The sequence below is a fragment of the Phyllostomus discolor genome, chromosome 1 (assembly GCF_004126475.2).
Source record: "Phyllostomus discolor isolate MPI-MPIP mPhyDis1 chromosome 1, mPhyDis1.pri.v3, whole genome shotgun sequence".
Lineage (NCBI taxonomy): Eukaryota > Metazoa > Chordata > Mammalia > Chiroptera > Phyllostomidae > Phyllostomus > Phyllostomus discolor.
This window is the reverse complement of record NC_040903.2, coordinates 32,255,279-32,543,636: the sequence shown is the minus strand read 5'-3', so window position 1 is coordinate 32,543,636 and position 288,358 is coordinate 32,255,279. Positions and strand designations below refer to the sequence as shown.

At 42.3% G+C, this 288,358-nt stretch overlaps 1 protein-coding gene and 1 non-coding gene across 3 annotated transcripts; one reads left to right on the top strand and one right to left on the bottom strand.

The window, feature by feature from the left end:
• Window positions 1-137,921: 137,921 nt before the first annotated feature.
• Window positions 137,922-216,910, bottom strand: KIT (KIT proto-oncogene, receptor tyrosine kinase). Of its 2 annotated transcripts, none has more exons than XM_028505820.2 (21): window positions 216,398-216,910; window positions 182,751-183,020; window positions 179,717-179,998; window positions 178,544-178,680; window positions 174,325-174,496; window positions 170,295-170,484; window positions 168,209-168,324; window positions 154,348-154,462; window positions 152,517-152,710; window positions 151,244-151,350; window positions 151,023-151,149; window positions 150,646-150,750; window positions 150,444-150,554; window positions 149,114-149,264; window positions 147,156-147,247; window positions 146,498-146,625; window positions 145,326-145,448; window positions 141,938-142,049; window positions 141,724-141,823; window positions 141,281-141,386; window positions 137,922-140,165 (listed from the first exon to the last, which is right to left on the bottom strand). In XM_028505820.2, the coding sequence occupies exons 1-21, from the start codon at window positions 216,462-216,464 to the stop codon at window positions 140,037-140,039; spliced, it is 2,934 nt and encodes a 977-aa protein (XP_028361621.1). In that variant the 5' UTR covers window positions 216,465-216,910; the 3' UTR covers window positions 137,922-140,036. The 2 variants fall into 2 exon arrangements, with proteins under 2 accessions (XP_028361621.1, XP_028361623.1); XM_028505822.2 differs by having other exon boundaries at window positions 152,529-152,710; window positions 216,398-216,579.
• A 30,301-nt stretch (window positions 216,911-247,211) lies between these two features.
• On the top strand, window positions 247,212-247,417 carry LOC114493508. Its single transcript, XR_003684158.1, has one exon. It is a non-coding gene; the product is annotated as a small nucleolar RNA U3 (small nucleolar RNA).
• Window positions 247,418-288,358: the final 40,941 nt, after the last annotated feature.

Sequence of the window (288,358 nt, the reverse complement as noted above, 5' to 3'; positions counted from 1 at the left end):
AAACATGCATGATGCTATTTCTTTCACAGTGTAAACGGGCTTGAGTGGCAAGTGAGATGTTTACCTGCACCAACTTCCCACTTTATTGAAAGCATGATTGGCAGTTCCATAGCCAGAAAAACAGTCTCACTTTCCTTTTTCTATGGGGGGAGGGAAGAGAAATACCTTTCAACATTAAAACCTTAAATTTGCATTTTTTACCTTTACAGTTTATTAAGCACTTACATGTGCACTCATTTCTCCTCTCAATGCTCTTCTGTCAGCTCTGTTTCATCGATGCAGAAACGGAGACTCTGAGCAGAGTGACCCTGCTTCTGGTCGCCCAGCGAGTGCGCACCTGCCTCTGAAGTCCAGCCTGGGCCCGAACCTCCCCCGGCAACTGCCGCTCACAGATGCCCGCCGTCTTAGTGCATCCGGGCCGCTAGAACACAATGCCACAGACTGGGGGGCTTATAAATGACAGAAATTTATTTCTGGCACTTCTGGAGGCCGGGAGTCTGAGATCAGGGCCAGATAAGGGCCCTCTTCTGAGGTTGCAGACTTCTCCCGGGGACCTCACATGGTAGAAGGGGCTAGGGATCTCCGGGGGGGCCTTGAAGAGTACTGAACCCATTCGTGAGGGCTCTACCCTCGGGACTAATAACCTCCCAAAGGCCCCAGCTCCTAGTTCCACCTAATTCCATTACATTGGGAGTTAGGATTTCAACGTAGGAATTGGGGTGGGGACAAAAACATTCAGACCGTAGCACCTACCATGTGACATGTGCTTTATGCATACTATTTTGACCCTTCAACAAGTCTGTAGAGTAGGCATTAATGCTGCCAAACACAGGCGACAAAGTCAAGCCTTAGAAGGGCCAAGTTCCTTGCTCAGTGTCACACAGTTGTTACGTGGCTAAGCTAGGATTTGAACCTATGTCTGCCTTGACCCCCAAACCTACACCGTTCCACTCTAATAATTATAATAGCTAGCAATTAATAAGCACTTACTATTTTCTGGGCTCTGTTCTAAGTGCTGTATCTGCATTAAGTCATTTAATTTTTATAACAAGACTGCGAGGTTAGCACTGCTAACACTTCGACTTTACAGATAGAGGAATTGAGGCATGGAAACGTTCAGTGACTTGCTAAAGATGACGCAGCTGGAGATGGGCAGAACGAGGCCCTGTATTCAAGCAATTTAACCCAGGACTCACATGTTTAAATCGCCACTATGTACCACCCTTGCACTGTGCCAGCTTGCGTACTTCAGGGAAGTAGGTGTGGTTTAAAAAAGGCTTTAGGTAAACCCATTTCTTTATGATTTTTGGAGCCATCCCACACACTTTCTAGAGTTCACCTGAACTCTCAGATCAGTTCCGGAACTACCTCAACCCTCCAGGGTCTATTTTGGATCAGAAATGACTAGGGTCATGCTACTGAAGATGTCAATGCTCACTAGCAGCCTCAGCATCCACTTGGGAGCTTCTGAGAAACGCTGAACCTTGGCCCCAGGGCTCCTGAATGTGAGTCTGCACCACTGGCAGAATCCCCAGGCAACCTGGGTGCATGTTCAGGTTTCAGAAGCAACAGTCTAAAGGGGAACTGGGGCCTTGAAGGGCATAGTTCTACATTGCAACTACGTTTTGGGATCCCAGAAGCTTTAAAAAGTACGGATGCCTGGATCCCACCCCCAGAGATTCGGACTTATTTGCAGCCTTGACGATGGGAATTTTAAAAGCTCTGCAGATGATTCTAAAGTGCAGCCAAGGTTGAGGGCCACTGCTCCGGGATGCCCTGCAGTCCTCAGCAACCCCTCAGGGTGCACTCTGACCACTGAATCTGCCTCTGGGTTTGGGGAATTAGAGCAATCCTAGAAAGATTTCTTCATGTGTAAGTAATCATTTGATTACTTCATTACCCCGAAGCTTATGCTAGTTATTCCCATCAGAAGAGCAGTAATCGTAATAGAACTAGCATTGTTCAGACAGGACTGGTTCAGAAAGCTCTTCCTGATCCCACTCTAATGAGTTTTCCTCCTTGTTTTCCGTCATGTGTAAAATAAGCCTGCACTTTCCCTGGGAGAGGAAGGGGAGGCTGCAGGTGCTGTGCTAATTACCCCGACCCTCCATCTTCGGAAGAACTGTCATCTAACTGCAAGGCTCAAGTGTTATCCCAACTGCCCAGAGAGGCAAGGGGTGTGTGGCAAAGGATTTGACAGTGAAGAAGAGCTGAGGTTTGAAGCAAATTCCTATCATGTCCTTGAGGCAGCTATGCCCAGCCTGCTGTGCAGTAACTTCTGATTGCCCTTGAGCCTGACCTTGCAGTAGAGCTATGAGTTGTAATCCAAAGGTAGAAATTGGCTATCTAGGGCAGGGAATTTGTTTATGGTCATAGTTCCACACACATAAGAAAATAAGTTCTGACAGGGCGGAGCATTTTCTGCACTCTGTGGTGTCCTTGGTGCCCAGGACTCAACACACAGTAGGTGTTTTGGAAGCATTTGCAAGAGAACAACGGGAGGAGGTAACCACCACTCAGACCATTTGCTGAATGCTTTCTGGGTTCCAGAAACTTTATCAACATTTATGTTGCTTAGTCCTGGGACAATCTTAAGAAATAGGTTGCTATTTATTTGTTTGCTTTTAATTGTTCAATGAAGTTAAATAATTCTTCCATTGGTTGTTACTTTCTCGTTTGTGGCAAAACCTGGATTCATTCATTCAACACATATTTACTGAGTGCCAGACACTATCCTAGACATTTGGGCTACATCAGTGAGTAAAACAGAAAAGATCCCTTACCTTTGTAAGTTTGAGGGAGCATACAATAATAACATAGTAAATAAGTAAAATTACATAGTATAGTAGAAGTGGCATAGCAAAGTAAATAAATAAAGATAAACATAGGGGACTAGGAGTGTCAGGGAGAGAAGGGTGGTGGTGGACAGTTCTCAAGGTTAGTGTATGTGTCATCTCGGCTAGGCTATTTAACCAAACGCTAATCCAGGTACTGCTGTGAAGGCATCTTGTATAAGTGGTTAATATCTACAATCAGTTGACTGGAAGTGAAGGTGATTACCTGTGATGATGTGAGTTGGCCCCACCCACCCAGTTGAAGGCCTTGTGAGCAAAAACGGAGGGTGCCAGAGAAGAAATTCTGTCCCCAGACTGCAGCCTGAGTTACCAGCCTGCTGGCCTACCCCACGAATCTTAGATCCAAGGCAAGATAGCAACATCAACTCCTGCTCGGGTCCCCAGCCTACTGGCCTGCCCTGTGGATTCCAAATGTGCCAGCCCTCCAAGTCCACAAAATAAATCTCTGGAGACCCTGGCTGCTGCAGACTTTGGCACTGGACGTGAGGTCCTACTGTAGTAAACGGCTAAAAATGTGGAAGCGTACGTGATGGCGGAGGCTAGAAGAATCGGGAGATGTATGAGAGAAATTACTTTGAAGAGTTGTTGGTAGAAATACAGACATTAAAGGCAATTTTGGTGAAGACTCAGAAAGAAGCGAGGAGAATTTTAGAGAAAGCTTCTATTTTTTAGATAATACCTACATTGTTGTGAACAGTATGCCACTACAGGTATGAATGTTAAAGGTGCTTCCAGTGAGTTTGCAGGTGGAAATGAGAAGCATGCTACTGGACGTTGGAGAAAAAGTGGTCCTTGTTACAAAGCGGCAGAAAACTTGGCTCGATTCTGGAGGCCCAGAAGGGACGCTGGGCCACCATATCATTTTCATGCAGAATAGAATTGCCTGCAAGCCGAGGCCTGTGGGTTCTGTATAACTGATGCCTTTGTCCACATATTTAACAATTCATGAACAAAAGTGGAAAAGGAAGGTCAAGTGGAGTAGTAGTTAAACACTGTAAGAGTTAATTTTATGTGTCAACCAGACTAGGCCACAAGTGCCCAAATAGTTGGACAAACATTATTCTGGTTATTTCTGTGAGGGGGGTTTTGGATGAGACTAACATTAACGTTGGTAGACTGAATAAAGCAGACTGCTCTCCCTAATGTGGGTGGGCCCCATCCAATCAGTTGAAGGCCTGAATAGAACAATAAAACTAACACTCCCATGAGTAAAGGAGAATTCTTCCTGCCTGTGTGCCTTTGAACTGGGACATCAGCTTTTTCCCCTGCCTTTGGCCTCTAAGCAAAGCACTAGCTCTCCCTGGTTTTCAAGCTTGCAGGGCTGGGAGCTACACTATTGGCTCTCCTGGGCCTGCAGCTTACTGACTCCCCCTTGGGACTTGCCCACCTCCATACCTGGGTGGGCCAGTTTCTTATAATGTATCTCTTCACACACACACACACACACACACGCACCCTGCTGGTTCTGTTTCTCTGAAGAACTGTGACCAATACAAGCATGTTTACTTTGAAGTTAAACTTGAATCCAAACCTCAGCTTCACCATTTAATCAGGAAGTCTTGGGCTATGTACTAACTTCTTTAAACTTCAGTTTCCACATCTGAAAAATAAAGGCACTGACAGCATTCCATGACCAGAAGGTGAAGTGACTGCAAGATAATCCTTGTAAAACATGACACCTGGCCAAAATCGAGTTCTGAAGAAATACGTCACATTTTCATTGGGGTCAAGAAGGTGTGTTAGGAGTAGTCTTAGAAATGTGTGCTTCAGTGCTGGGTCCTCCATTAGGCGACAGCGTCACCTCGGGCGCCTCATTTGTCTGGCCTCTACGTCCACACCTGTAAGAGGACAACAAGGCAGAATGGGGCTGCTCAGAGCGGGCTCCACCTGTGGAAGCAGCCCAGGCGCCCAGCAGCAGATGAGTGGAGAAAAGGTGGCGGCACATACCTATCTATAGTGGAATACTGCTCAGCTATAAAAAAGAAGGAAATCTTTCCAGGTGCAACAGCGTGCACAGCCCTAGAGGATATTGTGCTAAGTGAAATCAGTCCGAGAAAAATACCATATGATTTCACTTATATGTGGAATCTAAAGAACAAAACAAGCGAAATTGCAACAGACTCACAGACACAGAGAACAGACTGATGATTGCCAGGGGAGGGGGTGGGGACGGGGTGAGAAAAGTGAAGGGGTTTGGAAGTACAAATTGGTAGTTACAGGCTAGTCCCAGGGGTGTAAAGCACAGCACAGGGAAGATAGTCAGTAATGTTGTGGTAACCGTGTCAACTATGGACGGTGCCAGGTAGGTACTGGAAAGATGGGGGAACACTTTGTAAAATACACGATTCTCTAACCACTACACTGTACACCTGAAACCAATACAAAATAATATTGAAGGTAAAACTAACAAACAAACAAAAAAACAAAGTGTGGCCCACGGTCTGCTGCACCTCCATGAACTGTTACGGCCAGAGACGACAAACCCGGAGAAGTACACGGCGTGCATTTGGAGACTCCCACAGCAATCCGGCAGCGCAATTTCATGCCTTCTGGGTCTAATAATAACACTTGGGATTTGTGTTTTGTATATCTCTGTCTTTTTTTAAATTTCTTTGTCCTGATAATTAATCTTTAGTATATATATTTAAAGTATTAGTTCACAACAGACTAGGGGAGAGAAACCAACCACGGGCACTTCGGCGCAACTAGTTGGAGAAGTCTCTTAGATCAGTGATTCTCCAAGTTCAGTGTGGGAAGGAACGTGGGAACCCTGCTAACCGTGCAGATTCTGACGCAGCAGATCCAGGGTGCAGACCGAGACTGTGCATTTCTAACTGCACTCAGAAGTTCCTGACTGATGGTGAGGCTGCTGGCCATCAGATCACTCTCAGTGGCAAACTCCTAGACAACCTGCTACCGCTGACTGATTAATGTCCTACCTTTTTACAAAATGGAGTTAGGGGAGCATGAGAAAATCAAGGTGGCCTGTGGGGCCTTCTGAATCTATCATTTCTTTGGGACTTTTACGAACTTCACTCAATTGTTTAAAGAGCTTTAATATGGCAATTCAGAGATGGTCATCATCCTGCTTTCCATTTTTGTCTACAAAATTCAAGGCTAGAAAACTCTACTTGGATCATGAAGCCTTCCTCCTGTACTGGGAGTGCAGGAATGCATTTTTATGTAGTTTGACTCTAGCCAATGATTTTATTGGAGAGACCAACTATCCAGACCAGGCAAGCCATCTCTCTGGTCAGGGCAGCTGTCCTTTGGAACGGTGGGTCTCCTTTAGCCATCAGAGGGGTCTTATGCTAGACTCAACATAGCTAGTAGACTTGATCTTCAAGAGGGGAATATGAGAACCCAGAAAGTGAAATAAGCCAGGAGGTGAAAGACAAACACCATATAATCTCACCTATAAGTGGAACCTAATCAACAAAACAAACAAGTGAGCAAAATATAAACAGAGACTTTGGAATAAAGAATAAACTGACAGTAACCAGAGGGGAGAGGGGTAATGGGGGAGAATAGTGGAAGGGCCATCAAGGAACACGTATAAAGGACACAGGGACAAAGTCAAAGTTCCAGGGTGGGAGACAGGGATGGGTGGGGCAGGGGTCATGGTGGGGTGAAAACTGAGACAACTGTACTCGAACAACAATAAAAATAAAAGAGCCCAGAGGGAAGTATAGATGAAAGGTGACTAGTGAAATACCTTACGGCATATGTACGTAGGGACAGGAGTAAAGGGGGTTGTCACTCTTTCCTTTAGGTCCTGTTATGAAATTTACAATTAAGGAAAAAAAAACACATGAGCTAGCCTTCCTAATATGAAGGAGCAAGAGGTGTGGGTGGTTCTACTAGAGTTTGAGCAGTGGGACGGGGTGCCCGACAGGAGCTACACCCACAGCACCCGGCCAGAATCAGAGCAGGCTGCACGAGGGTGAAAGAGGGATTAACTACCCCAGCCTCTCTTCTACCTTTCCGCCTCTGTGCTGGTGGCTTCTATTGGCAAAGCTAGTGGACAGCTAGAGGGCTAGTAATTCCAAGTTTTGCTGTCTGTGGATATCAGCCTCCTGGGGCATTGAACAAGGTGGGGAATGATGGAGAATGTATTCAGAGAGACACAGGGACAACAGCCAACACAGACTCCATATTCTATGAATATAATCTGACCCCCTCGATCTCAGGCTTCTCATAAAATTTCATATGCACCTGTCCATCGAAACCACTGCCAGACATTTACACAGCTCAGTGCACTGGGACCACATAATACAGGATATACTGTGCATCAGAGGGACTGGTAAAGTTGACATGGTTTAATCCAAGATAACTTTCTGGAGGGAGTGGCTTTGAGATGGACTCATAAGAAAATGAGAGACATGAATTGAGGGAAAGGAGACAGAGATAATAGTATGAGTAACTTTGTAACTATGAGAAGGGATACTTGGAAATGAACGCCAAACAAGCCAGTCAGTAGAAGGTATGATATCCTTGTTTGGATGGTATAAAAGGAGTAATGGTTCTTGGATGTAGGCAAGTGACAAAAGGGAGAGAGAAATAGATAATAATAATAATAAATAGCTGTGCATTGAATGCATCAGGGATAAAGTCATCTTCCACAGTAGTCTTCTACATACAGCATGTCATTTATGCCTCACAGCAATCTGATGGGGATGGTAATATGATCACAGTTATTATGTTTTAGAAGGAAGGATTGAGGGCCAGAGGGAAACTGGTTTGCCAAAGGTGGTAGTCTATGTCATTGTTCAAAAACATTTTCTGTCACTCCCATGGGGGTTCTCTTTTATCAAATCCTTCCTACCAGACAATGTTCAGATTATACTTGTCCCATTGACATCAAGCTTGATTTTGTTACTTACCTTGGCCAATGAAATGTAAGTGAAAGTGACATTTGCTACTTCCAAGCAGAGCCTTTAAGATCCATTGTCCTTTTTCATCTCGACAGGGGCTATGCTGTTAGCCTGAGTCTTAGTGTGAAGAGGACCTGAACAGATTTGTAGCCAATAACCCACAGTGGACGTGTAATGAGAGTAGGAAGTATTTGCTCTGACATTGTAAAATATCAGAGATATTGTAGGGATTATTTGTTAATGGAACATAACCTAGCCTACCCTGACTGATTAACAAGAGATAAAAATTTCCTCCCGGTTGAAGTATTCAGAATATTCATTTATAGTTCTCATTGTACTTGATTTCCCTGTTGTACTTAATAGTTGACCAATCCTTTCTTCGTAAGATGTTTTCCTTCGTGGCTTCTTCTGGTTTTCCTCCTGTTCTGTGCTAGTTACTTCTTGAATCCCCTTGGGGTCCCTCTGCTCACTTCTTCAAAGTTTATATTCACCAACGTTGTGGCCTTGGATCATCTTACCTAATACACATACCCTGGGCGATGGCACTCATGCTCCTAGCTTCATCAGTAAATGTGGAGTCCTATAGGTACTGGAGTGGGAATGGGGAGCTCTTTTTACTTACTGCTCTGATATCAGAGCCATAGGGAGATATTAGGTTTTGTCTAAGAGAAAGAGCGAGGGAGAGCTTAATTAAGGGCATTGTAATGGGTCATCAGACAAGGAAACTAAAATTGAATGGAGTTGAGCTGTGGAACCAAGTGAGGATGAAGAATTGAAAAAGTTGAGTGAGAGTAAGCCTGCCCTTTCTATGTCTCCTTAATATGTCAGACGTTGTGCTGAACCATAGCCCTTCTAAGTCTTGGATGATTTCTGGGATGTTGGCAATGTCAGGAGGGGGGAAATGTGAAGAAGAAAGTAGTAAGAAGGAAAACTATAACTAATGACTTCGGAAAAAAATGTGTTTTGACTGGGGGAGTGGAACTCTGCAGTGGCCGGGCAAATAGGTCTGTCTGTGGACTTCACATGAGAGCAGCCCAGGTGTCTCTGCAGTGAGAAGTTGGCATCTCCACCGGCTGTGCTCCGCAGGCCGTGGGGGTGGTGATACACAGGCAGATACAGACATGGAAGGCTTTTATTAGTACTCCCAGCTGAGTATGCCCCACACCAGTCTTGTTTCTCTTCCCAAATCCCCAACCCATTTTTCCTTCTGGATTCTGGCTGTCCAGCAGTGTTTGGAAATGCAGGGAGTCACTTTCTGTATGTCACAATGACTAGGAAATGCTACCGCAATTTAGTGGATTGGGGCCAAAGAAGCCAAACATTTAAAAATGCACAAGAGAGTTCCACACACAAAGAATTGTCCTGTCCAAAATGCCAGTAGCACCTCTATTAAGAAACACTATATGAATGTCATCATTGGACACCCAGTTGCCCAAGAGAGAAACCTGGAAGTCATCCAAGATCCCTTCCTCTCTCTTCTCCCCTTACCCAGCTAAGCTGTCACTGAGTCCTGTCAACTATACCCCCCAAATATTTCTCAAATCAATGTCTTCCTCACTCCCACTGGCCCTGTATTGGCCTCCAAGTCTTTCTCCTGTCTCTAAACTAGGCTGCACGTTGTAGCTGGCAGAAACCCTGCCTGCCAGATGTGTGTGAGGCACACAGAAGAAGCCACTAAATATTTATTGAATGAATGACTTTTAGCTCCCTTTACTGCTTTCTCTTCTTTAGTCAGAGTTAGCATTCTAAATTACATGTCTGATGGGGCTACTCCTGTTTTCAAATCCTTCATTCGCTCCCCATCGTCTTCAAGGTAAAAATCAAATACCTTATTACATAACATAGGCCCCTTGCCCACCTGCCAGCATCCTCTCCTACCAGTCTTCCATAAGAACTTTTGTTCCAAATATTTCAAAGTTTCATGGATTTCTCTGACCTTTTTTTGACTTTGCAGAGTTTGTTCTCTGTGCCAAAAGTACCCTTCTCTTCTTTCCCTTCTCTGAATGACTAATTCATAATTTAGTCCTAGTCAAAGTACAGTTTTCTCTGGGAAGTCTTTACTGGTGGCCTCTCCCACCAACATCTGATCTTGGACCTTTGCTATACCTCTATGGCCTCTCTATTACACTGGGCAGATGCTGCTGTTCTCTGTGTCTTCTGTCCCCACTGGATGGTGGGGTCCTTACAGCTCATGGGCAGGTACTGTGTATTTCATTTCTCCACATTCTGTGTCTTGAACTGTCCTTGACCTATATAGTCACCCAGTCAGCATCTCTTGCATGCATGAAGCAACTAGTCAAGACCACACAGTCAGTAAGTGGCCAAGCTGATTCCCACCAGATCTTCAGCCCCCCAGATCTTCAGTGCTGAGATGTCAGTTACTGGGTGGAGGCATTAATTCTGAAATAATGGAATATTAATGAAACTGGAAAGCAATGAGTTCATTCACTTTCCAAAAATATCTGTTGAGTACTTAGTATGTCCAGGAAGAGAGATAAGAAACACTTTGATGAAAGGTGCAAGAGATCTAAGGGGTAGATTTTGTGTGGCTGTGGCAGAGGAAAACATATCAGTAGGGGAGTCCCAGAGTCATGGGGGCACCGTCCCAAGACCAGATTCTCAGAGGGAAGGTGGCCTGGCCCCAGGAATTTAGTATGTTGGCAAGGTTAGAGTTAGTGTCGGCCACCACGAGAAAGAGCCGCAGGGACTCCTGCACATCCTGCTTACCATTGTCCTTCTCCTGTCCCTCTGTGGGAATGGCGATGAGCTGCCAAGGGAAGAATTTCTAGAAGGTATAGCCAACTTTCCTCCCACCTTGGTCATCAGCCAGGAAAAAAAAAAAACCCCAAAACCAGAGTTCCAGGAGGAAATCTTGTATTAGATCTTGTTGTTTATCAACAGCGCCACCTGGGACATCTCTAGCCACTGGCTTCTGTGAAAAGTGGTAAAGGGGGGGTAAATAAATAGCAGCTTGTCACTTCAAACACCTGGATGGTAGGGGAGGGCAGGGGAAGTCAGCAAGCTAGAGGCCTGGAGGTCATCACAAATCTAAGACCTGGAGTCTTGATAGCGTCTGAGTTGTGGAACTGCATCCTTCAGTTCATGGGTCCACCGGGACTCCTTCAAGGGCGACAGGCAGGAAGCAGGAGCACAGAAGCCAACATGCAGAGACTACTCTGATCTGCAAGCATCATGGGGCCTTCCTGCCTTCTGCTCTGGATCACCAAAAGTGACCTTAGTGGCTTAAAAAAACCACTCAGAGTTTTGACAGGTGCTAGGAAATAGCAGAGTAATGACCAACTGGGGGGAATACAAAGCCCATTCCTGGTTATGAACTGGACTTAGGAAAAAGGATGGATGGTATTACAGGCAGGGCCAATTCTGGCAAACAGAAGCTTGTAGAAATGTACAAATCAAGAGCTAGTGGAAGCCAGCCAGATTAGCAAAATGTCATATCCCTATTTTAACATTCATTTTGATTTCCCCACTCAAGTTTTACTAGGACAATGGGGCACCCCATAAAATGAATTTCAGTGGAGAAAATAAACCTCATTTGTTACTAAATATGTTGCTTTTGGAAAGTTTGTGTTTATATGATCTTTTTTTTTCCTAAAAATTTAATGATCTCTAATCAGTCTGGTTACTCAAGTCTGGACATGTAAAATGTTATTTCAATTTTTTTGTGTGCAAGACAAACTTAGGGAAAACAGTTCTCTTTAGTAAACTTTGAAGTCATTAATGTAAACCATGTTTCTAAATTAATGTATGCTTTATCATTTGTTGTGAGTTCCGGAGGTTGGAACTCACATCTGATGCCTGGATTTGGCTTATTCAGGTCTTTGGAATCCACTCCTACCCGTGGCTTTCTCTCTGTGTATTTCTCTTACCATGGGTTACACTCTTCAGACAGTCCAAACTAAACCCTGAGAAAATCATTGTAAAGCTTGTTGCTAAAGACTGAGAAAGAAAACTTTTTTTTGCATAAAACAGTGAAATTTTATTTTTAATAGAAAACCTAAGAGGGAGAATATTTACTAGTTCTGTGAGCACTGAGTTGGGTCTTTAAAAGCCAGGAAAAACACGAGGGTCTAGAGCTGTTTGATTATGACCGAGTTTCATTGTATTGTTAGTAGTAAGCGAATAGAGTCTTAAGTATTCTCAAAAGGAAGCTCGATTAAAAAGACAAACCTTGGAACAAGCTTTGTGGAAGGCCAAGAGATTAAGATTCTGCCAGTCCAGGAAGGAAGGGATTCCAAAGATAAAGGGCACACATCGAAAACATCTTGTTTTCAGCTGCTGGGAGCTCTCCATCAGGAAATAAACAGGAATGTGCTGCTTCACGCACAGAATCAGAGAGAATATCTCTAAGATAATCATTAGCACAAGCCCCTGGAATCCAGACATTTGGGTTTCCATCGCCTCCAGAAAATGGCTATGTCCCCCCAAGGCTAACTACAATAAAAGCTTGAGAAGCTAATATTTTCATTGTACTCCTCTCCTACTTTTTATTTAAAACTAAACTTAGTTTTATTTTTTTGGTCCAGACTCGGCCACAGATGATGACTGTTCTTGGTATATGGGCAAAAAAAAAAAAATTAATTGCTAGGGAAATGCAAATTCTTAGGTTCAGAGCTATGTGCTATGAAGTTGCTGGTTCTAGGCTCAATGATTCTCTCTGAGCAGGTTATGATGACGTGGTGTGAGGAACGCCTGGCAGTAGGCATGACTACATCCTGGCTACTGCTTGTGACCTTCTTCCTGGTGTTAGGAAGGGACACAGACTTATTCATGTGCCTGGACTTGCCTTGAAAGCAAACTCATGGAGCATCCAGGAGGTGAATGCTGGGATACTTGAACGCTTGAAACTATTTATCTAGGAGCCACGTAAGGAGTAGTGGTGAAAAGCCTTCATTCAAAGCCAGAAACAAGGGAATCATGTCTGTCTAAGACCAAGTATAGCAGGAATGGAGCTAGAAGTCTCTCCTATGTAGCTTGTTGGATACAGGTACCTGCTCTGGAGTTCACCTCCTGGGTTTGAATCTCATATATTAGTTGTGTGGCTGTGACAAGTTACAGAGCCTGTTTTGTTTTGTGACAAGTTACAGAGCTTCTTATTAAGTGCAAAATGGAAAGAAATAACAGAGCTTTCCTTGTACAGTTAATTAAGGACTGACTAAGATAATGCATGCAAGTGGGTATCACTCATACCCAGGGTGAAGCTCATCTACAGACAGACTCAGTTTCACCATGACCGCCTGACATCAGACTTTCCCCAGGCTGCTTCACCACACCCTCTCGCAATGTAATTGTTCTAGCTGTGTGGCCTCAGGCAAGTTACTTGACCTTTCCGTGTGAAAATTTTATAGGAATGTCTTGAAAGTTAAATTAGTTAATATTTGTCAAGTGCTTCCAACAGTGCCTGGCATATAGTAAGTACTATATGAATGCTTATTACATAAACAAGAGTTGTGCCTAGAATATCTAAGAGTTTAATGTGTGGTAGCTATGATTGTAAACATGGTCACCTTCAAGAACTTAACTAGAATAAGGACTTGGGAAATCAGCCAGGGGTAATGGTAAAAGAAAGTGCCTGTGTGTGTGCTGGGAAGGGTGGGCGGAGAGGATGCATAAGCATCCCTTTGAAGATTATCTATTATAATGCATAATAACCCCCTTCTCAGTGTCACAGAAGAATAAAATGTAGGCCCAAGGCAATGTTAATTAATATTACTTACAGCCACGTCTTCATCATGATTAAGCAATTAATTTTTCTAGCAACATTATAAAGAACCAAGGACCCACAGTATAGAATTACTGGACCTTTGAATATGATGGTAGAGTTCCTGTAATGTTTCATCTGCTTTGATCCTTAAAATGTTTCCCTTTTTATTTGGTTTTAATGGAGCTCCTGCTGCTGATCAGGAAGCATTTAATGTGAAGTTGCCTTGGACTAAATTGAGTCACTGAAGCATGCCTTTTGAAATACAAAGTTATTTCTATAAAGGATGAAGAAACCATTGGCCTATGCCAAAGGTAAAGTGGCAGTAAAAATGGCATCTCTTTTCTTTGACTTTTCCCCAAGATCTGGAAGGCTGCGAGGCAGGGAAATGAATGGAGAAGGAGAGAGAGGGGTGGTGTTTGGGTTCTTCCCCTATCCATAGGTAGCCTAAGCCTTTCGATCCTGGTTTCCATGAATGGGTTTGGCCCTTCCACTTTATAATGCTCTAGAAGTGATAGCAGATTCAGTTACCCTGCTTCCGGTGTGGCCAAATATGTCTGCCCCACAGGCTTCTATCTGGATGGCGCTGCCTGCACCATCCAGAGCAATGTCCCCAGGAGGGTTCTGAAGCCGTGTCCCACTCTGCGGAGCAGTGCACCATGGTCCATTAGCAGAGTCTTTCACTGCGGGTGGTGATGGTTTTTGACTTCCCTGTACCAACCCTCTGTTTAACTGAGAGGCAAGATTGCAGAGAGGTTCCAGCAGTCAGGTTTGAGGTTCATTTCTCAAACTCTCTAAGCCTCAATCCTCATCTTTTTTTTTAATTTTAATAATTGTTTAAATACAGTTTTCTCCTTTTTACTCCCAATCCAGTCCCCCCTCCCACCCTCCCCACTTCCCTCCCATTACCACCCTCCCCTTAGTTTATGACCATGTATCCTTTAAGTTTGCTCCTGTGAACCCTTCCCACTGTCCCCTTAAATTCCCTCTTCTCTCCCCTCTGGTCACCGTCAGCCTGTCCTCTATTTCAGTGTCTTTGGTTATATTTTGCTTGTTTCTTTGTTTTGTTATTTAGGTTCCTGTTAAAGGTGAGATCATATGGTATTTGTCTTTCACTGCCTAGCTTGTTTCGCTAAGCATAATGTTTTCCAGCTCCATCCACGCTGTTGCAAAGGGTAGGAGCTCCTTCTTTCTTTCTGCTGCATAGAATTCCATTGTGTAAATGTACCATAGTTTTTTGATCCATTCATTTACTGATGGGCATCTTGGTTGCTTCCAGCATCTAGCTATTGTAAATTGTGCTGCTATGAACATTGGGATGCATAGGTTCTTTTGAATTGGTGTTTTAGTATTCTTAGGATAGAGTCCCAGCAGTGGAATTGCTGGGTCAAAAGGCAGATCCATATTTAGTTTTCTGAGGAAGTTCCATACTGCTTTCCATAGTGGTTGTACCAGTCTGCAGTCCCACCAGCAGTGCACTAGGGACCCCTCTTCTCCACAACCTCTCCAACACTTGTTGTTTGTTGTTTTGTTTATGATGGTGATTCTGACTGGTGTGAAGTGGTCTCTCATTGTGGTTTTAATTTGCATCTCTCTGATAGCTAGTGATATTGAACATCGTTTCATGTGTCTTTGGATTTTCTGTATGTCCTCCTTGGAGAAGTGTCTGTTCAAGTCCTTTGCCCTCAATCCTCATCTTTAAAACAGAAGAAATAGGAGTAACAATAATAACAATAACAATAATAATACATGTCAGGTCTGTTTCTAAGAGCATGACATATATTAACTCATTGAATCCTCACAACTTACGAAGTAGGGCTATAGTTATCCCTTTCTACACATGAAACTGAGGCTCAGAATAATGGTCCCAGCTGAGAAGTGGCTCATCTTTTTTCTTTGAGAAATAGGGCCTCTTCCATGGGCACATGAAAGCACTCAGTACATGTCACCCACTTTGCTTGTACTTAAGGTTATAAGAACTTCTGAAAGCACAGAACTCTGTAAAGAAAATAGGTTAGTAGATTTTGTTACAGTCTTCAGTTGTCATATTCTGTTTGATTCTCATGTCACTTTGAAAGAGGATATTAACGTTTAGATGACACCCACAGGCAAATCTCATCAAGCCATACTTCCTGTCTACATAACCCCAGAAAGTTTGCAAAGCTCTTACATGTCATTATCACTGTTGATCCTCACAACTGTGTGATATAAGTGGGGACCTTAGTTTTCATTGGGGACCTTTGTTTTATTAGGGAGCTTCACTGTTTTATTAGAAGATAGCACAGTCAGCATGAGGACTCTTTGCGCCTTGCTGTACATTTGGTTTGTCAAGCTCAGTGGTTCTCAAAGAGTCGTCTCTGAAACATGGCATCAGCAACACTTGGGAACATGTTAGACATGCAAACTCTCTGATCCCACATCTACTGAATCAAAAGCTCCAGGGACAGGGCTCAGGAACCCTCAATGTAACAGGCCCTCCGGCTGATTCTGTTGCTCACTCATGTTGGAGGACCACTGCAGTACTTGGACCTCCTAACAAGAGGAAAAGCTGAAGGAAGTGGAGATAACTACCTAGAGAAATATATGATATTGGCCATGAAGCATTTGACAGGTGACTACGGAGAAGATGAAGCAGGTGTGTACAGTGCTAAAGGGTTTTAAGGCTTTAAAGGGCTTTCAATAAACTCCAGGTAAGACCATTCCAAGAAAGAGCTCTTCTCATCTGAATGTTTTCAGAGATATTTCCAATCACTAGAAAGTGTCGAGCGGAGAGACCTAAGGCCCATCCATGCCCACAAAGTGAGGCAGGGGGAATTCTGATAATGGGCAGATAAAGTTGGAGTTTTAAGGGCCAATAAATAACTTTATTTCCCTCCTGAGAAATAAGAAAAAGAGGTTAGATAAAGGAAGATTAAACTTCATTTTTAGTAAAGACTGTCATAGAGAACATGTGTTCTAGATGTTTTTTAGATAAAAAACCACCCCAAAACAGCAACTTAAAATAATACCAATCATTCATTTGCTCACGATGTGGGAATTGGCTGGTCTCATGTAGGTAAGTTCACTCTGATCGCACACGGTTGCAGTCAAATGACTGGAAGTGGGAACGCTCACTCACATGTCTAGCACCTGGGCTGGAAGGATTCCAGCAGCTGGGGCTGGAACAGCATCTCTCCCCTGCTCCCATATGGTCCCTCCATATGGTGACCTCAGGCTACCTGGACTTCTTTCACAATGACTGAAAGGTCCAATTGTTTCAAGAAAAGCCAACAGAAGCCATGTAGCTTTTTAAATAGGCTCAGAAGGCACACTGTACCATTTCTACAGCATTCTATTTATTAAGACGGTCACAAAGCCCCACCTAGGTTCAAAAGGTAAGGACATAGACTCCTCCTTTTGATAGAAATGATGTCAAAGAATTTGCAGACGTGTTTTAAAACCTCCACAGTGTGCCACTGCATGGGTCTCTAACACCTTCTCCCTTGAGCTGAATTTAGAACCAGGCTGTAGTCTTCACCCCTTGCAGGGACAAACACTGCTGCAAAATGCTTACTAAATGCCTCTCTGTGGGCAGTCCAGGCTACACTAGAGATCATACTCAGGTTCATTTTTAAGTTCACCAATCAGGTAAGTTGCTTCTGGGTTGCAGGAGGGGGAAGGAAGAGGCCAGGAGTGTTACCCTAGAAGAAGTCCCCCTTGGCATCAGGAGCCCAGGGAATGGGGTTACCTCCTTACAGGCAGCTGGATTGGCTGGAACTCCTAAATGTCATTTGTACGATCAGTTACAAAATAACCTCTTTGGTAATTCTTTTGGACATTTTGTCTTAAATCTGTGTCTGTTTAAATTATTTATTTATTTATTTATTTATTTATTTTCTCTTCCTTTCAAACTGCCTTTAAGAATTTTTTAACAGCTTCATTGAGATATAATTTATATGTCATGTATTTCACCCATTTAAAGTGTATAATTCAATGGTTTTTAGTATATCCAGTGCTATGTGCAACTATCACCACAGGTCATTTTAGAGCATTTCATCACCTTTAAAAGGAATCCTGTACACTTGAGCTATCACCTCCCTATCCTTCCCACCCCCATAGCCCCAAGCAGCCACGAATCCACTGCGTGTCTTCATAGATTTGGATATTTCTTCCAAATGGAATTGCATAGTAAATGATCCTTTCTGTCAGGCTCCTTTCACTTAGCATAACATGTTCAAAGTTCATGTAGTTGTAGCATGTGTCAGTACCCTGTTCTTTTTTGCAGCTGAACACTATTCCAATGTGTCGATGGCAAAGTACATTTAATCTATCAGTTGGTGGACATTTGGGATGTTTCCACCTTTTGGCTATAATCATTTGTGTGCATGTTCATATGTGGACATATGTTTTCATCTCTCTTATGTAGGTACCTAGGAGTGGAGTTGCCAAGTCATGTGGTAACTCTATGTTTAACCATTTGAGGAGCTGTCAATTGTTTTTCAAAGTGGCTATACCATTTTACATTCCCACTAGCAGTGTATGAGCATTCTGGGTTCTCACCTGGTAAACTTCACCCTAACTCTGGAACATGCTTCCATTAAGGCATGTGTAACATTGCATTATGGTCACTTGCTTGCGTATCTATCTTCCCTATAGGCCAGTAAGCTCATGGATTTTTGGTTTGTTGTCTGTCCAGTAACCATTCATTATTCAGGTAATAGCATTCTCTTGCAAATCCTTCTGTTCTAAATTGAGATTCAAATGGAAGCTCATGTCCAATCTCAAAATTGTACACAACAAATATTCCTTGTACATTAATTATATTTTAATGAAACTGTTTCATTTAAAAGGTAGCTGGCCCTGCCCCTCTAGCCACGGTGACTGGAACTATGTGACCTATACTGGGCCAATCAAGTTCTTCCCCAGGATTTTTTAACCTGCAACTGTGTGGAGGAGTCTTTTCCTCTTGAGAAGCAAATTCAGGAAAGCAAAACCGAGAGTTCCTGGCTGTTATGGTATCAGCCTCATGGGAAGAGCTGCCAAAACAGAAAACAAGCTGAGATAAGCAATGGAGGAAAACATCTGGAAAGTACTCAAAGCTCTGGTTCATGTCATCCCAATCATTCCTGCAGTTTCGCTATGTGAGTCAGTGAGTGTCCCTCTTTGCTTCAGCTAATTCAAATTTGGTTTTTAAGATTTACCATCCACAGAGTCCTATGAGGCTTTTCTCCAGAGTGGCAGCCTGAGTTTGTTCATTCTTTGTAACTCAGAGTCTGACATAGACCCTGGCACAGAGTAGGCACTCAAGATCTTTGTTTATTGCTTTAAAGCAGCCTATAAATAGGCTGAATTAATTTACTGAGATCTGCACTAGTCAGAGTAAAAACAAAAAGAAAATGAGAAGTGTTACTTAAGTGTATCGGGACAACGGAGCTTGATGGTTTGTACAATTAAATGTAAGGGGAAAAAAACAGTAAAAAAGTAAAACAATTCCAGAAAAATATAAATCTGCTGCCAACTTGGCAAACTGAACTATAGGAAGCTAGAGATATTTGTTTCCCTTCCTTCTTCTCCAATATTTCCAAATGAAAACTTCTTGTTATAAAATAAAAACTTTTTCCTTTTATAAGATAACTTTGATTTTGCTTATTAAAGATGGAAACTAGAGAATTTACCTTTCCTCTCTGAGCCTTGTAGTATCTCACCTTGTTGGATGGGAGGAAAAGAGGATGAGGAGAGGGTGGAAAACCGGAATGGTCTTTACCAAATCACAAGTGCAATTACTCATCCCCAAACAAGAATGGAACCTTCATTGTACCTTCATTAGAAGGCTGGCTAAAATGGTGGCAGAAAAATGCACCACATCTTCACCAAGCAGGTCTGGCTGGTTTAAGACTGTGTGTTTTGCCAAATCAAATGGTTGTACCAACAATAAGATCACAAGGAGTCCATTGGTTGTGAAAACCAAGTGTCACCAATTCCTGGAGCTGGATGAAGCCTGGAGGTCACTGGTTTAATCACCATCTGCTGTCTGGTCATCTCATCACTGCTCTTGAATTCATTTCCAGTTCCTCCTTGAATCCACTCATGAAGACAAGCTCAAATCTCCAGATAGCCCATTTCTACAGGCTGCTAGAAAATTCTTTATTATATTGGGCTAAAAGTTGTTTTATGAAGCTTCCTGCCATTGGTTCCAATGCCCTTGCTTACATTCTTAGAAAATAAATCTAGTTCCTCTTCCAAAATAATCCCCTTTCCAGTTCTTTAGATACTTGAGAAATGAGGATTTTAACCCCCTTAGAACAGGAACTGGGTCATGTAGCAATAAGGTGCAAAGGACACACAGCCACATGAACCAAGTCATAACCTTTACTTCTCAATGCACTTCAAGCCTACCATGTGATTTGTGTACATTACTTAACCTCTCTGAACTTTAGTTATTTTATTTGTAAAATGGGGACAAAAATAACTACATTAACAGTTGTCTTAAAGATTGTCTGAAGTAATCTACGTAAAATGACTAGCACAATGTCTGGAATGCATGAAGTGCATTTCTGTTGTTGTTATATTACTATATTTTAATATTATATGTGTTACCCAACTCAGGCTGCCATAACAATATACAATAGACTGGGCAGCTTAAACAACAGAAATTTATTTCTCACAATTTGGAGGCTGGATGTCCAAGATCGATGTACTAGCAAGGTAGATTTAATTCTGAGGCCCCTTATTTTGGCTTGTAAGTGACTATCATCTATCTTGCTGTGTGTTCAATGGCCACTTATTTGGAGAGAGACAGAGAGACAGAGAGAGAGAGGGAGGGAGGGAGAGAAAGAAAAAGAAGGAGGAGGAGGAGGAGGGCAAAAAGAACAAGAACAAGAAGAACAAGAACAAGATCAAGAAGGAGAAGAGCAAGAAGAAAAGGAGGGGGAAGAGAAGAGGGAAGGGGAGGGAGTAACACTAGCAATCAGGTTTCTCCTGTGAAAACACTAACCCTATTAGATTAGGCCCCACCCTATGACCTCATTTAACCTTCATTACCTCCCTGAAGACTGTATCTCCTATGATCACATTGGGGGCTAGCATTTCAACATTGGACGTTTGGGAGGGCATACTTTAGTTCGTATCGTATTGTATCGTATCATACTTCCCAAACTTAAAAAGAAAGGTATGCATCCCAGCAAAGGGGTCAGAGCCTATGAAGACTCTCAGGTGAATCACTGAGTACAGATTAGTGTGTCTCAGGCAGAGAATACAGGGGAAAGATAAAGCTTGAGAAACAAGCAGGAGCAAAACTGTGATAAGACTGGTGGTTCCTGTTAAGGAGTTTGTAGTTTAATCAAAAGGGCAACGGGAAGACTATGGAAGGGTTTAAGTGGGAACGTGATCTAATATGATTGTGCTTTATTAGGATTATTGTCTCTTGAGCAGAAAATGGGTTGAGGGAGATTTAATCCTGTGAGACACCCAACATGTTTGTATTAAAGGTTGTCCTCAGCGTTGTAGAAAGAAGAAAGAAGTATTACAAATCTGGGCAGAAACCCCAAGGATGGAATTAGAACTCAAATCTTAATGGTTATTATTCGGCTCTTACAATAACTAGTAGCATGTCCTGCTCCCTTCCTCTCGCGCTCCTCTCAAAGCCTTTCTATAATCTCCAATTTTCTCTGATGGTTATGGGAGAGCGAATTTTGGGTGCTGTTACTGATTAGCATAGTGTAAGATAAGCAGCAATTTGGTTGGAACATTTTAATAATAGTTATTTTCTCTTTTGCCTGTATTTAAAAGTTCTAATTTAATGAATAAATTATCTTCAGAAATCTAAGTTATTTCTAGTTTTGTTGTTCCATCTGATATGTTAATTTCATCAACAGATTTATTTTAATAATGGAAGAAGAAACTACAAAAAAAACACCCCTTCTATCTTGAAGCCTAAACTAACTTGTATTAACGTTGTTAATATGCTAAGGAAGTTTGGTGAAGTAAAGGAATCTCTGCACAGAAGGGTTTGGAGGATACACTTCACGGAGCATTTTTCCCATCCAAAGATGGGGCATTTTTCATTAGAGTCACCAGAACTTCTTTTGAGCAATCTGTTTAAGCCACTTGGGATGAGATTGCTTTTTCTCTGAATGAACAGCCAGGAGGTATAACAGAAATAGCAGTGAACCAGAAACCCTGAGACAGAGTCCTCACTCCGGCTTCATCAGTAACCGGCAATAGGATGCAGCACAGCTCGTGGCTTTCCTGCCTCCCATTCATTCTGGGAGAACAAGGGAGCAGGGCTCGATCATTTCTGAAGCCTTCATACGTGTGTGCTTATTATGTCTGTCGAGGAATGTGGGCTTGAAAACAACAGCTATGATTCTCAGTCCCACTGAGCCCTGTTTCTTATGGTGGGCATGATTTATAAAACTGTCAGTAACAAACACATTCAGACAGGGTAAGTGTTAAAAAAATGAAGTGGCATAATGGTATAGAGAGAGATGTGTGTTTGTTGGGGGAAATTGTTTACATAGGTTGGGTAGTCAGGCAAACTTCTCTGAGATGTTCTTTTTCTACTGAGACTTGAGTGATGAGAAATAGTTATCCATTCAAAGATCTAGGGTAGGAGCATTTCAGGAAGCAAATACCCATAGCAAGGCCCCCCCCACCCCAGAGTGAAGGAAGTCAGTGTGTTGCAGGCATGAGGTGGTGAGTGCGGCTGCAGTGAACGCAGTGAGTGGCCGCAGTGAGTGGAGCAGAGAGTGCTGTGAAACAAGGCCTGGAAGGTGGTCCGTGTCCAGATTCTGTAAGGTCTGGTTGGCTGTGGGAGGGACTTGGATTTTTTTCAAGTACAGCTCCCTGGTTACCCACGGGCACCCCAGTGTATGCCTGAAACCATGGATAGTAACGAACCCTTTGTGTACTATTTTTTCTCCTATATGTATATACCTATCATAAAGTTTAGTTTATAAAGTAGACACAGTAAGAAATTACCAACAATAACTAATAAAATAGAACACTCAGAATGATATAATGTATAAGAGTTACGTGAATGTGGTCTCTCTCTCTCTGATAACCGATCTGATAATGAAGACAGCTACTAAGTGACTAACAGCACGTAGTGTAAATACTCTGGACAAAAGGGTGACTCATGTCACCCAGGCAGGATGAAGCAGGACAACACAAGATTTTATCATGCTACTTAGAGCAGTGTGAAGTTTAAAACTTATAAATTGTTTATTTCTGGAGTTTTCTACTTAATACTTTGGACCAGCCGAGGTAGACTGCAGTTGACTGTGGGTAACTGAAACCATGGAGAGTGAAACCAGGGGTAGAGGGGGCTACTGTATTCCTGAACGATGTTGACCCACTGAACAGATCACTCAGGGTGCTCTGTGAAGATGGACTGTTCTCATGGGTCAGGATGAAACAAAGACACCGTGTAAGCATTGGCTGCAGTCATCTAGCTGAGAGATGGGAGCAGAGGGAGGCAGTGGGAAAAACAGAGCCGGATGTGTTACAGAGTTAGAGGCAAGAGTACTTGCTGAGCAGTGGACATTTGTGTCTCCACGACCTATCAGTTTGTTCAGGCTCTGTTATTCTCTGGTCCTCTCTGAGTTCCCCTCTCTCCCCTCCCACACCTTGGAGGTGGCTGATGGGGGTGAGAAGAGTGGTTTGTGGTTATGAGACTGATTCCACTTAGCTGCAGAGACACCATAGTGACCTTGCATCCACTAGCACAATGCTTCATCTCAGTGACGGACTGTTCCACAGGAGAACTCCCACTCATGAGAACGTAAGGGTAGCGAGTCACTAGAGGCATTAAGACAAACCTGCACCCTCTGACAAAGCAAAGATTCCTCTGTTCATTTCTGTTTTCTCTTTCAAATTTATTCCCGAGAACTTTGTACATTCAGTTTGGATATCATGGAGACAGCTGTTTCAATGTAATTAAATCCAATTTCCATGACATTTTTCACACACGCAGATCTTGGCTTTCAAGTGATTTGTGAGTTCAATTAATAAATGGCAGCATTATTTTGGAATACTTAGAACATGGTATTTTTAGAAAATGCAGTCTAACTAACTTTTAGCCACATATACTCTGCCTTCATTTTTATGTAGTCATGTCACTATAGTTTTGGGCTGCTATCCCTATAACATAATTATATTCCTTATCCAGGTGAACAGAAAGATAAAATTCTATTTTGCTATGAGCCAAATAGTGGATATGTCCATTAAAAAAATGAACATATCAAGCCCAAGATCCTAAATAAGCCATTTTTATTCTAAACCTGCCAAAAAATGTCGGTATCTTTGGAATCTGGCCTTGTCAATAATTTTTTTCCACAAGTGACCCTGCTCAGGACTTGTGGGAGGCCTAGAGATTTGGGCTCACCTGTTCAACAGGCATTTGAGCCCCTTACTCAGTGCACAGTGTTATCTATACTGGACATGGAAGGGTGGGGAATCACAAAACATTGTGACATTTCTTTTCCTTCATCTAGCAAACTATCCACTTGGGAAGGTTGTGCAGAAAAGATAAAGTACTAGGGCAAGAATTTAAAAGTATGTTATAATATAGGACATCTCGCAAACAGTAAGATATGATCCTGTGATACATACTGGTTTATAACTGTGCTTCTCAAACTGTTATATGCACAAACATCTCTTCAGCATCCTGTTAAAATGCACATTCTGATTCCATGGGTCTGGTGGGGGAGTGGGTGTGAGAATAAGTTCCTACTTAATGCCAATGCTGATGGCTCACGACCAAATTTTGAATAGCCACTGATTAGATTCAAGATCCCTAAACTGTATGCTGAGACACCCCAGGGTGCTATCATGAATTCACAAGGGCAGCATGGGGTATTTTTTTATTTAAAAAAAGAACACAGTGATGCTCATCATCTGCTGTGTGAGCCACAAGTAGTTCATAGTTTTGACATTAGATCATGCTACATTCCTCTGATCTTATATCTTTGCAAAGCTTACTTCTTGGCAGTTACTGTGATAAAAATGCAAGTACTGCACAGAAATCCATACAAACAGGCCATGTGGATGGTGGGATCCAATTTGATCTCAAAGTTTGAGAAGTTGGGCAGTGCCCAGCAGGCACATACATCCATTTGTAGTTATAGTTATATAAGAATAAAATTTTAAATAGCCATTTTCTTTTCATTTATATGCACTATTTCTTTCAAGCAGCTAAGTGGCTAGGACATGCTTTAGTAAGTTGTTTGGACATAACTATGTAATGTTGAAAAAAGCATTAGATATTTCTTTTGGACAAGGGATGCCATGAAGAAAAGATGGGGCGAGTGGAGAGGAGACACTTAAGATGCTGGGAACAGAGAAAATTTTGGGAATCTTTGGGTTAGATAACAGGTACTGTGAATTCACAGAGGTCTGGAGTGACCAGATAAGGTCATGAGGAGGTCCTAGAAGCTGAGTCAGGTCTGCAGGAAGAAAAATATGGCTGCACTCTCATGAGCATCCTCAATACAACCCCTCATGACCTTGAGGGTTACTTTATTGTCTTTCCCATGTCAGGGAAATCCTCTGGTTTGGGGGAAGTAGGTCACTGGCTGAGCACATAACAGGCAGCAGCAGGGAACAAGGTGAGAGCTACAGTAGCTATTGCTCCAACTCAGCCTTTATTAAATGCAGGCTCACATGAGATAGAACATTAAAATTACATTAATACCCTATCCTCTGTAATATCATACACAGTTAACACACGACAATCAACGGGGGATTAACAAACCCGAGTCCCAGTGTCTCAGTCCCGGGTCCAGGAGACAGTGTCAGCGAGCGGGTGTCTCCATCCGACATCTTGGGTACACTGCTCTGGCAGGCATTTGGCAGGGTTCCTGGCATGACTTAGGTAGTTTCTGCTTGAACCAAAGTGTCATGGCTGACCAACAGCTATCTTGGTTGACATGAGTTGCGTCATTTTGTTTTATAGGCTATCCTATTTTGACAGAACCAATGCCATTTTATTGGTCCTGCTCTCCACACTGCACTCTCCGGATTTTATGAATTGCATAAAGAACATAAACTTAGATTTACATATTTATTCAGAACCTCCACTGCTCTGTCTTTTTTGGTGTCTCTTTGCACACACGTTTCTACTCAGGACTCTCCTTGTGTGGAGCAGTGCCAGTCACCAAGTAGCCAACAGCCCCATATCAGACTTTACCTCCAATATTTTACTCCACGAGTTCTAACCTGGAGAGTGGTTGGTTGTCTGCACTGAGCTGTGTGTTTGGTGCCAGTGTACTTTCTTGGTGAATAACGCCAAGGCCACCTGACCTTCTTCTGAGTGTCTGCAAATCACAATTCAAGTTTTTCAAAGAACAACAATTTCTATTTTCACTGTTTTACAGTCACTAGTTGTTGTTAAACAGACTTTTTAAAAAATTTCCTCTTTATTAGTTTCGTGTTTGGGAACAAGTCTGTTTTTTTTCTCTACAGAATAAGTGCGCCTCTTTTTAAAAAGTACTTGAACATACCTGTGTTAACAAAGTTTGTGCTCAATTTCACTAATCATTCTTCTCCCCAATCCAAACGGTGTTGAGTTGAGAGCAACGGGCAATGGGGCACTGGCACAACGTGAGGCTGGAGAACAAGTGCTGTTTAGGATGGACTGGAAGTAGGAATGCCCAGGGAAGCTGGTAGCAAAGCTCTAGTGTGAGGTGACAGTGGCAGTAGATATGAAAAAGAAAGAGATGGCTACAAAAGATACAAGGGGGGACTCTTGTGCCTGATCGTACATACAGTGAGACAGAGGGAGGAGGGAGAGATCACACCAAGAATCGTAGAGATGACTGGGAGAATGATGCAGAAATATGGGAAGTCAAAAGAGAAGGACTTATTTTGGAAGAGGTGAGTTGGGCTTTTAACACTGGGTTTCAGGTGATGGTGGAAATAAAGGCCTTGCAGTTAGAACTGAAGACAGGAAGACAGGGAGCAGAGATTGGCTCATATAACAGGTGAAGTACTGAGAAAGGATACATACTCTGAGGAAAGAGTGGGGGTGCAATGCCAGTCATGGCTGAGTCCTGGGGAGCATCTAATCCGCTAGGGGAGCAGGATAAAATGGAGCTCATGAATTAAACAAGGAAGAAACAGAAGGCTATTGAAGGCTAAAAAGTTTCATCTTTCGAGTGCCTCTCAGGTGTGAAGTATGAGCTTTGGTGTTTTTCACATTATTACATGGACCACCCACTACACATTCTGAGATGGGTATTATCTTCCTCATTTCATGGGTGAGGAAGTCAGTGATAAGAGACACATCACTTGGCCAAGGTCGTTCAGTTAGTAAGTGAAAGAATTTGAGTCCAAGTTCTTAGTTTGAACCCAAAGTACTTGCTCTTCCTCTAAACCTTTCAAGATGTCAGTGGGAACAATTAAAAGATTACTGAGACCTGTGAAAGCAAAGGGTCTTAATCCTCGGTCCTTCAGAGATTCCTGGATAATCTTCAGGAAATTTATTAATCCTTAAAATTACATGCAAAATTTTGTTGTAAAAAAATACATTTTGTTATCCTGATTAGATGGTCTATAACTTCCACCAGATTTCCAAAGAGATTTTGAATCCTTCCCAAAATTTAAGAACAGCTGTTATAGACAGCTGTTTTTGTAGAGCAGTGAATTTTAGGGAGTCATGGGCTAAACAGATAGTGAGTAAGACAAAAGTCGTATGTGACACATTCAAGGAACTTGGCTCTGAAAGAAAGGGGAAAAATGCTATGGTAATTTGAAGAGGCAAGTGAAACTTTCTTAATTTTTTTTTTTGGATTGGGAAGCTTTGAGCTAATTTGGCAACAGAGAGGAAGGCTCCAGTGAGGTGACATTGATGACTTGGTGGTGGGAGAGGGGACAGGTGTTAACCGAGGAGGAAATTTACCAGAGACAGTGTAGGCAGTTGACATTCTTCCCTGGGAATGTTAGTGGGCTTCATGCCTCCACTAATCATTGTTGTCATTCCATTAGCCGATTCAATAATATTCTAAGAACATTCTGTTTCAGAAATACAGCGCAAAGGGAAAAAAAGGAGGTGGGGGAAGAGAGGAAGAACAGGAGAAACATTGTGGAATTCCTTCCTTCCTTCCTTCCTTCCTTCCTTCCTTCCTTCCTTCCTTCCTTCCTTCCTTCCTCCTTCCTTCTTCTCTTCTCCCTCCTTTTCTTCTCCCTCTAAAAGAGAGGTGAGGAGGAGGAGGAAAGGTTAAAGCAAGACTGGAAATGATATCGTCCTAAACCTGTCTTTATTTCCAGGGATCAAGGTTGATTCTGTGACATTGTGTACCTCTTCATCCAGAGGGGTGGGGACTCCCGGGGACAAAGTCCGCACTCTAGGCCTTCAGAGATGCTCTAAATGAAAAGCCCACTCTGTCTTCCAAGGACAGTCATTTTTGAACTTAGAATAGGGGGGAAGGCATCCAGCTAGGCTGTTTTTACTACAACACTCTTCATCTCTTTTTACCTCTTGGGTTTCAGATGCATTTAATTATCTATCCCAAATGCCATATTCTGCTTTTAATGAATTTTTTTAAACTTCTTGATGTAGGTGCAAATTGTATTTGGTATTGTGCTTACATAAAGAAAAACTATAAGGAGTACCTTGTTGGCATCTCCATGGACTATGAGCATTGTGTTTTGAAGCTTGTTTTTAAACAAAAATAGAATTTTATTATCATTGTCAATTGATGCTCATGGAATATCAAAAATCAAATTTAGTTTATATTTGCAACATATGGGAATTATTAATTAATTCACTAAGGCACCATAGCTATGAAAGTTTCCAATTTAAAAAATATACATACATGTACATAGATATATATGCACAGACAAACATGATTTTCATTAGCATGAAATGCATATTCAGATTCTATTATGTGCTGAGCATTGAGTCATCCTTAATTTCAAGGAACTCAGAATCAAATAAGCAAACAGAAAGATAAACAAATTAATAGTTATAACAAAATAACATTTATTGAGTACGGATTCTAAATGCTTTACAAGTGTCAACCCATTTAATCCTCACAATAGATCTCAGAGGTGCTAATTTCCCTCATTTTACAAATGAGAAATCTGAGGAATGAAAGGGTGAAATAATTTGTCTAAGGTCACACAACTAGTGAGTGGTGTGTCGAGGCAGACCACCTTTTAAACCATAAAAGCAGATATGGAAACAGATGCCCAGGATAGGAGGGGTTGAGGAGAAGGACTGATAGGGGATAGAGATGCTTCTTGTTGGAGGAAAAAAGGATGAAGTACATGGTTGATTATAAACGTTTGGAACAGCAGGCTGAATTCTAGAACTCAGGCCATTTGGCGATGCCGGCATATGTTGCAGAGGGGTAAGGCATGGGTGGAAAATGAGATAGGAGAGACGGTCAAAAAGCAGATCATGAAAGACCTTGAATGCGCAGCAGGCAGCGCAGACACTGTCCTAGGGCTTATGAAAGGCTGAAGTAGAGACATAGCCACAACTGTGGGCAAAGCACTGAAGCTGGGTATATGAGTGTCTCTCCTCTGAAATACCATGGATTCTTAGTTTTCTGGGTTTTTTTAAGTCATACTTAAAAAAAAGAAAAATATACAAGGAATAATAAAGGTTTATTAAAACAATATAAATGATGAAAATTTTTAAGTTATAGTTGACTTTCTTCATTAATTAGTAAATAACGTACCTACTTTGTATCCCTTAATGAGATTTATGAGATTAATAAAGCATTAATAAGAATACATAAAATGGTAGTGAAAAAAAGTACTGAAACCTGATTGTCTTCCATGCTTTTAGAAATAACATGTTTCTTGAGTGTTTATATGATAATTTACCTTGCACTTTATTTTGCCCCCAAACTCAAGACTAAGCTTTATTTCAAATTTCAGTCCTATATGTAATGTGTAATCTATGTATTTCCTGCCTGTGTGATTCTAGGTCCTCCATTTTCTAGAAATGTACTTACTTGGAACACACATATTAAGTAGGAGGTGGCCCCATCTCTCCTGTGTATTGTGGGGAAAATGCACCTTCTCTAAGATTTACCAAAGCTTCCCAGGGACTCTCACATTATCAGAGTCACTTCCAGGTTTGAATTCCAACTCCCACTAAATTACTTTCTTTCGTATAATCTTACCTGCTTATTTAGTGTTGTTCCCTCTTGCCTAAATAAAAGAGCTAGTTTCTTCTTAAGGAGAACTGCAAATAGCTCTTAGAATAAAAATATACTCTTTTCTGTTACAATAATACCTCACATTACTACATGTATTATAGTTCCACAGTACACTACGGTTTTCAAAACATTTTCACAATAGAGTAGGTAGGATTGTTCTTGTCTTAGCAGAAAATGGGGGAAGGAACTTATACATATAGATTATCTTTTATGAGCTAGGCATTGCGCTCCCTGCTTTACCTGTTTTCACTTATTAGCATATATAGTCCAATTAAGCACAACTCTCCAATCATTCTTCACAACAATTTGCAAGGTAGGCATTTGTATTAGTTATTTACTGCCATATAGAGCTGACCTTTGAACAACAGGGGTTTGAACTGTGTAGGTCTGCTTACATGTGATTTTTTTTCAATATATATACAGTTGACCCTCTATAATCCCATGTTTTGAATTCATGAATTCAACCAACCTTATATGGAAAACAGTATTTTTGATCAGAGGTTGGGAGTCCCCAGATACAGAGGGCCCATTGTGTGCATTGTTCTACACCATTTTACATAAGGGACTTCAGCATCCCAGGATTTTTGGTGTATATGCAGGATTTGGGAACCAATCCCCCACCAATACTGAAGGATGACTCTAGTTAGGTATTTGGAGTATCAAAAGTTATAAGTGGATTTTTGACTGCAGGGTGGGGGTGGGGGCAGTTCAGTACTCTCAACCCACATGTTGTTCAAGGGCAACTGTGTTACATTCCATTTCTCGGGTAGGTCACTCTAGCCACCTCTTTCAGACTCCATCAGTTCTGCAGCTCTCCCCATTACCATGACCAGCACAGAATGTCTTACAACACAGCTACAGATACTTCGTTAGGAGGCTGGAGTGGTACAGGGAGGAAAAGATAAAAAGAGGAAAGCTCTTAATATGCTTAAATATTTTTTGATGCTTGAATATTTTGATAGGGACAGAGAGAGTTAGGATATAAGTGACAGAGGATCAGAGGGAACACAAAAAGCGAATGGCCAAGTTTACCTGGGAGGACTGGATCCGGAGCATCTTATCTGAGGGTATCATTAAGCTAAGTCATTTTTTCTTTTTAACAAAATTTACCATCAGCCATTTTCAGTAGCTATACACATGTCAGTGTTATTAAGTATATTCACATTGTTGTACACCATCACCACTGTTTCTTTCCAGAACTTTTTTTGATCAGCCCATACTGAAAGTCTCTACCCATTGAAGAATAATTCCCCGTCCCCTCTCTTCTTTATAAGTATTTTTAGTTCAAGTGTAATTATTTAAGCAAAATCTCAGAGTGCTAGTGCTTAAAGCCTTTCTGTCTTAACATTTAAATATAGTATAATTCCATATACCTGTTATGTAATTACTGGAGACTAAGAAGTTCACTTTGGAGACAATATTAACATTTTATTTATAGCTTTAGAAGGATGGACAGAAATAGAAAACATCAATATATTATTTGCTGTGGCTAATAGTTGATATTCATTCTTTGGGCATAGCATGTAAAAGCTAAAGATATGTATGCTGAGAAATAAAGGTATACTGACCTGCTAATTATACTATAAAAATGTGTTACATAGACAGGCCATAGTTTCCAAGACAATGAATGTGAGTCTTGAAGACAGCTAGGTGTTTGCCAAATGGGGGCTATTATGAGGTGATTGTGTTCTCTCAAAAGATATGTTCCAGGCCTAACCTGTGGTACCTTGGTGTGACCTTGTAGGGTCTTTGTGAATGAAATCAAGTTAAGGTGAAGTCACATTGAATGGGGGTGGGCCCCAAGCCAAAGACTGCTGACATAAGAAGAAGGAAGTTTAGACCCAGAAATACCCAGAATGCCATGAGGTACAGAAGCAGAGATGGAAGTGATGCATGGACAAGCCACAGAAAGCCAAGCTTAGCTGGTAATCACCAGAAGCTAGGAGAGAGGCATGGAACAGGGCCCTCCCTCAGGACCCCCAGTAGAAGCCAGCCCTGCTGACACCTTAGTTTTGGACCTTTAGGCTTGAGGACTGTGAAACAATCAATTTCTGTTGCTTTAAATCATGCAAATTTGTGGTAATTTGTTATGGTAGCTGTAGCAAACTAATACAGATGGGACATGGAAAGATATACTAGAGAGAAGACTCAGCAGAGTTAAGGTTTGGGTTGTGAAACAGCCTGGGAAGCTTTTTGAGGAAGATCCTTAGGAATATTTCATAGGTGGGGTTGTAGGCTCCTAACTCTGCCATTAGGAGGCTATTAACTGTCTGTTGTTCTTAGGCAAGGTACAGCTAGACCTTCCAAAATATTAGCTGAATATCTACAGTAAGAGCTATTGTAGATAAGAGCATTATCTACAATAATAAGTTCTGAAAAACAGCGTTATACATGCTTGTATTGTAAATTGCTCTAAAAATTAGGAAAAATGTCCTCTTATATTCTAAATGTGGTTTTAAAAAGTTGTGATTGTGTTATGAAAATGAATAAAAGGAATCCTTCCCCCTTGCTGGAACATTTATGCTGCCTTGGATGTAGGCTGGTGGTAGATTCCTCTGTATCTGTTTCTTGCCAAGGAACTCATATAGCCTTGGGATCTCGGATGATTGGATTGAGAGAGGACGATAAGCTGATTTCTAAGGAAACTGGGCCTGATCAGCTGCAGGGTATTTGCTTTGATGAATAAAACGTTTACTAGAGTGGAGCACCAGACATCCTTCTGAGCCTGTTCAGGGCACGGCTCTCCTCTAAATAAATACTGAAGAAATATTTAAAGAGCATTTATTTGAAGTGGCATCAGGTTATTCAGCATTCCTGGAAAGGTTGGGGGAGGGCAGACTGGCACTTGCACATCTCCATCTGTCCTTCATGGAGCCCCTGTTGGTGTAATTATAATAATAGGTTTCATAAAATGAGCTCTTTCTATGTGTTAGGCACAGGGCTAAGTAACTGATGAACAAGATTAGTTTTGATCTTCAAATCAGCTGTAGGAGATAGACACTATTATTGTTCCATATGATAGAGAGAAACTGCAATTTTGAGGGCCAAGAAACATGCCCTAAGCCACATGACCATATAAATAATGGAGCCAAAGTTGACAGCCAAACTTCAAAGCACCACTAGCTTTGGGGAAGTGACTTAATTAGGAGAGTGATGATGAAGGATAACACAGAAAAGGGGAATGGCATCAGATCTTAGGCAGCCTTGCATGTTCCAATAAGGACTTTGGAAATTATAGATAATAGAACCCACTGAAAATGTTTAAACACAGTTGAAAAGTGCCCAGCAATTGGTAGTCTTCGAGAAGTATCTACCGAATGGACACAATCTAGCTGTGGTTTACAAGCTCTGGAGAATGGACTGTGGACGTGCAGGACCAGAGCGAGGGAGACCAGCTAGGAGGCTGGTGAATAAAATAAGTGAAAAAGAATAGAAAATTCTCAGCATGCTACACAGAGTCCCTAATGAACTTATCTCCCTTTCTCATATTTAAAAAAATCTTGTACAGGCGAGTAAGGATGTTTATGGAATCACCCATGACCTCCTATATCTCACTTAACTGCTTCCAAAACATTGAAATCCCATCTTTCCATGGAGACAGACTCAGATGGAGAGCAGGATGACAGCTAGTGAGGGGAGGGAGGTAAGTGGGTGGAGGGATTGGGCAAAACGGACAAAGGACTCATGGACATGGACAACAGTGTGGTGATTGCTGGAGGGGGTGGGGGGTGTAAGGGAACTAAATAGTAATGGAAAAAATACAATTGAAAATGAGAAAAAAAGAAAAAGAAAAAGAACCCATCTTTCCCACATCAACAACATGAATCCTAAAGGCAAACAATCCATTGTGAAGAATTTACAATCCATCTTGGAGCTGAAAAGAAACCTGAGTTCAGATTCGTGCCTTAACTTGTGTACTTTCTTCTTTTTTACCTAGTTCTTCTTCTATATCTAGTCCTTCTTCTTCTATATCTAGTCCTCTCCATTGGTTGACCAGCTGAACTCACGCCCATGTGTGAAGTGATGTCTCTGATGTGCCAGGAAAGCAGTGCACCCAGTTGATTCACACTGCCATTTGGCCATCTTTAATTCCTTCCAAACCTCTCAGTCTTGGACTCCAACTATCTTCACACTCCAGGCAACAAAAACAAAGGAAAAGAACACTCTTTTATGGACTCGGGAGGAACTGATTCCAGTCCATTGGGGGAAAGTAAAAGTTCGAAGAATAGTGACTGTTCATTGGCTGGCAGGAGGAATCTTTTCTCCCTTCTGCTGAGGTAATAAAGCGGTATCCCTTCCTGTCAGAGAGACAAGGTAAGTCCTAGTGTGTGCTGAGTGACCCATACCTGAGGATTCTCTCTTCCCACCTCCCTAGTCCATTTTAAATGAGACTTGTCTATTAATTTTTATACTGTGAAACATAGCCAGTATTTAAAATAAGGACAAGTTTAAAATTAAACAAATTATACTAACAATAAATACTCAAAAACCATACTTCTTAATTATTTTATTGCATTTTACTATTATGTGTGCTCTTGAGGTTACATATATCTATTATGTCTGTACAATGGAAATCTTATGTAAAGATGTGCTACTCCGCATCTCTTCCCAACTCCACGTCACTGACTTCACACTGGCAGCTGGGCATTGGCCACTGCAGAAGGGTGTACTCCTTAATAATCAGCAACTAGTACAAGTAGCCTTTTTCATCCTTGGCAGGTGGCTCATTGGACACTTACCAGAAATTGCACCACTGGCCTCAGCCGCCGCTCCGGCCCTCACCACACTTTGGTAACAATGGACAGTCCCCCGGGGCCTTCAGTCCAAGGGACCATGACAGCTTATCACTGTTAACATCTGGGTTCTTGTTGGTTCCCTTACCACGGAGCACACCTCTCAAAATAGTCCCTTCATTCGACTCAGGTCCGTTAAACCCCTTTGAGTATATTACCTTTTTTTCTGCTAGAATGAGAGGGGAACCACTGCCAGATACCAGTATGTCTAAAGTGCAATTGAGTGACAACAATACTGTAAAATGAGAATAATTTTTACCTAAAAAGATGATCCTCTGGGCAAATAAGTTTGGGAAAGACTAGGCCTAATACACTCAGAATGTTTCTTTAGTTTGGAACTTTTCAGAGATTTAATATAACTACTATGTATTATGAATAAGTCTTACTTTTTTGGCTATTGTTTCCATAAACCATTTCTTTGCAAGCAATTTTCCAAGAAACGCTTCTATGTAGTGGTTTCAGAAATGCGGTCTTTGGACCTACACTGGAAGCTGACCTAAAAGGGAAGATTCTTTAAGAGGTGTCAGTATGTTTTTACTTTTTAGACTAACTGAGCTGATAGATGCTATCATTTTAATAAATATTTATACTAACAAATCTTTCAGCCAGTGATAGTGAAGAATAGCCTTGTGCACATAAGTACAATTTTAAATGTCTAAAGATTATCCCTCTAAGGAGTGAATCAATTTAAAGCATTTTGGATGGAAAGTGTCTTTAAATGTACAGCAGCTTTCTGATGTATGTACGGTGACTACCTGAAACATTTCCCAGCATGACCTGGGGGTCAGTAGCTGTTGATTCATTTTTATATTCAATAACACCAAGCTGTTGGTTTTGTGTTTTTATGCGTGTACTTTAGTTGTTATCATTTCACTTTCTGTCAGGTTGTGAGCCATCACTGCTTACAGTGGCCAATGTGTCTAATTGTAGCTTCCCTCTCCCTTCCGATCATCTCTGACATGGGGATCCAGATGTCCACACTGCTTAGACTCATGTACACAGTCTTGGGGAATGCTTGTTCCTTATCTTCTAGTGTGATAAGCTTACCGGATAAATGGCCTCCTCGTTAAGAGACATAATATATCAAACTCTGCCCAAATTTACAACAAACTAGAACTAAGTTGAGTCTGTTTAATTATCATAAATATGTATAGTGAATTTTAAATGCAAGGTAGTAAACCCCAGTAAACAGAATATATTTTGTGGAAATCGACCCTTTGGCCTAAAGTTCTCATTTTCACAAGATACCCTTTTAAATTACAGACAACTTTTCATTTGACGAAGCTAAATCTATTTTCCTGACAACCATTTTGTGAGTTTTATGTCAGACAAATTAATTCTGAAGGGAAAAATAAATGTTCACTTTCTGCTGCTTTTTTTTTTTGGACTGGCTTTTCAATCCAGGATTGAAATCATCTCTGTGGGGTGACAGCTCAGAGAACCCAAACATCTGAAGGAGAGAGAACACAACAATCGTAAGAGAAACCCCCAGGAGCTCTGAGAAGGCACCCGCCTGAGGCAACACACACTTATATAAGCTTCCATTATGCATGAAGTTACTGAAGATCTTTGCAGTGGCTCATGGGAGACCTATTTACATGGATTTTGTTACAGACACTAACCACATTTTGAGTCAGACAGAGTGGTGTCTGATGTTAAATAAATAAATAAAACACCCTCATGAAAAGCATCTCTTCCTGTCAGGAGCAGTCATTGGTGTGACTCATGACCTTGAAGCTGTGTTTGAACCTGATGGAGGATGGTCATCAGTCCAGCTCAAGAGATGGTCATGGTCATCAGCTTCTAGAAAGGTGTCATTTTTTTGGTTAATGCTGGGAATATGCAGTGAGGTGTATATGTACACACATACATGCATGGAGATATTTAGTTTGTTTCATTTTGTTTTTTTATACTCTGCTTAGGAAGAATTTGGAAGATCTTTACTTAGTTGAAGGAGACTGTTTCCTTAAAAGATGACAATCAGCCCTGGCTGGCGTAGCTCAGTGGATTGAGCGCGGGCTGGGAACCAAAGTGTCCCAGGTTCGATTCCCAGCCAGGGTACATGCCTGGGTTGCAGGCCATAACCCCCGGCAACCACACATTGATGTTTCTCTCCCTCTCTCTCTCCCCCCCATTCCTTCCCTAAAAATATATAAATAAAAAAAAAGAAAATGTTATTTAAAAAAAAATTAAAAGATGACAATCACTTTCTGGCTGAAAGAAATCTAATTGAAACTAAACCCAAAGAAAACTGAGTTAAGGCTGGCTATGATGGTAAGAATAACTATAATGACCACCTCCATTTATCGAGTTTCTGTTATAGGTAGTGTACTAGGTCCTTTATACATATTCACATGCAGAATCCTCGGCACAACTTTGTGATAGACCCATTTTACAGATGGGAAGACTAATTTAGAGAAATTAATCAATTTACCCAAGTTTACACATCAGCAAAGTGCTGGAGCTGTGGTTAAAACATCAGGCACATTGGACTCGTTTGCTCTTTTGCATTGCTTAATCAGTCCCTCTCTCTCTGTGTCACACTGGGGGAGCATGGATTCAATCACCTGACACCTCCAGCCTGGATTACAACCACGGTCCCTTACCTGACTTCCCTGTAGCTGGCCTTCCCACCTATGATCTGATGGCCATATTGCACCTATTCATATCTCTCTCATCCTTGATTCCCCTTCATGAAAGCCCCACCCTCTGCAGGACGGAGCCCGGCCTCTGCAGCCTGACTCCCACAGACTTCTAGGACTTGGCTCTGACTGCATTTTGGTCCTCATTTCCCATCACTTCCTGCCACATTCCTGTGCTTCAATCATCCTAAAGCATTTGACTTCCTGCCCACCCCCTCAGAGCCATCCTATTGGCAGCATTTTCTCTACCTACGATGTCTTCTGCCATGCCTCCATATCTACATTTTACCTGCCCCTCATGGCCCAGCTGCAAAGGAACCTCCACTGACCCCCCAGTTGGAAATGATCCTTCCTTTTTTTCAACTGTGACAGTTGGCATATGCATTCTTTATGGGCTTTATCACTTACTACCAAGAGCACTAATTTTTAGTGACAAATTCTCATCTTAATATACTATAGGGATGATGCTTGTCTTATTCACCACAGAAACCTCAACTTCACATTAAGCATATAGGAAGCACTTATTAAATAACTATTACTGTGATGAAAAGATATTGATTTTTTGCTGCTAGCATAGTACATGTTTTATTGAAATACATTATACAGAAAAGAGAGAGAATGGTGTGCAAAGCAATGAATTATTACAAAGTGGACCTATCCATTAAACTATGACCCAGGTCAAGAAATTAAACATTAAATGTACCCTCATAATCTACTTTCATTTTTTCTCTTTCTTTTTCCCCAAACTTAACCACTATTATGACATCGAATACCACAATCAGACTACTTTAAAATTTTCATAATGTAATCGTATATATGTGTTCTTTGGTGTCTCAGTTCTTTAGTTTAATATTATGGTTGTGGGATTCATCCAAGTTGTGACATGTGGCTATAGTTTATTTTCATTGCTGAATAGCATTCCACTGTATAAATATATCTTGGTTGGTTCATTTATTCATTCTCCTCTTGACAAATATTTGAGTTGAGACATTGGGATTTGATGGACCTACCACTTTGGGACTATTACAAATAATGCTGCTAGGAAATTCTTCTATGGCATTTTCATTTTAGTAACGATTATGCTATTGAGTTGAACACAATCCAAATTGATTTCCAGATAAATTGTAATATATAGGAGTGGCTGAAATGTTTCCAGGTTTGTGTTAGACTTGTATTAGCATCAATACAAGTGAAAGGATTACTGAAATAGGAACCCAATGTCCAATCAAAGGGCTTTGAATACCAAGGCATCCAGGAGACTGAAAGTCTGCAAGGTAATGATGGGGTCCTCGGAGCTGTCTGAAACCCATCTTCTGTCCAGCAGACCCCACCTGCATGCCATTCAGTACATGCATCAAACTGAAACCCCACTCAAAGCCAAAACACATGTTGATTGCCTCCTTCCTATTCACCTCATTGGTGAGAGAGGGATTTCTGCCCTAGAGTTATGGGGATGGCTGAACACAAAGCACCTGATACTGAAGAGATGAGATTGACAGAAGTTTACTAAGCACATATAGCCACAGCCCTGGGGGAGGGCACCACACACCCTACAGGGCACTCAGGAACAGAATGAACAGTCAAGGGCTGGGAGGGAGGCTTTGTAGTATCAACAGGGTAAGGTGCCCCTGGCTTCCACAGGGAGAAGGTGTGAATATAATTGGCTTGCTTGAGTAACTCCATAGTCTGGCAGGGAACTGAAACCCATTACTCAGCAATAAGCAGGATCTGTATCTGGTCCCTTTGACAAGAAGGGTTGTTTGGCTAGACGACCTTATTCCCAGGAGCAGAGTGGGTGGGGGGTGACTTGCAGTTAGGCAGGTTGAAACCCTTCCTAGCTCTCCAGATGTCAAGGGAGCACATAATTTTGGGCTCCAGCATTTGGACTTCCACCGTGCATACACATAAAGAATAGGGGTTTCATCAAACTTGAGGACAGGAGCCAAGATGTGATCAAATTCAACAGCAATGGATGATAGGAAATGTCTCCTTGGAGACCTCAGAGCTTTCTGAGGGTAATTTAAATTTAAAATTTTTTCAGTACTTTACATTCTTGCTCTTCAAGCTCCATCTAAATGATTAGCTACCTCCTCTCCACCCTCCCCCTTTCCCACCTAAGGAGTTCAGGTAAGTATTATAAACACTAAATATAACTAACTTGAAGTTCTAAGAGCAGTGAGCATGAGTATGTGTATGCACATGCACATCCATGTATGAGAGAGAGTTTAATAAATGTATTTTAAGTCAATTACCATGGATTTGGTGTGTATTCTGTGCCCTTCCTACAGGGGCTTTTTTTAAAAAAAATGTAATATACTATTTTATGTCCTTGGCTTTGATTTTACACATTGTTGGTAAGCTTATTGAGGGCAAAATAAAATCATATTCATCTTTATATTTTCCCCAGGACCTAGATGAGTATTTCTGGTTTGAAAATGAATGTCGATTCAACATCCAGGTCAGAGCACAGTGCAGGTAGATGCTCAGTGAATGCTATGTCCTACGATGACAATGCTGATATAATGTTGTTGCTCACAGTGTGGTCCACAGATCAGCACCATTGGCACCACCAGTAGCCTTGGAGCTTGTTAGGAATGCAGACCCTCCTGTGCCTCCCCCAGACCCACTGAATCAAAAGATCCTGAGGTGATTCATGTTCTTACTAAAATTTGAGATGCTTTGACATAGGAGACCATCTTCTCAACATGGAAAATATTGCTGTCATCAGGACAGCTTTCATCATGATTCAGGAAATTTACTGAAAATGAGAAAGTGGTGAGGAAGTTGACATGTCTTTTACTCACCCCATTTACCCCACTCCGGTGTAACTGAAAACGAATTGAACAAGTTCCAAAGATTTCATCAGAGTATGCACTAAATGTCCTCCTTTAAACAAACAAACAAAAAAAGATAGGGAAAATAGCCGTGGAATGGGAAACCAGACAGGAAGGAGACATGAAGAAACTCCTGGTCCCCACAAGTTGAGATGCAACCTTGCCCTAGGATGTCCCCACGCCTGGCACGGGACCCTTGGATAGTGTGGAAATCTTGACAGACTTGCTTCTCATTTCCATTTGCTTTCTTCTTTATGCCTCACTTTCATTGTTTTGTTTTGATTTGCATGGTGTCTGGCTCCAAGATGTTTAGTGTCAGACTAGAAAGATTCTGGCCAGAAATGTGCTGGTAGAACAAAATTAGATGAGGGAGAAGTCAGAAAACAAGAGCTTGGAGCCTTTCCCTTTGGGGTAGAGAGGGTATGCTCAGACGGCTCCTCCCAGGCTGCCTTTCCTTTAACCCAAAACTTTGTTTCCCAAGGCAAGATTGTACCTATGCCTCATTTTGCTCATTATAAGGTCATTCCTTACAAAAGCACCAAATTACAGCCTGGAGGTCTTGGGGTGGGGAAAACCCCTAGAGGTACTATGATCCAGCAAGCCCTTAACTTCAGCTGTTTGAGAAATAGTTATACATCTTTTTTGTCATATCAGCATCCCATCTTTATCATTCACCTAATATTTTTTCTTTAAATCAATTTACTTTTACATAAATAAAGCTAAATAAATTTATGTGCATAGTTGGAGCCATTTGTCAAATAAAATTAATTAGAAGGGCACTTTTATTAGAACCGTGAATATAAACTCAATATCACTTGTTCTAAACGAAAGAGTACAGCCCTGGCTCGTGTGGCTCAGTGAACTGAGCACAGGCCTGAGAACCAAAGGGTCACTGGTTCGATTCTCAGTCAGGGCACATGCCTGGGTTGCGGGCCAGGTCCCCAGTAGCAGGTGTGTGAGAGGCAAGCACACATTGGTATTTCTCTCCCTCTCTTTCTACTTCCCTTTTCCTTTCTCTAAAATAAATAAATAAAATTTTTTAAAAATAAATAAAAGAGTACAGTAAAAAAAATAAATGTAAACAGGCACCAAATGTCATTCCATTTCAGCTGGATGGTATTGCCTGCCAAGGGCAATCGGCCTGCAGTAGTCTCTGTCTTTGTTCATAAAGTGGCTGATCCGGCCCTCATGGGGCTTACATTTTAGTGGGGAAGGGAGACAAACAAGAACAAGTAAACAAATAAATGTCTAAAGTAGTGTTACGCAGTGAGTGCTACAAAGGAGCACATAGGACAAGACCATGAAAAGCCCAGCTCAGTGCCTGGCTCGAAGAGTGCTCAGTAGTGTTTCCTACGCTGTCCTCAGGCCTTTAAATATCTATCTGCTGTAATTCCTGGAACAACCCTGGATATGGATATTATTATGCTCATTCTGTAGATACTAAAATTGAGGGCCTTGAGAAGTTATTTGGAAAGTCCCATTGCTACTAAGTGTCAAAGTTAGTAGTATTTGAACCCCTTAAAGAAACTTCTTTTGGAGGCCCAGCTTTTCCAAACACTCAGTTATTCATAGTCATTTACATCCTTACGGACCTCAGAGAAGCCTTAAATATGACTGTAGTACGCATGCTTGAACCATGTTTGCTCTATTGTCTTTTGTTTTCGTTGTCCGTGGGATCCTGTGCTGTTGAGAAATCGGGTATCTGCTTCACTATGTCGCCACCGTGAGTATCAAGAAGTCTGTTCTTGTTTTTAATATTCTTAATAGTAAATTTTAGCTTTAATAACTTATGAGAGCTACCACCACTATCCTTTCATGTGATACTGCATTAAAATAATTTTAGTTAACTGTTGAATGAGCAAATAAACAGATCTTGTGCTACCTTGTCCTATGGAGCATCCTTTGGTCTGGGCCTTGCTTTAGGGAGGTAGGAAGAATTTGTGTGCTGAGGTCCTTGAGAAGTCTGCCTTCCTGGAAAAGAGGGTTTAGAGTCCAAAACTGAGTGGTTCCAAGGCAATCTGCATATTCACTCATTCATTTAATTTGGGAGTTGGCAAACCATGGCCCTCAGGCTAAACCCAGCCCTGTACCGTTTTTTGTTTGTTTTTGTATTGTCTATAGCTGCTTTCATGCTACAATGGGAGAGCTGAGTAGTTGCAACAGAGAATTTATGTTTTACAAAGTCAAATATATTTACTCTCTGACTCTTTACAGAAAAAGTTTGCTGATCCTTGACTAGATTAATTGTTCAAAACATAGAAAATAAAAAATAAATTGTTCAGCAAACCTGTTTTGAGCACTTACCATGAGCCATGCATTGAACTACATAATGATGACAAGACATGGGTTAGAGAGATGTCTTGCCTATGAAGTTCACAGGCAAGTGCAGCATCTAGGGTTCACTGAAAAGGATGCTTTTTCCTGTGAAAAAGTTAAATGAGGCTTGAGAGACATGAAGAACAAGGTCACTGACGGGGGCAGGGTTTACAGGTCATCAAGGATGTTGGGTTTACTATTGGTGATGAAGAGTCAGATTTGTCAGATCTGTATTTTAGATAGATGAAGCTTGGGGGCAGTGTGAGGGAACTGTTTGTTTCATTTGTGCTGTGAGAATATTTTAGATAACTGGTTGCATGAGGCACTGTTATTCGGCACTGCCCCCAACATATCCCACATTTTGGGGAATATTTGAAACATAAGACAAACATGGAAACAGAATTATATTAAGAAGTTTGATTAACATGCATGACCACATACGTTTATGTGAAGTAGAAGTGTTTGAAACACATACTGACACTGAGAATTCTTAGGTAAATAACCTAAGCCCAAACCTCTCCTCTTGTACTTCTTGCCTTTTGTGGGTGAGCACAATAGTAGAGAAACAGCAAGTTTCTGAGTCATGAAGTTTAACAGAAAATCAGTCTTAGAGCTCCTCATTTGTACCCTTTGTCCACCTCTGTTTACATGGGTTTTCTTTTTCTACTCTCTGCCCTCTGGGAAGGTAGGGGCCAACAGTGGCCGTGGTCTGCCTACGGCCATCCACCCAAAGCACTCTTATTACTAAACCTGCTTGCTATCACTAGAAGAACAGAGCATATTGATTTTTGCTGATGCTACTATTTTAACTTGGGGGATTTCTCTATTGTCAGACTGTCTTACTAACCCCAAGGTTCCTCTTAATTTAGACCACAGTCCAAGTTTTCTGTCTGCCCTCTTGGACATATAACCCCTGTCCTAGTCCATGGCAAGATCAGGAATGAGACTAATTAAGAGTCTATTGCAATAGTCTGGATGAGAAATCCTGAGATCTTGAACTAAGGCAGAGGTCAAATGGAGAGGAGAGGTAGGAATCAAAAAATAAATGAGGTATAGAGTTGACAGGACTTGATGAGTAGTTGAAAGGTTGTGGCTTGATATACAAGTTTGGGACCTGTAGTTCATGGGAGGTATGCACAATTAAAATTTATAAAACCCTTAGGCCATAACATAAGAGAAAACCTAGATATCCTTGGGGGTGGTGATAACTTTTTAGATATAATACCAAAGACATAATCCATGAAAGAAATAATTGATAGACTGGACTTCATTAAAATAAAAAGCTTCTGCTCTGCAAAGTCAACGTTAAGAGGCTGAGTAGACAAACCACAGGCTGGGGAAAACATTTGCAAAAGACACATCTCTTAAAAGACTGTTACTCAAAATATATGAAGAACTTTAAAACCTCAATAAGACAACAATCTGATTTAAAATGGGCCAAAGACTTCAACAGATCCTTTACTAAAGGAGACCCACAGATGGCAAATAAGCATATAAAAAGGTGCTCCATATCATAGGTCATCAGGGAAATGCAAATTAAACAACGAGATACTGCTACACACCCATTAGAATGGTCAAAATCTGAACAGTGACAACAGTGAATGCTGGCAGGGACATGGAGGGACAGAAATGCTCAGTCACTGTTGGCAGGAATGCAAAATGGTACCACCACGTTAGAGTGCAGTTTGGCAATTTCTTCCAAAACTAAACACATTCTTACCATATGATACCCATACCATTCATGCTCCTTGGTATTTACCCAAATGAGTTGAAAACTTATATCCATAAAGAAACCCATACATAGATGCTCATTGCTCTTTAATTCATATTTGCTAAAATTTGGAAGCAACTGAAATGTCTTTTGGAAGGTGAATGGATAAATAAACTGTAGTTCATCCAGATAATGGCATATTATTTAGGGCTATCAAGCCATGACAAGACGTGGAGGGACCTTAAATGTGTATTATTACTAAGTGAAAGAAGCAATCTGAACATGTTACATACTATGTGATTCCAACTATATGACGTTCTAGAAAAGGCAAAACTTGTGAGACAATCTAGCAATTGCCTGGGGCTGGTGTATTAGGGAAGGGAACAGACAGAGCACAGAGGATTTTTAAGGTAGTGAATAAATACTCTGTATGATGCACCAGTTATGGTCTTGTGTCATGTCACTACACATTTGTCCAAGCCCAAAGAATATACAACTTCAAGAATGAATTGGAATGTAAACTATGGATGTTGTCTGATTATGGTGCATCCATGTGGGTTCACCAGTAGTAACAAATGTACAACTCTGGTGGGGGATGTTGGTAATGGGAGAGGCTATGCGTAAGTGGGGGCGGGATCTATATGGGAAATCTCTTTACCTCTTCCTCAATTTTGCTGTGAGGCTTAAACTACTCAAATAAAAAAGTCTTAATAAAAAGGAACTTTTTATGACAGTAATACATGGGTCACATAACAGAGTGGTTAGAGTGTGGGCTGCTTTGACTTTTATTTCAGCTCTACTGATTTCTATGTGTGGTTTTGGGTAAGATGCTCAAACTCCCTATGTTTTCTGTAAGGTCAGGATCTATAAAATAGAGATGATAATATCAGTACTACACCCTGACAGATGTGGCTGAGTGGCTTGGGTGTTGTCCTGCAAACCCAAAGGTTGCAGTTTTGATTCCTGGTCAGGACACGTGCCTGGATTATGGACCAGGTCCCCTGTTGGGGGCATGTGAGAGGCAACCAATCAATGTGCTTCTCCCTTTCCTTCTCTCTCTCTTCCCCCCTCTCTAAAAATAAATAAATAAAACCTTTAAAAAATATTAGTGCTGATACCTGGTTTTTATGAGGAATAAATGAGATGTAATATAGTTAAAATACTTTGGGAAATGCCTAGTATAAAGTAATCACTCAGTAAATGTTGGCTCTTATTTATTACTGGTAGGTATTAAAGGCTTCATGGACCTCCCTTTATTCCATTTGGTATAATGAATAAAGAGAAATGTCCGTGAACTCAGATAAATTGACTTCCTAGTGGCAATGGAAAGAAGAGGCCCATAAATTTATATTCACTTGATAGCTTTTTCTTTCTTTTTTTTTATTATCACTAGAGACCAGGCTGTAGCTGAAAATATTCATAAATTTGTTCCATTATGATTTGTTGGTAGATGCCTTTCATGATATCGCTCATGCTGATGCCAGCCTGTTTGCGTGTGGAGAAGGCTAGTGGGGGTACACAGTGAAAGCTATGCCCCTTCTGTCGGTCAGGAAGTGCCAATTATACTTTGGTAACAAGTTAACCCCCAAATCCCAGTGGCTGAACACAACCAAGGTTTATCCTTGCCCACACTACATATCCACCTCGGGTCATTTAGGGGCCCCACGGTTACTCAGGGCTCCCGGGTAGACAGATGGTGCTCTGTGTTTGTATCTGTATCACCTGAAATATGCAGACGACTCCCTGGTCCCTGTGGCAAGGAAACGAAAGCCTGGATTATCATGCATCGGTCTCTCACTAACTCAGCCTGCAGGGAACTAACATCACTTCTGCTCACGTTGTTTTAGCCAGAAATAGTCAAATGGCTTTATTTGACTATTTCAAATAGTCTATGGCAAGGGAGGTGAGACGTGCCATCTTTCAAGTTCCCAGAAGGAGAGGAGAACTGGACGTGGTAATGTCTACCACACCTCCTCACAATTTCCCCATTCTGCCAAATGACTATCTTAGTATCAACTGAAAAGCAAAATTCACAGAGGCACGCACAACAGCACAGTCACCCCATAACCGAGGAAGCTATGCATTCTTGATGGCATTCTTCAGAGAGGAACTTAGGCTCAATATTTTCTTAAGATCTCCCCAGTTCCCTATTTCTCCCCTTTTCTATGCCATTAAGCACAAATTTTACTCTAAAGCTAACAATCCAGTGACTATGTAAATTCCTAGAGCCTCAAGTCCACAAGGCTCTGCTTACATAGGCTGCTATTGCTTAGCAATTCAGGGCGGGGAGGGGGGAATCAGGACATTGTATTGCACTTTAAATGGCACCATTTAATTTTATTAACGCTTTTCCTCTCACTCGTTGGTGAGAGATCAATAAAACAAGAGAGGCCATTAGTAGTTAATTACTTGTTTTAGATGGGAAATGGGTACATGAGGCTTCTTCAATGGCCCTTCCCTTTGTGCCAAGATAAGAAAAGAATCTGTACCACTTCTTCTTTGCTAGTGGGGACAGTGGTCCTAGAACTCAAGAGTCTCACTTCCAGCTGCACTAAGCAAATGAAAAGAAATTCAAAGAAAGTGCAAATTTGTGGCCTGGAGAAGACCATCCGACTACCCAAAAAGGTTCCTGCAAAGCATTATTTGTCTGGCTTTGAGTTGGCCAAAGTATGCTCTACTTCGCTTTTGTTCCCCCCGACATGCTGGTGAAAAAGGTATTTACAAAGTTAAGTGAGTTTACAGTTCTCTTTACATTATCTCCTCTTCTCTTCTTGGAGACTGTTGGTGCCAGAGCCTCTGAGATGATCTGAAAAGCACTTAGGATGAAGGAAAATTTCATTCTTTAACTTAGTGATTTGAGAATTTACTTGACCAGAGAACTCTGTTCTTTTGGCATAAAACCTATGAATACACTGGGGAAAAATGTTCTTTGGAACACATTCTAGAAAAGGTCAACCTAGAAAAATCCACTGTGATGATCCAGGGTCCTACGTGACAACACAGCCAGAGCTGATCAGTCTAAATTGCAGATAAAATTATTCGTGTGCAGGATTTACTGGGGATGGTGGGTGGTTAGGCAAGGGTGCAAGTTGGGACATAAACAAAACAAGGGTGGCTATCATTAGTTGATGACTTGTTTTACATGGGTAATGGGTACATGAGTCTTCTTTATACAATATTCTGTTTTTATGTTTGCTTGAGATTTTTCTTTAAAAAGTTGCTCTTCAAAAAGTCAATATTTTTTATTTTAAAGTATTTTTATTGATTATGCTACTACAGTTTTTCCAGGTTTTCCCCTTTACCCTTTCTACCCTACCCCTCCAACCCTCCAGCATTCTCCCACTTTAGTTCACATCCATGGTTTGTACATATAAGATCTCTGAGTGCTCTATTTCCTATACCATTTTTATCTCTCCCCATCTACTTTATGCCTACTAATTATGCTTCTTCTTCCCTGTACATTTTCCCCCTATTCCTCCCTTCCCCCTCCCCACTGAAATCCCTCCATGTGATGTCCATTTCTCTGATTTTATTCCTGTTCTAGTTATTTTCTTAGTTTTTGTTTTTTTTCTTTTCTTTTAGGTTCAGCTGTTGTTGACAGTTGTGAGTTTATCGTCACTTTATTTTTCATATTTTTTATCTCCTTTTTCTTAGATAAGTCCCTTTAACATTTCATATAATAATGGCTTGGTGATGATGAACTCCTTTAACTTGACCTTATCTGGGAAGTACTTCATCTGCCCATCCATTCTAAATGATAGCTTTGCTGGATAGAGTCATCTTGGATGTAGGTCCTTGCCTTTCATGATTTCAAATACTTCTTTCCAACCCCATCTTGCCTGCAAGGTTTCTTTTGAGAAATCAGCTGATAGCCTTATAGTAACTCCTTTGTAGATAACTGTCTCCTTTTCTCTTGATGCTTTTAAGATTCTCTCCTTATCTTTAATCTTGGGTAGCTTAATGATGATGTGCCTTGGTATGTTCCTCTTTGGGTCCAACTTCTTTGGGACTCTCTGGACTTCCTGGACTTCCTGGAAGTCTACTTCCTTCACCAGATTGGGGAAGTTTTCCTTCATTATTTGTTCAAATAAGTTTTCAGTTTCTTGCTGTTGTTCTTCTTCTGGCACCCCTATAATTCAGCTATGGGAACATTTCAGTTTGTCTCAGAGGTTTGTAAGTCTCTCTTCATTTTTCTGAATTCTTGTTTCTTCATTCTGTTCCAGGTGGATGTTTATTTTTCCTTTTGGTTCCAAATTGTTGCTTTGAGTCCTGGTTTCCTTTCTGTCACTGTTGGTTTCCTTTATTTCATTTTGAGTATCTTTCATTTACTTTTTCATTTGTTGACCAAGATCAGTCAGTTCTGTGAGCATTTTGACTACCAAGGTTTTAAATTCCCCATCAGATAGGCTGGCTATCTCCTCATTGCTTAACTCTTTCTCTGAAGTTTTGCTCTGTTTTTTCATTTGGGCCCTATTTCTTTGTCTTGGCACACATGATAAGTTGTAAGGGGGTGGGGCCTTAGGTATTCAACAGAGCGGAGTTTGCCATGCTGTCTATTGGGGAGGGGCCAAAGAGGGAACAATGCAGCTAGCCTGCTCGGCTCCAGTACACTTTCCAACGAACCCTCATGTGAGACTGGGAGTTTCTCCCATCGAGGCAACAGCTATAGTCCACAGTCAACTCTGAGTCTCAATTTCCTGTTCAGCCAGCCCCGCCTGCACGGTCTGCCACCTTACCGTGGTTTTTTTCAGCTGGTCCTACCCGCACGGCCTCGCTGCAGGTTCTTACCAGTGTGGTTGGTCTGGTTGATTTTTTTATTTAATTCCTTGGTTGTTGGAGTTCCATGAAGTTTGATTTTCTGGCTCTTCTGATTGTTTATTGATTTTTAGATTGGTTGTTACCATCCTTTTGGTTGTGCGAGAAAGAGAAGGGTTTCTACCTACACCTCTTTGGCCGGAACTCAAAAAGTCAATATTAAATCAGAATGCCAGGTGAATTTTACCAAAAATTTCAAGTAGAACTAACACCTTTCCTCTCAAACTATTTCATAAAATTCAAGAGAAGGGAAGGCTCCCAAACTCATTTTACAAAGCCAGCATTATCCTAATTCCAAAATCAGATAAAGACACTACAAAGAAAGAAAATTATAGGCCAATATCTCTGATGAACACAGACACCAAAATCCTCAACAAAATATTAGCAAGCCAAATATAGCGATGCATCAAAAAGATCATAAAGCCATGACCAAGTGGGATTTATTCTGGGAATGCAAGGTTGGTACAACATTTGAAAATCAATAAATGTGATTCAGCATGTAAACAAAATGAAGGATAAAAATCATATGATCATATCAATATATGCAGAAAAAACATTTGATAAAATCCAGCACCCATTTATGATAAAAACTCTCAGCAAAGTGGGAATAGAGGGAATGTACTTAAACATAATAAAGGCCATATAACAAACCAGCTGCCAGCATCATATTCAATGGGCAAAAACTATAAGCATGACCCTTAAGACTGGGAACAAGACAGGGATGTCTGCTATCACCTATCTTATTCAACGTAGCACTGGAAGTTCTAGCCACAGCAATCAGAAAAGAAGAAGAAATAAAAGGCATCCAATTCGGAAAGGAAGAAGTAAAACTGTCATTACTTGCAGATGACATGATACTGTATTTAGGGAACCCCAAAGATTCTACCAAGAAACTACCAGAACTGATAAATTACTTCAGCAGAGTAGCAGGGTACAAAATTAATATCCAGAAATCGGTTGCATTTTTATATGCCAGTAACAAACTAATAGAAAGGAATTAAGAAAACAATCTCATTCACAATTACTTTGAAATGGGTAAAATACCTAGGAATAAACCTAAACAAGGACATAAAAGAGCTGTACTCAGAAAATTATAAGATACTGAAGAAAGAAATTGAAGAAGATAGAAATAAGTGGAAGCACATATCATATTCAAGGGCAGGAAGAATTACTATTATTAAAATGTCCATACTACCCAAAGCAATCTATAGATTCAATTCAATTGCTATCAAGATTCCAATGACATATTTCACAGAACTAGAACAAATATTTCAAAAATTTATATGGAATCACAAACGGCTCCACATAACAATAGCGACCCTGAGAAAAAACAAAATTGGAGGAATCATGTTACCTAATATCAAATTGCATTATAAAGCCTTAGTAATCAAAACAGCATGGTACTATCATAACAATAGACACATAGATCAATGGAACAGAATAGCCAGCCCAGAAATAAACCTACACCTTTATAGTCAGTTAATATTCGACAGAGGAAATAAGCACATACAGTGGGCTAAGGACAGTTTATTCAATAAATGGTGTTGGGAAAATTGGACAGATGTTTGCAGAAAAATAAAACTAGAACACCTTCCTATACCACACACAAGAATAAATTCAAAATGAATTAATGACTTAAATATTAGACCTGAAACTATAAAGATCATAGAAGGAAACATAGGCAGCAAAACCTTGGACATTGCTTGTAGCAATATTTCATTGGATATATCTTCCCAAGAAAGGGAAGCAAAAGTAAAAATAAATGGGACTACATCAAACTAAAAAAAAAACTTCACAGCAAAGGAAATCATCAGCAAAATAAGAAGAAAACTGACATGCTGAGAGAACATATTCACCGATACATCTGATAAGGGGTTAACATCCAAAATTTATAAAGAACTTACAAAACTCAACACCAAAAAAACAAACAACCCAATTAAAAAATGGGCAAAGAACCTGAATAGCCACTTATCCAAAGAGGACATACAGACCAATAGACATATAAAAAGATGCTCAACATCACTAATCATCCGAAAAACATAAATTAAAAACAAAATGAGATATCTCACACCTGTCAGAATGGCTATCATCAACAAATCAACAAACAAGTGCTGGCGTGGATTGGAGAAAGGGGAACACTTTTGCACTGTTGGTGGGAATGCAGGTTGGTGCAGCCATTGTAGGAAGCAGTATGAAGGTACCTCAAAAAATTAAAAATGGATCTGCATTTCTTCCCAGTAATCCCACTTGGAGGAATATATCCAATGGAAGCCAAAACACTAATTTGAAAGAACATAAGCATCCTTATGTTCATTGGAACATTATTTACAATCACCAAGCTATAGAAGCAGCCCAAGTGTCCATCAGTAGATGAGTGGATAAAACAACTATGGGAACTTTACCCAATGGAATATTACTTGGCCATAAATAAGAGCAAAATTTTACCCTTTGTAACAACATGGATGGACCTGGAGAACATTATGCTAAGTAAAATAAGCCAGTCAGAGAAAGACAAATACCATGTGATTCACTCATATGTGGAATCCAATGAACAAACTGAACCAACAAGGATAATTGGGACAGACTCATATATTGACAGCAGGATGACAGCTGGTGGGGGGAGGTTAAGGGGTTGAGGGATTGAGCAAAAAGGAAAAAGGATTCATGGACATGGACAATAGTATGGTGATTGCTGTGGGGAGGGGGTGTAAAGGAACTAAATGGTAATGGAAAAAATATAATAGATTCTTTTTAAAAGAGCAAGAAACAAAAAAGTAAATCAGAATGCCTTCTGCTTTATTTATAATTGTAGTAATAACTAGAGTAAATGCATCTTGCTCTGAGTTATGTTCTAAACACTTTATATCTATTTAAAGTGGATACACACTTTATACCACTTAATCACCATAACACATGAATGAGGGAGACATTCATTGCCTTCCTTTTATTGATTAAAAAATTCCAGAGACTCAGAAATGTGGACACTTGCTGAGGATAACAGCGAGAAAGCAGAGGCAGACTATGGAGCCAGGTGTCTCTGCCTCCTGGGCCTGGACCCTTACCTAGTGTGTTGTACACTAGCTGCAAACAGGACTCGCCACTCATGTCATCTGGCTGATACAGCTTTTCCCTAAAGGCAAGCTGTATGGGGAGCCAAATTATAATCAAGGTTGCTTGCCATGTGTGGAGAAAGAAAATGCATGGAACCGTAGACTCTGAGAACTGGGACGGGGGTTTGCAATTTTGCAGTGCCTATGCCATGCGACCTCTATCTCTTTGTCAGTATTTTGGCACATGGGGGCATCAACAAAAGTGCTTTCCCGTTTCGGTGTTTTTTTTGTTTTGTTTTGCTTTGCTTTACTACAATTAAGTGCCTTTCCAGGAGACAGACATCAGAATTCAGGTATTAATTCTGCTCCAAATCTGTTAACTGGTTTTAAAATGTTCTGATCTCAAATTTTTCAGAACACACTACTTGCTTACTAAATATAGAGCTCTTCTACTTATGAATTTTTAAATGAATTGCATGAACTGAAATAAACAAAAAGTGTCTCTTTTGATTGCCATTAAAAATGGCCATAACAAGCATGCCCAGGCATTTTTACCTGTGAACATTTTGTTGATTTCTGCTTAATTTCTAAGGTGTTTCCCCCCAAATTATTAACCACATTATATCCAGTAAATATAAATACAATGAATGTGGAAGGACTATTGAAAATAGGTTAGCTATCACAATTTTCCTTTTAAAGTGAAAGTGAAAGAAAAAGACCAATATTTCTTATAAAGGAGCCCTGTGGATTTACTAAAAAAATGGATGCACACACAGTTTTCCATAAATCAAATTGTGCATAAGGGGAATTGCTTTTATACTCCCAAGAAAGGGATATTTTCAGGGGCGTTGTCATCAGCAGCAAAAATCTTTTTGAGAGAACACAAACAAATATTGTGTGTGCAAGTTTCATTAAGTCAAATAATGTGTATTTGGCTGAGACAGTAAAGAGAGTTTATTTTTGTATCAAAATAACTCATCTCAGCTTTTGTCTTTTAAATTCTTGCAGCATTCCTAGGAGGCCTTCCCTGCATTAAGTTTGCATTTATAAGCACAGTCTTACCTAATCAGTTATTAAAAATGAGGAATGTGCGTATTTGTTTACGCACAACCATTTCAACTGCAATTTTGTTTATGAACAAAGGAAAAAGCTAATTGCTGTATTAACTGATTTGTTTTATTGTAATAGGGCACAGAGAACTGCAATGAAAGAGAATCAAGAATCTCCAAATGTCAACAGCTATAACATTCTTGTCTCTGAGCCAGTCACTCTGCCAAGGACTTCAGAATAGTGCGAGTGACCAGGCCTGGGCCAAGTGCCCTGTCCTAGAGGAGTCGGAGAGGGGAGGGAAACTCTGTCCAAACCACACAGAATAAGCACAATTGTTATGGAATAGGGAGGAGTCAATCTCCAAAGAAAAGCCTGCTGAGAAGACAAATCACATGTCTATTATGGGGGCCCAAACAACAACCACCAAAAAATCAGTCCTACACAAATGTAGTAGATGCACAGTGAGAATCATAACTGAACTTCTAGAACCTATACTCCAAAATGCTCTCATGGAGCAAAAGCATCTCAGGGAATGTTTTGAGGAAAGTCAGAAGAATGAGAGAGAGCACGAGCATGCTTGGAATGGAGAAGGTGAAGAAAAGAGGGGTCTTCTGCTGGGGGTGCGTGGTAGAGGAGGGGAATCATCCAGGCACCACATCCCAGTGTTGTCAGGAGAATGCTGCTTATCTTTCTGTCAGCCAACAAGACTGAGTTCTTCTAAAAAGACTTGGCCACTGCTGCTTGTAGGTTGTTTACAGGGTCACTTCTTTATGTCACAATCTAACCTTGATCTTTATGAGGCTTGCTTGCCCCAGGGTGAAGCAAAGGCCAGGTAAGCAGTTTGACTATGAAGAAAGTTGGGAATGTAGGACCTCTAACCTTTTCAAGTTTGAGGATAAAAAGGATTTTGTTTGCTTTTAAAATCCACTCCCATATCCTAGGCAGATTTCTGGAAAAGAATCTAGCTCCCCCACCTTCTACCAAAAGCATAGCAAAGCATTCCTAAAAGTGCCGCTTGCAATTTAAGACACAGCCCTATTTCATTTTTTTTCCCACACTTTTCCATTTGACCTCGGGTCCTTCTTTCCCTGGAGAATAATCTGAGGTTCCCGAAGAATCATGGCATGTCTGCTGTGCTAGCCCTCAGCCTTCGCCTTCTGCCCTTTACCCTCCTGCTTAGATCGTTACCTTCGTGAGTCAAGTGTGCTCGGAGAGCTTGGCTTCTTGAGAGGTCTTCACAGCAAAGCCTTCAGGAATTGTCTCTGTGTGTCCCTTGTGTGTGTGTCTGTGTCAACATATTGTTTAAAATTTACTTTTCAATGACAGTTGCCATACAACATATTGTTTCAAGTGTAAAACACAGTGATTAGATGTTTATGTGTTATGAAGTGATCACTCTGCTATGTCTAGTACCCATCTGACACCATACAGAGTTATTACTAGTTTTATTGACTACATTCCCTATGCTATGCTTTATACCCTCATGACTACTTTTTTAACAGGCAGTTATAAGAAAGATGATATTAATAAAAAGAGAAAGGCAACTCCCTCTTAGATGGGCCAAAATCCAAGACCTCTTCCTTACCTAAAACACTGACTATAGAAGCCCTGTGTTCCATGCTTAAATTCTTGCCTTGCTCCGAGCCAATGGCTGATGATACCAGCAACATGCTTGAAAATTCAGGTCACAACTTAACTGTGGGAAATGACATATTCAGTAGGATATGAATAAAACACAGCCGTCAATGCAGTGGTATCTGCTGAGCTCCAGCTCCTGCTTTCTGGAGATTGTATTATGTGTAGATAGCATTGCCTCCTGCTATTATTTGCATCTTTTCCCAGTGCTTTGTCTAGCAGTCGGTTTCATGGGATGCCATTCAGAGACTGACAGGGTGGCCTCCGGAGTGGAAAGGGCTTCCTATGCAAGTTTAAAGGGCAGTGGCTGTTCGTAATTAGACCTGACAATTATTAAAGTTTGCCAGTGTGTCTCTATGGAGAAGGAGAATTATGGGGCTACTAGAGATGGCAAAATATTCTGATACTTATGGTGAGCCTGTAGCTTAGCTTTATAATGGTTGCGATAGGAATTCAGAATCCCAGGCTACTGGGGTGAGCTGTAGTTCTTGAATCTAAGCACTTCACATTGCTGGCAGTTAAGATGGTCATATGGTCCACCTGCATAAAGCATTTCACTGACTTCTCAGTGCTTTCACAAAAAAAGAAAAATAAATACCTATCCTTATATTGTCCCAACTCCATAAATATTTCCCCAGCCCCAGCTCTCACTATTCTCCACCTTATGGTGAGTTCCAGTTCCATCCCTCTTGCCTGTCATGTTCCACTTTCCGTGGGGCCTCTGCATCTGCTGCTCCCTGTCCCAGAATTCTCTCTCTCCCTCGTTAACTCCTTCTTACCCACACTTCAGTTCAAGGGAAGCTTCCTCGGAGAAGCCTCCCCTGATGTCTGAAAGGGCGAAATCCCCTTTAACATTTAGATTTCTGAAGATGGGGATGTAGGACAGGGAAAAGGCCTACCCGTTTTCTAATTGGGAAACTCTTGTTTAAACGTCAAAGTCGAGCTCAAATGTTTCCTGTGCTGTGGGGTTGTTCCTACTTCATCTGGACACCCCCTGTGGTTCATGACTCATTCTTATCTGTATCACTTACAGATTTGTTTGCTTGTTTATCTGCTCACATTTCTGTCTTTCCACTCAGTGTTTGGCTCTTGAAGGGTAAGAGCTCCATTGTACTCATCCTTGTACTTAGTCCCTATTTGTTTAATAAATGTTTGCTGGATAAATGAATGAGTGACTAGGAGAAAAAAATAAGGTGAAACTGTAGGAGAAAACAGGTAAGATACCAGTCTTTATTTATGAAAAAGCTGATGGTCATATCGCTGAGTATTTATTTATTTATGTTTAAAGCAGGCACCTTTTGGACTACAGATTCAGGTATACTATTTATAGGAATATTCTTATAATTTTAACTATGCTTATATATATTTTAAACTAACATTGATAGCTTAAAATACCCTCTAACTTGCTCCCACTCCCGTCTGGTGATAACATATCCTTAGCACTTCATCCAACTGTCCATTCCAACTCACATAAACTTACCTCTTCTGTGTTCCATTCACGGTGATGCCCAGTCAATATGATCATTTTTAAGCTCAGCCCCTCATTCCACTGGCCTCCTGAAAACAATGCTATTGCTTAATCCTGTAGTGACTGAGATTGTGGGGTGTGTGCATTCAGCTTTAAGTGGAAGGAAATGTAACCAAATTGGCATAAATAAGGAAAAACTTTATTGCCCTTTTTTAAAAGAAGTTTGGAGACTGATGTTGATAGTCATAAATGTCTTCAATATTCCAGAATCCTTCTGCCTTCAAGATCTACCATTCTTGGTGGCTTTCATCTCCATGATTACAAGATGGCTGCAGAACCATAAGACTTTGCATCTGTATTTCAAACAGGAAAAATGAGAAAGAGGAAAGGGCAAATCAATGAAAGAACACGCCAGCCAAATCTATTCCTTTGTAAGCTTTCTCAAGAATTAAACCCAATTGCTTCTTTAGTCTCATTGGCAGTAACTATCACATGGCAACATCTAGCTGCAAAGGAGGCTGGAAAATTGAATTTTTCAGGTATGTATTGCTAATCCAGACAAAATTAATATTCTTTTAATAAGGAAAGAATGAGGGAGAATGGCTACTGGGTCAAGATCGAGCAATATATTCCACAGAGTACTCACTGCACATCCTAATGAGCCAAGGAAGAATCATGTGTAAATTCCTTTCTTTTGGGCATTTTCTCAAATTGTGAGAAAAAGCTTGCTCTTACCCAAGGCCTGAGAATGTCTTCTACAGAGCTCATTACCCACATATCATTTGGAGTCTACTTGACCTTGTGTTAGTCAGGGTTCTCCTTGGACACAAAATCGATAGGATCTATCTATCTATCTATCTATCTATCTATCTATCTAGAGATTTTAGGAATTGGCTTCTGCAGCTCTGAGGGCTGACAAGTTTGAAATCCATAGAGCTATCTGGAAGGCTGGAAATGCAGGCAAGAGTTGATGTTGCAGTACCAAGTCCAAAATCTGCAGGGCAAGCCACAGGTGGGAAACTCAGGCAGGGCTTCTACGGTGCAGTCTCTAGGCACAATTGTTTGTTTACTGGAAACCTAATTAATCAGCTTGACTCAAAGTCTATTGATTATAAATGCTAATCATGTCCAAAAATTTCTTTGCAGTGACATCTAGACTTGTTTTTGACCAAATAACAGGCAGCATGGCCTAGCCAAATTAAAACAGAAAATTAACATCAAGATCTAGTTCAAAGCCATAGCCTTGGGAATGAAAAGCCCTTTCCAAGACTATAAGTCCCCAGGGCCTTATGTTCTTAGGGTCACCTTGGACTCCACATCACATTCTGCTCTGTGGCTTCCATTCTGCACCCTAGTTCAAGTCTGTCCTGCAATTCAAACCTATCCTTAATACACCATCACTTCCCATATTTCTCTCCTTTGCCTTCTCTGCAACTCTCTTTGGACAGAGACCTATACCAAACCTCACATTCTTTCTCCCCAATAACACAGAATTATTTCCCCTCTTATATTTAACATCACAGATTCTCAGGTATTTGGGATCTACCTCATGGCTTTATCAACAACATATTTTTTTCCTAATAAGGACATTTCCTTCTCCAATTGGAATTTTCATGCCATTGCTAGGATGACAGTTTTTTTTTTTTAACTTCTTTACACCTAGGAATGTGAGACCAATAAAACATGACCCTTGAAAGAGTTCAAACTTTCCAGACAAAACAGTAATAAGGATATGTAGAGAGAGAGAAAAATAGCTCAAAAAGGCATTATAGCCCAGAATTGTTGCCATGTTATCCTGCCAACAAGCCTAAGCTCCTTAGAATGGTACACGAGATTCTTGTCCAGCTCTGAGCTTTTCCTAGTCTACCCTCAAACTCTGTGGTCCTCATGTTAAACTATAGACTATGCATTTTGCAGGGGGAGGGGGTCTAGATGATTCTCTCTCTCTCTGTCCCCTCCATCCCCCCAGACATCCTGGTGAATTCATCCTTCTGAGAAGCTTTTCCTGACTCCTCCAGGGAGAATGTTCCTATTGCTTCTTGTGCAGTAATTCTCTCCCAAGAGGACCGGGAACTTTACTACTCTCTATTCTCATGTGCCTGCCATAACAGCAGGACCACAGCTCAATAATACTTGTTGAATTGAATTGCATTCAGAGGAATTGGCACACAATGTATTCCATCCTTGGAGATTTTCCACCTAAAGTCATTATGAAGCCAGGGAAAATTTTATTTCTGGGCCCTATATTTAAAACTACTGTTACATGGCAATGCACTAAAACAGTGCTTTTCACTTATAATAGAAAAAAAGCCATTTATTTATTTAGGCCCATGGGAATGTATTAGAAGGCCCCCTAATATTTCTGAAAACCACAGCTGGAGAGACACTGACTTAAAATAAATCAAGGTTTATTCCCCAGAAGAAGACTTTCAAATGGAGTTATTACTCCCAAAGAAAAGTGTTGTCTTTATAACTGGTACATTTTATTTTTGGTCATCCTAAAACAAAAGCCCAAAGGAAAAATATTTCCTAAACATAAATATGTTTTTCTAAAAATTATTCAGACCATAGTCTCAGAAATGGGGAGGTTGCAACTCACGAGGCAGGCTTCGTGACAGTATTAGGGCAAAACCCTGAGGCAGAGGATCAGATCCTCGTACCAAGATAGCGCTGAACTTCCTTTCACAGGCACACATTCAGCAAGACCAAGGGAAAATCTCCACGGGAGTGTTGGCAGGTAGCAGGGGTGTACACAGCCTAGACACAGAAGTTCCCATAGCTGGCTGTGTTTGAGTCTCTGTGCAGGGCTCTACTCTCACAGGTGACTGACACTCACTACCATTAGAACAGGACCCCCAGATGTGTCTCTGCCCCATGAAGATCCGTTTTGTTTTTCACATTGTGCCTGAGAAGAGAACACAGAGGCCTGGAAATGTACCCAAAGCTGTCTACACTAAGGCAGGCTGACCCTGCCTGCTCAGCCCTTTGTCTGTCCAAGATCTACATCTTCCCCGACACAGCAAACTGCTATCTTCCAGAGATTCACAAAGACTTTTGAAAAAAGGGAAACTGTGTTTCCAGTGTCAACAGGATGCCACACATGTCGGTCTTCTAAAACCTCTCATCCGCCAAAATGTGGCTCCTAGCACCACCTGCCTTGGAATCCCTGGGAGCTGGTTCAGAATGCTGATTCTTGGATCCCACTCGAGGCTCTTCCACTGCCATCCGCAAGGAGCTGCTTCATGGGCAAGGGGATGATCTGCCGTCCTTCTCCTCCTCTTAAGTCCTTTCTTTGATCTGGGTTCACTGTTAGCTCATGGTGGTCTGTTCGCTTTGTCTGGCAGATTGCAGGCCCCAGCCTCCCCACTGGTTTGGCTCCAGGACTGCCCCTCAGGACCGTGGCAATAGACTATTTCTGTGTGTGTACACCGCTCACCCTGGACATTCAGGGATGGGTTCTGCCTGATGGGCTTCGTGATCCTAATCTTACCAGAAGACAGACTGCTGAGCCAAGGCTGGCTGCTGTCCCTTCGGCTGCCTCTGCTCTTTTACTCTCCAACAATTTTTTGACTCTGAGGAGCCCTTGGGTGCACAGCAAATGTAGAAAATGAAGTCCATGCCCTGGCCAGTGTGGCTCAGTTGGTTAAAGCATCATCCTGTAACCAAAAGGTTGTGTGTTCAATCCCGGTCCAGGCACATACGATTCCTGGTCTGGGTGTGTACAGGGGGCAACCAATTGATGCTTCTCTGTCACATTTTTGTTTCTCTCTCTCCCTTCTTCCCTCTCTAAAGCAATGAGAAGCTGTCCTCAGGTGAGGATAAAATTTTTTTTAAATAGAAAAGGAAAATAAAGTCCAAACATTTCCCCCTTCACCAACTTCTTCATCTACAGCTGCTTCCGGACAATCCTCTGTAAGAGGGCCCACACTCTGTGAATCAACAACTCAACTAGTTTCCCCAGGTCCTGTCTGCTCTCATCATCCTGCTGTCATTGCTCAGGCTGGCTGCAGAAGTTTCTTCTGGGATCTGGAGTTTGCCGATACCCTCAGGATTTGGTGCTTTGCTTTGTGTCTTTTCCCAAGTCTGTTTTTGCCCAGAAGAGTACTGTGTGGGCTTTTCCTGGGCCAGGAGCTGCAGATCAGCCCCATCTCCCTTCTTTATGGCCTGCCCAGCCCTGACTCCTCCACCTGGGAGGGGACGTTGTGGCAACCAACTGGGGTTCTTGGCTGGAAAACTGTGCAAAGAAACAGATGTGGCACAAGGAAGGATTCTTTCTTTCTTTCTTTCTTTCTTTCTTTCTTTCTTTCTTTCTTTCTTTCTTTCTTTCTTTCTTTCTTTCTTTCCACTCCTTTCCTTTCCTTTCCTTTCCTTTCCTTTCCTTTCCTTTCCTTTCCTTTCCTTTCCTTTCCTTTCCTTTCCTTTCCTTCCACTCACATACGATTAAGACAAAATGGTTGCCACCATGCAAATGAATAATGTTAATATATCTCTAACCAGAGAAACAAAAGAAAGAGTAACGTATTCTAACTGATGTGAACTTATTACAAAGATACTCAGGACCCAGAATAACTCAGCAAGTGCTTGGCATGACTGTCAGTACAGCCACTCTGCTTCCCAGCAATTCTAACCACAGTGTGTGCCCAAGCCTTTTTGAGCCACGACAGTAAGCTAGCCTGAAGTAACAATATCTCTCATGTTGTTCACCTCCCACCAGTGTTTCCCCAAAGATAAGATGCGATTGGGGTAACCAGAATGTTATGCCTCTATGGGGCAGAGTTGTGAGCAAGCCTCAGGGTAGAGGGGCTCCCTGGCGCTCAGTCACAAAGAGTTGCCTGCGGCGTACAAACCTTTCTTTGGCCCTATAAACTGTGACTGGTGCGGCACGCTGGCTTCTTCTCCAAAGCTCATGTGATGACCTGTCGTCACTTTCACGGGGGAAACAATCGACAGGGTGGTTCCCAGAAGGTGGCTGTGTACTCCGTTGACATAGATGGCCTCAGGAACTCCTCCCTCAGCCCTTCTGGAAGGCCCTGCCAACAAGGGGGGGCAACGGGCTAGGAATGTGAACAAGAGGGACTTAAGGAGGCTGCTCTTCTTGCCCTCCCTACGCTACCACCAGCTCTACCATAAGTGGAAGTGGCCAGACAATTGGGTTTATCAACTGTGCTAACATGACAGAAAATCATGGGCTGGGATGTTGCCAGTAATCCTGACCTCTATCTGCCCTTGCCTTCATTTACGACCTTGGGCAATTACTCTGACCCACCTGAAATCGGTGATGACAGGCATTCAGTCATCTCACTGAACGCCGGAGCGTTTGTGTGTATAACCCCTTCTGTTTTGCTCTATAGTTATTGATTTAGTGCTTTTCATGATGCCCCTTGACCAGATGTCACATGCGCTGACCTGTCAGCAGGCAGGGGTTTTGTCTGTGTGGCGGGATAGGCTGGTATTCTCAAAATGCTGGTTACCTTCCTACCTCACTCTTTCCTCAAGGGCATAATTCTCCTAGAAGACAATTATCAGCTTCCGAACCAACCACTGAAATATTTACTTATTACTTTTCTTTGTCCAGAAATTTCAGAAAGGTCTGAGCAGGAAGCAGAGATTTCTAACACTATGAAGACCTCTTCAAAAGAACCTGTGTACCTCAACGTTCATAGCAGCACAATTTACAATAGCCAAGTGCTGGAAGCAACCTAAGTGCCTATGAGTAAATGAGTGGATCAAAAAACTATGGTACACTTACACAATGGAATACTATGCAGCAGAAAGAAAGAAAAAGCTCCTATCCTTCATGACAGACAGCATGCATGGAACTGGAGAGCATTATGCTAAGTGAAGTAAGCCAGGAGGTGAAAGACAAATGCCATATGATCTCACCTGTAAGTGGATCCTAATGCACAAAACAAACAAACAAATGAGCAAAATAGAACTAGAGGCATGGAAACAAGGGATAGACTGACTAACCTTGGGAGGAGCATAAGGGGGAAAGAAGGGGAAGGGCCTAAAGATTGGGTATAAATGACCCATGGACATGGTCAACAGGGTGGGGATTGATTGTGGCAGGGGAAATGGGCAGGGCAGGGGAGAGCGAGGGGGGAAAATCGAGACAACTGTAATAGAACAACAATTAAAAAAAAACAATGGGCAGGTCACTGCCGCTGCTCACCCCTCCCTTAAATTATGCTGTACATGCTTTGAGGCACTGTTGACAGAAAATGTTAATAATAAAATGAATTCAGTACCGCTTTTTAATTGAGTGTATATTTTATGGATCACAAGATCTGCATACATTTCCAAAAATATCCATACACACCTGGGAAAGGCCCATTCTTTCACGGTTTGAAGATACTGAAGGAATCACGGATCTCTCACAGGGATTCAGGATTGGCACCGATGTCAGGAAATCATTCCCTAGGGCTTCTGCCCTGCTCCAGGGATCTGCTTCTGTCCTACCCAGAATGCAAAGCACTGGGCCAGGAACGGTCCAGAGTTTTCGTTATGTTTCCAAATTCTCTCCAATCTGGAGGACTCCCAAAAAATGAGAAAGGGAGTCAATTATTCTGGGACTAAATAAGGAATTCTGATCTCTTCTGAAGTAAGAATGAAGTATCTGATGAAAGCTACAGTTTAAGGTTATAGAGAGCAACTTAAATGGCCCACCTTTCCCCATCCACGAGGGCCCACTAGATCAGCTCCATAGCCAGGTCAAGGGTCCATGAGCTATGCTTCTATTTTAAAGCCATGGTTGTGTGGAAAGTTAGAGCCTGGAGTTCCAACTTTCTCATTTACAGGTGTGACATGGGAGGTCAGTGACAGTCATTAATGGCAGAGGCAGGATGATACCTTGTGGCCTTCTTGTGTTTGGGTGGGGCCATGTGACTAGCCAATAAATTCTGGCCAATAAATTTTGTGCAAATGCGATGGGGTCACTCCTTTCAAGCCAGATCATTTAGTTGCCAGACCCAGATGCTGCAGGGCTTTTTTCCCTCTGGCATTTGACCCACGGCATTGGAGATGGAGGCGGCTCCATCAGCCTAGCTCTCCGAAGACTCTGATGAGTGCAGTCTCCCTGCTGGACTATGACGGACGAGTGGTATGATGGGAAATGAACCTTTGTTGGGTTAAGCCACTGTACCTTTGGAGTCACTTGTTACTGTAAAGTAACCTAACGTAATCTGACCAGACCAGCTAGGCTATTCCACACGATGGTGCTATGTTTTGGGTTCTCCAGTAAAATTACATGGAAAAGTCAAAATAAACATTTCTTTATTTTTCATAATAATCAGATGTCCCTTCCAGCACCCTCATCCTATCGCCTCCAGGTGCTGTGACTGGAATGGAGGTGTTTTTCAGGAATGAAGAGCTGGGGAAAGGCATTCTCGCCAGGGTTGGGTCTGTGGGCACACCTCTGGCCAGGCTTCCTCCGAAGCAGCACCTTTTCCTGTCCTTTCTGATTGACTCACATGGGCAAGGCTGTGTGAGAAAAGCTCAGAAAACACACGATGCAGGCTTTCATGCCTGCATGGGTGTCTACCTAGATCTGTTCACGGGCACAGCATTTTTGTGCTTGATTTTAAATGGCCTTTTGAATCTTGTCCAATTTGAGTCATGCTAGCCCCACACCCTGATCCTCCCAGGAAGTCTTGAATATCCTTGCGTTTGTGTTTGGACAGTTTCGGTGGTGTGTTTCAAGCCCCGTGTTCAGCTGCACACATTGAGGACCGGCAAGGGGGGATGGGACAGCATGCACATGTCAGGTTCCACGTGCAGGAAGGCAGGTTCTCACGGGAACACAGGGAGCAACAGATTTGTCCTGAAGTCAGTAGCAATGTCACCATGCCATGCTCTGCCAGCCTGAAGCTTAAACATGTCCACACCCAGGATTTTTTAAAAAATGGAAAAGCACCATGGAACAACCAGTAAAAAAAAAAAGTGCATTGCAGCGCCTTTTACAAATAGGAGGGATTTGGGTACAACCCTTAGGGTGAAGACTTCTTAAAGAGTGTGGCATTTTAACTTGGTCCAGCACCATTGTTTCCCCATCGCCATTTCCCCTCCTTTGATAGACATCTCATTATTAAGCATCATGTTATTAGCACAAATGCTTTCTCTGGAAATATAAAGGCAAGAGTGCTTATTAATCAGAAGCCAAATTTTCTATTCAGGCTCATAATCAGGGATCTTGGAAAATGTGAATATGTTTATTTGGTTGGAGAGACTGAGAACAGCTTCCTCCCGTGGTACTCGATCTGCCAGGGTAATGATGTCCTGGGGAAGGTGTGCTGGGAGGCAGAGGAGAAACTGCTGGAAGCTGGGCACTCCTGGGGGATCTACCAGGGAGAGTCTCACAGGAACTGACGGACTCCTGCAAAGCGTGTTGTGCAGAGTGTTAGGAAGGCTACGTCACCTAAAACTAGTTCCCCTCCCCACTTGCAGATGACCCGCCCTTCCACCATCAGAGGTTCATTTCTTCTCACCTTAAGGATTTCACATTTTAGGATATGTAGGACAGTTACTAGAGTCCATAAACTCTGAGGTCATACTGCCTGGGTTTGAATCCAAGCTCTGTTACTTACCAGCTATGTGACTCTGGGGAAGTTACCCAAACTCTCTGAGCCTCAGTTTCCTCATTTATAAAATGGGGTAATAAATGTGCTGCCTCATATGGTTATTGTAAATTATATATATGTATATATATACACACACACACATTGAATATACATATATATTCAATTTAAGTTTCTTAAACAGCCAAGGGTGGTTGTGAGGAAGTTCAGTTGAGGAGGAGTTACTTCCAAGCCTGGAAAGTTCTCCTTAACAAGGATTTGTTCTGGGGTTTCCTGGTGCTTTATGACATCCCTGAGAGCTTGTTCAATTCTAAACTTCCCAAAGACAGTCCCCCAGGCTCCTAATGTAGGCGTGGGATGTCGCTGTGAGGAGAATTCAATGGAAACAGAGCCACGCCCTTTCTCATGGGGGGTCCTGAGGCTGCTAAAGCAATCCTGGGTCCAATCTGGGGTGAAACTGGTGTCAGAGGTTAATCAATTAAATCTGTTTGTTAGGCTAATTTTCTGACTCCAAATGGTAATGTAGACACAACATTCTTCTTTTGTTTGCAGCTAACACTCATTTAAAGTGAAAGACCACTAAAAGGAAAATGTGATTAGTCCACCTTACCCAAGACTGTTCAAAAAGCTTCTCAGAAATTGCAGAATCTAATCTCCTCAGGGCAGCCAGTTCCCAGACCCTTCTCCACATCCAGTTCTGAGAGAAGCAGGGCTCAGAGCATCGCCGGCCATCTCTGGCCATAGAAGGGGCAGTGCCCAGAAGAGGCCACTGTTATCTTTCTCTAGTTTTTGTGGTTACATTTACAAAATTGTGTTCCTCTCATATCAATGGCTCTGCCCTTGGTTCTATGCAAACTGCTGAACAAATAAAATGGAGGTTTTTAAATTCACACGGACCCTTCTCGTGTCTGGGACAAGCCAACCCCTTCAGTTTGTAATGGAGAATACATTAAGTTATGTGCCTGTCTTGCTTGGTAGGGTGCTACTGCCTTCCTACTTTGAATGACCTAGAGTTTTTGCTGAAACTCTCCTTTTTGGTGAAGCCCAGGGGCATGGAATAGGCAAGGAGGTGTTATTTGCTCCTCGCTTCTCTCCTAAAGAGAGTCACCAACTTTTTATTTGAGTACATCTCCCATTCTCTTATGTTTCTTTGTTCACATCGTAGAAGTTCATGTTCATTACCTGTTGCTAAGTGAAACCAGGACCATGGGCCTAGGAAAAAAAACACACAATATAAACTTTTTTAGGAAGGCATTTTCCTGGGCCTCAAGTCTTTCAATGTCAATGTACCTAGACTTTGGTTCAGTTTTTGCTTTGTGATGTTTTTGCCTTTGCTCTTATTTCAGGTTAATGGAGTCTCTGAATACCAGCCCATTTGATGCCTTCCTCTAAAATGGCATTTTGTGTTTTCTTCCAAAAAACTCTTGACGAGGGCAGGACAGGGTAAACAGGATTTTCTCAAGGAACTGCCTGCTCAACAGACTTTTTCTTTTGCTATGAAAGCAAACATGAACATACTAAATAAACATAAATCTTTGCATTACTGGTTTTTGAAGGAGTAAAGAGAAACATATATTTATTTAATGGGACCACCCCACTGGAAAAGCCTCAGCATGCCAAGAATGCATATCATCAGGGCCATCTGAGGACAAGAAGCCCTCCTACAACTACCGTTTCTTTCTTTCTTCTTCTTCCAAATCCGCAAATAAACTTGCGAGTAATTTTATACTCTTCCTCAGCTAAAATGAGATTTCCCAGCATGCATTGCCAGAGGGTGTGCCTATTTGTCCAAACAAGGGCAAATCACCTCTGTGATCATATTACTTCTGTCACTTCCAGAGCTATTGGATTTGAGCTCCATGGCTATGCAAGTGGGATGTCCTCCTAAATTTGACTATTAATAACAGTTCATTTTATGCTTAATTTGGAAAACTGGAACTTTGTTGCACAGTTTACAACATCAACTTTTATTGAGAGAAGCACCAGATAAGGAGCTAAGTATTTTACAAACCTTGGTTAGTTCATTTAATTTTCAGGACAGCTCGGTGAGGTGGATATCACTACCCCTACCTTACAGATGAGAAAACCAGTGCACAGAGAAGTTAGCTAACATGCTCAAGCTCACACAGCTGGTAAGTGACAGAGCTAAGATCCAAACCCCTATTTTGATTCTAAAGCCCGGAGCCTTAACCATGATTGTCAGACTGTTCCGTGAGGTTTTATCTTACAGAGTAAATTTTGCCTGGTGGATTTGAAGTACGATTGTTGAATAAACCTAAAAGCAAACAAATAATTGATCCTTATAGCATTCCTATCATGAAAGTCAATACCTGTAGTATTCAAGGTAACTAAAGCTAGCTAATGTAAGAAATAATTCCTAAATCTCAGTGGCTTAACACATAAAGTGAATTTTCCATTCATGTCACAGTGTAATATGACCAGGAAAGGAGTAGGAGGAAGGTCTACCCGCCCACCGCAGTCATTCAGGCTCCAGGCTCCTCCTAGACGGTGACTCTACCAGTTTCAGTGCTTTTTTCTCAGGGTTGCACTGAGCATCATGGTCTCCAGGCTTGCATCGTCATCCAGGTGGCAGATGGCTGATGAGAGGGTGGTGGAGAGCTCCAGGAATGTTAGCGCTAGGCCCGGAAGTGTCACACATTCCATTGGTTAAGGTTCAGTCACATGGTCCCACTAACTGCAAAGGAGGTTAGGAGATGCAGCTTAGCTAGGTACCCGGGAAGAACATGAAATGGGCTTGGTGAGCACAGAGTTTTGTCTCTGCCACAGACTTATACCCTTCTTCGTAGACAGTAACCTACAGACTTGCCCTGTGTTTCCTTGCCAAAACCCTACTTGAACGGAAATTTGTATCATTGGAGTCACTCCTTTGAGTCTGATGGCACGGATGGGAAATTTGCACACCAAGGCCAAAGTAAAATGAACAAACCCTTCCCAGGAAGAGTTGTTGATGATATTAGAAAGTTCTAGAGCTTTGGGGGAAATTTTGAAAAACTCTGGGTGTTGAGCGTGGAAGAAGCAATCTAAGAGCATGGCTTGGTGGGGTATGCCTAGGTTAGAGATAAAATATCTGTGTGTTGTTTAGAAACCTCATAGATTTACCTATAAAGAGGTTAATTATCTTATTCAGGATGACAAACAGAATTAGTTGTTAAACCAGATCAGAAATGTAATCTTCTCTTTATCTCAAACTTGACTCAACTGGGTGACCTCATTTTCAGGGAGTTTCTTTTTATTGAGAAGTGTGTTTTAAGTTTTTCTAAGTGACAACTGGCAACATTCTCCTCATATTTAAAATTATAGCCCATTAAAGGCAGGCTTCTGTTTACTCTCCACGTATTGGGGCTCTCAAGTTTCTAACTTCTAATGATAGGCTAAATTATTCATAAGTGACATTTATCTTTCTTACTCCAATTATTAATCTCTTGATGCTATTGGTGGTCTCGAAGTTCTGCCGTAAAAGCTTAATGCATTTTGCATAAGTGTGTCACACTCACTGGAGATGTCTTTGGCTTGACACCAAGGGGTTAAAAAATAGGACTTGAGGTAGTGCCAGACACTTAGGTAATTACAAAACACTTTTGTACATTAATCTTGCAAGCATTATGCTCGAAGCCATAGCTGCAACTTGTGCTTTCTTAATTGTGCACTAGGGTTTTCAATGTTATCATCAAGTTCCAAGATTTAAAAATAAAAGCCTTTCTTATCTCTAAAGTATATTTAAATTGTGCTTTCCAAAATATTGTGTGGTACCTATAATTTTTTTCCTCAATAACTTGGACTTATGGGTATGAAAATACTTCCAAATTAATACTGACTGAGTGCTCACGATATGCTAGTCTGTTCTAAGCACTTTGCAAGTGCTATCCCATTTAGCTCTCTCAACCACCCTACGAAGTAGGTAATAATAAACAGTTAAGGATCAGATAGTACCTCCTATGCTCCAGGGACTCATTTAATATCATTACAATCCTCTGAGGTTTATACTCTAAATTTTATTGAACTAAGAAACCATCAATTGTCAGGCAGTATTACAGGCTAAATTACATTTTCCCCAAATTCGTATTTGAAGTCTTAGCCCCAAATAAATTGTATTTGGAGATTATACAGTTAAAATAAACTGTATTTGGAAATAAAGTCATTAAAGAGGTAATTAAATTAAAATGAGGTTATTAGTGTGGGTCCTAATGCAGGAAGAGGAGACCTGGACAGGTACAGAGGGAAGACTGTGGATGAGGAAGAAGAAAGCCATCTACAAGAGAAGGAGAGTGGTCTCAAAAGAAATCAGCCATGCTGACTCCTTGATCTTGAACTTCTAGTCTCCAGAACTGTGAGAAAACAAAAGGTTTAAGCCACTCGGTTGGTGATCATCATTCATTATGACAGCCCTCAAAACTAATACAGGCACTGTTATTTTATACACTGCTAAGAAAATGGCAAATTAAAATCAATTCAGAGACCAAAGCTTTGAATTTTTATTTTAGACACATTGAAAGAATCCTTATTTAAACACAAAATTTCATCAAATATAACTCTTGCACACCTCATGAGTGAAATGCCTTCATTTCTAGAGTAGAGATTTCTGAAATACTTTTCTACTCAAAGTCATTAAAGTCTGTGACTGTCTACACAAAATTATCTTCTATACCATCAAGAGTATGGGTGACACTGAATTTCTCAAAAGAATATTCTGGGTTGTTCTTCCAGCTACAGACACCCATTCTACAAGTTCTGATGCTGACACTGTTTTGATCCTTCTGATCTGTTTCATCTCTGTGTACACAATACATGCTGTGTGATGCTGAATTATAAAAACTGTGCACTCAGTAATTAGTTATACAATGAATGGGAAGGAGGAGGAATCTGCAGTGTGAGAATGGCCCAGACTGGGGGAAGCCCTGAAGCAGGGGATGGGAAGGACACCCGCCCCATCCAACACAGACAATCGACCCTGCGAGCTGCCCACTGGCTGCCTGGACAGCCATGCATCTTCTGGTCGCCGTGCAACTCTGCATTCTTTCCTGTCAGAGAGCAGAGTAATATTTTGTGTGTCATGGAGGCATGTGGGGTGCTCAGGGCCAAACTTGTCTGAATTATTCCAACCGAACCGAACAAGGACATCACAGGGAGGGGAGGCAGGGGGGACAGTTGGCTCAGGTCTTGTGTGCATGAAGAGCCTCAAATTAAAATTTGGGATTTTTTTAACTTTTAAAATATTCTAGTTGCCCCACCAAATATAGAAATGACCCAGGTGTTCCTTGATTTTCAGGACGGCCCTGATCCCAAGCCTGCAATTTCATCTATCTTTACAACAGCTATCAATAGAGCAGCTACCGGGATTGTATTCCGACGCAGAGTAGGAGTGCTTTAGGGCAGTGCTTTAGACGCCTAGGGCAGTCATGAATGGTCCTTTGCCTCAGAGAGCCCATCGTCCACCAGGGGTCACAAACCTGTAAACTTGTAATTGCCCTGGTGTGTCGAGTGGTTTTCTAGAGCTATGTAGAGAAGAAAAAAATGAAACCTAATTTAAGAGTTGGGACCTAATCAGAAAAGGTTTCATATACAAAGAGAGGAGGCGACAGTCTGTGGCGTGAAGGAAAAACAGGTGATTTGGTGTCTGGATATGGGTGGAGAGTTCCATACACAAGAAGCAGTGAAAATGGTAAATATACACACAACATTAGGATATGGAGTGCGGGTGGCGGAGGAGCAGGAGATGTAATGAGAAAGGGAGTTGGAGGATTTGCATACCAGTGGTTCTCAGTACTCGCTGCACATTAGAATCACTGGGACATTTTTTAAAAATACAGATGCTTGTGCCGGTACAGACCAAGTAACTTAGCTCAGAGTCTCTAGAAATGCGACTCTAATGGGAAGCCAGGGTTAGGAATCACTGCTATTCAATTTTTTTTAACACGATGGACTTTATCTTAAAGCCCGGTGTTCTCAACCTTCTGGTTTATGCCTTCAAACCTGGGAAAAGGGACTCACTCCCAGCATCATGGCACTGTTTCTCAGGGGCACATGCCACTGAGGAAGCATCATCATTTTGGAGAAAGGCATCCTGAACAATTAATCTGAAAAAGCTCCCATCTCCCTAGATGATAATAATGTGACTAAGCTCATGTGATAGAAGACATCTAGCCAGTTATCTTGAGTTTTACATCACCTGGATATTAAGCAATAGAGATCGGTACTGTCCAGAGGACCAATTGAAACTTCACTTTTCATCTAAATAATCTGGCACCATTGGGAAGCAGAGGGATTGACCTGTATTGTGACAAGCAGGATTATCACTCAGCCATGACCTTGGCAGCCACTACACGACTTTGGTCTTGCCTCAATCAGTTGCCACCTCTTGGGATTGTAAATATTGACACTCACCCTTAGGAAAATCAATATGTGTGTATTAGCCTCCAATTTCACATATCGATGCACAGTTCTGAGGGCCTCGGCTGAATGTGAGATGACTTCAGCGTTTAGGAATGCTGCCTCGGACACAGAGGCCCTGCAGACTGGCATTTCCCCCAGCGGTTCTTGGCTTCACGGCCGACTTCTATCGCTATTATCTCTCTGCTGCGTATCTCTGTGCAAAAGTTTGGCAGAACCATCTTAGAAGCAAGCAGACAAGAAAGGAAGATCTGCCTTCTCAGAGCTCAAGATTAACTTCCTCAGGTTTGATGGAGTAAATTCTCTGAAACAACTCCTACAATTTTTTAAAGGAAATTAACCTTTTGGTTGAAAGCGTGTTTTGAGTGGAGCTCCCATTTGTGCTAACATCAAGGGAGCAGGGTATTCTGGGATAGTTCTTCCATCCCCAGTATCAAGTCAAGTGCCAAGTCAATCAGATTAAAAGTGAGTGTTTCCAATAGTATCATCATTCACATATTCTTGCCATACACCAGCCATCTAGAGGGTTTATTTTCCTATAGAAATGACTGGTGCTATGACAACAACGGTGTCTCCACAATTCCCACAACATCCAGGCTGTTCAGTCGGCTCTGTTCAGTCAGGCACTGTGTAGATGAGATGCAGAATGAATGATGGATGGAAGAGATTTGGCTGTTTTGGTCAAATAGACACAGGTGTTGATCTGCTCTTGGCTTGATTACCTTGAGTAAAGCACCTATGAGGCATAACCCACCTTAACTGCAGCTCACTCGCCTATGAGACTGCTTGGAAAAAGTAGGAAGAGCTAAGGAGTCTATCCAAAAACTAACTGACAAACCTCTGGGCCTCCACTCCTGAATTTCCATCATTGTTGTCCCCTTGGGCGGAGTTGGCAAAGGTTTGGTGGCAGCAGGTAGAAGACAGCACTTCACTCACATCCCTCCATGGTTGGAAATCTTGCCAGATCTGCACTGTCTCAGCAGGAAGCCTGGATTTGCCAGCTGAGATGGGCAGGCAGCCGACAGGACACAGCCAAGGTGCAAAGAGGGCTGTGCTCGGGGGCGCTGCTGGAGCTGCAGCTTGGCCCTGACTCTCACCCAGGTGCTCTGCTTTGACGATCACGCTTTGCCTGCTCTCCACACTGAGCGCACCTTGTCCTTTTTCATTCCCATATAAGTTAGGACCTCTGATTTCCCAAAATTTTAAAAATAAAGGTAGCTGTTCATGTTTTAAAAATTACAGAAATTATTAAGTTCTTATTATAGAAACTTTGGAAAATGTAAACCATATAAAGAAAAAAAAAAGTACCCATAGGCCCAAAGGCAAAGGCAACCACTGCCAGGGGTGTCCAACTTTTTGGCATCTCTGGGCCCCACTGGAAGAAGAGTTGCCTTGGGCCACACATTGAATACATTGCAACACCTAATCACAAAAAAAAATCTCATAATGTTTTAAGTAAATTTATGATTTTGTGTTGGGTTGCATTCATGGCTGTCTTGAGCTGCATGTGGTCTACAGGCTGCAGGTTGGACACACACATAGGGTCTGTCCAGAGAGTATCCATCCATGTACTGTAAAAAACGGAGACATTTGTTGAAGAAGATACAAGAAACATTGTATATAAGACAATGATGCCTCAGTTCCTATCAAAGTAGGCACCTTGGGACCTCACACAGTTCTCCCAAATGCCATCAACTGCCCCATTGTATTTTCCTGAATCTCATCGATGCTCTGAAATCTCTTCTCTTTCGAAGGTGATTTTAGTTGGGAAAAGCCAGAAGTCACAGGGTGCCAAATCTTGGTTGTAGGGGCGCTGAGTCACCTGGCTGATTTGATGTTTTGGTGAAAACATCTGCATGAGTTGTGATGCATGAACAGGCACATTATCGTGATGAAGCTGCCAATCACCAGTTGCCCATAGCTGTGGCCTTTTGAATCTTCTGAATAGTTTCCTGCAAGGAATGTTCAAGCTTATCGCAAAATTTGATACACTGTCATTGCTCTACTCACTCAGTCATTTTGAATGCAACAGCCACACAGTGCACATGCTCACTCAACAGCATCTACCGCCCCCACTGACTAGCACAGTGAAGTCACCATTCCAGTCCACCCTCCTTGGCTGCCAGGTTACATTGATGCCACACAAACCGTTTTCCTTATATTAACAATGGATGGACTTTTTCCTGGCTGTACTTTTTCCCAACAGACCTCGTATTTTGGCCTATTTGCTGTCACTCTTTAGTGTGTATATGTGCACACTCATGCACACACATGCTTGTATGTATATGCTACAACTTCAAAAGGACAAAATAAAACAAAGTTCACACCCACACTAAAGGTGTGGTGGGCGACAATCAACCGCATGTATTTGCAGTGAACACTGAGGACAACCGGGGCCTTGCCTGGGCCATGTGACGCTGCCCGGGAGGCCGTTACAGTTCTAATTTACAGTTTGGCTACATCAGGCAGCTCGGTGATAAGCACAGCTTGTTTATGTCTTTGGTGGATGCCAGGTGGATTGTGGTCAGACAATCTTCCTTTTGCAGCCTCAGCGCTTTGAATCCATGGAGTGGGGCCTTCCCCTGGGCACAACTCAGGTCACACAATGGGCACCCACCACAAAAGGATGGTCATAGTGGCAGCAGACACCAGGAGAGAGGACAAAGAAGCACTTATGTGGAAAGAAAAGAGGAAGAAAGCTAGGGAGGGCCCAGGAGGTGCAGCCACCTGGGCGGCAGGCAGGTCAGGCCGAGCAACTGTGCTGTTGTGTTACAGGTTTGCTCCAAGAAACCGAGCTTGGATATGTCTTTTCATTACATGACCTGTATCGCTTCCAGGAGTAAGTGCAGCCAATTTGCTCAGTTTTAACATTTTTCCACTCTCTGAGAGCTAGCTGTCAGCTTGAAGGCAGTATCTTCTTACAGGAGAGTTGGATGTCGGCTGCAAAATTAAAAGCAAAATGTAACCCCAAATAAGAGAGCTAGTGGCCAAAATATTTCTCCATGCTGGTGGGGGCTGTGGAAGGCCAGATGTGTTTCCGTCCTCCCTCCAGCTGGAGCTGAGAAGAGGCAGGGTCTTGGCAGGGAGGGCAGAGGCAGTGAGGTGGGAAGGGGCATTCTACCGGAAGGGGTGAGAGGCCCTTATTGAAGCCGGTGAGGCATATTGTGTTTTCTGGAGTTTTCTCAGGGTTGGACTGGGCTATCCAGAGGAAGAAGGGGCTGGAGGACTCAGGCCTAGTCATTTTTTTCTCCCCAGTTTTTCCTGGTTGTGGGCTAGCATGTGACATGTTTTCTTTTCTATTAGAGTTGTCATTTTTTTTAAGATTTTATTTATTTATTTTTAGAGAGGGAAGGGAGGGAGAAAGAGAGAGAGAGAGACAAACATCAATGTGCGGTTGCTGGGGGCCGTGGCCTGCAATCCAGGTATGTACCCTGACTGGGAATCGAACCTGCGGTGCTTTGGTTCACAGCCTGTGCTCAATCCACTGAGCTACACCAGCCAGGGCTAAGGTTGTCATTTTTTAAAGCTGATGATTTTCTCCCCCTACAGAACCAGGTCTAGGTATCAAACTAAGAGAAATGGTGCTGGGCAATCAGAGAGCCTTATTCCCAAACAATCCTGTAGAGGATGATCTGTGCCCCGAGAAGCCAGAGGAGGGATGGAAGCTCATTACCTGTTGCTCTAGAGAACTATGCTCTGGCGAGGGTGGGACACCCTCATAATGTTCCTGAGGGGCGAACGTTAGGCCCGAACGGCAGACCAGGCCAGACAAACTGCAGTTGAGACCCAGGCAGAGCTCAGCCAACCAGCCCAGGGCAGGTGTTCCCAACTTCCTTGACTGTAAGAATTTCCTTTTTAAACTCCAAAATCACGCAGACACCTACAATAGAGTGGGAATAGCTGTTGACTGAGAAAATGAAAAGTGGCTCAAAAATTATTAGAGATGTGTAAAAGCATATTAGTTGACTATCAAGTAGTTAAAACCAAAGCTGAAGAGGAACTATCACAATGATTTCTACAATCGAAAAAATACTCAGCACACTCCCCCGTGTCAGTCCGCCCCAGAATCTTCGGCGCGTATCCTGTCCAGGTTGAGATGCTGAGATGGTAGCTGTGAGGTGTGCCTTCCCATCCTCAGGACTCTTAGATTCTCAATGTGTCCCCACAAGAGGTCAATGGTGTGATGATCTGAAAACTTGTGTGGCCACTATTTCAGAGTTAAGTCAATATTTAAACGGAAAGCCTTTCTTAGTGGCCTGGAATATATTCATGAAAGAACTTCTGGACCGCACAATGGAAGTGAGGGGAGACTCATCCTGCTGGGAAATGAGGCTTCCAAGGACTTCCTGAAGCTGTGGGAAAAACCCTCTAGTTAGTATATCCTGGCTTATGACTCCTGACACTGTGCTGTACACACACACACACACACACACACACACACACACACATTGACACAGATGTATCACAAAAGGCTTTTCACTCTTGGGGAATCATGCTGGTCTTCAGTGTCCGGCATGTAGATGCTATGGAGATTAACTTTTTGGTTAAATGAATGTGGTGTTATCGCTAAATTTGAGACAACCTGCATAGTCTACTTCATCTTCCCTGTGAGGCTGGAAACAGCAGTTGGAGTTCTATCATTTTACCTTATCTGCTTCGTTAAGGCCTGCAGAGGGTGCAAGAAGGTTTCATCTTCCATTGTTCATGAAGAAGACACAGATCGTGGTCTTACGGACGCAACGCTCTCAGCCACCCCTCTTTGCGGATTTTGGGGGTTGCACTAAATGTGACATGAAAACAACTCACAGTTTTTTTAAGACATGTGAAATGAAAGAACAGTTACAAGTTAGTGCCTACAACATATTTACTAGTTATTGAGCAACACATTTTTCCAACATGCTTACTTCTTTTTGAATTACCCTGTATACACCATCTACATGTGGCCAAAAGCTATAAATGTTCAGTAATGCTTTTGAAATAATTTGCATTTTTTCTAATCACCAAAGCATCTAAATACACTGTAAAATAGTCAGACACAGGTATGTATCATGCCAAAATAACATGTCACTTTATAAGATAGCATGTTTTTTATTACTTAGAAATATCCTGAAAAGTAGGTACCATGATCCCTATTTTATAGATGAGGAAACTGAGGCTCAGAGAAGCCACTTGATTCAGGTCTAGCAAAGAGAAGGTACAGCTGGGATTCTAAGTTCCAGTCCTCGCTGTCAGCTCTAAACTACATTGCCTTTTCAAGTAAGGTAAAACCTCTACACTGAAAAAATAATATTGTGCTGTTTGTTATTCTCTTGTTTTGGTATATAAAAGTAAAGACTTTAAAATCTTGACTTTTGCTTGTTATGTTGGGCTGAAGTGTGTGAAATTGGTGATATTGGACAATTACTGGCCTACGATTCAATCTAATATGTAGTTTTCTTCTTTGCAGGAAGAAAAGAAAGAAAGAAGGAGAAAATCAAATGCAGAAAAACAGAGAGCAACGGGCAAAATAAGCAGAAAGGAAGAAAGAAAATAAGGGAAGGAGGTGTAGGGAGAAATTAGGAATGACCAGCAATGCCGTCTGTCTTTCCTAAAGCCTGCTGCCCCACCAGCCTCTTCCCGCACAGTCTCAGCTTGGACAGCCCGTTGCCCTTGATCAGGATTTTCAGTCACCAGACTCCTTAAGTGACCAACAAAGACGAACTGTATCGTATTGTCTTTCATTCTTTACAAGGATTGCGCAGATTTCTACCCACCACCTTGAGGGAGATAAGAAGAAAGAAAAGATCAGCAGGACAAAGTCTTGCATTTATTAGGAGCATATACATACAACTGGCTCTTTCCTGGTTGGTGGGGGTGGGGGAGAGGGGGAACACTGGACCAAAACAAAATGCCCTCAGTATATGAATTTATAGAAATGTAAAGTTAGCACCTATTGAAGTTTCAGATGAGAAACAGGACATCAATGTTGAAAGAAGAGAGATGAGAAACCAAAAAAAATGAAAGAAATCTTTTTTTATGAAATAATTAGCTTGGAGATGATATCAAGTGTTTTCTAAATGAATCCATTATAGGAAAAAATGCAGGCATTTGAATAATGTGATTAACCCATATGAATAACAAACGATAAAACCAGTGAACAGTTGAAGTCTTGGAATTGAAGTTGAAGTCTTTAAAGGACAAATGTGTTCACCCACTAATGCTATCTCTGGAATCTAAACATGTCCAGCAGGAGCTGGTAGGAGAGAATGTTTTCTAGAATGATTATTCTGATACGGCTATTACCCAACTCCGCCAGCTTGTGCACTGGCTCCAGCCCAATGGGAGGTGGAAGGAAGAGGACTTTCCTTTCTTGTAAATGTTAACAGTGACACTGCATCAGGGTGGTGAATCTGGGTGCCAGAGCCCTCTGTTCCGTCTTCCCAGATGGCCCTCCCTTGGACAGCATTGCGTCTTTGGCTCTCTGTGGCTGCCCACGGAGCAGGACAATGGTGAAACCCGCTGCAGGGCACAATGCTGGGTACCTCTGTGCCAAGGCCCATTATTAAAGTGTCTTTGTAGGGAGGGAGTTGCCAGAACACTTCTCCCCACAGCACATGGCCACTTTTTGATCTCTGGCATTCTCCAAAGGAAATAACCTGAAAAGATCTAGGAAATTACATTATTGCCACTATCACTTTCAATTACTATTATTTAAGGATTTATTCATTTGCTAGGGCTGCCATAACAAAGTGGCACAAACTGGGTGCCACAGACATAGCCACGGAATGGGTGGCCTAAATAACAGAAATTTATTTTCTCCCAGTTCTAAGGCTGGGAGTGCAAGACCATGCTGTCAGTGGGGCTGGTTTCTCCCCAGGCCGCCGCTCTCTCTGGTTTGTAGATGACTATTTTCCGTGTCCTTGTATGGGCTCTCCTCTGGGGCCGAACATCCCCATGTCTCTTTTTGTGTCTGAATGTCCTCTTCTTACGAGGATGCCAGTCGTGCTGGATTAGGCACTGAGATAATGCCCTCATTTTAACTTAAATGCCTCTTTAAAGACCCTATGTCCAAATACAGTCTCACTCTGAGGTGCTGGGGTAAGAATTAAACTTAGGAATTTGGGGGAGGTACAGTTCTTTGCCTTAGGCATTCTACAGTTTTACTAGAGTATGACTACACGTCAATTTCCTTTTATTTATTCTTTTTGGGACTTTTTGGACTTCCTGGTTCTGAGGTTTGGAATCTTTCAACAAACATTTCTGGAAAATTCTTAGTCATTTTCCATTCAAATATGCCCCTTCCCATTTTGTCTTTTATCTCTGCCTGCAACTCCAGACCATCTCCTGCCATCCTTCTGTAACTTAACCTATCTTGCGTATTTCATTGTCTTTCTGTGGCATCCTGGGTAATTTAAGGAGATCTATTATCCATTTCACTAAGTTACCACTCATCTGTGTTAAATCTCCTGTTTAACAAACCCAATGGGTATTTTTATTGAGGTGAAATGTATTTAAGATAAAATTAACCATCTAAAAATGTACATTTCAGTGGCTTTTAGTACATTCACAGTACTGTACAATCACTAATCCTGTCTTATCTCATCAAAACATTTTAATGCTCCAGAAAGAAAACCCTGTTCTTATTAAGTAGTCATTCCTACTAACCCCTTCCCTTAGCCCCTGGCAACCACTAATCTGCTTTCTGCTTCTGTGGATTGACCTAATGTAGGTATTTTACATAAATGGAATCATATAATATGTGACTTTTTACATCTGGCTTCTTTCATTTAGCATAATGTTTTCAGTGTTCTCCATGTCGTAGCATGTTTCTGTACTTTGTTCCTTTTTATAGCTGAGGAATATTCTCCTGTATATTTATATATACATATATTGTTTATCCACTAATCCTTTGATGGGTATTCGGGTTGCTTCAGGTTTTTGGCTGTTATTAGCCCCATTTTTCAGATGGGGAAACTAAGACACAGGGAAGTTAAGTAACTTTTCAAAACTTAGACATCTGCTAAAGTGATAGAGATGGAATTCAATTCCAAGTAGTCTAGCTCCCAAATCTATCATCTCCAACATCATCTTACTCAATAAATATTTATTAAGTAGTTACTATATTTCAGGGACCATAAATTCTCTTTGACCTCTCCAAACAAAGCTAATTGGTCTCTCCTCTGTGCTTTCAAGGTATTGTGCATTTGAAATCCACAGCCCAACACAAATATTATTCCTGGGCACTAACTTTCCATTGATGTGACTTCTAGCTCTGGCCTTAACAAACTTAAGCAAGACTATAAACTAAGTCTTTGTATTTAAAGTTACTAGTTTGTTTTTCCTTTATTCCTCATGATGACCCTGAGGAACCAGTATTTATTTTGCAATAGAATGTCGATGTTAGTAATTGTACTAGATCAAACACCAATAAAATATAATAAGAAAATTAAAAGAAAAATGTTTAACATCATACTTTGTCATGGAAATGCAAACTAAAACAATGAAATACCTTTGTATATCTAACAGGATAGCCAAAATCCAAAACATTGACAACACCAAATGCTGACAAGGAGCTGGAATAATGGGAACTCTCATTCATTGCTCGTGGGAATGAAAAATGGTACAGCCACTTTGGAAGGCAGTTTGGCAGTTTATTGTAAACTCTTGCCATATGATACAGCAATTGTGCTCCTTGGCATTTACCCCAATGAGTTGGAAACTTATGTTTATGCAGATATCTGCACACAGATGTTTGTTGCAGTTTTACTTATATTTGCCAACATTTGGAAGCAACCAAGGTGTCCTTTAGCAGGTAAATGGATAAACTATGATATGTCCAGATAATGGAATATTATTCAGCATTAAAAAGAAATGAGCTAGTAAGCCATGAAAAGACATAGTGGAAGCTTAATGTATAATACCCAGTGAAAGAAGCCAGTTTACAAAAGTTGCATACTGTATGATTCAACTATATGACATTTCAGAAAACTATGGAAACAGTAAAAGATTAGTAGCTGCCAAAAATTAGAAGGGAGGAATAAATAGGTGGAACATGGAGGATTTTCAGGGCATAAAAACTGCACTCTCGCCCTGGCTGGCGTAGCTCAGTGGATTGAGCGTGGGCTGTGAACCAAAACTGCTCTCTCTGCTAAAAGAATACTAGATACCTGTCATTACACATTTGTCCGAACCCATAGAATGTTCAGCACCAAGAGTAAGCCCTAATGTGAGCCACAGATTTGGGGTGATAATGTGTTAATATAGGTTCATCAGATGTGACAAATGGACCAGTCTAGTGGGGCACGGATTGCTGGGGAGGCTGTGCAAGTGTAGGGTCAGGAAGTATATGGGACCTCTTTGTATTTTTTGCTCAGTTCTTTTGTGAACCTAAAATTGCTCTGAAAAATGAAGTCTATTAATTTTAATTAAAAGAATAAATGTCCCAAGATGGTTGTCATATGAGGAGAGAGAGACTTCAGAGCAGATGCTGAAAGTACTTCTGGTTACTTTTAGGGATTTGAAGTTAATATGTCTGATGATTTACCAAACAAATGACACATATTAGTAAGTAAAAGTAGATAGGAATGATTGATTTTTATAAATTTTCACCTGAGGACATTGTTTTTCATTGCTTTTTAGAGAGGAAGGGAGAGAGGGTTTAAAGAGAGGGGAAGAGAGAGAGAAAGAGAGGGAGAGAAACATTGATTTGTTGCCTTCTTGTACATGCCCCTACCTGGGGACCAAACCTGCAACCCAGGCATGTGCCCTGACTGGGAATCCAACCCACGACCTTTTGGTTTGCAGAGTGATGCCCAGCCAACTAAGCTACACCAGCCAGGGCTAGATGGGATTTATTATCCTTAGTTTTTAAACAAAGAAGTAAGACCTGGATAGACAAAATCAAGTCCATGATCATACCTAGCGAGAAGCAGCCCAGAAATTTAAACTCCACCTGCTGTACTCGGCATCCCGTACCCACCTCAGTACTCTGCCTGCCCAGAGGAAAGACGTGGGAGAATGGGAAAGGTCTACTTCATAAATCCTTGTCAAAATGTTTCTAGAAAATTGACATAATGGATGAGCAGCTGGCAAATATCAGTCAAGAAAGATTACTGCTACTGGAAAAGACAAATTACCTATTACAATTATAAAATTTGGCCTTGACCAGTGTGGCTCAATAGGTAGGGCATTGTATTACAAAGTGAAAGGTCACTCGTTCAATTCCCAGTCAGAGCATGTGCCTGGGTTGTAGGTTCGGTCCCTGGTCACCATATAAAAAGACAAAAAAATCTCTCTATGTGCCAACATAAATGGTTCCCCATGAAATGAAATATAGCTGAATGAAAAGAGGAGCACTGTAGCAAGAGCCCAATGGAATACCGTGTTTTAAAACAAAATTATAGAAACTTTTATCTGTCATTTATCTTCTCTCTTCACAAGCCAAACTATAAAACCTCAGCAACTAGGACCATACCTGCCATGTAATGGGTGCTCAGTAGACATTTGCTACATAATTAAATATGTAATTCCAGTTCAAAACAGTATAAAATTAATATCAGAGATTAATAAGCAATGAAGAGAAGAAAGTAATATTTGGGGAGCATCTGCTCTATTTCAACCATTTAATTAGTTGTTTTATTATTATTATATTATTATTCTATTTGACACAAAGTTCTTATGTGGTCAAATGAGAAAATTAAGCCTCAGAGCGATTAAATAACTGACCCAAGGTTACACATTTGGCCTAGCACTCAAAAGGAGGCCTTCTTCATTCTCCAGCTCTCAAGCACACTTTTCAGGTATAATCAGGAATAAATTCCTGAGTGGCATCTTCTATGTTATCTTTATACTTTGTCTATGTTATATCATGAACCCCCTAATAAAAAGCAAAATGAAAATGCAAAAACTTGAAATGTTGTATTGATAGCACCTTGAGAAATCTTGTAGATGCTATAAATTCAAAAAAGGAAAAAGGTTTTTATTCAAGATCTAAGCTTGTATGCAGCAATATGATTGGTATCTCCATATCAGTCCTCCAAGATATATTGGTAGATAGGTCTTCTTCCCATTTTGAGAGACGAGGAAACTGAGGCTTTAAAGTTTAAGTCACTTATCCAAAGTCACATAAATATTGAATGTTCAAGATGAGACTCCCCAGATTTGTCTGACTCCAGAACTTCTGGTCTCCCCAGATTCCTCCCTACCTTTCCCATCACAGGATCAAGGCAGGTAAAGGACTCAAGGTCAGAGCCCATCTAAATGCTGGGTCTCCTGTTCTCAAAGGCTCAGATCTGGCCGCCCACCGCTGAAGGCCACAGGGAGAAGCAGGAAGAGGGCTGGGCTGGACTTGCTGAGCTTTGGCTGTGTAATTTTTGGTTAATGACCCTTGGAGACCCAGAGGATCGGAAAACATGAACCCCTGGTTGACGGCACGCAGCCAAACAAGACCCACTGCGGAGTGAGCCTCACGGTCCCTGTCCTGGTACGGTATAATGCATCATTAAAAAGCTGTCAGTTTCTTCCAGATCACTGTATTATGTATGGGTTGCAGGGTTACCAATTAGTTTGAGCAAGTGCTAAAAATAAATAAATGATGAGGAACCTTCTATTTTCATCCAGGATAATTAGGGCCTGCGTTTGGGGGGATGAGGTGGAAGGGGGTTACATTAAAGACATTGTGTAGCCCTTGAACTCCGTTCCACCAAACCAACGGTCCGCTCGGCAGCTTCTGTTTACAAATGGACCAATTGCCACAATAGGGCCCCCCTCCTCGAGTCTGGGGCTGACGCTTGGAGAGAGACAGTTATGCAGTGCTCATGATTTTATTCTTTCTTCAGATCCCCTTATATAACCAATTTGTTGTGCAATCGAGCAGTTGGTAGTTCAAGGAAGCTGGCCCATGCCTTAGATAAGAAGTTGAATTATTCCAGGGGACATTTAGGGTCAGGCAGGCTGGGACACAGGGAGGAGTGAACGGGGCCTCCCGCACAGGACCTGGTGTTGTAGCTGAGAAGTTCCCTATATGTAAGCCACACGAGCCCCCCATTTCCTGAGCATCTGTATTTGGTGAGCACTGGAAACCTCTTGCTTTCCCACTGAAGGCCCCTTGTTTCCTCCGGGTAAAGTAAAAAACACGACCCAGTTGCAACAGAGGTACAAAACAGCAGTTTGGCAGAAGGAGGAGGAGAAGGGAGGGAGGCACAGTGGGAAGAAGTCTTCATAATTGAAACGAGCTCAGAGAATCACTGGAGAGTCTTAATGTACACCTTCAAGACTGCATATACGCATAGATGTGCACACACTCACACACACACTGACCATCACTTCTGGGACAATGGCTGTTAGTGACAGATGTGAGCTACAGGAGGAAAAAGGAGAAGGGAAATCGGAACACATCATCCTGAGAAGCCAAATGATCTATAAATTGTCGGCAATGGTTTTCTTTTTATGAAAAAGTTGGAACAAATCCTGGGATTAGAATGTTTATTTCCTTGCAGACTTGCTCCGCAGTCACAGTAAAATGTCAGCGGCCCTCCGTGCCTACTCTCCCACCACTATTCCGCGTCCTTGCATGGGGAGTGCCTGGAGTCTGGAGGGGATACACCGGAGGGAGCCACATAGGAGCCTGACACTTGTACAAGACTTTCAAAATCAGATAGAGTGGCAGAGAAAATATGCACGCCAATTTCTCTCACCATTGCTTTGACTGTATTGTTTTCCATTTTCAAATCCAGGAGGCGCACGTGGCAGAATAAATGTCTTCTGTGTTCGTACGTTTTGATGCAAAGAAGATGAGAATGTGCCATGAGATCCTAGACCCAAAGGGAATCTAATGACATGATGGGTACTTTAATCTCCATATTCATGGTCCCAATGTACCTTGGGTGATAAGGACATTAGAATATTCTGATTTAAACTCTCTCTCCAAGGTCCTATGCATATACCGTGATCAATGCTTTATAAATGTGTTAGTACCTTTAATCTTTACAACAACCTAGTAGTATTGTTGCACCCATTTTGCACATATAAAATTGAGGCTTAGAAAGGTTAGATAAATTTCCCAAGGTCTCAACACAAGGAAGTATCCAAGGTGGGATTTAAAACTTACCTATCTGACTTAAAAGTATGGTGTCTTAGCCACAGGCATTGCATCCACATTCTAAGCAGGAAAGAAGGAAGAAAGGAAGGAGGGGAGGGAGGGAGGGAGAAACAGATGTGTCATCAGGGTCTTAACTTTATCAGGGAAATGGTAGCTCTCCCAGAAATCTCACCCAGCAGAAGTGGTCATCAGCAGAATTAGATGCATGGATAACGGGGGAGGTATTTTTACCTGGGCACATTGCAAGCCATGCCGCTAAATAACTGGAGCTCTTGTAATAAGGGAAGAGAGGAGAATAGATACCAAATAGGCAACCAGCAGCATCTGCCACACTGGGCATCTCGCATATGTGATAACAGGATGCTGGTGTGATGTTGCTAGAGTCTGGGCTGGGATGATGGAAGTCAGAATTAGAAGAAATAAAAAGATCCAAGAAATATTTTTAAAAATAACTCACTTGCAGACAGATTAGAGAAGGTCCTGAGAAAGAAGGGCGAGTGAGAGGATTGCGAGGAAAACGGGAATGCGGTGAATAGTAAAAGAGCAGGGTGTGGTTTGTTCGTGTGTTGTGTTTGAAGTGACCGCAGGACATTCAAGTGGATTTGCCCTCTGAAGAGGTGCCAGCCCCAAACCCCGAGGGCAAAGGGTTAATCGGGGCTGGAGGGGTCAGCCTCAAAGTGGCAGTGCCGTGATGGATGTGTTTCTCCAGGCAGCCCGCAGAACAGAAGAAACACAGACTTGAGGAGGATCCAAGAGGAAGTGAATGGTAAAGGGGATACAGAACTTTGCCGGGAGTTCAGGGGAGAATCAGGAGAGTGGGCTTTCATAGAAGACTGAGTAAGGGGGAGTTTGAGGATGAGGTTAACTGTCAAATGCAGCCGAGGACTCAAAGAGGAAGGGGACTAAGAAAGACCCCTGATTTGGCAAAAGAAGATAATTATGACCTGGAGGCAGCAGAATGGAGAAGAAGGGAGGGGAACAGAAGTCAAAAGATAGCAGTTGATCTCAGCGGTGGCCCAGAGTGGCTTTGAGAAATACCTTTGAATCCCCAAAGATTTAAATACAACCTCTAACTACTTATTATTTTATGAGACTGAAATTCTTTAAAATTTTGTTGTTCTTAACATAGCAGTTTGGCAGCAATTTTTTAAATAAAATTGAATATTAATTAAGTACTCTATTACAATTCCCTGACCATAGTAGGAAACTTGCATTATTTTATAAGATCGCATGGACTAGGTAATGGTCAGACAGACAAGAAACACTTTCATACTTTGTGTTTGGATTTTATCCACTGTTCACTAATGTGAAGACCATCCACCTGCCCAGCCCTGAAAAGCATTCCCACAGCTCCGTGGCCCACTTCAAAGGCCAGGCACTCCGCAAAGCCCAGTTGCCTTTGAAGTCTTTGAAGTGTCTGTGGGAGAAACTGGAGTATTTGAGAGAAAAAGCCCCTTAAGGTCATCTCAGTGCCAGTCTCCATCACTGCCTCTTGAGACTAAAGGCTGTTCTGAAAGTGTAATGGTTTTCTCCCTTTCTGCCAAAGAAGCACCATTTTGAGCTTTTGACGCTATAAGGCGGGGCCCCAGGACTACAGTCCATGATTTGTCAGGATGTAGATAGTTCACAGGTTTTTGAAATTCCATTCAAATAATTTCCCAATAAGATGGAAACACTGAGTCATTTGGAAAACAACAAAACAAAACAAAAGCAGAGATGCCTTACAGTTGCCTCTTCACTAAAGACACAGGAATGTTTTTCAAAGGCCGGTAGGGTCCTCAAAGTGTTACTATGTAAGACAACTTTAGGTAATATATGACCGAGCATTGGATTAGTCAGCTTAGGTTAAGTTAGGCTGCAGTAACAAAGTGACCTGTGAAAAACACCTCAGTGGCTTATAATAACAATCATTTGTTTCTCACACACATGTATCTAAGTTGCCAGCTGGTTTCAGGTCTGTCTCATGTTTTCTTCAGTTAAGGACATGGTTGACGCACAGCTGCTTTCTTGGTCTTCACACAGGAAGAAAGAATCATGGCAAGTCCAGAAAATGCCTTGTAAATTTTCTGCTCGGGAGCATCATACATCACTGGGCAAAGCCAGTTACATGGGCAAGCCTGACGAGAATAGGGCTGGAAAATAGAATGTTCCCCTGCAATGTCGGGCCCTGCAGGGTGCAGTACTGAATACTTGGAACAAATAATTTTAATTGTAATGTATTTGTCTAAATGTGTTTTATAAAACACATGATCAAATCTATGATTTCACAGATAATTCTTTTCTAAAATATTTAAGTGAAGACATACATCAATTTAAAGAGTAATTTTAACTAAACAATGGGAGATTTGGCATAAAGTTATGACAAAAATTATGGTGATATATAAATGACTAAAGTTTAGAAAACAAAACACTAAAATGTCAGATGATGTCTTTTTTCCCATCTTAGTAAACAGAGTACGTTAAACACCACTGACTCCTTACTTGTTGATTGAGAAACACACCGACTCAGGATCTATACCAAGTACGTGGAAGAGTGTCTCTCTATACTTTAGACAGATACAGATAAAGATCAATGAGGGGTTATGGGGTTGTGTGCCCCTCCCCAATTCCTGGTTGAAGCCTTAACACTTAATGTGACTGTATCTGGAAAAGGCGCCTTTAGGGAGGTAACTTAGATTAAATGAGGTCATATGGGTGGAGCTTAGTCCAATAGCATGGGTGCCCTCACCAGAGGAGGCAGAGACACCAGCGCTCGCTCCCCACCCCAGAGCACAGAGAAGAGGCCACGTGAGGCCACAGCAAGAAGGCAGTCGTCACCTACACGCCTCACCAGAAACCAAATTTCCTGGTACCTCCTCTTGGTCTTCCAGCCTCCCAGGTCTGGGAGAACAAAAAGTGTCTGTTGTTGCAGTCACCCAGTCTGCGGTATTTTCATGGCAGCCCAAGCTAATGCAGAGAGTAATATTAAACAAGCATTTGTAGAGCACCAGTTGTGTGCAAAAGTGTTATACTACAGCCTGCAGAGGACTCAGAGGTTAAATCATAAGGGTTCCCTATCACCAAGGGAAATTAAAGCGATCACATAAATGATGATGCAAATAGAAAGACAGGTACAGGTAGAATTCAATGGGAGTCCAGAGCGAGAACTAATGGAATTATGGAAAGCATCATAACAGAGATGCCATTTTACATTTGGATGGAGCATGGGTAAGCGAAGTAAAGGAAAGATCATTCTGCGTGGAGGGAATAGAAGCTGCAGAGGCACAGAGGTGAAGCTTGAGTGAGGATAAGGAAGGAAACATCAGGAGGGTAGTGGGACCAGGATGTGGAAAGTCTTGAATGCCGTGACAAACGCATGATCGTTATTCTGCGGGCACTTGGAGAACACCCCCTGTCCCATTTTAAGCTGGAGAGTGACTTTGATCCAATTTGGAGTTTATAAGAGGATCCTATGATTGTGACAAGAATAAATTGAATGAAGGAGAGCTGTTTGCTAAAGAAAAGAGCAAAGAAAAGAAGGCAGGAAGGAGGAAGAGAAGAAGGGGCAGGGAAGTTCACAGTTTCCAGGTGAAATAGGGAGAGAGACTGGCCAAGAGAAATGTGTGTGGAGAGTGGAGGGAGTCAAGACACAAACCAGATTCATGTGATGGGCGAGAAAGAGGGAGAGGTAAGAAGTGATGTAGGAGCACAGGAACCATATAGCAAGACACAACCTGGAGTAGAGATCCTTAACATCTCCTGAATTAGGATCCTTTTGGAAAACATCCTGACCCTCCCCACAGAAACACACGCACACAGACATTGGTATACACACACACCATTTTACCTTCAATGTCAAGTGGTTCATAGACCCTGTAAAGTCCCTCTATGGATCCAGGTTAAGATATCCCAGAAACAAGCCCTGACTGGTGTGGTTCAGTGGATTGAGCACTGGTCTGTGACTCGCTGGTTCAATTCCCAGTCAGGGCACATGCCTGGGTTGTAGGCCAGGTCCCCAGTAGGGGGCATGTGAGAGGCAACCACACATTGATGTTTCTCTTCCACTCTTTCTCCCATCCTTCCCCTCTGTCTAAAAATAAATAAAATCTGAAAAAAAAAATAAAGATATCCCAGAAACTGGTTGGTGGCTTTTTTTTTTGTAAAATCCTTGACATCAGATTATTTCTTTATGATTACATGATTATCTCTCTCTCCTACAATTTGAATAAAGCCAATAGTATTCTGGAAATTAAAAAATCTGGCTAATCAAGATTTTGCTACTTCTAACCCCTTTTTCATATATTTCTCTATAGCTCAAGGGGGGGGGGGGCAGAAAGAGTGACTCACAGGACAGAGCCAGTACTTTCTCAAGACAACAACGCAAAAGAGGTCACACACATTAGCCAACAATCAAGGGTGTCCAACCCATGGCCTGTGAAACACATGCAGCCCAGGATGGCTATGAATGTGGCCTAACACAAAATCATAAATTTACTTAAAGCCTTTTTTTTTTGCTCACCAGTTTTTGTTATCGTTTCTGTATTTAATGTGTGGCCCAAGACAACTCTTCTTCTTTCAGTGTGGCCCAGAGATGCCAAAAGGTTGGACACCCCGACTAGATAATCTTCCATTGTTGCCAAAGGGAGTAAGGGGTGGTTGAGCAGAGGAAGAAGGAGCCCTTGGTGAAGAGAGGACAGGTGAGGCATGAAGGGAGCCCAGTGCATGTATCCGGCATGTGCTGGAAAGTGAGAAGGGGATGAAGAGAAAGTGTTAGGACAAAATAAGGTAATCCAGAATTTTCCAGCTAATGAGCCCCTGGAAGGCTGAGTCCCCTTGCCTCCTCACTCCCACAACATGTTCCCACATCAGCCAAAGAAGTGAACCACCAGGACCCAAAGCCCCAATTCATGTGGCGTCTTCAGGTATCATTAATCATAGTGCAAGAACTTGCAGTGACCTCTTTGGCTGCCAGTCATTCTCAACTCCGGCTGCCCATTAGAATCCCATAGGGATATGGGGTGGGAGGAATACAGAGCTAAGGTCCTACCTCAGACTAATTGAAACAAAACTTCTGCAGGCAGGGCCCAGGCATCTGTATACTCCCCTATCATCCCAGGTTTTCTGAGGCAGAGCCAGGATGAGGAAACCAAGCTAAACTTCCCACGTGTACTGAATGACAATTACCCACCGTTGGTTGAAGATCTGGATTGCGTCCTGCTGGGTGTCTAAGCAGTCATCCATCATACCTCCGCACTTCAGTGAACTTGCAGTGCTTTCCATTTCCGCTTTTTTTTAAGTTAAGGAAAATAAGTATTTTGCATAAGGTACACATATATCTATGTATTTGAAAAAAACCCCAAATATTAAAAGTATTCATTTTGGGCCATGGCTGGTGCAGCTCGGTTGGTTGGAATATTGTCCCATAACTGAAAGGTTTGAGGTTTGATTCCCAGTTGGGGCATATATCTAGGTTGCAGGTTCAATCCCCAGCCCAGGAACGCACGATCCCCCATCGGGGTGTAGACTGAAGGCAACCAATCAATGCTTCTCAGTTGCACCGATGTTTCTCTCTCTCCTTCCTTTTCTTCCTCCCTCTTTCTAAAAACAAACAAACAAAAAACAAACAAAAGCAAAAAACAATGGAAACAAATGTCCCCAGGTGAGGATAAAATTAAATTAAATTAAAATTTTTAAAATGTCACCAGGCATGTCTAGGCATGTGTGGCATTTAAAACAAAACAAAACAAAACAAAAAGCCCTGGCTGGTGTGGCTCTGTGGATTGAGGTGTGGCTCAGTGGACCAAGGGTCACCAGTTTGATTCCCAGTTAGGGCACATGCCTGGGTTGCAGGCCAGGTTCCCAGTAAGGTATGCATGAGAAGCAACCACACATTGATGTTTTTCTTCCTCTCTTTCTCCCTCTCTTCCCCTCTCTAAAATAAATAAATAAAAATCATTAAAAAAATAAAACAAAGAGTATTGATTTGGGGCTAGTAAGATTATAAGTAATTTTACCTTTTTTTATTGCATTTTGTGTAGGTATGCTTTACTATGTTACATTTTTAAAGGAATTATGTGTTTCTAAGCAAAAGCTAATTAAGTACTTCATATCATTTAGAAAAACAAATCCAGGACTAATTTTGTGGAGGGAGCCACAGAAGCTATTTATGTTCCAAGGACAGCTCCCTGCTAGAAAGAAATTCTTGAGCCAAAATCAGATGGAGTTGGGGTGAAATTGGGGGAAATAAAAGAGGACATAGGGAGAAAACTTAAGAAAGGAAGTTATAACTGAAAACTCTAGCTGTCCTGAGCAGGGTGAGAGTGGATGGAAAATTCTTGAAAACAGAATTTTAAAGACCAGTTCTTGAAAATATGATGGTTCTCAAAAACAAAACTTTCTCCAAAATGTGATGATTTTTGAGCCAGGGGTCAGTGAAAGGTTTGACATGATATGTTTGGAATCCTAAATTGGACACTGCACACAGAGAGTGAATTAGTGTAGATCCCCGAAGAGAAGAGCCCATTTATCTCAATGTTTCCTTCCATCAAAACCAAGCTGATGAAAAATAAAGTTCAGCACTCATTTTCTTAAAGCCAAACTGGACACAATATATAAAATTGGAAGAGACATGGAGGGGGTAAATAGAACATGAATGATGGGCAGAGAAAAGAGAATTTTTTAAAAATCTGATGGCCATTATTTTACTTTTTAATTATCCCATATGGTATGTCATATGTCTGGTTTGAGTAAAAAAAATTCCAGTCTACAGTACAGAAGCAACAAGAAAAGCTAAGGCTGACAGATTTATCCTTTGAAGTCTAAATCTAAGCCATCAGCCATCCGCCATCATTGCCCTGGCCAATGGCTGATTCCTTTTTCTAAGCCTGTCCTTTTGACACGGGTGGCACAAACATGACTTTTAACCCAGGGCAAGCAGCTCTCTGGGTGGCATTTTCTGTCCTTGCGCGGAGGAAGTGTTTGCTGAATGCTGGCACTTCACCTCCTGGAAGGCAGAACAATGTTTGCCGTTCTTGGCACCCTCGTCCCTTGAGACTCTCTCCCTTGTCACACAGTTGTCAGAAACTGTCCTCTGCTGACGCTTGAGCTGCCAGCCTCTCTGGATCAGCAGAGACCAGAGTAAATTGGAGCTAAGGAGCTGTCCTTGGCTCTTCTGGCTACCTTGGAGGAAAATAAATGCTTAGTGCCCAATTAAAAATTCCCCCATAGAAGACCCTTTCCTTGCCTCGCCCTCCCTGGAGCCCACCCTTTCTCTTCGTGCTAAGGATTACTTATGCCTCTCCATGCTCAATCCTGTTCCAGTGACTCCCTATATGAATGGACAGACGAAAGGATGGAAATGTTTTCTTAAGTTACTACTTTGTAGAAAGCGCATTGGGACAATAAACAGATTGTTGCTAGCATTATTTTCATTTCATAACCCAGTGGAACATGGGGACACCTCATTGTCCCATATCATTATAGAAATCAGATGGGATTACAGTCTCTTTACGGTTTGTAGGTATGACAGAAATCCCAGGCTGAACTGGAGGGGGTGCTGAACACCTGCTGGTTTGACCTCCCCTGTGCTGCTTAAACCCCCTTATCATTTTCCCAAACACCTGATGACCCATCTTCCATTTAAACATCTTCATTAATGGCCAACATGTTATATTCTGGTGGGATTCAGTTCTAGACAGCTGTGGTTGCCAGAAAATCCCTCCTTCCCTGAACCTGCAAATCTGGGTTAGGTGCCCTTGTCTCAGTTCTTGTGCCACTTGTGTGACCACAACCCGACATTTCCTGCCCTTTGCCTTGTAATTGGTCATTAGCTCCCCAGGCTCCACCCCCTCCCTACCTCACCACACTGCACACTCCTTGAGGACAAGCATGGCACCCCTCTGCAACATCACAACCTCGGCATAGAGCACAGAACACTTACGAGGTCATCTGAAACTCTCTGCTGAACGACTGAATGAATGAATGGAGTGCATGGGTCAGCATCCTGGTGGTCACCAGATAAGGCTAGAAGACAGTGTTAACGACAGTTTTTGAAATAATACACAGCAAATATGTGAGCAGCTGCGAAGTGCCTTCTGCTTCTGGCACCTGTTTTCCCATCCATACAAGACAGGGTTGAACTCCGTTGTGCCCCACCAGGATGGTACCGTTCTTCCCAAGGGGAGTATGGAAACATGTGGACACCTTTTTTGGTTGTCACATGGTTTTCACCTGAATGCTACTGACAGGGGCCAAGGACAGTCTAGCACAATGAAGAATTGCTCACCGCACCCTACCCCATGAAATATCAATAGCACCCCATTGAGAACCTCTGTGGATCAAACACAGGCTGTGAATCAGGGAAATGAGTCTAGCCCTGACTTTGCCACCAACTAGCATGTGACCTTGAGCATCAATTTCTCATCTGTCACATGGGAATTAAAAAAAAAAGAGCCTGATGTTTTTATCTCCCACAGTAAAATCAAATGATCGTGGTAAATGCCCTGCAAAAAATGTAGGAATGCCATATGCATATGAGGCCTCATTGCTATTCTGTGAGGGGTCTAGCACTCGGGCAGCATTTCTAGGAGTAGAAGGCGTTATCCACAAAGTGTTGCCAAGGAGCAGCATCTCTTAGGTCGCTGCCTGCGTGAAGTGACTCTGACCTTATGGCCATCTCAACGGCGCTGCGGTGCTGGGCAGGAGAGGAGGGAGGGAGGGGCAACAAGGAGCAGAGGAGGCACACGTGTGGAAGAAGGCAAGCCCCACCTCCGCCTGGAATTGCCTTCTTCTGGACTTCCGCTGTCCAACTCCTGCTGCATCAGGAAAGCTGGAAGTCAGATCACACCCCCTCTCTCGCTTTAAACCCTCCAGCAGTCTCCCACTGCACTGAGGGCACCACCATGGCTCACCAGGGAAAGAGGCCTTCCTCTCTGACCTCCCTCATCTCCAACCATCGCTGCCCTCACTCACTGCTCTCCAGACACACCAGCTGCTGGCTATTTTTGTTAAACCTTGTTTTGTTTGTGATTAGACCCAGTTAGTTCTTACCTTAGAGCACTTACTCATTTCCTCTGCCTGGTGCTCTAACTCTGGACCTTTGCACGGTTTGTCTCCGTCCCATTATTCTGGTCTTGACTCAGTGTTTCCTCCTCTGGGAAATTATCTAAAATAGTATCTTCTACAACATGGATGGACCTTGAGGGTATTATGCCGAGTGAAGTAAGTCAGATGGAAAAAGACAAATGCCGTGCGATTTCACTCATGTGTGGAATATAAAAACAAAAACAAAACAAAACAAACTCAGAGGCAGACAACAGATCGGCGGTCGCCGGTAGGAAGCGGGGTAGAGGGAGGGCCAAATGGGCCATGCGGGTCAATTGCATGGTGACAGATGGAAACTCGACTTCTGGTGGTGAGCACGATGCAGGTGCCATGTTATATATAATGTTGCACACCTGAGACTTATGTAATGCTATAACCAGTGTTACCTCAACAGAAAAGAAATGTAAAAAATGACTAAGGAAAAAAAGTATACGTAAGAAAAGCTTTAAAACTCCCATTTGGAAAATTGATGATGCATGTTTTTGTGAGGACGTTCGGGTGGATGATAAAATTCAAAACATGGAATCTGAATAATCTAGCAAACAAAATTGTTTTTAAAGAGTGAATAGTCTCCTCCAGGTATCTGTTCACCATCCGCCATCACTCCCCATTTTCTTCTTAGCGTTGCCTTGCTGCCGGAAGCTATTTGTATATTTATTGGTTTACTTACGTATTTTCTGTCTCCCTTCAGCAGAATGTAATTTTCACAACAGCAGTCCCTGTATCTGCTTGTTCGCCACTCCAATCACAATTCGTACAGCAGCATTTGGCATATGGTAAACACAATGTGTATTTGCTGAACGAAAGGATGGGTGTGTGGAAACATAGATGGATGGATGGATGGGCAGCTGGATGGGTTCTCTCAGATGCAGCTCAGGAATCACCTCCTCCAGAAAGTTGTTCCTAACTCCCCCAGGCCCGTCGTTCCCCATGTTCACACGCCAGCTGCAGAGCTGACTGGCTCACACACATTCTCTGTTTACCCGTCTGTCTCCCTACCAGGCTGGGAGTCCCCCGAGGGCAGGGACCATGTCTCCTCCATGTTTGTGTCTTCATTGCCTTGTCCATCACCACTGAACTGAACTGAGCTGAACTGAGCTGAACTGAACTAAACCATGGCCACAGCAACCCACGTTTTCTTTTTAGAAAAATCTGGTGACAGAGTGAGAGGGGTGGTCTGTTCACCTCACAGTGAGTGAAGCCCACAACCTCGGAAGTCTCTGGCAGGTAGGAGCAGACACGGCCAGCTGCCTTGGAGTGCTTCTGGTGGCAACCACCTAAAACTGAGAGTAGGATCTCAGATGTTCTGGTGTCTGTTATAGGCTTTTAGGGTTTCCCTTTTTATTTTTATTAACAGATATGTTCCCTGAGAAATGCAAAAAAAGCTGAGAATTTGCCCTTTTAGATGGAAAATTTTTTTAAATTCAGAATTAACTCAGAAAGATTGAATCTCACAGATTAAAAGACTGAAAAATATTTTATTTTTTTAATTTTTAAAAATATATGTTATTGATTATGCTATTACAGTTGTTCCATTTTCCCCCTTTTATTCCCCTCCACCCTGCACACCCCTTCCCACCCTCATCCCCCCCCCCCCCTTTAGTTCATGTCCATGCGTTGTACATATAAGTTCTTGGGCTTCTCCATTTCCTATACTATTCTTAACCCCCTCCTATCTATTTTCTACCTATTATTTATGCTTCTTATTCCTTGTACCTTTTCCCCCTTTCTCTCCCTCCTCCTTCCAGCTGATAACCCTCCATGTGATCTCCATTTCTGTGATTCTGTTCCTGTTCCAGTTGTTTGCTTAGATTGTTTTTGTTTTTGTTTTTAGGTTCAGCTGTTAACAGTTGTGAGTTTGTTGTCATTTTACTGTTCTTATTTTTTATCTTCTTGGAAAAAATATTTTCAATATCTGTCTTGTGCCAGACACTATACTAAGGTATTTTGGAATTTGTCACCTCATAATAGGCCAAAACATTAAGTATGAAGTATGCTCAGAGGATGACTGAGGTTCAGAGTAGTTACATAGTCCGAGTTCTTAGAGCTGATATACATACAGCAGGATCTGTGTTAGAATCCATAACTCTTGCACATAAGGTCTGTGTATCTTCCACAACACCAGTGGAACACAGGAGGAAATTACTCCTGATTTACCTGCTGTGTGCATTAGAATTCTTGTGCATTGGGCTGTCTTAAAGGGAGGCTCTCCAGAACTCCTCATGTCCCCCACCGCAGCTCACCATCTTCACAACCCGGCGCCTTTCACGGCTGGCAGGGAGCTAGCACCATGACCCACACTGATGGGGCCTGACACACGGGCGTTCCTGTGTGAACAACAGATTGTTTGTGCGGCAGATTCCTTTATAATAAAAATGCGGTACTTGGAAGATCGAAAGCAATTTGGGTTTAAATCATTGTTGGCTTTGTGGGCCAGGGCGAATCAGCAAATAGAAGAACATCTGCCTTCCTTCAAAAATTGTACAGAAATGTTATCACTGGGCAAAAATCAAATTTCCACAAAATGGAATCTTTTGGCTACACATCGCTGTAACAATAATCACATTGTCTGCAAGTTCTGGCCATACATTATTAATACATTTTTAGAGAAAGGGTTTTAGTAAATGCAGGCTTTATGGGTTTGACTTCAAGCACAAATACTTGAGCCATGTTTCAGGCTGAGTTTCTGCACTGGGTGTGTGTTGGCAAGTAAGAGGTGGGGGAGCCAGTGGGACTGCAGAGATTGGCTTGAGCTTATTCTGGAATTCAGGGTTTTTTTGGAGTGCTTGTGTTGATATGATAATGTGGACTTTAAGTCTAATGTAAATGCCATATTCTCTCTCAGGCAGCACTGGACCATTCTGTGACTCCTCCTCTGCACCCTCATTCAGAATTCCTATGGCATCCAGAGTCGTAGGGCAGCGGGTGCCACAAGATGAGCATGCGAATACCTAGTCTATTACCTGGGTGTGCCTCACTTCTACACTTTCGGTTTGTAGAGAAAGTGTTGTGTCCAGATCTTGGTTCCATCCCTTCTTTGTGTTATGTGGCTGAAGGTGAGTCACTTAACCCCTCCAAGCTGCAGTTTTCCTAACTCTAGAATGGGGGTAACAGTGCCTACTTCAGAATGTTGTTGCAAGGATGAATTGGATAATGTATGTGAAAGTGACTGGAATCGTTCTGGGACCTTGGAATCATCCGTTGGTTTACCAGTTATATGGTAGAAAGTAGTGGTATGTTACTTGGACTGTCAAACTTTTTGACAAACTAAGTGCATGGGTTCCTGTTGGACGCATCCAAGACCAATCATTGGGATGTGTGTTTGTGTTTGTGTCTACATGTGTGCACCACGGGGAGAAAGAGAGATTAAATTGTTCTATGTAGAGCCCACCTGCATAGTGGTTAAGGTCTGTAGACCGACTGTGTAGCTGTGTATCCTTGCTCTTCCTTGTACCTGTCCCGTGGCCATAGGCAAGTTCCGTAGTCTCTCCATGCTGCATCTTTGTCTGTGGAAGGAGAGAGATAACTTAAGTTTGTTGTGAAGGTTGAGTAATATATATTAAGTATTTAGTATGAACTACTGTTATTTAACTCGTACTTGTAATTGAGCTGGAAACAAAGCTCTCTTTGGCTGTTCAACAGCTACGTTCTCTGGCTCTAGGATCAGCAGGACATGGCATTGGACAAAACCATGGCAATGAAAGAGACAGAGATCCCAAGGAGGTCTGTGCTCAGGGAGGTGCCAGGGCCATGATCCGGGAGGGGCTCAGGCGGGTGGGATCACAGAAGCCAAGAACCTGAGAGGAACAACAAGAGAGGGGGGAGGGAGCCATGGTATAGTGAAGGTAGCACCCAGGACCCAGTGCACTGGGAACACAGTGACACTCTCTGCCTATTGCTGCTGCTGAAGCTTATGTTGAAGGTAGAATCTGACACTTGGGGTTTGGGGATGTTGCAGGCTTCCAGGGTCAGCTTGGGCAGTGTGGAAAAAGCCTGTGGATTCCGTCTGGTGTCTGCAGAAGAGGTTACGCCTCTTCTATAATATTGTATTCAGTGTGCCAGCCAGCAGGGAGGGCTGAGTGTTCAAGTGGGCATGTTGCCCTGAGAGCCAGAGGGACAAAGCAACCAGGTCCTTTGTGGTGACATAAGGCAAAGGCTTCCAGTTACCCCCCATACCACCCCCCATGCTCAAATCTGTGCTTCTAGATTTAATGTGCAGAGTTCTGGGAACTGGGTGCTTATTGTCCTTCTGAATATGTCACAGGTGATAACTCGGAATGGAAAGCAGCGTATCTCTACCACTTCCTAATTGTGTGGTTTTGGGAAACTTACTTAACTTCTCTTTGACTCACTTTCCTCATTGTTATGGGCTGAGTGTGATCTCCCCAAACTGATGTTAAAACTCTATCCCTTAGTATCGCAGAATATGACTGTATTTGGAAACAGAACCTTTGAAAAAGAAGATTGCTTTAAAATGAGGCCATTAGAATGGGCCCTGGTGCAATCTGACTGGTGTCCTTATAAGAAGAGGAGATCTAGGCATAAAAAGAGACAACACGGATGTGCAGGCACAGAGGACAGACCGTGTGAAGAGGCAGCAAGAGGACAGCCAATTGCAAGCCAAGGAGGGAGACCTCGGAAAAAGCCAAACCTGATCCTGGACTTCCAGCCCCCAGAACTCTGAGAAAATTAATTTCTGTTGCATGAGCTTTGTAGTCCATGGTATTTTGTTATGGCAGCCCTAGCAAATGAATACAATCATCTATAAAATGAAGGTTAAAAACAACACCTCGTGAGATTGTTGTGACGTTTAAATGAGATAGTCCATAGAAGGCGCTTGTTACTTTGCCTGGGTCAGAATGAACTCAATAAACATTAGATTTAAGGGAGGTGCTCTGGCAACTTCTATTATATGATGAGGTGGATTGGAGGGGGTGAGGGGATGGGGTAGGGTGGGAAGAGGTTCTCCAAAATACGTAGTTGAGATCTTAAATAACAAGTATCATGTATGACATGATTATTATGTGTGGCTCCTGTTTAGTACTAGATTTGGTTGCAAGCAACAGAAAAAGACCACCTCAATACTTAAATAAGATGAAGTGTATGTCTCTCTCCCCTGGCAACATCTGGAGGCAAAGAATCCAGGGAAGTTATGATACTCCATTATGTTAGGGACTTCTTTCCATTTTGCTAAACTGTCATGTGTAGCTTTTCTTCCCTAAGTCTCCTCGCTGGCCAAAATGGCAACAGGAGCTCCCCCCACTGTATCCCCGTCCTAGACAGGGCAAAGGACGAAAGGAGAAAGAAGCGTAAGCCTTGTTCTAAACACACCACCAGGAAATTGCACGCACCTCTTCCGCTGGTAGCTCTTTGGAGAGAACTCTGTTCAGCGGCCACACTTAAATGCCAGGAGACTGAGAAATACAATGTTTATTCCAGACAGCCAAGAACCCAGCTAAAAATCAAAGATTCTATGATTGAGGATGAAAAGGAGAAGAAATATCTGGTAACAACCACTGATCTGTGTTAAATGTGCAAAGTGAGTACTTATGAGACGAGCGCCGTCGTCGTGTAACTTGCTTCAGATGGGGAAACGGGGCCTTGCAGTCTCCTTCAGGAGCCCTCCAGCTAGGACGGGCGGGGTGTGATCCGACCCTCAGTCTCTCGTTCACGACACTCTGTCCTCCTCCTCACAGGTAAGTAAGATCGACTGCTTCTCACCCAATCAAGGATCCTTGAGGAGATGGTGACAACTCCCTAAATTCCCCGTGCCGTGTGACTGAAGACTATCAAGTTAGATTGCAGTTGCTTAAGCCAGACATGCAGAACATTTTAAATCTTGCCACAGTGATTTGTGGAAACAAGTTTTGAATTAAAGTGTAATGTCATCTTGTCATTCCCGGGAGATGCTGAGGGGTCAGTAGGAGAAAACGGTCTGGGGTCTTTGGTGGGGGGTGGGGAGCTCCTACCCCTGAAAAGGCGTCTGGTGAATCTATGGTTAGAAAAAAAAGGGGAGCTTATTTACATGAAGAAGAAAAAATAATTGCTGTATCTGGTTAGCTTAAAGGTTTCCAGGGAAAAAGAAGCCTGACAGAAAAGTTGAAAGAGTAAATGTTAGACTGGAATAGGAAAAAAAGCTTTCACCAAAGTGTCAGGGGAAAAAGAAATGCTGGGAAGTGAAGCCATTAATAAGTGAGCACGCGATAAAGCTGGCGGCAATTCTTAAAGGGGGGGGAGTTACTGAACTACTTTAAAAAAAAGTTCATTTCTTTCTCTTTTTATTCAGCTCATTTATAGGTGTCCATTACAGAACATCTAATCTTACAGGCAACTAGGCTAAATTGAAAACATTAAAGAAGTCTCACTCTGATGAATTAGACCAAAACCACAGCTCAAGGAAGCCCAGGAGACTGTGGCGGGCCTTGGGAGCAGCTCAGAAAAAGAAAATCTTCCCAACCGAAAGAACGATCAATTCCCAAACCTGCAGTGATGCTTTGGACTCCGGGAGGATGGGCGGGGTGCAGAGTGACTGAATCCACATGCTTTCAAGGCTGGTGGACAAGAAAGAACAGCCTAATCTTGCCTGAAAGCTAAGATCTTTGCCAGCTCTTTGTTTTAAGGGGTCCTTTAAAACACCCCTGTCTGGAGTTTTCTTTCTTTGGCCCAGAGGAGAGAAAATAATCCCAAGACTCACCGAATGATGTTTCTCAAAGCCATGAATCCTTCTGCTGGCCAGACGTGTGAGGTGAAGGAGGCAGCCCTGGTGTGGTCTGAGAGGTGCAGAGGAGCTGGTACCCCCCCCGCAACACACACACACACACACACACACATGCACATACACACACCTGTCCCTGCTTCTGTCCTAGTATTTGAATACCCATCCACGTTAGCCCTCCACCTGGTTCAAGTATTGTTTGTCCCAAACACCTGTTGAAAGGCAAAGATTTCCTAGCAGAGTAATGCACTAGCACCAATGTGTTTCTTTTTTCTTTTTGAATCAGGGTGACATTGGTTTACAACATTAGGTAAGTTCCAGGTGTGCAACATTATAATTCAACATCTGTGTACACTGCATCCTGCTCGCCACCCAGAGTCTAGGTTCTGCCACCATACTTTTGACTCCCTTTACCCAGTTCACCCTCCCTCCACCCCTTCCTCTCTGGTCACCACCAATCAGCTGTCTGTCTCTGTAAGTTTGCTGTTGCTGGTTTGTTTTGCTTTTGCTTTTAGAGGACCAGAAAGGTCCGAAGTTGGGTAAGTTGTCCTGATGGGAACATCACAGAGGAGCAGGGAAGAGGAGGGAAAGGGAGAGTGTGGTAAAAGGCAGAAGCACTGAGCTCTCAAGATGGAAGGAGTGGGGGTGAGGATGAGATCAGAGTTACAAAGGGGGAGGTGTGGGGGCTCCTGCAAGTCTTTAACTTCTCCCTCACAGGGTCTCCCAGAGGCAACCTGTTCCTACCTGAGGGCTCTTACTCTTCCTCAAACCCACTGGTGAATGCACCTTGGAGTATGTGCCTGGACAGGAGACACCTCATTCCTTTTGTTATTAAAACAATAAAACAATAGCACAATCATTAAGCACTATTGGTTCTTAACTTAGGAGAGAGATGATACATTCCTGAGAAATTATAATGAAAACTCTGGTTTCACTTCTCAAAATAAAAAAAAGAAAGAAAGAAAAACAAAAAGCATTTTCTCTACAGCCACACAAAATATTACATATTTTCACTTGATTTATGGGCACCGTGGGAGTCTGTCCTTGGATCCTATAAGAAACATGGTCTTCTGATTTATTTTTAATAACCCTAACACAGCCATTTTATTTTTCTGTATTTCTTCTAAGTCTTCCAGATGCATGCAAAATTATAATTGTACAGTCATAATGTATCTCATACAATTTATGTGTTCTATTTTATAAAATCTAACATTATCTAACATTTATAAAATCTAACATATATACACATTTTTCTAGCTGGTATATAGTCTTAATAATTATAAATTTGAATGGATGCATAACATTATATTGAATTGTTGCAGTGTGACTTTCTTAACTGTTCCCCAGTGATTAAGTGTTTGAATGGCTTCTAATTTTATAGTATAGATGATGTGGCATTGAATACCTATACATTATCTGCTTCTGTTGAATGTTCCCTTCAGACCAATTCTCAGGCATCATTTTACTAAATCAAAGAGGAAGAACATATTTTATGGCTCTTAAAACATGCTGTCATGTTCATTTTCAAAGGGGTTATAATTTTTGTTACTGCCAACAATATAGACATGTCTTAATTTCAGCACACTTTTTCTGGTAATGGATATTATTATTAAAAAATTGTTTTTGTCTAATTTAGTAGTTGTCATAGCATCAAGGGGGCAGCCTGATGTTGGGTTGCCAAGAAGTGAAGTAGAAAATGAGAAGAGTGTGTTGGGAGAGCAAGAAAGTCTGAGTCTATAATGGGAATGGATAACACCTCTCTACTTTTTAAAAAATATATTTTATTGATTATGCTATTACAGTGGTCTCAATCTTCCCCCCTTTGCCCCCTCCATCCAGTACTCCCCACTCCCTCTGGCAATCCCCTCCTTAGTTCATGTCCATGGATCATGCATATAAGTTCTTTGGCTTCTCCATTTCCTATGCTGTTCTTAACATCCCCCTGTCTATTCTGTGCCTATCAATTTGTACTTATTAATCCCTGCATCTTTCCCGCCATTCTTCCCCTTGCCCCTCCCAACTGGTAACCATCCAAATTGTCTCCATATCCATGATTCTGTTTCCATTCTACTTGTTTGCTTAGTTTGATTTTTCGATTCAATCGTTGATAGTTGTGAATTTATTGCCATTTTAATGTTCATAGTTTTGATCTTCTTTTTCTTAAATAAGTCCCTTTAATATTTCGTGTAATAATGCCTTGGTGACGATGAACTCCTTTAACTTTACCTTATCTGGGAAGCACTTTATCTGCCCTTCCATTCTAAATGATACCATTGTTAGACAGAATAATCTAAGTTGTAGGTCCTTGCTTTTCATCACTTTGAATACTTCTTGCCAGTCCTTTCTAGCCTGCAAAGTTTCTTTTGAGAAACTAGCTGGCAGTTTTATAGGAACTCTTTTGTAGGTAACTCTCTGCTTTTCTCTTGCTGCTTTTAAGATTCTTTCTCTTTAACCTTTGGCATTTTAACTATGATGTGTCTTGGTGTGGTCCTCTTTAGGTTCAACTTGTTTGGGACTCGCTGTTCTTCCTGGACTTACATGTCCATTTCCTTCACCAAATTAGGGAAGTTTTCTTTCATTGTTTTTTCAAATAAGTTTTCAATTTCTTGTTCTTTCTCTTCTCTTTCTGGCACCCCTGTAATTAAAATGTTGGTACATTTGAAGCTGTCCCAGAGGCTCCTTACCCTACCCTTGTTTTTTTTTTAATTCTTTTTTCTTCTTGCTGTTCTGATTGAATATTTTTTCTTCCTTGTGTTCCAAACCATTAATTTGATTCTTGGCTTCATCCACTCAACTGTTGATTCCCTGTAAGTTTTTCTTTATTTCATTTACTATAATCTTTATTTCTGCCTGGGTATTTTTATGCTGTTTTAAAGTACTCAGTGCATTCCTTGAGTATTCTAAAAACCAGTGTTTTGAATTCTGATAGATTGCTTGTCTCCATTTTGTTTACTTCTTTTTCTGGCATTTTGTTCTGTCCTTTCATTTGGACCATATTACTTTGTCTTCTCATTTTAGAAGCCCCCCTGTGTTTGTTTCTATGTATTAGGTAGAGCTACTTTGACTCATTTTCTTAGTAATGTGTCTGAATGTAGACAAACACACCCATTACTTGGATGAGGTGGAGCCTTACATAATCTCCTGTGTGAACCAGGTTGATAGAGTCTCAGATATGGTGTCGCTGCTCTGTGGCTCTGTGTGGGGGAGGGTCCAGAAAAGGGACAATGGCCACTGCCTGGCCTCTGGAGTTTTGTCCAGGAGGAAGCTGTCCACCACCACTTGCCCAGATGCTGGACACTTCATTTTCTCCGCATATGCCACTGGTGCCCTTCAAGCTGCTGACCTGGTGCTGGAGACAAGAGGGAGTGAGTCTGCATAAGTCCTAAGCCCATTGTGGACCCTAAAGAATTCTGAGATGCCTGAGAACCCTGAAGTTTCTTCTGCTGCCCTAATCCACACTGGTTTTCGCAGCCAGAAGTTATGGGTACTTATCTTTCTGGCATTGGAACCCTGGGCTAGGGGGCCTGGCATGGGGCTGGGATCCCTCACTCCCATGATATCCCTCCTGCTCTTTATTCACTTCACGTGGGTGTGGGACTGCCTGTTTCATGTCTCTGCATCTCCACATCTCTGTCCCTTCTACCGGTTTGCATGAATGTGACTTCTTTAATTCCATGTTTAGCAGACTTCTATAGTTCTTGATTTTCTGACAGTTCTAGGTGATAGTTGTTTTGTAGTTTAGTTGTAATTTTTGCTGTGGTTGTGTGAGGAGGCCAGCCGTGTTTACCTATGCCTCCATCTTGACTAGAAATCTCCACATCTTTACTTTTAAATAGCAGCTGGAAACTGGCAGAAGATGTGCATTAAAACGTGCACCCACTGACTTAGGAAACAATACATTTCCATTTTCTGCTCAGTCCCTTCTCAAGCCTTCACTTGTAAGTTTTACCATCAAAATGGAAAATGGGAGCTTGGGTTTAATTGGAACCAGTGGGGTTACTCTGGGTCACTTTATAAGGCTATATTTTATGGTTCACATTGGTGGTCTAACCCCATGAGCATGTTGTTCTCTCAAAAAAAACTGCCTTTGCTCAACAGCAACACCATCCAACAGAAGCATAATGTAAGCCACACGACATTTTCAAGTTTCTAATAGCCACATTTTTAGAAAAGTGAAAAGAAACAGGCAAAATTAACTTTAATAATACTTTTTCTTGCACCCATCGTATCCAAAATATTACCTACCATTTCGACATGTAATCAATACAAAATCATTAATTAGGTATTTTACATTTACTTTTTCATACTAAATCTTTAAAATTCAATGCATGTACTTACAGCACATCCCACTTCCATCTAGCCACATGTTAACTGCTTGCTTGCCACATGGGTCCCGGCCATCATATTGAAGAGTGAAGCTCTGTAGCCTCAGCCCATCAAAGATGCATGGGATCCACCTTTACTACAACTGAGCTACTGAGAAATCTCTTCTTTCCATGCTTGGAGCTACTGGAAAATCAGAACCATGTCCTTTATCAGCAAAGAACATTTCATTAAAAAATATAAAATAGTCTGGGTTGTAGGGCTCACGATGGTTGTAGGGGAGACAGTGGGAAACACTGGCCACCTGCTAGGATGCATCAGAATAGACAGACTCTCAAGCCCCACTTCCGACTCACTGAGCCAGAGCCTTTGCAGGGCGGGAGTCCGGAAATCTGCACTTATTCCAAAACAGATTTTTAATTGCCAGTTTTAATATGATAGTAAACTGTGCCTGTTATTAATGAGAGAAATGGAGTCACAAAGGGGGTGACTCCTCTATGTTTTCCTAGTTAGGGGTCAGCCGGCCCTAGAACCTTGATCTGACCTGCAGGCTCCTCTCCCACCGCCACGCTCACTGCCAGCTGTTCTGCCCGCACAGTTCCTGTCGAGAAAACACCTGTCGTGAGTGATAGGTGCTTTTTAAGAGCAGTTGAAATACCTTCCTGGGAAGGTAAAATATATTTCCCCGATTAACCCAAACAAAGGAGAAAGAATGAATTTCTTCCTCTAATCTGCCTTTGTCTCAGGTTGAAATTGCTCTCTTGTCCAAACAGTTAGAAACTAATTGTGATAAGTTTAGTCAGCCAAAAAATGACACTTGTGGTCCATCTTAAAAAATATATATATATATATATATATTTTATATATATATATATATATATATAAATTATATATATATCCCTACTCTGTCTTCCTGTTATCACACTTAGAAATATGCAGATGAATACTTATATAGAAGGGTTTGAAACAAATGCCCCTGAGAAGTTTCAGTAACAGAAAACAGCCAAATTTTCTGTTTCAGCCAGGGCCATGTGGCAAACTACTCTTCAGACCCAAGTATGATAATGAAACAAGAACAGCAAGAACAGCAGGTCTGTAAACATCCTGATGACAATGGGGAGCAAACAGCTGGGCTGAGACCAAATCCGCTCAGGCAAATGTGCTCGTGCTTTGGATCCAAGTGCAAGACAAACGGATGCAGGGGAGGCGGCAGCTGCAACACAGCTGGACTCAGGAGGCATGTGATAATGTAACTTGCAAATCATGCTTGAAGAATCCATCCTCTTGAGCCTGGACGCGAACACAGTCACATGCCCCCCGCCCTAATCAGCTCACACACTGCAGGCAAGAGGGAGACAGAAATGCAACCTGGCTAATAAGAAGCATTAGCCCCGCTACTGGGTGGACATGGCTATCTTTCAGGGAAGAAATTGCACAGGAAATGCACTATATTTGGAATGACCCTAAATTTAGAACTATCCAAGTGATGCACCGGCTTGAGCAGAGAGCTTAACTGAGCGATGCTTAAATGTCTTCTATAAGCATATAAGGCATTTTGGGGGGTTTTGATCACGGGGTTGAAAATGAAAGGTTATTCTCATCCCTACTATTGTTCTAGCAGTTTTCAAAGAGCCTTATATTAACCTTCACTTCACAAATAAGTAATTGAGACCCAGAGATAAGTAAACATTGGATATGTGTGTGCATACACACTATATTATATACACTCCATGAATATACACATATTACATATATTTACACATCCTATATTATAATACCATGAACACTTATAGATATATGTCTACACATGTACATTCATTAAACAAACATTTACTGGTCAATTACTAGATACTAGACAGTGTGGGTGCTACACCAACAAGGGTAAAGGGCACAGCATGGCCCCAGTTCCCAGGACACTCACAGTGTAGCTGGGAAGAAAATATTAAATAAATAATCACAACATAAATATATAATTAGAGTCTGGATAAGCACTACCAGCGAAAAGTACAGGGAGTCCTGAGGGTGTGCAAGAGGGGCCTAGCCTGGCCTGGGGTGTGAGGACGCTTCCCTGGGCTGAGCTACCCAGACGAGCAGGTGGCAACTACAGTGTGTACGCTGTGTCTGCTGAGCATCTGGCCACAACACCACCAGTGTTGAGGGCTTCACCAGGCACAGACAAGGCAGGTTTCCCAAAAAGTATGAATTTCACCAAGTTAAATCATAATTTCAGCCCAAATCAAAAAGTTGGAACTTCGTGGAAGCCAAGGTTAAAGTCTAATCAACTTAATAAACACCAGAATGTAACATGCTATAGAAACAGAGGTCTGAGTGCAGAAGAGCTCTCCAACTCGCCTTTCTGTGCTTTAAGTTTGCAGAAGTTTGCAAGAAGCACAAGCTCAGCTCTGTGTCTCAGAGCTCTCCAGCATTCCTGTTTCCTTCTGTCTTCTCTCCTTTCCTTTGTTTTTCTTCTCTCTGTCTCTATGTCTCTTCTTTTTCCTCTACCCCCTTCCTTTTTCACTTTCATAGGTTAGTATCAGTGCTTCCATTAATCTCAATTATAAATACCCATTTTTCACGTTAAATGCTATCATCACTTGTGTTCTATGTTCCAACATTTTAAAATGTATAAATGACATGGCAAAAACTATTACAGTATCACAAAAGCAAGCCTTTGTTTGTATTCATACAAACACGCACAATAAATACAAAGGGTTTGTTGGTGTAGGCTAGAGTCAGACGTTTTCTAGTGTTCAGTGCTTCGGGTCATACGGTTTCTAGTGCGCAGAGCCTGTGTCTCTCTGCTTATCCAAACTAGCCATGAAGGTCTTTTTAAGCAAATAGTAAAACCAACAGAGCATGACAGCTATGTTCTCAAAAAGGAAGAGTTTGAATTTTTGCTGTAGTCATTCCTCAGTCAAGGGGGGACTCTTTGCCTCTGGTTGCTCAAATTCAGCCGTTTCCGAGTGGCAAGGCCATCAACAATTTGGCAGAGGCAGAAGAAGAGAAAAAAAACAAGCCAGTGGAACCCAAGTGAAGTTTCAACACAGCGGTTGCCTTGGAACCCGTTGGGAGGTTAACTGTCTCCAGCATTTCCTTCCTTCAGGAGATTCGCACCCCAGTTCCAGTCACATTCCAACTCCAATGAAACAGCGACAAGATGCCCTGGAGGGGTGAGGACAAGCCTGTGAGGGGCAGGCGGGGTCAAATCACATCATGGGAACAAGATGGGATTTTACATAGTTGGAGTGTTGACTGTTTTCCACTTGCCAACAGTGGGATAATTGTGCTCGTTGTTAAATAATTAAATAGGCAGTTTGTATTTATTTAACATACAAACTCTAGCCAATTCCTGCTGACAGCTACCAAAATAACCCCACATTTCCTCGCTCTCAGTGGCTCAGAACACTGTTCCCTGACTGCGGGGGCATCGCTGCCGCAGAACGAAACTCTCCTCCAAGTCTCCGAACACCTTTTTTCATCACTTCAAACAATAAATCAATTCACAGCGTGCGATCCAAAAACAACAGCCCAGTTTTACTGGATGAGGTTCTACCCTCTGAGGCGCTCCCCTCTACCAGCACGGAGCTGTCTTGAAACCACGGTGCTTGTCTCTGGGTAGAAGAAAAAGGATACAGGTTTCCCTCGTTTGTGCTTCTCCAGTGAACAAGGTGCACATTGACCTAATGATTTTAAACCGGAAAAAAAAGAGAAAGGGTGATGAGTTGGAGCAGACCAACCAGGGATTCAAGGAAGGAAAACATTTAAATGCCCTAAATGCTGTGGTGGGTAGTCTGTGAAATTGTGGAACCCTCTGTGGTAAAAGTAAAATCCCTGGCTGGTCCCCTGAGGTGGTCATCGGGAGTGGGAAACTAGTGAGCCACCAAAGATGGTTTCCTTAGTGGGTGGAGGGTAGATATAAGAGAGATACTAGGAATATTTATGTATTATTGAGGCTTTTACCCTATCACACATACAGAACTTGTTATCAGAGGATATATAGACAAGACCCTTCTTGAAGTTTCCTGGACCCCATAGTGTTTGGGGAGTTTTAGGCACCCTCTGCTAAAGAGGGATCTTTAGTGGAAGCTGAGTGGGAGAAGAAAGCTATTTGCCCTGCCCTGTTTGGCTACCCATCACCCAACAAGATGACAGTGTGTGGGTACCATCACACCACATCATCTTCTTCCCGATGCTCCCCCTAAAGGGAGCACCAAAGGACCACCCTGAGTGAGGAAGCAACCACAGGTATAAAGCAGGAGGAAAGCCTCAGTGGGAAGAAAGATCTTTTTCCTTCTCACCATTCTCCCCTTACCCACTCCCTGACTCTTAAATGGTCTCTGTACTTATGTAATCTATTAGTGCTTCTATTGAAAGTGGACATAATAAAGGCCTCTTTGTTGTCCATATTAAAACCAAGCATCAAAGAGTCAAAATAGCTCCACTTTAAACAGTTCAACATTAGCAGCCCCATGGAGGTGGGAGCTTAGGTGAAGAAACCCATTCACACAAATAAGAAAGAGGCAGCCTATTAGGATGACACAAACATTTCATCTGGAATATTGTGTCTGAAGCAGGAAGTCCCCCTACCTATTATCTGTGCATTCGAAACAGTCTGGACTCAGTTTCCTCATCTGTAAAATGGGCCTGTCCATTGTTACCATATTGTTCTAAGGATTGAAAAGGATCAGGACTGGAAGTGCTCTGGGCTCTGTTATCCCTTGTCAGTCCTGTTTTGTTGGTCAGCCTCGAGGCACCACAGAATTCGTCTCTACTTCTTCAGGACATGGGAGAGTATGGGTTCAACCTAAGAAGTAGTTTGTTTGTTTTTTTAAAAATGGTCACTCTGCCCCTCATTCTTTCATTTGTAAAAGAAGGAAGTTTTCATATAAGGTTTTCAAGGTTTCTTCCAACCTTTAAAAAAAGAGAAGGGGCAGGCAGTCTGTTCAAGACTGTCGTTGGAGTCTTGACCTACTTAGGAATGAGAGGCAGGGTTTAAGTGAACCTCAGCTTAATCTCTATTAACTCAGCCTCTGAGGCAGACACGCTGAGCCCGGATGCCTCAGGAGCTGGGGCAGACACCTCGGCACATTTCTAAAGCACAATGAAAGGAGCAGTGTATTATACTTGCTCATTGTCGGAGGCCACAACCCTAGGAAACTAATTTAACTATTCACAGCCAAGAAAGATTTTCAGTCACAGCCCCAAGTCTCCCATCAAACCCACTCCTGACGTATAACCTGTGCTGCTATAAATCTTTTCAGTTTCCTGGACCAGGAGTCAGGTGGCTACCACCCCAAGCAATGGAGTTGCTGATGGTGGATATTTTGAAGAATCCCTCACCTCTACCTGTCCCTTATTTCTTTTCTCCCCTTCCTGTCCCACTCACAGGGTCCCTCTTCATTCTTACCCACCATCTTTGTTTTTCACCTTCTCCTTTCTCTCCCCTCCATTTTTCCTTCCTCAGCACCTCTGCTGATGACATAGTATTTCTAAGCTTCTATCGGGATAGAAGCTCACTCACATTTCCTTCTCCCTCTTCCTTTTCTGTCTCATTCCAGTTCCTCCCTATGGAGGACAAAGGAGTGTGTCCACACTGGCATGGAATACAGCCAAGAGCAGCCTAATGACCCAAGCCCCATGCCCATAGTACACCAGACCCCATAAAACATTCAGCAGATCACAGGACCAAATATCAGGCCCTTATTAGGATAGAATACTTTTGTTCCCAGTGGAGACTTAGTATCTGTCCATTGAATTTCTTCCTTTTTTTCAGTTTCCATATAGTGTTTAACTTTTTTTAAAATTGTTGTTCAAGTATAGTTGTCTCCATTTTTCCCCCACCACTCCCATCCCCACCCTACCCATCCCCACTTCCCACCCTTGATCCTACCCCCTTTGGCTTTATCCGTGTGTCCTTTATACACGTTTCTTGTTGACCCTTCACCTATTTTCCCCCCATTATCCCCTCCCACCTCCCCTCTGGTCACTGTCAGTTTGTTCTTTATTTTCAATGTCTCTGGTTATATTTTGCTTGCTTGTTTGTTTTGCTGATCAGGTTCCATTTATAGGTGAAATCATACGGTATTTGTCTTTCACTGCCTGGCTTATTTCACTTAGCATCATGCTCTCCAGTTCTGGCAAAGGGGAAAAAAGATTACAGGTTGGAGGTTATGGAAAAGATGACATAGAGAAAAAAACAAATTAATCTAAATACTGAGTGAGAGATGAAAAGCAAAATGAGTTGGAGAAGCATTTTATGGGGGGGAGGTGGAGTGGTGTTAGTGAATGAGAATTGGAGAGTAATACAAAGGGGGAACCAACAAAACCCTGGAATTTGTTTATAAAAAATGTGCATTTATTCTCACATATTTAAACTTTAGTCACCTTCAAAGTACTCTCTATTTGATGCAATACACCTATCAAGATATTTTTCCCATTGCTCAAAACAGTTCTTGAATTAGTCAATTTCAATGCCTTTTACTGCATTAAAACATTCCCTTTGTGGGTTTTTTTCATCCAATGAACAAACAAACAAGCAAAAGCATCACTTGGGTGCGATTGGGTGAGTAGGGAGGGTGGGGCACAGGGGTCATGCCGTTTTTGGTCAAAACTGCTGAACACTCAGCGTGGTGTGGGCAGGTGTGCTGGTAAATCAGCCATCATGAAATGGGCAAATGTGTTGAAAGAGTCTTCAAAAAATATTCACTGAAGCTAGACACAGCCTCTCACAACAATGCCAGCTGGTACACTGATACAGATGGGTTCCTAGAACACTCACCTACAGGGGAAGCCTGTACTACAAGAGGCCTGCCAACCAGAAGATAATCTCAGGGTTTCTTTGGTCACTCCCTTGCATACGGTGAAGAGAGTTGGGGAGAGAAAAAAGGAGATATGAAAAGTGTGGTGGAGTTTATATATTGGATCCTCACAGCCTTTTTTTTTTAAGAGAGGCAATTTAGAAGCTAGATTTTTTCTTGATTACTTGGGCTGTTTTATCTATAAGTCTTCTAATATAAATCTCTCTGGAAACCTGGGAGGCATACAGGTTACACACGAGAGTTAGGTTAGTGTAGGAACTTCTGAATTGTCTTTGGCTTAAGCTCAGACCACTGAAGTTTAGAAAGGGTGGTCATTGCAGGGATTTCCCCTACAACACTCTCCCATCAGACAGATTCTTCAAAGGGCAGTCTTTTCAGCAGAACTGGGGAGAGATCAATGGCAGCCCCCTGCATCTGATACTTGATATGTCCTTTCTTCACTGAGAAACTAATGCTTTGGTTCCAGGCTTACCTGAAGCCGTTCAGAGACGATCAAAGATGTAAAACTCTTGTGCTAAAAGTAAGCAGGCTTTAGAGCTAGAAGAAGAATTGTCTTCAGAAGAATTTCTGAACACAAATGGCATTCAGAAACCCAATTAATGTTTGATTTTTAAAGCAGAATCTGTAATTGTGCTCAAAACTCTCAACTGTTCCGTCTGATTCTAAAACAAGCTCCCATAAAGATGGCTTTTAGTCATTAGGGCAGGTCGAGCTACATAGGATAAACTTTCTCTTTGGAATAAGAATATATTGTGTTTTTATAGTTTCTTTCATCCCCAAATTTCAAAGTGTTTTAAAATAGTTTGAGGTGATGTAAAATGTAATGTTTTATAATTTAAGCTGTATGTCAATACTTTGCCTAAAAATAGAAATTACTTATTCCATGAAAGCAATGTTGGTACCTAATTTTATTTCCCTTACAACTGCAAAAGTGTCATTATTAATCAGTATGATAGCTAATACAGGCTGAAAGCAGAGTGCTTATTCTGTTAGGTATTGCGTTAAGTGCTTGGCATGTATATCTCATTGAATCTCCCTGTGAATCTAATTCTAAATCTGTAGGATTCTTTGAGAAAAGCACTACTTCTATCTTTTTTCTTACAGATTATATAAATTAGGGTAAGTAGACGTTAAACCAGTTATCATGGTCGCATAGTTAGGAAAATTGCTTGAGTATCCTGTATTGGGTAAGGACCAGTTAGTACAAGTTCTGGTGGTCAGTTTCCTTCTCAAATGTCATCTACATGGTGCTCTAGGCAGCCTCTTACATCATGAAGAGACGGCCTCCTTAGTCCTGGAACTGTGTGGCTGGAATGTCTGCCAGGTCTTGAATGTGCCAAGCCCTCCATTGTCCCTTGACACCTAGTAAGCAGAGAAGACCCAAGGGTGGTTCTAAAAACAGAGCAAATGACAACCCTTCTCAACTGTCAGCCAGCTCTCTAGAATTACTACAGCATGCATTATAGCCAAAAAACCCAAGACTGGAGATACAGGGCTGTCATCTTTCCCCTGGATTGTTGCAATCTTCTCCCCATTGGCCTCCCTGCTTCTACTTTTGTCCCTGCAATCTCCTGTTGACTGAGCATTTGGAATGATCACCTTAATATGTAAAACCCAGATAACTTCCCTGCTTAACGCCCCCCACCCCCGCCACCAACAGTTTCTCAGCACATTTAGAATAAATCCCATGGCTAAATGTTTTACATGACCTCGCCCAGCCTTCCAATAACACGATCTCATCTTATACCACTCTCTCCCTGGCCACTCCATTCCAGCCCAACTCACTCAGCTGTCTGTGGATCTTCAAACATACCAAGTACCTCTTGCCTGAGGGTCCTTACAAATATATGCTGTCACCTCCTGCGGAAACCTCTCGCCCTTACTTTCCTCCCAATTTCTTCCCCCTAATGCTCAGGTCTCAAATGTTATAACTGGTCTTCAGTGATACACCCCACCCACACACCACCACCACTGCCCCCCCACATGAGCATATACCACATCTAAGTTCTTGCTACATTTTCTCCTAGCAACCTGTGTGTGTTCTTTTTTAACATTGCTCTTATCCATATTTATCATTTCCTACTTTTTGGAGTACTTCTTTGTCTAATGAGTGTCTCTCCAACTGGACTGTAAGTTCCATGAGGGAAAATCCCTTATCTCTTTATCACCATTGTACCCCCCAAATCTGAGGCATCGCTTGATCATGGTAGAACCAATGAAGTACTTGATAAGTTGAATGGATCTAATTCCTTATCAACCACCTAATTGTTATGTGACCTTTGGTAATATATCCAACTTCTCTCAGCCTCTTAGAGTTTTTATCTGTTAAATAGCATTTACAATAACTCTGTCACAGAATCTGTATGGAGGAGATACATGACAATGTATATAAAGTGCTTCAGAAACCATTAAACCTTGGATTAGACTCGGCATCCCCCTCTGAAGCAAAGGGCACTCCTCCGCGCAGTCTGCGACTACGCCAAGCTTGCAGAAGGAGCCGACTGTGGCTCGATACCTGGGCAATTTTCACAAGGCTTGGAACCGGGCTCCAGGGCATTCAGAGGCTCAGAAAAGAGTGAAACAGGCCCGGCTCATCCCTTGAGGGGCGCATGGGTCCCTTGGCTGAGCCTGCATACTCATGTTGCTTATTTAGGCTTCGTAGACTCAGCTACCTCCTGTTGGCCTTTTGTACTCTTTCCTAACTGACTTCTCCTCCAAAGCACAAAGCCAAAGGGAAACCCACAAGGGCATGTGTATCAACAAGCCCGTGCCCTTTGTAGGATCAGAGTGGCTCGTGATTATTTTAAGGGAGAAAAAAACAGAGAAGCTCTGCAGGCGCCTAACACAGAGGGCTCTCGTCTCCACCCGAGGAGGGGCTAGCAGGGTCTCCGTGGCTGATGCAAACTTCTCCCAGAGGTTTTGATAAAGCCCTCTGCCTTCGTGCTGACTGGAACGTGAAAAAGTGGTGTCAGCAAGAATGTTAGGGGAAAGGAGAGAATGATTAGCCATTATCTGCTAGGAGGAGGATCAGAATAAATAGAGGTCACCTGTAGAGACCAAAGTCGAGGGTACCTTCTTTTTTTTCTAACTTCCTTCTTCTCACCAGTGGGCAGACGGGTGATCTGGGAATCCTCATCCTTGGAATTCCCTGGAGATTCTCTAATCCACCCCCACCAGTACTTTGACGTGAACAGGAAGCCTCAGAGCAGGCTCGATCCTTAGCTTTTCATTTCCCATGGGCTGGCCTCTGGAACAGAAGAGAAAATAATTCATATCACATGTGGTATTCTAAAAACAATAGCTCTTTGGGGTTCTCATCTGGTACTGAAGGGGTGGCAGGTATTTTTCCCAGCTTACGGAAGAGCCCCAGGGCCTGCCGAACACCGGGAATCCACCACCACAGCCTACGACCACTCCTGACGTGGGCCTCCCTGTTTCTTGCCTGGATCGCGGCACCTGACTTCTAAACAGACTCCTCGCCTCTGGTCTGGCCCCTGCTCCACACCATCCTTAGTCCATTCTCCATACTTCACCCAGTGACCTATCTAAAAAAAAAAAATCCAATCATTCCTTCCCTGCTTTCAAGCATTTCCATTGTTCCCTGATGCCCTGGAGGTAAAATCCATATTGTGACATGGCCTGTGAGACTTGCTTGGTGCCTCTCCAGCATTGTCCCTTGGAAATTCTTTTTCTCCTCTCCCCACCCGCCTCTTCCCACCTCTATTTTCCAGCCATGCTACTCTACCAGCAGGTCTCAAATGGGCGGGGCTCTCTTTTGGGTCTTCTGGTATTGTCCACAAATGATAAAGTCTACCCTCTCACCGCCCTGTAGTCAAAATATTTCCCTTGAGTCACTACACTGTGCCTAAGACTACACTGTGCCTGGTAACGAATAAGGCAAACTTGCTGCCTTGCAGAGCTCCTAATCAGTGGGCAGACAGCTAGCACCATCGAGACATCAGAGATGACAGTAGGTACAAAATGAAAGGGGCCCAGAGGAAGGGACCACTGAGCTGGCCAGGGAAGAGTCAAGGAAAACTCCACTAGGACATAAGAAAAAGAATACCAATGATAATAACATACATTTATTGAAAATTTACTTAGTTCTGTGCTAAGTGCTTTATGAACATTTTCTTATCAAATTCACAGAACAGCCCTGGACACAGATGCTCTCGGGAGACAGGAGAGCACAGTGTTTGAGCACATGCACCAGTGCTGGACCCAAACCCTGCCTCTGCCACCGGTAACGTTTGTGGCCTTGGGAACATTCTTTATTGAGAGTAAAAGGTATGAAAACAGCATGGTGCCTAACACACATCAAGTGTTCTTTAAAAGTTGGCTACTAATCTTCTTCTCGGTTTGCAGAGAGTGTAACTTTTGCAGGGTCACACAGCTAGGAGATGCCAATGGTAGGGTTCACACCCAGGTCAGCCTGCAGAGCCCAGGTTCTAGTCCACGACGTTCTCCCAAGAACTCATCTGAACGAGAACTTTGTGACGAGTATTTGAAAGCACTCCTCAAAGCAAGAGCCACAGTAACAAAGAAAATGTGCCATTGAGACAGCACTGGCTTGGGAACAGATACTTGGAACTGAAATCAGAAAAACAGTGCATCTTGGCTGGAGGAGAACGTGCGAAGGCCAAGCCAGCTCAGGTGGGTGGTGCACACCTGGTGAGGAAGCAGCAGCAGTTTCCACCGTGGGCGGTGGGTGCGGGGAGGCTGGGCGGCCTCCAGGAGTACAGGACCCACTCTCTCTCTTTCCCTCCACCCAGGCTGCCGCCACCGGAGAACTGGGGGCCGTTCTACCTTTACCGCAAAATAGCTCCCTCCTGGAACACCAGGTTGGCCTTTCCCTGCTCCTCTGACTAGCTATAATAGGAGCTGGAGGGACACATCAAAGAAGCAGCAAAGCTGGGGATCTATTCAGCAAACTTTCACTGCTCCAGAGGAGCAGTTATGCTGTGTCTACATAAAAGACCCTAATTATCTCTTATCCCAATAAAACAAATTTCAAAGGGTCCACAAAGACCTGCTAACCAAATGTGTAATCTGTAAGTACAAATCATCCACTGGGCAATCAGTAAACGCTTTAAGCCATTACTGAAAAGTTTATGCACTTCCACGGGAGATAGTTTTCCTGAGGCCTTTTATGTTTTTAAACCGAAATATACATAAAACATTGATTATGGACATAAGCTATCCTCTCTCATGGAACTCATACATCAAGATGGACTATCAGAACTCTGATAAGTTTACTGACAGACAGTGTGTTAAGAACAGTTTCTGAATGACACTAAACACGATGGATTTGGGTCTTGAAAACTGAAGTCGAGTCTGCACTAATAAAATGCTGGTTTTAATGAAAGAACTAGCAGCTTTTGGTGTGTCTCAGTCATGCCACCAGAGCATGGCAGTCTGGGGAAACCGATCCTGGCTCTCGGGCTGCATGAGACCCCTGTAAAGTGGTTGCATCCACATATTCATTCAGCCAACAAAAATGCCTTTTTGTGCTCCTGCCCTGTACCAGACACTGTGCTAGTGGAGGAGAATTAGATTGACAAGGTCATGCTCCCATGGAGCTTATCTTTGGAAGTTGGCAAGAAATAAGTAAAACGGGTAAGATAATTTCAGAGAATGGGCTGCTATTGAGCAACTACAAAGAAATAAAGGGATAGTTGACTGTCCAGTAGGAGCCCGAAGAGGGGCTGATTGAGATTGGAGATGTGATTTGTCAGCTGAAGACTAATTGATGAGAAGGATTCAGTGCCATAAAGATGAACAGCAAGCTCGTCACGTGTGAGAAACAAACCCGTTTGCCAACATGCTTGGAGCACAGTGAGCAACACAGTACAAAATAGCACTAAAGGGGCAGACAGGGACTGGCTCACCTGGGGACTTGTCCTGGTAAGGAATTGGAATTTCACTTCCCGTGCAGTGGAAAATAGAGGGATGACATGAAAATGTATATATCCTCGTACATTAAAAATAAACTTTTGGTTGCTGAGTGGATAATGGATTGTAGGAGAGCAAGAGTAGACAGGGAGACAGCTAGGAAGTGATTGCAATAATCCAGATGAGAAAAATTGTACGCTTAGATTATAGAGCCAACAGTAGAGATGGTGAGAAATGGCTGGATTCGGAATCAGTTTTGACATCAGAGCCAACGGGACTTGTTTCACACAGAAAATGAAGGAAAGTGACGAATGAAGGCTAACTCCTGAGACTTTGACCCGAGTAAGCAGGTGGATGACGGAGGCAGTCACTGAAACAGGGGAAGACAGATGAGGAGGAAATTTCAGAGGAAGGAGCTGCAGGAAGCAACACTTCTGTTTGAAAATGCGTTGCATCTGCCTGATCTCTAAATGAGTAGGTCAAATGCACTGAATGGCTTAGAACCCAGAGTGGTTAGGGTTGGAGCTTTTGCGTATTGAAAAGCATCACCATCTTAAGAAAACTGAGAATTCGGAAGGGTAAGGGATTTGCCTAAGGTCATGCAGCTCACGCACGTGATTCACAAAGACTGTCCTGTTGTGGTCTCCTCTGCCCCATCAGCCGCATCCATGATTCTCTCGCCTGTGTTGTCAAAACCTCCTGCCACACTGACTTCAGGCCGTTTCTCAAAGGTGCAGAGCTCTTTCCTGCTTCAGGGCCTTATGCATGACCTGTATCCGGCCTGGACATTCTTCTCGTTTTCTGACTACGTATCATCCAGCACAATGTTACTTCTTAGGAAAGCTTTTTTCTGACTCCCTGACATAGATCGTGTGACCCTTCCACCTGCATTCATGGTTCCTTTTATGTGTTATGTGTCATAACCAAATTTGAATATATGATTATTTGATTAACGGCTGCTCATTCACTAGAATATAAGCTTCACAAATGGTCTCTTACTATTGTATGTATACCAGGAACTGGGTAATCAGGACATATACATTGAAACTGGTCATTGACAAGTAGTGATAATCAATAAATGTTGAAAGAATGAATAAATTTTAAAATATTAATTGATGACTAGATAGAGAGGATGGTTTTATTACTTGGTTAATGTTGAGTTATTTAGCTTTCGTTTATCTTCCACCAAGTGTATATAATTAAAACATCTTTATCCTTTTGGAGATGTTGAAAGACTGAAGATAAAGTGCTTTGCTAGTTTAAAAATAAGATATATAAGTACAGGGTAGTTTCAAATTCAGGGATAATATTACAACATTATTTAGTTAATAGTCATAATCACTTACCCAAGCATTTTCTTGAAGGTGCAAACAATTCATTTCAAAAGATCCCTATTTCCCCTCCTCTCTCATCCTTTGCTCACTTCTTTTTAAGAAGTGGAAATGCTTTATAAAATATTCTAACTCAGAGGGGCCAAGAATGTTCCCAATAATCTTCTAATAGCTGCAGAATTAACCTCCAAGCAGAGGGCAGAAAAGCCAACTGCATTTTTCTCTCCTGTTGCCTATTCGTTGATGCCCAAAAGACCCGGGACCACATAAAGCCTTCAGAGGGCATCCGTGGGCCATGGTAAGTAAATAAGGTGCCATTTGCACTTGAGCCAAATGGAAGAAGTCCAGCTACCCTGCTGGAAAGCTCATGTGAAGAGGGAGAGGTCCTGGGACTTCACGGAGAGTGAGAGAATGGCCCGGTGAATGGGCCCAGCATCCCAGCAGAGCCCAGTCTTCCTGCCATCTCCACCAAGGTACCAGAAATGGGAGTGAACCAAGGCTGGAGATCCCAGTCGACCAACCCCACCCCCCACACTGCCCTATGACTACGAGAACAGCTGACACTGTATGTGAAGCAGAAAAACTGCCAACTCAGCCCACAGAATCCTGAGAAATAATAAACTGGTGTTGCTTTAACCTACTAACTCAACTCTCTTACCCCTCTGGAATGATTTGTTAAGGAACACAAGATAATAGGAACAGAAATTGCTACAGGAATGGGATCATTCTGTAACAAAAGGCTGAAATACATGGCATTGAAACCACAATGGCAGGTCTGTCCTAGAAGGGCCTTGAGAATATGTTTAGTATAGGCTGGATGGACACTAAGAACATTTTTACTGGAGCCCAGAGAAAAGGCAACCTGTGTTATGTAGTTGCTAAAAGTTTGGCAAAACCGTCACCTATAGTCACAGGGAAGATAGAAAGGGTATTTAATTTATTAGCAGTTATGGCTAAGGATATTTCCAGACAGAATATTAAAAGTATCAACGTGTTTCATCTATGATGACATAAGAAAGAGTTTAACCAAAGAAAGAACTGTTCAATTTTCATGTAGAATTTAGAGGAAATAGAGAAACCCCCAAAGTGTTTGGAGCCCAGAAAGGGTCCTGAGAAATTAACAAATGTTCTCAAGCCATCACTGTCCAGTTTAAAATGGCCTCCAGGTAAATTCAGATCAAATATGTGGTCAGACTTTGGGGAAGATAAAAGGTAGTGCCTCAGAGATCCTCTGAGCTGGACTTCTATCCTTGGGGCACAATGAAACAAAGGCAAGTTTTCAATATATAACTGATGAGAAGAAAGGTACTTCAGAGAAATTCATCTGGCAATAGAATGTAGGATGAAAAGACTTAAGAAATAAGGAAACAAAATAAGAACTATCCACCAGTGCTGGGGATTCCTTCTCAAAGAGTGTGGCATTTTGTTCTTAACCCACAGAAGAATACAGAAGATTCAGCACCAATTATAGTACCGAGTATGGAGTACATATGCAAGAAATACTTGCTAAGTAGAGTGATGTATGATTTGAATATATTTCACAGTATTAATTGCAGAGCACCAGCTCATTTGATTAACATGCTCCAGTCCTACTCTAATTGTCTACAAAAGCAAAAGCAAATACTCAATATTTATAAAGCAAAACTGACACATCTAAAGGAGGAAACAGAAAAATTTACAGACACCATGGGAGATTTTAACATATCACTCTTAACTATTGATAAAATAAGCAGACAAAAATATTAATACAGATATACAAGATTTAAACAATACAATTAATAAAAGTGACCTGACTTATAAATGTAATAGATATAAATACACAAATGGGTAGTAGATGTAAATTGACTTTATATATTTACATACACACACATATATGTTCATATATAAATATATGTACACTGTACCCCAAAAGTGTAGAATACATATACTTTTTGAATGCTCAGGAAATATTTAAGATGTCCAAATGCTGGACTACAGCATATTTCAAATATTTCAAAAGATCGAAATCATATAGAATATGTTCTCTGAGCATTGTAGAGTTAAGCTAGCAATCAATAACAAAAATATCCCTTAATGTTTAGAAACTAAGTAAGTGACTTGATTAGAAAAAGATGAGCAGATTAAAACTCAAGAAAGTAGAAGGAAGGGAATAACAAAGATAAGAACAGAAATTAGGGAAAGAAAAATAATAGATAACACAAAGGATTTTTAAAAGTTGACTCTTTGAAAAGATTTTAAAAATTTATAAATTTTTTGATGTGATTAAGAAAAAAAGAGATAGTGCTCAAATAACCAGTATCAATAATGAAAAAGTGATGGCCAGCCTATATTTTACACATATTTACAGCCATTGAAAATATAACAAAAAGATATTATAATCAACTTTTGTGACTAAATTTAAAAATTTAGATGAACTAGACAAATAGCTAGAAAAACAAAACCTACTGGAACTGGAGTAAATAAAAGTGTAAACAATCACATATCCAGCTGCTGAAGTCACTGAATCTGTAGTGAAAACCCTCCGGCAAAGAAAACTCAGACCCGCATGGCTTCATCAGTGAGTTCTCCCAAATATTTAGGTTATTTAAGGAAGAAACAACATCCATCTTATACAAACTCTTCCTGAGAATAAAAAAAGAGGAAACACTTCCCAACTTGTTTTATTAGACAAAACCCTTTGATAGTAAATCCTAACAAGCACATTCTAAAGCAGGTCAGACTCTCTCACAAACGTGGATGCAAAAAAATCCTAGATAATTATTATCAAATTGAATATAAGGAGGAAAATACATCAGGACCAAGCTGGGTTTATTAGAAGAAAGCAAAGCTGATTTAACATTTGAGAAATCAATAGATGAGATTCACATTAACAGAACAAAGGGAGAAATTATATAAACCATCTGAATAGAAGCAAAAAAAAAGCATTTTGAGACATTTAACACCTATGCATAATGAATTCTTTCAAACTAAAAATAGAAATACACTTCCTTAATCTGGGGAAGAGTACCTATGAAAATCCCATAGAACACTGTACCCCGAGATCAGGAGCAAGATAAAAATGCCCCTGTTCTTACTTCTACTCAACATCACATTGCATGTCCTAGCCATGTAACAGAATAAATAATATTGTAATTTAATATTGCAATATAACATTTAATTTAATATTATAATTATTGTTGATTTAATAACAATTAATTGATAATTGATATGTAATTGCATATTAATTTAATATTATAATATAATATTGCAGTAATGTTGTAAAAAGGAATAAAAGGTAAAAGGATTGCAAGTCAAGAAATAAAAGTTAGTATTTACAGATTACATGATTTGTATCCATGCCCGAGAAATTGACATAGAAATTATTATAAATATGTTAATTCAGTAAGATTGCTGAATATCATATCAACTAAAAGGTTATTTTTATTTTTATGTACCAGCCACAATTAGCAAATAAAATATTTTTCAAATATCAAACAATATTTTGATACTATTTTTTCAAATAGTATCAAAACAATCAAATACCCAGAGCTCAGTCTAATAAAAGCTCTTCAAGGTCTATATACCAAAAATTATCAAATGTTATTGAGAGAGATTAAAGAAATCATAAATAAATTAGAGGTATGCCAATTTTCATGGACCAGAAGATCGATATTGTGAAGGTGTCAATCTCCTCAAATTGATCTATAGATTTAATGCAATGCCAATCAAAATCCCAGCAGGAACTTTGTTAAAAGTTGACAAGGAAATTCTCAAGTTTATATGAAAATACAAAAGGTCAAGAATAGTACCTCCTCCTCCCCCAAATTACGAAGAATTTAGATAACTTAGATTACTGGACATCCAGACTTAAAGCCATGGAAATAAACATAATAAGATGTTTCACCAGGAACATACTGAGAGCACAGAAAGAGATCCACACACATGGATACTTTCTTGGCAATGAAAGTGGCAAAGTAGAGCAGGGGGTGGGGGGAGGGGGAAGGCATGTTCTCTTCCATAAATGGACCCACGTCAATTACGCATTCATAGTGAGGGGAAAATGCTACTTAGCTCCTCCACCTCCTACATAAATCTGTCCAGGTGGATTACAGCTTTAATGTGAATGCTAAAGAAAAGAGTAAAGCTTCTAGAAGATAAAGTGTGAGACTATGTCTTCACGGTCATAAAAGGGGAAACTATTTCTAAAACAGAAAGCAAAGAGAAATAATTCTAAAGAAAACAACTAATATATTAGACTATGTTGAAATCTCTACCTAGCAGCCAGTGTGACCCTTAAAAAATAAAACTTTTATCACATCACTTCCTGTTCAGCCCTCCAGTGACCTCCCACTGCACTTAGGTAAAAAGCTAACTCCTGCCGTGATGGAATGGATGTCTGTCATTTCTTTGGTTTTCCAGGATCCTATCCCACTTTGTGTTTGGGACATTCCCTGACTTTTGAGTGTTGATGGGTGGGTGGCATACTTTACTTTCCACCGAAGAATACATCAGATATTAATTTTCAGGCTTTTTTGTCCCCAAGAATTGGGCAAGTGAAGCACTTAGCCCATTGGCTGTACTTGCCCACTGTGATGGCTAATTTTATGTGCCCACTTGACTGGTCACAGTGTGCTCAGACACTGGGTTAAACTTTATCCCAGTGTGTCTCTGAGTGTGTTTCTGGATGAGATTAGCATTTTAATCTGTAGACTGGGTAAATCGACTGCCCGCCCTGGTGTGGGTGGGCATCATCTCATCAATGAAACTTTACTAGAACAAAAGCCTGAGTTAGGGAGAATTCCCTTCCTCTGCCTGCCTGTCTTTGTGCTGAGACATGCTTCTTCTCCTACCTTCAGTCCTGGACTTGGACTGGAACTCACACCATTAGCTGTTCTCCAGCTTGCCAACTGCAGATCTTGGGATTCTCAGCCTCCAGAGTCACGTGACCCAATTCCTTAATCGGAGAACATATATTATATATGACACATGCATACATTCTCCATCGCATTGGTTCTGCTTCCCCGGAGAACCTAACATACCCATATACCCACCATTGGAAGCGCCAGGGACTGCAGGGAATCCCTCCGGGTGGTGGGGTCTCATGCAGCATGGCTGCCATCCAGCAGACATGTCCTGGTTCCAGTGATGACACCGGTGCAGGGTCCAGCTGTTGTCCCTTGTTCTTGTCAGTTCTCCGCACCTGTCCCTGGCAATCCAGAGGGCTACCTAAACTCCTTTCAATCAATTCCTTTTCTGACATAATTATCAGTCAGTCTGTGGCTTACAAAGAGACTCATAAACGTGGCTTATCTGGCCTTCCAAGTCCTGGTGACTTCCTCCACACCACTGTCACCACACACCAGCTTCGCCCCTCTGTCCCTACACTCCATCCCTCGGGACTTTTTCTCCAAACTCTTCTGCCTGGGGACTTTCGGACCCACCCTTCCCCAGCTCTTAAGTGGTGGTTCCTTGTTATTAATGAAGATTCAGCTCATATGGGCTCTTCTCAGGGAGGGATTTCTGATGGTGTGATTTAAAGCAAACTCTTTCCCACCAAGTACCTTTATTAATTACCCTATTTTCTTTTCCCTGCAGTACCTGCAACTATCTAAAAGCATCCCATCCATGCTTTCACTTGTTTACGGTCTACCTCTCCCATTGGGAGTTATCCCAGGAGAACAGGGACTGTTTCTGCTTTGTCGACACTGCATCTTCAGGGCCTTGAATGGTGTCAGGCACACAGTCGTCTGAAGGAATCATCTGCAGAACAGAAAAACATGAAGGCCCCTCTGGGGAGGTGCCCAGGCCAGACTCCTCGAAGGCATATGCCCTGGCTCCAGGGCTCACCTTTCACGCCTGAGCATTAGTTTCTGAGTGTAGTAAACTCGCGTATTTTGTCTTTCTGAGGATCCAGGCATAAGTCCCCTCGGGCTATCAGCAGGGGTGGCTCTATTCATGTCACTTACTGCCATTAAACCCTGAAAACTGCTGGAGTGTTGGACAGTGAAAAGTTAGAAGGCCAAATGCTGTGATCACCCCAAGCTATAAATGTCATCAGATGTCCCTGTCTGTGTTGGCAACAAAGGGCATCCACTGGTACATCTCACTGAGAAGCAACAATAACAAAAAAGGATTCATTTCTTTGTTCTAGTCTGACTCAAACCCATCACTATGGCTCTTGCTGGAGGAAGCGGCACATGGAGAAGAGCAGGGTCTGGTTTTTCAGGCTTTGGAGACATACAGGGTCAGCTTGGTTGGGTGGGAAGGGGGAGGAGGAGTAAGGATCCAGGGAAATAAGGAGGGGGGAGGAAGAGAATGAAAAGAGCAGATCTCAGAGGGCTGGTGAGAGATGGAGAGACGGCGAGAAGAGGGCCTGAGGGTGGAAGAAGAGAAGAAACGGAAGGAGGATGAAAAGTGAGGGAAGTGGAGGGATGCAGAAGGAAGCGACTTTGAGGCCAAGGAGAGGAAGGCAAGACAAGTACATGGGACTGCGGCTTACACACCACTTGCTTTTTTCTTTTTAGTTCCAGTAAAAGTAAGTTCCCTCATTGAGTTACTGAAAGGAAAGTCTGTGTTTTTAACCTGGATCCCCTGTACTGTCTTTCCCTCCTTTCTCTACCCTGCAAACTCTTAATTAGCAACACACATGCTGATTAGTAAGCCCCTGCAGTGCATTCAGCATGTGCCAAACACTTTGTCGAAGACATTCCCTGTATTAACCCGTAATCCTCACAGCAACCCTATAAGGTGAGGTCAGTACTATTAGCCCCACTTTTCAGAAAGAAAAACAGATACAGAGAAGAGAAGGAACTTGCCAAAAGTCACACATCTGATACAGTGATGGAGCTCGGATTCAATTCTAAGCAGTTTGGCTCCAGAGTCTCTCTTCTCAAATGCGCAACCATTCAATATGTATTCATTGAGGAGCTACTAAATCCCAGACATCGTAAGTCTCTTCCAGCACCCTGGGCTAAGCTAGTTATTTTTTTCTCTGTGCTCCCAAGGCGTTGCGTACACGCCCGACCCCATCATGAGAAATTGTATACATATGATCTCCCTCCCCCAGGAGCCGCTAAGTTCTTGGGGGCACTGTCTATGCCTTATGTATCACTCTGTGCCTGGGCCCCAGTCCTGTGCCTCCTACTGAAAATGTTCATAGAAGGAATTAAATTGTCGATTAATTAATTAACATCAGCTGCTGTGACTTTGGAGCTAGTGCCTCCGATTCCGAAAGCGTAGGCTTCCCTTGGCTAGTGTGGAGAATGCGCAAACAGCAGTTCAGGCAGCCAAGAGAGGTGTGTGACGATTGCCTTGCCGTGACCTGACTCATCTACTTCAAACTTGTGTAGCCCACAGCAAACATGGGGGTTGGAGGGCAAGGGAGAGAGATCGCAGAAGCCAGTGTAGGAGGCACTGCACCAGCAGCTCGTATTTCCCGAGGAGCTGTGCGCATGCCGAAAGGGTTCAGGCCTGACTTACGCCGTCTCTGGGTTCAGAGCCCATGGCTGGGACTGCTGCTACCTCTCCTCACCTCTAAGAGAGGGCCTGGTGAGGACAACGTGCAAGAGAGAGGCCGTCGCCTGTTCCCAGTGGATTCAGGGCCATTCACAGAATCAAATTCTAAAGATCAACCAATCGGGTGGTTTCCACGACCTATTTTTTGTTTCAAGTAGCAGAACTCTTTTCTCTCACAAGATATACAAACCAGATAAAAGTCAGGTGGCTCTGGTTAAAGCAAGGGTGAAGGCTCAAAGTCCCACCCACTCCCATCCTCACGCTCATTGAATGTTTTGAAAACCACTGCTATATCACAACCATCTCACTTCAGAGATGCCAAAACCCTTGGACCGAAATGACCTAAGGAAGTCGCCTAGGTGGGATCCAGCAGGTCTGAAGAAGAGTTTCCTCCATTGTGACCCTCTGCTTCTTTTACAATCAAGTCCGCTGGAAACAATGATGAGAACGGTGCTCTGTACTTCCTAGGGTGTAGCTTTCGGGACACTCTCTGGAGCCCAAAGCTGAAATGCTGATGCTTGTGAGGACCAGCCTGCAGCCAGAGGAGACACATTGGGAAGCCCCGAGCTACACCCCGTGTACTTGGGGAACACTGGACAGGTCGCAGAATTCCATTTCAGATGTGGCAATGTAATTTGTTAAGAGATTAACTTGTGAAACAGGCAAAAGTTGCCAGGAGACAGCATCACTCCTTTTTTGCAGTCTTCGTTTTCTGAGGCCCGGGTTCACGGGAGGCATTAGGTTAGGCTGTGCCAGAGCCGGTGACGAGGCGAGTGGGGACGTGAAGTGGAGGCTTGGGGGATATTTGGGGAAGCCAAGACTTGAGGTTTTGCATTTATACCGTAAATAATACTTAAAGTTACATAAAATAAGCCTAAAAATAAACACGGCAAAATTACATAAGGGGGAAACAAGGAGCCAGGCATGAGATTAGTACAAAGTGTTTATCATCAAATTGTCTCCATTTATAAGGGCAGATCACTAATTTGGTTTTAATCTTTTAGGGTGAATACAAAGAGGAAAAACCTATTTGATTCACCCTAAACTCCATTCGGCCAAAGCATTTCTTTTCATGGAAAAGCACTTGTTCTGGAGCCAGAGAGAGATTTCTCTCATGGGTCTTAAAAATGCTGTTAATGGCAATAATACAGTAGAAGCTACCTGGGCACTGTAACTCACTGGTTGATTTAAAAACAAAAACAGCACTGTTTAAAGTGGGAGAATTATTTACAAAAACATCATGATATAAACATACTTTACACCTTTTATTTAAATGAACCCTATTAATATAGGGAGTAGGGCAACGAATGCCCTTTCCTTGAGTCTAAGTCCTCTGATTGAGTTATTGCTCCACCTCTCTCCTAGAAATCACATTCATGATATATCACTATAATCTGTAGTCAAATTGAGGAGTGAAATTAGAAAATTTGTGAAGCATTTTGAGTATGTACTTCTAGATTTTTTATAGTCCTCCCCCATTTTTTTAAAAAAAGATTTTATTTATTTATTTTTACAGAGAAGGGAAGGGCAGGAGAAAGAGAGGGAGAGAAACAGCAATGTCTGGTTGCCTGTCACATGCCCCCCTAATGGGAACCTGGCCTGCAACCCAGGCATGTGCCCTGACTGGGAATCGGACCTGTGACCCTGTGAGTCTGGAGCTCAATCCACTGAGCCACACCAGCCAGGGCTCCTCCCCAATTTTTTTAATAGTTGTTAAACCTGTATTTACTCTGAGAGCAATTTTTCTTGGCTGCTCATCTTTATGAAGTCTTTCCATACATTTTCCTTTACTTTTATTTAAATAATTCCTGTCATACGTTTTAGAATATTTTAATGTATATATATCAAAATATATTATCGTGATCAATTCAACTGGCAAATGTGTTTGGGAACAAAAACCAGTGACTTCAGTAAGCATGCACGTTGGCTGATGTGAGCCCAAGTGGATGGGCAAACTAGAGAATAACCTACTTGCACAGCGTGCCCTGCGGGTGTGAACCTCGGGCTTTATCATTTACAGAGGGCCTAGCAGGCTCTGGTTAAAATAATAGCTACTCCAAGAAGACCATGAACTGAGAACTCAACTGCCAGAACTTAACATAGATTATCTCATTTAATTCTACAAACAGCCTATGGCCTAAGACAAGGGTGTCAAACTCATTTTCACCAGGGGCCACATCAGCCTCGTGGTTGCCTTCGAGGGCCCGAATGCAATTTCAACTCCTTAACCGTTAAGGAGTAGTTACGCTTATACAGTCTTAAAATTATTTCAGCCCTTTGAAGGCAACTGTGAGGCTGATGTGGCCCCCGGTGAAAATGAGTTTGACACCCCTGGACTCCAGGAGCTGTTCTTCTTTTTCTTTTTTTCCTGGCTATATACATATAAATTCAAGTATAGTTGCTACAATATTACACTAGCTCAGAGTAATTGTGTGGCTCACCTAAAGTCTTAATAGATGGCAGGGTTGGCATTAAAATTTAGGTCTTTTCAACTCCAAAGACCAAAAGTTAATCACAATAATGTTCTTTTTAGAATTTCCTTCATCTAAGGTGGAAGCTGATAGAATAACCCAATGTATAATTCAGAAGCGCATTTCTGAAGTTATGATACAACAGAACCTAGTCCATGCACACAGCTTTCTTATATTCCTAGACAGAACTTGGCTTTCCGAAGGGTGGGAAGATGAACTAATTATTCTTTAGACAATTGTGCATAAGCGTTGTTTCCATCAACCCGGCTTTTGATGGGTTCTGAACGTCAGGCAGCTGGAGGTTATGCTGCCTGACAACTACCTGGCGTGCAGCTGTTTTCGCTGTCGGTTAGAAGCAGACTAATGCTTTACTCATCAGCCCAAACAGGGGTAAGGATTGACATTCTCGGGGGCCGGGGAGTTGCAATCTTTGGAGAGCAGTTCGTAGAGAAAGTGATAACCTATTGTTATCGGAACGGTGAATGTCTAATGTAACCCTGCTGTGGTTTGGCTGCATTTTAATCCTAGTCAACCGAACTGTAGAAGCATGTGTGTGATTGGAAAATAACTCCTTTTCTTCTAATTTCCTTCAGACACCTAAGAAAAGCTAATAATCTTACTTTTAAAATACATTGAATAAAAATCAATCCCTTCTACTTTCTCAGATCATTATTTCTTACAAAAGCATGTTATACTTTCAGACTTAACCTTTAATGGGGACATATACCTTGCTGGGCATGGCTCTAGACCGTCCCAGATGTGCCTTCATTTAATAAACTGGCCAGAATCTATTATCACATACTCCCCCCGACTTAGCTTTTAACCCAAACAAATACATGCATGCCATACATTTGTTAGAAGTGAACCAAAAAATAAGACTTAGACTGCTAGTAGCTAATATGAAAAACTCTTATCTAAAAACATCAGGCTTTTGGTATGTCCACACTGTGGGAAATTGTAAGTTTAATTTTTAAGTGGTGATCTGGAGTGCTAATCATGATACAGTGGAAGTTAAAAATGTTTGTTGCAGAATATATAGTAATCTCATTTCTTTAAATAACAGGAAAAAATACAAATGTATACATGTATATATTTGTACAAAAATAGAAAAGTGTGAAGGAACCATAACAAAGTTAACATTGATTCTAAGGGGGAATAACAGTTGAACAAATCTTTTCAAAACAATAGTATCTTCCATACAAATTAAAAAGAAATTTGAAAACAAATTGGTGCTGGAAAAGTCTAGAAAACTTGCAGACAGGAGGGTGTCCTTTCTTCCTCGTCTTCCTGTTGAGTCAAAAGGGGAGTCTGTCTTCAAGGGACTGGGGAAGGCCCCGAAGCACCCCAGTGCAGCAAATCTTCCAGCAAGAGGAGACATGAGCCACTGTCCACCATGCCACACCAAGGCGAGATGGGATTTTAAGCTGCTGAACTGCAGAGGGCTTTCCGTGGTTTCTCAAATGTGGTCTGGGAAGGACGAGATAGCCGAGGTGGCTGTGGGAAGGAGGGACAAGAGCCTTCCAGGCAGACTTCTGGGACTGTTGCCACTGTCTGCTTTGCATATTAGGATTTCCATTTAACTTGAGATTCAACATCAACACCCCTAAAAAAACATTGAAAATTTCTGATTCCATTAAGGGGGACTTGGAAGTCCAACAAAATTTACTTAATCTCCCTGAGCTGTAGTTTCCTCATCTGTCTAATGCAGGACTGTGGTGAGGATACAATGAAATAATACAGTTAAGTGCTCAGCACTGAGTAAGTGGTCACTTAAATGAAAAAAGGGTTGCCCTGGCTGATGTGATTCAGTTGGTTGGAGCATTGTCCTGTGACTGAAGGGTTGAGGGTTCAGCTCCTGGTCAGAGAACACACCTAGGTTGTGAACTTGATCCCCAGTCTGGGTATACCCAGGAGGCAACCAACTGATGCTTCCCTTTTGCTTTGTTTCTCTCCCTCCCTTCCTCTTGCCCTCTCTCCCTCTCTTAAAAAAAAAAAAAAAAAAGGCAATGAAAAAATGTCCCTGGGTGAGGATTTTTTAAAGATTAAAAAAAAATAAAAGGGTCACCTAAGTGGGTAAATAGAGGTACAGGCAGGGTAGTGATAGGTCTGGAACACCTTACACTGTACCCGTTGTCTTCAACTTTCCCTGTCACTTCCAGATATTACGCTTCAGAGACCTGGGTTAAACTGTCCCTCACACATGCTGTGAGCACCTACTCATCCTTGGGACTTCCTCTTTCTCTGTAAAAGACACCTCATTTTGCAGGAATCTAAGTCCTTGCCAGCCTGAAAGAAAGAAGGGCAATAAAGACCCACGAAGCTCACATCTAGTATTCATCACAGTGGAGAAGACCCCTTCTTGTATCCTAGGCCAGGAAAAGTCTGAGGCCTTTACTGACCCAGGCTGACCCAGGTGGTCTGTCTTGATAACAACGGTGTAACAGGTACACAAAGACAGTTTGACAGAGTGGACCAGAACCCGAACTCTGAAGCTAGACTTCCTGGATTCAAATCCTGCCTTGGCCCCTTACCAACTATGTGAACTTGGTCAAGTCATTTGACTAGACTATGCTTTAAAATTATAACTATTTTTTGTTCTTATGCTTATAAAATAATAAGTATTGCATATGGCTACTTAGAGGATCAGATAACTATTATGTATGTATGTAAAGCAGTTAGAGCTTTATAAGAGCTATATGAGGTGCTATGTGAATTAGCACATGTGCCGTGTTCCCTATACCTACGACCAGGCAGACACAACTAATCAATGACAGAATTCTTTTTCACTGAATCTGTTTGGGGTCTCTGCATCCTTCTCAACAAAGCTACTCCATGAAGCTGCTTATTGCATAGCTCACCAAATGAAAACTATTTCCATACAAAATGCAAATTGGTACAGCCACTATGGAAAACAGTATGAAGTCTCCTCAAAAAATTAAAATGGAACTGCCTATGACCCAGCAATTCCACTTCTGGGTGTATATCTGAAGAAACCCCAAAATACTTATTTGAAAGAATACATACACCCCTACATTCATTGCAGCATTATTTACAACAGCCAAGATATGGAAGCAACCCAGGTGCTCACCAATAGACAAGTGGTTTAAAAAGTGGTGGTGCATATATACAATGGACTATTACTCAGCCATTAAAAATAAAAGAATGAAATCTTACTATTAGCGACAACGTGGATGTACCTAGAGGGAATTATGCTAAGTGATAAGCCAGACAAATACCATCTGATTTCACTCATATGTGGAATCTAAGGAACAAAATAAACAAAACAACAAAATTAAAACAGACTCATACACACAGACAACAGACTGAAGGTTGCCAGAGGGGTGGCTGTTGGGGGCTGGGTGAAAAAGATGAAGGGGTTGAGAAGAAGAGATTCATAGTTACAGAATAGTCATGAGGATGTAAATTATTGCATAGGGAATAGTCACTAATACTGTAATGACTATGTGTGGGGCCAGGCGGATACTGGCAGTATCAGGAGAAACACTCTGTAAAGTATATGATTGTCTAATCACTCTGCTGAGCACCTGAAACTAATACAAATAAATATTGAATGTAAAATACAATTTAAAAATTTAAAAAGAGAAAATTACTTCCACATTGTATTACTGTATAATGTCAACTGAAATAAGTGGATGTAAGCAATGAAGTCCGTTCACCCATTCCAATTTTCTGTACCAGATACTCCACAGGAGTAAAATGCATCCCGATTAGAGGCCAATGATGCCGCGTAAGGGAGATCTGGCCCTTGGGCCAGGCGGCCTGTTGTGTGGACACAATGTGTCCGGCTGCCCTAGGACACCTATTCACATGCTGAGACAAGCAGCCATGCAGACGTCCTTTTGCCTGTCCCCCTTGTTCCTTTGCTATAGAACAAGAGTGGCTGCTGAGCCACAGACCACAAAGAAAAAGGTCAGGCCCACAAAATGCACCGCGGTCCTGCTGGTGTGCTTGAAAAAGCACGCACACTTCAAAGCCAACCATGGGCGGAGACACAAAGGCGAGCCACTTGGGGACACTTATTTCAACTAGGAGCATTTACTGAGGACCCCAGCCTTCACGAGGTTAACCCCCCCCCATAGAGGAACCCACACCATAAAAACTGCATTTAACCAATGAAAGTGGAATCAACAGTGAGGGAGACATATGGGTAACAGCTTGTTAATTTCTAACCAACAATAACAACTGCTGAAGCAAAGGGAAGGTGGCGGTTTCACCCACACTCTCACTGATCTGAAATTCCTGATTGCCCCCCCTCACCCCACCCTAATGTTCCTCTCTACGCTTCAGACCCTAGCCCTCTCTGCAAACACAAATGTTTCTCATGAGGCTCAAATGAACAAGACTGCTTTTTGGAAACATCAAGAGAAAAATGTTCTTGGAAGACACGGGGAAGTTCACATGGTGCATACGGGAGTGGGCCGATCACAGACCTGTGAAGTCAACAGAAGAGTCTGGAGCCTCACGTGAACTTGTACTTCAACCGCCATTCTCCCCCTCATTTAGAGGGGTTGGCAATGAGCAGCGAAGTGGTTTTGATCTCCCTTTTCCTGAATTTTCTTGTATTTTTTAGATGAAATGGCTAAAAGATCATCCAAAGCCCAGAGAAGCACAATAAAAGACAGGCTCCGGGACCAAGTAGATGGCCGACTCCGCTATTTAATCCCGGGATTCAGAAGTCAAACACACTTGTGCGGGCTTCTCCACTTCACGGCTCATAGCCCTGAGCTTTAGGGCAAGATGGTGAGCTTCTCAGAGGCAAAGTTTCCTCACCTTAAAATGCAGATAAATAATATCTCCCTCCCCGTGTTACTGTGAGGCTTAAGTAAAATAATACATGTAAAACATCTGATATAATAAATCCAGGTACATAGTAGGTATTCAATAAATGGTAGCTATTGTCATCATCACATCACCACTGTAATCATCACTGATAATTATCCAAACAAGACAACCTACCTATTGTCACTGTCATTTCTATGACCAAAACATTTAGAAATATCCCAGAGAAAAGAAAAGGCTCAATGAATGAGTGCATGTTCTAAGAGAGTGAAATGTGCAGTGTCTTCTTACGAGGCAAGAATAATAGGAAATTTGTTAAAATTATTGGGATGCCTATTCACTGCAAAGAGGAAGGAGGGAAACTTTGGGGATCATAGCAATGCTCTAAAATTGCACTGTGGTTGCAAAATTCTATACAATGTATAAAATCACTGCTTTATACACTTATAAATGGATTTTATGGTATGCTAATCTTCAACAAAGATACTAAAAATATTCTCCATGGACAGGAGCTGAAGGGTGTAGCAATTTGTGTATAGCATAGAAAGGCAGAAAGAATGAAAACATGGAAGGCAGAATAAGAGACATGGAGGACAGAGAGAGAGGCTGTAAGATGCACTGAACTGGAATCCCAGAAGGAGAAGAGAAAGCAGGATGAGCAGAGGCAACTTAAAAGGGCTGAGAATTCCCCAATGTTGATGAAAGACACCAATCCCTAAATTCGAGAGGTCCAAAGAACCACAAATAAGGACAAATAGAACTTCAAGCTTACATATATCATAGTGAAACTACAAAAACCAGAGAACAAAGTCAGAAGCCAATAAAGACAAAAAGATGAATAACTGTCTTCCGAAGAACAAACTGATCTAACTTTCCAACAGCAACAATGGGAACCAGAAAAGAGTGGAAATAAATGTGCTGAAAAATATAATTGCCATCCATGATTTCTATATAGAGTGAAAATATTTTTCAAGAATAAAAATGAAATAACCTAGAAAGCCAATCTGAGATTTGCCACCTACAGACTTTCACTAAAATTAAGTTCTTCCCCATTCTTCACAATCCCTGCAACTTTGACTATTCACTGATGAACTAGTTTCAGTCCCTAACTTCAAGAGGCCCAAGATCAAATCAAGGGTTGTTAGATTTAGCAAGGATACCCATTTCAATTTCAATTTCAGATAAACAATAAATCGTTAGAATCTGTATTCTCTAAATATCGCATGTGACATTTACTGGGTTCCTATTTCATCTGGCAAACCCAGTCTCTGTCGGGGAGAACGATCAGAGACAGAGATGAAACTTGCCAGTGGGTAGATGGCAGCCACATCCCAGGGATTAGAGGAGAGAGACCAGCGCTTAGCGGGCGCGTGTCAAATGAAAGAAGATAATAAAGGGCCAGACCTGGAATTCTGACCTTTCAAGGCTGATGGGGGGAAACTGAGACGAGGAGGGAGGGCAGGCAAGGAGGCGAGTTCTGAGGAAGAGGGGATCCCCCCGCCCCCGCCGGCAGAAAGTTTCATTCCTTCGGTATTGAGTGTCTGCTACTGTTTTAGATCACCATTGAGAAGAGTGCTCTGAAATTGACTCTTTGGCAATCACTTCTGTAGTTTCTTAAGAGTTTTTAGAGAGTCACTGCCAGTACTCCAGTGAAGACCAGGCCATCTGCTACAATACAGAGGGTTTTGAAGTCTTTCTATTATGGATTAAACTGTGTCCCACCAAATGTGTATGCTGAAGTCCTAACTGTAACCCCCAGGACTTCAGAGAGTTTATTTGGGAATAAGGTCATAGCAGATGTAATTAGCTAAGATGAGGTCACACTGGAACAGGGTAGGACTCTAATCCAATATGACAGATGTTTTTATACCAAGAAGGAGCATTTGGACAGATACCTGCACTGAGGAAGAGCCCCATGTGAAGAAGGCAGAGATCTGTAAGGGAGAGAGCACCGCAGATCACCAGACAATCAGCCAAAGCTAGGAGGGAGGAGGATCCTCACAACCCTCAGGAGGCACCAGTCCTGCCGACGCCCTGATCTTGGACTTCTAGCCTCCAGAACGGTGAGACAATAAATCTGTTCTCAAGCCACTCAATCTGTGGCCCTATTTTGCTGTGTATAATGTGCACCCGTGTTTTTGTGCACATTATACACAGATTATACCCTTGGTGTGTAATCATCATACCTACATATAATGTGTATTTCTATTCTTCCCTCAAAAATTTGGGCAAAAGGTGTGCATTATACATGGAAAGTTATAGTACTTTATAAAAATTAACTCAAAGGAATTCTCCCCCGCTGCCACCAAGCCCTCTCCTGGGGGGCATTTCCCGTGGAGACCCTGACCCTGATGGCCCTCTCCCAGGGTCAAGCCTGGGGTAGGGGATGTGTCCTCAGTCTTCAGCTTCTGTATTTCTAGCCCAGGGTCTTCTCCTTGGTAACCTACTTCAATGCCTTCTCCACCTTCTGAACAAGGAAGAGAATTACTGCCACTTTCCCTTCCTCTCCACCCTTCCCCATGCGCCCAAGGCCTCCTTCACTTCTCTTTCCCACAGAGCAGCTGTGCAGGCCTGGTAAGGCCGCCCAACACTTTCCTAGTTCCCCTTTCCCTTCTCCCCAAAGCCTCACCCCGGTTCAAAATGAAGCTGCTTTCATAGGCCCCAGTCTGGAGGAAAAGCTGCATTTTCTTATATTTCCAGGCTTTTCTAGATCCATTTCCTCCCAGATGACTTTCCCTTACTCCATGCTGATGGAATGTTTAATTATTCAAAGTATATTAATTAACCACGCATGAAGCACTGTGCTAGGAGCCTCAGGAGCGTCTGAGATGGAGAACACCTGTGCCTCAAGACAATTGAAACTTGGTAATCATTTAAAGGTGACAGGTAAGTTTGTCCTTAGGCTAACTCCAGTTGACTTATCTGGGCTTCGAGAAGGCTTAGACTGTAAGGCATCTCGGCTCCATGGGACAGAGTGCTATGAGACATGAGTGATGTCTCCAAGGACAAAGGAGGGGAGATGCCAGCCTGGGAAGGCCATTTATTTGCCATCACTGAACAGAGAGCCTCAGATCTAGATTCAGATTCTGGCTCCAAGTATTACCAAGTGAACTCAAGCAAGTTGAAACCTCTTGCAACCTCAGAATGAACCTCTGAGTCTCTCGATAATTAAATATTTTCACAAGTAATAATAAAACCAATGATTCTGGAACAGGTAGGTATTTTATCTTGATTGATTTTTAAGTCTGGATATAGTGGAGCAAGGAGGAGAAAAGACCAGAACCCCAATAATTACAGCACAAGGCAGAAAAGATGGGAAGAGCGCTGGAAGTGTGGAGTGCCATGGGGACCACACACCAACTGCCTGGGGCCTGGAAAGGTGGCCTGTTGGGAGAGAACAGACACTGTGGAGCCTGACGATGGTATCTGATGAAGGGGCATATTCACGAGCCCATGGCAATGGGAAAAAATGCCCTGAAGAAAGACTGGGACAAGAGCAGAGAGCCTTAAATTCCCAGCTAAAACGTTGGGATTCTAATAAAACAGAAATCTCTACAACAGAGCCAAGTGCCGTAGCAAACCAGTACAGTATCATTTACATTTCAAAACACAAGATGCAAATTTTCAATTGTATAGTTCTTTGTGGGGTGACAACTGAGTTATGCTGGTACAGAAGCATCTTACTCCTTCCTAATAAGTCTAATTAACCATGATAGCAGTTACCATTTTGGAGCACTATTTATGCATTACATGTATGAACAAGGCGGTCTTGACAGCCTCATATTAGTACATCAAAGTAGACACTACTATGATGAGAATTGAGATTTCAAGAGCTAATCTGCCCAAGGTCACCCAGCAGCAGTGACAGAGAGAGGGCTAGCAAAAAGATGGGACCCCAGTATGAGCCTGCACACCATGCACCCGATACTACACTTTGCTATTAAAAGCTGGGCCAGTGAGGGGGATATAGCCAGAGGAGTAATATAAGGGCTCTTGACTGCTTCTAACTCAAGATTTCACGTACATGAGAAGGTCCAAATAACACTTGAAAACATTCAGAAATGACCCGTTTTGTGATCCCTTAGCATTCATTCTTATTTAAAATAATGAAAATCACCTGAAATGTGAATCAGTTTTTCACTGATGTGTTCCCGGCCACCCAAGTTCTGCCTGATTTTAAACGATTCTTCTTCATTACGGGTCACCTCTCACCCTCCCCTTCCTTTCAGGCAGTACACCCACAGGTACAGATGCCACATTGATAAAGGAAATCAAGATGGATGGTGTTCTGTGTTCACTCCTAACAGGATTACGTGGCTCAGGATGGCTCTTTGCTCCAAGCTGGAAGGCCTCGCAGGCACTGTGCAGGATCCGCTGGTCTGGACAGTGTCTCCTGATCACAAAGGATGCTCCAGCTACAAGACAGCCCTGAACCAACAGGTGCCAGCCACCTCCTTCCAAGTGTGTGATGGGACTTAACTCAGTTCCAGAAGCAAGTGAGCGTGAGGATTGAAAGGTGGAGCATGAACATCTGAAGATCAGCTAACTTTTCTTCAAACCCGAAGCCAACGAGAACACGAACCACTTTCTTGGGAGACTCCCCATGTCAGTCTTGCAAATTAGTTTACTGTTCATGCTAGTTTTCAGACAATCTCTTTTTGGAGGAACCATGCCAGTGATATTAGATGGAACCACATAAAGCTGCTGCTATTTGACCATTATTTTGCCCACATGAGTCAACCTAATAATAATCATCATAATGTGTCGAGTTCTCAAAGTGTTTTCTCTATTTACTTTTCAATTTAAATGGAGACAATAGATAAGGATAAGAAAATACATAGCACATCCTAAATTCTTTATAAATGCCTGTTGAATTTTCAGGTGTGTAACAGTGGTGTAAGTCTTGTTGGATCTTATGCACACTTGGTACAAAACTTCCTCGTGTCCAGGTGACATCCAGGTGAATGCACATTACTGCTTTAAAGTTTAATGTCACTAAGCTTAAAATAATGAAAAAATCCACTTGAATTTATATATTTACATTTTTATTAGAATTCTTCAGAACTGTCAACAATTGGACAACATATCAGGAAAAGAACACACGGAACACCGACATCCTTTAAACTTGCACCGCTTCCGTATTTACACATAAAGTTACTGTATATATAAAAAATATTTTCAAGGACTCATGGGCTTGGGGATATTCAAAAGACATTATTGCTACATTTCCATATTTACAAAAAAAGCCACAAAATAATTTCAAACATTAAGCCACTGCAAAGAAACATCTGATGTAAAAAAAATTATAAAAATATAAACTTTCAAGAATACCCAAGACAAAACTCTCAGTGGAGTGCCCCTGAAGTACCTAGACATCTACAGTTAACAATCACTTTTCTTACTTTAATCAAAGTCAACAGAAATGCAAAGGAAACTTTCAAAATATGGCAAACAGCGACAATCTCTTTTGTTGACAAAAAAAAAAAAAAAAAAGCCCCAAAACCTGTTACCTTTGGAAAGGTGCGAGAGCATAGAACTCCAGTGCAAATGGTTACTTCCAGATAAATGGCCACAGTTCTCTAAATGTCGTCTAAGGGACCTGGGAGGGGAAACCGTGAAAGCAGCATACCTGAATCTTGCAAGACAACACGCAGACCTTGCCATGTACACATGGACCCCTTATAGTTTGGCAGTGACGGAAAGGAAGGTAAACTCTAAGAATAATATCCAGGCTACAACCTAAAGGGTACAATTTAAATACGTTTCAGTGGGAGAGTAGCATTAATTAGGTCTAAGGAACGAGTACAGTATGCTGAGTATAAATAACAGAGTGCCTTAAGTGAAGGTGGATTGCAAATAAATAAGTACTTAGGCACTGCACGTCCTACATGCCTCTATGTAAGCTTTGGGTAAGCTTCTCAGGACAGCTAGGTGAAGGGAATCAAGAGCAGCATGAATAGTGAAAGCCAAGCTACTTTTTGGGTACTGAAGGACCCTCTTGGGCTCAGGGCAAGAATGCCCTCCAAAAGATTTTTCTATAGGCATACACACACGTGCACACATACACACATATAGATACTGGCCCGGTGTCCAGGACACGCCTGCAAAGGCAGCTGAATCTCAGTTTTATTTCCTGCTCCAAACTAAGACAGCACCATTTTCTCACTCCTGCCAGAGTCATGCAGTAGATCTTTTCAAATGGCATCAAATCTATTGAACAAAATGTCATTGTGAAGCTAGTAGGCTTGTTCTGGAGAATCTATGAGCAAGTTCATTGTCTACAAGAGGAGACTTTTGTTAAAACTGTGCTTGATAATTATGTTCTCTCTCTCCCTCTGTCTCAGCACTAACTATGTCCTTCAAACTTGCCTGGCTCTTCATCTATTCCTACATACAGCAGACTTGAGCCAGGGTTGTATCCAGAAACGACACCTTGTGGGTTTCCCCCCTCAGACACACGAACACGTACACTGCAGGATGAGTATATACAGATGCAGGCTGGGGAGGCCCTGGCTCCACGGCACTCCCCAACGGCGAACTCCGGTGAGAAAGCAGGTCAGTAGCACAAAGGCTCACACTCGGCGGCAAGTCTTCATTCATGCTCGGGGAGCATTTTCTCATGGTCTACGTCTCATTCCCAGCATGAAATAGAGTTCTTAAGCCCAGATATTCATAGACTCCTGACCTTTGTCCTAATAACATTCTATTTTCCACATCAAGGGCTTAGCTTTCAGCTTCTAATCTTGCTACACCATCACATCATTATGGATGGTTATGAGGGCCGAAGGTGACTACTGCCATTTATTCAAATAAACTACCAACCACATTTTTCGAACAGAAATAAAGAAGGCTCAGAAAGGGCTCAAGGTGTCTAGTCTATCCCACTCTCCCTTTCTCCAGCTCCAAATTATGTTTCATTACCGGCAGCTACTCTGCTATTGAGAATATATGCAGTTTGAACCCTGGCAAAGGGGTGGGGGCTGATGACAAGAATCATCAGCCACTAAAGTGTGCTCATAAAGACAGGATTACAGCGGGGTGTCCATTATCCTGGAGTAGGATGCTAGTCGAAAGAAAATAGCCATAGAAACCAGAAGAATGGGGATCGCTGTGTTGGGGAGGCCCCAGACGTGTGTTCTGCTTCAGACGTCTTCGTGAACAAGCAGAGGCTGTGTGGATGAGGCGCTGCTGCCCACAGAATTGATCCGCACAGAATGGTCCACGACCACGTTCTCCTGGTTGGGGCTCCAGTTTGCTAGGTTGGAATAAATCTGAGGAAAACAAGTCCACAGTTAATACACTAGCCCCTCCACTGTGCACAGTAACAAATGGGGCACGTTCGCAGCTTCAGAGTCACAAATAACTTAAGACTGTTAAACAGAGACCTTCACGGTCCCAAACCAAATCATATGACAAAAGAAAATGTAAGTTTTGCTTTACCCCTCATTTTCCCCAAGGCCCGGTTACGTGGGAAGTGATAGCAAAAAAAAAAAAAAGTGCTTTTCTGCTAGGACACTTCCAGGAACAGGCACTGACTAATCTATTTAAAAGGTTTATAAATCTAGGCAGCTAACTACAACCCAGCAGCCCATGTAATTTGCTGAGAAATCTGTGGCCCTTCCACGGGTCTTCCATTGAGAATCAAGCACTTGGGTGGAAAATACCGTTTCGTTTGAAATACGCTTTGACACCCAGAAGCGCAAGCTTTAACCCTGAAGTACTAGGGGTATAATGCTCAGAAAAGAGCTTCAAGCACACAGTCCAGAAAACAAGCAACTTAAAAAATCTGAGTCAAAGTAAAGATCTATCTTCCTTAAAAGAGGAAGAAAGAATGGACTTGGGTTTTGAATTCCTCCCTCCTTGGATCACTGGAAGGGGTCTCCCCACTTCAAACAGCTCCTCATTCTGTGTGGCTTGTGGGCATGACGGCTCTCTGCCATTTTCTGACTATGCTTGTTTGAGCAGAAGGCTTATCTCACTGCAGTAACAGGCTGTCTTTTTATGCTTTTACTCTAGTTCACGTCACCCCAACCCTCCGAAGGCTGAGTGGCCCCGACGTGTGAGAGAGTCCATGCTGACCCCATGACCAGCATTTGGGGTGGGGGAGGAAACGTGGCAAATCCTTATGGAACCTCTACTTCCACACTTCTGAATGTAAAGCCCTCCACTCTCTTCCCCCCTCATCTCACATCCTTCTTTGGCTCAGGGTGGCTGGGCAGAAAGAACTTGTTTCCTTTGCTTTACTTTCCCACCCAAAGTCCAATACACAGCCTAAGCCAGGGAGAGAAGGGGTGGGGAAGGTAGTGCTCGCCCCCACAGCCCGAGAAGGAGGACACACATGGGGCCGGAAGAAGGGAGGCCCTGGGCGGGGCCAGAGTGTACTCACATGGTTGCTGCTCTCTGAAATCTGCTTCTCAATCAGCTGGACGATCTGCTTGAATGTCGGCCTCTTCAGGGGGTCGGCATCCCAGCACGTCTTCATTATGTCATACCTGCAACACGAGGGCCACATCCCATCACCCCTCAATGCCTGTCCCGGTCTTCAGGGGTACACCAAGCAAGCACTCCAAAAATAACGCCAGGGCTGGGCACCTGGACATACTGAATGGCACATTCTATGTATGAAATGCTGCTGAAACCCTTTGTGTATTTGGTGACAAGTGAGGAGGAAAATAAACTACAGAAATGACATTTGACCAGGGTCTTAAACAGGAACCAGGTGACATTTCAAACTGGCCTACTTGAAAACCCTCAACATCTGGGCTTCTGTCTTTAAAAAGAAAAATAAAAGGGGAAACATAAACTGAAGGAAAACATCTTGGCCCTTACATTTCAGCAGGTGCGTGCTCGGGGCTCAGCATTCGGAAACCTTCCTTGATCATCTTGTAGAACTTAGAATCGACCGGCATTCCAGGGTAGGGGCTGCTTCCTGAGGCACAAATGGTTTGCAAATCACTGTTACTCATAAGAAAGCAGGACGCTGATAAAACCTTAAGAAGGTGCTCTGAGCCTATGAAGGTGCCTGTGGCAAGGATCACTTTACCTAAAGAGAACAGCTCCCACAGAAAAATCCCATAGGACCAGACGTCACTTTCAAACGTGTACACACAGTTGAATATGCTTTCAGGCGCCATCCACTTCACAGGCAGCCGAGCCTGTAATGGAAGCAGAGTGTAAGTTCAGAACCTCCAGAAAACTGAGTAGAATATGTTCCTACCGACGTCGCTCCTGCTGAGAGGTGGGGGCGAGGACCTACCTGTCCTCTCACAGAAGCCTTTTATCTATATAACTTCCGATGACTCCCACCTACCTTCGAAATAGGCCCCATCAGAAGAATACCATCCTTATTTTTGAGATGGGGACACTGAGTCACTACAGCATAGGCATCAGAGGCAGACAGACATGGGTCCTAATTTTGACTCCGGCATTGGCCTTGAGCAACACAGACTTGTCAATTACCACTGAGTGTGTTTTCCCTATCTCCCTTCATGCCAGAAACATGGCTTCCCACAATAAGAACTGCATTTCCCAGCCCCTGTGCAGTGAGGTACAGTCATGGGACTCAGTTTTGGCCAGTAAGTTACAAATGTTGTAGAGAAGCTTCAGGAAAACCTCCTAAAAATACAGTTGGTATATGCCTTTGTCCTCTCCCTCCTCGTCCCTTCCTCGACCCTGCCTTCTGCATGTGGCGGTCTGGCCAGTAGCGGCCCTCATGAACCACAATTAGGACTACACCCAGGGACGGTAAAACACAGGAGGAGGAAAGGTTTGGTTCCCCAATACTTCATGGCGCCTCTGTAATGGGCCTGGCCTGCTGCTCCTGTACTTCTTTTTCTTTTCTTTTGGGTTTTCTGTTGTATATAACCAAAATTCTCCCTAAATAATACACTGGGAAAATCCTTAAGAATATGGAACTAAGCCTCTGTATCTTCTTCTATACAACAAAAATAACACTTCAAATTTCATGAGCTGTTCTGTGGGTTAAATGAGATGATGCGGGTCAACGTGCTGCGTGCGCACAGGCCCACCGACTCACTAACACCGGAGAGGCGGTGCGGCACAAGCAAGCACTCAGCACGGAGCAGCGGTGTGCGCAGAAGACTGTGACTGGTCCCAGAAGGTGAGTGGCACATTCAGGGCTTACATTCAACAGCTGAACTTATTTCCTGAATCCTTTCTGCTAAAATCGAGCCAAACTTTCCGTGACTATTCCTCTTAAAGATGTTCTGGATTCCTGGATCTTAATGTACCACAGAAAACTAAATCAATCCTTCTCTTAATCCATTTAGAATGGAAAACTAAGGCATATTTTTCTAGTCTTTAAAGTTATTTTAGTCCAAAGGAAAAAAAATCCTTCCAATATCCTCCCTGACCCTGAGATTTTGTGCTAACGCTCCTATAGGGGCTCTTAACCTGAGATCTTAAATTCAGATGCCTATGAACTTGGAAGGGAAGAAATGATATTTCAGCGCACACTAACTTCTAAGTGAAGTTTAGTATTTCCCTAGATTCTGAATGAAGGCAATAAAGCACAGTAGTCAGAGCAGGACCTGTAACTGTGTCGCCAATAGCAATCACAGCTGTCCTCATCATAGTCCAGTGCCTGCACTCACCATCACCTTGAAATTAGAGCAGTCTGCAGACCCACAGCTGCAATACAGAACTCTGTGTAACAGAGCACACGTACTGTCACATCATGAATTTACTTTTGAATATTTTGATAACTGTATTTCAGTGTAACTGGTTCCTTGGTTAGACTACGTATTTTATTTTGGACATTTAAAACAGTGTTCTGACAGAAGATCCACAGGATGTGCCACTCTAAGAAGGAGACCATGGCACAAAAATGAGCAAGAACCCAGGTAACGATGGAAGGACTTCCTGAGAAACGGACCTGACAAGGAGATCACAAATGACCATGATGTACATTTGGGGGTGGTAACCAGCTATGTGACTTTCCGTGCTGTTTGAACTTGTCCATACACTTTCCTTACTCCGTTCCCTGGTGAAAGTGACATCTGAGGTCGGTTAGTTCAACTGACTTGAGCTGGAGTCCGTAATACAGAAGCCTAGTGGGAACTAACCCATCCTTGGTGATTCCAGCTAAGGTCACTAACCAATAACAGGCTATCAATGAACTGCAGCGTCACCATTGTCATGATTACTGATATTTCAAATAAGACAGCTATAAAGAATAGCTGCCATAAAGAGTGCCATATAAGTATTAGCCACACTGTGCCTGGCTCTAATCTAAGTACTTTGCATACATTAATTGGCTCAGTCCTCATTACGGCTTTATTAGGAAGCTGACAGTATTATTCCCAAGAGGAGCAAAACCAACATTCAGAAGTGTTAGATAATTCTTGCCAAATATGACACAGCCACTGAATGATGAAGCCAGATTTAAACTCGGTGAGACTGGGTCCGGAAGCTGCTACCTTCTTCCTTTTGTAGTTTTGTCACTATTCCGAGGCCTAAAAAACCATCTTACACTCTTCCTTCTAACAGTGCATCAGGGCATAAAGAACATCATTTTATTCATGGTCCTAATAACGAAATCTAGCCTCGGAGCAATGCCTGCTTTCATCAGGAGGGAAACCTGGCAATGTTTCTATAAACCCGAGTCAGATACAGCCAACCCATAAAGATGCCATAGTGACAAAGAAGAAATTATTACCTTATCATAAAGGACGCAAATAGCTACTTCCCGGAATAAATCTGGACTATAGAAATGGGCCTGGGAAAACCGATGGAGAAGACTATGTATACAGGACTACGTGACTTCCCATGTTAATGGGATGCTGGTCTGGAAATCATGGGCTCTACCAACCTCCACAAACCTGTGTCATCACAGACAAACATCACTGAAATGTACTGTAACTCTTCAAATGTAAGATGTTGCATTAAAATGCCAAGGGCTTGCGATACAATGAAAATTGGCAAGGAAATAAAGCACTTTAGAATAAAATCACTATGCTCTATAAACCAATTATAACTTATAAACTGATTTAATAAGCTCTCTATTGATTATAAGATCCAACATTCTCTATACCTAATTCCAAACATTATCTTTTTTCACATGGCATGTCAATCTCAAAATAAAATTCTCCTGCTGTGACCTTCAGGTTCACATTCGTTTCACTGGAGCAAAATCAAGTTCATTGCTATTCGGAGGCTATAATGAAAACTAAGGCTATTTCTGTTTCCTTCACATGCCCCATAATTACACAATTAGAATGAGGAATTCTATTATCAGAATGTTAGTTGTAGTAATGTTCAGCATAGCATGCAAATTTTGCTGAAGTACAGTTGATTTGACTGCTAAAGTGCATGGTATCTCAAAGGTGGGATTTGCATTATGAAAATCATAAAAAACAATTCTTATGAAAACTTGAAACTAAAATCCTTCACTGGACTGTCAAGGTACTCACGTTTCCTTTGACCACATAATTAGAGTCATTCTTGATGTCTCTGGCTAGGCCAAAATCACAAATCTTTGTAATTCGCCCATGAGTAAGGAGGATGTTTCTGGCTGCTAAGTCTCTGTGAATACACTGTATCAGAAAAGAGGGGGGGGGGAGCCATTTAAATTTATTTTAAACCTTTAAAGGGTGAAAACTGTGTTTAATGCTACAGTGCTGCTTATGTTATACAAATTCAATACTTCTGCTTTACATTTCAATTATTTGGTGCACCAAAAAGAAGTATCTAAATTATGCCTTGAATGATGCTCAAAATTTGTGTTTCACACGGTTAGGACCTTAATTACTATAATCACTTTCCAAAACCAACTTGAATAGATGCTTTCTTGGGCTGCTTTCATTCATAGGAAAATATGTTAGATGGTCATATCATATTTTTTACACCAAAAACTCATTTTACATGCTTCTCTGTGAGTGTCCTTTTATAGAATTTCTAAAAGGTCTTTGTAACTTCAACTTGACATCTCCCAAGGACACAGGGAAGAGGCTCTTTATTTCAGCCATCCTATATCCTCTTTTAGTATGTAATTGTTTGGAAATGTCACCACTGACACATCAGAGTCGGATCTGTGACCTTATCCTATTCTGTTCATCCCATTTCCTCAGGAATTCCTCTCACCCTTCCAGACACCCTGTTCCTTGTTTTGGTCCCATCGTTCTCTTCCCATCCTCATTCTATTCCCAAATGTTTATCATTCTCTCTGATCCATTCTTCCCCCAACACTTTATAAAACACACATGCAATACACTAGTAGTCTAATTTCAAGAAAACCCAAGTATATGCCTCCCCAAGTGCTGCAGCTACATGAGGTGCACTTTCCTTTCGCTGATAAAACAATTACCTATTTTCTAACAGCGTCTGTATCCTAAAAGCCAAAAAGGTTTAAATGAATTCATTGCATATAGAAGTATTCACAGAAAGCTCATTTAGACAGGATTACACTTTAAAGCTTATACATGAGAATAGGAATTCCAAAGAGACAGCAGTTGGAACATGAAGAAAACTAAATTTCCTCTGCTTTTGGTTACCGCGCTTCAAAATGACACCCCGCATTCTAACGACGGCTCTGAAATGCTTCATTCTGGGAAGAAAGATTCTTCTGAAAACCACTTCCACTTACGTTCTTCGAGGCCAGGAAGGCCATGCCTTTTGCCACCTGGTAAGAAAAGCTCAATAAGTCTTCCAGGTCCAGGGCCAACTCGTCATCTTCCATGATGGCGGGAGTCACGTCTCTTTCTATGTATGAGCCTGTTGAGAGGAGGAGGATTTTCTTATCAATTAACACCTTAAAGGTGAGGAAAACAAAAGACAGTAAGTGACATCAATAGGACCAAAGGCTGGTAGTGAGCGAACTGATGTGAACTTGCAGGCCAATGACCTCCCCCAGTGTTGAGGACATTGTAGATGTTGAATCACAAAGTGATATCCACGGTCCTGGAGTAGGTTATAAAACCTTTCCAGGAGAAGGGTGGTGGTTTAATACAACAACCTCCTATTTTTGATATGCAAAATATGTATCTGAAATAATCTGATTGCAAAATACATATTTGATATGCATATATTTTCACAAACACAATAAGATGCTTTGGCACAATAGCCCATGCTTTGACACTGAACACCCCCTGGGAACCCTCGACTGCCTCCGACTGCTACTGTCATTGCCATTGGACCCCACTATAACGGAGAACTGGTCACCACCAGGAAAGGTGTTATATTCCATGGTGGTAGGAGAAATCCTCTGTAAATAAAGTAAATTTTATCCCTTGACAGGTACCCACCTATTCTTGCTGACCTCCTTTTGTCCACCTTGGTCGGCACAACATAAGAAACTCCGGGTTTCATGTCCATGTACTCATTAGTGCTGTCACTGCTGCGAGAGAGAAAACAGGCATCAGACCATGACTGAATAAAGTGGGAAACGGGGGAGCACCTGTGGGGGAGGCTCTATCTCCCCCTCCCTCTCTACATAATAGGCTGATTTTATTCAAAGAAAATATTGCCAAGTTTGAATGAAGGAAATCTTTAGTCAGACATGAATTTTTAACATTAGACCTTTGGGTCCCATCCCCAAGAATGAGATGGGGTTTTCTGTGTTCAGTCATACACGAGACTCAGGTTAGAAGTGTTCCATCTCTGGACACTAGATATTTAATGGAAAACAGAGCCCAAAAGCATTGTCCCATATTACTTCAAACTCTCTAAATTAGCCCCAAGAGACGAGATGAAAGAGACAAAGAACCAGAGTTTCTGAGACGTGTTATGGGGGAGAAGACAGAGATCATTAACATACAGCAACTGATGGGAGACGGTTTAAAAAAAAACAAGTTTGGTTCAGATGAACACCAATAATTTGGATGATTTTCTGAACCATCTGGACCTCTTGAATCTGCAACATTTGGCTGGAGAGTCTTCAAGATTTCTAGTACTTCCTGCTTGTGATTAGCATAGAAACACCATGACAACTATCTCCTCCAGAGTGTGTGGATGGTTCCAATCCCATATGGGATCCCAAAGCACAGAGAACACCACACAGGCCTGAACAATTTAGGCCATTATTTCAGAGAGTTAAAAAATACATATGAGACCAAGGCTTTAGAAATAAGGCAAAGTGGCTCACTTATTCATATAAAGAGCATATGCTCTGGAGAAACTAACAAAAGGTGGTTGGTACTGTGTTTTACTACCGCTTGGACAATACTCAAGTTTACAGGACTAAAAGAAAATTAAAAAGCTTCACCTGGGCTTTAAAACTTTAGCCAGAGGTACAAAAAAAGGCCTTTTAAATGTGCATCGATAACATTTACTGAGGTTTCCTTAAGGGTCTGGAGTGAAAAGATTAGGAGACCAAGTCTTGCTATCTCAAAACGTAGGGAACACAGTAACTAAAAAGAAGAGAAAAAAACCCACCACACAACTACAGAAATATAAAGTACAAGGGATGGGACACGAGACGTATGATTTCTGTCGGGCTGAGTGAATCTAGGAAATCTGCTTTAGTGGTGGATCTGAACAACATTTGGAAAAAGAGGCAAGGCGTGGCAGAGAAGATTTCTATTCTAGCTGTAAACCACACTAATTCTCCTTAAAGGAACTTGAAGCTCTTTACACATCATTTGAATTCAGAATGCTATCAGTGATGAAAGAGATGAAAATAAGGTGCAGAATTTCTTTAAATGTGCTACAGTGGTTGTGCCTTTTTATAGCATAATGAGTTTTTTTTTTTAAGGGTAAAGTACATAGAAATAATTTAGAGGTAGATGGAGAGAAACCGACATGCAGAGTTATAGTCAGAGCTTCCTGCCATTCTGTTAAAAGTTTTAAAGGAATTTATTGTGACAACTTGACAAGCTTTCGCATCCTCCCCATACATAGTATCTCACTGTAAAGATGCACATAGCACCGAGCTCCATAGTATAGTGGCATGACACACCAGGGCAGAACCGTGATGAGGAAAACAGGTATCCAGTTCATCCAGGTGGACAGAACAAAAGCTTAGGAAAAAAACTAAGGATGCATTAAAAAAATCTGCAAAAATCTAAGTTTCACACTACCTGAATCTTTAAAAACACTATTTGAACTCTGTAAACGGTTCATCGCATTTAAGTGATTTAATAATTCTGATTTTGCACCTCAAAGTACCTCAGTTCATTTTTTTAAAGAATCAGTCTTGATTGCAAACCCTTAGGACCCCAGAACTGCCTGTCGACAGCTGACTGTTGATGTAAATCAGTCTTACCAGGAAGGCTCCTTTGAATGCAGAAGGTTCTTATAAAGTGCTGCTTCTGCGTGATCTTCTTGCTTTGAGCAAATAAATGAATCACGTTTTCTCCTCAAAAAATTCAAAAGATCACCATAGCAACAATACTCTGTAATGACCAGGGTGGGCCCTACAAGCACATGTGAAAAGGTTAGAGAGAGTTGAAGTATACAGACAAACCCTGCCTCTCATGACAATGCCCCGGGGTGCTCCAGGCCAGCAGCAGTGTCAAGGGATAAGCCTACTGGGTACCAACATATCCCTATCTATTAACACTGCTTATCAAAAAGTAGCCTTGTGCGGATAAAACCAAACACACAAGCCCCTTTTTACCTAAATTTCTGAGTGGTCAGGGGTCAGGTGTGAATGCTGGTTGTACTATTATCACACTTCCTACACGCATCCTTTGATTCACTTCTGCTCACACACAGTGGGGCTCACACAGAGTGGGGCTCACACCCTCTCGGTAATATTATTATGGAAATGAGGGCGTATGCAACAGGGAAACCAACCTCAGGGAAAAGCTGGCTGAGACCCATTAAAAAATGGGAGAACCTGACATGACAGGGCATCACCTGTGTTCTGAGCACTAAGTCAAACACTTCCTTGGTGTTGTGAATGTCTGAAACTGCAGCGCTGAAGGGAACAGGTACCTCATTAACTGGGGCAGAAATTTCTCATGAACTATTCATGATGTGGTAAAGCGACATTTATGGGGACTGTTTTAAGAAATTATATAAAGTTGTCAACTTGACCGTGGGGCTCTCCAGATCTCAGGGAACAGCTCCTTTCACGCGGCTTTGTTCCTTTAGACCAAAACAAAATCCCTGATGGGAGGCTCAACGGATGCTTCAGGACTAGAAAGTTATTTTTAACAAAAGTGAAGTGTTTGCCTCATTTGGTGTACATTTGAGAGCCGGGAGGCTTAAAGGCCTACTTTTAATTGTGGTATGCAAATGACTATTAACCCTTTAGTGTCTAAATATAATCCAGCAAAATATAAAGCTTGCAAGATGAAAAGAAAAGTTTTCTGGGCAGATAAGATATTCTCAAGATATTCAGGAGGTCAATGGTATTGAGGAGACATGTAGCACAGTAACTAAGGTATGTCCTGGGCTGTCCCACCCCATGATGATAAAACTAAAATATCCATTCTTCAGAACAATAATTGGAGCGGGGTGGGGGGTGGGGATCTAGCAAGAAGTAACAATGACCTGGGTAAAAATCTTGCAAGGAGTTATTAGTCAAGCATGGTCAAAATCATCTCAAAATTTCCCCCCTTTTGATAATGTGCTGGTCGTGGCTTTACCTCCAATGGTGCAGGCTCCAAGAAGATTCACAATATTCATATGATTCCCGAGGTAACTCAAGACTTTGAGTTCAGACATTAGGGCTTCTCGTTCTGTTAAATGGGCACTTGCTAAAATTAGAAAGACCTTATGTTAGTGAAAGTAAGTTTTGGGGGCAAACTTGATGTTGAGCACGTGATGCAGTAGCCTGCAGAAACTCACGTTTGAGCATCTTCACGGCTACAGTCATGGCTGCGTCCGACTTAATTAAGCCATACGCGGTGGCCTCCACAACCTTCCCAAAGGCGCCAGCCCCCAAGGTTTTCCCTGCAGAAAGGAAAAGAAGAGAGTGGGTGGTGGTGGAAGGACCCAAGGGCCATCTGTGTAATTTTAACATCAACAAAGGAATGAAGGACAAATTTGTCTAGATACATTTCCCTATAATGAGCTTTATGCCAAATCTAACAAAGATGGTGACATTTCACAGAAAACATTTACTGTTCCAGGTGGAATAAAGCAAAGAAAGCTATTGGGGTTCCCTAAAGTCATTGTTCTGTATACACAAGAAGGTTCCTTGGAAAGCCCCCCTTCATACTGACCAAAGCTCAACCTGTTCCTGGGAAACTCCCATTTGTGATCATAAGGAAGTTGCGTTGGGTCTATGTAAACATAATTGTTCCCATTTATCTCCTCAACAACCTTCCACTGCACTTCGTACATGGGTTTCTGGTGGGGGCAGAAAGGGAAAGACATATTATCTTTTAATGATCAGCATTTCAACCATGAGAATGGTCAGAGCAGAGAACAAATAAATAGTTACCTGTAAATATTTGTAGGTAAGAATCATCACAATAATGCACATCATACCGGCCGCAATCACAAAACCAATCAGCAAAGGCGTGAAGAGGGTGTGGGAATGGATTTGTTCTGAAACGAAAGAGGAACGTGGAGTCACAACCTATCAGCAGGACCGGGTCTTCGCCATAACCACCTAACCCCAAACCACCCGCCTCCCATCTCCCAGCCCACCGCAGCATTCGCAGCTGCACGCACCTCGGCTGCGTGCCCTGGTTAAGATCTTAGTCCTGTTATTCAAAGGAATCTTTTAAGGTAACTTGGACCCAGATGCTATGGAAGAGAGCGTGAGATGTCCACGGCACGAAAGTAATCTTATGCCGTTTGTCAATGAAAAGCAACATCTGAATGAACTTAGCACTTCAACCCAATTCCTTCCTTCGACAACTTCTAAGAAATGTTCTTTATGGATGATTTCTATTTTCTTCTTTACGCTTTCCCGTACTTTCCTAATTTTTTCCCACTGAGGATGGATCTCTTCCATAACTGCGAAAAACATTTTTTAAACTGTTCTTTTTATTGCCCCGTCTGAAAAAAATCTATGCTGAAGAACAATGTAAGGTTCTTCCCCTCATTACTCAAAAACTGAGAACACCCCACTTTTGGCACTCGCCTCTGCCAGCTCAGGAAAAACAAAAACTGAGTCCTAAGAATGTACGTGCTCAGCTCTTTGTCTGGCAATGTCACACCAATTCATCAATGTGTCCACAAGGATCATGTAACTTCTGTTGGGAGAGCTAGTCACTCATGAATCAAATGTTAAAGATGTTAAAGGAATAGCTCACTAACATGACTTCATAAAAAGCACTGTCGACTTTCTGATATCGTGTCTGGCAATGTGTTGAAATAATTGACTTTAAACGGAATTTAAATTTTTAAATTTCCCTAATTCTGTTTCTGTTTGGATATAAGGTAAACATATCCCCCTATTTTCCTTCTCTACTCCTTTTTAATAAAAATAATTGGAAATACACAATTCATTACATAGATATGTGTGAATGCACACATACATGCATATGTGGACACACACGTGTAGAATATATATAGCACATGGCTACAATTACCGCATACATTTTATTAATAGACTAGTAGAGAATGAAAGTGAGTTTGATGACAGCACAGTGCAATGTAGATATTACCAGAAACGACATGGCCAGTGATGGGATGGACTTAAAATCATGACTGATATGGAAGCAGAGACTAAGCATCCCCTTAAATTGGATTAAAAAGAAATATACCTTTGCTGTTACCTTTAAATGCAAAGTTTAAAAAGGCAGAACTCTTGCCCACATCATTGTAAGCCCTACACTCGACCGTGCCGTTGAGCTTGAATGCGCTGTAATCGATGGAACTCTGAACCACTAGCTTTCCAAACGGCAACACAGAAGAGTTCTGTATCTGCACGTCCACCGGCCCGACGGGAACAGAACATCTAGGGGGAAAGCAAACAACAGCCCAGACTTACTTCAGGAAAATCCATCCCTCCAACACCCTGGGTTCGTGATCTGACATTTCCCTTCAGAACCAAGGGCGTCTGGTGACAAAGGATCACTTCTGTGGTCCGGGGAGCAGGAAAGCACCATGGGAGGGAAGACGGAGGTGTGGCTTTGGAGTTAGGTGTGGGTTTGAATCCTGACTCAAACACCTATCCTGTTGACTTCTGACCAGCCATTTCAAACTCTCCAAGACCCAGTTCCCACAGCTGTAAAATTGGGATAAGATGACCCATCTTGGAGAGTGAAATGGTTAGGAATGACTTCAATATCCTTAGATAAAGTAATACTGAAAGGATGTATGAATGGTTGAAAAGCAAAAGCATGGGGGAAGAAAGCATTATCTCAGCAAGGATGACCACAGGTGACCCACCAAGACCCCAGCAGCGAGGACCCCACAACTGGAGGTTCCCCAGAGGCAGGTACAGGTTGTCCTGCCAGGCTGCAGTCCAGGTGGCAAAGACCGTGTACAGCCAGACCCTGATGACTCTATTTAAATCATCCCTCCCACCCGAGCCCCATGTGCCTAGCAGTCTTCTGTTCCTTACCTTGCTGTTTTCCCCCCTAGCACTTAACACCTGCCTACGTTGCTTGTGTATTTCATCTTTTGTCCATCTGTACCCATTAGAATATGAACTGAAAAAGCTGGGACTCAGGTGTGATTCATTTACTTGACCAGTGTCTGGCATACAGTTGGCGCTCCATAAACATTTGTTGAATGGCTGGCTGTAATTACTGGGTTGCTTCCACTGTGAGCAGACTCGCTGAGGGTCTTGAATCATCCCTATTATTCCCCAAAGAAAACATTCTACTAACACTCAGCTGAAAACAACAATCCTATGTAACCTCTTCCAACTTGTGGTGATAAAAAGGTCTATTCAATGAAAAATAAAATTTCGACTATTATCCTGACTATTCCATTGTGATGTTGCGCTGAGCTTTTACAGCCTGAGCATAAAATACCATTCGACGGATAAAAACAGCAATGCTGACCCCATTTTCATCTTCAGGTAACACGAAAGGACAATTGAAGCCTTAAGTGTGGATGCTCAGGGAGAGGAAGCACAACGCCAGATGCGCGCTGCTCAGGGGCTGGGCACCTCGTCGAGGAGGAAACCGTCTTAAAATACAGAGCTTACAAACAGCAGATGCACGCCGTCACTGCACGATCATTACTTTTTGGTAACTTGGCAATTAACTTCTGAGGTAATATTTTTCAGGATAACTACAGCCACGTTTCCCACACACATTACCTCCTGTGTACAGAATGGAAATCTAATTACTCTGCCCCAGAAAATTGCTTTATCTACCTGCGGGCTAGAAATTGCATGATAAATCCAAAAAGATAACCACCAAAATAGAGAAGTCATCTCAGTAATCATTTTTCAGCAAACAAAATTAATGTCTCCCAAGAAAAATATAGCAATTACGCTGTCTCAAAAGCCACGTGGACAGGAAAAAAAATAATCAAAACAATGCTTTTGGGGGGAAAAAGTCTGAAAACACAGTTGAAATCCAGCTGTATTGCAGGCCTTCCCTTCTGCATGTTAAGTGGTAACCGGAATCATCCTCTCACCTCTGCTCAGATCCTGGACAAAAATACCAGTCTATGGTGGGCTCCGGGAAGCCTGCCGCCACGCACTGCAGCATGCCATTCACCAGCCCCTCCAGAGTCAAGATTTCTGGTTTTGCTGCAGAAAGGAAAAGTAGCCACATGTCAGACTGCTGGGGAGTCTCACCGAGATTCACCCTACTCTTTTATTAGAGTTCTTAGAACCTTCTTGGGGCTGAAGAAGACCCAAGGGCACATGTTATTCAAGGGGAGAACCCAAACCCTGAGTGGAAGGTACAGGGAGGGGCAGTGAGGGTCAGGCTGGGAAGGGTCGGCATGGTCCAGCCGCAACACCAGCGGTCCCTGCTGCAGACGGGGGTCTCCGAGAGCTGCCGGGAGCAGAGAGCACAGGGCCACCCGGCGGGGCTTCTGTTTCCAGTGAGCGGGAATCGGAAACACTGCTTCTAATCAAGACATTGGCACTCCAGATTACTTGAAAGGTGAAAATTCTGTTGAAAGGACTCCTGATATTGGGACTTCAGGTTATTGTGGGGACTGAAATAGATGAACACAGGAAGAGCGAGCCCCTGTCAAGAATTCCCTCTCTTTTTTTTTGGAAGGGGAGACGAAAGGTGGTACAGATAAATAGCTGAATCACCCTATTCACAGAAAACCCAAAACATAACAGCAAAATACAATATGGGCTTTTAACTCCAAATTTTCATTTCAAATGCAAAATACAGACAGAAAATTAGAGGAGGAAACCAGCCTAAGAGTTTTATTCACACATATTATCTAAACCTGAGTACAATCACCAAAAAAGTAAATTATATCAGCAGGAAGGCTCTAATTTGGCATTTCTGTGTAACTACAATAATCAAAGGATATTCAATCAAGGGTGCCCTAAAGCACTGAAAATTCCTGAGATTATTTTGGAAGTGGAATGGAAATGAAGTTATGTTCAGTTGTCCTATTAGTAATGTATTTGAAGGATTTTAACCCTGTGAGAAGGAGTAAAATAAACGTGAATGGTGATGTGTTCACCCAGGATCCTTGGTGCAACATCGAGGGCCTGGCTGGGGCCCTGGACGCGGAGGCCACGTGTGTGGCGGATGGCCCTCACTGGTTCTGCGGCCTCTGTCGGTCTCCTCAGTGTAAAATGAGGTCAGTGGCAGCACCCATTCCACGGGGATGTTGTGAGAATTAAGCGAGACGGAGCACAGAGTGAGTCACAGAAATGAATGAAACACTGAGAACAATTTGTAGAAATGAAACGATTGTTAATGATTCAGTTGGTCTTTCCCGTGCAGAGTGCCAGCCCTCCTTGGTTGATCAAGTCTGCTTGCTACCAATTAAGTTCACTATATTTACCACTCTAAATGTTCTCCTCCATAAACTAAAAATTACTTCTCTAAGATAGTGTGAAAATGTGTATGCATTTTAATCTGATCAACTGGGTATTTGACATCAGTTATATTGCAACTAATAGGAAAACTATATGTGGTGAGAAGGAAAGACTGACAGATTAGAAGCTGAGGAAGCTTATTTTCTCAAAGGAAGGTAACATTGATAAATGACATCTTTGTAGAACAACCTCTCAGCACCTCACCTCCTTACAGGCAAAACAGCTTGGCAGGGATCGGAGTGTCCACATGCATGGCACACCCACCTGTCACTCAACCTGGCTCTGCTGATGGGATGGCCATTTGGCTAATACACATGAAAGAGTGACACTCCAAAGCAATCTCAAGGTAGGGCCATCCTTGAGAGTTTGGACCCAATGCCAGCTTTCACAAATAGAGCAAGAAAACGAGCCATCGTCTTGCGAAGGCATCCATCTGGCAAGCTTCATTTAATTATAATGGGCAACTGTGTGATTGAACTGGAAAGTAGGACATAACACACAAAAAAGTGGAACTTTAAGAGAGTGCTATTTGCTGGAGACTGCAGGCGCCATACGGTGGGCCTCTCTGGACTCAACTCAAGTGTCACCTCCTTTTCCCAGCCACCCTCCGCTCTCCAAAGACAAGGTGGCTGATCCCCCTTCCTACTCCCACAGCACTTCAGAGCACCCGACACACATACAGTAATATCCTGGTCCGCCTCCTCCACCAGACTGTTCTCAGGGCAGGAACCACGTTTTTCTGGTTGTACGTACCTCTGACCCCTAGCAGAGCCTGACTTGCATGGGACATGCAGCAAAAGCTATTGAATGATTACGTCTCCCTCACAGGAACAAGTCCCTTAGGTTCCAAAGGAATTCAAGTAGAGTCTCAAGAAGGGACATGGAAAAACAGGCCAATGGAGACATCCCTGTGCAGGGGCACTATTTCCACTATTTTTGCAAAGGTGGGAAACCCATGCATACACCTGGATGTGTGAATTCTTTTTAATGCCGAGATTAATGTTGAAAGGGGAGGCTTACACTAAATAGACAACAAAGAAAACTAGGTAAGACTCAAACAGGAATGAGTTCATAAGACAGATTTCCTGATCCCAACATTCCTTTTGTCACTCATTCTTCCTAAAGCCACATGATGAGTTTTAGTGGAATTGACTCAATAGGGAAAAAAGGGCTGAAAGTACACCATCAGATGTTAATAATGGCTATTGCTGGGTAGTAGGGTTATGGATAGTTTCTATTTTATTCTTGTTTTTTAAAAATTATTTTTAAAAAAGTTTTGTTTACAATGAACATGTAGCTAATAATGAACCTATAAAACATTTTTTAATTAAAAAAATTGGAACAGTTCAAAATTATATAATCAATCACATTTAGCTTTGATTATAAGTGCTCCAAGCCTTCCAGCGGGACACCTGGTAGCAGTTGCACACGGCCAGGCTGGCAGGCCGTGAGGTCTGGCTGGCCTACTTGCTCCTGTGCGCCGGTTAATTAGGCAGATTTTTCAGTGACTGTCCCAGTCACCACATGAAGCTAGCGGAGCAGCCTTTGTTCTGTTGGGCCTGCAGTTGGTCAACCAGGCCCAGAAGGTCCTCTAACTTTAGTGCACATTAAAAGTGCTAAGAGGTCAAAATGCAGATTCCTGGGCTCCACCACAGAGATTTAGTAGGTTGAGGATCTGACCTAGTGATGGGCTTTTAAAAAATACCTTCCATCCCTGGCTGGGGTGGCTCAGTGGACTGAGTGCTAGCCTGGCAAACCAAAGGGTCACCGGTTCAATTCCCAGTCAAGGCACATACCTGTGTTGCAGGCCAGGTCCCTAGTAGGGGGCACGTGAGAGGCAACCACACACTGATGTTTCTCTCCCTCTCTTTTTCCCTCCCTTCCCCTCTGTCTAAAAATAAAATCTTAAAAAAATCTTCCAGGGACCCTTGATCAGGTTGGGACTACAGTCAGGCCACAAAAGCTCTTAGGATGAGAAATTTAAGGAGGCGCTCATCCTCGAGGTCATGTAAGTACAGGGTTGGAACCATGAGCAAGAGCCTCCTTAACTTCTGTGCCCTATGTGCCTCTCTTGCCTCACCCTAACTCCAGCACTGTCCCCAATGTTGGTGATGAGAGACCTCATTGTGAACAGGCTAAGTGATACAACTGCAGTTTGGACGGTACATGACAAGTTGCACTATGAAAATGTTTAATGCATAAAGAATAAGCTAGGTATAAATGTGATTCCTAAAAACGAACCTCTGGTCTCACCTGAATTTTATAAGTGTCTCAAAGCACTATGTGAGGCATTAAATATACATTTTACTTTTAAAGATATGTAACCCTCTGCAATCTCCAGGTTAAATCTAAGCTATGGTTTCTTAGATATTCTGCCATCAGCAGGATACCACATGACGCTTTCCCTGATTCCTCCCAAGTTGGAGGTAAGCCTAAAAGGTATATAAGTTACATGTTTCCTGTGGAGATAAAAAAAAAAAAGCTGCCTTTCTCTGGTGTCTCAAACAACACCAATCAGCTTTGGAGGCAGATTTCCCAGTGCTTATAATTTCTACTGAGAATTTATTGCTAATGTTATGAAAAGTCTTAACCATTGATTTACTCCACAGATATGTGATCTTGAAAAATATTCCTTTTCACCACCATCAGGTCCATTCGAAAGTCAAGAACAGAATGAATGTTGAAGAACACAGCACTACCAACGAGAGCTCGAGGGGAGTGGGGGCAGATAGATACCCAGTAACTGGTGGGGAAGCAACGTGAGTACAGCTCACCTCGCCCTTAGCCGCCGGACCAACTTCTGCTGTGAATGCACATTGCCTCACACTCAATAATGAGCAAAGGACAGACTTAAGTCTCCAAATGATAAAAGATTAAATAAAAAAGAATCATAAAAATGAATTTTTTTATCAAGGTCTAACTGACATATAATATCATATTAGTTTCAAGTACATAACATAACAATTTGGTATTTGTATATTATGCAAAATGACCACCACACTAAGTCTAGTTAACATCCAACACTATACAGTTACAAAAATTCTTTCTTGTGATGGGAACTTTTAAGATGCTTCCTTAGCAACTTTCAAATATGCAATACAGCATTAACTTTAGTCACCCTGCTGTATGTTACATCCCGTAACTTATTTATTTTATAAGTGGAAGTGTGTACTTTTAAACCCCTTGCATCCATTTTGCCCACCCTCACCCCACTCCTGGCAATCACCAATCTATTCTCAGTATCTGAGTTCAACTTTATATATATTTTTCCACATGTCTTGCTCTGCCTGACTTAATTCACTGATGATAATGCCCTCAAGGTCCATCCATGTTGTTGCAAATGGCAAGATTCCATTCTCTTTTATGGTTGAATAATATTCCATTGTATGTATAAACCACCTTTTCTTTATCCATTCATCCATCGATGGACACTTTGGTTGTTTCTGGAATGAATTTGTCTTTCTTATTGTAGGTCTGCTGTGTGTCTAATGACAACCCAGCAATGCTTTGTAGCAATTTGTCACTGCCCAGGTGCATCTGAGTCACATCTGCATTCCCGCTGTAATACCATTACAGTGAAGAAACTTAAATCAGCCAAAACATGAGTGTAGGAAAAACTCAGGTTAAAAAAGGAATACTATATATATTTTTTAAAAACACAGAATAGATATTTTTGCAATGTATTTTGTTTTATACATTCTTAAAGACAGGCAGAAACTGGCATATGGACACTTGAACAGAAGTTTGCTTAACAAACAAAACAAAAATTCAACTACAATCTCCTGTGTATCTAGCTATCTTTAATAGACTGTGTACCATTTTAAAAGGTCGTTCTCCTAAGGAAGGGATGCTCTGAACTAGGGGTAAGCAAACTTTTAATGCAAAGGGTTCCATAGGGTCTCTCATGTAAGTAATTCTGCCACTGTAGCCCAAATGCAGCCGCAGGAGTGTGAAAAACGCTCACGTCTGTGTTCCAAAGAAACTCTACTAACGGACACACTGAAATTTTAACTTTAGTTTCATGTCTCATAAAAATCTTCTGATTATTTTACAGGCATTCAAAAACAATCCTGAGCTTATAGGCCATTCAAAAACAGGCTGCAGACAGACTCTGGCCTGGGGTTTGACAGCCCAGTTCTAAACCGCCATCAGAAAGATCTCCCAATTCAGAGATCAAGCTAAAACAGACAAAGAAAAATGACAGAACTGCTTGGAGAGGGCCGTCCCCAGCCAGAACCCTGTGCAGGACCCCACGGCCATGTGTCCCATACGTGGGCTGGGGTGGGGGGAGCAGGGTACACACATCACCAGGCAACTCTACCCTCATCACCACCCTAAAGCAGTGACTTCATGTTGCTGCATAATTCAGAAGTAGGGGAGAGGGGTTATTGTCACAATGCCCATGGAAAGATTTGTACCTATTCTTACATTTATTTAAATTTCCACTAACTTATAGGTGACCCTGTAATACATTTGTAAATAAAGGAGGCCAATTTGATGTAAAAAACATACGTGGCTCAACTGGAAAAATTTTTCCCAGAAAGTAGACGTTCCACTACTATAAAATGGGCTACTCTTTGTTTTTTTTAGAAAAGCAGGTCCCAAGTTCAGGGGCAATTCTAGCATAAGATGACATGGTTACATGCCTAAACCCGTTTCTCCTGCTCTGCCACCATAAACAGGAAGAAAGGCCAGATCACACCAATGAGGACCTAATGATTTAGACAGTTACCTTGTTTTCTAACAAGCGTGGTGTTTAAGCAGATCCCCCAAACTAGCACCACACCCTACCAGACCAACTTTCTTATGACCACAAAGAAAACACGACACCAACACTTGGGGGGCAAAGGCGAGGGAGGGGGAAGGAGACTCTGTAGTTCAGAGCCCACTGTCCTAATTTTTTTCAGAACAGAAGACAATCAAACTCTACTTTAAAAGCAGGTTGCTGTGATATCCCCTTTCCTCCCCATTCACTTGTCTACAGCCATCCTCGCATCCACAGAGAGCCTCTTCATACAGAGGCGATATTAAAGTGTCAAATCAGAGACAACCCTCACAACTCCCAAGCAATTTAAAAACAAAACCTCATATTCCAAGTTCAGGAAAAGAAAATAAAAACAGAATTCAGATACTGTCAGGTATCACCAATGAACATGCAGAAATACACATTAATGTAAAGAGACAAGCAGCAATGTTTACACGGATTAACTGCCTGCCACCCTAAGAAGACCCGAAAATCATTCCCTCATTTAGAGCGGTCCTGAGAGCCCGCACCGTGCACCTCCCACAACATACGTTCAAGACGCAGCGGCGTGGGAGACAAAGACAGGCGCCAGCCTTACCGACTTCCAGACGCTCAGGCAAGGCTGCTCATTGGAGGTTACACTAGATAATTATAAATGTTAATCATCAGATGGCTTTCTTTCTCAGACTTAGTCACATCATTTCAGAGTCCCACCTCACACTGCGCAATGTCTCAAAACTGCACCAGACACGAGTTAAAGAAATGATGAATTGTCCACACAGTGAGATACCAAAATGATGTTGTGGAGGAGTATTTCATGATATGTCAAGATGCTCAAAACACATGTATTGCTCAGCACCAAACACAAGGTTACAAAGAAATAGAACCTCATTTCTGTAAAAAATAAAAGTTATTTTAATGGCCTGGAAAAGTATGTAGTGATACAGATATTTCCAAAACTGGCTTGATTCTTATTTTGGCTTATTCTCTATGCTTCATGTAACATTTTATAATAAAAAATTTAATTTAAAAACACTATACAAATGTTTGCACACACCAAGCTACACTCCAGTTACTGTGGTAGTTTTAGAGCAAATTCCTAAAGTCAAGAAAATAAATCAAAAAGGAGTTCTACGTTTAAGAAGTCAGGTATTTTCATACAGAAGTAGCTCTAACAGAACCCACCTAAGGGTGAGGGGCACGGACGCAAACAAAGCAAAGCCTCTCAAGCAAAACCCAGCAGGTAAGTGGGTCAGCAGTAAGTCTTAATAAACCCGTTAGCCTCTAACACAAGCATGGTTTGCACGCCCTACTGCTGGGAGGGTCCTATCATCTTTAACAAATGGAAGCAGACAGGCTAAAAGGTTGAGAGGCAGGAAGACATTTCCACCTTCTAAAACAGCTAAGTTCTAGTAACTTCACTCTCACGTCATCAGAATCTGTGAAAGCACAGACCCACAGAGCAGTCCTTAAAGGCATGCCCACCATGGTCATGTTACCTTGGGAAATTTGTCACCGGGCTACCATCCAAAAGACCCTGATGTTCCTCAATACCTGGACTGTGTCACGAGCTCTGCTTGCTTACAGGAACTGAAAGTGATTCCCCACCACAACATGAAGAGCACTGAGTGTCAAGACCAGGTGTTGAGTATGAAGGCCAAGATGGCGATGGGGCATCATGTGCAAAAGGGAGCATGTGCAAGAGGGCTGAGTGCAACATCATACCTATGCATACCTAAAAGAACAGAATCACTCCACCTTCTGCCTACAGATACAGAAGGAAGGTCCTGTATGTATTAGGTATGCATAGTTCTTCTGTGGCACTGAGCCCTTCTGTATAAATACAGAAGGACCTTCCTCTGTATTTATAGCCAAGGAGCAGCACCATTAGAGCCATGCATTCACCCTCCTCCATTCCCTGGTGACAAACATGCTTCCGCCCTGCTTTCCTGAGCTCAGTCTTGTTCTGTTGGTGCACACGGCACTGGGCAGAAAGACCTTGGTTTGGGTCCCTGACCCAGAAGGGTCAGTAAGACAAGGTCCCTGAGACCTCCCGCCAGGTGGGTGACCCAGATGGCTGGCTGGCAGGCAGTCCAAAGGCATCTACCTACATGGCCGGCCTGACAGGTCGGCCCTCACCTTTGCCAGATGGCGAGCTAGGCATGTGCTTTATTTGCAGAGTGTTACACTTCCAGTGGCTTCTCCCAAGAAGGAGAAGAGTTTAGCCACTCATAACTGAAATTAATTATGACTAAAAATATATACAAGGTAACCCAGATTTTGCAAATGTGGTTAAAGGGAAACTGTCTCATACAGAGGCCTCATTGGGTGATTTATTACTTTGATTTGGGTATACTGTATGATCTATAAATAATTGCCCACACCAGACAGGATGTTAATTATATAATGTAGTGATTTAGAAATAAATTATTTAACATTTCCTTAAATTGTTTCAACCTCCTGTTAACATTCTGTCACAACCAGAGTGAAAGCGGTGACTTCTGAGAGTTAATTTGGTACAGTTCAGCAGTCCCTTGGCTATCCAGTCTCCTTTAACAGTTCATTGTCCTAGGCAAGCCAACAATGAAAGGAGAGCCCTTTAGTTCTCTGTGCCGTGCTTGCAGGGCTTGCCCTGCTGCCTGCCTGCCTACCTGCGTGCCAGAACCACCTGAGTGCCGCAGCCCTCTCACTAGACTGTAGGTTTGTCAGCAAAGGACAGACAGACCTTTAAGACTGTGAGGCCAATGTGGCCCACAGTGAAAATGAGTTTGACACCCCTGGCCTAGATATGTCATCTGCTAAAAATTCGTAATACATATTTGGAAATGCTACCAGACCAAAACCACAATGAGAGACCACCTCAGATCTGTTAAAATGTCTATTTCCTCGAAGACGAGAGATAACGAATTCTGGCAAGGATGTGGGGAAAAGGGAACGCTCACACACTCATGGTGGGAATGTTAACGGGTACAACCACTACAGAAACCAGTGTGGGAGTTCCTCAAGAAATGAAAAATAGCACTGCCACAGGATCCCACGATCCCACGTGGGGTCATACATCCCAAGGAAACAAAAACGTTACCTCGAAGAAATATTGTATCTCCACCTCTGTGTTCAACGCAGCATTATTCACAATAGTCAAGGTAGGGGAACAACCTGTGTCCATCATGGGAAAAATGGATCCAGAAAATTTGGTCCATATACACAACGCAATATTGCTCAGCCTTAAACGATCAGAAAATCCTGTCTTTTGTGATAAGGAGAATGAAACTGGAGGTCATTATGCTAAGTGAAGGAAACCAGATGGAGAAAGGCACGCAAGGCATGGTGCCACTTACATGTGGAATCTTTTTAAAGTAGTGTTGAACTTGTAGACACAGAGTAGAAAAGTGGCCGCCTCGGGATGGGGTGGGGAAGGGGCCAGGGAGAGTTGGTGGAAGGATACAAACTCTCAGTTCCGGAAGGCAAAAGGCCTAAGGGTCTAATGCATATCATGGTGCCTATAGCTGACAACACAGCAGTGTATAACTGAAATTTGCTGAGACAGTAGGACTTAAATATATTCACCAAAACAAAACACAACACAACAAAGTGAAACAAAGTGGGTAAAAATGTAAGCTGATAGATGTGTTAATTAACTCGATGGGGGGAAATCCTTTTGCAATGCAGTATACATAGATCAAATCAGTATGCTGTACACTCTAAATAACTCACAGCTTTATTTATCAATTATACTTCAATAAAGCTGAAAAAAGGTTACTGGATCTTCTTAAATTATTCCAGAGGTTTGAAAAACAATCAACTTATCATAGCAATCATAATTTCTTTCTACAATTATGTAAATTATTTCAGGACTCACATGGGATATTTGAAATTAGAAGCCAAATTAAACTTATAAAATATTTATATTACTGATTAACATTTCAGTCCACTAAAAAGTCTAAGATTTATTCATGAAATTTTGAATGGAGAGGGAAAAGAGCCATGTCAATGAATTAGGGTTAAAATTCCTGTTTGACCTTTTCGTTGTACCTGGGTTTGGGAAAAACCTTATTGTGCGACATCTGTTTCATCCACAGAGACCACAGGCCCCTAAACAAGCATTACAAGCCACCCAAAGAATCTCCGGTGATGCCACTTAGGGATAGTTTCCCAAGTTCTCAGAACTCTTGTTTTTCTCCCAGTTTTGATCGTCAGGAAAAACAAATGACCATTTCCCCAAAGTACAAACTTTGTTAGAACTACAAAACCTATTGCTGTCTCCATCTTTGGTAGCAGTGAGAGAGTGATTACAGTAATGCAAGTTCCATTCAAAGGACCATGGATTGTTTCGTTTTTTAATGAAAACTCCCAGTAGTTTCCACCGGAAGTTCTGCTGAAAATGGTAAACATGTTGTAATACGCGTTTGCCCTTACAAACTACCTTCAATGCCCCTGGGCCAGCTCAGACCCACACAAACCGCAGCTTGGTTAGAGAGGTGACAGACAGCTTTACCTGTTACATATTTGTCCCTTAACACAAGCTGACAGGTCGTGATTTGTTTGAAGCCCTACACGAGTGTTAAACACATTCACTGTCTCTCTCAATATACTCAAATCTACATGTGAAATTTCCAAAACAAATGGATTTTTCAGCCATCAAGCATTTAACCATTCAAAATCAAAGATTTTCATGAGCATTTCTCAAAGTCGAATCCATTAAGCAATTATACATCCACATCACTGATAAAAGGAGCCTGAATTTCTGCACTAATATTCTGATTATGCATTTATTACTTTGATTTTTATTCATTCTAATTTTTATAAAGTATAATTTCTTTCATTCTTGGGGCTAAACTTATTTACAGAATAAACCATATAGTAGAATCAACATATGCTAAAATGTTGTGTCAAAATGGATACCACTGCTCCAATTTTAAATTTTAGAACTAGTTTTAGCTTTTGATTTTAAATCTTAATTTCAAAAAAATCTTGCTCCATAATAGTATTAGATTACTTTTTCATATTTTTCCATCAAAAAAAAATCAAAACAATTAGCTAACTGGCCCTGACGCAAGTCCTGACTGGTGTGGCTCACTGGGCTGGGCATCGTACCGCAAACCAAAAACTCACCGGTTCAATCCCCGGTCAAGGTACATGCCTGGATTGCTGGCCAGTTTCCCTGGCCGGGGGCATGGGAGAGGCAAGCAATCGATGTTATCTCTCACACATCTATGTTTCTCTCCCTCTCTCCCTCTGTTCCCCTTTCTCTAAAAATAAATAAATAAAATCTTAAGAAATCAGCTGACTATATCTGTAAAATACAATTGGGACATATTTCACAAGAGGCAAATGTTTTAAGCTTCACATGAAAATACTACCCCTATCAAAGCATTTGGGGATCAAGAAATCTGCTGTGTTAGGAAGGTGACCTAACTGCCTTTAGTCAGTTTAGTCTTTATAACAAACTGACATCAATAAAAAGATTTCCTGAGTAGCTTAACCTAGGACAGCAGAGTCCACAGTACCCTGTTCACCTAGTGCATGAAACCAGCAGCTCAGCAACTGCTGGGCAGGCGTCTACAGCCCAGGCCCCAGAATGCAGAAAAGGCCTGCCACACTAATAGGAATTCCAAGCAAGGATCACTCGGGAAGGTTAATGCCGTTTCCTACCCAGTTTCAAACAGGCAGGAGTTCACGAGCAGAAGTGATTAATACTGATCCTGTTAGATGGCAAATCAGCCTGGTAAAATTAGCCTGCGAAGGAAGATGGTGACCATTTCGTCACTCAGAGACAAGGAAGGGTGATTTTCCGCAGACGTCTCTCTGAGATCCGTGACTCACAACCCACTGGCAGACCACACGCTGGCAAATGGAAGTGTGAAAGGGAGAAAGAGGCCTGTCTCAAGGTCTCCTTGGCCTTGAAGCCAGGGAGAGATAAAGATGGCACTTAATTTTATAAAATTCCCAACTAGTAAGCTTCTCACAGTGAGATTCAGGAGTGGGCCCCATCCAAGACCTGCTGTTATGCCCACAGGAGATACGCACAGCCCGAGAATGAGCATTCTGAAGGAGCAATTTGACAGAGTGATTTGTGTATCTACTGAATCAATTATTAAAAATATCTTATACTTTCTACTATCTCTGTTTTTTTTTACTTTACTTTTCTAGCAACTGGTTCTTACTCTATTTTATAAGTATTGATCCAGAATGAATTGGAAATTTTTTTTTAAAATGCCGTTTCCCATGGGGAGTTTGAAAAGCACCACACTAAAGCAGGCAAAATACAGTTTTCTGTGGACGGTCTGCATGTCATGATCGCGAGGGCACTGATTAACCTGAAATTGTTCTCCAATTACTTGAACAGTAAGATTTTTCAGAAGCAGGTAATTGTGCCCATGTGTACACTACACTAAGCTCCTCTGATTAACATCTGAATTAATCTAGAGATATCTAAATTGTAGGTTAATGAGATACCACATAATCAAAACTGTTCCAAGGAACTGAGGTGTTAATGAACATGATTCCCTTGGAAAAGGGAAATTCTGTGGTCAAACATGTGCGGGATATTTGCTCCATCTCACGGCCCCCTCCTGGGGAGCCGTAAGACAGCTTGGCATGGGTGGGATTCTGAGAAGGCCTATGATTAAGAAAAGTGTCTAAGTACAGATGTGACTTTCTTTATCTAAACACGTATCTTGTTCAGAAAACACAATTTTGGAAACACGCGTATAGTGAAAAGCCTCCGTCAGCAATCAGAAACACCCCAAGGATTACTCACTAGCTGTTTGTCGTCTTCATTTATACACGCACCATGCTACCCAGCCCCCACGCGGCAGAGCTCCGGTACCAATGAGATAATGATATAAAATGACTTCATACAGCTCCTTGAGGGCAAGAAATTGGCTCCCATCCTACAGCCCAACACATACAAAGTGCTCAGCAGTTATTAAGCCATTCTCTAAGGAATGTTCCAGGTTGTTTCAGCACCCCCCAAATGCAGGATGGCTCATTTTGTGGCCACTCCCTTGGAAACCTGTGTCTTTGGAGGCCTCCCTTCCTCTGGTCCCCTGGCTGGTGTGTGTGACAGGTACCTGGAGATGCAGACAGGCCCCAGAGGAGAGCCAGGAGGAAGCCCTGCACTTGGAAAAACCACCCAGCTGGTGATCACACTCCCGTGGCCTTAACCTCTGGGCAGAGATAAGGCAAGACCCAGGAGTTCAGGTTCCCGCATGCACGTCACACTCCCACCCGAAGCCACCTAACTCCCTCTCCCAGAGCACCCACACGGTCGGTGCTCAGTGGGGACCCACTCTGCAGGATCAGCACTGCGTCATCTTGGTGGGAGAACAATCTCAACACAAAAAATATCACACCCCCAAAACAGAAAGCATCGTAACAAGAAATCATGTCAGTCCAGCTCCTATTCAACCTCTGGCTCCCCGTTTCAACAATCAACAACAAGTTAAAAATTGTATTTTTAATTTCTATGGCTCCTACGTTTAGTTCAAAGGCAGCATCCACACCTTGCGCGACGTCCAGAGGGTCCTGTGGTCAGTGAAGTGTAGGGCAAGGGATTGGTTTTGGTACACATTCTCGCAACCACCAAACCACAGGGTCTTTGTTAAGGTCAAAATTATCATGAAACATTATTTACATAGTACACAATGAGCTGAGTTCTGCAGCTGTTACAAAAACAGGCCCTAACTTGAAATAATAAAAACAAAAAAAGATAAGGAGTCTTTGATTTTACTCACTGTTCACGTAAACATTAAATGTCACGGAGGAATCGACATCAGAATTGGACACTAGAAACGTGTACGTGCCTCCTTCGGTCCCTTTTAATCTGGTTAAATGAAGTTCACTTATATATCTACAAAGAACAGACAATAAATCAATCATCTGTGGGCTGCCTGCCTTGAGTACATGTCTTTTTCACAGTTTCTATTTGGAAATGCATGGCTATTTAGGGAAAATACAGCTCCCTTAATTCAGTATTAATGAGGTCCACAGAAACAGATACAAACACACACACATTTAATTTGGGGCAAGCGCCTGCTGTGTGAGAAAGCGGAGTGGGGAAATGGCTTTCTCAGCATCAAGGAACTCTCACAGAGACTGCAGCCTCTCCTGCCTCCTGAGCTGTCCTCATGGCCCCCTTCTCACCAGTGTCCTGAACCTGCCTGCCCTGCTTTGCTTTAACAACACTGGCCTGGAAAAACCCAGACTGGCAGGCTGTTCCATGCAGACACTGCAAGGCACCCACGGCAAGGTCGATACTGTTGCCCTCACCTTTCTTCTTGCAACACCACAGTCTCCTGGCGTCCCTCCTACCCCACCACTTCTTCTAAGTGTTCTTTGCACTACATTTGCTATTTAAGCTTCTGTTTCACTACAGGGCCGCCAGATATGGCTGTGTGGACTGAGCACGCATGGAGCTATTGACATGGGCTCCGGTGTGGATGGGGTGCCCTGGGCAGCCCTGGAACTGCACGAGCTACACAACTGACTGGACACATGCAGAGGTGAGTTCAGACTCTTCCCTCACTGCACATGCTCCCTGGGCAATTGCTCTCACACTGAACTATTTTCTGTTTGCTCCCTTTCAAACCTTTACCTCCCATCCAGACTTCTCTGGCCCAAGGCCTCCTCTACGGAGCTATTTTATGCCACCATCTGCCTGGGTGCAGCAGTGGATATATATGAACCCACACATACACCTCCTCCCAGGACGTGCCCTCAGGCACTAAGATGCACTTGAAAGTGGACTGCCTTCCAGGTCTATAGCCAGTGAGAGACCGACCACTGGGAGAGACAAGAACCCAGCTCCAGAGCACCCTGGGGTCAGACTGCGCCTCAGCTTCACCTCAGCCACAGCCCCTCTTTCATCCTTTCCCCCACACTCCCTGGCAGGTCTCCTGCTCCTTTAATGAAGCCCTTGCCCAAGAACCCCTACCTCAAGCTCTGCTTCTAGGGAACCTGACCTATGCATCTCCTCTCATGGTCAACCTCAAATTCAACAAACCCCAAGCTCTTAGCCGCTCCTATCCTAGAATGGGATCACCTCTCACCATCTCGCCTGACTGATGGACCCAAACTCCTCCCCTTCTCTCCTACCCCCTCAGTCCCCTAGTCTTGTTAAGGAGGTATAGCCTGGGTACCTCCCAAATCCATCCCTTTCCCGCCAACCCTTAGGCCCTGGCCCAGGACAGCATCATCTCTCACCAACCTTTTTACAGCAACCTACAGCTCCCGACTGGATAAACATGCAAACTCTAAGCTAGGAAAATAAGAATGCCTCCTCACAGAGTTTGTGAGGACTAGAGTTACTGAGTGAATATACACAAGGTACTTAGAACAGCACAGGTAGAAAAAATGCATGCCATTTACTTACATGAAGTGTTACTACTGCTGCTCTTTTTGTTATAAATGTTTTGAGGATCAAATGAGGGGTCTGCTGTAAAAGAGCTCAGGTTCACTGCCTGGCCCACAGCTACTCCATGATTCTTAGTTTCTTACAGTTAAAAAAAATGATGAAAGGCACTAACTTCCCTCTTTCTGTGAAGTGAGTTATTTAATGTGTCCCTAGTACGTGTAAGTATCCTGGGAACTGCGGGAGAGAACTAGCCTCTATGTTACACACGAGAAAACCTGGACACAGACTTACCTGTGCACCCTAAACGTTCAGCAAAATGTAATGCTGGGAGGAAGACTTGAGGAAGTAGTCCCCAACTTCCCTCTCTGCCAGATGTCCTCTAACTTATGGATCACGGAAACAGGATCTGGTAAGCCAAGTAGAAGAGGAGCAGAATCCCCTCCCCCAAAGCAAGGCCCTCTTCTCACCTGATATTACTTTCATTCTCAGACTTGGGATAATTTTCCCATTTATCAGCAAAGGTTTTGTTCATATATATCCACTGCTGGCGTTCAGGTTTCGGGTATGCCTCGTATTCAACCATCAGATCCACATTTTCTCCATCATTTACAAATACTGTAGTATTTGCCATTGGGATGATATTAATAAATCCTTTATCTAATCAGAACAGAGTAAAACAGAAAGAAACCATTATCCACAACTACCCAGCCAAAAGCACAACATCATCTTTGGATTTCAAAGATATTGACCAATTTCCAGCATGAAATGGCAATAACAAGTTAGAGGGTTGGAACTAGCCATTTGACATGTGTGTTGCTCCTGCATGTGGTCACTGTCCTGCATGAAAGGACCCACACTGGAAATGTTCCCTCACCCATTCTCTCTCTCCAACAACTCTCTTACTTAAAGACCTATGTCCATCTTATCAATCTGCTATAACTACTAGTCTCGATGCTTCTTAGGTTTAAAAGTATTTATAGGACTAAATAGCCCATATCCAGACTCTGTAAGTGTTTATTTGATAAGAAAATAACATAAATCAAGAAGGGACAAAGAATCTCCATGTTCAATAAAAGTGTTGTATTTGGGAAAAAACTAAACTAAGGGTCATCTCATCATATCATATATTGCAGATGAATCAGAGACAGCATTTTAACAATCAGACCATGCTAAACAACAGAATTCTTATCAAACTTCTATGGGACAGGGGTGAGGAGGAGCGGGTTTCCAATTTTTTTTTAGAAGCAACATAAGAAAAAAATCATAAAAGACAAATCTAAATACATAAACATTTGTAAATGTCTATATAGTAAAATTAATTAAGGTAACAGAAGAAAGAGGACATAAAATATAGAAGAAAAACACTTAGTTAAACTGGTAATTAAATAAGGGATCATTTCGCATATTAAAAATAGCAAAACCTCAATAAAGCTATTTCAAAAATAAAGTATACACAACCTATTGATAAACAATAGCAAAACTAATTTGAAATAAACTTAATTTTCCAAGTGTGGTAAAAGTGGCAGACTGAATGACACACTGCAGGCCAACACAACTCTTAGGGAGCATTTAGCAACATAGATTTTTAAAGATCACTCTTCAATTTAATACTGTAACTGACACTTGAGTACTTTTCTTAGTGAGTTGGATAGCTACGTTACAAAATAAGTGCTATTGACATTAGTTATAATAATTTTAAAAATGAGAAACTGGTTAAATAAAGTAGCCCTTAGGTATAATTATATACTAATAATATTAAAAGAACTTGATAAAGAGCACAATAAAATAATTGCCAATATTATTTTTATAGCTACCATTTATGGAACACTTACTAATGTGCCAAGAACTGCCCTAAGTACTTTAGCATACATTTTATTTAATAATTATAACAAACATTTAATCTTATAACAGTGAAAGAGGAAGCTTATAACCCCTAAATTACAGATGAAAAAATCAATTCCTGGAGGGAAGAGCTTAGATTTTAATACAGGTCTATGAAAAGCTAACTCTGACCTCTTCTTACTATAGTATTTCTTAACAGTCTCTACTTTTATTTAGAGAGAGAGAGAGAGAGAGAGAGAGAGAAAGAGAGAGGAAATGAGTTATATGTATAAATAAAACTCTGCTGCATATAAAAATACAAATATACCAAATATTTAAAATGGTTATATCAGCCAGTGGAATTATACAACTTTTCATTTTATTTTCCTTTTTTTTTTTCCAAATTTTAAAAATGAATTATGAAATGTAAATTCTTATTATTTTTGGTGTTGTTTGGTTAAATATATTGAAGTCCAAAATGACACTGTCAAAATAGTTATTCACTGCCTTTTAGTTTCCTATATACTCAGAATAAAAAATGGAATCCAACTGTCCTACGTACTAACTGAAAAAGGATTTTTCAGATGAGGATGGAAAATCATTTAAATGAAAACTAGTTATGGAAACCACCACCTTGTTCTAATTCCTGAATTGTAAATGATACCTCCTACCATTCTTTAAGCTAAATTAGGTTAATTTTGAAAAACTAAATGTTTCCTCTGAATGCTACACTAATTTTTCAGGTTTTAAAGGTTATAAATTCAAATCACACAATGCAAAATACTCAAATTATTATTGACAACAATAGTGCATGGAACTATGCATGGACTAGTTTTAGGTCCTATCACGGAATAGATCATCAAATTCACGAAGTGTAAGAATTATTGTAATCAAAGAATCCACCCGTGTTGGTATAACATAAAGTATGATTTTTTCAAGTATTTCTTCTGCATTAAGTAATTAAGGAGTTCTTTGATAATGCATTAATATTTAATTAGGTGCAAATACTGTGCCAAGTACTGCTACAAAATTTATTCCCTTTTCTCCTTCATGCAAACTTGGGACTTAGAAGCTGTGTTTCTCAAAAGAGAAAATGCAGGCAGAGAAAAAGTAGGGTGCGTTTGAAAGTTAAGTGGCAGAGCCCCAACTCAAAACCAAGACAGGCCATCCCGAAGTCCTGCTTTCTCTACTACTCCAGGTTGTAGCCAAATCCTACTCTATATTCCCAGCCGCTAGAGAGATTACTTTTTCTCTGTCTCTTCCTGTTCTTGTCCCATCGCAACCCACTCCTGAAACAATACAAAACCAGATTCAGGTTTCTCAGCCACAAGTGTTTCCAGTTACACAGTTATATTCTTGGAAATTGATGAATGGATTTTAAAAATCTGATTATATACAACAATATGCTCCAAACATCCTTACTAATTGCTTTCTGGAGCTGAAGCTGATATATCAACATACTCCCTAATCAACTTAGCAAATTAGCACTTACTGGGTTTAATATTTTAAAAGCATAGCCTTCTATTTAAATTAATAAATGGTCCACAATCACGTTTGGGGACAGAGTAGTACTCTTTCTCTGTACCGACTCTATAATTGCAACCAAAGTGTCTTCTCCACATTCAGTCTGGTGAGACCCCTTCAATCGTATCATGGACAGACATACCAAAATTATATGAGATTATTGTGGGATAAATCACAGACCTCTGACATTGCTACATAAATTATTGAAGAAATGTGGGGGAAAGCAGAAATGAAAACAAATATGGCATCATTTTCTTATTGCTCATGATGAAGAATTTCTCCACCCTCCAAGTACTTCATCACAGTCAAGCACGAAGAATAGGGTTGCAGGAAAGAGACAAGAAAATAGATTAAGTTCAAACAATACTGAAAAAACAAAAAAATGTGTAAATGAAGTCATTTTGAAATCGTTATTATTTTCTGTAAATCAAAAGCAAACACTTCACCACATTCTGCTCTCTTTAAGTAGAGGCTTGGAAAATATAAATTTATTGAGATGTCTAGAGTAGGGAAGAAAAGGCTAAACCACATGATGGGGTTACGGGGCACAGGTTATCCTGTTCCAGTCCACGCTCTGTAGAACTAGGGACCCGTGTGCCTGTGCCCTCCTTCTCAAGGGTTCATGCTGCTGCCTGGAAGGATGGAGAGTAGGGTGAGGTGGGGCAGGGAGGGGAAACTCTGCCAACTCTTCCCTGCTACAGATGAGCTGGAGCCATGAGTGGAAAACAGTCAGCCAAAAGGCTGAGGAGCCCCACCAAAAGATTCAGAGAAATTCTTCAGGCTCTAAGCATTTGTACCCCTCCAAAGACTAGACTAGAATTTTTGCAAGGACTAGAATTTTTGAAAAAGCTCAACCTTGCTTTATTTGTTCGGTGGGGGTGGGGAGGGTGAGTAGCACAGAGAGTGAAAGGTTTGAAGAACTTCAGTTACAGCTTTCCACTTCCCTCTACTGAACAGGTAGAATTTGCTGTTTGTGGTCTAGCGGAAAAGAGGGGCAATGGTAATTTTTATTCATTCATTCATCCTTCATTCACTCGAAGAAAATAAAAATTTCTAAGAACCTGTTCAACATTCCATTTACATAAAAAGGAAACTAGTAATGTCTTCTTTCACTATTGCCAGTAATTTATACATTCCCATAGAGATATTTACCTATGACTTCCAAGGTTGTTGTGACATTTGCTGATCCAAAAGTATTATTGGCATAACACATGAACACTCCAGAATCATTCACTCTTGCTGAGCTGATAGTCAGCCTTTCCTGACGTACGAAATTGAAGTCACCCTGATGCCAGCTATTACTCTTTACCTGTGCTTTGGTTTGCTGGTTTCAGAAGGAGAGAAAAAGAAATCAGAGATTACCATAAGATTTATATGCAGGATCTTTCCTAGGCAAATTAAAAATAGCGGCAATTAACTTCTCCATATTAGTGTTCATTATACACTACTTAAGTAAGAGTAATAAAGCATTACGACAAGTCTGTCATTGGAACACTTCATATTACAGAATTATATTGAAAGACAGTCATTAATGATTGGGAAAACATGAAAATTCATGTCTTAATAATCATAGCATACATAATTCCAAATTCTATGTAGTGCTATTTTTTTAACAGTGCCAAATTTTAAGTCACTATATAAAAAACACCGCAGAATGCTAATATTTTACAATGAGTCAGCATACTCACATCAGTATTTCCTGTTACGTATTTTTCCTATTCTAACTCCCAGTAATTGAAAGAAACACATTGTGAATAATAATCATATTCTATTTTATTAACATGTGTACTATTTTTATGAATAAGAAGAGAATCACAATGTCTACAACTAACTTGAAAATTCACCCTACAGTTTTTACTAAGCAGAATTTTGGCAACTCTTAAAGGGAGTTCTAAGATATGTAACACATACAAAACCAAGCCCCAACTCATTTATGCATGCACTGAAGAGCAAAGGTCGTGAATTTGCCCTTGTGATATCACCCTCCACTCTAATCGTTTCAAGACGTGGAGAGATTTCTTGTATGGAAAATGTCATGGGGAAAAATAAAACAATATAAACTACAGCTGTTCTCTGAAAAGATTAAAAGAAGTAGCCTATAGCTTTTTGCCTTTTCCAAATCTTCTGAAATGTGACACATTCCTATTACAATGGAAAAAAAAAACTAAAAAAAGAAATTGAACAGGAGCTGATCCTGACAGGGAACAAGACCAAGGGTGATCGGCTGCCCGGGCACTGGCGAACCCGGGAGCCTTGGTCTGTTCTGATAACACTGCACATGGGCACAGCCCTCTACACGGCACCTCGGCAGCCTGTCCAGTGCCCTGGTCACTCCAGCACATTCATTTCAAGGAAACAACTCAACAAAAAACTGAAGCTCAAAGAGCTTTACTACAGACTCAGAGATGAACTAGATGTATACCAGGTATCAAATTTATGAATACGTGAAAACAAGAAAATATGTACGTTACTTAAAAAACACAAATTGAGTGTAACTTAAAATGGCAACCATGTGACAACACATGTGCATGAGGACAAAAAGAAAACAAACACCAAAAAAATATACACGGGCAATACAGCATTTGTAAAGGCTGGCCATATGGGACTACTGAGTACTTAACATGAAATAGTCTGAATTGAGTTGTTTCTAAAATATAATATATGTCCCAAATATTGAAGACTTAGGATGAAAAAATAATGCAAAATGTCCCATTAATAATTTTATGTTAATTACATGATAAAATAGTATTTCAGTATATTGGGTCAAATAAAATATATTATTAAAATCAATTTTACTTTTTTTACTCTTTGTCATGTGCCTCCTAGAAAATTTAAAATTACACAGGAGGCTCACATTATATTTCCATAGCACTACTATATACAATGGTGGGGTTATATCTATTTCTCTTTCTGTTATTATAGTTTTGGAAGAATTTTTTACATTGAAATAAGCACAAATCAAAGCCGACTGCCAGAGTCGAATGTTTTGAAATAAAAAGAAGAGGAGCCTTGTGGCTGGCTGACTGTGAGAGCCTGGGCAAGCTGGGGACACCACTAGCCTTTTGTTTCCAGGAGACAATGAGGGAACGAAGGTCCCGAAAGGGCTCTGCGGTCAGGAGCACTCTGTAGGTTTAAAAATCCTCCTTCTAAGACAGCCTTCTAATAATTAATTGGCAGACACCTGCCACTTCACTGCATAAGATCAACTGTTAAGAAGATGCAATAGCAAAGCGAAGTGACACTTTCTCTAGCCTTTCCCAGTCCATCATATCACAGACTTCCCCTCTGCGAAGGCAGAGGGACAGGGGGCAGATAACATGCCACATTCTAGATTTCAGGAATCTTCCTTATGGTTCTTGTAAGAGCACGAGAGTTTCCAATAGGAAGCTAAGCAGGGACACTGAACACGTCAGTGCCAGCAGGAATACAGTGGTCATAGGGAGGCAGTACCAACACCTCAATCCAGAGACCATAATTTAGGGCACTGTCAGAGATCATCATCAAAAGCAAGTAAAAATACAAGGGTTTATAAGCATTAGAAAAGCTAACCAAGGTTCACAAGTGCTGAATAAACTCTAGAGTCTCTTACATTTGAATACGAAATAATTGCAAAACTCTAAAACAGTTTACCCTAAATTTCATTATGAGTTAAACCTACTTTAAATGGTCAGAATCAAAGAGCATGATTTTTAAGATAATTTGATAGCTTTAACAGCGCTAAGTATTCCAAATTAAGCCAAAGGATATCAATGTAAGATTCATAGATGAACCTTGGCACAGAGCCATGAGCCCCATCTGCAATTCACACATTACATATTGCTCGCACGTGATTTGGTTTTCCTTAACCCTTGGAGGTGCACACTGGGATTTCCCCAAGGGCTCCCAACACTGAAGGCTTATCTACCAGTGTCACTGGATTAATTGGGAATGGCATGCAGGGCTCCTGGGAAACACGGTTCAGACCAAAACTGCCTGGGGCAATTTAATTTCTCATTTCAAAAAGGCTAATTTTCCAGTTACACTGAAGCTCAAATACACACACCATCTAAACTGTTCTCTTATCTGAAATCAAAAATTATAGAAAGTCAATTAATATAGGATTGTGTTCGGTGAGGTTAGTCAAAAATGCATGCATGAGCTATTGTTTTTTATTAAATTATATGATATGGAAACTAAAACTTATTCCCTGAGCCATTGGTTTGAAAGAACCAGTCTACAAGACAATCCATTCTTCTAGTCAATGGCAGGCTTCATTTAGCAAGGTATCATCCATCACAGGTCTACATGAATACCATCATAATGCTTTGCATTATGCTAATCACCATGGTTACTTGTTTAGCTAAGAATTCTTTTAAAAGGCATGAAATTGCCATTGTTGAATATAGGGCATGAGGAGGAAGAAAAGAAAGAAGAAAAATATAGCATTTCCTTTTTTCCTGTGTAATGCACACACATGTACTAAGGAAAAATGACCACGACAGCACATTAACTAGATGGCCAAGATTATCAAAAAAAATAACTGAAAACTCAGTTCATGAAAATCATAAACAAAGTATTAGAGAAATTAAACATTTTAAAGGCCTTGCTATTAATGTGAATATTTCAAGAGGAAAAAAACTTCAAATACAACTTGATAAAAATTTATTTAATTTCAAGGTACGCCTAACACAGTAATCTGACATATAGAGGACACATGCGATATGCATTTGTCAAATAAATGAGAACTTAAACACGGCCAAATGTTTCAGATGAACGATAACCCTTTTATTAATAGCAACTAAAACAAATAGAAAACCATTAGCAACTTGATCTCTGGTCCAGCCTCAAAGGAGGAAATCAGATCCATACAAAAAGAAACCCATCTCTCAAATGGCTACGCCGTTCTGCAGGAAGGGAAGACCTTCCTGGTTAATATCTGAGAACAATTCTTCGTTTTAATTAGGCAAAGAAAAACCCCCCGGCAACTCTTCCCAATATTTTAAATAATCTGGCCTGAACAGTAATAGCTTTAAAAACTGAGGTATTTATACAGTTCACCATTAGTGGTGTTTTTTAAAAATTTCCTATCTAAAGTCATTCAGAGAAACAGCATGAAGTAATAACTTGACCCTGAAGTTCTCTTTAAGATTCCCTAAAACAAATTTACCAAATGGCATTTACTTGGTACCGGTAATGAGCGCACACACCCACATATGGCGCTGTGAGAGGGGGAACATGCATCTCAGCACACTCCCAGACAGCTCCACCCCAGGCACACACACCAGCTGAGCCGTCCCCCAGGACAATTAATAGACTTTTTAAAAAAAATGTGATTATCTCCCATACAGACAGAATGATATATTGAGGAAAATGAAGGAAACAATTCACTCACCTGGCTGTTTTCCTTTATCCACAGTGAGTCCACAGAACTAGACACATCTTTTATCAAGCATGTCACTGTAAACTCTTCCCCTTCCCTAAGAAGGTAGCTTGCTTTGGACACGGACACAACTGGTACAGCTCTGATGGCTAGAATAAAAAGAAACACAGCCCTCAAATAATCTCTCCTATCAAAAAATCTGACTTTTTCCCCTCAAATGCACACAGCTTATTTTGGCATCTTTTAAGTAAAACATAAAATACCATACTAAAGGATCTGTATGACTTGCACCCCTGAAGACATCAGCAATTACATCATGCATCCTTCAAGTAAATTCATTACTATTGAGTGAAAAAGTAGGAATGTCTACTCTGAGATAACAGTGCTGGACAAGGTGATTGCGAAGCAGGCAGAAGCCCCTGCTGGCAGAGGGGAGCAGCCTTCCTCTCCATCTCACTCAGCCGTGGTGGTTCATGAGGACGTGACCTACAACTCATTACAGTCTTTTCCCCAAACAGGCAGCATGTGTTGTAAAAATATCTTACTCATTTCTGAAAGTCCCAGGTCTTAAATAATCAAATTTGCCTTACTCCTAGGGAATGTACTTTTTCAAAAAGCCTTAATAAAAACTATTCGATAGCTGAGTACCAACTGGTGTTGAATGAGATGATCTCTGAGATACAAAATCTGTATGTCCTCCTGCTACCAAAATAGTCCTTGATGCCACAATAATAAGGTCCATAGTCAGTTGGTACTTTCCTCCTTGGATTGTGAGTTGAGAATGCATTAAAATTAAATAGCTGAAGCAAAAGTTGACTCATATATCAATAGTAAATCAAGGAGTGAATAATCTGTAGCTAATGTTTCCAAACAGTGTAACTAAACTTCCCCAGTGGATTTCTCTGGGAAGGAACACTTTCATGCAATTATGAAACTCTGACTGTCCCAGTACGGCCTTAATCCCAATCTACAGTAGACACACCCAACTGAAGGCAGCCCTGGACTGGTCCCAGGTGGTTGGGACCAGGAAACAAAGAATTCACAGGCAGCTGACATTATTTTGAAGTTAGGGGAACTGAAGAGCCAGCTGCCTGGTTGACTAAGATGGACCACTCGGAAGAGAGAAGTCTTCTTTAGACCAGTGGATGCTCTGACTCCCAGAAGAAGGTACTACAGGGCCCATACCTGCCCTCACTTTCAGGGTGAACTTCTTCGACAGCACTGACTTGCCCCTCTTGTCCGCGGAGCAGTGCAAGCAGAGCCGGTGATACTCGCGCTTCACGTTTCTGATGGTGATGCCGGCCTTGGGATCCGCGACGAACATCAAGTCCTTGGGGAGAGGCTTCCCCTCGCAACCCATAAGGGAGTAGTTGGTCACTTCTGGGTCGGTCAGAGGACAGCGGACCAGCGTGTCATTGCCTTCTTTCCCATACAAGGGAAGGTCCACAAGGAAAAGCTTTGCAGGATCTATAGCACATCAAAAATTAGTGATTTGAATGGCTGCTCACGGGCACTGGAGACACTTTTAAAAGACCAAAAATGAGCCCTGGCTGGCATAGCTCAGTGGGTTGAGCGCGGGCTGGGAACCAAAGTGTCCCAGGTTCGATTCCCAGCCAGGGTACATTCCTGGGTTGCAGGCCATAACCCCCAGCAACCGCACATTGATGTTTCTCTCTGTCTCTCTGTCTGTCTCTGTCTCTCTCTCTCTCTCCCTCCTTCCCTCCCTAAAAATAAATAAATAAAAATATTAAAAAAAAAAAAAAAGACCACAAATGTTACCTCTCCCAACAATTCCCAGTGGTTCAAACGGCTGCTGACTTCTTTCTTTGCAGGCAAAAGTAGAATGTATCCACATGTTAACAAATGAATCCCAGGCCCTACACTTGGACCATTGCACACTTTATATATTTAATTCTCAAAATACCCCCAGGTTATGGGCCCTACCATCCCCACTTTATAGATGAAGAAACTGAAGGCCCCAAAAGGTGACTCCACGTGTCCCAGACGTGGTTGGACAGAAGTCAAATCCAGCCTGACCGATTCCAAAATGTGTGCCCTCAAAACTGAGCATATCGAATTGTAACCATCACTCTTTTTCTGCAACAGGTAATACTTCCGGGAGCATGGGCCAAGAACAGGCTGTCTGATGGTACCTATTAGGGTCAGGGAAAGGTGTTCTTCCTCTGACCCCTCTGGCCCCTCTGACCCTTTCAGAGTTCCCAGTTTCCAGGACCTTTCAGCTTCTAAACTGAATCTAGGAAAGAGTCAGCAGACCGCCCAGCACAAATGACACAGGAGCCTCATACTCTATTCCAATTTCTTAAAAGTGAAGTTAAATATAACTTCTGGAAACCAAGTAATTTCAAATGCACAAGGGAGTTTATGAGTTTCGGGAATACTTGGTCATCTAGAACAGGGCCCTGAGGAGTAAAAGGGGGTATGATGAATGACTATGCCAGAACAACAAACACGGACTGGGAAAGGCTCAGGCAGACCAGGACCCCACGTGCGCAAAGACGACCTCGCTCTGCACGCACACGCTGCCACTCTTTCCTGCGTACAGAAACCACAGGCATGTGGCGGGCCAGCAGAGTCCATTTAAGATTTGTTTTTTTGTTACCCTCTTCATCTGAAAATTAGGTGCTCCATGGAAATCAATCTCATATAATTAAAATATAGCTTCAGACAGTTTTGAAAGAGTTTTCCAAAATATACCTCCTGGCCTTCCATTTATTCTGTAAATAAATTACTTCCTGCTGGGTGAACAACGGTCCAAGGCTGGAGGTGGCTATTTTTCCATCTACCTCTTTCAGTTGCTTGAGTCTAAATGCTCCAACAAAGCCCAGATTTCCTACATGGCTGTAACATAGATTACACAAGTATCCAAACATCTCAAGTCAGTTTTATTAAGTATATTCTAAGTTATTGAGGATGACTTTCCCTACAAAGAAAATGTGTGAGTTCTGACACTAACATGACTAATTCAGCAACTTTCCCCATTTAGTCAGTTGCCTACCCATCCTATTAATAAGCAAAATGATACTTATTCCCACCTAGAAAATGCAGAGTACCTCTGTCAAAGAACCGCGCACAGGCTGGCTCAACAACTGTGGAGCCACATCCAGAGGCTAAGCTGGGGCCTATCGAAGCGTATTTCTTTTCAGCTGCCCAACCAGGAAAGGACAACATATCAGCTAAGGAGGGGCAGAGTCAATTTCATGGTAACCTTTACAGCAAACATGTGAGTCAACCTCATTAACCTGGAGAAAGCTAGGAAGTGCACGGTTCCATCTCCCTAATCACAATTGTGTGAAGAAGACAGAGCAGGTGACCTTATCAAATGATGCAGCGAGGAGCTGAGAATCGTGAGGTTGCTCAGGTCTACAATGTGGGATAAATGTATTCCTTATTTTTCCACAACACCATGGACGAGGCCTCCTACCCTGGCCTGGGCCAGTGGCAGCCCCAGTCCAGGCAGAAGCCCAGGACAAGAGGTGGGCCCGTGCTTCTCTTCGTAACCTGGCTGTGTCTCCTAAGAGTCATGTGCTCCCGTTCACACTAACAAAAAATGTCCCCCTCTCCCCCTGCCCCTAGCAAACCTCCTCCTGACAAATATATCAGAGGCACAAACAGGGGAATCACTAAATTAATCACAGGAAATGAGTTACAGAAATCCAACTGTCATATTTTCCTTTTGTTTCTAAGAGGTCACGATTTTTTAATGAATCAACTGACATCTATTAAAAACTTAGGAAGGACATGGGGTGCTTTGCTGACTGAGTTATTTTTCTGATTTTTATCCCCTAAAAGTGGGTCAGTTCTTTTGAAGTGTTGGTCTGTTTAGGCCTTTGGAGGCCTTTAGTTCCCTGAAGCATTTTTTACTAAGTAGAAGTCTCTGAGATCTCAAGGCATTAAAATGCAGCCTTCCCAAAGGGCCTAATTTATTCTCAGGGTTTACCCAGAGCACTGGCACAAATGGTCTCACCATATTGTCATCTCATTAGGAAGAGTGTCACAGGCTTGCAGACCTTCAGCTGGAATCATACCCAAAGCTATGTATCAAAAAATGGAGAGACTGACAGAGAAAAACTTGCTTTAGGCTTTCTAGACCCAGCCAGCCATCTTATACCTGTGGCTTAGTCATCTATATGTCACCCATAATTAAGGACAGGATATTAAGTTCTCTGAAGCACAGCATCAAAGAGAGCTGGACATTTACCTCTAACAAACACATAAATGGAGCTGCCCAAGCCGTCCTCATTGGTGCACGTGTAATTGCCCGTGTTGGTGGCCTCTGCTTTCTCCGTGATCCACTCATTGTGAGCTTTCTCACTCTGTTGACCCAGGGTCTCAAAAGTCCATTTGACAAATCTTGGATCGGTGCATAACAGCCTAATCTCGTCGCCAGCGCTGACTATTAACTCTGACTTTGCTGGATGGATGGATGGTGGAGACAGTCCCCCTGGACTCACAGATGGTTGAGAAGAGCCTGCCAAGAAAAAGGAGAATCGTGTTGAATGTGATCTTTTTCCTTGGCGAAATAAAGCATCTCTTCCAATATTGATTTCCATCGTCTGTGTACTCTACAATAAAAATAGGACAAAGCTGCCCTGCTATTTATAGTTCAACAAGAGTTCTGTTTAAAGTTTCTTATGTTCATCTAGAACATTATTTTCTGTAACCCTCAACTAATCCTGAGGGTCACACTTGGTGTGCAAGCCAAGACTTGCTGGATGCCCTGGGCTCCTCTGGGTTAAATCTATAGCTGGGTCAAGTTTCCTTTCTGAATACAGGCCATTGCAATGATACTGACATGCTGACACCTGGCTTAAAAACAGCAAAACAAAATAGCACACTATTAAACAACCACAACAATAACTATTGGCCCGTCACCATTTTGGCAAAATGCACACGACCATGACATAGCCTGGCTTTTTCTTAAAGCTTTGTAAATTCAGTTATTTCTATGTTGTTCTCCTTATACGGTCATCAAAACGAGAACCATTATTGAGTTTCAAACAATAAGGCGGTAAATAAAAATCCCATTTTAAAGATCAGACCACAAGATATTTTATGGCAAATGTTGGGTTACGGCCTGATCAACCTAATGCCTAGACAGGTTTCCTAGGTAGGAAACTAGTTTAAAGATGGAATCTTCACACTCTGAATATAAAGCTTGAACCCTAGAAAGTTCACAGCAGCCAATTCACTCATTCATCTGCTTCATGAATGCAAACATCTGTTCATTAATTACAATCTTATGATCTGCAGAGGCGTCATCCACGGTGCTGGGGAAAATTCATGTAAGTGTGGCACACGGTTCTTACACATGGGCCTGCCTCCAGAGCTTCAGTACACTGCTCAGGTGTCAAAATAAGTGAAAGATAGCTACAAGGTTCAGGTTTAGGCTGAAGAAAAATAGGAGATGGGCTGGCCCTTGACAATATCGGGAAGAGGCAGAAGAGAACACAGCCTGAGAAAAGGGCTGATTTCTTTAGAGCTATAACAAAACCAGCCTGACGGAAGTGGGGTTCCCTCGTGGAGACCATGTGAGGTAAGACTAAGAAGGCTAAGTAAGACGGAATGAGGTCACCCAGAGCCCTGAGCATCTGGTATAAACATGTGCAATGTACCCTAGAGACCAGGTAGAGTCACTGCAGGTTTCTCTGTAGATAGATGGCATGCACTGTGAGATACCAGAGGTCAGTGAGATTCAAGGAGATGGGTGGGAAGCTCTGGTCCTCAGGGAGGCCAAAGCAGTAAGAAGCTACATTAAGGATTTGAGACTAAAGAGGAAGATGAAATATACTGTCAAAGGAAGAACACACTAATGGTGATAGGTTACAGTGCAACTGAAAATATGAAAGGTTGAGTCATAGGTGACCTGGCTGAGGGAGAGAGAAGAAAAAGCCCTGGGTGAGGTGGGCGGGGGCAAGAGGAACACGAAATTCCTCGGGGTGTTCTCGATCTCTTCTGCAGGTTCTGTAGGAAACACCAGCTGTTTCCTCCATGAACACGTCCCCTCCACACGCACACAAGGCTGGAGACCAGAACTGACCTGACTTCTGAAGGAGCAAAAGCCATCCGAGCCAGGTGGAGAAGGGGGCCGGTGGGAGGCAAAGGCAGCAAGAGGAAGTCCTACCAGAAAATTCTCCGAAAGTTCAGGATGGCTGGGGTGAGGTAAGAGACACAGTCAGAAAGGAAGTAGGACAGGATACCTGCTCCCAGGTGCTACCTGGGTGGTAGATGGACTTCTCACCTTACGGCCTGAAATTCAGCTGGCGGAGGCAGAGCAATAATGCGTGCAGTTAAAAGACTGGGATCAGATAATGAAGGGAAAGGGCTTGTGGAAAAAAGAGAAACACACCAGGTACCCATCTTAGAGAGTTCTTCCAGCTAAGAGGGTGTAGGAAAGAGTCAAGGGAGACTTAAAAGAAAAAAGGAAAAGAAAAAAAAAAGAAAGAAAACCACCAGAAAGAAAGAGGAAAGGCTAAAGGTACAAGGAAGGCAACAGACCAGAGGTTTCAGAGAGAAGTAGGGGGTGGGTCTCAAGGCAGATGCTGAACAAGATCAGAGGGAATGAACAGAAACAGAAGCCCCCAAATCTGGTTAGACAGAGACCACAGGAAATCCAAGCATACAGTTTCAGTTGGGTGGGAATTCCTGTTTGCTCCAAGGTGAGAGGCTGTAAGTGTGGGCCTCTCCGTGGAGAACTACAACAAAAGACGACAGAGAGACAGATCTGTAGTCAAAGAAGTTTAAAACGGAAAGAAAATCGGTTTTGACATTCGAAGATAAAAGGAAGAGTCTATGGAGAGGGACAGACAGAATGTGCTCTAAAGGGCTGAAGCCGTCCCCTGCAGGTGTCCAGAGGACCAGCCTCAATTTCAGTTTTATCTGGACCAATATTTCATCTGGGTGTTTTTCAATCAGGGCATCAACTGTACCTCCATGATGTCAAGCAAAGTATAGCCCTGATCAGAAGACACTCAGCAGCCTTGACGCGTAGAAGATGATGAGGTGAATTATAGCCATCAGATGTTATTAAGCACCAGCAGCATGGGAAGTGCTATAGGCGAGAGAGACCACCTGCGCCTGGTAGCCTTAGCATCCAAATGGAACAGCCAGAATATGGAAATGAAGTGGTTGGGATTATTTTCAAAGTCATACAGAGTATTAAGCAATAAAAACAGGCACAGCAATAAATAGAGGCACTATTATTTCAATTATTTATCCCCTTTAAAATGGGAGTAGTTCCAAGCAATTGTGAGTAATGTTGACAGTAAATTCCATCCAAAAACTCTTAAAGAGTTCATATCACAAATATTTCAATCACTTCAATCTTCTCATGACTGTAAGGACATAGGTAGATATTGCAATCCCGGTGAATAACTGCAGCTGATTTCTGGGGACCTACCATGCCAGCATAGGCAAGGCCAAGCTGTGTGATTTAAGGCAGGCCGTTTGACCTCTCTGTGCCCAAGTTTCCACATCTGGAAAATGATGATAAAAAGAGCTTCATCTCATGAGAGTTCTTATGGGAACCAAATGCAGTAGATATATGCAAGGAGCTTACCACAGGGCTGAGCAATTTTGAATAAATCCTAGCTATTATAGAGAAGTAATAAAGCATACACTAAGTAAGAGCTTGGCTCTTGAATTAGACTTGCATTCTGGCTCTGACACTTAGTAAGGATGTAATCCTTAGGCAAGTTACTAATCACTTCTGCTACAGTTTCCTCACCTATGAAGTATAGACAGTAATAGCAGGCCGTTATGTGAAGCACTCGGAACTGTGCTTGGGCACACAGAAAACACATCATTAATATTAGGCACAATTATTCTAGAAACAGAACCACCGAACCCCCCTCCAGTCAGCCCTGACTTACTCACTTCCCATGGAAGTGCATGGTTCCACCATTTCCCAGATGAGGTCTTGCCCAACTTCTCCCTCCCTTGGCAGCAACTCCTAGCAATCTTTCCTTCAAACTCTCTGCCACATGTCCTTTCTACTCTGCTGCCCCACCCCAGACCAGCCCTTCATTGATCACTTCAGAGAAGTAGCATCCTCTTCTAGAAGGTCTCCATGCCTCCAGACTCTGCTCATGCCACCCCCAGCGCATCCTACTTCATAACCCTGAGATCATCAGCTGAAAATACCACCTTTTCAACAACCCCAGACCCGGTCTCAAAAGCCCTAATAGGGACAGCAGCTACCACTGACATCAGGTACAGCTTACAAAGAACTTTCCTGGGATTCAATTCTAGCTGATCCAACCTGCCTCTCTAATGAGACAGACCCTTAGGGCTGGCTGGCTGAGGATCCTGCAAACATCCGTGTTCCTTGGCATGCTCATGTTTCTGCCTGTGCCCAGGACACACCTACTCTACTGATTCCCCGCCCTGTCGAGTGGAAGGCCCAGTCTTCGTGGATGTTGTTCCCTCACCGCTCCAGGTCACTGAATCCCACCAACACGTCCAGCCACATCAATCACATGGTTTGCACTGATGCTCAATACTCGTCTTCATCTAGATCTTATCTTCTCTGCCTGCTCCAGGGTCTTAGGGACCTCAAAGCAAGAATTCTAAATTGTACTTTCCCCCCAGCACGGTCATAAAAACTCTCACTTTAATCCCTGAACATATAAAAGACTGAAAGAATGACAGGTGCCTAAACACCCAGCCCTGATAACAGATGTCAACAGTCCGGGGACCTATCTCCAAAAGAGGACAGATGTCAATTCTGCTCTGTCACTGAGAAAAGGGAGTGGCTGAATCCATCCATGAAAACTGCCATGGATACCTGCAAAAAAGGAGCCTCTAGACTTGAGATCACTAGCTTAGGCTTTACTCCTAGGGTTTTAAAAAATAAATTTTTAAAATCATTACCACCAGAAGCATTCAGGGTTTTATTTTCCAAATAAATTATTTATCAGCTCAAGTTGCAAACTTACACTATTGAAATGAAAATAGAGCTTATATTAGAGAGGGGCTGTGGGTATTATTCTCTTTTTCCCAAACTGTCTTGAATGCTATTATAATGTTCTCACAATAAAAAAAAAGACTGTAGAGATTATGTTAAAAGGTGTGTATGTTTACACATATACCTACCTTTCTACCTTTATTATGTTTAAAATTCAATACTGATAAGATATTCCAAATGAGTTTTGAAATTGCTCTGAAATTACAGGTTTTGAAATGCATCTGGTACACAGCAAATTCTCAGCAGATGTTTGTTAAATTGGGTTTTATCTACATCAGGTCTCTTTGCATTAGAAAATGTACTCCCCTAATTATGTTTGGCTAAGGCTAATATTAAAAGATGTTTTCTATTCCCTGAACACATATTAATAAATGAGCCAAAAAAAACCCCACACCATTCTGGGGACCAACTACTACAGTCAATGATGACTCTGAGCTAGGAACTACAGAAACTATTCAGCAAGCAGTTATCTAGAAACCTTGCTAAGTACTGAACCTAGAAGACAGTCCTTGAACTCAAAAGAGCAAAAAACAAGGCAGGAAAGGAGCACTTGTGGACAGTCAACCATGCAAGATTTTAATAAGAGTTCAAGGTAAGTGCCAACATACCCTCCAGAACCTCTTATGCATGTATGAGATTCAACCATACTCCAAAGAACTGAAAGCAGGAATGCAAACAAGTATTTTGCACACTCATGTTTATAGCAGCATCCTTCATGATAGCCAAGAGGTAGAAGCGACCCCATGTCCACAGACAGATGCACGGATAAACTAAACAACGTGTATACGTACACCTGAATATTATTCAGCCATAAAAAGGAATTAAATTCTGACATATGCTACAACATGGGTAAACTTTAAAAACATTATGCTGAGTGAAGTAAGCCAGACACACAAGGACAAATATTGTATGATTCCAGATATATGAAATACTCAGAATATGTAAATTCATAGAAACAGAAAATAAAATAGAGATTCCAAGACCTGGGGGAGGGAGGAATAGACAGTTATTGTTTAATGGGTACAGAGTTTCTGTTTGAGATGACAAAAAAAGTCCTGGAAATGGACTATTGTGACAGTTGCACAACACTGTAAATGCACTTACTTAATGGGACTGAACTAGACACATAAAAACGGTACTTTCTGCCCAGGCTGAGTGACTTGGTTGGTTGGAGCATCGTTCCATGCACCAAAAAATTGTGGGTTCAAGTCCCAGTCTGGGCACATTACCTGGGATGTGGGTTCAGTCCCCAGTTGGGGTACATACAGAAGGCAACTGATTGATGTTGCCTTTCACATCAATGTGTGTGTGTGTGTGTGTGTGTGTGTGTGTCTCTCTCCCTCCCTCCCCCACTGCCTTTCTTCTCTCTCTCTAAAATCAATGAAAACATATCTTTGGGTGAGAATTTTTTAAAATGGTACTCTTATATTATGTATATTTTACCATAATTTTAAAAAATAATTTTAAAAAATTAGCAATTCTTCAAGGCACAGGTGAAGCCTCAAACTTTCTCAGCCATCCTGGCTCTTTCTCATCCGATCACTGTGACCCCTAGTGTTAGCTTCTGCGAGCCACTTAACTTTGTTTTAAATCACGTCATTTAAAAAATTAATTTGTCATTATTTTATTTGTTTCATGCAGTTGTGACTGGGGGCACGAATGGCATCTTCGTTCCCGTTCCCTACCACCTCATACAATGCAGGCATTCTGGCAGAAGCTCTTTTCACCCTCTGGGCTCCATGACCTAAGAGTTTCAAACCATACTGGCTGCTACGTCCAGGGGACTTTGAATGTTCAAGGTTATAAGGTTCTTCTCTCAAACACCTTGCTTTTCTATTTACACTATCTGGGTCACTAGGTTTTATTCTCAAACCCATTTATAAAAGTTGGACTTGACACTGTATTATATATAAGTTAAGTACATGTTATGAAAACTGATCAAATATGAGTGTGTGCATTGGGGGAGAAAGCTGTTGACTCTCTGATGACTCAAACACTTTACAGGGGGCTCACCTAAAAAAATACTGTCAATTAAGTGTGAGTAAAACACTTGAAGATTGTGGGAGGCCTCCAATTCACAAACACAGGGGGATTCTGCATTCTGACTATTTCATAAGCACATTTATAAAATGAATGTTGAAATTGCAACGAGAAATTTCTGAAATGAGAAATTATAGACCTTGCATTTTGCGTGTGGTCTACGGATATCAGTTCAGAACCCCCCTGAGAACTCCCATTAGTCAACCCAAACTCAAAGTCAACCATAACTCAAAGAAAAGTCTTTGCTTCTCCATCCAAAAGAATACAACTGTCCATCTGTCTTTTCTTAAGTGAAAATAAAATACTCAAGATATGCCTCTGCATTTTGTGATCAGTCGATTAAAAGACGAAGTGAGAGTCCAGACCGGGCTTCTGAGCGCAGAGGTTCTCGGACCTGTGTGAGTGCAAGCGGCCTGCTCGATCGCAGCCTCTCCGGTCACACACAGCAGTGGCTGCACTGTGTCAACCGTTTCTCCCATCCAGAGTCCCCTGAGGTCTTCATTCCCTTCACAAATGTCTAAAGCTGCAAAGACTGATTTACAGCTGAGGTTAAAAATAAGGAAGTCCTTTCAAAACCTTTTGTCCTTTGGACACAAATATAAGGAATCAAGCAAAATAATGGCAAGGAGGAAAACCCACATAGAGAGGCCTCGTCCAGCTTTGGGGAAGGAGGGCAGGAACTGTGACTAAGGCAGAGCTGAAAACTCCATTGCAGTTCAACCGCTCTTTGGTTTGTGCACTGTTTAACCACAATTTGTAATTTAAAAAAAACACTAATGATTTGTATGTCCTACTCTTTCTGGCATACTTTTATATCCCCATAGGAACAAACTGGATAAAAAGCAAAATGGAAGGATCCTAGTAGTTGCCCTCAACACCCATGAGGCTTTAAAATAAGTAGATGATACTGCAAATAGAATAAAGCTGGGGGAAGGTGGATTATGAACTCGGTGAAAATCACTCAAGTATAAAAACATGGTCCTGCCCAGGGGCAAGGACACAGCACATCCACTCAGGTGACCACAAAGTGAAGGAAGCTGTGCTGTGGCGGACCCCAGAACAGCCCCCATTCTACTGCACCGAGGCCACGCCACCACGACCATTCCTGTCTGCCGTTTCAACACGGTGGTCTAGATGCTGATGGGGAGCTCAGCCTCATGTAAGAGCCAAATCCAATGCAAATAAAATAAAAATATTGAAAGGGGAAGAATATGTCCCAAAGAGAGCAGCTATCATTCAGCCTGAAAGGACCACAAAGAGCCCCAGGGGGAGGGGCCCTGAAAGCTGAGCCAGGAAGACTTTGTGTGTTTGCTTGGGTCCTGTTTGTGTGTGTAAGCAAGGAAGGGAGGGGCAAAGGCAAAGTTCTCAGAGTTGTGAAGGTATACAGCAATTCAGGAAAAGCTTGTACTAGCTAGAAGGACCCCCACGGATGTTTCCACCCCCAATTGTGAGCTTGCAGGATCCAAGGCAAGGTCTGCATCCATCTCCAGCCTCAAAGACTCACAGAGCCCCAGAAATACAGAGCATGCTCAGTGGGAGCATGAGGAAGGAATGAGCACATATGGAAAATGTGGGGGTCCAGGACAGAGGAAGGTCACTGTGGACATCACCCTACAGAGCGTGCTTCTCTGATCTGGGGTATTTCCTAACCAGCTTTCTTGAAAGTCAATTTCAAATAACTTTAATCATTGCTTTATATCATACTATATAGCATAAAAGAGAAAAAAATCTAACGTATTTTTCAGGGGGAAAAATATGCTTTCAAAGAAATTGTACTACCTTACAAATACATACTCCAAAACACACCATCCAAATGCCAACTACCTCCAATCTTGAAAAGACCAAGTCTGAGAACAGTCCTAAATGGATCACATGGATCTGGGCTCATGATTCTGCTATTTACAAAGGATTCTGGGTAAGAGAGACTTCAGATACGTCTTTAACCTTGCAACGCAGAGATTAAAGTACTTATCTAGGTAGAACTCATTAAAATCTACTCAAATTTAGACATGAGGTAAATAATAAGTAGTTGACATGATTTCCTCACTGAATTTTAAGTCTTCCACTGCAGTACTGCTGTGTTGGGACCTGGTAAAATGTAAATTTGTATTTATCTTTTAAAAAGGAAAGAAATGCTCTATTTGCATGCCAGGTCTTTGGAAGTACATTAGGTACAGGATATGTAGTGATTATACAAAATCTGTTTCAATATTTGAGACAGTTTACCATTTCAAGCAATAGCAACATACCACTGTAAAATGACTCAAATTTTTGTCATTAAACTGACTTTCAAATTTCTAAAATTTCTAAAATTTGAAAGTCAGTTTTAAAAAATCACAATAACAAAAACCTCACTGCAGAACAGTATCTGTGAAAGCAGCTCCTTAAGCACATTTCCATGTTGTCTAAAGATTCTGAACTAATTGACAGAAGGAAACTGAAGGTCAGACCAATAAAAGCTGAAGCATTAAGTCATTAATGGCAAAGAGACACGGCCCAGTAACAAAGCAAGCACTTCTGAAACGTGTCTTCATTGACAACATGGTAACTGAGCTCCTGCCATTTGGCCTGGGTGGAGCTGGGACCAGGACACAGAACTGGGGTTCCCAGCCAGTGGGGCAGAAAGTCACACAGATGACTACCACACAAGGAAGCATGCACAGGCCGAAAGGCAACAGAGGTGGTGGGCAAGAAGAGGGATCAGGAAAGGATTCCTAGAGCTCGAATTAGAAAATGTGTGTGTCCTGGCCAAGCTTCGGGACACAGGGGAGACAGGTCTATTAGATGGGAGGACCACCAGAACCAATACCACAGCCGTGGTCAGGTGCATGCTGAGGAGCCCCAGAATCCTTCAGTCGCTACAGCACAGAGGGGTGAGGCCACCATAGCACCTCTGTCATGGAAGGACCACTGTAGCACCTCTGTCATGGTAAGGGGGTGAACCTGTCTGATGGAGATCTATTGATGTCTGTGTTGGGGGCAGTCCTCTGGAAGAAGTGAAGGATAGCACAGACAGAACTAGAGACGAGGCAGCTAGGACAACTAGATCCTGACAACCAGATCCAGCATAAGCCGGAGGTGGCGGGGACCAAGAGGAGAGATGCGTGTTGACTAGGTGAGCAAGGGGCCTCGGGATAGGCTGCATCCGGGCAGTGAAGTGAGAGGAAGGAGAAAAGCCATCCCTGTTGTTGGCTTACGTGACAGGGAGATGGGTGCCAATAGACTGGATGAGGAACAGCGAGTGGATGGCAGCTGGAAGGTTCTTGAAATTGCTGGGGGGTGGGGAGGGTTTGTAGGGGTGGTCAGGGCCACAGACATACTCACAAGGGGTGCTAATAAGGGTATTCACGAAGTCGCTCAGGAAGGGAGTGAAGAATACAAAGGATAAAGGGGCAGAGAAGAAAAAGACACAGCCCAAGGTGGCTGGAGTAGGGTAGGTATGACAATGACCAAGAACCAGGAAATTCCAGGCTGGATGGTGCAGAGGGCCTTCTAGAGGCACTACAGAATCTCTGAAGACACGGCAGCAGGCAGGGGAGCAGAGAGGACAGAACCAGCCCCCCAGTCCTCAGCACATGGGAGGATGGGTCGCTGACGGCAGCGGAGGGGCAGAGGCACGTGGCGCCCCTCGCTCCCATCCCCAGCTGCACCCCCAGCTGCACGTTACAATGGCCAACCTCCCAGCCCCACCTCATGCCAACCACAGCAGAATCTCTGATGGGACTGCAGTCGTGGCATGTGGGAGAAGAGGAGCTTGACTGTGTGTGCTGCTGGGGGGCAGCAACTTTGAGGCCAGTTGTGAGGAGGAGGAGGGCGCAGGACTCTCGGAGTCAGTGAGCAAGGAAGGAGGTGACTAATGGCTGAGGAGAAGACACGGTGGGTGAACAAAGGCGGCTCATATAAAGAGTTTGGGGGGTGAACATCCACAGAGGCAGGCAGCCAGGGAGGACAACACAGGAGCAAGGAATGGGAGGCAGGGACAGAGAGAGAGAAGTGACTAGCAGAGAAGACTGCTGAGCAGGCCTGCCAGAGGCTGCTAGGTGCTGATGCATGTGGCCATAAGGTGCCTGACCCCACTTAGGCTCAAAGGCACCAAAGGCAGGGGGAAAACACCATTTTACGACCCTCTTTCTTTGGACCTACTCTTTTCCGGAAAACACCGTTGGCACAAAGGAGCCAGTGAGACCACATCTCCCACGGACACCGGAGGAAGGTGGTTTACCAGGCTCCCTGGTGCTAGAAAGGGATGTCCCTTGGCACATGGGGTGCCCTTCTTGGGGGAGGCGGGGTCAGCCGTACCACCCCCACCCCACCTTCTCCCTCCCTCACCTTTCTGTGGGTTTTCAGCCTGGGTGGACTCACCTGTGGCTTGGGCCCTTCCTGCCTCTGCTGCTGAGCGTGGTTTCCTCCTGGGGGCCAAGCCAGGCCCTCTATTTTCTGCCTTAACCACAGAGACAAACCCAGCACTAATAAATCACCTGTGTTGATCACACCTTTCCTGTGACATTTGCATTTCCTGCTTTTCTGGCGGTTACTGCGATCCCAGGGCGAATCATGCAGACCTCCTGCTCTGCTCTAAAGCTCCCCCCACTCGGACCCCTCCATACTGTCCCCCTGGCAGCTTCACTGTAGTCAAATCCTCAGTGCCTTCCTTCCACCAGCTCCCAGTTTCCGATTCACAAGCATGCCCTCTGGTGGCAAGAGAAGACGCCCTCTCTGCAGGTGGGAGAAGGTGTAAGGTGGGGGATAAATGGTGATGGGGGGAAAAAAGCTTAAAAAGATGCCCCTAGGCTGCTTTGCCTGCGGAAAAGCACACTCAAGATCAAAGGGACATTAAAAGTTCTATATGCATCTGAGAAAACTTACTAAGAGGACCGGACAGTAAAGCTTCAAGCTTCCGATAAATGTCGTTTAAAGATGTGACATCTGTCCAAGCTTCTCTCAAGGTGGAGGGGAAAAAATTAGTGATTGTTTGGTGTCTGCCAAGATATTTAATATTTGTACATTTGAGATGGAATGCATCACTACAAGTTTTTGCTCTTAAGCAGTTAGTGGAGGATGTAAAGAAAAACGCACAGACGGGGACAGGAGAAGTTCAGCACTCTAAATCTCGGGCACGACACTTGTATCCCCTACGCCTCAGTTTCCCATTCTGAAAAACTACGAAGAGATCATTAAAAGCCATCAAAAGCTCCAAGATTTCTGTAGTCAAACACTCAGCCAATAAAAGGGTCAAGATAAAGCTCCTTATAAAAGATCCACTTGGCTGGACATAAAAGGTACTCAACTATTTGTGGCAAGCATGAATAGCAGTGATTCTTTTATGATATAAATAATACAACTAATCATCTGTTTGTTTTTAAACTGCTGTTTGAACACAGAATTGGAATAAGAGCCTAAACATAGGATTTGATCCCTGGCTCGCACATCGTACAAAGCGAACAACTGCGGAGACACATGTATCACTCAGCACTGAAAGGACCTTGTTGGTGTGTTCCTCTGCAAAATTTCTTCTAGATGTGTACATATCACCGGCAGCAAAGGCTTTCATAGGGCTGCTTAATATATTTCCTCCTCACTCATCCTAAGAAAAATACAACGCCATGTTTGAGGAAGCCGGACTTCCCCTTTTGATCCCAGCCAGAGATACGTAGAGACAGGAAACCTTTCTCCACCATTATGAAGTCGATCTTTGGGGTGTCAGATAAGGTCTGGACTTGACAAGCACAATGTATTTGGATCCATCCCCGCAGCAAAGAGGAACTTTCTCATTTCCAGTTGGTTTTCCTAACAGCCCAGAACGGCTCCTATTGTAAATATGTAGAGTTCCATGTTTTGAGTTCTGGAAAGCACTTACTGAAAACTAAATCAGATAAGAAACACTAAGGATTTGAATCCAATAAACAACAGACCAAGACCCTCACCACCTGTGAAATTTGGGATGCAGGTAGGGGAGCTCTTGACTTCTTTCAACATTTACTTCCTTTACTTACAGTAGGACTGAAGAGCTAAGTAAAAAGGCAAGATGAGCATGGCCAAGGTCACCTATGCTAGTCAAAGGCCAGCTTCCCCACCCCCGAGACCAACCAAAGCACCCTAGAAGAGCCTTGCGTGTGTGTGTCTCACCTCCAAGCAGACCCTCCTGGCTGCACCAGAGAGAGGACTGTAGCTGGATCCTCACCAGATTTTGCAGAAGGACCTGCCAGGTGTAAACCGCCTCCCCATTAGCACCATCCTGGACACGTGTGGCGGAGTGTGGGCAGCGCTCCAGTGCTAACTGATCACCCTACCATGTCCTGCTGCCAGGAAACCGACACTTCCTCAAAGTGTCCATTCCCAGGCTCAGGAGAATAACTGAGGTAGTGCTAGTGGCAAATGAAAACTCTGAAAAGTAAAGACACATGGCTCCATAGGCTCTAGTTCCAGTTCTACAGCAACTTATTCTAATGACATCATATGAAATACCAGCAAAGTCAGGGACTGGCTGGCCAACATTTGGACACACACACACATAAACGTATCCGGACTGGGCACTGAATTTCTTTCACGTAGTAAAATATACATAACGAAGTCTACATTTTAACCATTAATGTTCGAGTTGAGTGGCATTAAGTGCAGTCACGATGTTGTGCAAGCATTACCACTAGGCATCTCCAGAAGTTTTGCATCATCCCAGCGTGAAACTGCCCTGAACTCCCCACCCTGTTCTGCCACCAGCCCTGGCTCCTGGCCACCACCACTGACTGTCTCTGTGAGTTACTACTCTAGGGATCTCATATAAGGGAAACCCCACAATATTTGTCCTTTCCTGTCTCGCTTATTTAACTTGGAATATTATCTTCAAGGATCATCGGTAGCCTATGTCAGAATTTCCTTTTTAAAGCTGAATGATATTCCATTGTACGTACGTACCACATTTTTGTTTATCCGTTCATTCTGATATCTGGGCTGTTTGCCCGCGGCATGTTTTAAACCCAGTCTTCAAATGTGATCTACACTTCTGAAAGGCTTTTCTGATTTCCTAGCTCTAAAAAAAAAAAAAAAAATGCTAGGAATTATACTTGGCTTAAATAGATATTTAAGCTAATTCTCACCATAATGGGTGAATCAATATATTTTACTAGTGGATATACTCTAAATCCTGCTTTTAATGGACCTGTCACAAAGGGAAATTGCACCTTCCCCTCCATTCCATATAGAGAGCAGACAGAACATATTTTTTCCTTCTGCTTCCACTTTCAAAATGTCACTTTATAGCCACAAGGGTGGGGTTTTTTATACCAAAGGAAGTAAAAACAAAAGTAATAACAATAATACAGAAAGGAATTTCATCCAAGGCAGCTGCCAGAGAAGTGGCCGGCACTGAGGACTGGCAGGCAGACTTGAACTGGCAGGGCGAAATGGTTTAGCTGCAGCTCTGGATACGGGACGAGGCAAGGTCCCTTTCCCCTCTCTTTTCACAAAGCAGGCAGAAACATACAGGGAGCCCCTTTTTCTTTGCCTTTGTGTTACCTTGCCAAGGGTGAGGTTCCGTTTTTTAGGTGCTAGAGAGAGCCAGTTTCTGGGAAGGCAGTGGATGAGCTTTAGGGTCTGCGCTGAATTTAAAGGGCTAGAACTAAGATTGAGGGGAAGAGTGTCCCTCCCAGGAGGGGGTCCTATCCTAGAGCAGGGGAGGCCACACTTGGGTGGAAGGCGGCAGAAGAAACTGGTTTTGGCTGGCCTCAGTGTTCCCATGAAATGCAAAGCTGACTCTCCTTGGGACAGGTCTTCAGGGGCCTCTTAGCAACTTAACTCTCAAAATGGCTCAGAAAAAATAATATGTAGATACATGGACAAAGCAAATGTGGCAAAATGTTAACAATCAGTGAGTCTAGGTGAAGGGTACCCTGGAGTCCTTTGTACTACTCTTGCAACTTTTGTAACTTTATTTAGCAGTAATTTCAGGTCCAGAGGCAAGCTCAGGGACTGGAGGTGAGGGTGCTGCTAAAGCAGCAGAAATGCAGGGAAAAGGTGTGGGGTTTGGAGCCAGACACCCATAGATCCCAATCCAAGCTACCAGACACTTTGGGGAAGCTACTTCACCTCTCCAGGCCTCAATGCTGACATCTATAAATTGGGGGTAAAATATTTCAGGATTCTTACGTCATCCCTAAATCTTTTATGTGGCCTGCACTCAATAAATGGCCCTGTTACTACGACGGCTGTAATTACCACGCTTGACAGCTGGAAAGGCGGGTGAGAGAGAACCAGAGAAAATAGAGGGCCATGTTGGGGTTCAGGATGGACAGGGAAGCAGGGGGCTGGGGGGTGGGGGATGGGTATGGAGTGAACTGAAGGTATGAGGAGGAAAATGGTATCTAATAAAGATAAATAAAATAAAGAACCTAGGCACCAAAACATAAAATCATAGCCATTCATGCTATCAACACTCCAGGCCAGCTCAGCAGATTACAGCTCTGCTGACACCAAGTGAGAAATTGTGTTTATGACTTTAGCTCCAAAACTTACCGTGTTTATTACATCCTCTTAATCTAACTGCAGTTTACAATAGTATCACAGGTTTAACCTCAAATGTAAAAAAAGAAAAACAAACAAAAAGCCACACATCAATCAACTATTTTAACAAATTAGTTAACAGATAGTCAGTTCCTCTATTAAAAGCAAGATTCCAACAAATATGTCAGCATCTTTACCGTCAGGTCTTGAAATGCCTTATCTCAAAAAAAAAATGTGAGCTTTACTATCAATATATGTATTTTTATAAATTAAACATGTGTAGGCTATTGGTAATCCTTCTATGAAATATCAGCAAGGCTTACTTAATGTCTTATCTGAGACCAATGTCCCACCTGGAAGCTGTTGCCTCTGGAAGCTTAACCCTGTGCTTTCACTTTCTAGAACAGGAATGAAAAACTCTAGAGCTTTACCCAGGCCAAAATGAACTGACTAAAGTAAGGCAAAGAAGTGCAACTGTTTTTCTCTTACACTTGGAAGTGGATGCAAAGAATATGATGCCCCAACATCAGCTCTGTGAGCCAAGCAGGCAACTCTTCTTGGAAGCCCTGAGTGGGGAGGGGACAGTAGTCATTTCCCTGGAAACTCCCTGGAGGCCACCTTTACCACTCTGGCTGCTGGCTTCTTGGCCGTGCATTATGAACACCTCCGAGATCAGAGGATTTCTCCTTTCTTGTGTCCCTGGAATAATAATACTTCAGAACTTCTCTAGGGTGTTCCAGAGGCCAGACCCCAAAATAGAAACAAGTTAAAAGATTTTGCTACCACTGTGCAAGGGACCTGCTTTTCCGGTGGTATGATTACATATTGATAGCAATTGCTCTCATAAGTAAAACTCACCAGGTGACACCTCTATCACTATTGCATACATTAACCAGCCCCATAACTTAACAGATAAAGATGAGACTGCACCCTCCCCCGCTTGCCATCACCCATTCATCTAAAAGTATTTCCTGAGGGCTTGCTATGTGCTGCACCCTTGAGCTGCAGTGAACAAGGCAAGGTCTCTCCCCCACGTGGAGTTTATATTTAGCTCCACCATTGAGCAATAAACTATTATACAATTATATAATTACAATGTGATGAGTACAAAGAAGTACACTGTATAAGGAGAGTTGAGCTCACCTACCCTGGGGGGTCGGTCAGAAAGCAACATACAAGCTGGGAGCAGAAGTGCACTAGGAGGCCTGGGGGCAATACCGTGTGCCCTGGCAATGCTGGACAAAGCAGCGCACCCTCAAGGAGTAAGAAAGCATGAGGGCAAAGGGTGAGGCAGGTACCATGTGCAAAATGGAGCTCGAAAGGAAACCCTGGAGGCCCTGATTTGGATCTGCATGCACAAATTTATTCTAAGAGCACTGGGTTTGAATCAGAGAGAGTCTCAATCATATTTTCCTTTCTAAACACCACCTCTAAGGGGCTTTCCAGTGCCCTCTCCCGTGCACACAGGCATTTTCTGAAGGTCTCTGGCAGCCTCTACTGAGGCATTGTCCCACAGTACTGCAGTTGTCTGTTTTCCTGTCCGGACTAACTGAAACTCTATCTTCTTAGCACAACAGAAGGAGAACTGAGAACCCTTTCTGACACTCAAGAGACCACAGGAGCTTTAACTTAAAAAAATTTTTTTAAGATTTATTTATTTATTTATTTATTTTTAGAGAGAGGGGAAGGGAGGGAGAAAGAGGGAGAAAAACCCCAATGTGTGGTTGCCTCTCTCATATCCCAACCTAGGCACCTGGTCTGCAACCCAGGCATGTGCCCTGACTGGAAATCAAACCGGCAACCCTTTAGTTTGCAAGCCGATGCTCAATCCACTGAGCCACACAAGCCAGGGCAAGAGCTTTAACTTTTTAACTATCACAGCCCACTGCTGTGACAAAGCCCAGTAGGTTTTACATATACTCTAGACCAGTGGTTCCCAAACTTTGGCCTGTCCCAGAATCACCTGGAGAGCTTATTAAAATGCATTGATGGGTCCTGCTCCAGAATTTCCAATTTCAGTAGTTCTGGGTAGGGGGGGAGGGTGCATTTCTGACACATTCCAGGTGATGCTGCTGCTGTTGGTCCAGGCCCCCACAAGACAGGCGGCTGACAGAAGAAACCTATGATATTAGTGCAGCAAAAAAATTTTTTTTTACCAGTATCTGTATCTTGGAACTCAAAGCAAACCTGCAAAAACAGATTGTCTTGAGTGAGCAAATCTGCCTAGCTTTTACACCTAGAAATCGGTCTCACACTGGGTCCCCCTGACAAGCTTTGGCAGCCATCGGGGCACAGATTTCTCAAATCCCCAAGCTTTAAAAGTGGGAAATGTTGCAGAATTCACCAGTCACAGCGACGGGACTCTGTAACAGTGACACTGGGTGGCAAAGACAATTTCTGCAGCACATCAGACCTCAATCTGTGCACTCCATCTGAGGGCCCAGAGTGCATGCCCCGGGCCCATGCTAATCCAGGCAGGGCCTCTGGGTCCCGTTTACAGGGGGTGAGACACAGCAAAAACGGCACAGCTTCTCCTCGACTGTAGGTGCCCTTGCACACAGCCCTCTCAAACGCCAGGCATTTCTTGGTAAGCAGTCCCATACCATTCACCGATTTCCTAAACTGCTAATCAGACAACTACAGTGACCATTAATTCTACAGTCAATTTTGAATTAATGGTTAATTCTACAGTTAATTCAAAATTCTACATTTGAACTAACGAAATAAAAAAATAATTAGACCAAAACAATCACATTGGTCTGAAAGCACACAAATAGGCAAAATTAGTTTATTCATATTTGCTGCAACATTCATCAGAACGCTTGTTGGTCAATTTGCTTCAAGAGTGTTCACTTTTCCCTTCATTTTTCTTGGGTGACGTTCATTCAAGGCAATACGTTAAGCCTGCTACCATTCTGCAAAGAATTCCTAATGACCAGCCCTGTGTTTGAGATGATTTCTTCTCAACCTCTCTGTAGAAAACAAGAGGGAATGTCTGAAAATGGCCTATCTGTATTTTCCCGGATTTTAAAAAAGATTTCCCATATGTCCATTGAGAAAGTTTTATTTCTTCCTTAAATGGCTCTAGAACAATGTCTATCCCTGAAAGAAGAGCAAAGCGAGACCTCTTCTAAAATTGTAACCTTTCAGTATGTAATTTAAACCAATGGCCAACTGGAGGAAACTCAAGTTGGAGGAAAGAAATTTAATATATTTGGAACTCTAAATTAATATTATGTCAAGCCCCAGCAGCCCTTTTTTTTTTCAAATCACTATAATTAGAAATATGCAAATGTTTCACTGGGGAAAAAAAACTGAAAGCAAAAAATACACCTCATTAAGTAATGGTTTTATCTTTATTAGATGGTATTAAAAGTATAAGTGAGGCTGAAAGTTTTTAGACTACAATAGCATTATCTCCTTCAGAACTCAAGGAATATCACACCAAATAATGGCAAAAAAAATCTGTCACATTTGATACATTTTCCTCAGGAAAAAAATAGCTCAGATATGGGCTCCCTGGTCCTCAGAAGATCTCGACCTTTTCATTTTGTCATAAACCGTCAGTTTAGCAAGTGAATGCTACACCGGCCACCAAGTGTTCCAGTTTTCAGACAGTTACAACCCCTCACTTTTCTCTCTACAGCACATTCTTCGTAACTGCTTTTGGAAGAACATTGTTTTTTAAAGACAACTAACCAGTGATTCAACGTTTCAAGACTTGGCTGCTTTGGTCCCCACTCGGTAGACTCAGAGGTTAGCAAGTTCTACGTTAAGAAGCCCATGGAGACTCCGGGCAAGATGGCGGCGGCAGCACAATGACTGAACTTCCAGCCCCGCCCCCACCGTAACCTTAACAACAGACAGACAGAGGAGAACCGACAGGCACAGCACATCTAGGGGAGAAGGTCTCCCCACGGCCCCTGTGGGCGAGGACGAGGACACGGGCTACCACCAGCTTCCGGAACTGCCCCGAAAAGGCGGCAAGAGAGCCCGGAAGGCCGCCCCGGAGACACGCCCACACACAGGCCGAGGGCTTCGCAGGCTCCGGTTCCACCAGGAAGGACAGAAGGGATCGAGCCCTGTGCACGTACTGTCTAACGTGCTGGAATGTTCTGGGTGGGGGAAATCTGATCCCTGTGAACTAACAAACTAGGACAGCCCCAGGCGGAGGAGAAATTGCTGGGGATGAGTCTAAGATGAGGAAAACAGGGACAAAGGGAAGGTTCACATGAGCTGGGGGAAGGCGGGGCGTGAAAATGCGGACACAAAAGGAGTTGAAGACCTTAGGATGCAGAAAAGTGAGTCCACATTTTTAACCACCTCAGGAAAACAGTGTAAGTGGGTCCTCTAGAACTCTGACGCTGGAAAAGCTCTACTAAAAATGTAAGAAAAGTCACAGTGAATGACAGAATAGAATCACAGTTCAATTCCAAATAGTTACTTAAGCAAAAAATAACACACAGAATGACAGCCCTAGTACAGACAATAAAATCATGCCAGAAAGACACAAAACAAATGAAAACTATAACATAATATTTCAAAATGTAATAGTAATGAAATATTACTAAAGGAAATAAAATGAATGAAAGAAGCTATGAAGGGCAGCATAAATCAGAACTTTAAAAACTCAGAAATGAGCTGACTGGAGAAACTAAAGGTTGGAAAATAGAGGTTAAGAACTAAGAAAAGAATTAGAAAAAAAGTCATTTTAGAAATGAAGGGTAAATAAAAAGGAAACAAGAGCAAATAAAATAGTGTCTTACAGAAACTAGAAGATTGAAAGAAGGAAATTTTTTAAATTCAAACAAACTATGAAGCTATTAAAAGGATTTGAGAGAAAGTGATTGATATAGAAGACTGGCAAAGATCTAACACACACATAATGGAAATTCCTAAAGCCAACAAAGAGCAGAATATGAATAAATAGCTGTACTGTAAGAAAACTGCACCAGAAAAGAAGACACCTGATTTTACATATTAAAGTGGCACATCATGGCCATCCTGAGCAACCAACCCTATAAAAGTACTGGACTTCAAGGAGTAAATGTAAAAATCATTCCTTCGGGTATCTGGGCAAACATATCCAAAGCTAAATGTGAAGGAAAGAAAATCAGAAGTGTTGTCAGCTGACTTTGACAACACTTTATGGCAAAAGCCAATACAGTATTAAAGGTAGCTGAGCAAAGAAAAGATGGGCCAAGGATTTATATATCAGCAAAACTTATTTTAAGTGGCAAGGCTACAGACAACTGGTTGTAAATGCATAATTCAGAAAATACTTCCCATGAGTCCTTCCTGAGGCACCTATTAGAGGCACTTCAGAAAATGGTTTAATTGTATGTTATGTGAGTAAAAAATTAAAGATCAAACATGAGTAGGACCAAAACTCTAAATCACCAATTCATAGGAAATGCAGAGAACAGAGAAATGCAATCAGCAGAATTTAGACTGAAAAAATGCATGGGACAAATCCTGTTGCTTCAACAAAAAACAGGGGGAAAGAATCTATAAATTAAAAAGGACTTAAGGGTACATGCCTGGGTTGCAGGCCATGACCCCCAGCAACCGCACATTGATGTTTCTCTCTCTCTCTTTGTCTCCCTCCCTTCCCTCTCTAAAAATAAATAAATAAAATCTTAAAAAAAAAATAGCACCTTATGTTTAAAAAAAAAAAAAAAAAGGACTTAAACATCATATCAACCAATTGTAATATGTGGCTCTTGTTTGAAGTCTATCAAATGTTTATATATTTTATACTTTTTTAATAGGGAAAAATGTGAATGCTGAATACTCAATGACACTGTAGAGTTATATTGATTTGGAAGGGTGTGACATTGGCATTACCATTATTTTAGGGACAGGACTTGGTATTTTAGAGCTACATACTGAAAATATTTACAGATAAAATTCCACGGTGCTTGAGACATGCTTCGAAATAACGAGAGGGTGCAGTAGACAAAGGTAAAGCAGAAAGACTGGTTGCTGATCCAACTGGTGAAGCTGAATGATGAGTGTATAAGGGTGCATTACACTATTCTCTATGTGTGAAATGTTCCCATAGTAAATAAATACATATACTAAGTAAAGGTGAAGTTCAGTTCCTCCATCTTGAAATAAAATGGCTGATCATAGGTTTTCAAACAACCCAGGAAATAGCCTAGAAGTCATAGGTCCCCTACTTTTTAACCATTCCCTAGTCTCAACTGATAGCTAATTTAAATAGGGTCTATTTAAATTTAGGCCCTGAAAGTCTCACCCCAAACAATAGGTGCTAACCAAAGATGATTATGCCTGATAAAAAATATTCTCTGGCTTAGAGACACTAGAGTCTTTCCTCAAACCTATAGCAAGTACTTTAAAGCAACTGATGGAATTCTTAAGTACCCCTAGTTGTATTCCTAAAGCTGGCAGTTTCATCAAAATCATTAACTGACATCCCACCAAGCAGCTGAGGAATCCCCCTAATGCCCTCAACCAAAGCTTTGTCATGTGGGGCACACCTTCTTGCCCGAAACTCAAGAGGCTACCACTTCTGTCCCTAGCCCATCTGTATCCGGGATTTCTTCCTACCAGTACCAAAGGCAGCAAGAGTCCTGTTCTGTGCCCCGTAGTTGACAGAGAAAGACCTTTCCAGGCCCAAGTATTTCCACTGTGTCAGTTCTCACTTGGGGGAGTCAGTCCTTGATTTGAAACTGAGCAGCTTATCACTTCCTGGGACCCACAAAGGCCACCCTAAAGCTATAATGGAAAAAGTCAGACGAAGTCAACCAGGTCACCTCACCCAGGCCAGCTAGTGACAGGAGAGTTGAAACATGATGGGCAGTATGCCTGACGGTGGCTAACTGGCACTCTGCCAGACCCACAGTGCTACTGGTAGAACACAGTTATTATTAAAACCGGAGATGGTCCAATATTAACAAGAAAAAGGGGAAATGATTTAAAAGGGAGGTACAGATCCTCCAGTTCTGGGAGACATTCTGAAGAGCATTCAGCCTGGACCCCTGAAGCATCTGTCTCATTCTGGTATGTTCTGGGGGAAAAAAATGGTTCCAGACAAAAAATTTTGGCACACGAACGGCTCCAGGAAGCCCTGAAAGTGAAGACACTGGGTGCGCACACTCATTCAGCCCCCTTCGGTGAACCCTCCTACAGAGCACCTGCTCCGGAGGTGCAGGGCTCCGAAATTACAAAGGCTGAGGCGGTGAAACACAACCAGCAGGAATGCATAACCTTTCTGAGGGCAGGACTGAGGGCTGGACTGGTGGCAGGACTGGTGGCAGGACTGGTGGCAAGACTGGTGGCAGGCCAGACTCCAGTGACAAACATCTCACAAAGCTCCTGCTGAGTGAGTGCCTGTCCATCCCTCTCCTCTCCCCAGCCTCCCGGTTCGCCTTCCCCTTCCCCTTCCCCATCCTGAACCCAGTCCCTTCCGACCCGGAGAAACCTTGCTTTCTCCACTCCTTTCCTCAATTAACCGTAACACAGAACTGAAATAAAGCTAAATTAAGCTGCTTTCTATGAGTCCCTAGACTATATTTTTTTCTGGGCTCTCTGTGGGCCCCGGGCTCATGAGAAAAAGAATTCACTAAAGCATAAGCCCCTAGAGGACAAGAGTTTTTACCCAGTGTGCTCAATGCTTTGGGAATACCCCACTCAATGCTTTGATAATTACTTGTGAACACATCTAGGAAGTCCTGGTATCGGGTCAGTTTAAAAGACACTAGAAGGGACCAGCAGGACGAAGCTGCCCATCTCAAGCACTACTGCTGTGAGGCCGGAGCCGCTGCTCCAGGTCCCTTGTGCGGACAGACAGGCCGAGCGCCCTGCCTGGGACTCCCCTCACCTGACGCAGGGCTGCGTGTCCGCCCCTCTGCATCCCCCCCTTAGCCAGCCTCTCTTCAGAAAGCAGTCGTTCCAAAAAATATCCCTCGAAAATGCTGGAATGTAAATTAGGCTACACATTCAGATCTACTAAAAAATGCATAAGCCCGTCTACATATGCTACTAGTTTATTTTAAAAAGCAGGAGAGGAGGGGTTGGTTCAATGAAACTCATGAATCCTTGGTTGAGCTAAAAATCTGTCTATTTCCCGGCAGTAAATGTACCAACTACACTAAAAATAACTAGAAAAACACTTAAACATCCCAATTAACCATTTTTAAGTAGCTATTCTAAGGACACACTTTAGATTAAGAATCCTGGTTTAATTTAATGACAGAATGCTAAAGGCCAGCCCATGTGGTTTTACCAGGCCATTTCTTCAGGCGAAAATCTTCCTCAGGTACATAACTCAACTTTAGTCATTAAACAAGAAATCTACATTGTGATATTTAGACTGGAAATACATTTAGAACATTTTACAAACTAAAAAATTGTCACCACTTTGGAACTACCCAGTTTTTCCAAGTAGAATAATCCTCAACTTTTTTAAAACACTGTCTTGTTTTCTTAACATGCACCAGCCAAATAACAAACAGCCAATGCCACCACCCACCTACCACAATTTCAAAATCAACAGTTTTCCACAGGAGCCAAATCTGTATTAGATCCCTATCTATAAATACTTCCAGTACAAAGAAATACCAAGCCCTGACCAGTGTGACCCAGTTGGTTGGGCATCACCCCACAAACCAAAAGGTCACCCTTTGATTCCCAGTCAGGGCACATGCCTAGGTTGCGGGTTCTGTCCCTGGTGGGGGATTGATGTTTCTCTCCCTTTCTCCCTCCCTTCCTCTTGCTCTTAAAAAAAAAAAAGAGGAGAGATACCAAATAATTTCCAAAGTTCTTTGTGATAACACATCTATTGTTCTACCTCTGCTAAGTAATCCTTCTGTTTAGGGCTCTACAAAGGTCATTATATGTAAATTACTGGCAGTTCTGGGTTGTTTTGAAGTTTTAACACCCTCTGAAGTTACCTGAGTCACCTGGGGGTAGGCCCAAATGCAGCAGGGTGGCTCACTTCACTAAAAAACTTAAAAGATACAAGCAAAGGAGTAAAGATTCCTCTTTTCATTTTCCTTATTATTTCCCCCGCTTGGTCAGCAACAAGGCTTTCCTTGGCAAGTCATCACTCACGCCTTTTCCTTAAATGATAGACATGTGTTTCCCACAAACGGCCTTTCAGCAGTGAGCAGTAGCCAACACCCCTAATTACTTTCCAGTGCAAACCTGGGGAGCCCAGGGTAGAACCCCAAGATGTCCTAAGCCATGTCCGGCCTTTATCAAGGCTTGGGGGTTCTTCTTGGTGCTGGCTTGGTTTGAGGGTTTGTTGTTTTACAAATGATCTTATGCAGAGTGCTGCATACCCAGCTTATCATTTAAGTAAATATTTACAATCTGTTAATAAGCATCTACTGTAACCTGTTATCTCAGGTGGGGGTGATGGGGTGGGCAGGTTGGGCACTGTAATTAGCCGTAGACCTAAAAACAACACTAAGTACATATTCTCGGGAAGGACCTGCTCTGAATTTGAATTGTACATGAATGTAAAACATGCAAAAGTGTGATCCGTACTTTTCCGCTCAAGTTATTTCTGAGTAAGCAAATAATTGACCACATTACACTCACACAAATCTCATCACATATGGCATTGTAGGAAATACTGCAATTATTGAAGAACATAAATGCAAGTTCCCTAAAAATTATCCTCTCTCATCTTGCACTAGTCTCCGCAGGGATTAGTTCTATAGGAGGCTTTGGCTAACTGCAACCCTTTGCTTGTGCTGTTAACACCTGGACCAATTCCTGTCCCACTCTTCAAGATACAACTCAGGTGCCAGATCTTCCTCTGAATCAGCCATTCAACTCATAAACTGACGGCCATTTCTCCAAGCCAACGGTAATGAATGCTGGACCAGGGCCGTTGCTTAGTTATTACAAATCTGACTACGTTAGCATCTCCCCAGCACTTACCTTCCCAGATCCTAGGCTCTTTACAGGCAGGGATCCCTTCTGAGACTTCACCACGACAGGCGAACTGGTCTAAACAACCAGTAGCTGTTGAAGTGCCATTTCATTTCTACCTTCTCCGACTGGACCCCCAACTGCTCTCCCATGTGCCACTGAGCCATGAGCTCAGAATGACCAAAAGAAAGAGGACAGGTGGGACGGGAAGTCAGAGTGCTGGGGTGAGCCGCCCAGTGAGCAGTCCATCCCTGAGTCCTCAAGGGGACAGGACTTCATGCTTACGGGTCTTTCCATCTCCCCGCAGCACAGCTGGCTCTTTCTCAGAGGATCAGTCAGTGGGGCGATCACAGAGCACAGTTTTAGTTTAGGGATAATGACGATAGAGGGTGGACTTCTCCAGACCTCCAACTTCCTTTTGTTTTCCTTGTTTTGACACTCAGCTTAAGCTATCATACTGCACAGTTCATTCTGTGGTTAGAGGCTAGATGTCCCCCACCTCCAACAGATCAATAACCAACCCCCTTTTAGGCTGTGGGTTCTTTATTGGCTATTTTCAATATAGCCAAAAATTGTGAGGATAGTGCATCACGTTAGAGTCGATCCGCGGTTTATGAGAAACACTCTATCCTGGCCCAGGCAGTGACCAAAGACAAAGAGCAGGTTATTTCATAGAAAAGGATTTCAGACAGGCCGTGAAAGGGCCATCAGTCCCCGACCGAGGTGGGCAGGACCCAACCATCTCAGAATGAAAATTATTTCGCTTTCCTCATAACTGCAGTGAAGACCCTATAACTAGTTCCAATCAAAGAATTTTCCTTAAAAAAAAATCTTAATTTTCTTCCGGGGGCAATTTAAACTGCTCTCCTTTTGTCCCATCCTTCATTCACACATTACAAATATTTGAGGACTGTCATTCACTAAAGCGTGCTTCATCTTATCTTCCCCAGGCTTAATAAATCCAGTTTAGGTTGCCTTCAAACGGCCTATTTCCCAAAGCTTTAATTAACTCTGTGTCTTCTTCTACATCCAGAACGCCCATCTTGTCCTCTAAGAAACCAATAAAGACACTTTTTAAAAGTAAATACTAATGCTAAGTATTTACTTTTCATGAAAATTTACTTTTTATTATATAGATACTAAACACACAATTTTTTTTCATTTTAGAGGGGGTTGTTTTTTATTTTTTTTTAACACATAATTCTAACTCCCAACTCCTACCATAATGTCATAGTCATGTTCCGTGACCTTTGGGGTTTAGTTTTGTTTTTTACGTGGACCTGACCCTATGAAGAATTTCATGTGTGTCTGCCACCTGTGGAATTGAGTGTAGCCAACAGCTAATCAATGCACAAACACAACATCCAGTCCCCTGCTCACCAACGATGGAGCTGCTGCTCCTCTGGGCTTTATGTCCGCTAACTCCCTGGCACCACCAGCACTCCCAGTTACACACACCCGCCAGGACTCCCATGCCCCTTCTCCTCGGTCTCATTGGGGCCTGACACATCCAAGGTGCCTGTGAATTTGCCAGCTGAGTTAAGTCCGCACCTTTTTCTTTCTCTTAAATACTGCCCCTTCTTTCCAGGGCACGCACCCTAGCACCCAGGGCCTCACCCCTTCATCTGAAGAATCAGATCATCCCTGTGCCCAGCTCCGCACCAACACATAGCTCTGAGCCATGGAATTCACTGTCCTAAAATAGGACCCTCAAAAACTCTCCCTTAGGTATTTATACACCCATGTTCACAGCTTCATCACTCTTGATAGCCAAAAGAGGGAAGCCGCCCAAGCGTCTGTTGATGGGTGAATGCATAAAATGTGACATATTCAGGCATATACATACACAAACGACATGTGCTACAACACGGATGAATCTTGAGGACACTATGCTAAGTCAGTGATTTTCAACCTTTTTTATCTGATGGCACAGGTCAACTACTAAAATTCTGTAGCATGCCCCCAAAATATCTTTTTTGCCAGTCTAACAAGAATAGATGTAATTTTGATTCATTCACACCAAATGGCTGTTGTTGTGTTATTTGACAATCTCAGGAAAAAGAGGCCAGTGCCTTTTGTATGTTTTGTCAGGTACTGTATGTTTTAAAAAATCTTGTGGCACACTGCTGTGCTAAGTGAAATTAGCCAATCACAAAGACAAATACTGAGTGATTCCACTTACGTGAAGTCCCTCGAGTACTCAAATTTATAGCGACAGAAAGTAGAATGATGGCTGCCAGGGGCTGGGGAAGGGGAGAATAGGGAGTTAGTGATTAATGGGTACAGCGTTTTGGTTTTGCAAGCTGACGCGTTTTGGAGACTGGGGGTACAACAACGTGAATGAACTTAACACTACTGAACAGTACACCTAAAAATGATTCAGACAGTAAATTGTATATCATGTGTATTTTCCTAACATTTAAACACTCATGCCTTCCTTAGTCTCAGCTGCCCACAGCAAAAGAGCGTCCAAGTTTTGGAAACAGGTTGCAGAGTGGGCTTAAACGGACAGAACGAGTGAGCAGCTCTGGACTAGTAAGCAAAGCCCACCCTAGTCTTAGCTTCAAAGCTTTTTTCAGAATCTGGACCAAACCCTAAATGCTCCTTGAGGCTAAATCAAAAAGTCTACCTTTCCAGCCTTTTCCCCTCCAGCTCCCTACCCCCAGCCATCACACCAACAGATTGCACCAGCCTCAAGTAACATTCAAGTAACATCGTGATGTCTTGATGTCCCCGTTTCTGTAGCTTTTTCCAATTGAAGCCTCAACAACAAATGCTCTACCTTCTCTCTTTTAAGGTGCAGAAATGAATCTCAAATGTTACCTCCCACATAGACACTTTTACTAATCCCTGATTGCTATCACCCACCCATGGAGACACAAACTCCTCCCCAATGAAATCTTCCCCAAGCACTTTGCACTTCTTAAGACACCAATTCTACTTTGAATGGGTGGCTGTGTTCTTCCCTGTCCCTCCCCCAGCCCTAGCCAGTTCCTGGAGTCTCTACAAGAATATAGTTACAGAGATGGATAAACCTCAATCTGAAATGTTCACTGAGCAGCATTTATTGTGCCCAAAGTGCTGTGCAGGTGCTGGAGAAGAGGAGAGATGTTAAGCCTGTATTTACTGAGCCCCACTGAGTGTCCAGCCTGGAGCAACGGACAAGTTCAGCTTGGTCCCTCACTCCCAGCAAAGGCAGTCACGGGACAGCTCCTGATCTCAAGGGCCTCTCAATGCCACTTTACAAGGTAACAGGGTTCCAGGAACCCACGTGAGTTACATTTCCTTTCTCACCTTGAGAAAATGACCATTTACAGACCTTTCCCCTCTTCAACTTTCATCCAGTAATCTGTATCCCATTTGAGGGAAAGCAGTTTAAATAAAGTTAAATAAAAAGCCAGGAAGAGAAGTATGCAGTACCAGAATTATCAGCTTTAAAAACAAAAAGGAAAAAAAGCTACACATTAAATGTATATACTTCATCTTAATACCAAAACATATTTCTAGTTAATCTGATTTTACACCATTTTCATTTTTTTATAAGAGATAAAGCCAAATGAGGAACATGAAATCAGCATAATAGTGAAGCACTGTGCTCTTGCTGCACAGGACACCATGCTGAGCATGCTCTGCACAGCTCATGCACTCCCTTCAGGAGCCCTGCACCACTGCACCCATTCTACAGACGAGGAAACGGACTTCAAGGAGAGGTGACGGCTCTTACCCGGATCACACAGCGGGCAAGCGGTGGAACTGGATAAAAATGCAAGTTGCCAAAGGTGGAGCCCAAGCTTTTAAATCTAATGCTACAGGCCCTAAATATCTATTTAACTTAAACTTTAAAATTTGCAAAAGTGTTGAAAATCTAGCTGTCAGATAGGTATACATTGGAAGAGATCTAACAAAAGTGTGTCATAACCAAAATGTAAGCGTGAAGGCTAAAGCATAAGCTGAGTGGAAAAATTATCAGGTACAATTATTGTATCAGGTACAATCAGGAAAAATGATCAGACCAGGAGTTCTGTTTCCCCCCAACTCCAAGGTCGGCTCAATCTCTAAAACTAGTGATTCCCAACTGTTATCTCAAAAGCTGTATAACACTCAAAATAAAACTCAAAGTTTGTGCCATTTTACAAGGTGTCAAGTTAGCACTTATTGGTACTGAATACAGGACTATAATGAAAAACAGTCAAATTCTACATACCTGAAGAGTTTACTCATGTATTAGCTGCCTATTCTACCCCAGACCCAATGCCAAGTCTCTACAAGAATCTCTTTCTAATCTTTAGGGAAATCATGTTAGTGTAGGCATTATTCCCATTTTAGGGACAATCACAATTCCTATTTTACAGGTAATTATGGCTGGCATGTATTGAGCTTGTACTCTGAGCCTCCCAGGCCACACCATTCTAAAAACTTTATATGTAGCAACACATTTCTGGCACAGAAAGGTTAACTAACTTTCCCAAAGTCATGCAGCTAAAGCTAGGATGAAAAAGCGAAGCTCAGCAAGATTAAATAACTGGTTCCAAGGCCACAAAGCTATTAGCCGAGGAGAGAGCAGGTTAATTTGAAGCTGTCTCACTCCTTCGGCTGTGTGGTGGTACCCCCTGGGCTTCCCAGGGCCCCAGCGAAATGCCAACATGTCTTAATGCCTAGGGCTAGCAGGAGAGAGCAGTGCTATTGCCTAGGGCAACCTAAACAGCACAGGTCCTGTCTAGAGGGGCAGAGTTCTCAACTCTTCAAGAGATCTGAATATAAATTCTCCATATTTTTAAACACTGCCTCAATGGTTTCTAAAAAAACATCATGTGAGCCAAACAAAACACGTCCATGGGCTATCAGCTTGCAACTTCTCTTTACTTATTGAGAGCCTAAAGACAAAAGATGAGCTGTCTGGTGTCTAAAATGTCAGACAGCATAACTTCTAAACTAGGCTTCCTCTCCAGGCTCCCCTACTTTCAACGAAGGCTCACCCTACATCCAGACGTTTGCTGGTGGTAACTTCCCTGTAGGTCCCTCCCTGCTCTGGATTTGCAGCCAAGGGGGAAAAAATCCAAGTGACAGAAACTGCACTTGAAATTGTGCATATTTAAGATTCTTTCAAATGTCTTTCAATCCCTTTTCGTAAAAGTCATTACACCTGAATGCAACAAAATAAAGCACTTCTCACGTCCTAGCCTGTAGCTGTTAAAAACTAAATTCATCCTGGAGAAAATTCACTGCCTTTGAGGGATCCCTACTCTGTAGTCCAGGTTCAAGAGTCCCACTTGGGACACTGTGGCTCATTTCCTGGTGTCCTTCTTTAATCAGCCTGGGGAAGACTTGAGGAAATGAGTCAAAATCCTAAAGGCAACTTCTAATGACTGTCAACAACAGCAGCAAAATCCATCATCACAACATCTGTACACAAACATGCTCCAAGGGAAACCCAAAAATACTTGGCGCATTGCTGAACAGAATTTGAGAAGAAAAGCTGTGTGTGCAGGTAACCTGCCTTATTTCTCATTGTGCTCACTCAGGGTAAATGGCCCAGTGGTACTACCCGTCACTGAGGGTTTTCTCATTCATGAATATGCCACAAGTTTATAATGCTAAAACCGTTTTTATTTTTTGGAGTAGGGGAATGGAAAAAATTTCAACTGACAGCATCATTTTAGCACAGCTTATCTTCATTTCTGAGGGACTAACCTCAGGCTTCACTGCTGATTATTTTGGGAACTGAGTCACCCTCAGCCAGTTCCCCCAGCAGTAAATGGTAGGGACTGGAACAATATTGCCTCCTGGGCTTGTGGAAATGTCAGTTAAAAGCAAGGCCCCAGCACAGTGCCCAGCACACAGTTTCCAATTACAGGGCAACACTATGTACAATACAGGTATTGTGAAATTTCAGGCACCACAGTGTTGTAATGGCACAGCATACATGATTTATCAAATCGTAAGAATAAACGTGTGGATGACTGGGAAAGACCAGGCTGGAGATAAATGACTTCTTTGGGATTCCACTGTAAGACCGTCATATTATTTCCAGCAGGATAATCATCCACGACGTGCACAGCTGCTGGGAATGACTCTAGCCTCACACCTGCAGGAACAGGGGAAGGTATGATTCACTGCCCCTCACAGGTTCATCCTGCTGGGCACAGGAGTTGTAAATACTTGGGGGAGGGGAGAGGATGAAGGGTCTGGCAGAGTTGGTACCTCCTAGTCCTCACAACGAAACTGTAGATGAGCACATGTGGATTAAGGAGAGGGCAACACAAACCACACCTCCCTGGCTCTAGCCAGGGGCAGACCAGCAGGGTACCACCAAATGGTCCTTGTGGCGGGAGAGGCAGAGGGATTTCAAGGAGGCAGAGAGGAATCGGGGAAAGATATCAGGAAAGGTGTAGAGGCTACACTCAGAACACTAATGAAGGAAAATTTCAGACCCAAAGGATCCTTCAGGATGTAGATACCTCACTGTCCTCTTGAGGAAACTGGCCTCCCCTAAATTTAAACAAACTGCCCAAGGGCACACAGCCAGTAAGTCGTTGAGAAAAGAAAAGCCGGAGGGCAGCAAAAGGCTTTGTCACCACAAGGTAAGGCACCGCCCCCCCTCCAAGCCAGACCTGAAAATTCCCTTTGCCAAAAATCTATTGGATGGAGCAGGCTAATTATGAGGAAGGAGGAAGCAATAAATTCACTTCATTTTTAAAAAGGGAACTATTCTGTGAGGTTTGTCTCTCTAGTGCCCTACTGGGGTCAAATTCACATATAGTAGCTGAATTTTAAAATGCCAAGAGACAAAGATGCAAGGGCCAAACGTGTCGTTTGAAGCTTAGGCGGTCAGACCCGTCACAGAATCTGGGCACTCACGCAGGATCCCTCCTGCCTCACAAGGGTCCAGATGCAAGGCCTCTCTTCCCCCACAGGAAAGACCTCACAATGCCTTGCAAGACCGGGAAGCGGGAGGCTGCATCTTGAGACCTTATAGGAAAACTGAGCAGTCGTCTATGGAGTCCCACAACAGTTCACAGCGATGCTTCCTGTGCAGCCCCTGAATTCCAGTTCAGACTCACTTTCTATCCTTACGTCATCAAAGTAACCTCAAGGGTTTTTTTGGTTTTTGTTTTTAATGACCTGGGAGAGAACGGGGCTTCAGGGTTGGCCAAGTGACCTGCACTGGCTCACGTACCAGCGACATCCCTCACCCCCACCACCCAAAAAGGGAAGAAGGAGCAGGAATCTGCCTTAAGGCTTCCAGGAGCCTGCAAACCCTCCTGCTCCACCATAATACCCAAGTTCCCGCTCAGGTATAACTGGATTTTAATAACAGCTTTAAGATTCAAATAATATTTGCAGAAAGTTCCACTCCATCGCCCACCCCCATCCCCCCACCTCAGGCAGCCCTTAAGTATCGATATCACGTGGGAGGGGGTGTTGCAAAACGGACCAACGATTACAGGTCAGACACCAATTCGGGGGGCTTGCAGAGCTCTGCCAACCTGGCCGGGCACTCTGGCTGGGAGAGAGAGACAGCAGGGTCCTGGCACCTCAGTGTCCCAGCGCACTGTCCCTACCTCCCCTGAAAGCAGGCAGGCAAGCAGCCCCCAGCCGCTCCGAGGAGCGTGGCAGGAAAGAAACAGCACCGCAGCAGAAAGGGGCGAGCCTCTGGCACGGGATTTACAAAAGCAGAAAGTCTGCAACCTAGCGGCTGCTTTCCACACGCCCTATCCAAGTTGTCCCTGTAACTGCCACCTCCCGTTCGCGGGGTCCCGCCCCAGAGCCGCACGCTGAGCGCTCCTTGTGCAAAAGCATAACCTGGAGGCCCGGGGGACGCCGCAGACTCTGACCCGTGTCCACGGGTGATGCCGCGAGCAGAGACAGCAGCGAATCTATCCCCACCTCCGGGGCACAAAGAGCACCCGCGGTTAGAAAGCAGCAACTGCAGAGCAAAAAAAAAAAAAAAAGAGACTCTCCAACTTTGCCCTCCGCGCTGAGAACCTGCCAGCTGGTCCTTCGTGCGCTGGTCACAGAAGCGCAACTTTTAACAAAAGGAAGCAGCGGCCGCGCCTCGCGAGTAGATAACCCGCGGGGTGCGAGCCCCCGACCCTCCCGCCTCTGCCCCCGTGCACCCTCCGCACAAAAGCAAACCCAAACTAGCACGTAGCCCGCACCCTCAGCCTGCATTCGCTCACGCTTAAGACCCCCTTGCTGCCCTCATTCCCGGGGAACCCCAGCTTAGCTACCCCTCCAAGTGGCTGGGGGTTCCTCACGCAGGTGAGCGAGAATGGGCGCCGGGGAGTTCCAGGGACGCCTGGAATCTCTCCGGATGCTGAAACGCAAGGACAGTGGGGACCGGCAGCCGCCTTTCCCGATACCACGAAGCAAGTTGGAGCCCTCAGGGGCTCAGGCAGCGGCGGGGGGGCGCGGCCCCGGAGCCCGCCTAGCTCTCCCACCTGTCTGGAGGCCGAACAGGAGGAGCAGGACGCAGAGAAAATCCCTGGCGCCGGGAGCGCCTCTCATTGCGATGGCAGCGCTGAGATCTCAGCTCCGTTCCACGTTCCAGCTCTCGCCCAAGTGCACCGAGCGCGGCAAAGCCGAGCCCCCAGAGCCGCGAGCGCGGAGGAGCAGCCCCTCCTCCCAGCGCCCTCCCCCTGTGCGCCGGCCACGCCCCTTCTCGTCGCCCCTCCTAGCCTGCCCTTCCTCAGTGCCTCCCTCGCTCCCAGATTTCGCTACCTCTCGGCAGCGTCAGGTCACTTTTCCTTCGACCTGTTTAATCCCTGGGGGCTCAGCCTCCCGGCGTGGGAGGGGGCATGCCTGCTTTTGCCGCCAGCTCCCGACCCCGGAACCCCTTCTCGCCACCTCTCCTCCCCTGTGATGAGGTCCGGCCGCCAGAGGCGGTTCCCCTACGAGGGTGGTGCTGCCCTCTGGCTTTGTACAGCTGGGGACAGCTCTCACATTGGGACACCGGCCCGCCACCTGGCAGGTGCTCCCCAGACAATAAAGGTCGGCCGCCTGGCCCTCGAGCATGCTCTGGAGGGAGGAGGTTGTATGCTGCTGATAGTGGGGGTGGTGCGGAGAAGGGATGGGGTGGTGGGGAGCGGGTAGGAATTGGGCCCGGGTATTCTCCATTCCTGTTAGTCAAAGGGGACCAAGGGTGACACCTGCCACCGCGGTAAAAGGCTGAGCCAGAACGTAGGTAATTCTTTATGCTCAGTTTCTACACCTGCTTCTTAGCCTGTAGGAGCACAGTTGGTTTCTATTGGTCTGAGTGGCCTCCGCCAAACAAGCTCCTGCTGAGACTGTTTTGGAGTCGGGCTTTGTAGTAGGGGGAAGGGGTTTCCGGGTGCCTGGTGAAGTTTGATCTGGGAGCCTCGATTTTTTAAATCCTTTTGAACCTAAGTCATTGTACTAAGCCCTCTGGGTGCCTTCTCTCTCTCTCTCTCTCTCTCTCTCACTCTTTCCTTTCCTTCACCATACGGTTTCTCTGCCTCTCCATTAGAGGAGAGTTACAGGGGTGGAGATCCCAGGGCTCCTTTTAGCTGCCCTAGCCTATATACCATGAGCAAAGTAATAGTAAAATGATTCTCTTAAACCAGGTTCCACTGCCTAGGAAGTGTTTCACCCAAGGAGACAATAGTATCTGTTTAGGATTGTATAGTTCCTTCTTATGTTGAACATTATTTCATGCCCATAATACTATAACAGCTCTGTAAAGGAGAGCAGATATGCTTATTATTTTAGTTCCAAAAGTTGCCCAAGACTACACAGCTAATAGAGGGGAGATACCTACAGCCAGTCATTTTAAGACTGCCTGCAGGTATAAGAGCTTTCCTTACACATTCTAATAAACAAATAAAGCACCCCTCCAGAGAGCTTAGAGTGGAAAATAAAAGGGAGGTGTCATCAGATAAAGCAATGGAATAATTTAGATACACTTAGACTCTTGTCTAAAGTAGCATCCAAAATTTATAACTAACCAGCCCCCACTTTATTTAATATTGAAAGCTCTCCTGTTTGATATTGATAGGACCTAAGTTAAAGAAAAATTATTTTTAAAGCTAATCACTTAAAAATTATCACTACTCAATCAAGACATATGATTGCTTCTCTTTAAATTCATCTATTCATTCAATAAGCATTTAAGTGTCTACTGTGAACGGGAGGCACTAGGCCCTGGGCCCTACCACAGTCTTTACGGTCAAGTGTGGGGACCTGTACCCCAATGTCCTGGCAAGTGGTTGACATCATACAGCTGTGGGAAAACTGAAATTCAAAGTTCTCTGTCTGTGTTCTGAGCCATTGGACCATATCTCTTTCTTAGAATGACAGAGGTAAAAGCTACCACTCAAAGCAATCACAAGTTTCTGGGATCTTGATTTATTTCTAAAATCCATTTTGAAGTGAGAAAAAAATCACGAGTTAAAATATCAACAATCTGCCTGAGAGGTAAAATTTACAATTTTCTTCTTCAATCAACTGATATTGGAGAGGATAACAAGTCCTCAGCACAGTGGGTGAAAAGAGACCATACTGCAATTTAATTCCAGGCAGGAAACTCTCAGGAAAAAAATACCAGCATAGGGAATTATATTATACAATGTGGGGCTGTCTTTCCTATTCACCATTCAGCAAACATCTACCGAGCACCTAGGTAGGCGCAAGAACTGCAAAAGCATCCTAAGACAATGTCCCTGCCTAGGGGGATTCACAGTCTGGGGGACCAAACGGATACCCAAATAAGAAACTGTAGTGTCTGCTAAGAGGGTGCAGGTACTTGCACCAAGTTGGCCATATCGGTTGGTAGACTATTAAAATCCTTGCACACTGATGAGAAAAATGCCACTCCCCTAAATACCTAAGTGCACCCTCACTCCCACCCCTTTGTTGGGATACTGCAGATCTCCTCAGATCCATAAAAGTTTAATGCTGGTCACAGCAGAGAGCCTCCAATGCCTGTGCCTTTAGGGTTATTAGCTATTTTTAATACTACTCCCTGTCAGCTGAGTACTAAAAGGAGGCATCTAGAAGGGACTATGAGTGAACTGCTAACAGAATGAAATATTTTAGATCATGTCCAACAGAAACATTTACCATGGTGGAAATGTTTTATATCTCAGTAGGGTGTGCAGGACCAGTTCTGTGCTCTGTTTTGTGATAGCCCTGGACCCTTTCATGAATTATGCGTTAGGTGTTTTTATTTTCATAATTGTATGAATTCTGGATTGTGACTTGTAGAAACCCAGCTCAAATGACTTAAGCAAGCAAGCAAACAAGAAACCTAAAATGTATTGGCTCTTGTAACTGGAAAGTCCAGGGATGACAGTGTTCCAGAGTTTCTGAGATTCAAGAACTCTAAGTCATCAGACTTGAACTTGGTCTGTGTGTGTGTGTGTGTGTGTATGTGTGTACACATATGCATTTTTCTCCATCTCTGTGCTTTCCTTTATTGCTCCCCTGTACTTGTGTACACTCAGAAAGCTCTAGGCTTATAGCTCATTAGTACTGATGTAAGCAAAGCTTTTCTGCCCTTGTGAACATCTATAAAAATACTGACTTGGCTTAGGTCACATGCCCATCTGGAACCAGTTACTGAAGCCAGATGGAATATGATGATTGGCCAGGTCCCCGTCACATACCCTTCCCTGGGGCTGGGATTGGGGTCTACTTCATCCATATGACAAGGCCATTCTTAATGGAGAGGGATGTGCCCCCCCCCCAAAATTGAGGTATTCTTACCAGAAGGAGGAGGAATGACGCTACACAAATAGAACAAAAGATAGTCTCACATGGCCCGAAACTTCAACTTGAAGATTTTTTATATTTCTGATTGTAAAAGTAAAGATGCTTACTGTAGAAAAATTAGGAAATATCAAAAATGGTAAAGAATGATACAAAACCAAACCACCCAATATATAATTACTAAAGAGTTCATTTTTGTGTGTTTATTCCAAATCCTTTTTTCCTGCTTATTCTAAGGAGGTTTTTTAAATATAATTTAAAATTCTATAATATTTGCTAGTTTTCTACCAAGGTTTTCCATTAAGATAACATAAGCATTGTCCCAAACCATTAAAAATTCTTTGGAAACATAATGAATAACATCACTATGATGTCCAGTTGTATGCAACACAATTCTGGGTGTTTAATCTTTTCTCCAATTTTTTCTAGTTTTATTTCTATGTATATTATTTGGTGATGAACATCTTGGTGAATAAGCTGTTCCTGCCTCCGGTTATTTATTTAGGATAGATTCCTAAAGGTGAAATTACTACAATAACAGTATAATCCTTTTCAAGTTTTCTACTTAATAGTCCTATTTTTCCAGTAATCCTTTTAAAGTATTTTGTCCATAAAGTGGGAGAAGTGAATAGATTTTATACCAACAATGACCACCTCGCGATTTGTGAGGTTGAAAGAAGATGGTATATGCTCTTAGTTGAAGCTTTCAGTTGGTATTTATTGAACATCTATATGCCAGATGTGCTACAGTATGTGCAGGGAATGTAAAGCTAGACAAAATACAGATGCTGCCCTTCTGGGATTTGCAGGGAAAAAAGAGAGACATTTAGGGGGGTAAAATATTATTATATTGCTGTACATGCTCTAAGGGAACTCTGTGTACAGGGTTAGGTTTGAACACGGAGGAGCACTTAAATCACTGTGCAGAGACTTCATGAGGTTCCCCAAAAAGGTGCCAATTAGATTCTGAGTATCAAGAGAAAAGGAAGGCAAAGCAGGGGGGAGAGCATTCAAGTGCAGGAAGCACACGCGCAAAGGATGAGAGGCATGAAAAGTCTGAGCAATAGGAAGAACCACAGCTGTGCGGCACAGTTAGGGAACCAGGGCCTGTTGAGGGTGGAAAGAGTTGAGGCTACAGAGATAAACAAGAACATTCAGGTCAAGAAACTTGAACTTCACCTCCTGAGCTATGAAGAGTCACTAGGCGACTTGGTGCTGAGGTCAGAGGTGATAAGATTCTAAATTTGGAAAGATAGTGGAGAAGCTCTGTGAAGGATGAGTCAAAAGGCATCAAAACTTGAGGCAGGAAGAAAATAATAAGCCTAATATAGTGATCTTCGGGGAGACTGTGGACAGAGTTAAGTTTATGGAGGTCAGAATGGTGGGAGTGGTGGGGGATGAATAAGACAGATGTTGAGGAGGCCTTGATCACTAACACTAGTGGGGAAGGTGGGTGGGAACAGGGACTCCAGGATGGTGCTCTGATTTCTGGTACATGTGTCCCTTCAGCAAGACCTGCAACTAGATTTGTTATTGAAAGTAAAGGATTGGAGTTGGTCCTACGGGTTTTGAGGTGCTTATGGACTCCCCCAAAGCTACACAAAGCCAGACCTAGAGTTGTAGCCAAGGATTTGGGTGAGGCTACCCCCGAGAGAACACACCATGAAGAAAACAGCGGGCCAACTTAAGGGACAAACAGTGGGGGAAAATGATTCCATGAAGGATCCTGGCAAGTCAGCGTCAGAAAGGTGAAACACAAGAGGGCTATGACAAAAGGAAAGCAGGAGCCTTCCCTTGTGTCCTGTTTCTTAGGGAGGTCAAGTAAGATTTTTAAAAAAATACACATTGATTGGAGTTTGTATTCATAATAAGAAACTGACAATACCTAGCCAATTCCAAATTTGTGATACACACTAACTCATTTAAAGCAGTATAACTCTGCCTAGTAGATACTCTTAGTCTTCCAAGTTTACAGCTGAGAAAACTGAGGCATGAGGGAGTTAGAGAACTTGAACAAGTTTGCACTGGGATTCAAACCCTTGGCAGTCTGACTGCATACTGCTGTGCTTAATGACCGCAAACACTGACTTCCCTCCTTAACCCGAGATCTTTGCTGACTAAGCACACACTCTCACACCCAGACACACACACACAAACGTGCACACAGTTTTCAAGCCCAGAACTGGGGCTCTTGTGGGTTGAGCAATACCTTAGAATTGAAGAGGCGAATCTAAGAATTTATTAGTTGGTAAGTTTTTGAGAAATTGAATGGAATACAAAAAGAGGAGATGGGACAAGAGATGCAGGGAAGACTGGGAAGCCTTGAGCAGTTCGTAGGCTGAAGTGAAAGCACCAGATGATGGAGATTCCAAAGACCCAGCTGGTGGCAGAGGATGACTGAAAAGGGGGGATGGAAACACAATCTACAGCCCAGCTGGCGGAATGGGCAGTAGAAAACAGCAGGAACAGCCCAACAAGAAATGGAGGAAATGCGTGGGGTTCATCTGAAACCTGAGTCATATGTATGTATGACTCTCTATATACAAAAATTTTAAATATATACATTTCTAAATATGACACTAAAAGATGACTTTGTCATAATTATCAACTCCCATTGCAGGGTCCCATGCCCGGGGCACTGTGCAAAAATAAATAAATAAATACCAATGCAATAGGGCCCTTATCTAATTTCATGCTACTTCCCAGAATTAGGAGTCTTTCTAACCTTAGAGTCACATTGGTGTTCCATAAATCCCCAAAGCACAGGGTTGACATCTCTTAAGTAATATATCTTTCATTGCCTTACATTATTAATAGAATTATTTGTAACCCTGTCATAGCCTCTCCAGTAAATATGCCATTCTTTGAAGGGCTTGCCGCAAACAAAGCTATGCACACAGTAGGCACTGCATGTCTGCAAAATGGCATTACTGACAAATTGTGCCCCTGGGTTCTTTTTCCTGTCATTTTTATTTTATCAGAATTTGTTTTGACTCTAAGAAATCCAGCTTTTTTGTTTTTTTTACAAATTATTATTGTTGTCATAAATTTGTATAATCCAAATCTGTCTTAATCTCATCCTGAGTGCCAGGACCTTTTCACCTTTTTTTACATTTTCGTTGGATGCTAATAAAGAAGCCACATAGCAGGAGTAAGAAAAACTTGCATTAAGATTCAAAATATTAAATGGTTGAATAAGAAGTAAAATGTACTTGACACAAAAACAGCGCAAATATATCAGGTCTCCTGATTCGTGGAGGCAAGCAGTAGAATTGTTTCATCTATGTGCAGGTCTTAAAACTGGCAACTAAACGGGCTCATATTAGACACCTGCCCCTAATTCTTGATCCACAGAAACCATATCTGCAGCACAAAGGATGAGAATATGAGCATGGCCCTTGTCCCACCAGTGCTGTCTCTTACACCATTCCCGTAGACAGAAGGAGCTCTAGTCATAGCTTATCCACAGGCCTCCATGGTTAAACTGATCATAGATTTATCATGAAACTAGGACACTTTGGGAAGGGAAAGAAAACAATAGTCATAAACCAATTAATCCAGAAGGAATGGTTTTCTTGAGCGTGGAGATTATAGCAACCTTTCTGCCTGCTGTGCCAGATCAGTTAGGAATCAGATCTCTTGTATACCTTAGGCCCTTCAGAAAGAAGTGCCTTGAAGACGTGGCTGCTGGGATTGAGTCCTGGTGACCTCAGTTTAGAGGAGGGTGTAAGCAAAGAGAGAGAGAGAGAAAGAGAGAGTATGAGTGCATAAACACTTGCACGTTGACAATTAAAGTTAATTAATTTTAATTGCCTTGCACATTAAAAAAATAAATCCTAGCCAAAATCATCATCATCATCATCCATAGTAATTATTAATATGCATTACCTTCATTAGTGGCATAATAACCAGAACTACCCACTCTTTCTACTATGAAGTACCTTTAAGACTTACTAATGGGTCATAACTCTGTTGGGCTATCATAATAATAAATAATGTTTATTGAGTATGATGTTTCATGTGCTGATCTAAGTATTGGCCTATATTACCCCATTTGAGGTCAGTCTATTATCAGCCCCATTTACAGATAAACAGAGGTCAAGTGACCTACTTAAGGTCACTGGGTGGTTAGTGGTGGAGGTAGGCTTAGAACCCAGGCATGCAGGGAGCAAACATCTACACTGTGCTGCCTCCCTCTGCACCATTGTGTGAGTTTGTTCTTCTTTACTAGTAGGTTTTCAATTTATACGTAACTGTTCAGAACCAGAGGGCAGGCATTCTTTGTCACCATGGCTGTGCCTTCCACAGTGTCTTACACTCGTTGAAAGTTCAAAACTTTCTTGCTGCAAACTAACTATAAAACAAAAGTGTGTGGCAAATGGAGCAGTTTGAATACTGACAGGCCATTAAGCAATACTATTATTGTAAGGTGTGGTAATAGTATTGTGTTAATGTTGAAAATAGAATTCTTACAGGTCAGAGATATATACAGAGTTAATAATGAAATGCATGGTGCCTGAGAATCTCTCCAAAATTATCCAGTGGGGGTGGGGAAGTGGGGAGTGCATGGGGATATAGATGAAGCCAGGCTGGCCAAGTGGCTGATGATTGTTAACGCTGGGTGACGGTGAGATGTGGGGTTCCATTATACTATTGTAGAAGTTTAACTATCTCCACAATAAACAGTTTTTAAAATTTGTTTACAGAATTTAACCAAATGGGAAAAACCATGGGAATGCCTGAGGGCAATGCATGGCATAATCTACACCCCCAAAGACTCATGGGCAAGCTTCAACCCTGCCCAAGTCCCTTCAAGGCTGTGGGCCCAGTGTCTTCCTTCTTTTTACAAAAGTTTATGTATTTGTTTTTAGAGAGAAGGAAGGAAGGGAGAAAGACAGGGAGAGAAACATCGATGTGTGTCAGCTGGTTGCCTCTAGTTCATCCTGAAGTGGTGTCCTGGCCTCCACAACCCAGGCATGTTCCCTGACTAGGAACTGAACCTGTGCTCTTTTGGTTCCCCGGCCGTAGCTCAATCCACTAAGCCACACCAGCCAGGGCTGTCTTCCTTTCTTAAAACAAGAAGTTTGTCCTTGACAGTCTCTGAGATTCTACCCAGTTCTAAACATTTATGATTCTCTGATTTGGGGGCAACAGTTGAAGGAAAAAAAATAAATTGCCAACTCTTCGCTCTGGTGGCCAAAGAGGTGCCAAAAACTTTCAAACTTCTTTAACCTTCTCCAAGTACTATGTCTCTTCTTTTCACTCCTTTCACCCCCTAGGTCAGTTATCTTGGGAAAGTTATTTAAACTCAGCACCCCAGTTTCCTCATTGGTCAAATGGGGTGAGAGTAGGGTCACAACAATCTCATAGGACCGTGACAACAATGATGTGAGTTAATGTATGTAAAGCACTAAAAGCAGTGCCTGGCATCTAGTAAGCACTCAATAAATGACAGCTATTTTTTACTATCTTAATTTTATAGCTATTAAAACTAATTGTGGTTCAGTGAGGAGAAGTGATTTAGCCAAAGTTTATCAGTTTTAATAAACAATGGAGCAGACATTTAAAGGCAAGTTTTCTGATCATAAATCAGTGCTGCTCTGACGGGGACATTATTATGAAAAATAGCAATTATGAAAAATTATACTAGACAACAATCTAGAAGGATGAGTTACTATCCTAGGACTCCAGCAGTCATCGGAAACTAAGTTAACATTTGTTGTTAACACAAAAACAGTCTGAGTTGCAGACTGTATACGGCCTCTGGGTCTTGGAGCCAGCCAGCCTCTCTCCCAGACAGTGTGGAGCCCAGGGCAGTGCAATCGAGATCACTGGGTGGCTGAAAGGTAAATTACACTAGGCAGCTAGAGCCAGCCCAGCACAGTGACGAGGATGGGGCGTGCTTTTGTTTGCAAACTGGAAAGCTTCTTAACCAGGCACACTGGGTCCCTTAGAAAGAACTGGGTCTTCTGGGCAGGCTGACCTCAGGCAACCAATTTATTTCTCAAATGTTAGCAGAGTATGAGTAATTTTTCCAGAAGCTCTACCATCTTCCTTTTTTCTCTTCTCTGCAACATTAATCTATAGTCTCAAGATTGCTGTTTTTGAATAATCCTTTTAGAGATGTTACATGCCAAAGAAATAAAAGTGATCTCTCTGTGTTCACAGAATTTTAAGATAAGTTGTTAATGAAAGAAAGTCACAGAATAATGCGTATAGGGTGACTCAAATCATGTTAAATAAATACTAGGTGGAATTGTACAAAGGTGCTAATACTCTACTTTTGACCAACAAAAATAGCAATTGTACACAGTTCCACCAAATAGATAACTCCACCTCTGAAAGGATACACACCTACCTGCTCACTATTCACCTTAGGCAAGAGGGTGGACTTGGGGAATGGGAGGATAAACAGAGTTCATTTCTTCCTCTTTTTCTTTCTGCATTGTTTGAACTTTTATCTAACTATGTTCACACATTACTTTTATAATTTAAAAAATAAGTGACTATTTGGCAAGTTTATCTTCATCAAACATTTTCTGAAATGCACTTACAATGAATAAATATATGCATCAAATTAAACATTTCTGTCCTGGATATTTTTAAAAAATTATTTCTTTTTAGAGAGAGAGGAAGTGAGGGAGACAGAGAGAAAGAGAAACATCAATTGGCTGCCTCTTGAACGTGCCTGGACTTGCAACCCAGGCATGTGCCCTGACTGGGAATCGAACCGGTCACCTTTGGCTGTGTACGTACAGTACTCAACCAACTGAGCCACACCAGTCAGGGCAGTCCTGGATACTGTTGTATTTGGTATATATCAGAGCTCCACACTCAGATGTCTCAAACTTCCAGGTTCTGCCCTGATTGAATTTTCTATGTTTCTCATCAGTGTGACATTGTTTATTTATGTAGAAAGCGAGATAGGGTAGTGGGCATAATTTCCTTTTCATTTGTTTTTAAATGGAGGCAACATTTCTAACCCCTGAACACTGAGTCACACCACTATGTGTTTTAACTGGTGTGACTGCTGACACACCTTTTGTGTCTCAGCATTTCCCACTCTGCATAGTCACGCCTGCATACCGACGTTTCAGTCACAATGGATAACAGACACACCTGCAGTCCCACAGATGAAACGCAGCTGGAAAATCCCTATCACCTAGTGACATCATTGTGCAACACATCACTCAGCTGTTTGTGGAGATGCTGGTGTAAACAAACCTGCTGCACTGCCAGTGCCGAAGGTGCTCACACGCCACTGTGTGCAGGACACGCTACTTGGTAATAAAGGACTATGTTACCGGTTTATGTGCTTCCTACACCACACTTTTTATCATTACTCTGCCTACTTATATAAAAAACATTTGCTGCAAAACACTATGCCATGTTTTGCCGGCAGCAGCCTCATACATCTCATGCTTATCGCTTCTCTTGATTGCATCATTTTCTCTTGTGCCTGATTTAATCTCATGTTGATGTGTACAGTAACATGCAGTACAGGCTGGTAGCCTAGGAGCAGTAAGCCATACCATCCAGCCTAGGTGTGTAGGAGGCTGTACCACCTAGGTTTGTGTAAGTGCACTCTTATGTTCATACAATGACAAAGTCGCCTAATGGTGTATTTCTCAGAATGTATCCCTGTCGTTAAGCAGCACAGGGCTGTATTGTAATTGCCTGTTTACCAGTCTGTGTCCCCCAGCCTCCCCTACCTCCCGCCACCCCCCTTGCCACATGCAACTAGAAAACAACCGCCAGTTCTGCTCCCTAAGCCCTCCCTAGCATATAATGAGCAACATAATAGGAGCTCATCAAGGTTCGCTAAATGAATGAAAGCTTGCATGCCTTGGGGGCGGGGCAACTCGTTTTATAATTTGTCCATTTTTATCTCAAAGAAAAGACATGCCACGGGTATAGCAATGGCAGCGCAGAGCTTTAAAGAATTACTCATGTAATGGTTCAAGGGCAAAGAGCCAATAGCAAATCAGAAACTTCTTGATGTTTTGTTCAAAGCCCACTAACACTTCAACATGTATTAAATGTTAATAAGCAGCTATTTGGGTCAGTGGGTTAAGTAATAGCAATGGGGGAAGGTGAGAGGTGAGGAAATACACGGAAATTACTTTTGGAGACAGCTTGGCTCACCAGAGCACAACTTGTATAATAGCATGAGAGTGATTTAACCATGTTATCTTTTCCCCTTTTCTCATACAGCAGGCTTGGTGATGTGACAACATTCTCTTTACTCAGGCATCTGCAGAGCCTTGCAAAATCTGGAAAATATCAGAGAGGATCCAAGGGTTGGGTCACCTTCTTCTCCTTAGTGACAGAAAAAAAAATCACCAACATTAAACAAAACTGTCAGGAGCTGATTGTACAGTTTGTGGCTCATCCTTTCCTCCTCTTCCTCATATCTGACCATTTGTCTGCAGTCTTATGAAGGCTAAGGAAAGAAACAAACAGGATTTGTAAGCACAAAGTTTCTGCTCCTTAATGGCAATTCAAAATAATAATAATAATAATGAATAATAATAAATCACAAATAATAATAGCTAACATATTTTGAGCACTTCCTATGTGCCAAGTAACTTACTAAGATTATTGGCTGAGGGGAGGGAAGCAGTTTTGCCCATTAGGGGGCATTTGGCAATGCCTGGAAATATTTCTAAGTGTCACAACTTATGGAGAGGTGAGCACGAGGAGGTGATACTGGCATTTGGCAGATGGTGGCCAGGGAGGCTGCTGAACATCTCACAGGGCACAGAGGAACGCTCCCACAGCAAAAAATTATTCAGCCCAAAATATCAATAGTGCCAAGGTTGATAAACCCTGCTTTTAATGAACTATCTCATTTAACACGCAAAACAACTCTCGGAGATTGCCTCCATTTTACAGATGAGGAAACTGAGGCATGGACAGGTGAGGTAGCTCTCTCTAGCCACACAGGTAGTAAGCCACAGAGCAGCTTCCCAGCCCAAGCCTGTCTGACTCTGGAAGTCTTAACCTTGACTACGGTGTGTTGGTGGGAAAAGAGCATAGAACCTTGGCCTGGCTGTGGATTTGATGATGACACAGCAGAGACCTGCTGCCGAGGTGCCCCTGGCATCCATCACCACGCTCTGTGGGAACGCGGAGGCCGAAGGCTGCAGCTCCGCCTCTTCTCCGTGCTCAGAACGTCAGCTCTGGAGGAGTGCCTACGGTCTTTGCCATCTTAACTAAAACACCCCGAGACTGTATTCTTTGCAATAAGATGATATTGAGTTATAGTTAGTAGAAATAATATTTAATAGAAATATTAATAAAGTAATTTGTGAATAGTTCTCCAAAATAATAAAAAGTATTAGCAAAATCATAAAATATGAAATTCGACCTTTCCTCATTCCATGGAATTTTCCCTCAGCCATGCATATCAATGGGCAGACTGCATCCCAAGTTCTGTGACATTCATGAAACAACCTTTTATCCCTCATCAGCTCTCATTTTCCATATTTTACGAGAAGCGAACATTTAAATACGTCTCTACCAGTAAAGCACAATAATACCAGACCCAGCAATGAGGCATTTCACCTGGCTATAACTGTTTTTCATACATAAGGGCTCCCCTTGCCCCTCAAAATCCCCAAAGGCCTGTCATTGGTAGACTCTACTGAAAACCATCTATTTCCCATGAGGCCGAAACAGGTTCCATGTATAATGGGCCAATGTAAAACACACTAGGAATATTAGTGTGTATGCTCTGTTTTCCCCCTTCTCAGTGGGTTATGCTTCTTTCTCATTCCCACATCTTGCCATCATCAGGTTCCTTGTTTATTGGCTTATTATCATATTTGTCTTGATAGCGTCCATCCCACATGTCTTACGACACTCTCAACTATTTGCAGCAAAAGAGAACAGAGCCACTGGGGGTTATTCAGACCCCAAATTGAATCTGAAACTTTAGCATCCCAGACAGCTTCAGCGTCCAGACTTTATAGCCTGCCCTGAAGTTACTGCAGAACCGCTTAGAATACAGTGAAAGAGGAAAAGAGGAGGAAGAGGAAAAGGCCTGGGGTGTCCTAAAGAGCAGGGGGAAATCCTTAAATAATTGAACTGTGGTTATCTTTTTATTTATGCTACTTTTTAATAAAAAAATATTAGAATAAAACCATATATGTACTTTAAGAAAATCCAGGGTCTAGCAGAAGTAGCACATGCTTGAGTGTGGTTGGTGGGGTATGTGAATGTCTGGCACGAGATGGACAGCAGTTTGAACATTTCACCTAAAATGTCATATGGTGTGCTTGGGTGTGGCGTTGTTATGTTACAGAATTACATGCTTATGATTTTGGTTTGCAGGCCGGTGCTCCACCCACTGAGCCACACTAGCCAGGGCTGATTCTGTAATAAAAGATTTGGTATAGATTACCAGCTCATAAAGAAGGGATATTATTTGTGCTGAACCCTGTATTTAGTAGGATGGCTGTTATTCAAGTCTAGCATTTACATTAAATCACACCATTGAACAAAGTACAAGCTACTAGATATTTTATCTTTTGAATTTAAGGCAGAAGAAGATAGCAACAAACCCAGTTTAGAAAACTCAAAATAAACCTGACTCTTCCCCATACCACCTCTCTAATAACTCCCACAGGGGGAATTATTTTTCTAAAATAAAAACATGAAAATCCCCTGCCTGTCTCAAAAAGCTTCAGTTGCTTTCATCATTACCTAAAAGTAACGTTCTAAGGCCTTAGTGTAGCCTTCTTGGTTCAGCTCTAATTTAGCTTTCTAGCCCTTTTTCTTGCCAATTCTCACTCCATTTTTTTTTCCTCCTTACTCAAGAAGCTTCAATGCCAATCAGAGCAGATGACTCAGGGTTCCCCCCAAACACGCTCCTATTGTCCCGCCCTTTGCCTAAATGTTCCTTCTCATTTCTCCCCCCAATTCAAATGATCCTTCTAGACCCAAATTAAGTGATACCCTTCTGCCTTCCTATAGTATGTTGTTTGTGTCTCAGCAATTGAAACATTCCAGGGCATTTTTGTCACTTGCATAGTTGTCTGTAACTCTGGGTTAGCTTCTGGGCTCAAATTTTATCCATCAATTGTAACAGAATCGGGCCGATAACTGGGGACCAAGAAATGTTTCGTTTGAATTAAGTGATGATAGGAGGTACACTTTTGACACCAGTTTGCCTTGGAAGTTGAGATTAATATCTACCCTGGCCACTCTTTACATTTGGTATATTTTGAAGGGATTTAGGTGAAAGCGGTGTGAAAAACATATCCTGCACAGGTCAATCCCTCCGGTAAGTGTGAGATCTAATTAATTCATAATCAGGTTTCTATCAGTTCAATAGCATTTCCCAAGTTCCTCAACCCCAACTGTCCCATCATAGGCTGAAGATGCTTCTGAAAATATGAAAGAATTTTTCCCACTCCTGTTTTCCCAGGAAAGCCACTTCCTTGCAGTAATTCTAGTCATGCAGTAATTATTATATTGGGACAAGGATTTTGGGAGTCAGTGACATACAATTTTCATTATAATTTGCAAAAACCTGGCAATTTAGCAATGTCTTTATTCTTAGTGAAATTGCACATAACCAATGTTATAAACATTCAGCCTAAATGAGATCCACTTGGGTATATTGTACTTAGGAATTTGTAAACATAGAAATTTCCATTTTTTGTATCCTTGTTGAAGAAGCAGCTACCACATTCTGTCGGGCTCCTACTCTCTGGCTTTTTCCTTAAAGACTCCCTGGGCTGTGGAAAGGGGACAGCAGACATTGCTTTCCTGACTCGAAAATTAGGAAGGCAGGAGCAACTGCTGAGGTGCCAGACAGGCACAGCCCTTATTAAAGGACCCACTGAGCCCTAGGATGCAAACTAGAGAATGAATCAAAGACGTTAGGTTTGAAAATAACCTTGGGGCAAGAGTTACCTGCTCCACCATCTCCAGCCTGGTGGCTGAGAAAGTTGGCTACTGTTGGAATGTAAGAGCATGTGGCCTTTTTGAAGAGGAACAAATCCTCCTCTACCCAGGCGATAGTTGATGGGTAGGGATGAGGGACACGCTGTTGTCCCAAACATTAAATCTTCCAAGATAAGCTGAAAATCTAGACTGAGGGTGGGTGTGTAAATCTCCCTATTGGGAAACTAATCAAAATTCATTTTCAAACATCATGTAGATCCCAGTAAAAACAACTGTAGGCTGAATACGGCCTGAGGCCACCAGCTTGCCATCTTTGTTTAGGGGGCATGTGGCCCACCTCCTTTATCTTACAGGTGATGAATGATGCTGCAGGTGAAATTGATTTCACATAACCGGTTAGAACCCAAATCATAGGATTGCCAATTGCCTTATAATCGTTCACTTCAGATCAGGCATTTAAATCCGAGACAATGGGGAAGTAAGGACAGACACACCTGGGTCAGAACAGGAGTTTCCAGGCCCACTCGAGTTTGAAGGACAACAGGATGTCAGATCCATTTTAGGTCCCTCTGTAGCCTCCCAGCTCCTCTAGAACTAGACTGGTACTTCTTAATGAGGTATCATCAGATACACCTGGGACGCCTTACAAACTGCAGATTTCCAGGTTCTGGCCTAGAACTAAGCAACCCAGAGCTCCAGGGACGTGTATATTTTTCATAAGCTCCATCAATCATTCTCGATGACCCTAAAACATGGTGTCGCCAGCTGGGTAGTCAGGAAGTCTAGACCCATTTCGAGGCTGTGGTCCTTGGCAGGGAGCGGCTCGACTCTCTCAGGGAGTACCTACGCGTCCCTGCTTTCCAGCGTTCTTTTCCAATTTCCCAGGTTCTTGTTTTCTCATGCTTTTAGGGGGAAGAAAAGAAGAAAGAAAGGCTAACCCTATTGTATGACTTGGTATGTGGTCTGACTTGGTTTTCAATAGCACTGCTGGGTATGATATTTTTATTCAGATAGGAACTTGAACAGCTGTAATGAACTACTTAATTAAATCATGGATAATAAACTCCTTATAAATTACACTAAAGCATTTTATAATTTTAATAGTTCTTATTTTTTTTACTATAATCTATAAACATTTAAGTGGAAGCTATGAATTAGATTTCAAAAGAGAGGAGTAATTTTAGACTGTGACATCCATTTTCATAACATTCTAGTTTATTTTAAGGGACAATTAGTAGCACTTCCCAAAATGTATCTAATTGCTAGTCTAAATCAAACTCTGCAGTCCTGGGATGCTTTTACCCACATCAGCCTAGTTCTTCCCACAGTTGATCAAAACAATAAGGGAAAGGGGGCAAAAAATAAAATTCTAAATGCAAAATGCTTATAATAAACTTAATTTTCACTCTGAAATCAGCCCAGACTTACTTAGGCCAATAACTTATTTCTGGATCTCATGAAGCACTCATTTTGACCCTTATTATGGACATGGCCAGAGAATGTCCTGCTGAAATGTAACTGGAACCTCTTCATTTCAAACTCAAACAGTTTTGATTATGTTGTTTGGAGGCTTACCTTGCTTTTAACTGCCCAGATTAGAAGTCAGATTTCATCGGTGTTGATGGTGTTCACTCATTACCAGTCGATAGAATAAGCGCGTAGACGGGTCTCGTCAGGTAGCTGTTTGCCAACTTCCAAGGCTCATGGCCCAGGAACAGATTTAAATGATGCCTCTCCCTTCTTTAGAAGTTGGGTACATGGTGCCCTTGACTAATTTTTATGAGCTTAGTTAGCTTGGTCCTGTGAGGAACAAATCAGTTTAGCTTCTTACTCCTCGCTCAGAATTTAACACCGCAGAAAATCTCCAGGCTGAATCATTTTTATTCTAGCCACTACCTTGCAGAGAGCTTTGAACAACTCTCTGAAGGACTAATCAGGCCTAACTTCATTTCAATCTTGCACAAATATTCCCTGAGTTGGTTCTTCATTTCTGATGAAATTCTGTATTTATCTAGTTTAAAAAGCCCCAATTTTTATTTTCAGGATGACCATATGGGGAGGGATTCTTATGCCAACCCAGACTGTTAGAAACAGCAAACAGAGAGGACAAGGACCTGCAGACGGGACAGCTGCTACCCAACTTCAGCCCATTGTGCCATGTGGCAGAGGGCAGTGTGGCTAGATCTTCTGGGTTTGCAAGAAAAGTTGGTGTCAAGATTTTTACACGAAATCCCAATTTTTAAACATGGGAAACTGAATTAAAATACTACCCAGTTAAACAATACACTTCTGTGGGACACTTCTAGCTAGTGTACTGCCAGTTGGCAAAGTCTGTGTTATAAGAAACATTGCTCTGTGGGTTTATCGTCTTTAGGGCTAAATCCTTTTAGAAATTTTACCTTGAATAGCTTTTATGTAACAGAGTACACATATAATACCTACTGTGGCTCAAGCACATATAGATACTGGAGATACAGCAGTGAATAAAACAGACAAAATGATGTTTACATTCTAGCATACATTTATAGTCACAGAATTCACAAAGGTTGAAACAAGAAAATACGAGGAATTGAGGGATAGAAACAATCTCAAAATTTAAAGCTAGATGATTTTAACAGACACTTTAGCATGTCATATAGAATTTAACAAAATTAAAACTTTAAAAGCAGACTCCTTCATGGAAGATGCAGCTATGTTTAAAGCATTTCTTCTTAACAGATATTTGCTGAGTCCCTACTTTGTGCTGAGTGCCTTGCTAGACAGAAAGGAGATGACGGTGAGCAAGGAAAACATAATTTTAGCCCTTTGCATTCAAGTGCAGGAAGCAGAAAATAAATCAGAAAAAAATAAAAATAATAATAAATTAAAAATAAAAATAAATAATGACAAATTATGATGTTATTTAAAGGCTAAGATAGACTCTAATGACCAAAATGAGAAACTTAGTTTAAATAGAGTAGTCAGGTAACTTCTGCCTGAGGAAGTGACATGTAAGGTGAGGTCTAAAGAATGAAAAGAAGGAGTCACTTGAAAGAAAAGGATAGGGTAGAGGGAGGATATTTACATAGAGGAAATCGCATGTGCAAAGGTCCTGAGGCCTGAAAAGAGCTTACTTATGGAACTGAAGTCTAGTGGGGCAAGAGGACAGGGGGTTGAGTCTGGAGAGGCAAGCAAGGCCATGGATCCACAGTAAAACCTTTGGGTTTACCCTAGGTGCAAGAGAAATTACCACAGAATTTTAGTCAGGGGAGTGACATGGTCTGATTTAAACTTTTGAAAATCAGCCTGGCCACTGAGTGTGCAAAAAGCACACAGAAGTCAGGCAAGCATTGACACAAGGAGATGAATTAGGGTAATGGCTGACTGCCCAAGGATAGCAGCATTGGAGATGGAAGAAGGGCATAGATTTCAGATGTATTTTGTCCAGGGGTTGCCTGTAAGTCCCAGGCTCTCTCTGTTTGTCTATTCTTCTTATTCTTTTTTTTTTCTGGGAAATAAAAACACAAGGTTAAAGTCAACTAGGCCTCCTGATATGAAAAGTCAGTGCAGGAAATGTACAGTCCATTCTGTCCTAGTAATAACATTTCTGTGAACTGGCTTACATTGACTTTAAGTCCACAAAGATAAACATCAAGGGCATGATCCTGTCTGCGAAGCATTTGCCTTAATGCCAAAAACTTAAGTCACTAGGAGTTCTTTGGATTCTGAAAGATATGAGCAGCATGATTGCCCCTCTTATCAAAATACTTTGCATGTTTGTTTTATTGCTTACTTGCTAAAAAGTCAAAATGAGAGCAAACAAAATAACCTGACACCACCATAGCAGAAGAAACTTTACGGCAACTCTCAACCAATAAAACTCACGAGGAATTAGTCTTGGAAGAAATTTAAATGAGTCCAACAAACTCACTTGCTCTGGGACTTGACATTCCTGTGGTGGTTGATTTGTTTTACTCCGCGTGCTGGGAACCCAGTGATGCCAGTCTGGGCCCAGTGGGGCAGTGTCACCAACAAGCTGGGTTTGAGAATCAAGCACATTTGAGAAGGGAAATCAAAGTAAATATCTGATTTTTTTTCCAACTGGATACAGAGGTTGGAGCAAAGAGAGGAGAGCAGAGAAGAGGGCAGGAGCTCTCAGCCCAGAACCTGGTCCATCTGCAAGGAGAAGGTTCTCTTAACCCACTCTCACTGTCTCCCAGTCCAAATGGCATGCTCCCAGCTTTATTCCAGTCATGCATATCTTCTGCAACCCTCTCCAGCACGGGTTGAGACTGGGGCAAAAGAAAACTGGAGAACATCTAATACAAGAGAAAGTGGCAGATTTATCAGGGTTGCTTTGTTTCAAGTTCCTCACATTGTAACTTTCCAGGTGAAAAAAGAATTGAGAAAAGGTCGTATCATGCATAAAGAGTTCAGTCTACCTTACTACACCTTACTTTACCTTGAAGGGAGGCCCAGGACTCTCAAAGAACACGCGTTGTCTTAGTTGATTTCTGGAATCATTTTTCCTAAACCTTTTCTCCATCGCATCCCACCTCAAACTAAAGACAACATCACCCGTTTTGACTGCTCTGTTACACTTGTAAATGACTGAACACTTAATCCAGGGGATCAGTGTTAGTGAAGGATCAGCCTTGCAACAGATGAAACTGAGGGTTTGCAGACAATGTCAGGAATTTGGGCTGTTGGATGAAGTGCTTTAAATTTCTTGGGAAACCTATGAGGTCTGGATCAAGGGCTTCTCCCTTCATGGTGCTTTGTGGATAGATTGTGGCATCAGAAGAACAATAGCAAACACATACGCTGTCTACTATGTGGCAGGCAGTGTCCTTAGAGGTCTACTGGCCTTATCTCATTTAGATCTCACAATGACCCTGAGACGTCCTCCGGCTAGTTAGGGGCATGGCTCTCACTGAGGCAGCCTAGTTCCGGGATCATGCTGTTAATGCCTACCTCCCACCTTCTGAGCCCCAACTGCTGCCCCCTACCTCCTGCTTTACTTATATGTCTTAAGTTGTGATGAGTATTCCTTTTAAACATTTTTTCTTTTTTAAAAAGATTTTATTTATTTATTTTTAGACAGAAGGGTAGGGAGAAAGAAAGAGAAGGAGAGAAACATCAATGTGTGGCTGCCTCTCATGCACCCCCTACTAAGGACCTGGCCTACAACCCAGGCATGTGCCCTGACTGGGAATCAAACTTGACCCTTTGGCTCATAGGCTGGCTCTCAATCTACTGGGCCACACCAGCCAGGGCCATTTTTTCTTTTATTGATTCCAGAGAGAAGAGAAGGGAAGAGGGAGAAAGATAGGGAAAGAAACATTGATGTGAAAGAGAAACATCGATTGGTCGCCTCTTACATGTCTCCCAACTGGGGACAAAACCCATAGCCTAGGCATGTGTCCTGACTGGGATCAAACCTATGACATTTTGGTTTGCAGCACAATGCCCAGCTAACTGAGCCATACAAGCCAGGGCCATGATGAGTATTTTTGTAGAATTTCCCCCTCTCCTTTCCAGCTCACATGTTAAACATTCAGATTTGGGTCAACAGGATAAAATGTAGGAAGGGATTGTGAGAATAGTATTACCCACAGAATCTAACATATATAGGACACACCAGATGTCCGGCACTGTGCTAAGAATTTTACACTGACTATCTGTTTAATCCTTACAACAAATCTAAGAGAGAAATACTATTACCCCTAATTTAGAGATGAGGAAGCTGAGACACAGAGAGGTTATGTGACATCTCCAAATCATATAACAGGAAGAAATAGAACTAAAATTTTGATGGGATCTATCGTACCTGCTTGGGAACAAAAGCTCTGAGCCTCAGCCTCCGAGCCTGCGAGCTGCACAGCCTGTGACCTGCACAGCCTGCCAGGACCCTCACTGTCTATCTTCTCTCTGGTCTCCACTCAATACGGCATGAGGGGTGGCTGCTGCAGTGGGCGCCATGGTGCCCTCCCTAAATCCATGCTACAGGTCTGGGGGACACATTCCCCGGCTGATGGAAGTGCTCTCCCGGGATACCCTTGGCGGGAGGGAGCCGCCTTGGTCAACATCCTGCCTCTTCCCAGGGCAACCCACACATAATGACTAGATGCAGAAATATAAAAGCTCAGTCCCTCATCCTACCCTGGGTCAACTCTGAGTTCTCCATCATGTAGGTTGGGGCCTTGGTTGCATTTTCAGTGCTGCCCACCTTCTCCCTCTGCCCAGCCCGGCTTCCCACACACCTCACAGATGTGGATCTTGAGACCACTCCCCAATTATCCTCCTGCATGCAAATCTCAGTCTCAAAGTCCATTTTCCCAGGAATTCGTCCTGCTACCACCACCAAGCACCCCAGCACCCTCTCCCAACCCTTCACCCCATTGTGCCTATTCATCCTGTGCAAGAGACAGGGGAGGGGAACTGTATTTACTGCACCCTCACACCATGAAAGGCACAGTAGTGAACATCCTATGTAGAGCTCCCCGTGAGCCCTCCTCTTACATGGAATAACACTGTGAGACCTCACACCTTACAGACATGACTCCTCTGAGCCCTAAGGAATCACGTAAAACATTGCTACTTCCATTTTGTACGTGTGGATGTCAAGGCTTAGAGAAAGTGAGTCGTTCAAAGTTACAAAGTTAATAAGGAGATAAACCAAATTTCTGGATATGAATGCTTAGGCAATGTGGTAGGAGGGATAATGGTCGGCCTCAAAAGTGTCTACGTCCTCCTAATCTCTAGAACCTTGGAGTATGTTAGCTTACATGGCAAAAGGGACTTTGCAGATGTGATTAAGTTAAGAATCTTGACAGATGAAGAGGTCCTGGGTTTTCCAGGCGGGGGCAATGTAATCACAGGAGGTCTTACAATAAGGCAGCAGGAGGTTCAAAGTCCACAGCAGACGTGAAGATATAAGCAGAGATAGGAGTAATCTAAAACCAAGAACCAAGAAGCATGGGTAGCTTCCAAAAGCTGTGAAAGGCAAGAAAATGAGCCCCCATCCCCCACCCAGAGCCTCCAGAAGGAAGGCTGGCCAGATTTCTGACCTCCAAAGCCATAAGATAATAATTTGTGTTATTTTAAGCCATGGTTTGCGGTCATTTGTTACAGTGGTAATTGCAAATAATACAGGGAGGCTCCTTCGCATGTGTCCACTCCTGCTTCCCCGTTGGGGTAACATCACGGCTCCTCATTCTGAGGGGTAATGATGGCTCCTCCTCTGTCTAGCCCTCTCTTCAGTGAAGTCACTCAGGTGCTGGCCAGTATATAGCAGGCCCGACCCAGGGTGGGGTAACCCTTCCAGGGTGGAAGAGAGGAAACAGGACTTAGAGGGGAAACTCCTATGAAGACTTTTTTTAGTGGAGCCCTGCTGCATTTACCTTTGGGGGCAAGTTGGTCTCCTCTACCTTGGAGTTGCTTGTTTTGCTGCTTATATCACCGTATTCCCTTTCCTTTGTCTCTGAGATCAGGGTCAAGCTCTTTGAGAAGTCTCAAGCAACTTGAAAGGAAAATCAGGGGCAGATAAAGCATCTTCATTCCTCTTTAAGATCAAAGCTTCCATCACTGCTAAGAATTAATTGGGTACTGACTTTCCTAGGTTTGCGGTGGGGGTGGGAAGAGAGCAAGCCCGGCCTGTTGGAAAGGAAAGTAGCATTTACTGAGTCTCCACTCAGTGTTAGTATGACCCCTGTTTTACCAAGTAGAAAATCAGTTGCTTGTCGAGGGCGGGCTAAAAAGTGGCAGACAGGGGGTGCAAACCCACATCTGTCCCACTCCAGTGTCCTGAGGCTCTTTCTTTACATTCTGCCTTCCCTATAAGACTTGTATTTTTAGAGGGATAAAATGGCGGCTACTCTTTTTTTCCAATATCATCACCAAATTCATAAAATGTAATGCCAATTTGTACTTTTTAAAATATATATATTTCTACCTTCTACTCTAAATGAATCCTCCAAGGTGCCTCTCTGCCACATGTCTGTACCCCACACCGGTTCTCACTCCCCCTGGAATCAAAACTCTTGCCCAGTGGTTTTACCTCCCGAAAGGCTCACCAGCTCCCCTGGCTCCTCAGTGAAACTCCAAACCTGTATAGACGTCCTGTCTCTTTTCAAATTCCTAAAACCTTGACATTTGCTATCCACTTGTTCCTGAAGCTGCAGTGAGTGTTCTCCAGAGGCCTGTTACAAAATGTAGACAAGTTAAAGTACAGAATTACGGAGCTGGCAGGGACGTTGGAGAACACCTATTTTACCGAGGAAGACACGGAGACCCAATATCACACAATTCATTTAGTGGCCAAGTCGAAACCTTGAGCCAGTAACGGGAGTCTATGTGCCTTTCTACCCTTTCATTCATTGACTGGGCCACTTTCTGATTAAGAGCACAACTCTGGAGCCAGATTGCCCGAGGTTCAAAGCCAGCCTCAGCCACTTGCTAACTGTGTGACCATGGACAAGTTTCTTAATATCTCTGTGCTTCCTTCATAAACTGGAAATAATGTCAGTACCAACTTCATAGAGTCAGTGTGAGAGTTCAATGGTTTAATATGTATAATTATACAGAATAATTGCTCAATAATGTTATTTATTTATTATTATGTCATCCAATGGACTGAAGGTTTTAATGGAACAGGATTACCACAATTTTCTGCTGTGGTTTGAGAGACTTCCAGACAGAGATGGGAATTACAGTGGAGTGGGTAAGAGCAACCATGAAAATGAATTGTCAGAGTCCAGGCCCTTGTTCCAGCTCTTTCTGGCTTCGAGACTGCGAAATTATGTAACTTCTTTGTTACTTGTATCCTCATCTCTAATGTGGGGAAAATGAAAGTATTGACACGTAAGCATTGTTGGGAAAACTATACAATATAATCTGAGCTCAGCACCTGGTACATAAAGGCTTAACATTTATTAGCTCTTATTACTACATAATAAGATATTATTATATATTACTACATATATGAGTGGGCAAAAGGAGGTTTACAATTGTGAGTACATGAAACAGAAGGTTTATTCTTGTATTATTATTTATTAATTATTGTATTATTCTCCATAGGAACAACTAGAAACCTACTTTTTCCCACCCCTGAATTATTATAGAAATAATTTCCACTTTTCTCTGTTGTTTCTATTCCAGTCATTTAGTAAGCCATGCAGAAGAATTACTTAGTATAAATAAAGCTTTGCATGTACAAAATGATTTGTAATCATTGCATTACTTAACTAATTAATGTGTATTGCTCAAAATAGCTTTGGAAACTTATCTGAGGTTCTCTGTATTTATGATTAAGTCTTAGAAACTCAAGGTCAGACAGGAAGTTGATGGTAGAATTAAGAAAGGAATTTTTAGTCACCTCTGTTACTTAACTCCCTGAAACTGATTCTTTTCTATTCCTGATCATTTATGTCCCTCAAAGACATAGTGCACATTTAGCCACCTACTTTGAGGGAGCCAATCCAAAAGGTTCCCAAACCTGCTTACATCTTTGCTAAGGAGAAATGTGGCTCAAGTGGAATTTGAGGGTACCAGCTGGGTGGGCTGCTCAGATCTGGGTTTATGAGTAAGGCAGGTAATAGAGAAGTTAGGATAATAAACCAATGAACACAGGATTCTGAAAATAGCTTAAAGAGAGTAAAAGAAAAGGTAACTTCTCAGGACAAGGTCGAGGGGAGAAAATGATTTTTTAGGAAAGGCCATGCCTATCTAGAGAAACGCAGTCTCAGTAGAAAATGACGACTCGTGTCATGAGCCGTCCCCGTGTTCTTGGCCCAAACCTTCCCAAGGACAGAATCACCTGGCACCTGGCAGGAGAACCAGTCACAAGCAGGTCCTAGAGATGTAAGCCAATCTCCCAGAGCAAAACAAAGGGAGCCCTACTCCAACCCAGGAGCTGCACCAGGAACCAGACCCACGCTCACCCCACCTGTGTCCAGGGTGACTCCAGGGAGCGCTCCCAGCCCCAGCCGTGTGGCTTCGGGCAGCAACTCCACCTCATTACAGCTGAATGGGTCACTTCACAGGCAAATGCACCTGATAGGAATCTGCCCCAATCGGTTTCACATCCTTTGGTTCCTGCTCACCTTTCCAGACAGATGAGCCCATTTCCACTGCTAATACCCCATGTGCGAATGGGTGGCCAGAGTTTCCTTTTACAGAACAGCTCAGAAACAGCCCGCAAAAAACCCCCCCAAAAAACAAACAAACTAAAAACAAAAAAGGAGGTTGTAAATCAAAGTGTATGTGACAGCATGTGTATGTACGCGTGCACGAGCAAACTGAATACAATAGGAGAGCTCCTTGCTTCAAAGTCTCTGTGCTTAGGGTAAAAGAATTAGGCCCAGTGTTTTGGGTTTTTTTTAAAGAATGAATTTTTGCCCCTTGTTTGTTGAAGTAAAACATACCTGTATTTTTGCAAGTACAGTACTTTAGGGAATAAAAATGTGCTAACAAAAATAGTGACTAATTGTTGCAAAACAATAATATTGATTGGTAACTGTCCTCCTTTTTTGACCTCTGACCCAAAAAGAAGGCCTAAGAGGTTTTGTTATAAAACAGGTTTGTTTACATAACACAGCAGAGTTTCAGGAAACTCCTTCCAAGGACACCTTTTCCTTCCAGCTAAAGCCAGGAGCTGGGAAGAATGCAAAGGAGTGGTGACTTTGCAGACAGATTCCAAAGCCCTGACTGCACAACCGCCCTCTGGTATGACTTGGGGGCTTTGTTTCCAATTTAGCCTCATCTCTTTCCCCACATTTTAAAATTGCTCCGTACCAGCTGAATCAGATTCAAGTCCTGCACATAAAATACTACCCCTCTTGTACCATGCTACCACACATTGCTTCCACGAATGGGGGCTCCTCTCAGTGTGACGACATAAAGATGTGCCCATTGTCCATAACATCAATCCACTGGCCCCAGCGCCTGCCCTGCAGAAGGCTGGCTAGCCTGTGCCTGACCCTGAAAGTCAACAACCAGGGATCTTTCTCAGGCAGAAAACAGAGGGGAAAGTACTGTGTTCCCACATTACCCACAGTTACACCTTCCACGGTTTCTGTTAACCAAGGTCAAAAGCCACCAGAAAATACTGAATGAAAAATCCCAAAAATAATTTGTAAGTTTTAAATTGGACACCCCACATACAGGTGAAGTACGATGAAATCTCACAGCCTTCTGCCCTGCCCTGCCCTGCCTGAGACATGACCATCCCTTCGTCCCGCACATCCACACTGATACGCTCCCCACTAGCTTAGTCACCTAGCTGTCTCGCTTATCAGATCGACTGTTGTGGTATCACAGTGCTTGTATTCAAGTAACCCTTCTTCTACTTAAATAATGGCCCCAAAGTACAAGAGCAGTGAAGCTGGCAATTCGGATATGCCAAAGAGAAGCTGTAAATTGAAAAGGTATGTACATAGAGAAAAAAACATAGTATACATAGGGCTTGGTTCTACCAGCAGTTTCAGGTCCACTTGGCGTCTTGGAACATACCCCTAGCAGACAATGGGGAACAATTATATTTTAAATATCAAGAGCCTCTATTTTCAATACTCAAGTGTCCCCATTTTAAATTTAAGAGGCATCAGCAAGGAGCATTCTAGCATATCTCAATAGTTGCCAAGGGGTAAAGAGTGATTAGACAGATGCTGGTACCCAGCTGTTCCCCAGCTCCACTGAGGTCAGAACAAGGAAGAACATTTTAGGTCAGCAACGGGGAGGCCAGGTAGTTTAGATATAAGAATAGAACGTATTTAGGAACTAGAAACTTTCACAGAGAAGTTACTCAACACATATCAGATCAAATGCTTGAATGAATAAATGACTGAATAGATGAATAAGGTTGTAGTCTTCTGTCTTAGGTGTATTGGGTTCACTCCTAAACAAATCTGAGAGATGAGCAACATGTTACCTTGATGAGTAGCCATGCCCATCAGTTCTGTAAATACAGTCCCAAAGATATTTTACTGAGGGTCTCCTCTGTGCCAGACACTGAGAATTCTTCTGAAAACTTCAGTGTGGGGCACAGGTAGCAAATACAAGGCCCGCAGGCCAAGTCCGGCCTTCCACCTTGTTTCATGCGGCCTGGCACTGTTTCTACCCCGGGGGCCGCACTGAGCTCCTTGCCCCTAGTTAAAGAGTAGTTACATTTATACAGTCCTAACATTACATTCGGCCCTTTGAAGGCAACCGCAGGGCTGATGTGGGCCCCGGTGACAATGAGTTTAACACCCCTGTTCTAGTGGAAGAGAACGAGACTTAAACACAGAGTCCTACCAGCTAGGGAGACATTTATGGGGGAAAGCTACATAAAATTTTTAAAGCAGAATATAAAATTCTGCTTCCAAATTCAACCTGTAGATTGAATACATGCATTTATTGGAATTTTTAAATTAACTCATTCAGTCATCAAATATTTATTGAGTGCTTGCTGTATTCCAGACACATTCTAGACAGAGAAGATACAGTAGTCCGTACAACAGACAATCCGGGCCTTCTAGGAGAAGACAACAAACAATAAACAAATAAATACTGTCATGTGTCACATGACAGTAATACTGTGAGGAGAAGTAAAGCGAGACGAGGTGTATAGAGAGCCAGAGTGGGATGCTGCTTCATACTAAGGGTGGATCTGGAACAGCCAACCCCATAAGGTGACATTTGAGCAGATAAGATGTTACAGAAGGAAGCAAGCCGTACTGCTACATGCGAACAAAACATTCTGGGCAAGGAAACAGCAATTGCAAAGGCCCTGAGGTGGGAATAAACTTAGAGGGTTCCGTGTATGATGAGGAAGCCAATGCTGATGAAACAGAGTAAGTAGGGGGAGAGTGGAAGAAGATGTCGAAGACACAGCAGGACCAGATCTACAGCACCTTTTATCTGAATAAGGCAGGAAATCACTGGAGAGATTTGAGCAAAGAACAGATGTAGTATGACTCATATTTTTAAAAAATGATTTCCACTGCTGGGCAGACAATTAAGTATAGGGGGCAAGGATAACAGTAGGGAGATCAGCCAGGAGGTTATTGCAATAGTGTAGGTGAGAGATGATGGTGTCCTGGATTTGGGATGGTAGGAACAGAGGTGGTGAGGAGTGTTTGGTTGGTAGAGTTGACTGAATTTTCTGTGGATTAGACATATAGGGTGAAAGAGAAAAAAAAGACAGGCGTGATTCCAAATTTTGGGGCCTAACCAAGTGGAAGAAAGGAGGTGCTATTTGCTGAGATGGGGAAGGCTGTGGCTCCAGAAGAAGGGAAGTAGGGGTTCTGTTTTGGACAAGTTAAATATATGGAGCCCGTTGGACAACTGAGTGGAACTGTCAAGTGGGCATGGGGCAACATGGGTCTGGAATTCAAGTGAAGAGGAGGATAGCAGTATGCATTTGGATAAGTCATATTCAGCAGTCAGACTGTTGTGATTGTGTGCAATACTGTTCACTCCTGGGCCAAGAATTATATCATCATTACTTTTGCTTTTCTGAACCAGGAGAATCGACTCTCTTCTTGATCTCCACATGCTGGAGTGCCACAGGGCCCAGGCTTCGGACAACTTCTTTTCTCTTTATACTCACTCCATAGCCATCCCAATGGCTTTAAATATTGTGAAACATTCCAATTAAAAAATGAACAAGGGACCTGAACAGACACTTCTCCAAAGAGAACATACAGATGGCCAATAGACATATGAAAAGGTACTCAATACCATTAATTATCAGAGAAATGCAAATTAAAAACCACAATGAGATACCATCTCACACCTGTCAGAACGGCTATCATCAATAAATCAACAAACAAGAAGTGCTGGGGAGGGTGTAGGGAAAGGGAAATCCTGTGCTGTGGGTGGGAATGCAGATTGGTGCAGCCACTGTGAGAAGCAGTATGGTGATACCTCAAAAAATTAGTGATGGAGCTGCCTTTGACCCAGCGATCCCACTCCTGAAAATATATCTGAAGGAATCCAAACCACCAATTTGAAAGAACATAAACACCCCTATGTCTATTGCAGTGTTATTTATAATAGTCAAGATATGGAAGCAGCCCAAGTGTCCATCAGTAGATGAGTATGGACATCTCATCTACTATGAGATATTTACACAATGGAATACTTGTCAGCCATAAAAAAGAAGAAAATTTTACCCTTTGTGACAGCATGGATGGACCTGGAAAATATTATGCTAAGTGAAATAAGCCAGTCAGAGGAAGACAAGTATCATGTGATTTCACTCACATGGGGAGTCTAATGAACAAACTGAACTAACAAGGGATATAGAAATAGACTCATAGATAGAGAGTGGGATGGCAGCTAAGGGTGGGGGGAGGTTAGGAGGTAGAGGGATTGAGCAAAAGGGAAAAAGGACTCATGGACACGGACAACAAATATCTAAAAATAATATATAAATAGCAGTATAAAGATGATATATGGAAATAGGGAGGTACATAGCAGGAGTAATAATAAAAAAGTAGAAAGTGGCTTCCTTTAGGGAGAAAAGGGGTGGAGAAGAAGAAGAGCAAAGGATTATTCTTTTCAATTCAACTTCATCCTTCAGTGGATGGATAAACAAAATGTGGCATAGCCATACAATGGAACATTATTCAGCCTAAAATATGAAGTATTAATACCTGCTACAAAAAGAATGAGGTTTGATTTTGAATAACTATATTCTTTATCCTGAAACTCATATAATATTGTTTGTCAACTATACTTTAGTTAATATTTTTTAAAGAATGAGCCTTGAAAACATTACGCTAAGTGAAAGAAGCCAGTCATAAAGGAACACATGTTGTACGATTCCATTTATATAAAATGTCTAGAATAGGCAAATCCATAGGCAGGAAGTAGATTATTGGTTTCCAGAGGATTGGAGGAGGAGGAAATGTGGGAATGATGGCCAACAGGTACAGAGTTTCTTTTCAGGATAATGAAAATAATCTGGAATTAGATAATGGTCATGGCTGCTCAACCTTGTGAATATACCAAAAACTACTGAGTTGTATGCTTTGAAAAGGTGAATTTTATGGTGTATGAGATATATCTCCATTTTAAAAACATACACTATTTGCAATGTTAAATTATACTAAAGTATTAACCTCGATGAAAATTTAAATGAATTAAAAATAGTATTAAACACAAATGCTGAATTACCTTTGAAATAGATAAGGTTCCCCATCTAACTTAAACCTTACTCTAAGATTCCTGTTATTATTATTATTTGCCTTTTTAAAATATATTTTATTTTTCAATTATAGTTTACTTTCAATATTACTTTATATTGGTTTCAGGTGAACAGCATAGTGGTTAGACAATCATATACTTTACATCCTGTCCCCCCAGTATTTCCAGTACCCACCTGGCATCATAAATAGTTATCATGATATTATTGACTATATTCCCTATGCTGTACTTCACACCCCCATGACTATGTCATAACTTCCAATTTGTACTTCCTAACCCCTTGGCTAACACAAACCTTGAGCCATGGCTGGCCTCAGGCAGTGGTGGTCAAGGCATGAAAGCAGAGGATGAAGATAGATAGTGCCTACACCCTCTTCCTTCCAGACCTCACACAAGGGAATCAAACTGGCAGAAAGGGCCTACTGCATAGTATGTGGGACCCCCAAGACTATACTTTCCGGGATAATTTCTATAGTTTGTTACTAGAGAAGTTTCTCTGGACATGTAGAGCACCCGAAACCATGAGGAGAAGATGGAGTGTTCTCTCCTGAGCCTGAAGCCGGTTTTTAGTCTTGCTTCAGTAACTGCCATTTGCCACTGATGATCGTCTTCTCTCTCCTTGGAGAGACTAAGAGAAGGACTTGAACAGACACTTCTCCAAGGAGGACATACTGAGGATCCAGAGACACATGAAAAGATGCTCAGTATTGCTAGCTATCACAGAGATGCAAATTAAAACCACAATGAGATACCACTTCACACCAGTCAGAATGGCCATCATAAACAAAGCAACTAACAAGTGTTGGAGAGGTTGTGGAGAAAAGGGAACCCTAGTGCACTGTTAGTGGGATTTCAGACTGGTGCAACCACTGTGGAAAACAGTTTGGAATTTCCTCAGAAAATTAAAAATGGATCTGCCTTTTGATCCAGCAATCCCACTGCTAGGATTATATCCTAAGAACTCTGAAACACCAATTCAAAAGAACCTACGCACCCCAATGTTCATAGCAGCACAATTTACAATAGTCAAGTGCTGGAAGCAACCTAGTTGCTCATCAGTAAATGAATGGATCAAAAAACTATGGTACATTTACACAATGAAATTCTATGCAGCAGAAAGAAAGAAGGAGCTCCTACACTTTGCGACAGCATGGATAGAACTGGAAAGCATTATGTTAAGTGAAATAAGCCAGGCGGTGAAAGACAAATACCATATGATCTCACCTTTAACAGGAATCTAACCAACAAAACAAACAAACAAGCAAAATATAACCAAAGACACTGAAATAGAGGACAGGCTGACAGTGACCAGAGGGGAGAGGGGAGGGAATTTCAGGGGAAGGGGGGAGGGTTTAAAGGAACTAGTATAAAGGACACATGGACAATAACAAGGCGGGGGGTGGAGATGGGAGGAAAGTGGGGAGGGCTGGGGGGTGGACTGACATGGAGATAAAGGGAAGAAAACTGTACTTGAACAACAATTAAAATAAAAAAAATTATGTGGGACCCAGTGCAAAGTGAAAATGAGGGTCCTTTGTTCAAGGGAAAAGTGCTGTTAAAGGTACTAAAATATAAAGTTTTTCCCTTTTTCTCTCTTGACTTATGGTGTTTTTTTATTTGCTATTTAATATCTTTCTCAGAAAGGAAAAATTAAAAATTTAAATTATTAGCATAAATTGTACCATTTTACATTGTGCAGTGCCAGTTTCAGATACAAATATAATAGCACTTAATTTGCATGTAGAATCACCAAAATCACACAATTTGTATTTCGTAGTTTGTACATGCATATGTATTTAGTTCTTATCAGAACAATGAAAATACTGCACACAGCTAACTTAGCTGTTTTTATTTCACTTCTTGTTATGCGCACATCCCACTAAAATTCTGTGCTTTCACCTTACTGATGAGTAAAAAGAACAGAAAAGAAAGGGAATTTGGGGTTGTCCTATTTTTCCCTTTCCTTCCATGCCTTCATTTTCAGCACAAGTAGTTGGCTAATGGCAGGGAAGTAAAAAAATAAACAAGTAAGAAAAGATATGATACAGGTACCTGGTGCTTCGTGTTTCTTAGAATGCCTTCACCATCTGTGTTCCGAGGAAGTTCTGTCTCGGCGGCAAATGTGGCCTCCCAGGGCCGGCAGCGGCCTGCTCATTTAGTTGGCTATGTCAGACGCTCTGTGCGCTACTTGGAGTTTCCTTGAACTCCCACACATTGTCTGTCCACTGGATTCTGTCCTCATGGGAACAAAGTGGCAAGAAACAGGGAGCACACCCATATTGTGGGTGTCTCCTCTGCTCATACGCATGTACCATCATTCCATTGGTCTTCACTTATAAAACACAAATTCACAGCTAAAATTATTCAGGATTTCAAGACCATGACAGCAGAACATTAAGCCAAAACTGGCACCCATCTGAGCCAGGGGCCTAGGCAACTGCACTGGTTGTATACCCAGCAGCTAGCCCAGCTAGTAGAGGAATCCCATTACCATCCACAACCCCGTTTTCTGGCTGTGGGAAAATGTTTTGTCTTGCTTTTTGGCCCCTGCAGTGCACATGCACGCCAGGAGGCGAGAGGCACAGATTCTAAGTGCCAACTGGGTGTCTGTGCAACAGGCCCTCATCTCGGTTCTCCCAGATTTCTTTCCCTTGCCTTCACTGGTTCCCTTACAGAACAGAAGACACATCCATTATTCCAACCAGTTTCCTCTGTCTCTCAACAAATTGTGCTCATTTCTGCCTTCCTATTATTTTGCTCACAATTTTCCTCTTTCATAAAGTCTAACCACTACCACCTGCCCCCTGCCCAGTTAAAAACAAAATGAAACATGTCTTCATTTTTGAAATCAAATTTCACCCTCTTTGCAGAACCTGCTTTGCAGGCACCTCGCGCTGAAGGAGATGCCCTCTGAGCACCTCGCTGACCAAGTTTCCAGGCGCTTGGCCATTTTCACCCAGTTTTGTCACTTTCTGTTTTTCTGTGTCAGTTTTGTCTCTTCAACTTGCTTATGAGCTTTGATTCTGAGAATTGTCTTCCATGTTTCTGGTGTCTTTCACAGCCCCTAGGACGGCAGTGCCTTTGGTGTTCTCTGAATGAATGAAAGAATAAGTGAATGAATGAATGTGTAAATGAGTCAATGGAACTACAGGATGCAAGTCAGAAAATCCTAGTTGAGCTGATGGCTTTTCTGTACCTAATATTTGACACGCTGTGAATGTACCTCTTCTGGCCTCAGTTGTTCCAGTTATTAAATTGGGACATTTGGGTATGACCTCACTTTGTCCAGGACAAATTGCATTATTAGCACAATTGTTAGAATCTCTTGGGGAATAACCTATACTTGTATGATAATTTTACCACACCCTTTTCTCTCAATCTCCCCTAGGATGATTGAGGACATGAAAAGAATGTTTAAACTATATATTTTTATCCTTATTAAGTAAGAGCTATACCAGTAATGCCAAAAAAAATCACCAATACTACTAGTGCAGAAAAATTTATCCTGCACTTAGTATGCCTTAGAAAATCAAAATATATCTGAGTTCATATTTCCAGTTTCACTGATTTTTTCCTGTGCATAACCCAGTTTTCCAAGTGTATGTTATGCACTGTACCTTAATTTAAGAACTGACTCAAACATAAAATGAGTACAAATTTAGACAGACTACCAGTAGCTTGGAAATTGAACAAACATACTAAGTTTGTAGATAAATTGTCCTTTCTGTTAACTTTCAAGGAAAGATAGATGGCCCACTAAAGTGGCCCTATTCAAGTGTGGCGCTTTGATGGCATGTGCGTGAGTCAGCCTTCCTCCCCCTCACCTCCAGCCCCCAAACAGAACACTGTCACTTGTGTAAACAATGCCAATTCATCCCTGAAATGAAACCTCCTGGAAGGGTCCAAATAGGAAAGTGCGTAGGAAATGACATACTTTGGGGGAGCAGATTTCCTAGTGGTGTTGATATGTGCATTTTAAATTTATAATTAAGGGACACTGTGGCTCTACAAGGTTAACTAACTTGTCCTCGGCCATACAGCGAGGAAGTGAAAGAGTCTGAACCCAACCCTTCTGTTTAAACTACACCAACAGACTTTCCAGCGCTCAGCACTTACCTTTCATTCACAGACTGAAGGGGAAGGAGAGGGGTCTACTGGAACCTACAAGGCTTTGCAGAAAAACTCTTAAGTTTGCTATCAGCATTTCACAGTTTTGATCCTAAATACAAACCAGCCTACCAGAAACATTAGGAAACAATCAAGGCAAATTTGTCTTTTCTTTCTATTTCATTCACACATTTACAGATGGAGAAGTTGATGTCTTCCATCCCCAGGCTTCACAAACTTACCGGAAGGTGATGGTCAAAGGATCTAATCAGAATGCCTTTCTTCTCTTTCCTTGTTTTACCTCTGACTTCCTTTCCCATCCTCATGGGTGGCCACGTGACTGAGTTCTAGGCAATGGGAGTGGAGCAGAAGTGACATGCGCTGCTTCCAGCCCAGTTCACAAGCTCCACGTGTCCTCCTCCAGACTGCCGACGCAGACAGGGAACCCTGCGCGGCCTTGGAAACGGCGTGATGAAGGTGGCACGACCGCCATCAGCCTAGGCTCCTGAATAACTGAAGAGTTATTCCCTCTCTCCCTCCCCTCCCCTCTCTCTAAAAATAAATAAATACAAAACTTTTTAAAAATCTAAAAGAATAAAATGAAAGACACAAGTGTTTCACTACAGTCAGGGTGGACTCTCAGGACACGAATCGCCTGTAATCAAGATGTGGCTGAGCAGACTTTTCAGTCGGGCCTCCTGGAAGCGTCGTTCAGTTTCCTGCAATCCAGAAATAGGTGAACTAGCTGTTTCAAAACTCAGTATTTTGATTTGTTCTCACCTTTTTCTGACTTCATTTCCCTCTTCTGTCATAAATTAGAAGCAATTTCTTTTAAGCTGCACGTATTCCTGAGAAAGGCAGTTTCCTTTCCCGTGAGCGGCTCATAGTGCCTCAGTCTCGATCTCAGGCGGGTGCGCATATCGTGGAGCGACGTAAGTCCCGGGACCCTGACCATACAATTCTCCCGGGGAAGCCGAGCCTTTCCATTATTCCAAATAACCTTAGTCTCTCTCCCTTTGAGGTTTTTTGAGTTTGATGACTTGTCTTCCTTTAACAGATTATCTGAGGGTCCCCATGTTCCTTTCCTGGGCCAGGCCCTTACACCCACCATGGTTGAAAAGACCCTTATTACTCTGGTGTGTGCTCAGATCCACTGGAGGTCCAAATCTGGCCCACCAAGGAGTGCTGTTTGCAATGCACAATATTCTACATTTGCTTTAGTCACTAGTGTTTTAGATGTACAAGTTTCATGTGAAATGATGGAGCTTGCAGTGCTGAGTCCCTGTGCATTAAAATCAACCATCAGCTGAAGCCAGGCACCTGCTCCTCACACAGTCCAGTTCTCTCCCTGTGTTTTCCCAGCACCAAGGAGCAGCATCTCACACGACTATGCCACTGTCCTTCATAGGCTTTTGAATCTGCAACCCCTATTCTGGCCCCTATGAGGTCAGAGATGTGCAAGCCACATGCAGCCCCAGCCAAAAAGGAGCTCATGTTCAGGTTTTCTGCTCTTGGTGCTAACGCCATCCTCCCTGGCCCTTTCCTGGGCTCTCTGCAGACCCACTCACGCTTGCCTCTGCAAGTCCCCATCCACCCTCATTGTCCGTAGCCCCCACCAAAACCATGCATTGTGCGGTGGTCCTGACCTCCTCTGAGGTCCAGAGATGTGGCCCCTCCTTAAGTTGCCTTCACCATTAGTAAGACCAAGGCATTTTGAAGACATGTTGCCTCTAGAAACACTTGTGAAGGGAATTAAGTGTCCAGAATAGGACTTCAGTTTTATATTTATTCAACTCTGTGAATGCAGGAGCAACTGGCGCCAATGACAACCAAGGCTTGGAGGGCTCTAGCAGCAAAGCCTGTGCTCAGCCGAAGCCAGAAAGGCCCTCCCATAACAAATGCTACACCTGCTCTTCGCTGAACTGCTTGCCACATTGTGAGGTTAGAAGTGTGGAGGGAACGAATAGAAAGAAATGGGGAATTCTAGAACGTTAGAAGGGACTTCAAACTTCATCTAATCCAACTCCCCCAATTTACTTACAAAAAAAGTTTACCAGACCCTTAAGGGGTATTTTTCCTCCAAGTGAACAATGGGGTTGAACCCTTGTGAGTATAAGGTCAGCCGGGGGAACGAGTGCCTTAGGTGCTCTCTGTGCCCCAACTGCCTCTGAGCTCCTACTGGGGAGGTACTACTGGGTGCTTTTGTGCATAATGTTTTGTCCTAGGTGGGGGGTTGGCTATGAAGTTGGGGTATGAAGGGTGTGTCAGTGAGTGTGCAGGGATTTAAGGTTTGTAAAAGAGTTTAAATGGAAAGGCTTTATTTCTCAAGTAAATGCTTCATTTCCTATCTATAAGAGCAGTAAAGGGACTGTCTGAATGAAATGCATTCATTCAGTTAGGCATTCATTATAAGGAGCCTCCTTTGCCTTGAGAGAAACCTCTCATCACGAAGGCTCCCACACCTGATGCATCCAGAGAAAACAAAAACTAGAAGAGGCCTTTTTGGGTTTCACTGCATGGGGAGTGTGTGTTTCAGGTTCATAGATTGTATGCAAATAGGGCTCATGTACCTGCTATAAGTGGTATTTTTCCTGTTGTGCCACATGCTGGAAGTTTTAGAGCCCTGATCTCATTACACTGTGGATATTTGAACCCTCTATTTGAAAACTTCCATTGTGTGGTCTCAGAAACTGCTGGCAGGCACAACGGCCACTGGAATAGCCATTTGCATGTTCTCCTTCCTCTCTCCTGACCCAGGCTTTGAAGAGGGCCTGGGGGGACGGTGTTGGTTCCAGGTGGAGAACACAGAGGGCTGTGCAGACCATACCATCACCCTCTTAGCCCCTGCTTTGGACTCGAGTTGGCCAGTCCACTGGTCCTAGTAGCACATTTCTCAAGAGTCACTGGAGTAGGTTTTGGGATGTCACTCTTTTTTGGAATGTCCTTTTGTCCCTCTTAAAGACTCATCCTCAGCCTCTCTGCCAGCCAGCCTTCCCTCTCCTGGCAATCCTCTGACCCCAGCTCCTCACACCCTCCAGGTAGAGCTGGGTGCTTTCCCTTCTGTTTTCCCAAACACTCCTTATGGAAGGTGCTCAGTGGCTGTCCCTGTGCCAGGAACTGGGGACCTCAGTCAGCAGACCTTGGCCTCTGCCCTCTGTGATTCGTAGCCTAGAGGAGACAGGCTTGTAAAGATGCCCCTGTAAATGGCAAGAAAGTGCAATCCTGGAAGAACATTGAGGAAACCCACAGGGTCCACACAAGGCAGTGAGGTAGGAGAGGTGGGGGTGAGGCAGGATCAGGGACATTTGTCGGAGGCAATGTAGAAGCTGAGTCATGAAAAACAGATGGGAGTTCCCCAGGCAGACCAGAGGGGAGGTATTCCAAACCTAAGGAGCAGCATCATTCTGTCAGTGCATCATCACTGGGCGCCAACTGTGCAGCAGGCACTCTTCTAGACTCGCTTTCATTGGAGATTCCATTCTAATGGGGATGGACAATGACAATTTTTTAATAATATGAAACAGCACATGCAAATACTCTGATGCATATAATGCTGTGGTATGTTTGGAAAACTTCACAAATTGTGGCTGGAGTGTCCTACTCAGGGAAGGTGGGGAAAGGGCAGGAAAGTCTTTTCTTACTTCTCACTGCAGGTACAGCTGTTGCAGCTGACAGCTTATAATTGCTTGTCCTTCTGAAACCTAAGGCTTCAGAAAATCGGGACGATCACAGCGGCTGTCTAACTTTGGAAACCTCCCCTGCGCATTCTCCTTAAACCTCACTCTGTGGTTCCAGCCTCAGATTCAGAGAGCAGAAGATCATCTTGCTTGAACTCTCCTGCAGAATTATTCCTTCCTTTGACTTCAAGACTCAGCCCTGTGGGAAGAAGACAGGTGTGACAGGGAAGCTGTGTGAGTCTGGCTGCCCTGTTCTACCTTTTGCCCCTGATTTCCTCTGTCATCAGGCACGAGAGCTGGGATATCAGCTTTTAAGACTCCCACATTTCCCATGTTTTCAGAGGGTGTGCTGCCCCCAACTTCTGCTCCATCTTGGTTATCAGGAACAACTGGAACATTTAAAACAGAAAAATAACAGGATCAGATTGGAAGAACAGTGCTCTGGTGGTGTGGTAAAGCAGAGGAAGGACTGGAGGCTGGGGGCTGGGCATAGTCCTTAGGATTGAGCAGGGAGATGCACGGGAGGACATTGAGAAATGAGACCTGCCCACCGGAAGTCAGGGCAGCAGACCTGGCAGGAATGTGATAAATTTGAGAGCTCTTGGGAGGTCAAATCAGCAAGATCTGTGAGTACCGGATGCAAGGACTAAGGAAAGGGAAGCATCTGAGGTAATTTCTAAGTTTGGACTTGGGAGAAGGAGTAGGGTGGTAATGCCATTAATTGAAGCAGGAAATGAAGGGGGCAGCAGATTTTGCAGGGAGGCCAGTTTTGAAGCTCCTATTAGGTGTCCCCTAAGAATACCTGAGAAGGCAAAGAAATTAATGTTTCTGAACACTTCCACATGCCCAGCACCAGGCTGGGTGCCTTAAATATGTGTTCTCACTCAAAAACCTGGAAAGCAAATATCCCTCAGCTTATTTCACACAGAAGAAATTAGGGATCCATGGATTTGAGTACTTTGCCCAAGTCCACCAGCTAGAAAGGCGAGGGTGAGAAGCTCTAACCCAACGGTATGTAATTCCCTAATTCTGGAGTTAATCAAGTCTACCCAGGAGTCACTGGTACATAGGCATAATTTGGGGAGATTTTCTGGGTTTATTTTTGTGTCTGGTTTTTTTTTTTTTTTTTTGCCATTTAGATAATAGGCGCCTTAAAGCCAAGAATCAGGCTGTATTCTCTTTTGCATACTTGAGCAGCAGTAGATAATAAATGGGTGATCTTAAGAAACAAAAACTTGAAAAGCTGTGGAAGTTGGTCTTCCCTACCTGGTTCTTGCGTTTTCCCCACCGTCATCATTCGGCTGATACGCCCGCTTCTCCGGCTGTCCCTCTTGTTCGGAGGGAGTTAGGGATCCGTGCCAGTGTTCACTGGGCTCCTGAGATGTGCTCTGCTTACCAGCCAGGGCTGCTGTAACAAATTACCATTGATTTGACTTAAAACAACAGGAACTTCTTTTCTCACAGTTCTGAAGGCCAGTAATCTGAAATCCAGACATCTATTCCATGCCTTTCTGTTAGCTTCTGGTGGTTGCTGGCAAAAGCATCAGTGTCCGTTAGCTTATAGACATGTCACTTCAATCTCTAACTTTGTCTTCACGTGGCTTGCCCTTTGCATCTCCGCATTTCAGATCTGCCTCTCTTCCTCTTAGAAGGACAATGCTCATTGTATTCAAGTCCCAGCCTAAATCCAGGATGATCTCATCTCTAGATTCTTAATTATACCTGCAAAGACCCTTATTTCAGGTAAGGTCACATTCTGAAGTCTTGGGTGGACATAATTTTGGGGAACCACATTTCAATCCACTATAGGTGTATGACAACTTTATGAGTTAGAAAGATTCCTTTGGGTATTTTTTTCTATTTTGCAGGTGAGAAACTGAGGCAAAGAGGAATAGGCTGCCCAGGCTCCCTGTAAAGGATAGCAGAGCTAGGATGCAAACCCACACAGCCGGTCTCCTGGGGTCCTGCTCTAACCACTCTGTTCTTCTACCTCCACACGCTAATCTCCTGGGTCTGGCTAGAGTTTCCCTATCTCCTTCTCTCTACTGGCAGGAGTGCATTTAAAGGGTGACCTTCAAGAGATGAAGTCCTCCGTCTGTTGTCAAAGAGAGCTCAGGAGAGTGTGGCCTCCTAAATGGAAGGACAGGGGTAGGTAGCAGGTGCTGGTAAGAGAGAAGTGTGTGAGGGTGGGGCGGGGGCATCGTGGCTCTCCGTAAAGCACACCAGGTAGACAGCCATCAGTGGGGGCCCCCAAGTCATGACAGCCCCATCTAGAGCACTCTGGCAGCCCCCGAGGGCCTGTGCTCAGTCTGCAGGCTGTAGGGTTCCATTTGCTGAGAGGTGAGCTTGGCTCCTCACAGATAAAAAGTGGGAGCCTGTTCCTCTCTTACACTCAAGAAAACCATTGGATTTCACAAGTAACTCCTCTTCCAGCAACTAAAATCTTCCACCCGTGATGCTACTGAGCACACGCCGTATGAAGAGCTCCTGTGTAGAATGTCACACAACCAAGCACGCAGCTCACACATGCTCCTGACTCCTTTCAGGAGCCCAGCCCGCCAGACAGCTGAGCACTCACAAGGATTGCACTATGTGCAGTAGGGCTGTGACGCTGAACCAAACCAGAGGGCCCTTCCTGCTGCCCTCTCCTCGCTCATTTCCCATCCTCAGCAGCTGAGAGCTGAAAGCAATTCCTCTCACCATCTGAGACTCATCATTTTATTAAATCTCCACACGCCCTGAGTCTGAGCTCAGCAATACTTTTTTGAAAGCTATTTGGGGGTTAGTAGGTAATGCTATGGGTATGCTGTGCAGAGAAAATTTGAAATTTTCTTCCCACTTAACTTGGCTTATTCATATCATTCTCTCCCTGGCTTGTTGCATTATTCCTCCCCCACCTGCAATTTTGCAATTTTAGGTTTAAGGCCATTCTGAGAATGGCAGGTGTGATTATTTAGGTATATATAAATAAAACCTTCTAATAAGAGTGTATGACAATAGTGTTTATAGGATGTTACTTTCTGTGTAAGGGAAGGAGGTATCAATACCTATACTGGCTTATATTTTTAAAAAATGGTAGAATAAACAAATGTGTCAACAGCTAATGAAAGTGATACTTCTGGGGGCAGACAAGAAATAAAATGGAAATTGGAACAGAAACTAGATTTCTCCAAATGAGCCTAAACATATAGTTTGGGCTTTGGAACAATGTAAATGTTTTACATAGGACAATAATTTAAATAAATTCCTCATAAATTAAAAGCAATCTAAAACAAATGAACTTTATTCTATGTCAGGTTGGTGGCTAACCACACACAGTAGAGAATGACAAATAGGGTGACCAACCCTCCTGGTGTGACCAGGACTATCCAGGTTTTTACTATAGATCTGGGAAATCCCTGAGTCCAGTGCAAACCAAGGTAGTTGGTCATCCTCTAAACTCATTATAAAATCCACTCTTCTAGCCCTGGCCATGTGGTTCAGTTGGTTGGAGCATTGTCCCATAACCAAAAGGCTGCTGATTCGATTCCTGGTCAGGGCACATACTTAGGTTGTGGGTTCAATCCCTGGTCCAGGCATGTATGGGAGGCAACCAATGATGTTTCCCTCTTTCCCTCCCTCTCTCTCTAAAAAGCAATGAAAAAATATCTTTAGGTGAGGATAAAAAAACCCCCACTATTCTAACTGTATATCCTGAGTGAGATCAATTCTAAGGACAAATAAGAATCGCAAAGAAACATTTAACTGCATTCAGCAAATTTAGTGTTACTAAAGACTATTGTCCAAAATGTACAAAGAACTCTGAAAACTCAACAATAAGCAAATGAACAACCTGACTAAAAATAAGCAAAAGACCTAAACAGACCATATATACAGAGAAGATATACAGGTGGCCAGTAAACATATGAAAAGATGCTCAAAGTCATGTGTTATTAGGGGATTGCAAATTAAAGCAACAATGAGATACCACCACACACCTATTAGAATGGCCAAAGCTCAGAACACTGACAGTATCAACTACTGCAGATGATGGGGGGAAATAGAAACACTCATTTGCTGTAGGAGACCATTCTGCGTGGTGTGGGCCCAGCTCCCATTCGGAGATGCACAGGACCCACTCCAACAGATAGGTTCTCCTGTGGGGAATCAGGCCTGCAATATACCTAGGCCACTTTGAGTCTTGCTCTTGCTAAAAAACTCCCTTACCCTGAACTGAGGACATTTACTGCAAAGTAACTTCCTAAAATCCATGCTAAACCTTCCAGGGATGAGTGTAACTGGGTCAACCACTTTTGCCTTTTCATTTGCAAATACCCCTCTTCTGTGATGTGATTAGAGGCATTGGCTCCTTTGTTTTCTGTAAAAGGTAACCACCTAAAGTGAACCTGTGCATTGTAAATGAGGAACATCATGTAATGTGCTGAGAGATAGAAATAAAGGCCTGTCATGGCAGAGGCTGTGGTTTTTGCTCCCCTTGAGAGAAAAGCCATGCTGTCCCTTTTCCTTCACTGGACTCAGTAGTCCATGTGAATGTCTCATTTCATCCATAATGACTTGGACACTGTGGGCCAGTATCTGCATCAATGTGCTATGTTGGAACTACAAAATGACAGTCACTTTCGAAGACAATTTGGCAGTTCCTTTCAAAACTAAACACTCTTACTATATGATTCAACAATTGTTGATTTGAAAACTTATGTTGACACAAAAACTTGCACAGGGATATTGCAGCTTTTTTAATAATTGCTAAAACTTGGAAGCAACCAAGATGTCCTTCAAGAAGTGAATGGATAAATAAATTGTGATACGTTCAGACAACGGAATATTATTCCATGTTAAAAAGAAATGAGCTACCAAGTCATGAAAAGACATGGAGATAATTGAAATGCATATTGCTGAGTGAAAGAAGCCAAGCTGAAAAGGCTACATACTGATTGATTCCACCATATCACATTCTGGAAAAGGAAAAACTACGGAGGTGGTAAAACAATCAGTGGTTGTGAGGGGTTAGGATCATTAATTGCTGGGAAAGGAATGAAAAGGTGGGACACAGAGGATTTTTAAGGCAGTGAAACTACTTTATGATACCATCATGGTGGAGGTATGTCTTTATACAACTGTCTAAACCCGTAGAATGTACAACACCAGGGGTGACCCCTGATGTAAACTATGGACTTTGGACCATTAGGATGCATCAAGTAGGCTCACTGTTTGTGATAAATGCACCACTCTGGTGAAGAATATTAATGACAGGGGAGACTGTGTGCATGTGGCGGCAGGAGCTCAATGGGAACTCGGCTCAGTTTTGCACTAAACCTAAAACAGCTCTAAACAATAAAGTCTGCTTTTTAAAAAATGTTGTTGGGGAACTCTTTACTGGATGGATTAGGCTAATATCACCTGAACCCACTGATCAATCTTTAAGGAAAATCAAAACAATCAAATATAAGGAAAAGTCTCAAGTACAGAATAAAACCTTTCTGTTCCTTAGAAGTAACTTGTGCACATGATGCCTCATTACCCTGAAACACTTCAGTGTGTACTTACCACAAACAAAGACATAATCCTGGTAAACTACAACACAACAATCTAAACCAGGAAATTAACATTCATATATTACTGTCAAGAACGCGGAAGTGTCTTGAGTTTTTATATAAGCCAACAAGTTAGCCTGCCACAGTTTCATGAATGCTGGCAGAAGTCATGAGATTCCTGGGTCAGAGACAAAGAACTTTATTACCCATTGCACAGCAAGTGGTATAAATGACATATTTATGCCAGTTTCTCTTGCCTCTAGGTTTCATGGGGGTTAATGTGGATCGGCCCAGATTATTGCATGCATGTGCAGTGCGGTGCTTAAGGGATTCCAATATTTTATAATGGACAGTAAGCATACCTGCCATTTGCTTCAGAGGAAGACACTGTCTCTGTCTTTCTAGGTTGTTTGCTGTGTAAACATTCTCAAAAATTAGTCTGGAACAAAGGGCAGTGAACGCCTCTGCTTACAAAATGTACACAAATGTGAGAGACCCAGGGGTGATTGTCTCCCAGGACTATAGGTCTGATTTGTTTTCTTAATTCAGCCCCCCCCTGAAGGAAAGCATGCCTAATGAAAGCAATGAAGGTTAGAGAGCAGGCGCTTGGGGACAGGAGGCTACAGGCAGGCATGTGGGAGTTGGAGGTATAGGAAGAGAGTGTTCCTTGTAGAGGGAACAGCACAGATTAAGAAAAGCCTGGCAGCCTTGGAGGACCTAAGAAATATTAAGAGCAAAATATAGCTGGGGCACAGGGAACAGCAGAGTGAAGGAAAGGAGGGGGTTTCAGCTGCGGCCAGAGAGGCAGGCTGATTTTGAGAGGCCTTGTAAACCCTGAGATACTATTGGAACTTGACCCTGAGTCCTTGAAATGATTTAAGCTGGGAGTGGCATGATCAAATGGGTGCTTTTAAAAAGGCCACTAGGGCTGCAGCTGCAAGCAGACTGGATTCATCCCAAGGTTAATTTTTTTCCACTTGGTTTCCTGCAATCAGGTTCATGGAGATGGGGATGTATTGAAATTCTGCCATTTGGTAGTGGGGTTGTCCTTGAAGATGAACAGATCTGGGGCCAAGCTCACTGCCCCTCCCCCACCATTGATCCAGGTGCCCACATTTCTGATGAATGTCAAAGGCAAATGTGAAGAGGGAAGAGGAAGTGATTAGTCCCTTATACTCCAGGTCAATTCACTGAAGATCAAATCTCCAAACAATAAGCCGGCTTTTCAAATAAATTTGCCTTGTTCATCAATAAACCTGTTTTTTTCATAATTATTCATTAGGTTTTGATAGAATTATTTTTAGCAGATTTAAAAGATTTTCATGCAATATTAGATGATGAGTTTGAAGTTTTACTTTGGTTTTAGGTTTAGCTTAGTTTTAGTTTGGTCTAGCTGCATCTCTGTGACCAAAGTTCAGTATATTCCAGACTTTTTCATATTTTGTATCAATGACTCTGGAGAATGAGAATTTCTTTTGTATTTCAAATTAGATTGCAGGTATTTTGGATGACAAGAATTTTTATGACTGTTAGAACAGGTTTCTCTACTCCAATACATCTTATTCCAGTTCATTGCCTTTTGTATATCTCTTAATTCACAGATTTGTAAATCAGCTTATTCAATATACTTTGCCTGTATTTCAAGCACTGGAGAAGGAATTAGTTCTGAAATGTGAATCACATACAAAATTGAAATTCAGTTGAGCTGTATTGACAAATCTATTGCAAAACACCTGAGGTGAACCAGCTGCAACACACCTATAAATAAATCTAAACTACAACTTTAATAGCAAGCAGACAATCCTTAAAGGCATTTGAAACCATTTCATATAATGTAATTTGCTATTAAATTAAAAAAATCAATTATATTTATTTTGGTCCCTACAGTATAGTCAATTGAGTTAATCATTCTCCTTACTTCATAAAATATTATCATCATTGACCCATACAAGGTCGCTCTCGTGTTTTGTTTTATTTTATATAGTCTGTCTTCATCTCCAGTACCACTCTCATTCCCTGACTCCATGGGGACTCACTCGAGTGTATTTGCTCTTCGTTCTTAAATGCATGTACTCTCAGCAGCGTTTCGCAATATTTGTTTTTAAGTTACAAACACAATCTTCTCTTTCTTACTCTATGTTTTAAAGATCTATCAGGTTGATGTTGGTACATTTAGTTCATTGCCTCCAACTGCTGCTTAGTATTCCGTAGGATGCATCCAGCCCATTTACTAACCAGGCCCTGGTGATGGCCCTCCAGGTGGTCTCCAGCTCTCCCCCGCCATAAAAAATTTTCTGATGCACATCCTATACATGTGACCTTACAGAGGGGTGAGATCATTTTCCTGGGGTATACACCCAGGAGGCAGCTGACTGCACCATACAGCATATGCACATGCAATGTCACTCAGTATTACAGCTCACTTTCCTGAATGGCTCACTAGTTTACACAACCACCAGATGCAGAGCTGGGATTAAGGGGAGGGGACTGAGGCAAACTTTAAGGGAGTGTAAAAAAAAAAAACAATAATTAAGGTAATATTTTCAGGCAATAGTTTAAAAATCAAATTTAATGCAAAAAAACACCCTTCCTGATGAAAACATTATCAAAATTTTAAAAATAAAGACAATATCCAACCCTACACTGGCATGATTCTCAGTCCCGCTTCAGAACTCAGTCCTCCAGCTGCTGGGAACAGTGCTGGAATAAGGTCCTCAGCCATCAACCCTCCTTAGGAATGTGCTCAGCAGGCAAAAAACTACAAGTGACTGATCGTACAATTGAGGGGATATGAAAGACTGAGCCTCTAGCCCCCATCCTGGGTCAACTCTGAGGGTCACTCCGGCCAGCATCAGTGTTCCCTATGGGGCTGGCTGAGGCTTTCTTTGGGACAGCAACGCTGCTCGTGTCTCCTGCTTCCTCCCCACCCCCTTCCACAGACATTGGTCTCACCAGTGCTTTGAGATAAATGTCTTGCATGTTAACCTTAAGCTGAGAGGCTGTTGCCAAGAGATTCCAACTGTGTCACTTGCTAATATTTGGTACTGTCTTCCTGTATAGTATTTGCCATCTGTTTGTATTTAAAGTAGGATTTCTGTGTTTTTAAAATTTGCATTGTTTCAATTATTAGTGAATGTGAACATCTCTTTACATGCCTTTTACTCAATTAGGGCTTTACTTTCTCTGAAATGCCTGTCCATATCCTTTACCCATTTTACCATCAATACTATACATTTTATAATATAGAATTGTTGATGAATTGATAACTCAGTGAGCTGGCCATTCAGCAGTTTCATTTCAGCAATTTGGCTTTCAGTAAATTAGCTTTCAGGGGATTCCATAAAAACTTCCTGGTTTATAGAAAAATCTGGTGAATTAAATGAATCGGTCATTTAGTGAATTAAATTTTGTGACTTGACATTAACTAGATTGGTTTTCGGTAGATTGACCTGTGCCCACAAAAGACTCCTGCTCTGCACTGCCAACTCTCCCTACAAGCCTTCCCTGGGAACCGCTGCTGGGCCTGTGGACCTCCCCAGTGGTGGGAAGAATGCACAGGGAAGACCCCTGCCTCTTACCATCAAAACCCCCTACTGTCCCCTGTGCTTCCTCTTCTCCCCCTTTCTTCTCATAACTGATCACTATGCCCCCCTGCTCCATACCCTTCAGTAGTTTCCTTCCCCTTTATTATAGCACAAGGGACGCTTTGCCAAGTGACTTTGTCCCTCTACTTTCAAACCCTCCTTTGCCAGCAATCACGTGCTCAATATTATCTACATTTAGCCATGTCTACCCTTCTTCAGACTCAAGATTTCTCTCAACACAGAAAAAATGCTTGAAAGGGCTGACTACAACTTTTATCTCCACTTACTACTTCACATTCTCTCCTCGACCTGTGCTTGATGGGTTCCATTCACAGTGCGCATTGAGACTGTTTTGGTGAAATGCCCAGGGGCCTTCATGCAACAGTATTTAGTAGTTACTGCTCTTAGCTGAGCTAACCCTTCAGCAATACACTGTCAACACAACTGCTTGTTCCTCTTGAAGAAGTCTCAGCTCCTGGCCTCTGTGACACCATGCTCTCCCAGTTTTTCCTTCAAATGCCTGATGCTTTTCCCCTTTGTGGATGTCTCCTTTGATCAATATCTGAATATAGGAGTTCTCCAGGGCTTGAAGCTCAGCCCCTTCTTCTCCATCTATTAAGACCAGGGTATTGCATTAGATCTCCTAGGGAGACATCTTAGGAGATATTATGGCATACCATAGTCATAATACTATCATTATGCATTATTCACTTTCTCCTCAAGCCAAGCTCATTCTCACATCTGAGCTTGTACATTAACTGTTTCCTCAGCCTGCAACACCCCCTGCTCCCTCTGCACATCCCCATCTTTGCACTTCAGGCTCCTTTGCGTCATTCAGTTATAATTTTAAAGAACTTCTCTGACCATCCAGTTTAAAGTAGCTATGCAGTCACTCCTTAGCACAGTACATCATTTTAATCTCTGCACAGCATTCCTGATTTTCTGATTTTTTGTTAGTTATTTCTTTCTGTTTACCCCAGAGAGAATATAAACCCCCATGTCAGTACAGATTTTATTACTCTTGTTAGGCAATCAATCAATCAATCTACTTTAAAACATTTTACCGTGTATAGTTTGATGTGATGGACATGCTACTTAAACTATATACAGCTATAGCTCAGACTACTGGCATTTTCACCAGAAATGCATAGTCCTGGGAAGGCCAGCAAGCATTCTAATTTGGAATTCCATAGTCTATACCCTAGAACAGCTCTACCCAATGGAAATACAATGTAAGCCACATATTTAATATTAACCTTGTAACAGCCACCTTTAAAGGTGAAATACAAGTGAAATTAATTTTTGTATTGTCTTTTACTTAACCCAATATATACGAAATATTATTTTAACATATAACCAATATACAATTATTGAAATATTTTGCTTTTTTGTTGTTGTTTTGTACCCAGCCTTCCAGTTCCAGTGTGTATCTCACAGAACATCGTACTTTGGTTAGCTGAAAGGCTCCACAGCCCCATGTGGCCAATGGCTACCATATTGAAAAGTGCAGCTCTAGAGGGCTTACCACAAGTGCTCCTCATAGCTACATTTTGATTAATACTTGAACTTGTGCAAATCAGCATAGTGAATGTCCAACATTTTTTTAACTGATGAAATTGATGGCTTCTTAAATAGCAAGATGAATATTTAGAGTGAATGTTCATGGGTGAAATTAAAGGTTTTAGAGAAATGTGGAACTGGTTACAATATTCCAGGGACACTTTTCAGTCTTGCAGGCACAGAGTATAAGAATTAGGAGGCCTATAGTTTGCATTTGTAGGGATGGCAGTTGAGGCTGAATTCCTAAATGACCCCAGGTCCAGACATTGGCTTAGGAGGATGTATTGTGGTCTGATGCCAACTGAAAGACCAATACAACACTTCGGCCAGGAGTGTGGTTCTGTCTACCTGAACTGAAGCTTTTGGTGGTCCAAGCACACAGTGTACCTAAAAAGATTCATAGCTGCCACTTCATTTAACTGACAGACAGGAACTGCTTTGTGCTTCCTTATTAATGATTTTTTTATTGAGGTATAAATGACATATACCATTATATTAGTTTTTAGGTGTACGGTATAATGATTCAATATTTGTATATAATATAAAATGATCACCACAATAAGTCTAGTTAACATCCATCACCCACCACACATAGTTACAATTTTTTTCTTGTGGTGAGGACTTTTAAGATATACCTTCTTAGCAACTTTCAAATATGTGATACAGTATTATTAACTACAGACACCTTGCTGTACATGACATCCCCATGACTTATTTATTTATTTTTTAAACTTTATTTATTTTAGAGAGGGGGGAAGGGAGGGAGAAAGAGAAGGAGAGAAACATCAATGTGTGAGGGAAATATTGATGGGTTGCCTCCCACAGATACCTGAACAGTGGACTGGCCCACAACCCAGGCATGTGCCCTGACCAAGAATTGAACCAATGACCTTTCAGTTTGCAGGCTGGTGCTCAATTGACTGAGCCACATCAACCAGGGCTGACCTATTTATTTTATAACTGAAAGTTTGTGCCTTCTGAACCCTTCACCCATTTCACCCATCCCCAAACCCAACCTCTGGCAATCACCAATCTGGTTTTTTTTAAGATTCCTCATATAAGTAAGAGGTATTTCTTTAATAAATGCTATGTGTTTGGTAGATTTTTTTTCTGAGACTTGTTTTCACAGTAACAGTATAACTAACTGTGGGAGTACCTAACTCTTACTTGTCTCAAGCTTCTTCAGCAGCAATTATTTAATAAATTGAATTTAAGAGGTGTATGTGACCCAGTGGGTTTTGGTCAGTTCAGAGCACCCCCTAATCCTCAAACCAAAACTTTTCTTAGCCATGCAGTCTGAGCTGAAGCTCAACTTCTTCCCCAGGCAGCCGTCAGCCTCCTTCCTTTCAGCTGCATTGCACGTTGTTCAAAGATCCTCTGCATTGCAATTATTTTTATGTATGTATGCATATTACATCGTAGTTATTTTTATGTATGTGTCCCTCTCTGCACTGTTAACTCCTCCAAGGGCAGGGGTCCTATCTTTTAATCTTTGTATAACTAGCAAACTCAAATCAATGCTTTGCTCTCAATATGCATTCAGTAATCATTTGCTGGATGAATGAACTAATGAACCACAGAATATATTCCATTTAATGCCAAGAAAATGCTCAACGTGGAATGAAGACGTGAGATGTGTCCTGCCTCAGTGCCTTGCAATCGAGGCAAGGCAATCAACAGACAAGACAGGCATCAGTGATGGCCTGAAGTGCCAGAAAATGGCAAAAGTTGGTAGCAGTTTTCTTAATTTCTCCATTAAGGAGAGTGGTAGGGTTTTTTGTTTGGTTTTTAATCCATCATCTGACTTCATTGAGCTAATTCAGCCTTTTCCATCTATGGGTTGACTAACTGTGGATCTTGGCTATGATTGTCTCTATTAGCTTGGTAATGACTTTGTTGGGTTTAGGGGTCATTAATCGCTTGATAATGTTTGCAAATTTGACAAACAGATGCAAAGTATTCTACCTAACTCAAAATTTGATCTAAAAATTAATTATATTACCTTTTTGCTCCAGGGTTTATATGTTTTCGCATCAAAAGGTACTCTTTTTTAAAAAACTAATTTTTATAACCATCCTCTGAAAATTTAAGAAGGGCATTTGCTCTTTTAATCTAGGTAATTATATCTGTGGTTTCGCATTAGCTTTTCTGTTTGGATGCGCTGGTTGCCTTCAGCATTTTTGCTGTATCTTCTGTATCTACTCACGACTAGTCATTATGCTTATGCCATTTAGCTTTTAATTCCCTCTGAAGCTATAAAATCAGACCTTTAAAAAATTTTGTCACATGCTTTAGCTTTCAGGACAGTGCACATTCTGTGGCTTTTTTGAAGTTATTCTCTCTCCACATCCCCTTTTTTCCTTCATGTCTATGCTCTCCTGAAGGAAGTTATTTCTCTTGCTTCACTCATTCCTGGTACTTTAGTGGCCACTCTGATTCAAGAAGGTTAGAATTACCACTTCCAATTCCAAAAACCAGAGAGAAGACAAGACAGCTCAGCAGGAGATGGCTGAGCGCTGGCCTCCAACCTGGGAGCTCTGATCAGCTGCCCGAAGCCCTGGGGCAAGGCGAATCCTTCCATCGTGACACTGGGGCTAGTCTTGTGAGTGAGGAGCATATGACTCCCTGAAGAGCAGAGATCAGGAAACTTTGTGAAATTGCTCTAATGTTTAAAGCCAGCAAACCCATGAAGCATTAAGAGAGAGAGGAAGAGAGATGACTAGCAAATTGCAAATAATCATGTTTATTCAATGAGAAGAAAAATGTGAGCGACAACCATAATGATTCATCTTACTCATCATGTTCTCTACATTGATTAGAATTTAAAATAAAGAGTAGCTGGATTTTGTTTACTGGTTGGAAGATTAGGCTTCTGCAGGTCTTCAATTCCTGCTCTTAGTGATAACAGAATCACAGAGTCTTCATGCTGGGATAAACACTAAATGGCAGCTAGTCATTTAGGCCAGGGGTCATCAAACTGGGATCCCACGGAGGGGAATGCCTCAGGGACTCCCAAATGTTTGATTTCAATTTCATTTTTAAAATATTTGTAAACATTAAAAACCTGAGGCTTTATAAATTATGTATACATATGTGCAAAATGCCAAATTTAACACATTGGGGACCAGCGATGCAGTAATGTGTACTATAAGTTAACACAATAATCAGAACTGTAAAATAAGAATAGTTACTATTTATGATGTGCTTATTATGTACTAGGAATAATCCTAACTAACTGTCAATTAGACTAATAGTCTAATAGATATTTGACTATTTGATTATTTAATGATAAGTCATTAGATAATATTGCCTCTCTTACCGTGTTTTATGACAATTAAATGAAAAGGGAAATATAAACTATTGAGTATAGTATTTGGACATAGTAAGCATTCAGTGTATACTATTATTAATTCTCACAAACATTCTTGAGAGGATAAGTTTATTCCTGTTATCTGTAATCCCCTTTAAAATATTTCAATGTAGTATATGTTAACTTTAACCTCTATCCTGGGGAGTCAGTTACCATTTGTAGTTCCCTAAATGAAAATATACAATCTGGTGGGTTAGTTAGCATTTAAAAACCTCTAACACAAAACTCACATTCCACTGTCATTATTTCTGATCAACAAAGGGTTTTCTAATTCACATAATGAATGTTTGAAATAATATTTCATTGGAGAAATGAATAGTGTTCAAAAACAAATTGCTAGAAATATTGAATAGGCACTCCTGCCCTTGAATGAATAGGAAATATGAACCTAGCTAGCCCAATACTCTACCCTTTGAATGGTAACCTTAGGATTCTAATACTTCTAGGTGTAGCTTCTTTTTTTAAAAAAAATCAATGTATACACTCTAAATGCATGCAGTGTATTGTATTTTAGTTTTTAAATTTTATTTATTTATTTTTAGAGAGAGAGGGAGGTAGGGAGAAAGAGAGAGAGAGAGAAAGACATTGATGCATGAGAGTAATATCCATCGGCTGCCTCTCATACCCCGCAAACTGGGAACCAGGCCCTCAACACAGGCACGTGCTCTGACTGGGAATTGAACCAGCCACCTTTCAGTTCACAGACTGGCACTCAATTCACTGAGCCACACCAGCCAGGACTAGGTGTAGCTTCTTAACGGAGGAGTATGCACCTGACTGCTGACTAGAGGATTAGCTGAGTCCTGCTACCTGCCTGAAGTGAAGCTTTCATGTAAAGTGCCCTCAACATGTCTTAAAGGGCAAAAAGTTGGCACTTCTCTGAGCTTACAAAAAAGAAGATTGAATGTCTGCTTAATACTTGCTTGTACCTATGGCAGAACTTGGTCCTTGTAACATACTTCCTGTGTCCAGGATGCTGTAGGAGAGATTTACTTCCATAAGAGGTACATGCATCTTCTCAAAAGAACTCAGTAATTATAAACAGCCATATTGGCTTGGCCAGTTCATGATCCTTATTACCAAAACTGAGGCTGAAAGAGGTTAAGAACCTTGCCAGGGGTCCATTTACTACATAGCGGTGGCTCTGAGCTACTTCATTGTCAAACCTTAGGCTCCCAACCAGTGTGTTCTGTCTTTCAGAAAGAGAGTTTGTTGTGTGAGTAACTGCCATGTGATGATCATATCATATCATAGATTTTTGTTTAGCGGTTTCTGTCAGCTTTGGGTACTTCTTGTCTGACTTCTGCATTCTGATAAGGCAGGCATGTGGTTGTTAGATGCTGTTACTGATTCAAACTTCAAACAAAATGTTCTGATATTTTCTTCAACTTCTGAATTAGTCCAAATGAGGAGTATCCAGATATACCAAATATGACAGTGAAAACACTGTGTTATTTACAATATTGTACACCAAAACCAAAAATCTAATTGGATGGTAAAGCTGATATTAAAGGGTATCTGTTGTTCATAACTTCAGGTATCAAGTTTTAATCTTTGATGAACAGACTTGTTCTCATGGATGACTTTTATAACAAGTAGGTATTACATATTACACATCTGAAAGTATAAAATAATAGCATACATCTGTACTCAAATCTAGGTGTTGATTATTCCAGCTGTGTGAGATTCAGTAATTAATTTAACTGTTTTAGTAATGTGTCAAAGGGATACTACTATAAATTACAAAGATTCTATGAGGACCAGGTAAGTTGAAATATGGAAGCAACTAGCCCAGTGCTGGCACATGGCTTCAATAAACAGAAGTCTCGATTTTTATGACTCTCCTTATCATCTTTATTATCCAGTCTCATGTCCCATGTTTCACCTAAAGCAAGGATGTTGTCTCCACCAATGCTGGCCTGTTATCACAAAGCTTACTTGAATGCTTCCAGTGACCGGGAGATCACTACTTTATACTCTACTGGAGTCCACAGCTATCCCTGGAAAATTCCCATTTGCTTGTTCTAGTTCTGCCTCCTGAACCGGAAGCCTACTTCTTACATCCACAAAACATCTCTTTAGCTATTCAAAAATAAAAAAAGAAAGAAAGAAAGAAAACCTTCAAATGAGATGGAATGATGTTGTCTGATTACATAAAATAAAGCAGGTAACATAGAACTTGCCTAAGGCATAATCCAGCTTCCAAACCAGCCAAGTTGAGTGATTATTTACCAATAACCAGAGTTCTAAAAATATGTGTACTTTAAGCAAGGTAATGAGAGACTTTCTGGGGAAGACAGTTTGAAAAGTCAGGGAAATCCATCTTCCTTTTGTGGCTCGTCTTTGAGAGTCTCAAATAAATGCAAATTCCCTAGAACACTTAACATTCTTGTAATTACTGCTATATATTGTGGGCTTTTACCAGCTAGGCACACATATTCCCATTTCACCCGTGTTGTAAATGAAGAACTGATGCTTTGTGAGGAGAAGTAACTGCACAAAGACGTACGTGCAGTGGTGGAGCTGGCCTGCCGACCCAGATCTGCTGGATCCGAAGTCCGTGTTCCTATCTCCTCAGCAGTAATGAGTCACTTCAAGAGTTTTAGTGATGTTTCCTGGTATTAAGGTCAGCATGAAAGATAGACAGCTACCTCCAAGTTGTTACTTTCCAAATGTGCCAAATTTTAATATTTTAGCCACTAAATTTATCAGATCTGAAGTTTTCATTGATATTTTTCTATTTTAAAATGTGGTAAAGAATTTGTAAAAAATATTATTTTTTCTTTAGAGCCTCAAAAATCAAATTTCCATTTGAGATGAAAAAGATAATGTGATCTATAGGACATTTTTATAATTCCTGAGTTGAGCACAGATTTGCTCAAGCTACTACACAGCACCTGAAACCTCTCTGGTGGTTGTCAGCTAACACATTCGCCACCCTGCACACTTGCCTTCTAAGAATAAAAGGGATAAAGAAATGTTGGGGACTTAAAATACTTGTAACATTCCAGTAATTCTTATTGTCAGAAGGAAATGCAGCAGGGTATAGTGGCTGTCAATGGGAGCATTGGATCAAATGACTCAGTAGGTCCCTGACATGGGACAGAATGAAGTGGGGCCCCCTGCCTCACATCATATACAAAAGTTAACTCGAAATGGATCAACTACCTTAAAATCACAAAACTCTTAGAATAAATCTCCATGACTTTGGACTTGGCAACGGTTTTTATCATATAACACCAAAAGTACAAGCAGCAACAAAATAGATAAATTGGACCTTATTAAAATTAATAACTTGTGTGCATCAAAAAACATTATCAAGAAAATGGAAAGATACCCTAAAGAATGAGAGCAAGTATTTATAAATTACATATCTGATAAAAACTTAGTATACAGAATGTGTAAAGAACTATTAGAACTCAACAACAAATAAACAACAATTCAATTCAAGAATGGGCAAATGACTTGGGCAGCCATTTCTCCAAAGAAGACATAGAGATGGATGAGAAGCACATGGAAAGAAACTCAATGTGATTAGTCATTGGCGAAATGCAAATCAAAACCACTTTGATACCACTTCAATAGCTATAATAATAATAATTTTTGAAAAGTGTTACTGAGAATGTGGAGAAATTGGAACCTTTGTACGTTGCTGGTGGGAATGTAAAATGGTTCTGTTGCTATGGAAAACAGTTTGGCAGTTCCTCAAAAAGTTAGAATTACCATGTGATCCAACAATTCCACTCCTGAGTACACAGACAAAGGAATTGAAAAGAGGTACCCAGATATATGTACATACATTTTAATACCAGCATTATCCACAAAAGCCAAAAGGTAGAAGCATTCCAAATGTCTATCAAGGGATAACCAGCCCCTAATCATCAATGGAATGCAATGGATGAACAAATTGTGGCATATCCTACAATGGAATATTATTCAGCCATAAAAAAATAAAGTACTGATGCTTACTATAACATAGATAAGCCTCCCAAACATTATGTTAAATGAAAGAAGCATGATGCAAAAAGGTCATATATTGTATGATTTCATGTACATAAGTTTCCAGAACAGACAAATCCATAGAGACAGAAAGCAGGTGGGTGGTTGCCAGAAGCTTGGGGGAGTGTATAAGGCAGAATAACTACTTAATGAGTACAGAGTTTCCTTTTGGGGTGATGAAAATGTTTTAGAACTAGATAGAGGTGATGGTTGCATAATATTGTGAATGAACTAACTGCCACTGAATCGTTCATTTTTAAGATGTTAATTACACATTATAGAAATTTCACCTCACTTAGAAAAGTGTTTTTGATAGTTCTGAAATTCTATGAACATAACCCAAGTAAAAAAGCCATATACAGGTTGAGAAACAAAGATAGAAAATGTGAAGAATGGGTGTTATTACATGAAATGAACAGTAATGCAACTCTAAAAATTCCAGGGGCCCCTTGGCCTAGATTATAAACGTTTTGCAGTGGGAAATCTGTTTGAGTCAAGGTCCTAATGCTTACATTCATATTAGAAACAGTTTAGCTAATGTTTCCAGGCAAGAAGGAGAGACTTTAAGTCTATAATAGCCTGTGACTCATTTGTAAATCACGTGCAATAAAGAAACTCAAAAATAACCCACCATCTTTTACGGTGCCTTTCCAGAGAGGCATGGGGAACAATATGCTGTATTCAAGGCATCAAAGAAATGTCATCAAAAGTGTGTAAAGGACCTGAGGTTTATTAACTTTTTTAAGCTATTCATGGTGTTCGCAGAGTAAGCATTTATTGTTTGTGACAATCCCTCAGGGCAGATGCCACGGTCCTGACACTTTAGCACGCTTGTTACTGTCTTAAATTTGAAGAAGACCGAAGTGGAGGTTTGGAAGCTAATAATAGTGTCATCTCATTGTCAGGAGCTGGAAGGAAGCCTGTCCTTGGAAAAACCATGACACCAGGCGCCTTGAGGCATCCACAAGGGAAAGAGGGAGAGAAATGGGACAGGAAGGACCACAGTGTCAATATTACAGGAAGGCAGGGACAATACAAGCATGTGAACATGAAATACAGCAGGAGATTAAAAAGAAAGAGAGAGAAAGAGAGAATATGAGAGCTATAGACAGGAAGATCAGACCCAGATCAGAAAGAGTGGGCCGTCAAAAACCAGTCAGGGAATTTAGCGGTATTCGTATCATTTCATGTGCTAGCTTCCCCTCTGGGAATCCATCTTAAGGAAATGATCCTATGGAGAATATATCTCTTATTTGAGACAACCTAACTTTAGCAATCTAAGGAGCAATAATCAAATGAAGCATTGACCACACCTTGACCAAATAGCCATTAGAAAGGATATAGTCATAGAGTTCTTAATAACACGGGAAATTTTTATAACTACGCAATAGTCTTCTTTTTATGAATGTGAAACTTTCATAAAATTAATTAGGGAGAATAAAAATAACAACATCAAAAGTAAGATAATTTATAGTCCCACATCTAGAGGTAACTATAATTGTATTTTGGTTTAATTCCTCCCAGTCTTTTTAATGTAAGTATGCTTATACATGCATATTTATAAAAATGAGTTTCATACCATTTCAATTAGTTTAACTTAACTAAAACAGGTGAAAAATTCCAAAAGCATGTGTGTGTGTATATATGATGATTGACATCAGATTAAGTAAAACACAGTGGAGATATAGAAAAGATATTATAAAGAAATACACCGTTATGAATGTCTGTATGGAGAATTGGGGAAGGTTCTCCCCACTCTCATTCCTCAGTAGTTTTGATGTTTATCTGCTTCCTTAACAGAATTGATTTCAGGTCCTCTAAGGCTGGAAATGGTGGGAATATTGGCAAAGAGGTTTGGGATGGGATGGGGGGCTGACTCCCACCCTGGGGCGCCATCCGATAGCATGGGGGCTTGATTTCGTCCCAGGAGCTGGCGGGCTTCCTCCCTCCAAACGGCGGCAGTGGGATCCAGGCAGTCTGCAGATCTGGGACCTATACCTTGGGAACCTAAATTGCGTTGTTGTAAATCAAGTTTCCTGATTATCCCCAGAACTTAGTAAAGCCTGTTTTTCATGTCCTAGCCTCCCTCAGACCCCTCTGGCCCTACGTATTCCACATGTCCCCGTGCCCACCCCCTCACGCCGGTCTCCCTGTACTGACAACTCTGAAGATCTGGATTTGCTTTTATTTAGGAAGCAACTAGTTCCCGTAAGAAATGTGCGGTACTTTTACAAGGAAAAAAATAATGACCTTTAGTCTAATAGATAAATAAACCTGGTGGGGGACATTTCATAGGCTCACACTACAGTATTCACTAATGTTGTTGAGAGTTTATAGTCTAGACAGAACACAACTTCCCTCCCGGGTTTTCTGCTTCCGCTGGGTCCCTGCAGCCCCGCGAAGGGATCAGGGCCAAGGCGCAGGCCCGTCAGGCATAGTGCGGCAGCCTGACCACTCAGCTCTTTCGTTTTGCTGAATTCTGTCTCATTTGCTAGCAAGTTCATACAAAAAGAGCAGCCAGACCTCAAAAGTTTATTTTGTCAGGGAGAAATGAGCCCTGTTCCTTGACACTAGAACCAGTGTATGTATCTGAGGATTATTGTTATTCTGCTCCTTGACCTTCTGTCCTTCAGTCTAAATAATCCCAGTTCTTTCAACCTTTCTTTCGTAAGCTTTATTGTTTCCAACCCTTTAATATCCTCACAATTCTACTCAGAACTCTCCCAGTCCTCTTCGTCCCTCTTTAATTACAGGGCTCAAACACAATATTCTAGGAAGTGCTTGAGCAGTGCTCAGTAAAATGAAAAGCTTATCTCAAGATTTCTGCATGCTGGGGTTATGTAGCCTTCTCAGGGTCACACAACGCTGTCTTTTTAAGCAACTGCTTTAAAATGCCTCAGGAACAGTTTATTATCTGCTGGGACCAGAAGCCTGAGGAGGTGGGCATGGTGTGGGGCCCCCGGGGTAGCCCAGCTCGACCAGCCTCGCTGGCAGCCAGCACTGGTGCGCACAGAGGAGGGTGTGCATCACAGAGTCTGGCTCTGGGGCCTGGGCCTTTTTTGAGAACATTCGCCTCTTCAGAAGCATCCTCTTCCACCAAATAGACTGCCCCGTAACCTTTCAAAATAATCTGCTATCATTATTTATACTTTGCCTGAAACCCCGTCATGTCAATGTGTTTCATTCAGGAATTTGCATTTTAAATCCTTTTACTTTCAATTAGAGACTTGATTCACTGTTGAGAGAATCTCAAACAATCGTGAGTGAATGGGCTGGGCTATCTCTATTTATCTATCATCTATCTATCTATCTATTTATCCATCGACCCATCCATTCATCTATCCATTATCCTTTCTTCTTCTTGCCTCTAAGCTCACTGGTCAGACTGTCACAAATAGTAACCTCATTTTCGTCATATTAGACTATCTAGGGGGACTGAGACAGAAAGGCTACAGAGAAACAATCCTGCTTTCTCCTTCCTGCCCTCCCACCTTCCCTCTCTCCGTTCCTTCCTTTCATTCATTCAACGAAAATCTGTTGACTATTTCCTGCTCTCCTTCAAGGTTCTCAACCAGGTTCTGAGTTAAAATAATAAAAAATAAACAGCGCCTCTACCCCCAAATGCCCAATAATTTGGTATGAGGTCCCGGACATGAAGAGAGACGTGTGACAAAGTATTGGGCACTGGCATGGACATGGTGTGACAAGTAGAGGAGTTCTTCTACCTGGGCATAGAAAGGACCATGGAAAGGCTTCTTGGGAAGCTGAAGCTTGTCTGTGACTATTGATCCACATTGCTTCCGTCCCATCCTTCTGCCCAAGCCTCCCAAGGTGCAGTGGAGACAGGAAGTTTTCCTCCGCCTGAGCCATCTTTTAGCCGCATTTTTCCTTCCTGTCCCCTCCAGGGCAGCAAGGTCAGTTTTATAGGCCAGAGGTTTTGTTTCAGCCTCCTGCAGGTGCAGAACTGTGGAAGCCCTCAAGTATATGGAGGATGTATGAGTATATATGTGTGTGTTGTTTGCGTGTTGTATACGTGACAAAGTACTGGAACTCTCATTCTTTGTGACACGGTGGGAGAGCTGGGGACCCCTGGCCAGTGGAAACTAGGGTCTCTAACTTCTTTATGCAGTGCTGTAGCAAAGATAAACTAAACACACCTTTGCTTAATCCTCTTGTGCTTTTTCATTTTTTTAACTTATGACAGCAATTTACTATTTTAGTGCTTAACATTAAAGTAATAAATTTAATAAGGCATTTGGAGGTAGAGGCTCTGTTTAAGTCAACAACTATTTCCTCTCTGCATCCCTACTCACACTGCTCTGACAGCAGATGTGTGGGGTTTTCTCTTTCTCAGTGGACACCGACTGGGTGTCCTACATTTAACTCAGCTCTGACACTACCTGTCCAGAGAACACCAGCCCCGCAGGTGGAGGGCTCAGTCTCACACAACTGTGCATGCCCACTTCAGAAACCAATTGCAAGTCCAGTTGTCAGCTGTGACTGGTAAATTGGGGGTTCCCACGACCCTCTCCTTATGTTTGATAATTTGCTAGAATACCTAACAGATCTCAGGATAAACAATTTACTTACTAGATTACTGGTTTACTATAATGGTTACAATCAGATATGAGAGGTGTATAGGACAAGGTATGGCAGAGGGGTGTGGAGCTTCCATGCCCTCTTTGGGCATGCCACCCTCCCAGCACCTCCAGCTTGACCAGCCTAGAAGCTCTCTGAACTCCATTGTTTAGGGTTTTTTATCAATATTCCAAGATGAAAACATAACTGATTAAACCATCAGCCAATGCTAACTGAACTCAGTCTTTAGCCCCTCTTCTCTCCCTTCCCCAGAGGTCAGGAAGTGGGCCTGAAAGCTCCAGCCCTCTAATTCTGTGACTGGTTCCTCTGGCAACCAGCCCCCCTCCCCAGCCCCCTGTCCCCTCATTAGCATACAAAAAGGCACTCATCCCCTAGGAAAGTCCAAGGGTGTTAGGAGCTATGTGCCAAGAAAATAAGGAGTGGGGGTGGTCAGAGACCAAACATATTTTGTTTATTATGTGTTATTTTTATATTTAAACTTGTCTTGAATATTATATTGCAAGGCCTTTGGGAGGAAGGAGCAATCCTTATACATCTTGAGATAACCCCTAGCTCTGAGCATACACTCAATAAATGTTTGCTAAACAAATGGATAACTTCTTTACTCAAAACAAGTATTTTGTAAATATTTGTTGAATGATTAAATGAGTATATGGAGATTGATCTCTTACAAGTGTATTTCCACAGTAAACACTATACCATTGTTTCAATGCAAGGGTGGGCCCAGCCCAAGATGGAATATGGACAACTGTGGGGTGTCTTTGGTTGCCACAGTGGTGGAGGGAGCACTACTGGCAACACAGAAGACAGTCTTACACCACTTTCACTCCAGCCAAGCAGGTAGGTGAAAAACCTCTCTCTAGTTATGAATCCCCAAGCTAACTTGCTTTTACCTGTAAACACAGCACTTTGGGCATCATTTCAGTGTATGTTCATTGTTCCAGGAATGTAATAATCACGTGGAGCAAGAGATCATTGTACTTCAACTGTTTGGGAACTTTAACAAGAATTGTCTCCATTTTAAAAAATGATACTACCAATGGCAACACCCCTCATGGTGTATATATAAGTTGCCAGCACAGCTCAACTGCATGCGTCAGCATTTGTGGTTGTGCATTCGTAGTGCTTCTGGGTGGAGATACAAGCACCTGCTGATCTCACTGCATCGTGGTGTGGTTGTGCCTGAGCATTTGCAGACTAAAATACATATTACCTTACTACAAATTACTTTCCTTTTTATTTCTCTCTTGTATATTATATTAGGGTATCGTACTGATTCTTAAAAAATTACAGGTGAAGATTATATTAGCCATATACTTCATATCAAGATAATAAAGGAGTTACATGGTATTTGTGTTGGAAACAGACTTTGGGTCTGCTATAAACTGAATGTTTGTGTATGTATCCCACTCCCCACAGATTCATACGGTGAAGCCTAACCCCCAATGTGATGATATTAGAAGGCAAAGCCCTTGGGACGTGATGAGGTCATGAGGGTGGAGCCCTCAGGATGGGATGAGTGCCCTCAGAGAAGAGCTGCCAGGCCCCTTCTGCCAGTGAGGACACAGCCAGAAGAAGCCATGAAGACACTGAGTCCGCCAGGGCCTTGATCTTGGTCCCCTCAGCCTCCAGCCTCCATAACTGTGAGAAGTAAATGTCTATTGTTCCTCAACCCCTTAGTCTCTGGCCTCCTGGAACAGGGCCTGAGAACTGTCCTTATTCTCTAACACTTTGCTGATTTACAATATTTTTTCACTCACAACCTCAAAGAATCAGAGAGTCTTGACTGCCAGCCCCCTTTACATGATCCCACCTCATTAAGGTGCCCCTCGTTCATTCTCCCTAAGGGGTGCGGTGCTGTCTCCCCAGATGTCTGCCAAGGATGACTCCTGACAAAGCCTCCTTTCTCAAATCTCAGCCTTCGTTCTTTGTTTGGGGCACTGTCCTTCTGCCAGATGAGCAATGAAACCCAAACCAGGTAATGAAGCTGGGATTAGCTGCCTGGGGGAAGAGGTCAGCTAAGGCCAGAGAGGTTTTCAGGAAACACTGTTTTATCATCTCAACTTGCTAGAGCAGCTTTTGGTCCTATCCTGGTCTTACAATCAAAGATATATCTGCACCCAGCAGAGTGGCTGGCACATATGGTGTCTTCGTACGAGTTAGAAAACTGTGCCCCTTTAAGACAAGCAGTTGCTAGACTTCTCCCCTGAGCAACCAAGCATTGATCACAGCCAGGTTGGATTTGGGCCCCCAGGCACCCCTGCAGGCTGGGTGGCTCCAATTTGGGCCTTTTGTGTAGTTTTGGTGAGTGATGACTATTTGGGGTTGGACTAAGGGACGTAGGTGACTTGACACAGTAAGCACTACATACATTTATATAAAAGTTTATTATCTGTATATCAACCAATATATAAGTGAACTACAAATAAATGTCCTTTTTGCTATACTGCCTATGTTATATTAAATTGTGTTTGCCTCTCCTCTACTAAACCAGTCTCTTAAGAGGAAGGACCATTCTTTGTTCACACAGAATCTCCCATGTACTTGTAAAGTGGCTGCCTCCTCCTGGCTCAGTGAATGGTGTTGGTTGACTGATTGATGGACTGATGGCTGAATGAAGGAAAGAAGCAAGGAAGGCATGGATGCTTAGGGCAGAGCAGTGTCCTCTGGATGCCACCTTCTCTCAGTATGCTAAACCTTGAAGCTGAGGAATTAACAGGAGCAATAAGGCTCCCCTGCCCTTTCTAGTAACACCTGAGGCTACCACCAGGCCAGGAGACTGTCTGCCCACCAACTGATCCTGTTAAATGAACAAAGAAGTCTGTTGTCTTTGGGGCTGCCCGTCTGGCACCTTGCAGGAAAGTGAAACCGAGTGTGAAACACACCTGTTCTCTTTGGCCTTTTAACTGGCAGGGATTTAATTCCAAGGGGCAGGAGAGGTGGGAGGTCCAGGCTTTGAAAAAGCCAGGGGATTAATTGTGTGTTAATGGTTGGATGTACAGGAGTTAGGGGGCACCCCGGGCTGGGAAGTTTGCATACTCTGGCCTCTTGGCCTCTTTATTTCTCACCACTATAAGCCTTGTCAGAAGCCAGATGGCCCAGACCTAAATGAAAACAAATTCGCTTCGGGAAGAGAAACCTTAGAGCGTGTTTCTAGTGAGTAATGACCCTGGGAGGCATTTCCAGACTCTGGGAGCTGTCCTTTGTTGCTCACGTTTCCAAAAGTGAATTTTCAAGCTCCATCCAGCGGTGTTCAGGGCCTTTCAGGGTGTGAGGGTTTCGGCCTCCATCTTCGCTCACTGACCGAATTCCTCCTCCTCTTCCAAATCACAGTGTGTATTTTGGCCTCTCCACTATTGCTGTTATCTCTGCACAAAGTGCCCTATTCCTCTTCAACTGTTTTGGTCAAAAACTTACTCATTCTTTAGGACCCCACTTAATTACCATCTCTTTTAATTCATCTTTAGAATCTCCTCAAGCTGGGCCATTGAAACGCACGGTCCCATGTACTTTTCCACCTCCCCTCACATCAAAGATATTAAAATGCACATTAAGGTTTGCAGTAACAATTTAAAATCTAACTTTGTTTATCAAATTAATTATTATTTAAAAACTCATTTAATTTACAATCGGCTATGATTATTTTTTGGTAAATCAGTGTTTATCCTAGGGGATTCTGGTAAGAAAATCTGCTTTGGAGATTGTCTTCCATCTATACTAAAATTTTATGAGTATTAAAATTAACGATTTTTAAACACAATTATTAACTTTGATTTTACACTTTTAATTTATATATTAGGGAGCCAGAACTTTTTTTTTCTTTATAGTCCTTCCTTTCCACAGGCCCCGGGAAAGCCGGGTGGCGTTGGGGTCTAGCCGCTATCTTCCAAAGGGGGCGGAGCCTTGTCCCCGGCAGATGGGGTCTCCTCCTGCAATCGCAAGGCTCTCTGAGCCTTGTGAAGTTCAATTAGTGCATAGAGCACTAATTTTTACCAAATTCTGCTCTTTATTCCACATCCAGCACCTGCTGGATACACATAATTAGACATGGTCAGACTACCCAAAAGAGAACTTGTAGGCACTAAAAAATATGCCATGAAAACATAGAAACCAAACACATAAAATTCTAAAAAGATGTGTACAAATATATCATCATAGTTGTAGATTTTTACACTAGTTGAGGAAGAGTACACAAATTGGAAGATACAGAGGATCTGAATAACTCAAATACAGCTTGATGTAAATATTTATAAAGTCCTATACTTCAGTGAAACTTCACCTTATTTATAAGCACACACCGAGCAGGTCCTTAGATAGGGTCATACTCTTGTGGGCTGTGCTCTCCCCGAGCTGCACAGGTGGGTGAGGATCTACTCCATGTAGTGCGGTATGAATGGCTGAGGGCAGTGGTCACCAGGGGTATCTGGAAAGGTTGTGCGGGGAGGACTTAAAGGAATTCACTTGCCAAGGAGGAGACAAAAGGAAGAGCATTTCCATGAGTCAAGTAGCTTATGTAGGCCTAACAAAGCTCCAAATGTGGAAAGAGCAAGTACTTCTATGTGACTAAAACATAAGAAGTAATGAGGAAAGACACTGAAAACTTAGGAAACAGAGGCCACAGTAGAGAAGGCTTCACAACATAGGTCCAGGAGCATATATTTTACCCTACAGCATAGCAGTTTCCAAACTGCTGATGTCCAGACATGGCTACCATGATTTTTGCCCTGTCCATTCACCAACTTCCTTTTTAAAAATACTTTGTTTATTTTTAGAGAGAGAGCAAAGGAGGGAGAAAGAGAGGAAGAGAAACATCAATGTGCTAGAAACACATCCATCATTTGTCCCTGCACACCCCCAACCAGGGACCCAGCCTGCAACCCAGGCATGTGCCCTGCCCGGGAACCAAACCAGCAATCTTTTGGTTCTTAGGCCAGCATCCAGACCACTGAGCCACACCAGCCAGGATCCAACTACATTTTTTAAACTTAATGATCTTCTTTAAGTCAACCAATTCTAAAACTCAAGTATATTTATTGAAAAATAAATTATATAGCACACTGCAAAGGAACAACCAGTATCCTTGTTGTTAATAGAGGTTAACTATAAAAATAAGACAAAATTACTACTTTCTAGTTATATGAAGTCTGTCCAGAAAAAGTCCAATCATTGTTAATATACTGGAATGGTTTGTGTAACATTGATGTAACCTGACAGCCAAAGAGAGTAGACAGGAATGCACATGCATGGACAATGATGACTTCACTGTACTAGTAAGTGGGGGTGGTAGACACCATTGAGTGAGCATGTGTACTGTGTGGCCATCATATTAAAAATGATTGAGTGAGTAGACCAACAGATCTGCATCAAATTTTACATTAAGCTTGAACATTCCTCTGCAGAAATTACTCAGATGATTCAGAAGGTCACAGCTATGGGCAACTGGTGACTGGCAGCTTTATCACAACAATGTGCCCCCTCATGCATCATGTCTCATGCAATTTTTCAGTGAAAAATCAAGTCATCCAGGTGACTCAGTCCCCTTACAACCCAGATTTGGTGCCCTGTGACTTCTGGATTTTCCCAAAACTAAAGGCACTTTTAAAAGGGAGGAGATTTAGGAAACTATGAAGGGGCAGCTGATGGCGATTGGGAGAACTGTGTGAGGTCCCAGGTTGCCTACTGGGAAGGGGACTGAGGTGTCATTGTCCTATGTACAATGTTTCTTGTACCTTGTATCTTCTTCAATAACTGTGTCTATATTTCACATTACATGGCTGGATACCTTCTGGACAGACCTTGTAAGTTATGAACTGCCACAAGCATCCCATATCACCTACCCTAACAAAACCATAAACTCTTCAAGTGCTACCACTTATGGGTTATTATTCACATTAAAAAACAGAGATTAATGCAAGGGAAGAAATCTCTAATTATAGAAGCGCAGGGCCTCCAGAGCAGCTCATTTCTTTTTATCACATAAGTAACCCTTCTTCTTACCAAATGGTTCTGTCTGTGTTAGACAAATTATATCTCTATCTCAGTCCACAGAACAGCATAATAATAAACACCCTCTTATTCAGCAGGGTAATGCTGAGGATTGAACGAGTCTGGGTAGCAGGAGTTCTTCGGGTCATAGTCTGATGTTTACTGAGTGCTCATCATAGACAAGGCACTCGGTTAAGTATTTTACATGCATTGTTTTATTTAATTCTCCAAGCAGCTCTATTAAGTAGGTGGTATTCTAGTTACCACTTGGCAGATGAGGAAGCAAAGACTCAGAGAGGTTAACTAAAGTACCCAAGGTGGCACAGCTAACAAGTCAAAGCTAGAACTTGAACTCAAAACTTCCTGGCCCTCAAGTTCTCGATATTAGCTCTAATAACACCTTTCATTTGAATCGTTTATTTTCATTTCCCAGAGGCTTTCATTTTCACCAGATTCCATTTAGATGTAGGGGATTAGTGTTACTAATATTACCGGGGAGAAAAGAAAGCAGAACTATATACCCAAATCTGATGACCTCCAGTTGGCTGGATAATTAGTTTCAACTTTACTAAGTTTATTAAATTATTCAAGTCACCTCCATTCAATCAGGAATAAAGAACATTCAATTAATTCAGACAAAAACTTCATCACGTTAAACAGCTAAACCTATCTTCCTCCTTGCCTTGAAGATGGTCTGTTTTTATCTAATGAACCTCAAGAAATATTTGGCTTATCGTGTTCTCTTCTTTGTACTGGAAGCTGGAAAGCACAAGGTGAAACTAGCCTCAAATCTGCAAATAGTCTGCACACCAACCTCGCTCCCAGTTTTCTTTTACTTTCTAACATTATTGACCCCTTGGCCCGATTGCCTCCTCTATTTGTTTAAGGTAAGTCCTTTTTTAAAATGCAAAATTAAACTTTAAAGTATATGTAAGTATATTTACAACATTAAACTATTAAGACCCCAACAGAAAGCTAGAAACTCATATGCATAAATATGTTCACTTATTGTAGGTTAATACTGATTTCCATTTGAATAAGTTTCTGGATCCACGTTCATGATTTCACAGAAACGTTGGTCATTATTGTTGGAGCTAATGCTTTCCTCCATTGGAAACCCCCCAGCTTTCCTTTTCCTTTATTTTCATAAAATCCCAGAGTAGAGGGTATTTGAAAAGTAATCTGCTTCACTTCCTCCATTTCAATTATCTTGTTGTGTATTTGTATAACTAACTAACATTCTTTGGAGAAGGTGGAATATGAATACAGCAATGAGTTACTTTATTAACAAAGCGACCAGCCCCGAGTCCATTTCCCAGCTCCTCAATCATTTCCTGGATTGGCTAATCCATGAGCAAATGTGCACAATGCCTAAAAAACACCTTCGCTTTGTTTTTCTGAACTGTCCAAGTGAATACCGCTACAAGAAATAGAAAAGCCTAATAAAACCTAAGCTGTTGATCCCTTTTGTGTCTCTTGAGGGGTTTTCTAAGATCTTGATTAAACACTTGTTTTATTTTTCTAATACAGGTTCCCACTGGAAGGGCTGAGGCAGAGGACCAAAGAGGCTTGGGAGCCTCCAGCACAACTAGCTGGAAGCAGAGGTCCTTCACGGGCCTGAGTTCCCATCCCCATTTGCAAAGGACAGGGCCATCCAGCTGGCACCAAACCAGGGCCTGAGACAGTAGCTGGGAGTCAGCCTGCCCCTGTCCTGCTCACCCCATGGTTTCTACTTGACCTAAAGAGCCAGCTGAGTTGCACCTCTCTACCCGTGGGAGAGCTCCCCGGCAAACACGCAAAGTGCACCACAGCTATTGTTGTTGGTTTCGAAAGTGGGCTCAGGTCTGATTACCGGTGATGGCAGAGGCTGTTACATTAGCGACTTGTTGTGTAGGGTCAGCTTTTGGCCAGTGTCTCCCAGGAAAGGTGGGCCCAGAAAATGCAGGACAGACTCCTCTGTGGCGTCCTCACTCAGCAGTGCATCTTTCCCGAGCAGGAGAGGACACGGTCAGGCAGCAGGCAGCCGCTAGGCTGCTCCCTGAGGTAACGTCCTCCCCAGCTCCACTGGCATCATCAGAAATCAGGTTTTCCCAAGCCCTTCTTTCATGATCCAAGACAGTCTTTTACCCAGATGAAGGGGTGGTGATCTGAGCTTGCACCATAGCCTCTTATATGAGGGCCTTTCTCCACGGTCTTTTCGTGTTTCCCTTATAAATGTCCTTCTTCACCATGTCTGGCTGATGGGGATTAAAGACAATTATCTGGGCTTGTTACACATGGTTTTTAATGCTGGGAAAAAAACATTGCCACACTTTTCAAATCCTCTAACGCAGGGGTTCTCAAGCTTTGTGGTCTCAGGACCCCCTCCTGCTCTTTAAAATCATTGGAGACAGCAAAGAGCTTCTGTTGATGTGTGTTGATTTGTGTTGATATGACTATGAATATTGGCTACTTCAAAAAAATTTTTTTAATTTAAATATGTATTATTCTATTTAGGATAACAATAATAAACATACTGTATGTTAACATAAATATAATTTTATATAAATAAGTATTTTCAGAAATTAAAAATACAATGAGAGAGTTTGATGCTGGCTTGAGAGAAGATAGCTGGATTCTCCCATTTGCTTCTTCATGAAGTCTGTTGTTTTATCGTATGTCATGTAGCCTCCAAAAAGCCCCAGTCTATGCTGATAAGAAAACGAGAGTGCAAAGGGCAAATGATACATACTTCAGTATTATTATGAAGATAGCTTTGACTCTGTAGATCCCCTGATGCTATAGCCTCAGCACCACCCCCTCCCCAGGGTCCCAGGGCCCCACTTTGAGAATCACACTGCTCAACTGTGTACCATCCTTCCTCTGATACACACATGAGTTACAGGATACAAGCCCTTTGGAATATTTGATTATACTGACCCTTTCATTTTTTAACAGCCCAGAGGATCCAATTCATTCAAGTCCCAGCATTGAAATGCAGTTCTTCCATCTCAGACTCATTTCTACCCAGGTCCACCTCTCTCCTACCTTCTTAACTTTGAGACAACTGACTTCCGCCCTCCAGTACTCCGTATGCAGGTAACTCGCTTGCTTAGTCCTACTTCTCAGCTCCTGGGAAGGAACTCTCATGGCTTCCCCTTAGGCCACTCCACTCTGGTTAAAAATTGGGGTGAGGATTCAGGAATACCATTGGCCTTGTTTGAGTCAGCGGATGCCCTCAGGATAAAGCAACAGTGGCCACGGCGTGAGGATCACCGAATCACGATGGAATGTGGGGCACGTGGAAGTTATTTGGGACTCGAGTCACAGGCAGGTGTGCGCGTATGTGAAGTGTGTGTGTGCTTTGTATGAGAGAAGCATAAAGGGCCCTGAGGCGAATCTAGAATCTCCTGGTAAAAAATTTATTAAACTTCCCTCTTCATTCTCTTATTGCCCTTCTGTTATTCCATTTTTCTAGACTCAACAATGCTTGTATTCTCCTCATTTATTAAACACTAATCTCTCTTCCCGGCAAAACAAGGAGCTGCCACCTCCCCTTTGGATAGCCAATTGCGCCCCTTGACCTATTCAGACCCTAATTGAGAGTTTTTTCCTCTGTGGCTTCAGAGAGCATTCACCCATATCCTGTTGATGGCAGCTATCTACTTCAAGGAAAGGAGTTCCTGGAGTTCATAAACCTGAGAGCAAAACAAAGCAGGGGGCTGTAGTCTTTAGCGCCTGCCCCCAAGGGTGTTCAAGAGCGCCCAGGGGACATTGCTGTTGTCAGTCCATCTCGCCCTGCCGTCTGTGCCTTTTTTAAAATAATGCAGTTAATTAAAATCTGTTTTATTTATCCTGGCTGTTTCAAGTTCAATAATGAGGGGAAATTAGCTCTAGGACTTCCATGATAGAGTCATTTGGGCTATAGCTTCAGTGGCCGGTCCCCAAACATGGGGCAGCATCTTGTTTGCTGCCAGGGCCTCTGGGAACTGAGCCTGCACTCAAAGATCAAATGCAAATATTGTACAACCTGGTGGATGGAACTAAGCCACTTACCTGCTAGCAAAACAGCAGGAGCCAGTGAGAGTAAGGAACTATTTTTTAGGTGCTTTTATATTAGTACAGTACATAGGAATGAATGCCCAGAGATCATGGCACCCTCTTCTGAACCACTTCTGTGGTGAGGAATAGTTGTGGCTAACTTTTATTGGCCCCCCTCTCATCCAGGCATGTCATTAGTGGGAAGTAGGTACTGTCACCATTATCACTCTCTGAGAAAACTGAGGCTCAGAGAGGTCAAGTAGCTTGCCCCAAAGCTGCGTAACTAGTAAGTCATAGATTAGGAACTCACTTCCAAGCTGTCTGACCCCACTGCTTGACAAGTTAACTATTATACCATCCTGAGAAGTCGCTGGGGCTAATGAAAGTCATTCAAGTTATGATGTTTCACTTCAGTTTAAATTACCAATAAGAGAATGTGTTGTTGCCTGTATTGCCTCCCTATGCACCCCTCCTTGTCCCACACCCTCCCACTCCCACCAGAAGACCAGCTCCATGAGGGAAGAGGGACTTAGACTACCTTTTTCACTGTAGAATCCCCTGTGCCTAGACACATAGAAATGCTCCATAAATGCCCGAGTGAAAGAATGGGCGGAACTGTCATATGTTGCTCTAGTTTGTGACTTACAGGGGTTTGCCTGGAGGACCTGAGAGCAGGCACAGCTTCTCACTTCCATCACTCTTCCCAGAAGAAGTCAGGATTTTCATGATTGGGGAAAGCTCCACCTTGGCATTGATGCCAAGTTTTTCCATACAAATAAACACATTTTATTTCACAAGCATGTACTGAGTTCCTACTAGGTTCTGTGTTCAATGCTGAGACTGTAAAGGCTTAGTCCTTCATCTCACAGAACAGCCCACAGAGACAGTACAGAAGCAACCGGACAATTGGAATGCAATATGATGAGTGGTAGGAGGGGCTAGTTCCAGTGCTCTGAGAGGTGCACACAGTAGGGCAGCCAACCAGAGGCTGGGGTGATGGAGGGGAGGTGATCTGAGAAAGCTGCCTGGAAGAAGCCATCTGAGGGTAGTAGGAGTTGAGCAGATGAATTATCCAATCATAGGTTAAATAAGAACATTAAAGTCTTAAAAGGTACAACTCTCCACCTTTGAGAAAGAATACCTCTGTTCTATATTT

What these genes read in the sequence shown, in the direction of transcription:
- KIT (XM_028505820.2), bottom strand. Translation starts at nt 216,464, where the DNA reads ATGAGAGGCGCTCCCGGCGCCAGGGATTTTCTCTGCGTCCTGCTCCTC. An exon ending in CCTGTTCGGCCTCCAGACAG is followed by an intron (nt 183,021 to 216,397) that starts GTGGGAGAGCTA and finishes TTTTCTTGGCAG; the next exon opens with GCTCTTCTCAACCATCTGTG. An exon ending in CACCCTGAAAGTGAGGGCAG is followed by an intron (nt 178,681 to 179,716) that starts GTATGGGCCCTG and finishes TTTTTATTCTAG; the next exon opens with CCATCAGAGCTGTACCAGTT.